Raw genomic sequence first — 288,358 nt, 5'->3', positions numbered from 1 at the left:
TAGCCATCTATCTCAGTTAAAGCGTCTCAGACAGGACCTTGTTCAGCGAGACCTGGCTATTTCAGAGGCTGTGTTTGCAATGCTGATGATAAATAGCCTAGATGAGTCTTATGATGGAGTAGCTGCCCAGATTTCCACAATGCCTTCTGACCGGCTAACAGAAGATTATGTGTCTAGCGTGCTCTTGAATGAGTGGGATCGCAGACAGGCTGTTAGAGAAAGCCGGGACTGTGCTCTTGAAAATGTGCCTAAGTCTCCAGCAGGGGAAAGTGAAAGTGAAACTGCTGCTGTTAAAGCACTAAAGTTGAGGCGGTGCTTTTCGTGTGGAGCACAAGGCCATTTGAGTTTTCAGTGCTGCAAGAAATCTTCAAAGAAGAAGGGAAACTTCAGAGGCAGAGGGGGAGGAGGAAGAAATCCCCAAGCACCTGCTACTTCAAAGGCTTTGATCTCTCGCTGTTCCAATCAACGTGGGCGGAGTTTCTTCGTGGGCGACTCTGGCTGTACCAATCACATGTCCAATGATAAGGATCTCTTTGTTCAGCTTGAGAAGCAAGAGAAAGCAATTAATCAAGCAGATGGGACTGTTCTCACGAGTTTGGCTCAGGGAACTGTGTTCTTAAAGAGCCTGAATGCAACTATTAAGAATGTCCTGTATGCACCTGATATTCAGGACAATTTGTTGAGTGTTTTCCAGCTTGATCGTCAAGGGTTTAAGGTGGTGTTCGCTAAATATCACTGTGAAATTATTAGAGATGGCAAGCTCATTCTGTATGCCAAATGTGTTAATGGTTTGTACCAATTGCCTTTTGTTTCAGGTACAGGTACTGCAGAAGCAACTGTGAAAGAGTGTTGCAATTTGTCTGTTGATAAGAATGAGAAGATGCATGACCGATGTATTCATTATTACCATCGTGTTTATGGTCATTTGAATTTCCAGGCTGTGGCAAAAATGCCTGATATGGTTCAGGGTATGAAGTTGAAAGAATGTCCCTACCACATGAAATGTGTTTCTTGTGCTGAGAGTAAGGCAAGGCAAGCTCCCAAAGGTAGAGTCTGGGAGAGAGGCCAAGAAACCATATGAAGTCATTCCGGCAGACTTAGTGGGGCTTCTAGCGCTCTCTAGAGGCAATTCAAGGTTTTTCATGGTTTTGATAGACTCCTATTTGAAGTATGTTTGGGTATATATGCTGCAGAAAAAGTCTGAAGCCTTTACTAAGTTTCGCCAGTTTTGTAAATGGCCCAGGAATGTACATAATGAGAATGTACGTTGTATTTTCACAGACAGGGGTGGAGAGTTTTGTTCAGAAGAGTTTGAGGCTTTTCTTTCTGAACAGGGCATTGAGCATAGGACGGCCATGCCCAGATCACCCTGGCAGAATGGTTTATGTGAGAGAATAAACCAGACCCTGCAGTAAGGAATCAGAACACTGTTACATGATTCGGCACTGCCCAATCCCTATTGGGCCGAAGCTCTTTCGTTTTTCTGTCACGTGTATAACAGAAGGTATCAGTCTAGTGTAAATTGCACCCCGTATGAGATGCTTCACGGAAGGAAGCCATGTGTAAAGCATTTTAAAAATTTTGGGTCGGAGGTTTGGGTGCACACCTCGTAGGGTGACAAACTGAGCAAGCGTGGAGAACATGGTGTTTTCCTAGGATATGAGAAAGGGTCTTATCGTGTCCTGATCACAGACACAAAAACCATAAGGCTGACCAGGAGTATTGATGACAATCCACAATGGGACAGAGTTGGCGTTTTTCAGTGCCATCCCATTTGTGATGATGGTGCAAATGGGGCAAAGACAGTTAAGAGGGAGGCAAGTTCTGATGTGATTGATAATTCTGATGCCAATGTAGTTCCAGATGATGGCACAGATTATCAGAGCCCAAAAGCCTCAGGTGAGTCTGACACTGATTCAGACTTAGCAGCTTCATATACTTTAGCTCCCCATTCTCCCAAAGAGGAGGAAGCACCAGAACAAGAGGATCAGAGAGTTCTGCGCAGGTCTGAGAGAACAACCAAGGGTGTACCACCGAAAAGGTTTTCTGAAGAAGAGTTTGCAAAGACTGCGGTCACGAGCAACTCTGGTGGGGTTTTTAAACCAGACATGAAGTGTGTTAAGAGTAATAGCACAAAACGCTGCATTTATTTCCTTACCTGATATTTGAAGGAAAGCGTGTATTTGAGTTCTGAAAATGGTTTGTTCAAATCTGCCTAATTAGAAATGTCAATTTGCATTTGAGAGGAAGAAATGTGTGTGAAGATTTTTCTAGAAGCTGCTTATTCATTTGTGTGTTCACAATGTGTATTTTGTGTAAACTGCAGATTGAGATTTATGTTTTAACTCTTTCCTAATAGACACAGAGTGGTTGCAGTGATTGTTTAATGGCATTGTTAAAGTGTCTTAGATAAGGGGGGAGAGAGATACCTGCAAATATGTTACCAAGGTTGTAAGCAGAGAACAACTTTGGGAGTGTATGTGCAAATTGCAGTTATGTTAAAGATTCTTGAATGGTCGGATGAAATGGGGGAGGATGAGGAGATTTCACCCCTCCCATACCCAAGAATCTCCTGATGATCTCCTGATGGTCTCTGCTGACTCTCCAGAGAGGAGGAGGCGTGTTCTGCTATCTACTTATTCTGCCCCAGCACCACATCAGTGTGTGTGAGAGAGTCAGTCAGTCAGTGTATCGGAGAGAGAGAGTGTGTCTAGAGATAAGGTTGCTGCTAAGAGCAGCTGCAGACTCTCAGTGTAGCATTGATTTATGCTTAGAATATTCAGCTCTGTATATAGTTTTGTATCATAGATGTAGTTACAGAATAAAAGGAAGATATTTTACAGAGCTGCTCTCCGAGTGGTTTATACTCTGCAAGACTCTGCAAAACTCTGCTGCGCAACGACTGTATTATTGAGACAGTGAATCCGGTGCTCTCAGCTCTAAGCTGTGAGTCCACAGCACTGTGACCTGTTCCTGTGAGAAAGGTGGTCTCTGGCAGTGCTACCCAGCTCGCCTAGCCCAGTCGGGGTTGAGGTGCATGAGTCCAGTTGGTGCACTGGCTCAAGGGCGATGCTGACAGGCCCACCTGGAGGGTATAGACGTACCGGGACCATAAGGTGTTGCAATTCCATTGGTGCGGGCCCATTCTGCGCTGCTTGGGACCCCAGGTAGCCAGGGCCATCAGCTACTGGGGTCGGCGGTTTCCCTGTGGCTGGCGTTTCTCAGGACAGGACTGGGCGTAGTGTCCGCTTCCGCCACAGTAGAGACATAGATTCCCCTCCCGACGCCGCGTCTTCTCTGCGGGGGAGAGGCGTGGCCGCACTGCCCCAAGCTGCATAGGCTCCTCCGATGACTCGGCTGTGGCCGTGGAGCTGCTGGTAGAAACTGGCGCCGAGAACTGGAAGTGCCGGCGGCCCCGGGCCTGACGACGGTCCTCCAGCCGATCGTCTATCTCTAGACTCCGTTGAATGAGGGTGTCTAGCGTGGTGGGGCGTTCCATTGTGGCCAGCTGGTCCAGTATCTCGTCTGAAAGCCCCTCGAGATACTGGTCCCGAAGAGCAGAGTCATTCCAGGTCAGTCCTGTGCCAGCAGCCGGAATTCCGTGGTGTATGCGGCCACAGTGGACTGCCCTGTTTCAACCGCCTGATTGCCCAGTTGGCTTGACTCCCCTTCTGGGGGTTGCCGAACGCGGCCTCCAAATGATTGCAAAACCCCATATAGTCTGTCAGCAAGGGGGAGTCTTGCCTGAGCAGCGGCAACGCCTGGTCCTTTAACAAACTGATCAAAAAGTGCACCTTGGTGCGGTTGTCAGGGAAGTTCCGGGCTCACCCCTGAATATACAACTTGGCCAGGGCAAGGAACATGGGAAAGCTGGCCGAGGCCCCATCAAATTTCTCTGGCAAAGCCACTGGGTACTTGCCAGGAGCCGGGGCGTCGGCCACAGGAGCCGGTAGGGCGTCCAACCGCTGCTGAAGTGCCATAACCGCATTGCTGAGCTGCTCCACGGTGTGAGTCAAGGCCTGGTTCTCCTGGGCCAATGCCACCAGCGCAGCTGCTTGGTCGGCCATGGCTTCTGGCTCTTCCCGAACGCACCCCAACGAAGGGGGAGTGCGGGTTTCGGGTGGGAGCAAACTGTGCTGGTCCTGGGGGGAAGGTTACCGTTGGCGTAGTCAAAGTCCGGTCCTGGGTCACTAGCCTGGAAACAGTTCACACGGAGTGGGGTGAGGTCTGAAGCAGGAAGCCAGGCGGGGGACAGGAGCACTGGAGGGTCGGGTCTGGGTCCGGGCAGGAGCAGGTACTCAGCGACGTTGCTCCCACAACCTGGGACCGGGCTGACTGGCCTTTATCTGCTCTGAGGCCAGGGGCGGTCCCGGCCCCCAGGAGACTCGCCTCTCTTGGCCTTAAAGCGAGCACTCCTCCTGGGAGAAACCAGTTCCCTCCGCCTCTCTGCCCTAAGCCTCTGCAGTTCAGGAGAGGCTGGGGAGTTACTGGACCCAGGGGAAGACTCTTCTTCCTCTGGCAGGGCCGGGAGAGGCACACCTGTAGGCACTGTGTACTTAATCACCTCTGGAGCTAGAGTGGAATCACCTGGTGCCTGCTCCTGAGGCTCCGGCACAGGTGCAGGCTCTTCAGATCCAAGGCCCTGCCCCAGTTCAGCCGGCCCTGGAGGCGGGGACTCCTGTGCAGGCTGGGATTCCTCCGGTTCAGCCTCTGAATCGGATTCCCAGGCCATCACAACTTCGCTCCGGAGCCCCCAAATGGGGTTCCCCACGAGTAGGGGAGGCACTCCTGGTGCCCTGCCAAACCCCACGTTCCCAGGCTTCCTCCACCTGGGATTTCTAGCGGGTCCCCACCTTCGCCGCGGCGGGAAGACCCAGTTTCCACGGAGCCCGTTCCTCCAGTCGGAGGAACTCCACCATTCGCCGATGGCGCTAACCCAGAAGTCTCGGTTATGAGAGGATTTTTGATACAACAGAATGCGATTCAAAAGAGAGTCCAAAATGAGAAAAAAGATAAGATTTTGGAGAAAATAAAGGAAGGAGAGAAGAAACTGAGAGTGAAACCAAAGTCGCAGGAGATTCTGAAAGAGATAAAGCTACAACAAGTACAATATATGAAAATGATGAACCAGGAAATAGAATGGAAAATTAAACAGATGAGACAAAAGACATTTGAATCGGCAAATAAATGTGGAAAACTACTGGCTTGGCAAATGAAAAAAAGACAGAAACTTAACACTATTACAAATTTGGAAGTAGAAGGAAAAAATATACAGAATCCAGTGGAGATTAGAAAGTGTTTTCAGAGGTATTTTAAACAACTATATACACAGGAACATTGATCGTTTCTTGAAAATAAATGGATTACAAAAAATCTCTCAAGAAAATAAGCTAATGTTGAATTACAAAATAACGGAGCAAGAGATAGAAGGGGCCATCCAGAATATGCAATTGGGTAAATCTCCAGGACTGGATGGTTTGACTTCAAGATACTATAGATCTCTGAAAGAATGGATAATACAGCCATTAAAGGAAGTTTGTAATGGAATATTGGAAGGGAAAAGGGCACCAGAGTCGTGGAAGGAAGCTTATATTACACTTATACCGAAATTAGAGTCTGAGAAGACACAGTTTAAGAATTACCGCCCCATATCTTTGCTTAATGTGGACTATAAAATTTTTGCAGACATTTTGGCTAAAAGATTAAAAAAGGGATTAGTAGAAGAAATTCATAAAGACCAAGCTGGTTTTCTCCTGGGCAGACACTTGTCTGACAACACGAGGAACATAATTAACATTCTAGAAAAGTTACAAGTAAATATTAATACCAAAGCAGTTCTGATATTTGTGGACGCGGAGAAAGCCTTTGACAATATTTCTTGGAGTTTTATGAAGAAAAAATTACAGGGGATGGGTTTGGTCAAGGTTTTGAAAATGGTATAGGTGCAATTTATTCAGAACAAAAGGCTAAATTAATTGTGAACAATGTAGTGACGGAAGAATTTAAGATAGAGAAAGGAACACGACAAGGTTGCCCAATCTCTCCATTGCTTTTTATATCGGTCCTGGAGGTTCTTTTAAACATGATTAGAAGGGACCAAACAGGTGAAGGTATACAAGTTGGAGCCAAACAGTACAAACTGAAAGCATTTGCCGATGATTTGGTATTGACATTACAGGAGCCAGAATCTAGTACTAAAAGAGTACTGGAACTGATTCAAGAATTTGGTCAGGTAGCGGGATTTAAGTTGAATAAGATGAAAACTAAGGTTTTAGAGAAAAATTTAACAGTGACGGAGAGAGAAAGGTTTCAGAAGGAGACAGGACTAACACTGGTTAAGAAAGTGAAATACCTAGAGGTTAACATGACTGCAAGAATGTGAATTTATTTAAGGATAATGTAATGGTTGTGAGGGGTTACTTGTTCGTAAATTGCCTTCAGTTTAGTTAGTTTGCTTGCGCAACCATGCTTAGGGTCAGAGCTCGCCCTCCGTGACCTGTTAGTCACTTGCAGAATCCGAGAGTGGGCGTCTCTTGAACCTCTTCCAGCATAAAAGCTGTTTGACCCCGAGTCTCCTCCTATGTTCTCTGCGCGGAACGCGTCTACGCAAGTAAGGGGAAGGCAGGGGCGTCCCAGCGCTCTCTCCACTAGTTTCGGGTGAAGGGTCTTGGAGCCCTGTCACCAATTCATCCATCTCCCTCACTTCTCTATGGGTGTTACGCTGAAATCCTTCCCCCCTGCTAGTCCCCTCTCCGGCATCGCTCGGGAGCCCTGCCTCCGTTTCTTGCTCTGATGGCAGTTCCCTGACATCCACCTCCTCCCCAGGACCCCCTCCACCCCCGGCCTGACCCTGTGACGGGACCTTGTCCCCTTCTTCAGCCGACGATGCCGGGAACCCCCGAAAGGAGCTGCTGTCGTCGTCCGTGGACTCAAACCCCGCTTCCCACCTGCTCCAATTTCTCACGGGCGGGGCTTCCCAATCTGATTCCTCCTCTCCTGACGATTCTCCTCCTTCCTCCTGGGAAGCCGGAAAACCCACGAAATCCTCCTCCTCATCATCGGTGGTGGCAAATTGCTCCTCCCAGAATCTCTCCAGGGGTTTGGCCTTCCTCGGATACCTGTTGTGGAACTCTTCCACCAGATATCCATCATCTATTTCCCCCGCAGGAACCCACGTGTTTTCTGACTCGGGTTCCCCCTCCCAAGCCACTAGGTACTCCACCTGCCGCCCTCGCCAGCGCGAATCCAGGATCTCCATTACCTCGTGGTGGCGTTCCCTCTCTTGCATTAGCGGGTGTGTGAGCCCTTCCCATCCTGCCTCCCGGACCCTCCGCTCCCCTCTGTACGGTGAGAGCAGCGACCTATGAAATACCGGGTGGATTTTCATGCTGTCTGGCAACTTGAGCCGGAACGCCACCGGGTTGACTTGGTGTGTCACCTCAAATGGTCCCAGCCGTTTTGACCTCAGTTTCTTACACCCGCCCTTGAAGGGTAAACCTTGTGTGGATAACCACACCCGGTCCCCCACCCTAATGGTCTCCCCTTCCCGGCGACGTTTGTCTGCTTGTCTCTTGTACACCTCCTTGGCCCTATCCAGGTTCATCTTAAGCTGCTGGTGCAGGGCTTCCATTTCTTCCACGAACTGCTCTGCGGCGGGCACGCTCCACCCTTCCTCCCCTCTCCCGGGAAAAGCCCTGGGGTGACACCCATAATTAGCCATGAACGGGCTCATCCCCGTGGACACATGCTCAGCGTTGTTATACGCAAACTCCGCTAGTGCTAGCTTCTCTACCCAATCGTTCTGTCTCTCGGTGACGTAGCAGCGCAGGTATTGCTGTAAAACGCTGTTCGCCCTCTCTGCTTGCCCGTTGGTCTCCGGGTGTCGCGCCGTCGAGAATCCCACTTCCACCTGCAATAAGTTCATGAGTCTCCTCCAGAACCTCGAGGTAAATTGTTTCCCTCGGTTGGGGATAACCCTCGAAGGAGCCCCATGCAACCTGAAGATGTGATCCACAAACAACCGGGCGGTTTCCTCAGCCGTTACTGCACGTGAACACGCTATAAAATGGCACATTTTAGTTAGCAGATCTACTACTACCATGACTGCTGTCTTCCCTCTGGATTTGGGTAAATCTGTCATGAAATCAATCGACACAACCTCCCATGGTCTCCCCGGTGTGGGTAAGGGTTCCAGTAACCCTGCCGGGGCCGCCCTCTCCCCCTTGGTCCATTGGCAGCGGTCACACCCCCTTACATACTCTCGTACATCTTCCCTCACCCTTGGCCACCAGAACTGCCTAGTAACCAGTAACATAGTTTTGTGTTGCCCAAAGTGCCCCGCAGTTGGGTTGTCGTGAAGCTGTTTGAGCACCCTTTCCCGCAGGGCTTCCCCGGGCACATACATTGCTCCCTTGTAATACAGCAGTCCTTCCCTTTCCTCAAAGCCTCCCTGGTCTCCCCCAGTTCCCCTGAGTTCCCTGATTCTGGTTTGGGCGAATTCGTCCTGGCGAATCAGCTCGGTTAGTTCTCGTTTCCCAACCAACGCTCCCCCACAAACCCATCGTTCCTCAGGGAACACGTGTCGAGCTTCCGGCGGTCCTTCTCCTTCCGTATACTCCGGCTTCTGGGAAAGCGTGTCTGCCCTCACGTTCTCTTCCCCCGGCACGTACTTGATCTCAAAGAAGAACTTGGAGAACTCCTGTGCCCATCGAATCTGTCTCTGGTTGAGGACTCGAGCTGTTCTCCAATATTCCAAGTTCTTGTGATCAGTGCAAACCTGAATCTTGTGCTGAGCCCCTTATAGGAGATGTCTCCCCTGCCGAAACGCTGCATGAATAGCTAACAGTTCGCGATAATACACCGTGTAGTTATGCTCCGATTTGTTCAGTTTCCGTGAGAAGAAGGCGCACGGCCTCCAGGTGTGTTGGCTCCGTCCCGGCTGTAGCAACACCGCTCCAATGGCTCTGTCTGATGCGTCGGTCTCCAGCCTCATCGGCTTCTGCAGATCCACGTGCAGGAGCTGTTCCTCCGAGGCGAACGCCTTCTTTAGTTTTTCGAAGGACCTTTGGGCACTTTCCGTCCAGACGAACTTCTTCTTGCTACTGAGACAATCCGTGATGGGTGCGGTCAAGTGGGCGAAGTTCTTGATGAACTTCCGGTAGAAGTTGCTGAACCCAAGGAACCTCTGCACATCCTTCCGGGTTTTGGGGGCCTTCCATTCCAGCACCGCCTGCACCTTGCCAGGGTCCATGGCTAGTCCTCTGTCCGACAACTTGTATCCCAGAAATTCCACTTCTCTGGCGTGAAATTGGCACTTTTCCAGCTTGACCCACAACTGGTGCTGCTGTAGCCTCTTCAGCACTTCCCTGACGTCCTGGACATGCTGCTTTTAATTTTCGATAGTCCACGATCAGCCTAAGCTGATCCGTGTTTTTCTTGTCTACAAAAAACACAGGGCTCCCCCCTACTGCCTTAGATTCCCTTATAACCCCCCTTTTTAGGTTTTTGTCAATAAAGTCCCGCAACTCCTGCATCTCTCGGTCCGACATGGCATACAGCTTACCCACCGGCAGCTGCGCCCCAGGGAGTAGGTTGATTTGGCAGTCAAAGGGCCTATGTGGCGGCAGCCTGTCCGCTTCCCTCTCGCTGAAGACTTCCTGTAAGTCCGCGTACTGTGGCGGCACCTCCGCTCTCTGCTTCAGTGTAGTTGCTGCCACTCTGGCCAACCTCACCCTGGGCTTCTCCCCCCCTAGGCAGTGTTCCAAACAGTGCGCTGACCCGAAGGTGACTGTCCGTTGATGCCAAGCCACCACTGGATCATGCAGCACTAGCCAGCTCATGCCCAGTATTATCGGGGGTCCCGCCAGTGTGGCCACGTGAAAGGCAATGGTTTCGGTGTGCCTGGACACACTCATTCTCATGGGTGGGGTTTGATGTGTTACCTCCCCTCCTAGCAGCTCCCTGCCATCTATCGTGGTCACTTGGAGTGGGAAATCAAGTGGCAGCAGGTGGAGTTGGTGCTCCAGTGCAAACTCCTTACTAAAAAAATTACAGGAGCTGCCTGAGTCCAGCATTGCCTTCACCTTGACTGGGTGTCCATTTGGGAGTTCTAGCACCACCTCTATCGCTATGGAAGCCTTGAGTGGGTCTGGTTGGGGCACTTCTGTTATCTGTTCGCTTGGCTGCTGCGCCCCCCTGTGGGCAGTCAAGCGCTGGCGTTTCCCTGCACCTTTTCCTCTGCCCCCTCCTCCTCGCTTCCAGCGGCTCCCACCATCCCTTGCCATGCCTTTCTTTGTGGACAGACGCTGGCAAAGTGTCCTGGCCGTTGGCAGAGGAAACAGTTCTTGGTGTTTCTCCCAGCCTTTCCCTCCCTTTTGACTCCTTGGTGGGCGCTCGGAGCCTCGCGGGCGTGCGCCCCATCAATTTCCATTGGCACCATGTCACCGGGAGACTGCTTTGGCATCTCAGGAATGCGGTAGTCAGGGCAACGCTCTCCTCTCCCTTCCCGCCTTTCCAAAGCGCGCGCTTCCTGGCGAGCGCCTATCACCAGCGCAGCTTTCGTCAGCTGATCCATAGTCTCCGGACGGGACGCGTGGGAGAGCTCATCTTTAACGGTTGGGGACAACCCCTCCTCAAACAGCATCCGTATGGGAGGGCTATCCAGATCCCACTCGAGCCGGTGTATTAGCATCGCAAAGCGGGACCAGTAGTCTCTAACGGAAAGGTCCCCCTGCTTGCATCTCATCAGCTCCCTTTGGTTCACACTCTCCCCCAATTGGCTAGAATACATAGCGTCCATTGCCTGAAAAAACTTCCGAACGTCCTTCATGGCGGGGTTCTGCGCGGCCATCAGGGGTCTAACCCATTCCCTCGTGTTGCCCTCAAGGTGCCCCACGATATACGCCACCTTCGCTGCCTCGTCAGCAAAGTCATCATGCTGCAGCTCCAAAGCGTACTCTATTTCCGTTCGGAATCCATTATATTCCTGGGGCTCCCCCCCCAAATTTGTGTACTAGTCCGGGCACCTTCTTTGCCACTGGGGTGGGTCTAACCTGCGCGTCCTGGGTGCGCCTCTCGTCCAGCCGCGCCATCAGCATTGCTACATGCCATTCCAGCTCCTGGTTCCTCTTCATTAGGTCCTGCGCCCCCGCAGCTGGCTCCGCTGCCCCGGCGCCTCCAGTCTGGCTCATGTTTCCACTGCTTGCGCACAAGTAACGTAAATGACTCTCAGATTGCTGTAATGGTTGTGAGGGGTTACTTGTGCGTAAATTGCCTTCAGTTTAGTTAGTTTGCTTGCCCAACCATGCTTAGGGTCAGAGCTCGCCCTCCGTGACCTGTTAGTCACTTGCAGAATCCGAGAGTGGGCGTCTCTTGAACCTCTTCCAGCATAAAAGCTGTTTGACCCCGAGTCTCCTCCTATGTTCCCTGTGCAGAACGCGTCTGCGCAAGTAAGGGGAAGGCAGGGGCGTCCCAGCGCTCTCTCCACTAGTTTCGGGTGAAGGGTCTTGGAGCCCTGTCACCAATTCCTCCATCTCCCTCTCTTCTCTATGGGTGTTACGCTGAAATCCTTCCCCCCTGCTAGTCCCCTCTCCGGCATCGCTCGGGAGCCCTGCCTCCGTTTCTTGTTCTGATGGCAGTTCCCTGACAATGGGGTTCGATTTGAGAAGCTGAATGTTTATAAAGGCACTTGGCCAATTTCTGCCACGGAAATTCTGAACAGAAACACTCTGTAGGTTCAGGCCCCAAAAGAAACTGCTCTATGGTCTCTGTGTTGGGAAATGGGAACAGATCTTGCTCATCACCAACCTTCCCTCTGCAAATCAGTATCACTATGAGGCTGAACTGAACAGCTTGCTCCAGAGTTTTAAGAGATACATTTCTGTGGTGGACTCTAATCTGGTGAGCCGGGTTCGCTTCCCCGCTCCTCCACATGCAGTCTGTTGGGTGACCTTGGGCCAGTCACACTTCTCTCTGAACTCTCTCAGCCCCACCTACCTCACAAGGTGTCTGTTGTGGGGGTGGAAGGGAAAGGAGATTTTTAGCCACTTTGAGACTCCTTAAAGTAGAGAAAAGCAGGATATAAAAACCAACTCCACGAATAAGAATTCTATGGAAAAGGACCATCCCTGTCATGATGATGAAAACTATGTGTTTGGATTTTGATGCATTATACCAACCTGTGGAATATGACAGTTCACAGTTTCAAAATCTATTTGGCCACAGTGGATTGACAATCTGGACACACGAAAACCTCTGGAAGATCTCTTGAATCAATGCCTATGTAAAAGCAGTGGTACCAGTCCTTGCTGTTTCCTTCACAGTAAACCATAGTTAGGTCACCACTGGGCCTCCTGCACTCTTCCTTCAAAAAACATAGTGACCAGCGGCCTTCAAACAAGGAAGGTAAAATATCTAAGCAATAGGTTAGTGTATCCTTCCATCCCTCTGGGCATGATCTAGACACAGTCATGTGACTCTCTTTCATAGCTGTCAACGTTTCCCTTTTTAAAAGGGAAATCCCCTTATTCCAAATAGGATTCCTCGCAAGAAAAGGGAAAAGTTGACAGCTATGTTCTCTTTCAAGATTTGCCTCTTCTTGGAACAGCATCAATTTCCAGTTGAAAATATTTGTCTTGTCCTTCAAGATAGGTTTCCCCAGTGAACTTTATTATTTCTTTTGCAATCCAGGCTCTAGTGGCAGCCATATCCTTTTGTGTGAACTGTAATTGGGCAGCAGAAGCAATCAGATGTGCAATGGTACATGTGAAAGGACTACAGTCACTGGAATTACCTTGCCTGGGTATATCAGTTGGTGCAAAAAATGACCAGTCCACAAAACTATAGGGATATTTTGAATCCATCTCATACAGACATGCTAAGAAGGATGTTATTGCATCAATCACAGGGTGGTTCAATCCATGTTTGGAATCTAGATAGAGCATGGTTTTCCTTTAAAGAATGATTACTAGCAGTATCCAGTGGACTTCTCTGTCATTTACTGGAACAAACATCAAAACATCTTTCTTTAGCGCTCCAAATCTCAAACAGTACTTCAGGGCTTGCACTGGCAATCTTTGACACATCTGCATGAAGTGGCAACTAAGTGGGGAAATTGTTCCATCGTGACCTAGCTCCTTGGCCATGATCACCCTGGAGGCAAGAAAGGCATCTATTATGCGGTCATTTATCCAGTTTGATCCTTTCAGTGTGTTTATGTCATAGTCATACACACAGATGTTGCCAACTGAACCCACAAGTCCCATGGTTTGTAGACTGAGTGTGGGGAAGGTACAGTTGTGCCATGAGGGAACTGATGTACAAATCAGTGATTTGCCCAAACACTTCTCACTTTGTGTTGAGAATATGGGGCTGCTATCAAAAGAATCTATATTGGTCACTGTCAAATCCTCTTTCCCACTTTTTGGAGTGGAGGTCCTCTGAGGTTGAGTGCTTTCCAGGTGTCTCATAGTCAGTTGGTGATCTTAAGGAGTCCAACCCCTCAGCAGCCTGCACTGAATCAGATGCTGGAGCTACTGTTATCTTTTCCTGCAGTCTGGGGAACTTTCTTCCCAATCTACTCTTCTGTCTTTTATTTCGCTTCAACTGTTTGAGCTGCAACCGGCGAGGCGTCCCTGGTTCTGGTGGCATGCCGATACATTTTGTGGCAGCTATAATATGGTAACAAGTCCTGGATGATGGGCTTGCACACAATGTCCTGTATGGACTGCGCATACATGGCAGACTGTACGAACGCCGTGCATGCGACAGTCTATATGGTCTCCACGAGAGCGGCTGCCCATATGGCCTGTATGGTCGCCGTGAGAGGGGCTGCCCGTACAGTCACCGCAAGAGAAGCTGCCTGTACAGATGCCGCGTGAGCTGAAGGTGAAGCCGGCAAGAAAATTGGGACCACATCTTACCTTCAGACACACTGTGAATAACTTTGTAGTTTTGGTGGCAGCTGCTTCCAAAGCAACATCTTAAAAAATCTGCACAGACAATCAGTGGCAGAGGAACCCTCTCCGGCACCTGGGGCGGGGCGCCGAGGAGCGGGGCAAACTGCCTGGCAGCACACACACAATGTCCCGTATGGACTGCGCACGCACGGCAGACCGTACGGACTGCAAATGTGCGACAGCCCATACAGTCGTTGCAAGAGTGGCTGCCCGTACAAACACCGTGCATGAGCGACATCCCCTATGGACTCCACACATGAGCGGCAGCCCATACGGATGCCGCTCAAGTGGCAGCCCGTACAGACTGCGCAAGCGTGGCAGCCACTATGGTTGCCGCTTGTGCATGGCATCCGTATAGGCAGCCGCTTGGACAGCGACCGTACTGATTGCACGTGCCCTCGGCCACTCCACAGCTGGAGGGAGGCAGTGGGCCATCTTGTCACACACACCCAGGATGGCACTCTGGGGCACCATCACCCCCGCTGCCCCTTCGTACGCCCCTGCAGCCAATCAAATGTACTATGAACAATCTGAAGTCATGCGGGCACAATTCACCACTGATCCTGTTCATTTTCTAAAAACATGTGGTGGACTCCAGGAAAGGTGTCAGCAGGCACCACGGTGCCCATGGACACCACATTGGAGACCCTTGATTTCAAAGTTTGCAGTGACAAAATCTGTTGGCAAGAAAACTTGCAGTTAAACCTCCATTTATAATTACCACCCCCCCAAAACAACCAACTTTTGTCCCAAAACCATTTGTAGCTGAATTGACGCAAGACACATGATTGCTTTTCATGGTTACTTTGGTGGTCTCCATCTAGCTGGTTTAATATTTTACATTCACAGGTAAGAGCATCACAATCTCTGCCTTGGATAGTCTTGAAGTCTGGCAGCGTCAAAAATTTCCAGGTGCGGTTCTTCACAGTGGAAGCTATGGATATGAATGTCATTTTAATACAATGTTCTTGCTAACGCAGAACCATTTCAGATAGAGTTTTTATTTCGGTCATTCCATGGACATTGGTGTGATCTTACAATGTAATTTGGTGGAGTCCATTTAACAATCATGATGATCCATGAGGATCTAAGTATTTAATATAGTGTTTGTTCCTTGGCTGTGCTCTGTGGTTATTGTGATTCATTCTGTGGTCATATACATCATGTGTGATTTGATAGTGATTTCAGGGTGACCAAGCATAAAAAACCTAATGTTCCATGGGGATCCGTGCTTTATTAGAATGTTTTTACAGCATGGTAGTGCCCCAAAGTAATCTGACCCAGAAAACTGTGACCCAGAAAACTGTGGAGCCGTATTTTTAAAATATATATATTAAGATGCCTGCTTCTTGGGAGGAAAGCAATGACAAACCTAGACAGCATCTTAAAAAGCAGAGACATCACCTTGCCAACAAAGGTCTGCATAGTTAAAGCTATGGTTTTCCCAGTAGTGATGTATGGAAGTGAGAGCTGGACCATAAAGAAGGCTGATCGCTGAAGAATTGATGCTTTTGAATTATGGTGCTGGAGGAGACTCTTGAGAGTCCCATGGACTGCAAGAAGATCAAGCCTATCCATTCTGAAAGAAATCAGCCCTGAGTGCTCACTGGAAGGACAGATCGTGAAGCTGAGGCTCCAATACTTTGGCCACCTCATGAGAAGAGAAGACTCCCTGGAAAAGACCCTGATGTTGGGAAAGATTGAGGGCACAAGGAGAAGGGGGTGACAGAGGACGAGATGGTTGGGCAGTGTTCTTGAAGCTAACAGCATGAGTTTGACCAAACTGCGGGAGGCAGTGGAAGACAGGAGTGCCTGGCGTGCTCTGGTCCATGGGGCCATGAAGAGTCGGACACGACTAAACAACTAAACAACAACAACAAGGATAGGGAAGTACAGAAAGGGAAAAGGGGGAGGGGACAGAGAGAGAGAGAGAGATTAGAAATTTAAAAGACCTATAAAGATTATCAAATCCTACCAAGTACTGATGATGATGGTGATGGTGATGATGATGATGATGATGATGATGATGATAATAATAATAATAATAATTTATTTGTTCCCCGCTCATCTGGCTGGGTTTCCCCAGCCACTCTGGACGGCTTCCAAAAAAATGAAATAAAAATACATTAAAAAGTTACACATTAAAAACTTCCCTAAACAGGGCTGCCTTCAGATGTCTTCTAAATGTCAGGTAGTTGTTTACCTGTTTGACATCTGATGGGAGGATGTTACACAGGGCGGGCGCCACTACCAAGAAGGCCCTCTGCCTGGTTCCCTGTAGCTTTGCTTCTTGCAGTGCGGGAACCACCAGAAGGCCCTTGGCGCTGGACCTCAGTGTCCGGGCAGAATGATGGGGGTGGAGACATTCCTTCAGGTATACTGGGTCGAGGCCGTTTAGGGCTTTAAAAGTCAGCATGAACACTTTGAATTGTGCTCTGAAATGTACTGTGAGCCAAAAGCCAATGTAAGTCTTTCAGGACCAGTGTTATATGGTCTCGGCGGCCACTCCCAGTCACCAGTCTAGCTGCTACATTCTGGATTAGTTGTAGTTTCCGGGTCACCTTCAAAGGTAGCCCCAAGTAGAGCACATTGCAGTAGTCCAAACGGGAGATAACTAGAACATGCACCACTCTAGCGAGACAGTCCGCGGGCAGGTAGGGTCTCAGCCTGCGTACCAGATGGAGCTTATAGACAGCAGCCCTGGATACAGAATTAACCTGCACCTCCATGGACAGCTGTGAGTCCAGCATGACTCCCAGGCTGCGCACCTGGTCCTTCAGGGGCACAGTTACCCCATTCAGGACCAGGGAGTCCTCCACACCAGCCCGCCTCCTGTCCCCCCCAAACAGTACTTCTGTCTTGTCAGGATTCAACCTCAATCTGTTAGCCACCATCCATCCTCCAAACGCCTCCAGGCACTCACAAAGGACCTTCACTGCCTTTGCTGGTTCTGATTTAAAAGAGAGTTAGAGCTGGGTATCATTCGCATCTTGATGGACACCCACATAAAACCCCCTGATGATCTCTCCCAGCAGCTTCATGTAGATGTTAAAAAGCATGGAGGAGAGGAGGGAACCCCGAGGCACCCCACAAGTAAGGGCCCAGGGGTCTGAACACTCATCCCCCACCACCACTTTCTGGACATGGCCCAGGAGGAAGGAGCGGAACCACTGTATAACAGTGCCCTCAGCTCCCAGCTCCTCTAGACGGTCCAGAAGGATGTTATGATCGATTGTATCAAAAGCCGCTGAGAGATCCAGCAGAACTAGGAAACAGCTCTCATCTTTGTCCCTAGCCTGCCAGAAATCATCAACCAGCGCGACCAAGGCAGTTTCAGTCCCATGATGAGGCCTGAATCCTGATTGGAAGGGATCCAAATGGTCCGCATCCTCCAGGCATGCTTGGAGTTGCTCAGCAACCACCCGCTCAATCACTGTGCCCAAGAATGGAAGATTTGAGACTGGCTGGGTCTAAAGATGTTTTTTAAGAAGCGGTTTAATGACAGCCTCTTTCAGCGGGTTCGGAAATGCTCCCTCACAGAGAGAAGCATTCACCACTCTGCAGAGCCTATCGCCCAGCCCTTCCCGGCTTGCTTTTATTAGCCAGGACGGGCAAGGATCAAGAAGACAGGTGGTTAGTTTACCGCATCCAAGCAGCCTGTCCACATCCTCGGAGGTAACAGATTGAAATTGATTCCATGCAACTTGACCAGACAGGGCTCTAACACTCTCCCGCCCCAGCCCTGCTCCCACGGTGGTGTCTACCTCCTTCCAAATCTAAGCGACTTTATCTGCAAAAAACTTTGCAAAATCGTTGCAGGAGATCTTGGGGTCTTTACAAGGCCCCAATGGTAAAGGTGGTTCCGTTAAACTGCGAATCCTTGTAAGGTTGTGTCAGCATGGAAGTTAAAATCCCCTAGGACAACCAAACTAGGTGTCTCCAGGAGCACATCCGCCACGACCTGAAGCAGCCCGGGCAGGGGATCCTTGGTGCAACGGGGAGGTTGGTACACCAGAAGGAATCCTGTACTGCCCCTATTGCCCAACTTCCAGAACATGCACTCAGAGAACTGGGTCTTCCCAGTAGGATGCCTGATGCAAGCTAGTGACTTCCTAAAAATCACTGCAACCCACCCTCCCCGCCAACATGACCTGGGTTGCTGTGCGTAAGAGAAACCTGGTGGACAAGCAGCAGCTAGGACAGGCCCATCTGCTTCATCCAACCAAGTCTCTGTTACACATGCCAGGTCAAGTCCTTCATCCACGATCAAGTCATGGATTGCAGTGGTCTTATGAATCAGTGACCTAGCATTGCACAGCAACACCTTCAGGTCATATGGGTTTCCCTTGTTGAGTTCAAATATAACATTGAATCACAATGGTACAAAATAACTCAGAAAGCTGACATTTATCAAGAGTTAAACAAAGGTTAAAAAGTTATAGGTGCTCCTGCCCATACAGGCCAGTCGTGTCCGACTCTAGGGTTGCGTGCTCATCTCGCTCTAGAGGCCGTGAGCCGGCGCCGTCCGAAGACACTTCCGGGTCACGTGGCCAGCGTGATGAAGCTGCAGCTGGCGAGCCGGCACCAGCGCAGCACACGGAAACGCCGTTTACCTTCCCGCTATAAAGCGGTACCTATTTATCTACTTGCACTTAAGAGTGCTTTCGAACGGCTAGGTGGGCAGGAGCTGGGACCGAACGATGGGAGCTCACCCCGCCGCGGGGATTCAAACCGCCGACCATACGATCGGCAAGTCCTAGGCACTGAGGTTTTACCCACAGCGCCACCCGCGTCCCTAAACAAAGGTTAGTGTACTAAATATTATTTCCAATTCTAGGTAGTTTGCTATTGGAGAAATACCATATATAATTATAAAAATCTAAAGCAAAATTATTAAGTAATATGATTTCATTTCTAGATCAGACAGACAAGATTTCTTCTATTATATATTTCTTTCTTTATCATATACCCACAACGCTTCTTTTTAAACAAGAAATATTTTTGTAACCTAAGATCTATTATACAAATCCATATAGATGTTCATTTTGTTACAGTTCTGTTAAGTTGTATACAAATTATAAAGATTCCAAGTTTTTTTATGTTCCTCCTGTTGGAATTCTGCCTGGGTCAGAGGAATGTGCCACAGCGTAGGCACCGGCAGATATTCCTTGTTGACCTCCCCGCTGCGCCACTCTGCTGATAAGCAGGCGAGGTCTCGGCGATTCTTCTCAGATGTGTGAGAGGAACACACCGTTCTTCCTCTCTCCCCTTTGGTGTCCCCCAGGGAGGGGAAAGATGCAGACAGAAATCTATTTACATCTTTTATTTCTGTCTCTTACATCAGTACAGAGAAAACATGTCTGCACTCAACAGCAGTAAGAATAAACTCCACCCATGTACTTCCAGTATGGGTCATATGACACACACACTGAGCTAACATCCGGTGCTCAGTACAGAATGGACTGCCCCTTTGTTCCCATGGCAACAGTCACAAACATCCTGTCTGGCTTTCCAGCCACAAGCAGCTGGCTTGGCTGCTAGAGCCTTTGCTTGCTGCAGCATTGCTGCTTTATGATAACATACTCCCCCTAAAGTATCAATGCGTGCTGCGAGCAAAGCGTCATCCAGAGAAGAAAACAAACAGTTGTTATAACACTCCCCTGTTGTTTCAGTTCCACCCTTGGAACTACCCGCCACTGGTTTTACCAATGTACCTCTCTGGTTGTGTGATTTCCAAGGAATGAGTGCTTCTGCATTACCTTGGTTAACAACTCTCTGTTGTGCCTTTGTCTCTGACTCAGACACAGCTTCAATTTGTCCTTGGTCATTTACAACAGCAACACATGCAATAGCTAGATTTGCAAACTCTTGTGCATACCTTTTGGGTGGTACACCCTTCGTTGCTCTCTCAGACCTACGTAAGAGGTGCTGCTCTTCTTTGCTTTCTGGTTCAGCCTCTGAACTCTCTGGAGGACCAGTACTAAGCTTAATCAGTGGTTCATCCTCCTCTTCTGAGGGTCTAGTCATTATGTGAGATTTCCTCTCAATGACTGTTACAACTGAGCTCCCTGAGCTATCGCTGTCATCATCAGTATTACTGAACTCAATAAGATCAAACTCATCATCATCTCCAGCGGGAAATGTTTGAACAATCACTCTCTCCTGTTCAGGAGCACTCTCTAGAAATTTTGTGAGAATCACCTGACCAGATTCAGACAAAATTACTCTGTAGAGACCCTTTTCATATCCCACAAAAATGCCTCTGGCATTCTTTACCCCACTTGGAGTTTCTGTTCTCACATGAGACCCAAAAACCTTGAAATGGGCAACTGAAGGTTTTCTATGGAACAGTTTCTCAAAAGGAGACCATCCCGACTCCTTTGAAACCTTTCTCAACCACGTATAAGTGAATGACATCAGCGACTCCGCCCAGTATTCATTTGGCAGATGCGAACTTAGCAATTGCGCATGCATTCCCTTTTGCAATTCTTTGTTCACTCTAACACAGACACATTTCTTCCAAGCTTCTTCGGAGCTCGCAATTTTGTGTCTTATCCCTTTCTTCTTCAGGAACCTCTGGAAATCCTGTGAAAGAAAAAGCGGCATCTCATCTGTACAAAGACAAGCAATATTAGCATCATGCATATTTTTAACCTTGTCACAAAACTCTTTAAACCTTTCTAAGGCTTCTTTTGGTTTCTCCAAAACATAAATCCAGACATAATTTGTGAAAGAATCCACACACACAAGGTAATATTTTGCATTGCCTCTAGATGGTGCTAGAGGACCAATCACATCAGCATACACCCGCTGAAATGCTCTGTCGACCCTCGAGGTCACCTTCTTGGTGTTCTTCTTGGTCAGACCTGCAAAAGAGATCACGTTAGAATCACAAGAATTACATTCCATGTAATCACTTTGTTTTTTTATATATATATAAATTTTTATTAAGGTTTTTTAATACAAATGCATATTTAATAAACAACATTGATTTTTTAACATCTTTTCATTGCTACTATGGACTCCCTCACGTCTCCCGCTTCCACTTGCATCATTATAAAATTATTTCCAAGCAAATTATCATTTTGTTTACAATCTTAAATCCATTCATTTAAATTAAACTCAAATCTAATTTGATGGTAGACAATTATTTCTACTCTGATATCCTTATTAACATTCAGCCAAATTACAATACTTTTGTAGATAAATCTTGAATTTCTTCCAGTCTTCTTCAACCCTCTCCTCTCCCAGGTCTCGGATTCTGCCGGTCATCTCAGCTAGTTGCATATAGTCCATCAGCTGCATCTGCCATTCTTCCAGTGTGGGTAGATCTTGAGTTTTCCAGTTCTTAGCGATGAGTATCCTTGCTGCCGTTGTTGCGTACATAAAAAATGTTCTGTCCTTCTTTAACACATTCTGGCCGACAATGCCCAGAAGGAAGGCCTCTGGTTTCTTGGTAAAGGTATACTTAAACACCTTTTTCAGCTCATTATATATCATTTCCCAGAAGACCTTCACTCTAGGGCAAGTCCACCAGAGGTGAAAGAATGTTCCTTCATTTTCCTTACATTTCCAACATTTATTATCAGACGAATGGTATATTTTGGCCAATTTAACTGGGGTCATGTACCATCTATATATCATTTTCATTACATTTTCCTTCAAAGCATTACATGCAGTGAAGTTCAGCCCAGTGGTCCACAACCTTTCCCAATCTTCAAACATGATATTATACCCAATATCCTGAGCCCACTTTATCATAGCCGATTAACCATTTCGTCTTGTGTGTTCCATTTCAGCAGCAAATTATACATTTTTGAAAGTACTTTGGTCTTAGGTTCTAACAATTCTGTTTCCAACTTCGATTTCTCCACCTGGAATCCTATCTTTTTGTCATTCTTAAACACTTCTTTAATCTGAGCATAGTGTAACCAGTCTCGCACTTTATCTTTCATTTTCTCTAAACTCTGCAATTTCCAATTGTCTCCGTCTCTTTCTAATATTTCCCAATACTTTGGCCAATTGGCCTCCATATTGGGTCTTTTTCGGGCCTTGGCCTCCAGGGGTGACAGCCACCTCGGAGTTTTATTTTCCAGTAAGTCTTTGTATTTTGTCCAGACATTAAATACTGCTTTCCTGACAATATGGTTCTTGAAGGCCTTGTTAATCTTAACCTTATCATACCATAGATATGCATGCCATCCAAATGCATTGTTAAAACCTTCCAAATCCAGTACGTCCGTGTCTTCTAGAAGTAGCCAGTCTTTTAGCCAGCAGAAAGCTGCGGCTTCATAATATAGCTAATAATATAGCTTTAAGTCTGGCAGGGCAAAGCCCCCTCTTTCTTTCGCATCCGTTAATATCTTAAACTTAATTCTGGGCTTTTTGCCCTGCCAGACAAATTTAGAAATGTCTTTCTGCCACTTCCGGAAGCACTCCGTTTTGTCTACAATTTGTAATGTTTGAAACAAAAACAACATTTTTGGCAATACATTCATCTTAATAGCAGCTATACGGCCTAGCAATGAAAGTTTTAACTTTGACCAAGTCTCTCTTAATTTCCGACCAACATTTTTCATAGTTATGCTTAAATAAACTCAGATTTTTTGCTGTTATGTTTACCCCTAGGTATTTCACTTTCTTAACCACAATTAATTCTGTCTCTCTCTGAAACCGTTCCGACTCTATGTCTGTCAAGTTTTTCCCCAACACCTTAGTTTTTTGTTTATTTAATTTAAATCCCGCCACCCGACCAAAATCTTGAATCAGTTGTAACACTTTTTTCGTACTAGATTCTGGCTCCTGCAATGTCAATACTAGGTCATCTGCGAAAGCTTTAAGTTTATATTGTTTCGCTCCGACCTGAATCCCTTCCACCAACCGATCTCCTCTAATCATATTCAGGAGCACCTCCAGGACCGAAATAAATAACAGCGGGGAAATCGGGCAACCTTGTCGTGTTCCTTTTTCAATTTTAAACTCTTCTGTAACCACATTGTTAACTATCAGTTTAGCCTTTTGTTCGGAATATATTACATCAATCCCATTCTCGAACCCCCGTCCCACTCCCATTTCTTTTAAATTTCCCTTCATAAATTTCCAAGATATATTGTCAAAGCCCTTCTCCGCATCTATGAAAATTAGAACTGCTTTTGTATTTATGTCTGTTTGCAAAAGTTCCAAAATGTCAATAATGTTCCTTGTATTCGCAGACATATGTCTACCTGGGAGAAAGCCTGCCTGGTCTTTATGAATTACTTCATTCAGGACCTTCTTAAATCTACTTGCCAGAACATCTGCAAATATTTTGTAATCCACATTTAGAAGGGAGATGGGACGGTAGTTCTTGAGTTGTGTCTTTTCGGTTTCCGATTTTGTATCAATGTGATAAAAGCTTCCTTCCACGATTCCGGCGCCCTCTTCCCCTCCATAATTTCATTGCTGACCTCCATCAACGGTTGTATCAAATAGTCTTTCAGTATCTTATAGTACTTGGAGGTCAGCCCATCTGGCCCTGGGGATTTGCCCAATTTCAAGTTCTGAATAGCCTGTTCAATCTCTTGTCGTGTTACTTTACTGTTCAGAATTGATCTATTTTCTTGTGACAGCTTTGCTAATCCATTTTTTCCCAAAAATTGCTTAATCTCAGTTTCATCTTGTGGCCCTTGAGTGTATAATTTTTTGAAATATCTCTGGAAGCACTTTCTGATTTCTCCGGGGTTCTGAATACTTCTTCCTTCAATCTCTAAACTTGTCACTGTATTTAATTTTTGTCTCCTCTTCAACTGCCAAGCTAGCAGTTTTCCACATTTATTAGCCGATTCAAAAGTTTTTTGTTTCATTAATTTAATCTTCCATTCTATTTCTTGGTTTATCAGTTTAGAATATTGTGCTTGTTGAAGTTTAATTTCTCTCAGAATCGGCTGGGACTTCGGATTAGATCTTAACTTCTTCTCTAACTCTTTAATTTTTTCCAGAATTTTATCCTTCCTTTCATTTTGTTTCCTTTTCTTTACGGTATTTTGTTGTATCAGGAACCCCCTCATCACGGCCTTGCTTGCGTCCCAGATAGTTCTTTTTTCCACCATGGTGTTCATGTTGATCTCAAAATAGTCCTTTAAAGCTTTTTGGGCCTTCTTGACAATCTCCTGATCTCTAAACAGGCCATCATTCATCTTCCATCTAAAGGAACCGGTTGGGATAAGTGTCATGTCCATTCTCAGTGCGTTATGGTCGGAGCATGTCTTTGGGCAGATTTCCACCTTTCTGATCTTGGGTGCCAGACCTCTAGTTATCCATATTTGGTCGATTCTTGTCCAAGTCAGTTGGGCTTCAGAGAAGAATGTTCCTTCCCTTCCTAGGGGGTTTCTCACTCTCCAAATATCAATCCAGTCCATATTGTCTGTCATTTCAAAAAAGGTCTTTGGTAGTCTTCCATCTTTAGTAACATTTTGATTTTGTGACTTATCCATGTTAGTTGATACGACCCCATTCATATCTCCCATCATAATGATGTTGTTGTAGTCCAGATAATCCAGCATTGTCTCATGCAGCTTCTTATAAAATTCCGATTTCCCTTCATTTGGAGCATAAATTCCTAATATCAAAAAAATTTTCTCCTTGGTGTTGTATTTCTATTGCCAAGATTCTTCCATGCTCATCTTTAAACAGAAATTTAGGTGAAAGGCTCTCTTTTGCGTACATCACCACGCCTCTCTTTTTTACTGTGTCCGAAGATATAAATTCCTGACCGAGTCTTTTGTTTATTAACACTTTTCTGTGGATCCTAATCACATGTGTTTCTTGTAAGCAGATAATGTCCAATTGTTCCTTTTTTAATATGTGAAAGATTTTTTTCCTTTTTTCTGGAATGTTACAGCCATTTATGTTCCAACTCAGAAGTTGCAGAGACATCCTGAATAAATCTGATTATTCTTGCTGGGGTGGTACCTTATTCTCCGGTTCTTGAGGATCCGGGGGTGCAGGCTCCCCTGGGGGTTCAGGCCCTGGGGGTAATCCAAGTCCTTTGTGAAGGTCCTCTCCGTGTGCGGCCAAAAACTTGTCTCTGTCCTCCGGCGTTCTAATTTTGATCTTCCTCCCTCTGAAGGTGAAAGATAATCCCTGGGGAAAATCCCACCTGAAGATGATTGAGTTGCTCCTCAACAAAATGTCCAGTGACTTTCCGTAGTGCAGGCCTAAAATCTTGTCCCTTTCCTCCTTTGATCTCAATATTATCAAGCAGTCTCTGGGCTTCTCTTTCCTTATAAGTCTTCCAAGCCTGAAAGCAGATACTATTTTAAAGTCTTTTTCCTCTAGGTTCCAGAACTTGGAAAATTCTTTAGTCAGAAACTCAGTTAAGTTGCCTTCTTCCACTTCTGGTATTGACCGTATCCTCAGATTGGCCTCCCTGTTCCGCAATTCTGTCATAGAGAGATAGATCTGATGTTCCCCTACTTGTTTACTGAGTGGTCTCACCTCTTTTTCAAGCTCTCCCAGTCTTTGGCTAGTATCCTCTGCCAATTTCCGATTTTCACCTGCAGCCTCCTTTAATTCTCCAATAGATTGAACATTCTGTGCAACTTGTCCAGTTAATCTGTTCAAACTTTCTGTGTTTTGATCAATTTTAGCTGTTTGCTGGTCAACCTTTCTGTCCAAAGCCTCCAATTTTTCAAAAATTTTCTCTAGAATAGAGCCACTTGCTCCTGAGGCCATATCTTCCAATTGTAATTCCTCAGTTTCTCCCTCCCCTGCCCTTGACAGGGAAGCTGCTTCTTCCTCAGGAGGTAAAGTGGAAGGCAAAGCAGGCACAGATGATCTACGCTGTGAGGCTGCAGATAAAGTTAAAGTTGTTTGTCTGGTTCTTCCCCTTTTTCTTGTGCCACTCATTCCAAAGTTATCTAAAGACCAAGGTCAAACTGAGTTGTTCCCATGAGAAAGCAACAGCCCAAATAATAACAGTCAAGCAGGAGGCCGGGAAAAAGAAAGTAAAGCAATGTCACTGCTGTAAGTCCAAAGTCCTCTAGGGGGAGCTTACAATGTCTTTCGGGAAGAAGTCAAATCCAATCAAATTAATAAATCTAAATCAATGTCCAGGGACCTCCACACAGATAGATTTTAGCAGAGTTGGTACTTGAAACAGAACAATGTTTCTAACAGTGCTTAGACAACAGATGTTTCAAAATAGCAAGTTCAGTCTCCCTCAGAATTGTTCAAAGTTTAGATTCAAAGTATCCAAATTTGCAGCTTGGCTGCTCAATTGCTCAGGCAGCTCCGGCACCTGGGTTTCCTGCTTAATTTATAATCCAATAGTTCAACAGAAGAAAGGTGTCCTTGTCCCAGTATAATTCCAAAAATCAGTCACTCAAAGTCCTTAATCCACCCAGGAAAAACAGTTTAAATAGGTGCCAGAACGGTTAGTTAAAACATTACTCTTAGTCTCCACTCCTCCAGCTCTTTACTTCTCAAGTTCAGTGTCAGCGGAAGACGGACTTCCTGTTTATCGTCACTCCGCTTTCAGCCAAATTCAGTCTTTTACGGTCTTAAAATTTGTAAGGTCCAAATTACTCACGGGTTGTTGCTTTCCGAATTCAAAAGTTTCAAGAAGAAAGGTCAGCGCTCACCGGCAACAGCAACGCGGCTTCGCTCCGTTGATTGTGAAACGACCCACAGCGCCGCTACCCCCTCCGCGATCCGGAGCCCCTTACGGGGTCCCTTCAACGTTTTGGGGGCTGCTCCTGGCGCCCGCCGGGTCTCAAGACCACAGGCTTCTGCCGCCTGTGGTTTTCCTGAGTGGGTCTCCGCTTCGCCGCAGCGGACGACCCGTTTTCAGCGGAGCTTCCCTCTCCCTGTTAGGAGCGGGCAGCCATTACCGTTCGCACCGCCTCCGGAAGTCTCCATGTAATCACTTTGATCAAAAGTCAACAAATACAGTCCATCTTTCTCTTTGGCAGAAAGATACAACTCTCCATCTTTGTAGATCTCGCAGTTCTCATCATCATAGAACAGTTTTAGTCCCTTCTTGGCAATCTGCGAAACACTGAGCAGATTGTACTTCAACTCTGGAACCAAATAAACATTGTTTATAGTCAAGTTCAGACTTTTAAGATACACAGTCCCAATTCCGGTGGCTTCCAGCTCTTGACCGTTGGCCTGTTGTACAGCGAAGCTTTGCTTCTTAAACGTAGAAAATAAATCCCTGCGTGCTGTCATGTGAACCGTCGCTCCAGTGTCTAGGACAAAGAAATTCCCCCCTTCTGGTGTGGCTTTTAGCGACATCAAAGCCTTTGCAGTCTTTGCCTTTGAGATGGTGTGACCTTTGCCTGATGCCTCAGACTTTGTGGAGCTCACCTTGGCTCCTCTGTTCTGACGTGGCTTCTTACAGTACCGCTGAAGATGCCCAGTCTGGCCACAATTGTAACATCGGACTACGTTTAACGCTACAGCATTTTCTCCAGTAGCAACAGCAGTGGGGGCGTTAGAACTCCGTTCTTGTCTCCCCCTGTCCTTGACCTCCAGGGCAGCAGGTCTGTCATGTTCATTCAGAACCACGGCAAAGACCCTCTCCGAAGTTAACTGAGCCGCCGGTAGCGAACCAAGCTGACTGGCAACGGATTTGTAAGTCCGATTCAGGCTGTTTATCACCATGAAGCAAAACACTTCCTCCTGCAGACGGAAATTGGATTGGATTGGATTGGATTGATCTTTATTACGGCCATTGGCCCATCACACGACAGTTTCCCATACCACCATAATGTACTTGAACCTCCAAATTTAAAACCGCCAAAACTTAGAAAGAAAGAAAAAAAAACAGACAAGAACCAAAGCAAAACAAAAACAAAAGACCAACATCATACATTACAATAAATTTGTAACATAAACATTGCCCTCTGCTCATAAATTAATAGAAGACATAAATGGTGATATCACCTAATTACATCCTAAAACATAGATCATGGTTTAAAGGGATTATCCGAGCCACACAAGAGTCCGTTTCTCTTCTTTAGGGATAGGACGCTGATCAAGAATCTGGCAACCATGAGTGATCTTAGGGGGTCATCATCATTTAATAGATATCTCAGTTTGGCTTCAGTCGTATCATCGGCAATTCCCTTAAGATATTGAGCAAGAAACTTGCTCCTGGCCGATAAGTGAAAAGCACAATCAAGAATTATGTGATGCAACGATTCCGGTGCCCCACAATTACAATCACATAAGAGCGATATCTGTCCATTGGAGAATCTATTTCTCAGCACGTTCGATGGGAAGGTGTTGAATCTTGCCTTTACAAAGGCATATCTATGAGCCGAAGAAGTTAAGGAATTCAAATAGTTTGGGAGCCTTAAGAGGGGTAATAAACCAAGGTTTAGAGGTGAGCAGGTACCATTGCCCAAGACCATTTTCTGCTGCAAGTCCATCTCCTCTAGTTTACAGGTTACTGTTCTTTTAGCTGGAACTATGTCCTGCTCTAGTAATTTGGATGGGGAGATTCCCATTGCCATAATTTTCAGCTGTAATTTTTTTACCCATGGGCTCTGGAAATCATCTCTCCACATACATTGTATCAAGTACAAGTTTGGGAGATTGTGCCATAGAGATAACCAGTGACAAAGTATGTGCTTCCACAGAGCGTTTTCCAGGGATACAGTGTTAAGTTCCATGCGTAACGCTGTATTACTTACACAGTTGGGCAGTTTCAATATCCCTCTTAAAAACTGATTTTGAATAACCTCTAGGTAAGATAGATTGACAAAAGTCCCCCAAATTGAGATGGCATAAGCAATTGTCGGAATCACCTTGGCCTTGAAGACTTTCAACGCCGATGGGATATGAAAGGCCCCATCGGTGAAGAAGAATCGCAAGATCGCCAAGGAGATAGCTTTGGCTCTATTTGTAACATAGGCTACATGGGCCTTCCATCTAAGGTTATGTTGTAACCAAACTCCCAAATATTGGAATTTATAGACTTGCTCGATGGCTCTCCCATCAATTTTCCAATTATGGAGTTTCCGGCTCTTTGAAAAAACTAGTATCTTAGATTTTCCATAATTAATTGTAAGGGAATTTGCGTTACAATATGATCCAAAAATTTTCAAGGCCCTCCTGAGACCTACTCTAGAAAAGGAAAGGATGACTGCGTCATCCGCATATAGTAACAAAGGGCAGCGATAAAGTGCTAGGCGGGGTGCATGAATCCTTTCTTGAGCCTCTATTAGGGGAGTCCTCATGTCGCTTATGAACAAATTGAACAGGAATGGAGCCAATATACAACCCTGTCGGACACCTCTGTTAATGGGAATTGAATTGGTGAGATCTCCCTCCGGGGTGAATCTCACTCTAGCCGCTGAGTTCTCATGGAGTTTGATTATTAGCCAGAGAAGCCTTCTATCGATGCCCCAGCGGGTGAGTTTTTCCCAGAGGATGTTCCTGGGGATACTGTCGAATGCTGCCCTTAGGTCAATGAATGCCACACAGAGTTGGCCACCCTTTGGGGTGGAATATTTCCAGGCAAGATGCTGTAAAATTAGAATATGATTAATTGTTGACTGTTTTGGGCGGAATCCAGCTTGTTCGGGCCCAATTAATTTTTTCTCTTCGGACCATTGGATAAGTCTGTTCAGCAGGAAGCGGGCATACAGTTTCCCCACTATTGAGAGCAGACTGATATTTCTGTAATTCCCCGGGTCATCTGGTGAGCCCTTTTTGTGGATTGGAACGATAACAGCGTCCTTCCATACTTCCGGGATCATTCCAGAGTTGTTAACGGCATCGAAGATGGTCGCCAGGACTTTGGCCCACCAGTCCGCGTGGTATTTTATAGCTTCTGCCGGGATCAGGTCTGGCCCAGGTGCTTTCCCTGTTTTGAGTTTAACGATGAAATCATGGATGTCTTCCGGATCGGTGGGGGGCCAGAGGGGAAGCTGATCTTGGAATTCATCTCTTGTGTTAGTAATACAGTCAGTTGTGGCAAAGTAATTTTTTAAGTAAGATTCCCAAACCGGGGCAGGAATAATAGTCAAAGGGTATCTTTTAGTTCTTTTATTTACCAGGAGCCAAAATTGTCTGGAGTTCCGTGATGATGAGGCTTCTATGATTGCCCGCCATTGATTCGCTTGCCATTCCTGTCTGGCTTCCTTTTGAATTTGCTTGTAGGCCATTTTTGCTTGGAAATATTCTTTTGGCAAGACCGTTGCCCCGGAGGCTTTATACTCTTTGTAGATGTTACCAAGAAGTTGTCTAGCCTGTTTACAAGCACTGTTAAACCACAATGCACCTATCTTCCTTTGTGTTCGGTTTATTTTATGCGTCAGGACAAAGAAAAAAGACGTTAGATCATCCGACAAATTCGAGAATAGTCTTAGAGTTTCATCATAATCATAATAATCCTCGATTAAGCCTGAATATGCTTGTTTTAGTCCTTGTTGGAAATATGCTGAGTATTTTTGGGCCTGTAGTTCGGACCATTTTACGCTTTTGATTTGCAATACTGAGTCCGTAATCAGATGTGTTGGGTGTCTGTCCCATCTGGGGTCCAGTCTATAGTCATTATGGCGACCAACGGTAGGTGGTCGCTCAATTGAATATTTTCAACTTTAAAATGGGAAAATTTGGGGAATATGTCATGAGATACTAACATATAATCCAGGACACTGTTTGCAGAGGAGCTTATGTGTGTAAACTCACCCGGTACGTCAGGCGGGCAGTTCCCGTTTAGAATCACTAGATTTAGACGTAGTACCAATTGGTAAAGAAGGGTTCCTGCTTCATTTACCCTTTTGTCTTTGGAAAGTCTTTGATTATGGAGGGCGAGGTCATTAATGAATTCTGGGCTTATCCACCATTTGGCTTTGATTAAAGACTCCCAGTTGGTTGCAATGTGAGCATTGAAATCCCCTGCTATAACATTGGGTATATTGGGGTATTTGGAGTGACAAAGAGTAAGATGTTCCTCCAAGATTCCCCATTTATTGTATAAGTCTGCAATGTTGCCTCCAGGAGGAAGATAAACATTTGTTATAACAAGTTCAAAGTTTTTCCCCGTAACCAGGGCTGTAATTGCAAAGGTGGAAGCATTTACAAGCGTGAGTTTTGCTTGTATTTTCAAGGAATTGCTATAACTAATCCTCCACTAGGCCGGCCTCCTTTAGTAGACGGGCATGCCGGTAATGATATAACATCAAAACCATTAATATCTACTCCCCCCTCTTCCCATGTTTCCTGCAAGAGAATTACTTGGCGTGAGTTTATTAGTTTTACAAAGTCCGGGTCAGATTTTTTCCCCTTCCAACCTGCTATGTTCCAGCTTAAAAGGGAGAACGGGGGAGGATTTGACTGAGGTTTGGGTAGTCACAATGAAGAAGGGGGGAACGCTGATCTTGGTGGGTTGTCAAATTTAAAGAAGTCAGTAATTTTCCTTTGACTAATGGTAGATGACTTCTCTCCTTTTGGCGCAGGTGTGCCTCTTGAGCTATTGTGAATAGAGATAATATTTGACGTTTTTAGCTGTCGGGCCCAACTAGGCCCTGAAGAGGGTCCTGCCAAGTCCGCTGGAGCCGTCCTCTTTGGGGATCTAACCGCTGGATCTGTCCTCTTTGGGGATCTAACCGATCCACTTGTGATCATTTGGTTTATATGTCCTGCTGGGTCTTCAGTCCACTCTGTGGTGACTCTCGGCACTGTGGTGTCTTCCTCACATGATTGTTGGATTTTTGGTGGAGAAGCCTTACTTGAGGTGGCCACTGCCGTCTCAGGACGTGGATGGTCTTCGATTTATGTTGATTCCAAGTCCGGCATGGAGGGATGAAGGGACAACGATTTATCCAGGGGGGTGTTATCCTGAGTTCCATTCTTGGATCGATTAATCACGGAGGGAACAGATAAGTCTATTAAAAGCAAGGATGAGTTACCAGCGTGAAGGGGAGGAGAAGAGTCTGCCTCCAGCAGTGGGACCTTCTCATCTACTGCAGAAGGCACCTTATATGCTGGGTATTGGGGAATTGTTGTTTCCACCTCCATGGGGCATGGCACCGCTAAATTAGAGTGGGTATCATTCGTAGGGACTCCATTGCAGGCGATCCTTAGGAGCTGAAGTTTAAGTAAATCCAGCCTATTTATAATTTCTTGTTGTTCCATCGCTGGTAACTCTCCAAAGGAGGCGATAAGCTCTCTTTCCTCCTGGGGTGTCAAAGAGTTACTGGCACACTCGTAGTGTTTAGTTGTAGGAGTGGGGGTACTATGAGACTGGCCCAGACATGGGGTGTACAGCTCAGCCCTCTTTTGTGGTTCAGGGCGGGAGGGTTGTACCGTCTCCTTGGTTAATCCCTCCAATAGGAGGGGTCTAATTTTGGAATCCATGAAAACTCTTGTTGGAAAAATACCAAGATTATTCAAAAAAACTTTTTGCTTAATAATAAGAGAGGGGATTTTTGCAGAGTGGAAAGCCAGCATCATTCTCTGATATCTGTTCTGGCGGACTAAGGGAAGCACAGCACAAAGATCTATTTGTGATGCCTCGAGTTTTAGAAGCCATCTGAGGTGCTCTTTAGTCCCATGTAGCGTTGTCCAACTTAGGTCCCTTTCCCGGAAGGTTAGGGAAATCTTCCTTGGATGTAGAATCAGGGATTGGTGATTCAGTGCGGGGTTGAGATTGTATTTGCAGTTCATACAATCAGTGTTTGGTGGAGCTTTCTGCCGGCGCAATGGAACATCTACTGCCCCATCTTGGGCTGTCTGTGCCGGCTGGTCATCCAGTTTTTGCTGAAGGCTATGCAGCTGAGAGGATGGGCCGTCGATTCTCTTAAATATACAGTTTAGAGTTCTAATTATTAGATGGAGTTGCTCGCACCCTGTGCAGTCCGATTCGGCTACCAACTCCTCCTTCGGATAGGGACCATCCCCATTTGTGTTACCATTAGCGTTTCCAATTTGTAACGTCTCAGGGGCCTCATCTTGTGATGTTGTTTCAAGGGCAGTTAGGGGATCGAAACGATTTTGAGTTGCTATTGAGTAGGTACATTCCTCGGGGCCTCTCCCTCCTTTAGGTGAACCCTTTCTTAATTGCTTAGGCCTCGGAGAGGATAATGCCTCGTCAGAGTCTCTTGGACGTTTTCCATGACCCATAAATCAATTTTGCAGGAGAACCGTCGTGGGCACTGTGCTGGGGAGCTCCTTAAATCCTTTAGTCTTCCTCACAAGAATACTACCACTTCCAGGGGGGTGGTGCCATAAAATTACTCACAGTAATGCAGTCAATTCAAGCCTCTTCCTTCCCCTCTTCCTTGTTCCTAGGATTTTCGAGACAGCTCGGTTCCAGCAGTCGGGCAAAATTCACTTCGTAGTATGCAATAAACTAAAAGCTGAAGGAAAGAGCTGGTCGACAGGGCAGAGGATTTATGCCCAGGAGAAACTTTCACTTATCTCTCCCAGTTAGGGAGGCGGCGGCAGCCGTGACGGCAAGTCCGGGCGTTAGAGCAACCCAGATAAAAAGAAAACAAAGATAACACAAGTAGCGGGATACTAAAAGATACTAAAAGACAGCCAGCACAGCCAGCAGATCATTAAAACTCACGGATAAAAACAAGGGAGGATAAAAACCGCTTAAAACCACTTAAAACTTTGATAAGGGTAAGCGAAATTACCCGGAAACTACCTTCGCCGCCATGTTGGATCCTCACAGACGGAAATTACGTTCCACCATCTGTTGACACAGATATTTCATTTCCGTCAGGTGCGCTTGAACATCTCCATCAGGCGCAAGCCTCAGGTTGGTCAGCTTTTCAAAATACAGCAACGCTGAAGAACCTGCATCTCTCTGATGTGTCCTTCTCAGCGTGTCCCAAACCTCTTTCGTGTGCTGTAAATCCTGAATATGCACAAGCTGCGAGTCTGACACACACAGAATTATAGCCGTTCTGGCCTTCACATTCTGTGACTCCCAAGCACGTGTTGGTGCTGCAGGGATGGGGTTCTCAATCACCTCAAACAGTCTCTGATTCTGCAGCAGGGCCTTCATCTTAATAGACCAAGATGCATAATTGTCATTGGTCAGGAGGGGTGGAGAAGGCAAGCCTCCGCCCTTCTTAGCATCCATTTTGAGTCCTTGCATTAACTCTCAAACACAAGCCTCTAAAATCCAAAAGCTTGTTTGTTTACACTCTTGTGCACCTGGCAGCTCTGACACTGGCTGCGTTGGAAAGTCCCTTTCCAACAGTTCATGAGATACTGTAGCCAAAACATTCCATTGTTTTTGCCTCTCTCATGCATAGCCTTACAGTCCACTTCACTGACGAGCATTGCTTAGCAACTGTGCATTCCTTTCCTTGTACAGGAAACCACAAGAATCTCTGGAATGCAAGCCTTCCACTCGGAGCTGTTTTTCCCAAACGCTGCTCCCCGTGAACCAGAGAATAACTCAATCTGCGTTCACTCTTTTAAGCCCGAAATTTCTCATACCTTGGGCTCCGTGGCTTTGGCTGTCTTTTCATCTGGTCAGCTTGTGGCTGCAGAGGATCAGCTTTCTCACTTCAGGCTTCCATGGAGCGATGAAAACAGCAGCTCTGCTACTCTTTGTTGTTGCAGACTCCCATGGATCGAAGAAACCAGCAGCCGTCCTCTGCTGCCACTGTTGGAATTCTGCCTGGGTCAGAGGAATGTGCCACAGCGTAGGCACCGGCAGATATTCCTTGTCGACCTCCCCGCTGCGCCACTCTGCTGATAAGCAGGCGAGGTCTCGGCGATTCTTCTCAGATGTGTGAGAGGAACACACCGTTCTTCCTCTCTCTCCCCTTTGGTGTGCCCCAGGGAGGGGAAAGATGCAGACAGAAATCTATTTACATCTTTTATTTCTGTCTCTTACATCAGTACAGAGAAAACATGTCTGCACTCCACAGCAGTAAGAATAAACTCCACCCATGTACTTCCAGTACGGGTCATATGACACACACACTGAGCTAACATCCGGTGCTCAGTACAGAATGGACTGCCCCTTTGTTCCCATGGCAACAGTCACAAACATCCTGTCTGGCTTTCCAGCCACAAGCAGCTGGCTTGGCTGCTAGAGCCTTTGCTTGCTGCAGCATTGCTGCTTTATGATAACACCTCCATGGGTCTATTATTTACTAAATTGGCAAGTTCTGCTATTACTGCATATTCTGATAGTTTCTCTTACCATTCATCTATTTCAGGACATATGTCAGATTTCCATATGTTATCCAACACCACTCTGACTGCTGTGGTCATATAACTAAATAGTTCCACTGATGATTTCACAATAGCTGAAGGAGCAATTCCCAACAGCAGAGTTTTGGGGTCCAATGCAAATTTAGGTTTTTTTTTACATTTTTTGCATTTCAAAATGAACTTTCCTCCAGAACTTTTTGGTCTTTTCACAGGTCCACCATAAATGGAAGAAGGTTCCTTGAGGTCTATGACATTTCTAGCAATGTCCATTCATTTCATTATTCATCTTCTGTATATCTTTGAAAGTTATATACCATCGAAAGAACATTTTTGTACAGTCATACCTCATGTTACAGCCGCTTCAGGTCACGTGTTTTCGGGTTGCAGACCACAGGAAACCCGGAAGTACTGGAATGGGTTACTTCCGGGTTTTGCCACATGTGCGGAAGCGCTAAATCACACTTCGCGCATTCGCAGAAGCGCAAAATCGTGCCAGCACCTGCACAGACATGGCGCTTCAGGATGCGAACGTTGCGGGTTGCAAACGTGCCTCTGTCACGGATTACATCCAAAACCCAAAGTTCCACTGTACTGATTTTTTTTTAGGGCTTAACTTACAGTGAATTTTATTCCTTTATTCATAATTGTTATCATTGTCCCACTGTAATCTGCTCTCAAAATGTTTACATATATTTTGTCATACAAGGTTTTGCTCATTCGGGCTCGGTGTCATATTTGAGTAATAGTTTATAAATTTTACCCAAAAGGTACCTCTGTCATGATGGATTCAAATTCTGTCTTTTAACTGATTTAACTGTTTGCCATACAGTCTTTCTTGAATCTGGATATTAGTTGACAGTATGTAAGCGGTTTCATATTTTTTTCTCCTCTTTAATACTTCAGCATGTATTTGATCAGTTCTTGAAGATGAACCATATCTTGAAACAATATATAGTCATGCATTCTCCTCTCGGCTCTAATAATAACGTTCCAGTGGTGACATTAACAGTGCTGGTGAGGGCATTTTTGTGATTTTTGTGGTGCAACTCATTATTTTTGTGGTTCAGGCTGTGCCCCTGGCTATGATGTGTGATTTGACGGTGAGTTAGGGTTTGCCCAATGCAAAAAGCGTGAGGATCCATGAGGATCCATGCTTCAAAACTACATTTTTGGGCCACGGTACACTCTACAGTGCTGCTGATACCCAAGATAGGCAATAGCCTGCCACTCACTAACCTAACTGCAGCCTTGCAGGAAAAGAATATAAGAGCAGCCAGATATTTTGTAGTCCAGCCTATTCACATAAGCAGACCAGTCCCCTGCAGCGCACACCCTCCTACTCAAAACCAAGTCAGCTCACCGCCATAAACTGGGGATCTTTCTCCTGCTTCACTTCTGAGATATTTCAGGGCAGGCTGGATTAAAGTCAGCTCACATTCCTGGGGAGGCTGTTTTCATCCATGGAAAAAAATTCCTTCCAGTAGCACCTTAAAGACCAACTAAGTCAGTTCTTGGTATGAGCTTTCGTGTGCATGCACACGAAAGCTCATACCAAGAACTGACTTAGTTGGTCTTTAAGGTGCTACTGGAAGGATTTTTTTTTGTTTTGACTATGGCAGACCAACACGGCTACCTATCTGTAACTTCATCCATGGAGTTTGTTCTATGAGACACATGGGCCAAATAGCCGAGGAGACAGTTTTTTAGCTGCCTGTCATTCATACACTTTATACTGAAAGGATTTCAGGGGCAGATGCTCTTTTTCTGCATGGAGGGTGGGGGTTTCCAAAGGAGCACTATTCAGACCTGCATTAATGGCCTATGAGAAATGGGCTCATAGCCGTGTGACAACTGCACATCATGCTGATGTGTTTAAGGGCTGATGTTGCACTTCCAGGTAGAAGAGCTTGTTGGCATTATTTTAGGCTCTGTGTCAATTGGCTTTGTGACATGATGGGGGGGGGGAGTTATTATTTTTAGAGTATTTACCTGCGACCTATTATGTGGGAATTTCAAGGTACTTTACAACTAGGTCAGAAAATAGGCAAACATTGAAATCCAGCAGAATAAACAGGCCTACGGTAAAAAAAAAAAAATCCTTCAAAGCCCATATTGGCTGGCAACATCATCCCCCCAAATTCATGATGGATAAACACTTTCCCCACATGGACCAGAATTGCACCCATGTTGGCAAAGGTCTGCTTACTAGAAGGGGGAGCAGAGGCTGCCCCCACCCACTGCTCTCTTCTCCCAGGCATCTGAAGAGACAAATGGCTCACCTTCTCTACCTGTGTGCCATAAGCCTGAATTGCAAGACATTTCCCACTTTGGTGCAACAGGGAACAACCATGCAGATGACGAGTTCTGAGGCTTCCCCAACAAAGCCATTTCCTTGGGCCCACATGCCAGCCTGCTGCTGGCTGCCCACCCACAGGAAAACGGCATGATTCTCCCCAACAACAGGACATAAAAATAAGATGGGGACTATAACATAGGACTTCCTAACTTGTGAGTTCTGATGAGCCACTGAAGAAGAGAAGAAGAGTTTGGATTTGATATCCCGTCTTTCACTCCCTTTAAGGAGTCTCAAAGCGGCTAACATTCTCCTTTCCCTTCCTCCCCCATAACAAACACTCTGTGAGGTGAGTGGGGCTGAGAGACTTCAAAGAAGTGTGACTAGCCCAAGGTCACCCAGCAGCTGCATGTGGAGGAGCGGAGACGCGAACCCGGTTCCCCAGATTACGAGTTTATCACTCTTAACCACTACACCACACTGGCTCTCCCCAGTTTAAAGGATGGCGGCTCAGGTGAGCCATTAAGCTAGAAGCTGCCTTTCGGAAATGTGGCATGCAGGAAGAAAAGGACCGACCCCGGGATGGGCTGTCTGCCTTCCTTTTGCCTTCCACCTCACAACATCCCCAGCCTGGTGCACTCCAGGTGTTCTGGGGCTCCATCTCTCACCAGGCCCAGGCGGTATGGCCAGGGGTCAGGGATGGGGGCAGTTGTCCAAACCAGCTGGAGAGACTCAAGGAGGGCATTACAGCCTCAAAGCCCTTTCCCTACCTCTCAATCTGGACTTACCTGGCCTTGCCCCTGGCCGCCTTTAGCCAGATCAGCTGTGTTCGGAGCTGGGACAGACTCCTCTGGAGACTTAGAGGTAGAGGAAACAGCCTGGGTCCCCTGGAGAGCACTCTCAAAGGAGATGCCCTCAAAGCTGATCACACTTTTCCTATTCCCAGACTGCAGGCTAGAGAACGTCGCTGCACGCTGGTGACCCGTTCCCTGGGTGGTGCACTGGGAAGAAGAAACCTCATGCAGAGATGGGAGGGAAGCACCTTGGCCAGTGCCATGGGGCCTTTCTTCGGAAAGCTGCTCGGGGACCTGCAATGGAGCACTGCCCAAGGAGGAGGAAATGTGGGAGCCCTGCTGGGACAGCTGCTGGGACCGGGCCCGACTCTTCCTGGCTAAGGGAAGCAGCTCTTCCAGTGGTATCTCTGGGAACAGAGGGCATCGAAGAGAACTGGAAGTGAGAAGGCTCAGCCAGGTGGGAGCCGGAGGTCTCTGTGGTCGCACCCAGGGATTTGTTGGGCAAACTTTTCTTCTCCATTCTGTGGACACGAAGGCAAGTCTTCTGACCACTGTACCAGCTGGTTTCAAAGGCTATTTTTTATGAAAGCTTGAAAAACAAAGAAAATACAATATACAGAAATCAGTGTCAGATATCAAGCATTTTGGAAACAAAAAAATGAAAAGAAACAGAAGACGAAAGGACTTCTGATTCTTCGTCTATCAGCTTTAAAAACCTATGTAAAACTCTTACTTCATATTAACGTCCAATTCTTCTACTTTCCATAAACCAACCTTCCCCCCCCACCCCAGTCTTTGAACCCAGATTATCACTAGTTCATGTTCCTTTTTGTGCAAAAAGGGGTTTCCCATCATTAATAAATGTCAACAGTGATTTTTCTGTAATTAAGCTGTCAACTTTGCTATCTCAGCCAAATCCATTGATTTCAATAACCATTCTTCCATTGCAGCTGATAAGAAATCCTTCCATCTTTGTGCATGCAACAATCTGGCCGCTGTGATCATATACTGCAGGTACCTTCTTTATTCTTTTTCTAGTTAGAATCATAGACTTGTAGAATTCGATGGGACCCTGAGGGTCATCAAGACCAACCCTCTGCAATGCAGGAATCCCAACACACGGTTCCCCATCCAATATGAAACCACACCAGACCCTGCTTAGCTTTGCAAGTGTGCTGACAGTTTTATTGCTGCACCACTTGGAGGGACTTACAGAACTTGGTCGAACTGTGTTTAGAGGGCGAGTTAGACCCAATGCGAGAAACAGCTCCAATTTTGTGGTGGGTGGCAGGAGAGAAGATTTCCCTAAGACCATTTGGAGCAAGTAATGAAGAACGTACTCAACCTTTCTTTTTTGGCAGGTGGCTTGCTAGTTCCAATAAGTCCTTCAAGTCTGACTACAGCTTTAGTATTTCTGTTACTAATTCAAGTCATCCTGCCCAGCCTGACACACAGCAATATTAAGGCATTAACAGCAGGAACCAAAAAGATTCTAAGAAACAGTTTAAAACATTTTGCCAGTGTCTTTCAGCCATCAATGTCCAGGCAAGGAGGATCCTTTTTAAATCTCTCCTGTGCATCCTTAATGGGGGAATGTCTCCGCTGCAAAAGCTTTTAAGTGTGGTCTTCAACATGTTTGAATTAAACTCCAATTCTCTTGTAAAAACAGATCATTAGGAAGAAAGGAAAGAAAGGAGGAGGAGGAGGAGGAGGAGGAGGGAGGAGATCAACACCAAAGCGGGATATTAGGCCAGGTGCATTTTGAGAGGCAAGGACATTGCTTAAAATAATGAAATGCTATCTATCTATTTGAACAACTCCTGTAAAACACTTTTTAAAGAACTGAAATCACCACAATATATACATATGATTAAACAATCTTAAAATCCACATAACAGAGCAACTTTATGTAAAAATAGCTCAACCAATATAAAACTTAAATCTATTATTCCAAAAGCCCACCAACCGCAACCGACAGCACAGTTTTATAAACTGACCATTCAGTCAACACTCCTGAGACATTGAAAAAAATCACCCCAAAGGCAGCTGAATTGTCAATACCGTCTTATTTATTCTCCCTGCCATCTATCTCATCCAAATTGCAATGGCAGAAACACACGCAGCCTCCTGGTGTTAAGTACCAACAATATGTATGGAACAGGAAAAAGCTTCCTTCTATGTTAGCTTTGTTCTTTGTTGCAAAGTAATTCCCAAGAATAAGCCCAGAGTCGGTAGGCCTTTTTACTCCTGGGGAAATCACCGACAATTTCATGCCAAATGCAGCAGAGGGGAGAGGCACAGGAGCTGCTATGAAACAGACAATCCTCAAATCACAGCTGTTTGATACAGGGATGGAATCAATCCTTTTGCTTCAGTAAAAACCTCAAGGGTCGTAGGTTGTGGTTAAATGAACTGGATGGTGTTACAAAGGATCTCAAAATGAAACACCGTTTTTTGATTTGAAAACTGTTGAATGATCTTTACCTATCCTGGGCAGTTCCACAGACCCTCCCCTCCTCTGCTCAAAATGCATACAGACCCATCTTTGCACGGGGAAGATCCAGACAAAAGGAGTCTGTTTTCACAGTACCCGCGGAGGGGTTTAGACGGCTCCATCCTCTTGCCTCCCCTGTCCCCCGATCACTGTTTCACTCCGGAAGGTGTCTCAGACCTGGGTGGAGCAGCCACAAATGACAGGCAAAGAGACAAGGTCCTGCCCAGATTCAGGCTTCCTCACGATCGTGTGGAATCTGTACACGTTTCTGTTGGCGCTTCCACTAGTGATTTATCTGTACAGGATCAGACTTCATTTCAGCCAACCACATCCTTCCTCTTCCCCCAACAGCATACTAGAGTTCATATGGATTTGAAAGCATGCTTTTAGAACTTGTATGCTTAGCTTTAAACTCCACAAAATTAGCCTATGGCTAGGATGCTATTTATCAAAGTCTTAACTTAGGGAAGTGCTGGGTGAGATCCCATGGACAGTAATACTAAAAGGAAAGGGAGTTCATGATGGCTGGGAGTTTGTTAAGAGGGAGATAGTAAAAGCACAACTTCAGGCAATACCAATGAGATGGAAACATGGAAGGTGCCTAAAGAAGCCAGGGTGGCTATCTAAAGAACTTTTAACTGAGTTAAGATTAAAAAAGGATGTGTACAAAAAATGGAAAAGGGGGGAAACCACCAAAGAGGAATTCAAACAAATAGCCAGCACGTGTAGACACAAAGTCAGAAAAGCTAAAGCACAGAATGAACTCAGGCTTGCTAGAGAGGTAAAAAGCAACAAAAAAGGCTTTTATGGGTATGTTCGTAGCAAAAGGAAGAACAAAGAAACAGTGGGGTCACTCAGAGGAGAAGATGGTGAAATGCAAACAGGGGACACAGAAAGGGCTGAACTCCTCAATGCCTTCTTTGCCTCAGTCTTCTCCGATAAAGAAAACAATGCCCGACCTGAAGAATTTGGAGCAAATGATTCAGCAGAGGAAACACAGCCCAGAATAACTAAGGAGATAGTACAAGAATACTTGGCTAGTTTAGATGTATTCAAGTCTGCAGGGCCAAATGAACTGCATCCAAGAGTATTAAAAGAACGGGCAGATGTGATCTCAGAACCACTGGCAGTCATCTTTGAGAATTCCTGGAGAACAGGCGAAGTCCCGGCAGACTGGAGGAGGGCAAATGTTGTCCCTATTTTCAAAAAGGGGAAAAGAGAGGACCCAAATAATTACCACCCAGTCAGTCTGACATCAATACCAGGGAAGATTCTGGAGCAGATCATTAAGCAAACAGTCTGTGAGCACCTAGAAGGGAATGCTGTGATCACCAATAGTCAGCATGGATTTCTAAAAAATAAGTCATGTCAGACTAACCTGATCTCGTTTTTTGACAGAATTACAAGCCTGGTAGATGAAGGGAACGCAGTGGATGTAGCCTACCTTGATTTCAGCAAGGCATTTAACAAGGTGCCCCATGATATTCTTGTAAAGAAGCTGGTAAAATGCGGTCTTGACTATGCTACCACTCAGTGGATTTGTAACTGGCTGACTGACCGAACCCAAAGGGTGCTCATCAATGGTTCCTCTTCATCCTGGAGAAGAGTGACTAGTGGGGTGCCACAGGGTTCTGTCTTGGGCCTGGTCTTATTCAACATCTTAATCAACGACTTGGATGATGGACTCAAGGGCATCCTGATCAAATTTGCAGATGACACCAAACTGGGAGGGGTGGCTAACACCCCAGAGGACAGGATCACACTTCAAAACGACCTTGACAGATTAGAGAACTGGGCCAAAACAAACAAGATGAATTTTAACAGGGAGAAATGTAAAGTATTGCACTTGGGCAAAAAAAAATGAGAGGCACAAATACAAGATGGGTGACACCTGGCTTGAGAGCAGTACATGTGAAAAGGATCTAGGAGTCTTGGTTGACCACAAACTTGACATGAGAAACAGTGTGACGCGGCAGCTCAAAAAGCCAATGCAATTCTGGGCTGCATCAATAGGAGTATAGCATCTAGATCAAGGGAAGTAATAGTGCCACTGTATTCTGCTCTGGTCAGACCTCACCTGGAGTACTGTGTCCAGTTCTGGGCACCACAGTTCAAGAAGGACACTGACAAACTGGAACGTGTCCAGAGGAGGGCAACCAAAATGGTCAAAGGCCTGGAAACGATGCCTTATGAGGAACGGCTAAGGGAGCTGGGCATGTTTAGCCAGGAGAAGAGGAGGTTAAGGGGTGATATGATAGTCATGTTCAAATATATAAAAGGATGTCACATAGAGGAGGGAGAAAAGTTGTTTTCTGCTGCTCCAGAGAAGCGGACACGGAGCAATGGATCCAAACTACAAGAAAGAAGATTCCACCTAAACATTAGGAAAAACTTCCTGACAGTAAGAGCTGTTCGACAGTGGAATTTGCTGCCAAGGAGTGTGGTGGAGTCTCCTTCTTTGGAGGTCTTTAAGCAGAGGCTTGACAACCATATGTCAGGAGTGCTCTGATGGTGTTTCCTGCTTGGCAGGGGGTTGGACTCGATGGCCCTTGTGGTCTCTTCCAACTCTATGATTCTATGATTCTATTCTATGAAAGTCTGTGTCCATTAAAATATGTTCAGATACAAGTATGCTTTCCCCCTTGTTATACAATTATTATTTTTAAAATTGCATTATCTATTTACTATTTAAACAGCTTATACACCACTTGATTATAATCATCTCTGAAGTGACACACGAGAAATACATTGCAGAAAAAGTTAACATGGATGACATCAGACTTCCGTTAAAAAGACCTGCTGGAATAAAAAAAGGATTCGGTAGGTGCTGGGTGCTCTGCCTGATGCTCTCAACTGACAAGATGTAGGTGTGGTTGAATCAAATGGGAACTGAAATATACTCAGAGTCGCAAAGTGATTTCATGCTCTTTATTCAGCTCATAGTGGTGAGGAGGAATGAATGAATGTCCCCTCAAAGTATCTGCTTTATATACATTATTTACACAATGGGCTGCACATGATTGGCTAATTCGGGAATTCTACTGTAAGCCAATCAGGTTGTGGATTCACTTCTATCTGGAGCACGATTGGGTGGTTCCTGCCAACCAATTATATTGCTGCATTGTTCTAGGACCAATCAGACTGCTGCATTCTGAATCCTATTGTTCTAGGACCAATCAGAATGCTGCCTTTTGGATCCTATTGTTCTAGGACCAATCAGACTGTTGCAGTTTGGATCCTATTCAATTCAGTACATAACACCCCTCCCCTCTAAGTTCCAGTCCTGCCCGGGAGGTTGCATTCATAGTCCTCAAGGTACGCCGGCGGCCTACGTGTGCGTTGCGGCCTGGGGTGTTCCCTGGTCCGGGGTTCAGGTTCTGGCTCGTGTTCCAAGGATGCTGGCTGTGATGGGGCTGTTTGGTCTGGTGCAACCTGCTCGCTCAGTCGTAGTTCTGGTTCTGGTGTCCTTTCGGCCTCACGGGTCCTCTCTGTATTTACTGATTCTGCCTCTCCTGCTTGCCCCTGCTGCTCTATGGGCCTCACTGCCCCACTGTTCCCTTGGGACTCCCTTGACCTGTCCTCCTCCTCCTGGTTTTCTCCCGGGAATCGCCGCCGTATCTGGTCGCAGTGGCGGCGCCAGCATTGCCCCCCATCTGTTAGCACCTCGTACGACACGGGGCCAGTGACCCTGGTGACTGTGGCGGGTACCCATGCAGGGCCTGCCCCAAAATTCTTTGCGTACACTGGGTCCTGGGCCTCGAAGGTCCGGGGGTTCCTGCCTTCCCCCATCCCTACCTCATCCTGAGCTCTATCGGGGTGAAGGCGGTCCAATCTGATTGCAAGGCTAATTGCCCATTGGTAGTTCAGCGGGGCTCCGGCCAGTCGTTGAGCTGGGGGTGCTGTGCTGTGCTAGAAGGAATGTGGCAAGGCGGTACTCCCAATCCCCTTGCGTCATGCGGCGAAGGGTGTCCTTGGTGGTCCGCACTATGCGTTCTACTTGGCCATTGGTGGCCGGGTGGAATGGCGCCGAACGGGTGTGGCGGATGGCGTTCTGCGCTGTGAAGGTTTGGAATTCTCCTGACGTAAATGCAGTCCCGTTGTCTGAGACGAGAGTGTCAGGGAGCCCATGGGTTGCAAACAGCCTGCATAGTACCCGGATGGCTGCGGACGTAGAAGTGGACGGTACCAGTGCGACTTCCAACCATTTGGTGTAGGAGTCCACCACTATGAAGAATGTTTTCCCCTGAAAGGGGCCAGCGAAGTCCACATGCAGGCGTGACCATGGTGCTCGGGCGGACTCCCAGGACTGGACTGGGGCCCTTGGGGGATCTGGGCGGGATTCTTGGCAGACCTGGCAGTGTTTGACCCAGGCCTCTATCTCTCCGTCGATCCCCGGCCACCACACATAACTCCTGGCAAGGGCTTTCATTCTCACGACCCCTGGGTGTGTCTCGTGTAGGGCTGTGAGGACCCTTTTGCAGAGGGGCTGGGGAACAACAACCCTGCTTCCCCATAATAGGCACCCCTTGTGGGCTGACAGTTCATGTTTGCGGGTCGTGTAGCCGGCGAATTCTCGCCCGGGGTTGCTGCTGGGCCATCCCCTCCACACCCAGTCCAGGACCCGGGAGATGACCCTATCTTTCTTGGAATGGTGTGCAACTTCTTGTGCCTGAATGGGGCGGTCGGGAAGCAGCTCCAGGCTCATAACCTCTTGTGCAGGTGCTGGGTCGGGGCCTGTTTCCGGTAGTGGTAGCCTGCTGAGGGCGGTGAATCAGTGCATACTGGTAGCTGGCAAGGAAAATTGACCACCTGAGGACGCGAGGAGACAGCACTTGGGGGGTCTGCTTTTCGGGGGCAAACAAGCCAAGCAACGGCTTGTGGTCAGTCACCACGGTGAAGGGCCGCCCGTACAAGAAATCATGGAATTTTTTTACTCCCTTCACGATTGCCAGACCCTCCTTGTCGATTTGCGAGTAGTTCCGCTCGGTTTCGTTGAGTGTCTGGGAAAAGTATGCCACCGGTACCTCTCTTCCATCCGGGAGTTGGTGTCCCAGGACAGCGCCAATGCCATAGGGTGAGGCGTTGCATGCTAGCACAACCGGCAGCCTCTCGTCGAAGTGTGCCAAGACCGAGTTTGAGACAAGCAAGTCCTTGACTGCCTGGAATGCGGCCTCCTGGCGCTGGCCCCACACCCAAGGGGCCCGCTTGTCCAGGAGTCTGTGTAGGGGCTCCGCTACCGCCGCCTTGTGGGGAAGGAAGGAATGGTAAAAGTTCAATAGTCCCAAGAAGGCCTGAGGTTCAGTCTTGTTCTTGGGCACTGGGGCATCACAAATGGCCCGTACCTTGTTCCCAGTTGGGTGGACCCCTTCTGCATCCACCATAAATCCCAGAAAGTCCACCTGAGGCACTCCTAGTAGACGGCAGTGTGGCAGAAGTGTATAAAATGATGGAAGGCACAGAGGAAAGAGAACGTTTTTCTCCCTCTCTCAAAACAAGAGAACTCCAATGAAGCTGGAGTTTGCTGGCACTGAAGGACAGCAGCACTCCAGAGCCTCAGGCAAAGCACATTCCAAGCACTGCATGGAGATGCCACTCACTGAACCTGGGATTGAACCTGGGACCTCCTGCAGGTGAAGCAGGTGCTCTCCTGCAAAACTACAGCATTTCCCTTAAAAACAACAGTGAGATTTCAGTCCTCAGGGTTCTGAAGAAAGGGCTGGTTTAAATAGGGATGGAGGAAGCTGCTTCACTCACCCACTTAGATCAGTACTGTCAATTTCAGATCTGAAATTGTATCACGATGCAGTTTGTCTCGCCTGGATTTGGGAATGGCTAACATTAAAAAACACCGACTTGCTGGATCTAGAAGGATTCAATAACAGATACGGCTGGCATGCCCATCTGGGATATGAGAAGGTCCACAAAGGGTTTTTGAACCACGTGATCAGGAAATTGCTTTACATGGTGCGGGCCAATTATAAGGACTTACTAGAACCAAAAACGCCATGGTGGCTGTCCCCGGCAGAAGCGTTCTCAGTTTAAAAAAACATCATGATAGAAGTAATTGGGCAACTTATAAAGACTTATTGGAAGAAAAATAAAATAAGCTAAAATTAAACAAATTTGAAGCATGGAGGACCTTAAGGTCCACAAATGACAACATTTTGGAGGTCCCAAGTCGCAAGGTGGTTAGATTGGTCTCAACTAGGGCCAGGGCCTTTTCAGTACTGGCCCTGACTTGGTGGAACACTCTGTCACAAGAAACTAGGGCCCTGCGGGACTTGACATCTTTCTGTAGGGTCTGCAAGACAGAGTTGTTTTGCCTGGCCTTTGGCTTGGTCTCAGTCTGACCCTTACGTTTCCCTCCCCTTACGGTTTTGATCTATGGGCTACTTTTAAAATGAGGCTGCATTTTAAATTGCATTTTAACTTGCATTTTAAATTGGTCAGTCCCCCCCATTATGTTTTTATTGTAATTTTACTGGTGTTAGCTGCCCTGAGTCCGGCTCTGGCCAGGGAGGGTGGGGTACAAATAATAATAATTATTATTATTACTGTTTAATAAACACATACAAACACTCTCTAACGTGTACATGTGCCTCCTTGACTGGGAGGTCAGGGAGGAAGAAGTAAAATCTGTCATGGTACAATGGGCCAGAGATTTTGGGCACAACATCCAGATGGAATCATGGGAGAGGTTGTGGAAGGAGGACCTAAAATTCACAGTGTGCTACGATTTGAAAGAGAATTTCATGAAGATGCTCTACAGATGGTACTTAACACCTGTAAAACTGGCCAAAATGTATAAATCTAGATCAAACATCTGTTGGAGATGCAAGGAGGCGGAAGGCACCATGATCCACGTGTGGTGGAACGGCAAAAAAAATCAGGGAATTTTGGGAAACAATCTACAACGAACTAAAAAAATTGTTTAAATGTTCCTTCCCAAAGAGGCCCGAAGCCTTCTTGCTAGACATAATGAGCAATGAAATCCCTAAACAGGTAAGGAAAATCTTTATGTATGCGGTAACAGCAGCTAGGATTCTAATTGCTAAAGTATGGAAAGGAGATTCTATTCCCTCAAAATTAGATTGGCAAAATAAAATGCTAGAATATGCAGAACTAGCAAGATTCTGAGACCATACAGATCAAGTATTTAATAAAGAGTGGAATATCTACAGAGAATATTTAAACAAACATTGTAATAAAGACTCTCCTCCCTACAAGAGAGGGGAGTGGTTGTGGGCGGGAGCCCGAGCACCGCCCCTAGCAGGGGGCATTAGCCCCCTGCCTCCACCTCACCTGGCTGGCGCCCACGCCCCTCGGCAGGCATCCAACCAGGTACCTGAGAGGGGGCATGTTCAGCAGCCTTTTGCTGCGGCGCCAGCCTCTCCCCGGCCTCATTCTTCGTCGTCTCGCCGCGAGTCAACAGGTCGTCTTCAGGAGCCAGGGAAGTATCTTGCGTGGCTGGTTTATGCCTGTATCGTGTTTCGCTGTAGCTTTCTGGTAGCTGCTTGTTCTCTTTTGAGCTATTGCATTGTTAGCGGTGTACTGGCTTGCATTACTTTGATTTGTTGTAGCCTTGAGTTGCCAGCCCTTCGTGTTATTTCCCTCAGATTACTACCCCCCCACCTTGTTCCGCCTAGTTTACCCCACTGTATGTGAGTGGTGTGTGTCTGTTCCTCCCTGCGTTCTACTACAGCAGCGCTAGCCGAGCGAGTGGAGTGTGTGTGGAACAGCCCGAGCTCAGGCACAGCTGTGCCAGTGAGCCCTTTCCTGCTTTCGGTGCGGTCCAATCGCAGAGCCATCATGCCGAGTGTGTGCTTGTTGTGCTCGTTATTTTGGGAAGTCACTGGGGGGTTTGCTGGTTTGTTTTTCCCTTGCTTTGTGTGCTCCCCCTGCCTTCATTGCCATTTTGCGTCTTCCCCGCTTGGCGAGGGCTCACAAGCTCCATTTCAGCCCGGTCGTATTAAAAGACCACTTGTAGACGGGGGGGGGGGGGGGGGAAGCTTGCACACCCTGTGGCAACTTATATTATAAATTCATAGGAGTGGGTTATTCAGTAAAGTACACGGCTACGGGCTTCCCTTGTTTCGATATTCTGAGTGCCATTCCCTTTAAGCTCACACCCCTCTGGGGTTTCCGGGCTTGGTAGCTGAGATCTTTTGCTGGGGGGATAATTTGGGGGGGCAGCTGCGTGTGATTTTGGGATCCTTTTAAGGATCGTACTACGAGGAATAGGTTCTCCCAAGCTCAGTTTGTGCCCATTAGCCCAGCTCCCCACGTGCTTCACTGCTCCCTTGGCTTGATTGTGCTCCCTCCCCCGCCGCTGGCCAGCTCCGTGTCCACGTGCTTGTCTGCTCCCTTTGTTGTTGAATTGACCTCCCTCCCCCGCCATTAGCCGACTCTGTGTCCTTCCTCCCCCTCTGCCGGCCGGCACCGTGCGTTAAACAAACAGCCTGGTTAAGTGTGTGTAGTGTCCGTAATCTGACCCCTTCGCTCGCTTGTCCCCCCCCCAAGCGCTGGCTGGCTTTGTGCCTCCATTAGCACCAGTCTCTCTCTTGCTGTTAAACTGTTTTTAGTTGTGGGGTTTTTGTGAATTCAGGTTGCTTCTGCCCCAGCAGGCTTACTTTGCTTGCAAAACCCCCAGCCCTCCACCTTCCTGGTTATTTCCTCCCCCTTCCTTGCTCATTTATTTCCTTGTTGAGTTGCATTGGGTCGCCATAGAAACATTGCCTGTTTCCAAGCAACTCACTCGGTTGCAGCTGCAGCCTAAGGGCAGGAAGACAGTAGTTAACGAGCGATAGTTAAGGCAGTTGTTCTTTAGCCTTCTCTTTTGTAAAAGGCAGCGTTTCCCCAGGCTGCTTCTCCAGAGTTAATCTTTGTCCTTTGTTCTTAGCAGATGAAGTGATTGCCAGGCTGATTTACATTGTTGCTTGGCAGCTGCTGCATTCATAGCCACCTGGTTTGTAGAACAACAGGGAGCTGTGTGGCTTGAAGCCACCATTTATTTTGTCCTGCTTTTGTGTGGTGAGCTCCAGGGGCAAGTTACCTTGCTGCTCATTTTACCTAGTGTCCTCCAGCGGGGGGAGTTTTGACAATTGATTTTGGGGAAAGGTGGCAGTGATATTGAAATATTATTATTTAATAACCACACAGTAATTGATTACCTTATGGTGACAGTATATTAAATAATTGCATAGTGACTTTAGATTAACAGTGATATCATTTCCAATGCAATTCAGATTTCTTTAATAGAATCACTGGCAACTAAATTTGCAATTGGTAACATTTGATAATTTGAATTGTTGGTGATACTTGAACATTATCAATTAAGAATTGCTCAGTTTTACATTATTTAACAGACGTTTTAGTTGATTGAGCTGTGCAGCGTCAATATAATTGATACAATTTGACAGTGCTAAAGAAGTTAATTGTTTTGATATCAGTTATATCAGTTCCTCACGAAATTTGATTTATAGCACCATTTATTATTAATCAGTAGGGATAAATATTTAACAGCAAGTAGGAATTGGTTCAGCAATAGTAGCAACCAGCTGTTAAAAATACCGAAGTTAGTTTGGAAAATTTAGCAATTTTATTAGGAACAATAGTGTCTAATCAATAATAGTAAGATTCAATTTATAGTCAATTAAATAATTAATTATTAAAATTAGTTTTAAAAATAAATAAATTATATATATAATATTAATTAAAATATTAAATTAAAAAATTATATATTTTTTAAATCAAGTAAAAAATAAAATTAATTAATTAATTAATAATAAGAAAACAAAAATAGAATAAACTCACATTATTTGATAACCCAAACCAACAAGCAGCAGTTTCGTTATTGTACAAAGCGCATTTCATGGCTCCTAAGAGGAAGCGCGTGTCTGAAGCAGCACGCAATGCGGCTGGAAAATCTTCCCGGGGGCAACATGGTATGAGTAACAATCAAAAGCCCATTTCTCATTTCCTCAACGCTTTTAGGTCGTTTATAGACGATTATGAGCAACGATTCCCCGACGAGAACCCCAGTCCTCCCTCTTCTCCCGATGTCATCCCGGATACTCAGGTGGTTCCAGAGAGTTCACGATCTTCCCAATGGGATGAACTACCTAGCACATCGGCCGCCCTCTTTAATGATTCCCAGTTGACAGGGGCGGCTGCGAATCTCAGCTCAGAACCGGTCCGGACCAGGTCCCAGTCACAGGCTTCGGCATCCACGTCCCGTGTTCGGGGGGGAAAGCGACAACTAAGTCTGCTCGCAATAACAAACTAGTTGCTTCTAGCTCTTCTAATCGCTCGCAGGACAAGCGGCCCAGGGTGCAGTTGCCTGATTCAGCCTCTTCATCGGCGGCAGAGGACGAGCAACAAGAATTGGAGGACGCCACCGCTGCAGCATCGGTGGAAAAGCCGTCGGGTAAGAGGCGCGAGAAGAAGCACACTTGTAGGAGAAGCAGGTCGAGAAAGAATGACACGGACGACGAGACAGGTACTTCTTCTTCCGAGTATGATAGCGATGCATCCCTGGGTTCCTACTGGGGAAAAGGAGAGGAAGTGTCTGGTCTTCCGGACTGGGCGCTCTCAAGGAGGGCCAATTGCCACCGGAAAAAGTTTGGGGGAACCCAGGAGTGGAAGGATGGGGCTCTGGTAAAGGACGCAACCACATCCACCTATTCTACTTCAGATGTTATCCCAGGTGACCATCTATCCCCTAAATTACGCGCGAAAATCTTAAATGGAGAGTTTGTAGATATGTTCAAGTTAGTTCCTCCTGCAGAGGAGTTAGGTAGGGGCGAAAAGAGACCTTCCCATGGGAAGAAAAAGAGGAAGTACCCATCCGTGCCTGGGACATTTGAAAACTGGCTCGATGGCTTCCAGGCCTTTATGGGAACGATTGTAGAGGCTTATCCCAAGCGAGCGGTTCACCTTGTTGCTTACCTTTCGCATATCCGTACAGCCTGCGCCCTCTCAGGGGAAGCCGCTGCCATAAGCTATGACAAAATGTTTCGAAGGAAGGCTTCTAGGATCCCATTAGCACGTTGGGATCAGATCGAAAACAGCATCTGGTCAGTAGCAGTTGGTCCATATGTAGAGAAGAAACCGGTTGACCCATATCGATCGGCTAGGATCGAGCAAAGAAGGGATTTCAAGCGCAGGGTATGCTGGGAGTACAATAAAGGGTTATGCCAAAGGCCATCTTGTAAATACCCGCATGAATGCGGCAGATGCGCCGGGGCTCACCTGGCAACATCTTGCTTTAAGGGGGGGAAGCAGCCCTTTCGTGGAGGCCGGGGGTTCCATCACTCCAGTTCCAGGGGAGCCCCCGCGGCAGGGAACAGAAGATGAGGTAGTTCTGGAGTTGGCGTTTTCCCCTATTAAGCTCGCCCCCCTTTGCGACCTTCTGTCCTTTTATCCAGATAAAAATGCAGCTTCCTACCTCCGGGAAGGATTTTCCAACGGGTTTAGAATCCCTATAGCAGGTTCTTTGATTGCAAAAGATTCCCCTAATCAGAAATCTGTTAGAGAGAGACCTTAAGTCGCCAAGAGAAAGATAGCCAAGGAAGTTAGCGCAGGCAGGGTAGCCGGCCCGTTTGACAGACCCCCCCCCCCATCACAAATTTACACGTATCACCATTAGGCATTGTTCCCAAGAAGACCCCTGGGGAATTTAGGCTCATTCACAATCTTTCTTATCCGAAAGGCGGCTCTGTTAATGACGCCATCCCACAAGAGTTATGCACGGTAAAATACGCCTCCTTTGATCAGGCAGTTAAACTAATTCGGAGTTTTGGTCGCGGGGCACTTTTGGCTAAGTGCGATATTGAATCGGCCTTCCGCCTTTTGCCAGTGCACCCCAGTGACTTCTGGTTGCTGGGCTTCAAATTTCAAGGAAAATACTACGTTGACAGGGCCATGCCAATGGGCTGCACAGTAGCCTGTCCGGCATTCAAAACTTTCAGCACATTCTTGGACTGGGCCTTGCGTTTTAGGACCAATTCCACTGGGGTCACGCAACAACCTGGATGATTTTCTTTTCATGGGAAAGTCCAACAGGGGAATGCGCCTCATTGCTTGGGGCCTTCTCAGCTCTAGCCCAGGACTTGGGTGATCCCCTCGCAGCCGAAAAAACCGAGGGACCGGCCACGTGCCTCACATACCTGGGCATCGAGTTGGATACAATGGCCCAGTCATCCCGCCTACCTGAGGAAAAGATTGACGCCCTTATAGAAATAATCCGAGACACCCTTACGCTAAGGAAGATCACCCTTAGACAAATTCAATCCCTATTAGGTCATTTTAACTTCGCTTGCAGGGTAGTTTCCCCCGGTCGCCCCTTCTGCGGTCGCCTAGCCAGGCTGTCAGTTGGTCTCAGACACCCACACCACAGGGTCCGTCTTCCCAAGTCGGTTAAGGCCGACCTGGAGGTGTGGATGACATTTTTGGAAAACTACAATGGGGTATCTCTATGGCAGGATGTTTTAAATTTGTCATCAGACTTCCAGGTCCAATCAGACGCGGCTGGGTCTCTAGGCTTTGGCTTGTACTTCAGGGGACGTTGGTGCGCGCAACGGTGGCCAACGGGATGGCAGGGTCAGGCTATCATGCACGATCTCACCTTTCTTGAGTTTTTCCCTGTAGTGGTGGCCGTTCACATCTGGACGGAGGAGTTTCGAAATCGCCGCGTATGCTTCAGGACCGACAACCTGGCAGTGGTCAACATACTAGCCAGGCAGTCATCTCGGTCTGCGAGGGTCTCCTCCCTCCGGTGCCTTGAGTACAACATAATATTTTCAGCCAAATTCATTCCTGGGACCAGTAATGATATAGCCGATGCCTTGTCTCGCTTTCAGATATCTCGCTTCCGGTCACTAGCACCTGGTGCACAACCGTTGCCCGAACCCTTTCCAGAGCGCCTGTGGAACGTTGGAGACGCAAAGTGATTCAGGGAGTATTAGCGTCTGTCACACCCTCCACTCTCAGGTCTTACAAGAAGGCCTGGTGCGATTTCCTGGGTTTCAGGTCTGGGTTATCTGGGCTGTCGCATAACGTGCCACCCACCACTGACGATGTTCTTCAGTACCTTTCCCATCTTGCCGATTTGGGACGTGCTCCCAAAACCTTAAAGATACACGTAGTGGCCATCTGCTTCTTTTCTAAAGCCACATTTTCCTACGACCCGTGCAGCGACTTTCTGATCCGCAGAGCTATTGAAGGTTGGGGCAGGTCACAACCCCCCAGGGCCGAGGGCCGTAAGCCAATTTCTTATGGGTTGCTATCTCAAATACGCACGAAGCTCAAGTCAATTTGCTGGAGCAAGTTTGAGGCCCGCCTCTTTTCTGCGGCGTACGCCATCGCCTTTTTTGGCGCTCTGAGAGTTGGCGAAGTTGTGGTGGAAGCTAGTGCAAGTGGTTCAACGCGCGGCCTCCTTATGGAGGACGTGCACTTGTCTGAATCGACTTTGACGGTCAGGATACGCCAGTCCAAAACTGATCAGGCTGGTAGGGGGGTTCTAGTTAAGCTCACAGCGTCGGCTCAGCAGGGCCCATGCCTGGTAAAGGACACTAGGCGGTACCTCTACGTTAGACCACCCGGCCCTGGTCCGCTCCTGGTTCACGAAGATGGGTCACCCTTGTTGAGACACCAATTCACCAGGGTACTCCGCAAAGCTATTGAGGCGTGTGGTTTATCTTCCCTTGTGTATGCCGCGCACTCATTCAGAATCGGTGCCGCAACAACAGCCGCCCACTTGGGTCTGCCTGCGGATAAGATCAAAGAAATGGGCCAGTGGAAATCCAACGCTTATAAAAGTTATATTCGCTAGATTGCGCCCTGATATATCACTCCTACTTACCGGTTCTTTTTCTCTGTCCTTTCATCCACAGCTGTGCTCAGGAGATGCGTGTGGATATGTGGCCACAGTATTGTCTATTGGGCCCGCGCTCGGGCGGTCAGCTGCGGCCTCGTGCCTAATTTTGGTTTACCACCTGGAGTTCGAGTTTCCTGGTTTTCGAGAAGAGGCATGCGCTGGGACGAGCTTATGCCATTGCTGGGGGAGAAAGTTGCAACGTTCGGCCCTCCCAATATCCTTGTCATTCAATTAGGGGAGAATGGCCTTGCCAACAGAAGGAGCGTGGACTTGTTGTCGAATATAAAAAGAGACTTGAATGCGTTTGCAGCCTTATGTCCCAGAACGACGGTGTTCTGGTCCTTTTTGTTGAAGAGAATTTTTTGGCGCGGTGCGCAGAGCTGTATGGCCATTGAAAAAACCAGGAAACTCGTAAATCGGGCAGTGGCCCGTTGGGTGCGCTTCTTGAATGGCCGAGTCATTTATCATGACCGTATCCGGATCAGCGACCAAGCCTTATACCGGAATGACGGGGTGCATTTATCAGACCTGGGGAACGACATTTGGTTAGATAGTGTCAGCAATAGCATCCGGGATTGGTTACAGCCGTGAGGGTATTGGCGGCGAGCCTTTTGGCTCGGGTGGCGGTTAGGCATTGGAATAATGTGTTGTGGTGTGTCGAAGAGCTAGGTGTGGCCATCGTCTATGCCTTCAATTTTTGGGTATTCCGTTAAAGGAATCTGGCGGTCGTGTATTCTGTCCGATGCCTGCTTGGTGGGAGGCCATGGGACAACCCTCGGTGACATCAGGGGAGAGCCTATAGTTGGATTAGCATCAACAGGCTCCACCTACTGGTGAATAAACCCACTTGTTTGAGAGATCCAATGCCTAAGCCAATACCTTTTCACTGCTGTAATCAATAAAGTTGTGGCCTTTCCTTGCCCATTAACCTTATATAACGTGTCCTTGCGTATTCTTTCCACATTGCGGGGGTCGGGTCCTCGAACCACAACATAAATTCTTTGGCAGGCCTGGATTGATTTCTGCATGAATTAAGAAATCATTACAGAATTAAAATAACAGAAGAACTTAGGAGAGAAAAAGTTAAGTGCGCAGCGTAATGAAATTTAGGAACCACAGTGGGGGGACCGGAAGTTACGTTAGAATTAGCGATGGATGAACTTAATCTTTTCTTTTTCAGTGTGTACGTATGGTGTAGGGAGTATTAATTACTGGATTGCCCTTTGTGGCTTGATGCATCTTGTTTTGTTTTGTATTTGTTTTGTAATGTTATGTTTTTAAAATTAATAAAGCATTGGGGGGGGATTCTTAAAAAAAGGATCAGTACTGTCTACATGTACTGGCAGCCATGGCTCTCCACGGCAGGAGATATTTAGCCCCCTCCCAGGCCTACCTACCTGGAAATGCTGCTGAGGATTGAACCCAGGACCTCCTGCACGCAAAGCGGAAGCTCTTCCACTGAGCTATTGCCCTCCCCCGGGAGCCTTTTTGCAAATCTGCTTTTCCTCGAGATCCCTTCCTAGAACCTTCTCTGGAGAAGTGGCTGTTAGAATTCCTGATCTATGATTTCAGTCATGGGATTGTTTATCACATGACGGTATATGTTTTGACTCCACAGAGTGGGAAATGACGGCGGCAGGATGTTTGTGTCACTGTGTTCCATGAAGTGGGACTATTGTCCTTTGTTCTTTTTCTCTTTGCTGTCTGATGTTGCAGTGCTCCATGTGTGTTTATACTGTATGTACTGTATGGAGGAGCTACAAGTACAACTCCATCTCCTCGGAAAAACAGCATCGGAATACAGTGGTACCTCGGGTTACATATGCTTCAGGTTGCATACTCTGCTAACCCAGAAATACAACCTCGGGTTAAGAACTTTGCTTCAGGATGAGAACAGAAATCGTGCTCTGGGAGCGCGGCGGCAGCAGGAGGCCCCATTAGCTAAAGTGGTGCTTCAGGTTAAGAACAGTTCCAGGTTAAGAACGGACCTCCAATACAAATTAAGTACCACTGTAGATTAGCCAAAATGCTGAGTAGCTGAGGTCTGTTACGCAATGCTGCGAAGACTCTGCGGATCCCTAAGTGTGCCGATGTCGGCTGGCATCGGTCGCTGTGATGTTTGGGCTGAAGAAAACTTATGAAGCTCCCGAACAAAAGACCAGGAGGGGGAGAACATGCCAGTCAGGCATGTGTCTCTGCCAGGGTCCTACTCGAGTGTAGGCTGAACTCCTGACAGTGGCAAGCTCTCATTTTGTAGACTCTCAAGGCATCCAGCAGCAATGTTGGAGATGGGGGCACCATGAGGGGCAGCCCTCCTTCAGGGCCCAGATTCGCTGTCAAAAGGCCCTCAAGTGTCCGCCAATGTCTCAAGAGACATCTCCTTCCCCCAGGGGTCTTGCAGACAACTGTGGACAGCCTGGCTTCAGTGGCACCTCACCCTAAGGCTTGCACACAGTTCCCAGGGGATACAACCGAGCCTAACCACCTGTAACTGAAAACAACAACAACATATTGCTTCCTGCGGGGAGGGCCACTGGTCCCATCCTGCCTCAGGGCTCTTTTGACATTCCCCTGACCTTGGCCTTGTGCTTAGCAGTTGAAGTGCTGACTGCCCCCTTTCATTTCTGAGTCACTGCTGGGATAATCAGTCACGCAATTATGGAATCTCTTCATCTGCATAACATTACAGTCATACCTGTTGTTACATTCGGTTCAGGTTACGTTCTTTCAGGATACGTACCGCGGCAACCAGGAAGTAACTGAATGGGTTACTTCCGCGTTTTGCCGTTCGCGCATGCGCAGGCACTCAAAATGGCGTCACGCACATACGCAGATGTGGAGACCTATGCACGCGCAGACACAGGTTGTATTCTGCTCAGGTTGTGAACAGGGCTCCGGAACGGATCCCATTTGCAACCAGAGGTAGCACTGTATTGTGATTTTCATTTTCAGGAGAAAGAGGGGGGGACACACAGTCCTCACACTCACACACCCTAGAAGTTACGCTGCTAAAGCCTTCTCTTCCCTACCATCCCCCCCACACACACACTTTGAGGTGGCACAAAAATAGAGGGTTCGTCTTGATCAACTCACCTGGTTTGGAGAAGAAACCCTATTCACGATTTAATTGAATATTTGAATAATCATTTCATTCCTGTAAGGCATAAAGAATGTTGTCCAAATAACATTGACGCACTCCACTGAGATAGAGCGGCTGCAAAGACTCCGTCCTGCAACAAAAGCCGCCTCACACACAGGCAGAGCTGCCGGGACCATTTCTATGCCCTTAAGAGTTCTTTGCATTCAGTGCCGCTTTTGTCTGCTGGAGGCGTCAGATAAATTGCAATCGCTTAAGGGAATGCAGGCGCACAAAAGCCGCTCTTGCTCCATGTTAAATAGTGGGGAAGATGGATGAAGGACACAGCTCTGTTAGATTCACAGCTCTTTATTACAGCAGTTAGAACTGCTCCTGGAGTCAGACTGACTGCAGCCTAGCTGGCTGCTTTATATAATACTAAGTAACTTGTAACAGTAACAGCTCCCAACTAGCTAACCAGTGATTTTGTGACATTGGGATCTAATTGGTTTACAGGTCGGATTTAGATTGTGGATTAAAGCCTGAATTATTAGCCTTACTAGACCTTGGATTAGGACACGGACTAAGTTATAGAATATCCTTTACACGTGATGGATTAAACCATCAAGTGGTGGAAGATTAAAGAAATTAAAAGAAATCGGAACTGAACATTAAGTAATTGTTTAATTATTTAATTTTAAAAAAGGAACTACTGCTCTTCCATCAGAATCTACGTGGACTTTAGAAAACCACCTCAACAGGAATAACTCATACATAAGTAATAATTATTTGAGTCTTGGAAAAATTTACCAAACTTTCAGAGGGTGTTAATGTTTTAAGGGACAGTTTGGGAAAACACAAACTATATTGTCATATATTATTAATAATACCGTAGAAGGGAGGAATCATTTGAAGAAAAACAAGAGCCTAGGGAAGGTACTAAGGTGTATAAACAAGACTTTAAGATTGCCAAGGTCGAGATATACTGGGATTATAAGTGAAGCTAATTTCTTTGATTTCTGGATATTTTATTATCCAACTGGATCTTTAACTGTATATTATAATAGTACATATTTTCTAGCAGACATTGGTGGTACTTGGAGACATTATGGTTGTACTTTAGGATACAGTTGAATTGACTTCAAAGGTAATACTCTATCTGAAAAAAGGAAATACAATAGAAAGTGATATAAAAGAAATTGTAAGAATATAAAATAAGAAAAACAAAATCGCACGGGTGTAATAAAGTAAGACATAGAAAAATAAGAATAAAAAAACAAAAAAAGAGATTGTGCGCCCCTCAGGGGAGAGACAGAAAATTAACACAGACTATTGTGTAAATAATCACAAAATGTCAGGGGAAAACGGAAAAAAGGTAGGAGGGACTCCTGGAGACAGAAAGGCCTCACAACAGGAGGAAATTAAAGACCTGGACATATTGTGGTTAAAGATCAAAGAGGAATTTAAACAGAGTGAATTGCATATGGAAAGTAAATTAAGAGAGGTGCAGGAACAGATAGATAAAAAAATTGAAGGAGCTGTGGGAGAACTCACTAATAAAATAGAAGACCTATCAGTTAGATCAAAAGTAATAGAAGAATCAAATAAGAAAATTTAAAAAGAAATGAAGGAACATAAAAGGGAGACAGAAAAAATGAAGAAGGAAATAAGAGATTTGAACAAATCACAAGAACAGATTGAGGATAGCTTAGCTATGACAGAAATGCGTCAGAAACAACTCAATTTAAAATTCAGAGGAGCAGAAGAAGAAATCAATGAGAATATAAAAGAAAAAATGATAAGAGAATTAGCAAAATGGTTGGAAATAAAAGAGGAAGAAGTAGCTTGTACTGTAGAAAGCGCATTTAGAATAAGGGTGAAATCCCAGCAGCTCAAACGAAAAAAATCTCCTGGTGATTGTTTGATGATTTTCAACTCAATTGAGATGAAAAATATGATATTAAGAACAAGTTACCGAAAAAAATTAATAAATGAAAACAGAACAATTATTATATACAAAGAAATACCAATTAGACTTTTGCGTAAAAGACAAGGATACCGACAAATAGTAAGTGTCTTACAGAGAAACAATATACAATATAGATGGGAGTTCCCCAAAGGAATTACCTTCTATTATAAAGATAAAAGATTCAGATTGACAGATACACAGGAAGCAGATTTTTTTTTGAGAAGATATGAGAAGGAGCTTGGAAAAGGGGAAGAAAGGTACGGAGGAGGAGGGAGATATACAGAAAGGAGGAAGGAAAAGAAGGCAAAAAACACCGAGAAGCAAAAGAGAGAGAGAGAAGAGGAAGAAGAGGTAGTGGAAGAGGAAGGAGCAGTAGGTGGAGAAGAAGAGGAGGAGGAAGAAGAAGAGTTAATGGAGAAGAGGTTGACTAGAATATAAATTAAAGTCAAACAATATAATATCGTTAAAGATTCTGTCCTGGAATGTTAATGGTTTGAACGAAAAATCTAAAAGGAATAAAATTCAAAAGGTGTTAAAGAATAAAAATTATGATGTGATCTGTTGTCAGGAAACACACATGGCAAAAAAACACAAACATATACTAGCAAATAAAAGGTTGGGGGTAGAGTTTGTTAATTCAGACACTAATAAAAAAAGAGGAGTTGTGATATACGTGAAGGAGAAATGGGACCCAATATTAATATGTAAGGACGATGAAGGAAGGATCTTAGGAGTACAAATCAACCATCAGAGAGAAAAGATTAACGTTATAAATGTCTATGCACCAAATATGAATAAAGCTGAATTCTTTAAAAATTGGAACAAATGCTAATAGAATTGGAGGATCATAAGATGATTTTACTTGGAGATTTGAATGCCATGCCAACACCTGAATTAGATAGAAGCGTGAAAAGAAGAAAACTTAAGCAGGAGAAATTACCAAGAACATTTAACAATCTGGTGGAAAATCTAGATCTGATAGACATCTGGAGACATAAAAATCCAACAACGAAACAATATACACACCTGTCAGAACCACACCAAAGTTGGGCCAGGTTGGATCAAATATGGGTCTCAAGAGAATTAACATTAAGAGCACTTAAATGTGAAATCCAACCCAGAACTCTTTCAGATCATAGCTCAGTAACATTGGAGATAAAAAGCAGATTACAAGGAATATACAGATGGAGAATGAATGATTATCTTTTTGAAAATGAGGAAATAATTGAGAAGGCCAAAAGAATGTTAAAATAATATTTTGAGATGAATTTAAATAAAGAGACTAATATAGAGATAGTTTGGGATGCCAGTAAGGCAGTGTTAAGAGGATTTTTAATTAATCAGAACAGCTATAGGAAAAAGTTAAGAGAGCAAAAAAGAAGAAGAAATACTCAATCAATTAAGAGATTGCGAAAGAAAACTAGCAATAAATCCAACTGAGGAGCAGGTTAAACACACTTATAGACTATTACAAACACAATACTCAAATTTAGTAGGCCAAGAAGTAGAATGGAGAATCAAGATATGGAAGCAAAAATTCTTTGAATCAGCAAATAAAACCGGAAAATTACTAGCGTGGCAATTACGAAAAAACAAAAAACAAAATATGATTAACAAATTAAGAATAGAAGAGCAAATTGTGGAAGAACCTAAGAAAATAAAGGAAAATGTCATCAAATTTTATGGTAAATTATACAAAAGAGAAAAAGAAGACAGCACAGAAATAAAGAAATATTTAGAAGAAAATAGACTAAAAGGATTAACAGAAGAAGAAATAACACAATTAAATAATCCTATAAAAATTGAAGAAATCCAGGATGCGATAAAAAAAATGGAATTAGGAAAGGCTCCAGGGCCTGACGGCCTTTCAGCTAAATACTACAAAGTTCTAGAGGAATATTTAGCCCCGGTGCTGTGCGAAGTAGCGAATAACATCTTAAGCGGCGGAAAGACACCAGACTCATGGAAGGAAGCCTATATTACATTAATATCTAAGCCAGACACAGATAAATTAGATATGAAAAACTACAGACCAATATCATTATTAAATAATGATTATAAATTACTTGTGGAAGTACTGGCCAACCGTCTTAAGAAATGTTTAAGAAACCTTATCCATACAGATCAAGTCGGATTCTTACCTAATAGACAATTAAAAGACAACATAAGACATATAATTAACATCATTGAATATCTAGAGGCCAAGAATGAAATACCTGCGGCACTAATTTTTATTGACGCCGAAAAGGCCTTTGATAATGTATCTTGGCAATTCCTTGTAAGATGTCTAGAAACAGTAGGGATAGCGGGCGCCTTCCTGGAAGGGATAAAAGCTATCTACTCAAGCCAGAAAGCAAAATTGATTATTAATAATGATTTAACTGATTATTTCGGAATTTCAAAGGGTACGAGACAGGGGTGCCCTCTATCACCACTTTTATTTATAATGATACTAGAAATTATAGCAAATAAGATAAGAACAACTCCAGAAATACATGGAATTAAAATTGGGGGGGGGGGGATACAAACTGAAAGCATACGCTGATGATCTGATGGTATCATTAGAAGATCTACAAAAAAGTGTCCATAAGGTAATAGAATTGTTAGAAGAATTTGAAAAGTTATCAGGTTTTAAGTTAAACAAATCAAAAACTAAAATGATGACGAAGAACATGGAAGAAGTTATGAAATAATAATAATAATAATAATAATAATAATAATAATAATAATTATTATTATTATTATTAATTTATTATTTATACCCCGCCCATCTGGCTGGGCCTCCCCAGCCACTCTGGGCGGCTTCCATAAAAGCCAAAAATACAGTAAAATATCACACGTTAAAAACTTCCCTGAACAGGGCTGCCTTAAGATGTCTTCTGAATGTCAGGTAGTTGTTTATCGCTTTGACATCTGCTGGAAGGGCATTCCACAGGGTGGGCGCCACTCCCGAGAAGGCCCTCTGCCTGGTTCCCTGTAGCTTTGCTTCTCGCAATGAGGGAACCGCCAGAAGGCCCTCGGCGCTGGACCTCAGCGTCCGGGCAGAATGATGGGGGTGGAGACGCTCCTTCAGGTATACTGGACCGAGGCCTTTTAGGGCTTTAAAGGTCAGCACCAACATTTTGAATTGTGCTCAGAAACATACTGGGAGCCAATGTAGGGCTTTCAAGACCGGTGTTATATGGTCTCGGCGGCCGCCCCCAGTCACCAGTCTAGCTGCCGCATTCTGGATTAGTTGTAGTTTCCGAGTCACCTTCAAAGGTAGCCCCACGTAGAGTGCATTGCAGTAGTCCAAGCGGGAGATAACCAGAGCATGCACCACTCTGGCGAGACAGTCCGCAGGCAGATAGGGTCTCAGCCTACGTACCAGATGGAGCTGGTAAACAGCTGCCCTGGACACAGATTTGACCTGTGCCTCCATGGACAGCTGTGAGTCCAAAATGACTCCCAGGCTGCGCACCTGGCCCTTCAGGGGCACAGTTACCCCATTCAGGACCACACCTGCCCGCCTCCTGTCCCCCAGAAACAGTACTTCTGTCTTGTCAGGATTCAACCTCAATCTGTTAGCCGCCATCCATCCTCCAACCGCCTCCAGACACTCACACAGGACCTTCACTGCCCTCACTGGTTCTGATTTAAAAGAGAAGTAGAGCTGGGTATCATCCGCATACTGATGAACACCCAGCCCAAACCTCCTGATGATCTCTCCCAGCGGCTGCATGTAAATGTTGAAAAGCATGGGGGAGAGGACAGAACCCTGAGGCACCCCCCAAGTGAGAGCCCAGGGGTCTGAACACTCATCCCCCACCACCACTTTCTGAACACGGCCCAGGAGGAAGGAGCGGAACCACTATAGGACAGTGCCCCCAGCTCCCAGCCCCTCAAGACGGTCCAGAAGGATGTTATGGTCGATGGTATCAAACGCCGCTGAGAGATCCAGCAGAACTAGGAAACAGCTCTCACCTTTGTCCCTAGCCCGCCGGAGATCATCAACCAGTGCGACCAAGGCAGTTTCAGTCCCATGATGAGGCCTGAATCCCGACTGGAAGGGATCCAAATGGTCCGCTTCTTCCAGGCATGCCTGGAGTTGTTCGGCAACCGCTCGCTCAATCACCTTGCCCAAGAATGGAAGATTTGAGACTGGGCGATAATTGGCCATTGTGGCCGCATCTAAAGATGGTTTTTTAAGAAGCGGTTTAATAACCGCCTCTTTCAGCGGGTCTGGGAAGGCTCCCTCACAGAGGGAAGCATTCACTACCCCACGAAGCCCATCGCCCAGTCCTTCCCGGCTAGCTTTTATAAGCCAGGATGGGCAAGGATCCAGGAGACAGGTGGTTGGTTTCACTCGTCCAAGCAGCCTGTCCACATCCTCGGAGGTAACAGATTGGAATTGATCCCACTCAACTTGACTAGACAGAACTCTAGCACTCTCCCGCCCCGGCCCTGCTCCCACGGTGGAGTCTACTTCTTTCCGAATCTGAGCGATTTTATCTGCAAAAAACTTTGCAAAATCATTGCAGGAGAACATGTGGCCCGTACTGGGCCCCGATGTTGCAGGTGGTTCCGCTAAATTGTGAACCACCTGAAAAAGTCTCCTGCTGCTGTTTTCTGCAGATGCAATAGAGGCGGTGAATAAATTTTTCTTCGCCGTCGCTATCGCCACTTGGTAGGCTCGACGTTGAGCTCTAACCTGTGTCCGGTCAGATTCGGAATGAGTTATCCGCCACGGGCGCTCTAGCCGTCTCAACGATTGTTTCATTGCCCTCAGATCCGTGGAAAACCACGGGGCTCTCCGGGCTCCATGCAATCGGAGAGGGCGCTTCGGAGCCAAACAGTCAATAGCCCTGGTTAACTCCACATTCCAGCGGGCCACCAGGGAATCGGCTGAAAGGCCATCAACATGGGATAAAGCATCCTCTACCACTCTCTGGAAACCATTTGGATCCATTAAGTGGCGGGGGCGGACCATCTGGAGGCTAAAATTGGAATTAAAGCGGTAAAAAAAGTAAAATACCTGGGAATTTGGCTAACTATGAAGAACATAAATCTAATGACGGACAATTATTGTCAGGGGTTCAGAAGGAGAGACACAGGAGGGGGAGCAAATGGAGAGTGAGGAGGAAGAGGACGAAGGGGGTGCAGGCAGTGACAGTTACCAGAGTCGTGACTCAAGCCTCTCTAGCGAATCGGAGGACTCACAGAAGGGAGCACCGATGGCCAGAGCGAGGGAGGTTCCAGGGGAGAAACCTCAGGAGGGAGGGGCCAGCGGGGAGTCTCTGAGCAGCAGCTGGAAATCGGGACCAGCTTCCCCACCTGAGCGCAGTGGGGAGGGGGAGTCCCAGGAGTCGGGACCAGTGTTCTTGCCACCGGCGGGAGGAGAGGAGGCAGGGTTGGCCACGCCCACATCCGGAAGCGGGGAAACGGTCAGAAGGAAGGTTACCGGCTGGGCGCGCGCGCCAAGTTCAAATGTACAGGCGAGCGGCACAGCAGGGAGTCCGGACAGGGAGCCAGGTCCTAAAGCCCGCCGGAAGGAAGGGTGGAGCTCAGGGGGGTCAGCGTCAGAGGAATCGAGGAAAGAGATAACCCCTGAGGGCAGAAGGACCCAGCGTAGGAAGGAGCAGCGTAGGAGGTGGAGCAAAGCGAGAATCTTAAAGTGGTGTGGCTTTAGCAGCGAGTCAGAGGGGACTTAGCCGATCTAGCGTCAAGACGTGGGGTCTGCGCGCCCAGAGCTTGGAAATGGAAACTAAACTTCAATAAAGACTTTTGTATATAAGATCCACTGGGCGTTGGTCCTCTGTGAGCTGGGACCTAGCGGCAGTCCCTGACAGTAAGTCCCCTCTCACCTTTTCCACCAATCTTGCAACCTCGTGGCGTGTGGGAAAGCAGCGGAGGGTGAAGATTGGTGCTTCGCTAGCTCACAAAAACCGGGAAAATGACTACCGAAGAGAAGATAGCGAGTTTGCAAAACGCAGTGACGCAACTGACTGCAGAAATTGCGGCATCCAGAAAGAGTGAACTGGAAGCAGCTGCTGCCTGCCAGGATCTGCGAACCAGGTTAGATGTGCTAACTGCACAGAGGCTACCGGTCACCAGACCAGAAGGGATTGGGCTGGGGAACAGAGGAGGGAGCCTGGTGTCTCACTTCAATGGGGACCTGCAGGAGTATCCTAACTTCAGAGCAGATTTAAAATATGCACTGCAGCTGCTTGACAAAGACTTTAAGAATGAGGAGGAAAGAGTGGCATTTATCATTTCGCATTTACGGGGGGAGGCGAAATCGTGGCTGCGCAATCTCTGGAGAGACAAGGATCCAGCCCTCCAAAACGCAGTTGCCTTCATTAAAGTGATGGATGCGTGTTTTTTGTCTGAGATTGATGTGGATATCGCTAGGAAACAGATTCACGGACTAAGACAAGGCAGAGCCACTGTGAGGCAATACCATTCGCGTTTCTTCGCTTTGGTGAATGCATTAGCGTGGGAGAAGGAATCGTCTCCTGTCAGAGATCTTTTCTGAGAGGGGCTGAGCGGACCTGTGAAAGATGAGATTGCCAGGGGTGAGAGACCCCAAACCACCAAGGACGTTGTGGAACGGGCGCTCACCATTGGGGTTCGCCTGGAAGGACGCCCTTGGAGCCAGGAGGAAGGGCATTTGGGACACACGCCGGCAAGAGCACCGCCTCCCTTCCCCAAGGAGGCGGCGCGTGCTCGATCCATGCCTCCACTGGGAGGGGGAGAGGAGCCGATGGAGCTTGGTGGTGCTAAGGCTCAGCATACAGCAGGAGCCCTAGCGCCGGGAGCAGCCAAGATGAAGCCTCCTAGAGGAACCAGGAAATGCTACATCTGCGACAGTGCTCAGCACATGGCGAAGAGTGTCCCCAGAGGTTTCACAAGCACAGTGCAGCCGCGGTGACAGTAACAAATGCAGTTCAGCGGAGTGAATCACAGCAGGGAAACTCCACTGTCTGGCTGGAAATGGGATCACTGGGGACCAGCCAGACAAGTCAGTGAAGCAATCCCCAGTACTCTTACAGCCCACCGACCCCCTCCCACCCAAACCAGTAGTGCAGCTCACCGCATCTATCCAACTCCCCAAGGGGCTCCCTGTGGAACTTCCCATTACCATTGACTCAGGGAGCAATGCAGATTTTATAGACATGCAGTTCCTCCAGCAACATGGCATAGCCCTTTTGCCAGCGACGGTACCTCTGAAAGTCGTCACGGTGGACGGCAGGGAGCTACTGGGAGGGCAAGTGCTGCAGCAGACGCCGCCAATGGTGATGCGCATTGGAAATCACCGCGAAGTCATCAGCTTCAACGTCACCCGCCTGTCAGACACGCCCATAGTGTTGGGAATGAGTTGGCTGGATAGGCACAGCCCAGCATTAGCTTGGTACCAGCGGCAACTGACCTTCGGCTCCTCTTACTGCGCAGAACACTGCATCCTGGCGGATTTGGAAGATGAGGGGCACGAGGATGGACCACATCTGAACTTGGGAGTGTTGCAAGCGGTGCCTAACAAGTACAAGGAGTTTTTGGAGGTCTTCTGCGAGAAGGAAGCAGACAAGCTGCCTCCCCACAGGCCCTACGACTGCAAGATCGACCTCCTGCCGGGGGCGACACTCCCGACGGGGAAACTGTATTCCATGTCTGAGGATGAATTGCAAGAGCTCAGGGAGTTCATAGATCACAACCTGAAGCGTGGATTCATCCGGGAGTCCAAAGCGGCCGGGGGCAGTCCTGTGTTCTTTGTAAAGAAGCGGGACACGCCCCAGAAGAGGCTGGTCGTGGACTTTCGCTTTTTGAACCAGAGGACCAAGCCTTCGGCCTTCCCTATGCCCAAGATCGATGACCTGCTGGCGACAGTGAGGAAGGGTCGCATCTTTACCAAGTTGGACCTGCGTGGAGCGTACAATCTCATTCGCGTGCGGGAAGGCGACGAATGGAAAACGACCATGTTTACGCCGCTGGGCACATATGAATATAGAGTTATGCCTTTTGGATTAAAAAATGGTTCCCACTGCTTTCAAGCCTTCATGCATCATGTCTTGGCGGGTCTTCTCTACAAGAAGTGCGTCTGCTTCCTGGACGACATCCTGATCTTCTCGGAATCGCCAGAGGCACATGAAAGAGATGTCAGGGAAGTTCTGCAGAGGCTGCGGGAGCACAGGCTGTACGCCAAGCTGGAGAAGTGCCAGTTCGACCAGACAGAGGTGGATTTCTTGGGCTACAAACTGTCCGACAAGGGACTGGCCATGGACAGTGCCAAGGTACGTGCAGTACTGGACTGGAAGAGCCCACGCAATAGGAAGGAAGTACAGAGGTTTGTCGGTTTTGCCAACTTTTATCGTAAGTTCATCAAGGGTTTCGCCATGCAGACAGCGGCCATCACCGACACCCTCAGTTCCAAAAAGAAGAGGTTCATCTGGACGGAGCAGGCGGAGCAGTCCTTTCAGAAGCTCAAGCAGCTCTTCGCTTCCGAGGAGAACCTACTACACGTAAATCCCAGCAGGCCCATGAGAGTGGAGACGGACGCCTCAGACAGGGCCGTGGGAGCCGTTCTGTTGCAGCAAGACCACCAGGGGGACTGGAGGCCGTGCGCTTTCTACTCAAGGAAACTTAGCAAAGCGGAGCAAAACTACACCATCTGGGACAGGGAGTTGTTGGCCATACATGCAGCCTTCAAGGCGTGGCGGCACTTCCTCGTCGGAGCCAAGCACACGGTGCAGGTCCGCACAGACCATAAGAACTTGGAGTACTGGCGCACGACGAGGTTCCTGAACCAGCGACACATCCGCTGGGCGGAGTTCTTTGCAGATTTCGACTTCAGAATTGAGTACATCCCAGGAAACAGCAACGTCTTGGCGGACGCGCTGTCCAGGAAACCGCAGTATCTGGAGGCAGAGGCACCGGCGGGGGCCAAGCACATTTTCACACCACAGGCGTGGGCTTGCGCGTCGGCCACGGTGGACCTGGACGTGGTGCGCCGCGCGCTACAGACAGACTCTTTCGCCCGAGCCAAGATGGAGGAGGTGTGCAGCGGCAAGGCGAAGGGCGACGAATTCCAAGTGCGAGACGGCCTGCTCCTACACAAGGGAGTCCTCTACGTACCAGGAGACAGCCTCCGCGCTAAGGTCCTGCAACAGCTGCACGACGCGCCCAGCGCGGGGCACTTTGGCAAGGAGAAGACGGTGGACTTAGTGGCCAGAGACTTTTGGTGGCCCAAGATGCGGGGAGATGTCGCGGATTACGTCAATAGGTGCGACACCTGCCAAAGGGCCAAGCCTGTGCACCAGCCGCCGGCGGGCCTGTTGGAACCACTGCAGACACCGTTCGAACCGTGGGAGAGGGTGGCTCTGGACTTTGTCACGGATCTGCCCAGTTCGAGGGGCAAGACGGCAGTGCTCGTGGTAGTAGACCTGTTCACCAAGATGGCCCACTTCATTCCTTGCGCGAAGGTGGCCACGGCCGAGCAGACCGCTAAACTGTTTATAGACCACGTGTTCAAGGTGCATGGCCTACCACGATCCATTTTGTCAGACAGGGGGCGCCAGTTCATCTCCAACTTCTGGCAGAAGCTGATGGGTTTCCTGAACGTCAAGGTCAGCCTGGCGTCGGCGAGACACCCGCAGACTAACGGGCAGGCGGAGAGGGTCAACGCCATCATGCAGCAGTACCTGAGATGCTACGCGAACCAGCAGCCCTCGACCTGGGTGGACTATCTACCGTTGGCCGAGTTTGCCTACAACAACACGAAGCACGGATCCACGGGGGTGACACCGTTTTTCGCCAACAACGGGCGGCATCCCAGAACCTTCCCGGGTTTGGACACAGTGAGGGAGGGGGAGCCGCAGGGAGCAGAGGCCGTGGCAGCAGAGTTGCAGGAGATCCACGAGCAGCTCAGGAGGCAGTTAGAGATGGCGAAACAGGCGTACAAAGTGCAGGCAGACCGACACAGGAGGGTTGGGGAAGACATCCAGGTGGGAGACTGGGTCTGGTTAGCAGCCCAGGCAGTTCCGGCCAGATCGTTGGCCAAGAAGAAGCTCGGGCACAAGCAGCTAGGGCCTTACCAAGTAGAGGCGCAGATCAACCCAGTGGCCTTCCGGTTGACGCTCCCGGAGGGGTCCAGAATGCACCCGGTCTTTCATAGATCAGTGCTCACACCCTACAGAGAGCCCCACAGGTTTCAGGCACCAGGGACGGCGCCAGACCCGTTCAGGGAAGCGCCCAAGAAAGGGGGGTCGCCGAGAGGGGAGCCGCTTAATGAAGCCACAGAGATTTTGGACTCAAGGTGGGGGGAGGACGGGATTGAATATCTTCTCGCCACAGAGGACACCCCGGCCAGCGCCAACAGGTGGGTGCCGGATTACGCAGTGCAGGAGCAGTTGCTCAAGGAAGAATTCCACACACTTTTCCCGCACAAGCCTATGCCGGCGGGCTTTTTCGAGGATTGTCTGTTCACACCCACACTCTCGGCCAGCACTTTCCGGGGTTTCTCGTCAGCTGAGGACTCGGCTCAGGGAGGCAGCTCCCCGGAGGGATCGCTCTCAGGTTTTGGCACGGGGGGATCTTATTGGTGGGAGGACCAGCCCGAAGTGGGTTGGCGCAGAGACGTGCCGAAGGGTCCCTGGGAAGTGGATCCTCTTCAGGCGACAGGGGGAGGGGGGCCCTTGGGTGATTTGGGGGCGGCATCAGATTTCGAGCACGCCGCGCAGGAGATGGAAGCGGAGGAGATCGCCGTCGACGAGCCCATGGGGGACTTCCCGGACTTATCCCGATGGTTGCATGCCTCAGGGGACGAGCTGTATCCCGGACTCACCCCCACAGAACGGGAGCACCCGGAACCCGCACCGGAAGAGGGGGAGGGGGGAAGGGGGGGCTTCGAGGGGGGGATGGATGTCAGGGGTTCAGAAGGAGAGACACAGGAGGGGGAGCAAATGGAGAGTGAGGAGGAAGAGGACGAAGGGGGTGCAGGCAGTGACAGTTACCAGAGTCGTGACTCAAGCCTCTCTAGCGAATCGGAGGACTCACAGAAGGGAGCACCGATGGCCAGAGCGAGGGAGGTTCCAGGGGAGAAACCTCAGGAGGGAGGGGCCAGCGGGGAGTCTCTGAGCAGCAGCTGGAAATCGGGACCAGCTTCCCCACCTGAGCGCAGTGGGGAGGGGGAGTCCCAGGAGTCGGGACCAGTGTTCTTGCCACCGGCGGGAGGAGAGGAGGCAGGGTTGCCCACGCCCACATCCGGAAGCGGGGAAACGGTCAGAAGGAAGGTTACCGGCTGGGCGCGCGCGCCAAGTTCAAATGTACAGGCGAGCGGCACAGCAGGGAGTCCGGACAGGGAGCCAGGTCCTAAAGCCCGCCGGAAGGAAGGGTGGAGCTCAGGGGGGTCAGCGTCAGAGGAATCGAGGAAAGAGATAACCCCTGAGGGCAGAAGGACCCAGCGTAGGAAGGAGCAGCGTAGGAGGTGGAGCAAAGCGAGAATCTTAAAGTGGTGTGGCTTTAGCAGCGAGTCAGAGGGGACTTAGCCGATCTAGCGTCAAGACGTGGGGTCTGCGCGCCCAGAGCTTGGAAATGGAAACTAAACTTCAATAAAGACTTTTGTATATAAGATCCACTGGGCGTTGGTCCTCTGTGAGCTGGGACCTAGCGGCAGTCCCTGACAATTATGAAACAACCTGGAAAGAAATTAAAAAAGATTTAGATATATGGAACAGAATAAAATTATCATGGTCAGGAAGAATGGCCGCAATTAAGATGAATATACTTCTAAAGTTGTTATTTCTATTTCAAAATATTCCGGTGATAAGAGGAAATAAAGTATTTAAAGATTGGCAGAAAATTTTATCTAAATTCATTTGGCAGGGAAAAAGGCCTAGAATTAAATTTAAATTGCTTACAGATAGAAGAGAAAGAGGAGGTTTTGCGGTGCCGAATTTGAAACTGTATTACGAGGCCTCATGCCTCTGTTGGATTAAAGAATGGATTGTAATAAAAAACACTGACCTACTAGATTTAGAAGGCTTTAACACCAGATTCGGTTGGCACGCATATTTGTGGCATAATAAAGCAAAAGTACATAAAGAATTCTCCAGTCACATCATTAGAGGTCCTCTGCTAGAGGTTTGGGAAAGAAATAAAAATCTTCTTGAAAGGAAAATTCCCTGGTGGTTGTCACCAATAGATATTTTAACAATTAAAAAAACAAACAGAGAAGGTAAGTGTCAGGGAACTGACATCAGAGCGAGAGGCGGAGGCAGGGCTCCAGAGCAATGCCAGAGAGGGGACCAGCAGGGGGGAAGGAATTCAGCGCAACACCAGAAAAGAAGGGAGGGAGATGGAGGAATTGGAGACTGGTCTCCAAGACCCTGCATCAGAGACTAGTGGAGAGCGCTGGCACACCCCTGCCTTCCCCTTACCTGCGCAGACGAGTTCCGCGCAGGGAAAGTAGGAGGAGACTTGGCGTCAAACAGCTCTTATGCTGGAAAAGGTTCAAGAAATGCCCACTGACAGATTCTGCAAGCGACTGACCGGCCATGGAGTGTGGGCTGTCAGCCAAGGCATGGTGAACCAGGCAATCGGACACAACTAGCAGGCAACTTACGCACAAGTAACCCCTTACAACCATTACAGCAATCTGTCAGTCTCTGAAGTTACTTGTGCACAGGCAGGGAATCATGAGCCAGACTGGAGGTGCCGGTGCAGCGGAGCAGGCTGCGAGTGTGCAGGACTTGGTGAAGAGGAACCAGGACCTGGAAAGGCATGTAGCTCTGCTGACGGTGCGGCTGGATGAACGGCGGACCCAGGATGTGCAGGTTAGACCCACCCCAGTGGCAGAGAAGGTGCCAGGGCTGGTACACAAGTTTGGGGGGAAGCCCCAGGACTATAATGGGTTCCGAACGGAAATAGAGTACGCTTTGGAGCTGCAGCACGATGACTTTGCTGACGATGCAGAGAGGGTGGCGTATATCGTGGGGCACCTTCAGGATGGCGCGCGGGAATGGATGAGGCCCCTAATGGCCACTCAGAATGCTGCCATGAGGGATGTCCGGAAGTTCTTCCAGGCAATGGACGCAATGTATTCAAGCCAAATTGGGCAGAGTGTAACCCAGCGGGAGCTGATGAGATGCAAGCAGGGGAATCTATCCGTTAGAGACTACTGGTCCCGCTTTGCGATGCTAATTCACCGGCTCGAATGGGATCTAGATGACCCGGCCATACGGATGCTGTTTGAGGAGGGGTTGTCCCCAACCATGAAGGACGAGCTCTCCCGCGCACCCCGCCCGCAATCTATGGATGAACTGACCAAAGCGGCACTTGCGATAGGAGCGCGGCAGGAAGCGCGCACTTTGGAAAGGCGGGAAGGGAGAGGAGAACGTTGCCCTGACTACCGCATTCTGGAGATGCCAAGGCAGCCTTCCGGGGACGTTGAGCCAATGGAAATTGATGGTGTGCGCGCGCGCGAGGCTTCGAGCGCCAACCAAGGATTCAAACGGGAGGGGAAGGCGACCAAAAGCACCAAGAAGTGTTTCCTCTGCCAACGGCCAGGACACTTTGCCAGGGTCTGTCCACAAAGAAAGGCTTGGCAAGGGATGGTGGGGGCCGCTGGCAGCGAAGAGGAGGCGGTGGAGGACAAGGTGCAGGGAAACGCCAGCGCTTGGCTGCCCACAGGGGGGCACAGCAGCCAGGCGAGCAACTAATGGAAGTGCCCCAACCAGACCCACCCAAGGCATCTATAGCGATAGAGGTGGTGCTAGAACTCCCAAACGGACACCCAGTCAAGGTTAAGGCAATGCTGGACTCAGGCAGCTCTCGCAATTTTTTCAGCAAGGAGTTCGCACTAGAGCACCAAATCCACCTGCTGCCACTTGATTTTCCCCTTCAGGTCACCACAATAGATGGCAGGGAGCTGCTGGGAGGGGAGGTGACACATCAAACACCACCAATGAGTATGAAGGTTTCCAGACACACCGAAACCATTGCCTTTCATGTGGCCACACTGGCGGGACCCCCGATAATACTGGGCATGAGCTGGCTAGTGCTACATGATCCAGTGGTGGCTTGGCATCAACGGACAGTCACCTTCGGGTCAGCGCACTGTTTGGAACACTGTCTAGGGGGGGAAAGGCCAAGGGGGAGGTTGGCCAGCATGGCAGCAACTACACTGAAGCCGAGAGCAGAGGTGCCGCCCCAGTACGTGGACTTACAGGAGGTCTTCAGCGAGAGGGAGGCGGACAGACTGCCACCACATAGGCCCTTTGACTCTCAAATCAACCTACTCCCTGGGGCGCAACTGCCAGTGGGTAAGCTGTACGCCATGTCGGACCGGAAGATGCAGGAGTTACGGAACTTTATTGACAAGAACCTAAAAAGGGGGTTCATAAGGGAATCTAAGGCAGTGGGGGGCAGCCCTGTGTTCTTCGTGGACAAAAAAAACAAAACAAAACATGGATCAGCCTAGGCTGGTCGTGGACTATAGAAAATTGAACCTCGTATCGGAACCCTTGACCTTCCCAATGCCCAGAATTGATGATATTCTAACTCGGGTAAGGAAGGGGAAGATCTTTACCAAGCTAGACCTCAGGGGAGCATAAAATTTGATTAGAATGAGGGAGGGGGACGAATGGAAAACCACCATGTTTACCCCCCCTAGGGGCCTTTGAGTACCTAGTCATGCCATTTGGATTACAGTCGGGCTCAGCCTGTTTTCAAAGCTTCATGCACCATGTGCTGGGACCCCTGCTGTACAAAAACTGCATAGCATTTCTGGACGACGTCCTGAACTATTCGGACAATGAAAAGCAGCATGTCCAGGACGTCAGGGAAGTGCTGAAGCGGCTGCAGAGGCATGAGTTGTGGGTCAAGCTGGAGAAGTGCCAGTTTCACGCCAGAGAAGTGGAATTTCTCGGATACAAGTTATCAGACAAGGGCCTAGCCATGGACCCCAGCAAGGTGCAGGCAGTGCTAGAATGGAAGACCCCCAAAACCTGGAAGGATGTGCAGAGGTTCCTCGGGTTCGGCAACTTCTACCGGAAGTTCATCAAGAACTTCGCTCACTTGACCGCACCTATCACGGATTGTCTCAGTAGCAAGAAGAAGTTCGTCTGGACTGAAAGTGCCCAACGATCCTTCGAAAGGCTAAAGAAGGCGTTCTCCTTGGACGAACAGCTCCTGCACGTGGATCTGCAGAAGCCAATGAGGCTGGAAACAGACGCATCAGACCGGGCGGTGGGAGCGGTGTTGCTGCAGCCAGGAGGGAGCCAACACACCTGGAGACCGTGCGCCTTCTACTCGCGGAAACTGAGCAAATCGGAACAAACCTACACGGTGTATGATCGCGAACTGCTAGCAATTTACATAGCCTTTCGGCAGTGAAGACACCTACTAATAGGGGCTCAGCACAAGATTCAGGTGTGCACGGATCACAAGAACTTGGAATATTGGAGAACGGCTTGAGTGCTCAACCAGAGACAGATTCGATGGGCACAGGAGTTCTCCAAGTTCTTCTTTGAGATCAAGTACGTGCCGGGAGAAGAGAACGTGAGGGCAGACGCACTGTCCCGGAAGCCGGAGTACATGGAAGGAGAAGGACCGCCGGAAGTAAGACACGAGTTCCCAGAGGAACGATGGGTGTGTGGGGGAGCGTTGGTTGGGAAACGAGAACTGACCGAGCTGTTGCGCCAGGACGAATTTGCCCAGAGGAACGATGGGTTTGTGGGGGGGCGTTGGTTGGGAAACGAGAACTAACCGAGCTGATTCGCCCGGACGAATTCGCCCAAACCCGAATCAAACAGCTTCACGACAACCCAACAGCGGGGCACTTTGGGCAACACAAAATTATGTTACTGGTTATTAGGCAGTTCTGGTGGCCAAGGGTGAGGGAAGATGTACGAGAGTATGTACGTGGTTGTGACCACTGCCAACGGGCCAAGGGGGAGAGGGCGGCCCTGGCAGGGCTACTGGAACCCTTACCCACACCGGGAAGACCATGGGAGGTGGTGTCTATCGATTTCATGACAGATTTACCCAAATCCAGAGGGAAGACAGCAGTCATGGTAGTAGTAGATCTGCTAACCAAAATGTGCCATTTTATAGCGTGTTCACATGCAGTAACGGCCAAGGAAACCACCCGGTTGTTTGTGGATCACATCTTCAGGTTGCATGGGGCCCCTTCGAGGGTTTTCTCAGACCGAGGGAAACAATTTACCTCGAGGTACTGGAGGTAAATCATGAACTTATTGCAGGTGGAGGTGGGATTCTCGACGGCGAGACACCCGGAGACCAACGGGCAAGCAGAAAGAGCGAACAGTATACTCCAGCAATACCTACGCTGCTACGTCAACGAGAGACAGAACGATTGGGTAGAGAAGCTAGCACTAGCGGAGTTTGCGTATAACAATGCTGAGCATGTGTCCACGGGGATGAGCCCGTTCATGGCTAACTATGGGTGCCATCCCAGGGCCTTTCCCGGGAGGGGGGAGGAAGGATGGAGCGTACCCGCTGCAGAGCAGTTCGTGGAAGAAATGGAAGCCCTGCACCAGCAGCTTAAGATGAACCTGAAAAGGGCCAAGGAAGTGTCCAAGACGCAAGCAGACACACGTCACCGGGAAGGGGAGACTATAAGGGTGGGGGACCGGGTGTGGTTATCCACCCAAGGCCTACCCTTCAAGGGAGGATGTAAGAAACTACTGCCAAAGCGGCTGGGGCCCTTCAAGGTGACACACCAAGTGAACCCGGTGGCATTCCGGCTCAAGTTGCCAGACAGCATGAAAATCCACCCGGTGTTCCATAGGTCACTGCTCTCACCGTACAGGGGGGAGCGGAGGGTCCGGGGAGAAGTAGGGGAAGGGCTCACACACCCACAAGTGGAGGAAAGGGAACACCACCACCAGGTGACGGAGATCCTGGATTCGCAATGGCGGGGGCGGCAGGTGGAGTACCTGGTAGCGTGGGAGGGAGAACCTGAGTCTGAAAACACGTGGGTTCCCGCGGGGGAGATAGATGATGAGTATCTGGTGGAAGAGTTCCACAACAGGTATCCAAGGAAGCCCAAACCCCTGGAGAGATTCTGAGAGGAGCAATGTGCCACCACCGATGAGGAGGAGGAGGATTTTGCGGGTTTTCCAGCTTCCGAAGAGGAAGGAGGGGAAGCGTCAGGAGAGGAGGAATCAGACTGGGAAGCCCGTCCTGCACGAAGAAATCGGAGCGGGTGGGAAGCGGGGTTTGAGTCCTCGGACAACGACGGCAGCTCCTTTCGGGGGTTCCCTGCATCGTTGGCTGAAAAGGGGGACAAGGTTACGTCACCGGGTCGGGCCGGGGGTGGAGGGGGTCCTGGGGGGGAGGTGGATGTCAGGGAACTGACATCAGAGCGAGAGGCGGAGGCAGGGCTCCAGAGCGATGCCGGAGAGGGGACCAGCAGGGGGGAAGGAATTCAGCGCAACACCAGTAGAGAAGGGAGGGAGATGGAGGAATTGGAGACTGGTCTCCAAGACCCTGCATCAGAGACTAGTGAAGATTTATTGGTGAGAACAGAAAAAGGTTGGCAGATCAAAACGTATGAAGAACTAGGAGATAAATTAATGTGTTGGTTACAATTCCATCAAATTAATGCACTGTGGACAGAAGATAAAAAGATCGGGATAAACAAAAAAAATATCAAGATTCCAGATAGAAATACTGGAAGGAAATTCAAAACTCTTATAAAAAATGTATAATCAACTGTTAGAATGGGATACTAAGGACGAGGAAATAAAAGAAGTTATGGTGAAATGGGCGATAGATCTAGGATATAATCTGGAATACGATAGTTGGATTAAGCTCTGGAATAAAGATATGAAGTTCACTGCTTGTGTTGCCTTAAGAGAAAACATGGAAAAAAATGATGTACATCACCCCTGTAAAATTAGGAAAAATCTATAAGAATGGAGATAAAATGTGCTGGAGGTATAAAAACAAGGAAGGTAGTTTTTACCATATGTGGTGGACTTGTGAAAAAATCAAGAATTTCTGGGAGCTCATTTATAATGAACTAAAAAAAATGTTTAAATATACTTTTGTTTAAAAACCTGAAAATTTTCTTCTGGGAATGATTGGCAATGAAATTAAGAAAGAGGACCAGACCTTATTCTAGTACGCAACAACAGCTGCTAGAATTTTAATCCCCCCAAATTGGAAATCAATCAATATCCCAACAGTAAGAGATTGGCATGGTAAATTATTTGAATATTCAGAATTGGCAAAATTAACACAAAAAATCAGAGACCAGAAAGAAACAAAGTTTATTAAAGAATGGAATAAATTCATAACCTATATTGAAGTAGATTTAAAAAATCCAAAGATCACAGTAGGCTTAATATAACCCTTCGACATACAAAAGTTTTAAAGATAAACTGCGGGAATAAATGTACTACATAACCCAAAACTGAGGTGGAAGGAAGTCAATAACTTTTTGTTTTGTTATTTTGTTTTCTTATAATTAAGTTATGTTGTTCTTATTATTTTCTTTTCATGAAGAATTTATTTTCTGTACATATGTGTGTATATGTGTGTATGAAAATTAATAAAGAAAAAAAAGCCTCTTTTACCTGCTCATGAAAAAAATCAATTTAGACTCAAATGGTGCCCTTTCCTCCCCCTCTCGCACGCCTGTGTTTGTGTGTGTGTGTGTGTGTGTGTGTGTGCGCGCGTACACACACACACACACACACAGATGCCAAGTGCAGCTTGTGAGCTGGAGGGAGAAAGAGAGAGAGAGAAGACATTCTTTTCTTCAGGGCAAATACAGCCGGCATATATAAGCGAGGAGGTGGCAGCTCCCGTACAGCCGAGCCTGCAGAGGGCACATGGCTTACAGCATAATTGGCACCACGCTCAGAGAGGGAAGTTGGGCATGGGGCATGGGCAGAGGGCAACCTTTTGTTCCTGATTTTCTTCGGTGAAGGAGAAAAGCTTCCACACCGGCAGGTGGAAGTTTTAACGCAATGCGCAAAAAGGGAAGGGAAGGCATCATGGAGGCGGGGGGGGGGGGGGGTCCTTTGCCGCAAAGCCAAAGAGAAACACCAGTTGCTGAAAACCCACAGGAGAAGAGAGTGCACTGGCACTGCCTATGGGCTGCCCATTTGGGCATCTTTGAGACCAGGGTTCTGGACTCGATGGGCCCCCTTTGGCCTGACCCAAGTGCAGAGCTTGTCTTATATGCTCTGAAGAAGATCATTTGACCCAGAATTCTTCCAGCAGGAGGAAAGGAAGCCCTTCTTCCCACAGTGCATGATTAAACTATGGAACACTCTCCCCTAGGTGGCAGTGATGGCCACCAACTTAGATGGCTTTAGAAGAGGATTTGACAGATTTGTGGAGGAGGAGGAGTTGAGGACTATCAAAGGCTAGTACAAAAGCTACTACAAAGGTTATCTCCCGCTTGGACTACTGCAATGCGCTCTATGTGGGGCTACCTTTGAAAGTGACCCAGAAACTACAACTAATCCAGAATGCAGAAGCCAGACTGGAGACTGGGAGCGGCCGCCGAGACCACATAACACCAGTCCTGAAAGACCTAGATTGGCTCCCAGTACGTTTCCAAGCACAATTGAAAGTGTTGGTGCTGACCTTGAAAGCCCTAAACGGCCTCGGTTCAGGATATCTGAAGGAGCGTCTCCACCCCCATCGTTCTGCCCAAACACTGAGGTCCAGCGCCGAGGGCCTTCTGGCGGTTTCCTCACTGTGAGAAGCCAAGTTACAGGGAACCAGGCAGAGGGCCTTCTCGGTAGTGGCACCCACCCTGTGGGACGCCCTCCCACCAGGTGTCAAAGAGAACAACAACTACCAGACTTTTAGAAGACATCTGAAGGCAGCCCTGTTTAGGGAAGCTTTTAATGTTTGATGCATTACTGTATTTTAATATTTTGTTGGAAGCCGCCCAGAGTGGCTGGGGAAGCCCAGCCAGATGGGCGGGGTATAAATAATAAATGATGATGATTAGTCACAATGGTTATGCTCTGCATCCACTGTCAGAAGCAGAGGTGCCTCTGCACTCCGGTTGTATGGAGAGAACCCTGTTTGCTCCCTTTACTCAGTTCCCGAGCTTGAAACCTTGCTCTCTTTGGGAATGGGGACGGCTGCAGTTCCTGTTGCTTTGCACCATGTGGCTAAGGGACAAGGCAGGGAATTGGTGGTATTTAGAATCTTTTGAGTGTGTTAAATCTGAAGCAGCCAAACCTGCAACGTTCTTTTGTCTGTTTATGGAGCTCATGCTTTGAGTTCAAGATCAAGGAGCTAGAAGAGCTGTGTGTGTCTATACCAGTTCTTCATTTCCATTATTGCTCAAGTTGCAACCTTTAGCTAGCGGTTCTGACTTCCATACCCTAGTCTCTTGACCACTACAGGAAGCGTCCCTAGAGGGATGCCGTACAGAATGTACCATGAAACCGTTTCACAGCTGTGCCACTCTGCAGCTGGGTCATAACTGGCTGATGGGAGGCAGGTCCATAGCTAGGGAGTAGTGAGGTGGCCCCCCGCCAGGGGTGCAGGTGATGGGAGGGGCCTCAAAATTGACTAAAAATATGTCCATAAATATAAATATTGATTATTGCCTCATAAGAATAGAGAGTGAATTGAATTGGGGGGGGGGGGAGAGGTGGAAAGAAGAGCTAATTTGTCCATGGCTAGGGGGCGCAAGATCACCTAGCTATAGCTCTGGCAGGAGGGAAGAGTGTTCATGTGCTCAAGCCCTGCTTGTGGGTTTTCCACAGGGGCACCTGGCTGGCCAATGTGGGAACAGGAGGCTGGCCTAGTTGGGCCACTGGCCTCATCCAGCCTCACGGCTCGATTTATGCAAAATAAAGAGGCTTGATTTGCATTCAGGTTGCACAATTCAGGTAATAATAATAATAATAATAATAAATTTTATTTATATCCCGCCCTCCCCAGCCGGAGCTGGGCTCAGGGCGGCTAACAATCAAATAATCCGACATTCTAAAAACATTCATTATAAAAATTAAGTAAATCAAATTAAAATCAAATTAATGGCAACCATCAAGCAAATTCTGTGTAGATTGCCGATTGCCAGAGGAGGGGGGTCAGGCTGCGCCCTGACCGAAGGCCTGGTGGAACAGCTCTGTCTTGCAGGCCCTGCGGAAAGATGTCAGGTCCCGCAGGGCCCTAGTCTCTTGTGACAGAGCGTTCCACCAGATTGGAGCCGCGGCCGAGAAGGCCCTGGCTCTGGTTGAGGCCAGCCTAACCTCTCTGTGGCCTGGGATCTTTAGGATGTTTTTATTTGCAGACCGTAAATTTCTCTGTGGGACATACCAGGAGAGGCGGTCTCGTAGGTACGAGGGTCCTAGGCCGTATAGGGCTTTAAAGGTGAGAACCAGCACCTTAAACCTGATCCTGTACTCCACCGGGAGCCAGTGCAGCTGGTATAATACCGGATGGATATGATCTCGCAGCGAAGACCCCGTAAGGAGTCTCGCCGCGGCATTCTGCACCCGCTGGAGTTTCTGGGTCAGTCTCAAGGGCAGCCCCACGTAGAGCGAGTTACAATAATCCAGTCTGGAGGTGACCGTCGCGTGGATCACAGTGGCTAGGTCAGGGCGAGAGAGATAAGGAGCCAACTGCTTAGCTTGGCGGAGATGGAAAAATGCCGCCTTTGTTATAGCTGTAATCTGCGCCTCCATAGAGAGGGAGTTATCGAAGATTACACCCAAACTCTTAACGGACGATGTTGGCACTAATTGCACCCCCGCAAGAGATGGGAGTTGCCCCCTCAGTCCCATATCGCTCCGTCCCAGCCAGAGGACCTCTGTCTTAGAAGGATTTAACTTCAACCGGCTCCCACGTAACCATCCAGCCACAGCCTCCAGACATCTGGTCAGTGTATCTGGGGCCGAGTCAGGATGGCCGTCCATCAACAGATAGAGTTGGGTGTCATCCAAAATCCTGGGCAGGTTTTAGGCATGAAGTGGGCAAACACAGCATTTGCCAAAAGGAGGAAACATTTCTGAACCTTTTTTCTCAAAGGAGCCTGGACAACAGTTTTGGCAAACGTCAGGAAGGATACTGCTGTTGGTGTCATTTTCCTCAGAGAACTGCAGCGCTGAGCACTTCCACAGAACAGGCAGAAGCTCTGCATTTCAGTTGCTGGGTTCAGTTGCCAAATGGCATTCTATGGGTAGAGGCTGGGATAAAACCACAAGCCTGAGATCCCAAAGAGCAGCAGCTGCTGCCAGTCAGTGTAGGCAACGCTGGGCCGGACAGACCAAGAGCCTGAGACTTCAGCACTAACAAAGCAGCTTCCCAGTGCAGAAAAGGTCACTGCTTGACCCCTGCCGCCCCAGGGCTGGTGTGCAACCTTGCAGGCCTAGCAGATGCAGCCAATACCACCCTCAACCACTGCTGGTGCAACTATTTGTAGGAGAGGTTGTGGGGGGCGAGGTGTCGCTCATACCCACACAGACGGCCCTGCTCCACTGCCATGCGCAGGAGGGGAGGAGGCAAGGCTGCCTGAACTGGTGCAAATCAACTTCTGAGCAGAAAGAAGGGGTCTTTGGGGGCGGGGATCAGAAGCAGGTACCAGACAAGCCAAACCTGGCTCCTCTGCAGACTGCACTCCCACATTTCCCTGCATATATTGTGTCAAGGTCAGATGTTGTGCACAGTTCCTCTGGGCAATAGGCAGGGCTGGAATCTCCTGCAATCTCCAGTGTGGCTGACCACATCCGAGGCTGTCCTTGAATTCCTCTGGACACAAAAACAGATGAACTGGAACTGCCCCTCACCCCCTCAGCTCTCAACAACATGCTCAAGGAGACCACCAACATCCATGTTTTGGAAAGGCCTGTCCAGCAATGTTCCAGATTACCAGCTGCTGTTGTAGCCATTCAGACCTTTCCCATTGGTTGGGTGTGTGTTGCCCCCAGGAGGGAGGAAGGAGTCAATAGACACTGAGGGTTGGTTCAGAGAAAGAGTTTATTTCTGCTTTCCGGATAGCAGAAAGGCACTGCGTGATCAGTCACAGCAAGCACACTTAAAGAGCAGTTACATACAGCTTATATACCCTTCAGGTCCCCTTTCCCCCTCCCCAGGAGTCCACCCTCATGAGTTTGTACACGTAAGTTTACATCCTTGAGCATGAACAGATATTCCTGTTCCTGTACTCTTATCTTGGGGTAAGAAGGTCACCCAACTATAGGAGTACTCCTGGAGCCATCCCCTTGCAAGGTCTGTGCGTCAGCGCGGTCAGGATATAAGATAAGTCCCAGAGCCATCGCGTCTCCACTGACAAGGCCATCCATTAAGCCTTCATGGACTGATAAAGGAGAAGGCTTTGTTTACACAGCTGGGTTTGTGTTATACAGCTCAAGCTAATAGGTTATACAGCTCAAGCTAATGGATTTTAGCTAATGGATCCTTGAAGAAGGAATTGGGGAATTTTGGGGCCCGGTTCGGGTGGCTGCACAGTCAGGTTTGGGTAACTTGTTCCTTCATTCCCTCCTCTTCTGTTGGACAGCCTTCCTGCTCGTCCCAAGGTACTGGCCGGTATTTTCGTGTCAGTGCTATAATCTGGGGCCAAATCATTCGTGACACCATTTTATGCATCATATTTTGCAAGCATTGCAATAAGCAGGGTATACAGGAGCAGAGAAGCAAGATTATCAAGGGGCCCATTAACATCATTATAAGTCCTCTAAACCACCCTAGGTTCGGAAACCAATCAGTCCACCAGGACATGTCCCATCCGTTCCACGTTGGGACAGGAACATGGGCCACTTTCTCTATTTCTGCTGCCAAATATCAAATAGCTTCACCATGGTCAGAGATGTTAAAGCAACAGGCTCCTCCCGTTAAATTTAACACAGCACAAAATCCTCACTGTTTTGCCAGGAGAAAGTCCATCCCTAGCCGGAGTTGGAGGACTGCTGTGCGTGTCTCATCTAATTGGGTGGCGATTAACCGGAGGGCTGTGGCTGTGGCATTGGCGACAATCTCTATTACCGTTTGGAGTCTAATAATGCGGTTCAAATTATAAATTGGTTCCCTCGCCCCTGTTATTATTTCTCCCTGATTCCAAGAAGCCGGATCATAATGGGCCACTATCCTTTCTGGAGGCCACTGGTCCTTTCCCCAATTTTGGGAGCTGCCACCTGCAATTGCTGCTATGTCAGCCGAGCGTGTTTTCCGACGGGGTGCAGTGGCGAACGGTTCATAAATCCACATGGGAGGACCTGATGACCCTGAGGTTCCCTTCCAACTCTGAAGTCCTTTGATTCTATGAACTGCCCTTCCAAACCGAATTGTGTTTCCTTTGCATTGAAATGGATGTTGTGGAATAATGGAGTAGCATTCCAATCCCCTTAAAATTTATGCTTAAAATTCTACAAGGAAGGCTCAAGCGGTATGTGGACAAAGAACTCCCAGAAGTGCAAGCTGGATTTCGAAGGAGCAGAGGAACCAGAGACCAAATTGCAAACATGCGCTGGATTATGGAGAAAGCTAGAGACTTCCAGAAAGACATTTACTTCTGCTTCATTGACTATGCAAAAGCCTTTGACTGTGTCAACCACAGCAAACTATGGCAAGTTCTTAAATAAATGGGAGTGCCTGATCACCTTATCTGTCTCCTGAGAAATCTCTATGTGGGACAAGAAGCTACAGTTAGAACTGGATATGGAACAACTGATTGGTTCAAAATTGGGAAAGGAGTACGACAAGGCTGTATATTGTCTCCCTGGTTATTTAACTTATATGCAGAATTCATCATGCGAAAGGCTGGACTGGATGAATCCCAAGCCGGAATTAAGATTGCCGGAAGAAATATCAACAACCTCAGATATGCAGATGACACAACCTTGATGGCAGAAAGTGAGGAGGAATTAAAGAACCTTTTAATGAGGGTGAAAGAGGAGAGCGCAAAATATGGTCTGAAGCTCAACATCAAAAAAACAAAGATCATGGCCACTGGGCCCATCACCTCCTGGCAAGTAGAAGGGGAAGAAATGGAGGCAGTGAGAGATTTTACTTTTTTGGGCTCCATGATCACTGCAGATGGTAACAGCAGTCACAAAGTTAAAAGACGCCTGCTCCTTGGGAGAAAGGTGATGGCAAACCTAGACAGCATCTTAAAAAGCAGAGACATCACCTTGCCAACAAAGGTCCATATAGTTAAAGCCATGGTTTTCCCAGTAGTGATGTATGGAAGTGAGAGCCGGACCATCAAGAAGGCTGATCGCCGAAGAATTGATGATTTTGAATTATGGTGCTGGAGGAGACTCTTGAGAGTACCATGGACTGCAAGAAGATCAAACGTATCCATTCTTAAGGAAATCAGCCCTGAGTGCTCACTGGAAGGACAGATTGTGAAGTTGAGGCTCCAATACTTTGGCCACCTCATGAGAAGAGAAGACTTCCTGGAAAAGACCCTGATGTTGGGAAAGATGGAGGGCACTAGGAGAAGGGGACAACAGAGGACAAGATGGTTGGACAGTGTTCTCGAAGCTACAAACATGAGCCTGACCAAACTGTGGGAGGCGGTGGAAGACAGGAGTGCCTGGCGTGCTCTGGTCCATGGGGTCACGAAGAGTCGGACATGACTAAACAACTAAAACAACAACAATTCCAATCCCCTATAATGAGAAGAACATGTTGGACATCTGGCTGGGTCCTGTACGTTTCCACTGCTCCAGAATTCCCAGTCAGCAGTAAAGTGGCAGTGCGTGCTTGATATGTGAGTGAAGAGAGAGTCCATACGCTGTTTCTTTCTAAACTAAACAGCTTTATTTACACAGACAGATAAAATAACAAACACCGTCCGAGACAGCAGACATCGTGTGTGTCTCTCTTTCTTCTCCGTTGAGAAGTGAAAGTAACTCACAGACAAAGAACTCAGCTCCCGGATGTAGGAAGCTCCTCCCCAGATGCAGGACACATAGAGGTTAACCCCATAAATACGAAACCTCTCACCCCCTCTTGTACTGTATCTGTAAGTATAACCACTTACCCCAAACACAGACCTTCACAGAACTCCCCATGACGCTGGAAGATTAGCGGATTCATGAAACCATTCTGAGGTTCTTAGCACTGGGACAGTGTTTCAGTTGTACTAATCCCGACCGAACACTCTGGCACACATTCTGAAACCGGATGTCTAGGTGTTTGGCTCTGGCCTTAAACTGCCCAGACTCTGCCAACTTCAGACAGGGTTGATTGTCCTCCCAAACCGTGACAGGCAAACAACACTCTCCGCAGATCTCTTGAACCATGCACACATAGAACTCCAATTCCCTGCAAATCTCAGACAGCACACTAAACTCAGCCTCAGTAGAGGAGAGCACTGTGAGGCTTTGCTTCCAGGACTTCCACCCAACCAAAGAGTCCCCGAACTTCACCACCATACCAGACACGGACTTCCTGTCTGCCAGATTCGCCCAATCGCTGTCTGCCCAATTGTCACCTTGACATTGCCCTTGGCTGACAACTTGAGGCAAAAGTCTTTGGTATCTTGCAGGTAACGCAGCACCCGCTTGACACCATTCCAGGCTTGTACGCTTGGGCTTGTAGCTCCCTGGCTGAGCAGATTGGTAGCAAACATTATGTCAGGTCTACTCCACTGGGACAGATACAACAGACTACCTAGAACTGACTGAAAGAGCTCAGCATTTTCGAACACAGCACGTTTTACTTGCTGACAGTCTTTCACGTAGCTGGTCTCCATGCGTGTCCTGACCCCTGCACATTCAGACATCCAGAACTTCTCAAGCAACTGCTTAATCTTGCCTTTCTGACTAAGCAAGAAACTTCCATCTTCAGCTCTAAAAATCTCCACGCCTAGGTAGATCCTTATGGCACCCAGGTTCTTGAGCTTGAACCGTTTACCAAGCTCTTTGGCAAACGTCTCCACCTGTGTACGTGTCTTTGAGACATGGACTATATCACCCAACAAAGATCAAAATCAACTCCTGTGACTCACCTGACCCTTTAATGTACAGACAGTTATCAGCAAGACTTCTCTCGAAACCTAGCTTCTCTAGGGCTTCATTCAGACACAAATTCCAATTTCTGGCCAATTGCCTCAACCCATAGATCGATTTGTGCAATCGCCAAACAATGCCTTGCCCCTTGACCTCAAACCCTGGAGGAGGAAGCATGTACAACTCCTCCTGGAGGTCTGAGTTCAAGTAGGCTACATCCACATCAAAGTGATGCACCTTCCAACCTCTTTGTGCAGCTATGGCTAAGAGCATGCGCAGAATTTCACTTCTGGAAGTAGGAGCATACACCTCAGTGTAATGCAGCCCCTTCTGCTGCGTGAACCCTCTGGCTACTAACCTAGCCTTGTACTGCGGTTCTGTGGGTTTAAGGTGATAAACCTACCTGCTGCTTACAGCCTGTTTGCCAGCCGGCAATGTTGTGAGGGAAAACACACCTAGAGATTCCATTGAGCTCATCTCCTTCTGCATCGCCTCTTGCCATTTACTGGTTTCTTCTTGAGGCAATTTCTGAATATCCTCAAAACTTTCAGGTTCACACTGAGCCACCCCAACCCACACACTTGTGGCCTCAAACCTGTCAGGCGGTTTACCCTTCGTGGTCCTGGTTGATCTCCTCAGCGTGAGCTCTGGTACCCCCTCTGACCCACTAGGGCCAGCTAGACCATCCCCAGCATCAGAGAGCTCCCCCTCTGACCTGCTGCATCTTTTGAACCTTACAGCTGGACCTGTGAGCGAGGATGGTTCACTCTTTGGCTCTGTCTTGGCAGCCTTTGGAGAGGTTCTAGGCTGCTCCTGCTCTGGACTCTGTTCCTCAGCAGCAGGATCAGGTTCCACCTCCTCCTCATCATGTGAGTCAAGAAAACTCTCTGAAAGAACATCTGGGTTACCATGTATGCGTGTCCACCCACTTTGCTCACAGACCTCAGCACTGTTGCTTACTAGCATTCTGGACTGATTGCCTTCTGGATAGGCAAATCTCCACCCCTTGGTACCTGGTTCATACCCAATGAAGATCATCTTCCTGGACCTTGGTCCACCCTTTCTGCGTTTGGCCTTTGGTATAAGAACCCAAGCCTCACAGCCAAAAACACGGAAGAAATGCACCTTGGGCTTCTTGCCGTGCAATAGAAAATAGGGCATGTCCCCTACAACAGAACAAAATGAGCGATTCTGAGAAAACGACGTGCAGCGCCAGGCTTCGGCCCAAAAGCCCTGTGGGAGCCCAGAATCAAACAGCATAGCAGCCACGGCTTCTTGCAGTATTCTGTTCTTGCGTTCAGCAACACCATTCTGTTGAGGACTGTAATTCTGCAGTGCAGACCCAGTAAACTCCGCCCCTCTATCACTCTGAAAGTTGCAGAACTTTGCAATTCTACAGCAGAGATCCAGTCTTTCACCAATGCAGCAGCTTCCCCTTTGTGTTTAATCGAGAAGACCCAAGAGTTCATTGAAAAATCATCCAAAAGAAGCAAAATAAATTTTGCCGCACCCAGACTGACTACTGGCATAGGGCCACACAAGTCTGCATGCACCAGCTCAAAAGGCTTGGTTGTTTCCTGCTAGACTTGGGATACGAGCACGTTTTTACCTTGGACTGCTTACAAGCTCTGCAATCTAAAAACTTATCACATGCCTTCATTTGACACCCCTCTGTACACCCCGGGGCTCTCTTGACATAATTCTAATTCACATGTGCCATCCTGCAATGCCATAAGTGGGAACAGCCATCATGTGTTGGGACATTTGCACACTGCACCTGTGCTACCTCAGTGGGACTGTTATTTGCAATAGGCATCTCCACCACAAACAGCCTGTTGTTGCATTCAACACTGAACAGTTGTCTCCCACCCCTGGAAAAAGAACACGTTATTCTCAAAACAAACGCTGAAGCCGTCAGCGGCTAATGCAGAGACAGACAAAAGACAACTGGACATTTCTGGAACCATATAGGCTTGAATCTCATGCTCCAAGAACGGACAGTAAAGATTCCCAGACATAGTCAGAGAGCGACGACTCCCATCTGCCAGCGTGACAGTACGTCCATTCTTAACAGCCTTGCAATCCCGAAGAAGCCCAGCAGATGGAACCAAAGAATGCGTTGCTCCAGAGTCAATGACGAAGGTCAACCCAGCTTCCTGTTTACAGCCTTTAACCATTGCCATGGAAGCTGCAAGATGATACTGGCTCGGCTTTGCTTTCGGCTCGGCTGGAACTTTTGAACATTTTCCCACACCTCGCTGCCGTGGAAGAGCCCCTTATCTGTATCTGTTGCTTGACCTTGCATTCCTGAGCCTCTGTCGGACAGTCTCTCACGAGATGGGAGGGGGGCCTGCATCTGTAGCAGCGTCTCGAAGCAAAGGCTTTTACAGACTCCTCATTGCTTCTTGCTGCACCCCCACTCCTCCTTGGGACACATCCTGCCTCTGCTCACCCAGTTCTCAGTCTCTTCTCCTGTTCATCAACTAATCTCCCAGTAATATACTCCAGAGAAAGCTGGTCCGAAGGCATAGTCTCCATCGTCAGAACCAGGTTCTCATAACTCCTGTCCAAAGAGCTCAGCAGGGTGTATGCCTTCAGCTCACCAGGGAAAGATACATTCAGCTGACGCAGCTTAGTGAAAATGGACAGCATCTGTGTGATGTGATCACGTACCGATTCCCCTGGAGACAGCCTCTTCTCAAAAAGAGAGTGTATCACATGGATCTTGGCACCAGCTGTGGTTCTTTGATGCACTCTGACCAAAGCTGTCCAAATCCCAGTGCTAGGCAATAACCCATCAATGTGAAGCAATTGAGATGCCTCAAGGGCCATTACAATATGGGACATAGCTTTCTCGTCCTTCTTAACTGCGGCGTTAACTTTCTCAATCTCAGCAGCATTCGCCCCAGCAGCTGCAACTGGTGGCCCATTTTGGGTACACTCCCAGAGTTGCTTGGCCAACAGCCAATATTTGATCCACCACGACCAGTGCTCCCAAGTGCAGCCATCCAATTGCTCAAAAGGAACATTAAAAGTCTCATGTGATTGAGATAGATTGAGATAGCATCCTCCCGGGGCTATAAGCTTACTCACGCTTCCTGCCGGCTGGTTGCTTCAAATATGCTTCCTGCAGCAAGCTCCGCTTTCACCAGCAAGATCGCAACTGCCTCTGCCCCTTTCCCAGCAGCAGGCAGGATCTCAGAGCTGGACTCCGCTTTGTCTCTTCCTCACACTCCGCACAAACGTGGCCTGGGACCTTCCATAACCTGTTGGACATCTGGCTGGGCCTGGTACGTTTCCACTGCTCCAGAATTCCCAGTCAGCAGTAGAGTGGCAGTGCGTGCTTGATGTGTGAGTGAAGAGAGAGTCCATACGCTGTTTCTTTCTAAACTAAACAGCTTTATTTACACAGACAGATAAAATAACAAACACCATCCGAGACAGCAGACATTGTGTGTGTCTCTCTTTCTTCTCCGTTGAGAAGTGAAAGTAACTCACAGACAAAGAACTCAGCTCCCGGATGTAGGAAGCTCCTCCCCAGATGCAGGACACATAGAGGTTAACCCCATAAATACGAAACCTCTCACCCCCTCTTGTACTGTATCTGTAAGTATAACCACTTACCCCAAACACAGACCTTCACAGAACTCCCCATGACGCTGGAAGATTAGCCGGTTGCTTCAAAGATGCTTCCTGCAGCAAGCTCCGCTTTCACCAGCAAGATCACAACTGCCTCTGCCCCTTTCCCAGCAGCAGGCAGGATCTCAGAGCTGGACTCCGCTTTGTCTCTTCCTCACACTCCGCACAAACGTGGCCTGGGACCTTCCATAACCTGTTGGACATCTGGCTGGGTCCGGTACATTTCCATTGCTCCAGAATTCCCAGTCAGCAGTAGAGTGGCAGTGCGTGCTTGATGTATGAGTGAAGAGAGAGTTTAAAGATAACCTGTTTAAAGATTTATATATATGATCTATCACCCCGAATGAGCAAGTGAACGCAAGGATTGGAATCATTTATTATATTTATTTGATCTGATGAATTTGTGATATTGCTGTATTGATGATAAGCTGTAACTAATTAGATAATGGTTCATAATCAATTTTAAATATATTTAGTGAAACTGGTGAATATAAAGAATTAGTGAATACATAGGCCGGAGATTATTATCAGATTGGTAAAATTGTCGTGATTGTATTAAGAAAGATTGAATTTAATTGACATCAATTAATTATCAGATTGGAAATATTGTTGTGATTGTATTAAGAAAGATTGAATTTAATTGATATCCAGTCTGTAAGATAGAAAGAAAAAGAACAAATTACCTTGTGAACTAATTGAATTTCATAGTGATGTCTGGTAAAAAAACAACTGTGTCAGGTTCTGCGGCAGTTTCAGCCTCACAAATCAGGAGAACTTCTGTTATTGACATGGATCAACTGCTAGATATGAGAGAATTAATTTTAAGTTTGAAGAAAGATATCCAAGATTTAAAAAATAATGTAAATGAAAAGGCAAAAGCAACAGAAGAAAAACTTATTTCAATGGGAGTTAAAATAGATGAAAATGTGAAAATGTGAACCCGAGCCCCCAACAACTCCCCCCCCCCCAAACCTGGACATTTCCTTTAAAATGTCAAAAATCACCCAGATAGGCATGTTGGTCCCCAAAAAGAGGACATGTCTGGGTTTCCCCAGACATATGGCAACCGTAAATTGTGGTGGAAGAGGACCCTGAAAATACTGGCAAAGCCTTGTATGGTACGGCATGGAAAGGGGAACTAGAATAAAGGACTGAAGGACTTCCGGGTTGGCGCCATAGCCGAATGGCGGATTCCCTCCGAGCTCCGGAGGGAATCTGCTCGACAGGGGTCGGGTCCTGCCACGCCGGCGACGCGGGGACCCTCAAAAACCACGGGCGCAGAAGCCCGTGGACCTGGTGACTCGGCGGGCACCGTTTGCGCCCCCCGACTCGCCAAGGAGCCTTTTTAAAGGCTGCGGAGCGGGGGACGGGGAGCGGCGCAGTGCTGTGAGTCTTCTGCTTCCCCTGCCAAGCGAAGCCGCATGCCATTCGACAGAGAGCGCTGACTTCTTCTTCTGAAAATTTGGATTAAAATCTAAAAACAACAACCCGTGAGTAATTTGGAAATTGGACTAAAAATTTTCTTGGATTCGGTACGAGCGGGGGAGGTGCAAAAAGGAAGTCCGTCTCCCCCCCATTGTATACAATTTAAAGCAAGGATTTGACAACTAAGGTCGAGAGAGGAGCCTTTTCTTTATTGGATAAAAGTTATTAATTGCACGGATTGATAACATAAGTAATTGTGCTGGAGGATAAGAGCTAACTTTGTGAGCTAAAGGACCCCCCCCCCCCGGGACCTGGGAGTGATCCGCGAGAGGAGCCTGCTGAGGAGATATAGAAGATTTTGACAGCTGTCAAATTAGCTGTCAAAGTCGAAAAAAATAGAGAACTTTGTTTCTGATGTTTCTGCTGGTTACATTAGATACAATATAGTTACAAATCGCTGAAAATAAAGAAGAACTGAAACAAATTAACTTGACTTTTGGGTTGGAAGTGAAAGGAATACTGAATAACCAGAATCCCTCTAGTGGGGGTTCAGGGACATTACAAAAATGGAAATAGGTCGAAAAATACTAGCTGACCTGGATGAGATTATTTTTCTCGTGAGAAAGTTGCGTAAGTTGCAAGAGCAAGGTCATGTTTTGTCTACAAGTGCCATAACTTTGAAGCCAACAGTAAAGGAATCTACTGAGTTGGAAAAGGACTCGATGTACAAAACCCAGGCAGCTGCACAAGAAAAGAAACTTGAGAAAATTGAGGAAGTGGAGAAAGAGATATATGTTGAACAGGAGGAGCAGGAAGGAGGGGCTGCAATGCTGCAGAAGGTAAAGGAGAGCCGGAGGCCTGTCAAGATGGACATAAAAGAAAATAAGGACTGGATGATAAAAACTGGGTTTGAATTGGAAAATGAAGAATGGAAAGATCTCCCTTTGTGGAGATCAGAAGATCTATGGACTATAAATCTGATCAAGGTGGAAGTTGGAGCCTTTGGACTATTTGGACGTAAAAGGATTGAGAAACAAGACTTGAGCTCCACCTTTAAATATGGAGGTCTGGCTGGAAGGAACATGGACATTATAGGGAGAGTGCCCCTCCGAGACTTGGTGTTTAATATAAAGGACTTTCAAAGAAACCGGCAGAGAGGGACTGAGAGAGATTTAAGGGCCTCAGACGTGAGGTTGCCAGGCTGATAATAGATGGACTAATGGACAATGGTTTGGGGATCAAAACCGGGGAAGGGAGGGTGGGGTTTGGAAATCCAAAGGATGTAGAATGGTATTTTGATTTCTTCTATCTTTTTTCTTTTTGTGTTGTTACTAGTATTAAAATGGGGAATCCGTGGAAGGGAAACTGGGTCGATCTTAGAAAAAGTCTTTAAGTATAATGATTGATGTATATAAGGTAAAAGTTGATATATAAATTGAATTAAAGATAACAACAAATTAAGGTTAAAAATTTAGGGATAAGAACTTGTTGAACAAACTTTTGGACATGGAATACAAGAAGGGGAGGCGAGGGGAAGTTGTGGAAAAAAGGTATTGAAAATGTGGATTGCAAATGTTGAATTTTTCTTTTTTTTCTTTTTTTCTTGTTTTTCTTTTTTGTTTTTATGTACTATTTGAAATTCTAATAAATATCATTAAAAAAAAATAGAATAAAGGACTGAAGGGGCTGCATTAGTGAGGTTGTTAGAGCAAGTTTCCTTGGAATGAGGCTCAGCGGAGACTGTAGTGTCTTTGTGATATATGGTTTATTCACACACATATACAACCTGAGCCGAAGATGGAGAGGCTCACAGCATTAATGCCCCAGAAGGTCTTGCTTCTTCCAGTTACAGCCTTCAAATCAAGAAGAAATCAGGCATGGCTCTCTCTCTCTGTGACTTCTGCCAACTTCCAGCCCAGCTCTCTCACACACCTCTGACCTTTTCCTTTCTCATTCCTAGCTAGGTGAGTGAGGAGGCCCACCCTCATTTGCCCTCTGGCACAGAGCAACCACAAGGTACATAGGTGGCAACTATGACCCTTGCTTGGTTAATTCAACAATGGAATCCTCCATTAGATTTTCACCCTTGCAGACTAACTCCCAAACTCACAAGGCTGAGGGACTTGGCAAGACCAAGGCTGTTTCAAAACCAGTTTTTAGGTGCATTTAGCTTTGTGTTCTATAGCTTTTAGCCCAATATTGATTGATGGGGAATGGAGGCTTATTTTGGGATGGTTTGTGGTGCACAGCCCTGTCTTGTCTTGTCCTCTTGTATGCGTGTGTATTTTTCAAGGGCTTTTTGCTTGTTCACCAGGATCCTTCAGAAGGAAGAGACAAAAGAGTAGTGGCATTTTAGGAAAACATAACAAAAACTTATGCAGGCATAGCCTTTTTTATCAGAAGCATAAAGGAGATAGTTTGAGGTATTGGCTGAGGCCAAGGCACCTGAAAAATCATATCACCCCTTATATACCCAATTGATGGCTCTGCTCTGCAGATGACGGCTTCCTACAGGTACCATCTTATCGGGGGTCCCTTCTCTGCTATCTTTTCAATGCCTACTTCCTCTTCCTCTTCCTCTTTCAAGAAGCCTTCTAAGTAGAGATAACTGAAGGTTTTGTGGAGGCGCCATAGCTTCAGTGTGTCAGCACCTGCATTGCATGCAGAAGGTCCCAGGTGCAGTCCCTAGCACCTGCAGTTAGAAGCTCAATGTAGGTAGCAGCCTTTCTCTGCCCAAGGCCTTGGAGAGCTTCTGCCACTCAGGGTGGAAGTGGGCAATACTGGGCTAAATGGATCAATAAGGTTTAGGATCAGGGACTTCCTTCTCTTAAATGAGCTACTTTCCCAGGTGGATGAGCCCCACTGCTCTTCACTTCCCTCGACAGCACGGGCAGAAGCCACCTTCTTGACTGTCAGGGCTGATTCAGCAGCAGTTCAGCATCAAAACTCAGAGATGAGCAGTAAGGTGGACTCTTTATTCAGAGAGACAAAACCCGACATAGAAACTCCACAGGCAGGACTAGCCCCAGTTGCCAGAATGGAGGATCTTAGCCTCCTCCTAAGGTAGGGCTATCATACATCAACAGCTTCTGGGTCTTCCTTTAAGAAGCTCAATAATTTCGGGGTCTTCCTAAAAATAGCTCCACAGCTTTCAGGGTGTCTTGGTTTCTACTTTTAGAAACATGGCATCCCTATCCTAAGGCTCCTCCTCAGTCGGCTGACTGCCCAACAGTCGTGGAGGGGCTCTCTGTGCCTTTTGTTCTGCTCCATGTAATGCCTCCCTTGTTCCTGGGGACAGAGGAGGAGGGGAGAAGGGAACAGTGGACATGGCAGGTGCCTGGGGATCTGTTGCAGCCTCAGCCTCCACCTCCTCAGCTGCCTCAGTCTCACTTAAACCTGTTGCTTCTTTAGCCTCCAACCCATCTCCTCCATCTCCTCCATCTCCTCCATCTCCTCCATCTCCTCCATCTCCTCCATCTCCTCCATCTCCTCCATCTCCTCCTCCTCCTCCTCCTCCTCCTCCTCCTCCTCCTCCGTGAGTGTCTGGAGGCAGTTGGAGGATGGATGGCGGCTAACAGATTGAGATTGAATCCTGACAAGACAGAAGTACTGGGGCGGGCGGGTGTGGAAGACTCCCTGGTCCTGTCTCGCCAGAGTGCCCGCCCTGTGGAATGCCCTCCCACAAGATGTCAAAGTGAAAAATAACTACCAAACTTTTAGAAGACATCTATAGGCAGCCCTGTTTAGGGAAGCTTTTAATGTTTAATAGGTTATTATATTTTAGTGTTTTGTTGGAAGCCGCTCAGAGTGGCTATTATTATTATTATTATTATTATTATTATTATTATTATTATTATAAAAACCTCCTTCAAAGACTCCTTGATGATTTATTCTTAAGCAAACTACTTGCTATGTAGCCATATATCAGACATGACAATCAATTAGCCTTTGGAATCCACCAAGTCCTTCCTCCGGGCCCCGGAGGGGGGCTGTCAGACATCCATTTAGCATTTTCTCTCGCTCATGATGGAATTTTTTTTTTTGCAAACAGTTGCATATTTAATATTTTCTCCAATCTTTATAACCAACCATCGGTTCGCTCCTGTTTCTCTTAATCAGGGAGGTATTTCAGATATTCCATAAGTGCGTAGTGGGTAGGCGCCATTTTGTTCTTTGTTTTCGTCTTTAACGGGCATTTCAAATCTTAAAAGAAAAGCGGCTGCGAATAAGTCCCAAATATATATAAAAGTCCATCTGTACTCACTTTTTGAAGAGCAATTTAGGTTCTTAATGAGGCTTGGCATGCAATGTGAATTGTTAATGTTAGAAGAAGAAGAAAAAACATACCAAGCCCCTCCAGATTCCAAACATCATGATGAGGATCTCTTTGAAGTTCAATCTTTTACACCAGAGACTGTACATTCTGCAGGTTTTTTTCCAGCTTCGTCGGTTCAGAGCATGTCTGTTTGTTTTTCAAATCTTTATATTTTCCCAAACAGATACGTCCAGCTATGGGGTGGCATCGCAGGAGTGTCAGCCCGTCCCTTGCTCCGTGACCCAGTGCTCCTGTCATCTGGACAAATACTTAGTTCCTGAGCCAGGTCACAGGCTCACCCTATTCATACACAGACATACCCTTAAGACAGGATTTGTGAACGAAAAGAAAATGGGGAGGCTTTTCCCTTTTCCTTCGACCTTGCAGAGAAATATTTGGGGTCAATGTGGGAGGGACAAAATGGTTTCAGGACTTTTCTGTGGGGTTTCAGACATGTGGTTTATATATGCAGTTATGACCATTTATCACACACACACACTCACACGTGTGTGTGTATGTGTATATATATATGACCTTAATTTTTTTTATTTCAATATGTTTACTCAGAAGGAACGCTCTGTGGAACTAGGCGGGGGCCTTATTGACACATGGGATTCTTCTTCTGGATTTTAGAATGGTGCAAACTGCTTGATTTATTTGTGAAATAACGACAGGAAAAAATGACAGTGAATACTGTACAATGACAGAAAAAAACAAGGTTTCCTTCCGCCTGACGGAGAGACTGTAAAATGAGCCCCTCCCCCTCTGACCCACTAACAGCCAATGGTGAAACCAAAAGCCCACTCTTCCTCCCCGCCCTTCCCTTTCATTTGTGAGCATGCGCGGCTCTTCAGTTCCGTTCCGTTCCCCGCTTACACTTCGGGTGAGAACATCCCCCCTCCCTCTACGTTTTGCATCTGAAAGGAGGGGGGCTCGAGCAGTTCACGCATGCTCATCCCGAGACCAGCACCGCTCCTGCCAACGGTGGGAAGTGACACAGCCAAAGGGGAACCCAAGCCTTTTCTCTTCTCCCGAGCGCAGCCCCTTCCTTCCTTCCTTCCTTCCTTCCTTCCTTCCTTCCTTCCTTCCTTCCTTCCTTCCTTCTTCCAATGGCCCCGCCCCCACCCCACCCCAATCACGATTTGCTCCTGCGCAGGGAAATATTTTTTGAACTGAACAGCAGCTACTGAGGAGGGAGTTTTTTGGCGGCGCTGGTTTTGACGGTATGAGTGGGGAAGGAGCAAGAGGTAGGTTGGCCTTGAATGGCTGGGGAATGGCGCGAGAGGAGAGCGGAGTGCTGGTGGGAAGGTAGGAAGGAATGGTTCAAATATTTTTTCAAGGGCTGTTTGAGGTGAAGAGAGGTAGGCTGTGGAGCAGAGGTAGGCTGTGGAGCATGCCATACTTGAACACCATAAGCTAACTATTCACTTGAAACTTGGGAGCCAAGCTTTCAAACCCCTCCCCCTCCCCTCCTACATCTCTTGGCCTATGGCAAGAAGGGAGCTGTTTATGGTTTTCTGTTGTTGATGGGCTCCATGTCTGTCTCGTCTGATTCCACATTGAACAACAACAAAAAAAGCAAAAGCAAAACCAAACCGAAATATCTGTATAATATTTTATGAACTCTTCCAAAGAAGACTTTTCGGGGGGGGGGGGCATCACTGAGACACTGGTTCCGTCGTACTGCTATTGCCCTGTTATTATTGTGTTCATTGATGTGCCGAAGGCACCTTTTGTGCTGGCCCCGGGGGGAAGGTTACCGTTGGCGTAGTCAAAGTCCGGTCCTGGGTCACTAGCCTGGAAACAGTTCACAAGGAGCGGGGCGAGGTCCGAAGCAGGAAGCCGGGCGGGGACAGGAACACTGGAGGGTCAGGTCTGGGTCCGGACAGGAACAGGTACTCAACAACGATGTTGCTCCCGCAACCTGGGACCGGGCTGACTGGCCTTTATCTTCTCTGAGGCCAGGGGTGGTCCCGGCCCCCAGGAGACCCGCCTCTCCTGGCCTTAAGGCGAGCACTCCTCCTGGGAGAAACCAGTTCCCGTTGCCTCTCTGCCCTGAGCCTCTGCAGTTCAGGAGAGGCCGAAGGGTTACTGGGCCCAGGGGGAGACTCACCTGTAGGCACTGAGTCCTCAACCACCTCTGGAGCCAGAGTGGGCTCACCTGGTGCCTGCTCCTGAGGATCCGGCACAGGTGCACGCACTTCAGAATCAAGGCCCTGCCCCAGTTCAGCCGGCCCTGGAGGCGGGGACTCCTGTGCAGGCTGGGATTCCTCCGGTTCAGCCCCTGAATCAGATTCCCAGGCCATCACACCTTTGTTTCTTTTCAAAGGTAGCTCTCCATTCTTAAAGAAATGGGAGTGCCTGATCACCTCATCTGTTTCCTGAGAAATCTGTATGTGGGAGAAAAAGCTACAGTTAGAATGGGATATGGAACAACTGACTGGTTCAAAATTTCCATTCCACCTTAAGGAAGAGGGATGTGGAATTGTTGTGTGTCACATGTCTGTTTACATTCCAGCACAGTATGCTGGGAACTTCCGTTTGTGCATAGCTTTTGCTTTTGCTGTTCTCTCCAAGACGACATGAGAGAGAGACAACATGTTTCTTTGTCCTGATTTATGTTTAATAACTCTGTAGCTGTAGAATGACTTCACAAGCCTCACGCCTACTTCTGTGTGTGCAGTACACTCTGCTAATAGCATGCCCTGGCTTTTGAAGTCCAGGTCGCTGATTTACGTCAGAGCACGGGCCGATGGAAGGAGACGTCAGAAGGGGATTCAGCATGACCTTGCAAGTCCAAGATCTTCATGGAAGAATGGACTTTGCGAAAGGAAAAACCAGACTTTGCTGCAAGGACTGAAGACCTTGTTGCATGATGCCAATCTTCCTGAGGAATACTGGGCGGAGTCGCTGAATTGTTTGGTTTATTGTTTTAACAGACGATTTTCTGCACCCATAGGTTGTACTCCCTATGAAAAGATGTTTGGTAAGAAACCGTACGTCAGGCACATGAGAAACATTGGATGCCTGCTTCTTGGGAGAAAAGCAATGACAAACCTAGACAGCATCTTAAAAAGCAGATACATCACCTTGCCGACAAAGGTCCGTTTAGTTCAAGCTATGGTTTTCCCAGTAGTGATGTATGGAAGTGAGAGCTGGACCATAAAGAAGGCTGATTGCCGAAGAATGGATGCTTTTGAATTCTGGTGCTGGAGGAGACTCTTGAGAGTCCCATGGACGGCAAGAAGATCAAACCTCTCCATTCTGAAGGAAATCAGCCCTGAGTGCTCACTGGAAGGACAGATCGTGAAGCTGAGGCTCCAATACTTTGGCCACCTCATGAAAAGAGAAGATTCCCTGGAAAAGACCCTGATGCTGGGAAAAATGAAGAGACACAAGAATTCTAAGGTACCAGAACAAGCTTTGCTGGCTACTGGTAGTAAACAAACCAGAAGAGACAGAAGATGACCGACTTTCCATTGAAGAAGCCTTGAACCGTTTGAGGCGGTGGTGCGTCCGCTCTTAAAGAAAACATCATTAGATCCCTTAGATCTATCCAATTACCGCCCGGTCAATCAATCAATCAATCAAGACTTTATTAGCAAAGCCAACAGGCCACAGCTATACAAAAATTAAAAATAAAATAAGAATAAAAGGAAGATAAGAACAAGCAGAAGGAGGTCCGTCAGATGAACAAGTCTGTCACTCAGATGGTGGCCCTCAATTTCACAGCTCTCTCGATGTACCTCGCGACCTTCTCTGTTATCTGACTATCCGTGTCAGATAAGAGAAAAAACAGTGTAATGTCTTGTGAACGGCCGGGGTTGGAGAGAATGAGTGGAGTAATAATCTCATTCCTTAGGTCTTTGTAAAGGGGGCAGGATAGAAGGACGTGGGACACTGTTTCCGTGTTACCATCTCCACATGGGCAGAGTCGTTTTTCAAATGGAGTCTTTTGGTAACGACCTTCGAGTACGGCAGAAGGAAGAACATCCCATCTAGCCAATGTAAAGGCACGTCTGTATTTTGGGATGGTTAATTTAAACAAATATGAAGCTGGAAAGTCAAAATGGGAAGGGGGAAAGTAGGTATACCATGGGCACAGTTTCTTTAAGATAGTCAGGTTGTTTTGCCGTTCAATGTCTTTCAGGCGCTGGCCTATTAGACTCTTTGCTTTAATGAGGCCCATTGATAGTAGGGACTGCGAATGCAGACCGCATGTATGGAGTTTTTGATGCACAGTTTTGAACCACTTGCTTTTGTGAGGGTCTTGCATTACTAGAGGCAGTAGACCGGGTGGATTTAGATTAAGACGAAGCCAATAGTTGAGTGTTCTTTGCCAGGTCTGAGTTTCTACAGATGGAAGGCAGGCCTCGAGTCGTAATGCTGCGTTTGGAACACAGGAGGGGACGCCGAATATCTGCCTTAGGAATTTAGACTGAACAGTTTCAAGACTGGAGCAGTGGTTCCCCGTCCAGATTTGTGCCCCATACAGTAACTGCGCCAGAGGTTTTGCTTGAAAAACTTCAAAGGCTGCTGGGATGTATCTGCCCCCCTTCGTGTAAAAGAAGCGGGACAGCATCTTTGAGCTGCTTTTTCTTTGGCATATTTTTGATGGACATCCCAGGACCCGGTCGACTGGAAAACGATACCCAGATATTTGAAGGCTTTGACCTGTTCAATTGTCTGGTTATCCATCCTCCAGCTGTACTGTCTGCATTTCCTTGCAAAAACCATGATTTTGGTTTTCTGATAGATTATTGCCAGTTGCTCTCTCCTACAGTATGCTGAAAATTCACCTATGAGCCTATTTAAGCCTATTCTTGTTCGAGATAGGAGTATCGCATCATCAGCATACAAAAGCACTGATATTGATTTGTCAGCCAGTTTGGGGGCATGGAAGTCCGGAGATGACAAACAGTTAACCATATCATTGATGTAAAAGTTGAATAGAACTGGGGCCAGGATGCAACCTTGCTTGACCCCCTTGCTGACAGGAACTGGTCCTATAAGATGGCCATTTAACGAAGTTCTTACATACAGCACCGTGTCTTTATATAAACAGCTGATCAGAAATAATAGTCTTTTGTCTATACTTGATGTGCTCAATTTATCCCAGAGTCTTGCACGTGGAATTGAATCGAAAGCAGCCTTTAGATCGATAAAGGCTGCGTATAGCACCCCACGGGATTTTTTGGCATATTTGTCAATTAAATAGGCTAGGGTGAAGCAATGGTCTATGGTGGATCTGCCTTGCCTGAAACCCGCTTGCTCTTCCGCTAGAATAGCTTCAGTTTCCAGCCAGCTAGTTAGCTTAATATAAAGATGTTTGGCATATAGTTTGCTGGGTATAGGCAGAAGGCTGATTGGTCTATAACTCGCCGGGTCTGGCATAGGTCCTTTTTTATAGATTGGAATAACTATTGCCTCTGTCCAACCATCTGGGAGTAAACCCGTTGAGTCAATCCAAGAAAATAGAGACGCCAGCAGGGGGGCCCACCAGCCAATGTTGGACTTCAGAAGTTCGGCAGGGATGTAATCATTCCCTGGGGCCTTATTGTTCTTTAATTGTGCGATTAAGTTCTCAACTTCCTTTACAGTTACTGGTGGCCAATGAGGTAGGTCCTCCAATTGGATGCATAGTTTGTAATGTTGGGCTTCCTGGTCATAGAACAAAGATTGAAAATGGCGCAACCACTCCATTGATTCCACTGTACAGATGGAATTAGTGCGCTCCTGGTCCAGTAGACCAGATATGGCTCGCCAAAGCAAGTAGTATCTTTCTCGTGCGATGCCTTAACCAAACTTTGCCATGCGGCTCGTTCAGCTTCCAATTTCTTTCTCCTTAATAATTGTTTGTAAGACCGTCTCAGATAAATATAAGCATTAAGTAGGATGGCAGTCCCTGATTTCCTATATCTCTGGTAGGCTCTTCTCGTTTGTCTCCTTGTTTGCCTGCACTCCAGGTCAAACCAGCTAGCTCCGTCCTTTGCCCTCTTTGTAGCGGAGCTATGTATCACTGTTGTTAAATGGGATTTCAATCTTTCCAAAAATAATTTAAAGCGTTCCATAATCGCATCTACTGAATTGCCTGTCACAATAGCGGAGCGAATAAGCTTTAACTCCGCTGACTGAAGGAGGAGGGTTAGATTTTCATTCAATATTGGGGACCATTTGAGTCTTTTGGGAGCAAGTATACCCAAATTTACAGAAGGTATATATTGTGGCTCGGCAATAGAATAGTCAAAAGGCCGACCTGCAAGCTCTAAAATTAGAGGTAGGTGGTCACTCAGAGTATTGTGGCCCACTTGGAACTTCCTTACAAAGCTGTGGGCAAATCTTGAGATTAGAATATAATCTATAACGCTTCCCCCTGCCTTGGAAAAATGGGTATATTCCCCGGGGCGATCCCCCTCTATGTTGCCGTTTAATATCAGCAGTTCCCTCCGTCTGGCAGCCTGCACTAAGCAGAGACCTGAAGAATTACTTCTGCTATCTTTGGACAGTCGTGTCACACCAATATCCGTCTGTTCTTCAGGGTCCATAAATAGGTTGAAGTGAGTGTATAGACTGTTGTCATCTGTTCCTATACGAGCGTTAAAGTCTCCACACACAATAGTCAGGGCAGACGGGTAAGTAGATTCAAGAGGTTCTAAAAACGCCTCTAGTTCAGCCCATGTAGCCTTGACAACGGGGTTTTTTTGGCCTGGGGGAATATAGACATTGACCAGCAAAAGAGTAGTTCTCTTGAAGCTAAGTAGAGCAGCTGTTGCTAAAGAATTGCAGCTGGGTAGGGCTGTTAGAGAATGCGCCAGCTCCGTGGAAATGAAGCAAGCTAGGCCGCCACTAGATCTGCCGCCCTTTAGAGATGGAGAGGCAGGCAGGTAGTGGCAGTTATACCCATTGAGAAATATAGGGTCATTCTGCCATGTCTCCTGAAAGAAGATGATGTCAAATTGCTTAAGGTAGCACAAAAATTGTTGGTTATTTTTCTTAGTGTGCCAACCCGCGATATTCCAAGACAGCACTTTTAGGCCCCGGGCCCTTCGGGGAGCTGGATCTATGTCACCACCACGTCCAGCAATTCTTTGGTGTCTAAAAAAACACACCCATTGGCTCTTTTCGAGGATGACTGCTTGGAGAGAGTGTAGTGATCCTCTCTTCTTGGTGATTTGGGGCTAGATTTTGGAGTTGGGGGGGAAGCTAATTCATTCGGAGACAGTTTAAGATAGCTGTGCCAAGAGCTTTGAGATTTCACACATTGATTTGGTTTTACTTTATTGTACATCACAGGGGGCTCAGATTGTAATTCCACGTCTACACATTTAAAGGTGCCTCCCACTGTCTTCTTATCCACTAGACATTTGGGAGATATGGGCTGCACATAAGGGTCCTTCATTGTCTCACCTTGGTCATCCTTTTTTACTAGTCTGCTTCGAAGTAAATCAAGTCTTTTCAGGATCTCAGTTTGAGCTGGAGAATGCAGTGACCAGAAACGCTTTATCAGCGAGAGTTCTTCCTCCCAAACGGAGTCCTCACTATCACACGTGAGAGGCCAGACGCCAGTTGGATGTGGAGCTTCCTTTTTTTCATTTGGTACTGTTTGATGGAGATGATCCTGCTGGAACTTATGCTTTCTATTTTGATGGTTTTGGTGGTTGGTTTTTTCCCTTTTGTGAACTTCCATTCCTATGCCCTTGGGCCCCATCAGAGAGGTTAAGGGTGCTCTATTTTCAAATGTTCTTAATAGGACTATTCTTTCTTTTTTGAATAGGTTTTTAGCTCTAAACATAAAACTGGCCAGATTATGATCTAAAAAAGTAATCAATGCTCGTACCGAGCAATCATCTTGATGTAGATACTCTATAGCGGCTATGTCAGTTGCTTTTACTACCCCCGGTAAAATGCCACTTATAATGGACAAAAAATGGTCTGTACGGTCCGACCCTGCATAAAATCTAGGCGGTTTAGGGTAATTAGCAAAGACAAGCTTTTGTGGGATTAGGACTAAACTCCATTCTCTTTTGGGACACAACATCTGTCGAGCTTGAGAGGAGTGGTTCCCCTCAATAGTTTGGGTCGCCAGCTCACCTCTGTCTACAGATTCTGTGCTGGCCATAAGAGGACTCTGAGGCGGTATAGCTGTAGATGGCTTAGTTCCTTTGTCCCAGCTCGGTGTTGATTCTTCAAAACTTGGTTTAGATTCTTTTATGGGTGTATCTACTTTACGTGTCTCTTTGATGGCACTCGAGTTAGATTTGTTTGTTCCACTTGTAGAAAGGGATGGAAGAAGGTTAAAGAGCTTCTGCCAATATTTTTTACAGGTACGGTGAGTTGTCTTAAGCCGCCTTAGGTTTTTCATATTTTTGCTTTTCTTCGTCTTAGGCTCAGCTTTTTTCCTCCGGGGTTTGGTGGGGAATGGTGGATCCGGGCTGGCTAGGGGATTTGTAATCTGGTCTGAAGCGCTCACATGTTGTTTGAAATTATCCACTAGGGTCAGGAGAAGCCCGTTTGTTATCGCTAAAAAATTTTTGACGTTAAGGAGATCCGTAGAAATCTGGTATATCTGCTCCCGAAGATAATCACCCCGCGTTTCTGTTCCGTTGTCATTGGCTTTCAACCAATAGGTTGAAAGGTTACTTCCAAGTTCCAGCGATGACAAATGAGGATTAGCATCAGGTGTGTTGGCTGTATTAGCCTTTGTAGCATTCTCTGCTATGGCAAGTTCTTGGGCCAGATTTGTTGGATGGTTTGTCCTCTTGTTGTTTGTTTGCAAGTCCTTTAGCTGTGTTGACCACTCCAGCACTGTGGGTGGCAAAGGCATAGCTACATCTAGAATACTCTCCTTCTGAGTTCTCTTACTCGAGTCTTTTTGAGGAAAGTAGCTGGTAATTTTACTTTGTCTCCTTCGGCGCTCCATCGGGCTCTGTGGTGAATTAGGCAAGATTCCTTGGTCCTTGTATTTTTTCCTGGTGAGGACCATAGTGGGTATATGGGTATATATGGATGTATGGTAGAGGGTGCTTACTTGACGGCGACTTATCTTTTGTTCTAAGCTGGAGTAAGCAATAGCAGAGATGCCGATTTGTGGAAGTTGCCTCCTAAACCTCTCCAACCTCACCAACTTGTTAATTTCTCCAGCAATTTACATCGGGGCTTGTGAGGTGTCAGTCATTTAAAATGTTAGAAAATATTACTGGTCCTAGGCTTTCATACTATAACTTGTTTCTTTCTCCTTCATTCAGCAGCCTCACGTCGTAACCAGTAAAGTAGCTAGGCAGTATAACAAAAAAAAAAAACAACAGTCCCCTTAGAATGATTATCGAGTTAAACTTGCCTTGTGTTTCTTGGGGTTGTAGCTGCTTCAGTTCCTTCCTTTTTTTTTTTTTTTTAATAGATAAAAAGCTCGGCGTCCTTCCAAAGAAGTAGCTGGCCTCCCCGTCTGTTAATTACCAGCTTCGTGAAGATAGGGCGGCTTGCCGGACCTCTTTTAGATAAAAATAGGCCTTTGGCAGTTAATAAAAAAAATATATATAATTTAAAACTACTAAGCTCAGTAAAAAAGAAAAAAGAAAAAAAGCCTTAGAAGTGCTAAAAAACACTGATAAATCTATATTATCAACGCGGAGCACAAAATAGCACTACCACTAACGACGCCATCTTCGATTTTCCCGTCATATGCTTAATTTTCCTATCTTCCTCATTTTCCAAGAAATGGAACACACATGACTTCACAAGCCTCACGCCTACTTCTGTGTGTGCAGTACACTCTGCTAATAGCATGCCCTGGCTTTTGAAGTCCAGGTCGCTGATTTACGTCAGAGCACGGGCCGATGGAAGGAGACGTCAGAAGGGGATTCAGCATGACTTTGCAAGTCCAAGATCTTCATGGAAGAATGGACTTTGCGAAAGGAAAAACCAGACTTTGCTGCAAGGACTGAAGACCTTGTTGCATGATGCCAATCTTCCTGAGGAATACTGGGCGGAGTCGCTGAATTGTTTGGTTTATTGTTTTAACAGACGATTTTCTGCACCCATAGGTTGTACTCCCTATGAAAAGATGTTTGGTAAGAAACCGTACGTCAGGCACATGAGAAACATTGGATGCCTGCTTCTTGGGAGAAAAGCAATGACAAACCTAGACAGCATCTTAAAAAGCAGATACATCACCTTGCCGACAAAGGTCCGTTTAGTTCAAGCTATGGTTTTCCCAGTAGTGATGTATGGAAGTGAGAGCTGGACCATAAAGAAGGCTGATTGCCGAAGAATGGATGCTTTTGAATTCTGGTGCTGGAGGAGACTCTTGAGAGTCCCATGGACGGCAAGAAGATCAAACCTCTCCATTCTGAAGGAAATCAGCCCTGAGTGCTCACTGGAAGGACAGATCGTGAAGCTGAGGCTCCAATACTTTGGCCACCTCATGAAAAGAGAAGATTCCCTGGAAAAGACCCTGATGCTGGGAAAAATGAAGAGACACAAGAATTCTAAGGTACCAGAACAAGCTTTGCTGGCTACTGGTAGTAAACAAACCAGAAGAGACAGAAGATGACCGACTTTCCATTGAAGAAGCCTTGAACCGTTTGAGGCGGTGGTGCGTCCGCTCTTAAAGAAAACATCATTAGATCCCTTAGATCTATCCAATTACCGCCCGGTCTCGAATCTTCCATTCCTGGGTAAGGTGATTGAGAGAGCGGTTGCTGAACAGCTTGGTAGGTTTCTGGATGAAACATCTGCTCTGGATCCATTCCAGTCCGGCTTCCGCGCTGGTCATGGGACCGAGACGGCTCTGGTCACCCTAACAGATGATCTCCGCAGGCAGCTGGATCGAGGCGGGTCGGGGCTGCTGATTCTTCTAGATCTGTCAGCAGCCTTTGGCATGGTCGATCACGAACTCCTGGACCACCGCCTTGCCGATGTGGGGATCCAGGGCACAGTCCTTCAATGGCTGTGCTCGTTTCTCTCTGGTCGGGGACAGAGGGTGGCGCTTGGGGGGGAATTGTCATCGCGCCACTCCTTGGTGTGTGGAGTGCCTCAGGGTGCGATTCTCTCCCCGATGCTTTTTAACATCTTTATGCGCCCCCTCACCCAGCTTGTCCAGAGTTTTGGGCTGGGTTGCCATCAGTAGGCTGATGACACCCAACTCTATCTGTTGATGGACAGCCATCCTGACTCGGCCCCAGACACACTGACCAGATGTCTGGAAGCTGTGGCTGGATGGTTACGTGGGAGCCGGTTGAAGTTAAATCCTTCGAAGACAGAGGTCCTCTGGCTGGGGTGGGACGATATGGGATTGAGGGGGCAACTCCCATCTCTTGCAGGGGTGCAATTAGTGCCAGCACCATCCGTTAAGAGTTTGGGTGTAATCTTCGATACCTCCCTCTCTATGGAGGCGCAGATTACAGCTATAACAAAGGCGGCATTTTTTCATCTCCACCAAGCTAAGCAGTTGGCCCCTTATTTCTCTCGCCCTGACCTAGCCACTGTGATCCATGTGACGGTCACCTCCAGACTGGATTATTGTAACTCGCTCTACGTGGGGCTGCCCTTGAGACTGACCCAGAAACTCCAGCGGGTGCAGAATGCCGCGGCGAGACTCCTTATGGGGTCTTCGCTGCGAGATAACATTCATCCGGTACTATACCAGCTGCACTGGCTCCCGGTGGAGTACAGGATCAGGTTTAAGGTGCTGGTTTTAACCTTTAAAGCCCTATACGGCCTAGGACCCTCGTACTTACGGGACCTCCTCTCCTGGTATGCCCCACAGAGAAACCTACGGTCTGCAAATAATAACATCCTCAAGGTCCCAGGCCTCAGAGAGGTTAGGCTGGCCTCAACTAGAGCCAGGGCCTTCTCGGCTGCGGCTCCAATCTGGTGGAATGCTCTGTCACAAGAGACTAGGGCCCTGCGGGACCTGACATCTTTCCGCAGGGCCTGCAAGACAGAGTTGTTCCACCAGGCCTTTGGTCAGGGCGCAGCCTGACTCCCTCCTCTGGCAACCTGCACAGAATTTTGCTTAATCGGTTGCCATCAATTTGATTTTAATTAATTTTTATAATGAAATATTTTTAGAATGTGTGATTATTTGACTGTTTGATTATTTGATTGTTGTTAGCCGCCCTGAGCCCGGCTTCGGCTGGGGAGGCCGGGATATAAATAAAATATTATTATTATTATTATTATTATTATTATTATTATTATTATTATTATTATATAAAGGTAAGAACAAAGATACGGCTCAGTGTTTATGCCCCAATCCAGCAAAGAAGAAAAATACATGTAAATCAGCTCTTGTATGTTTGTCTCTTGCTGGATCACAAACTGGGAATAAAGCTGGTGCATATCTGAGAGTTAGTACTGAACTGCATTGTTTCCAATATGATGTGCCTTTGAATGTGTACTCCTAGTCATCTTTTAGCTCATCAAGCCATGCTTTAAAATGGTGTTTACATGTGACTAGGGTTGGGTAAGGTCCTTACCGTAAGGATGTTAATACTTGGATGCTCAGTTGAAGTTTATCCTATTCTCTTCAGCTGTTTAAGGACTGCCCCTCTTTCTGATTTACTGCCGCTGAATTTTGTGCCATCTGCAGATTTCAACATGCTTCTACTTAACCAGACCAAAACCATTGGTGCCTTTCATTGAGTTCTGTGGACATAGTAAAAAAAAGCTGCCATCTGGTTTTTCTCTGGATGTTAGGATTGTTGAAAACAATTTTGAAAACAGATTTGCTCTCCACCGTAACAATGTCTTTCAGCATACCACTTTATTTCCCCCCAGATAGGTGGCTACTATTCACTTGTAGGAAGATGTGCTTATTTAGATTACAACATTGCAGTGGGAGCAAAACCCACCATTCTTTTCTCAAGACTGTCTCGCCAGAGTGGTGCATGCTCTCGCCAGAGTGGTGCATGCTCTGGTTATCTCTCGCTTGGACTACTGCAATGCACTCTACGTGGGGCTACCTTTGAAGGTGACTCGGAAACTACAACTAATCCAGAATGTGGCAGCTAGACTGGTGACTGGGAGCGGCCGCCAAGACCATATAACACCGGTCTTGAAAGATCTACATTGGCTCCCAGTATGTTTCCGAGCACAATTCAAAGTGTTGGTGCTGACCTTTAAAGCCCTAAACGGCCTCGGTCCAGTATACCTGAAGGAGCGTCTCCACCCCCATCATTCTGCCCGGACGCTGAGGTCCAGCGCCAAGGGCCTTCTGGCGGTTCCCTCATTGCGAGAAGCAAAGCTACAGGGAACCAGGCAGAGGGCCTTCTCGGTAGTGGCGCCCGCCCTGTGGAACGCCCTTCCAGCAGATATCAAAGCGATAAACAACTACCTGACATTCAGAAGACATCTTAAGGCAGCCCTGTTCAGGGAAGTTTTTAACGTGTGATATTTTACTGTATTTTTGGTTTTTATGGAAGCCGCCCAGAGTGGCTGGGGAGGCCCAGCCAGATGGGTGGGGTATAAATAATAAATTATTATTATTATTATTATTATTATTATTATTATTATTATTATTATTATTATCAAGAGGGTTAGTCTAGTTTCTGTTGTTATGGAAAAATCCAGGAGGGAGGCTGCTCAGAGCCCGTGGGTCCCTGCGGAACAAAGAAGGAGACCAGCCACCAACTAGCAAATAGCATAGACCAAAGTTTATTGCACAACAGGTTCAAAGAGGAATTGAACCCCGAGAACGGGGTGACAAGGACTTTTAAAAGTTCCTATCTTATCCCAGCAGATAGTTCGCTAAGCATCACCACTCCATCAGAAAAGGGGAGGGTTATACATGATTAACATAGGAGGAATGTGTTGGGGTAACATGCAAATACAGGATATGTCTTGGGAAGTACATTCTAAGCACCTACTGCAAGAGGAGAATAGAACTTTGGTTTGCATAGTCTGCCGCCTGGGTAAGTCCGGAGGAGAGCTTGTGCCCAGCGATTGTCAACTACGAGTAAAGTACCTTCCTGTGAGTACGTGACCTCCTGCTTGGGGAATTCTGGTGGGGACCGAGGGGTTCCCAGGTCCTTGGCCAACGAAGCAGACTGGTGGTGGAATGAAGAGAACCGGTGAAACCAGTGATTTGCTATGAATTTCCAAGTGTTTTTAGGTGTTTTTAATACAGACGGTTCTTTTCGGAAATGGCCTGGCCTGACACTGCTACATTTTTGCCAATAATCCTGCTGTCCAGTCAGCGCTCCCCTGCGTAGCTCTGCTGGGGCTGACCTGGGCAGGAAAACAGTCTGTGTGAGATAGAGGGATAAATCAGTCCAGAGACAGTTCGTTGCTATCTCTAAAAACGTTTTATTTACAAGCCATAAATCAGTCTCATTCCATCGGAGCTTTCCGGCATCTTTCCTGTGCTAAAGCACACACAGTCTCTCTGCTGCGTCTTTCAGTCTAAAGTGAAACCAACTCACACAGACACAGACGGACAAAGCGTCTGACGTATGGCCCTGCGTCAGGCCCCTCCCCAGATACAGGACACCAAGGAGTTTTAACCCTGTAAACTCCAAACTCCACATACATTGTATCTAGTTTTCGTTGGATTAACAGGGTAACGAGGTTTCGATTGACTCAGTCCATTGTTCTCGCAGCGGGAGCTGTCATCACCTGGTCAGCGCTCAGTGGAGCGTGCAAAACAGCTCGAGCTGAGCTGCCTCTGCAGAGCCATGGCATTGCTGCGATTGGCTGAAGGGCTACATTCAACACAATCAGATTGGCTAGGGCGCATCCTCATGCAAATACATTGTTCATTCATAAAATACATTGATTGTGTAAAGCATCAGGATACGGGGTCAGAAATGGCGCTTTATTCTTGGGGTTTTGGAGAGATCTATGAGCGATCTTCGAAATATGTGGTTTCCAAATCCTTTATGGACTTTTTTCTTATCATACCATAGATATGTGTCAGGGAACTGCCATCGGAGAGTCAGGTGGTGGAAGGGCTCCAGGAGGCTAGGAGACCTTCGGATGCAGAGGAAGGAACCAGTAGGGGGAGAGGGAGAGTTCCTGCAGAAACTCAATCAGAGGAATGGCTCCAAGATGTTTCCAGTGAGAACAGCGGGGAGGGCTCAGGACCTCCGCTGGGGACGCCCACTCCGCGCAGGAAACTGTCACGCAGAGAATCCAGAAGGAGAGTTTCCGTCAAGGAACTCTTATGTTGGCGTAAATTCCGGAAGCGCCCACTGACGGATTCTGCCAGCGATTGAGGTAGCCATGCACCCATGGCTCCGCGGACTGGGAGAGTTTAGGAACTGATGGCAAAGCTTGGAGGGCTTAAACGCTTACGCACGAGCAGCCCCCTTTTCCCATCACAGCAATCCGTCAGTCTTTGACGCTGCTTGTGCGAAGGAGAGGCATCATGAGCAACCCAACCGGAGCCGGAGGAGCAGGAGGAGCTGGAGGGGGACCAACTCTGGAGGAGAGAAACAGAGCTTTGGAGCACCAGCTGGCACTGCTAACGGCGCGGCTCGAGGAAAGGAGGGCGCAGGATGCACAGGGGAAACCCGCCCCCATCGGAAGGTGGGTTGGTACAGAAATTTGGGGGTGATCCAAGGAACTACCAAGCCTTTAAGACAGAGATGCAGTATGCACTGAACCTGCAACACGATGACTTTGCCGATGAGGAATCGAGAGTGGCTTTTGTGATTGGGCACCTCGAGGGAGGGGCTAGAGATTGGGTGAGGCCCCTGATGGCAAATAATAATAACGCCTTAAAGGACTTGAGGAAATTCTTTGGTGCGATGGACTTGATGTTTTCCAGCCAGATTGAACAGGGCGTGGTACGCAGACAATTAATGGCGTGCAAACAGGGAAAGCAATCAGTCAGAGAGTATTGGACACAGTTTACCATGCTTATACATAAATTGGGGTGGGATCTGTCTTCGGACCCGATACAAATGTTGTTTGAAGAAGGCCTAGCCCCAGCGGTGAAAGATGAACTTTCCCGCGCGCCCCGTCCGGAGTCCATGGATCAGCTGACCAAGGCAGCGCTTGCGATTGGAGCGCGCCAGGAGGCGAGAGCTCTGGAGAAGCGGGAAGGGAAAGGAGAGCGTTGGAATGATTTCCGCATTCCTGAGATACCGGCGCAACCTTCCCCGCCAATGGAACCGATGGAGATTGGAGGGGCGAGTGCGCGCGGAACTTCAAATGTTAACGAAGGGCGGAAAAAGGAGGGGAAGAGTGCCAAGAAATGTTTCCTTTGTCAACAGCCAGGACATTTTGCCAGGGTCTGCCCGCAAAGAAAGGGATGGCAAGGAATGGTGGGGGCTGTTGGGAGTGAGGAGGAGGGGTTTAAGGAGCAAGTAAAAGCCAACGCCTGGCTGCCAGCGACAGGGCACAGCAGTCAGGCCAAGGATCAGTGAACGTGCCCAAGCCTGAACCCCCAAGAGCTGCTCTTGTCGTAGAGGTGCTACTAGAGCTACCCAACGGACATCCACTCACGATAAAAGCCCTCTTAGATTCAGGCAGCTCCTGCAATTTCATGAGTAAGGAGTTTGCATCAGAGCACCAGATACAGACGCTGCCCTTAAGTCCTTCCTTGCAATTGACAACGATTGACGGGAGGGAACTGCTGGGAGGGGAAGTAAACCAACAGACGGTCCCCATGACAATGAGGGTGGCAAGGCACACGGAAGTCATTGCATTTCATGTAGCCACACTAGCGGGACCTCCCATCATCTTGGGAATGAGCTGGCTGGCGCTACATGACCCGCTAGTGGGATGGCACCAGCGGACAGTCTCTTTTGGGTCAGCTCATTGCCTAGAGCACTGCAAGGGAAGAGAAATGCAGGGGCTGGCTAGGGCCAGTCTGGCTGGGATGGCGGTGGGGGAAAAGGGAGAAATACCCCGACAATACGCCGACCTGAGTGACGTCTTCAGTGAGAAGGAAGCAGATAGACTGCCCCCGCATAGACCCTTTGACTGTCAAATTAACCTCCTCCCGGGAGCCCAAATACCAGTGGGCAAGCTGTACACCATGTCAGACAGGGAGATGCAGGAGTTAAGGGAGTTCATAGACAAGAACCTGAAACGAGGTTTCATCAGGGAGTCAAGAGCGGTGGGGGGCAGCCCGGTGTTTTTTGTGGACAAAAAAGACACTAATAAACCCAGGCTGGTCGTGGACTTCCGGGCCGTCAACGCGGTGTCAGAACCTGTGGCCTTTCCCATGCCCAGGATTGACGACATTTTGACCAGGGTGAGGAAGGGAAAGATTTTTACCAAGCTGGACCTGAGGGGGGCGTATAACCTGATACGGATGAGGAAGGGGGATGAATGGAAAACTACCATGTTCACCCCCTTGGGGGCCTTTGAGTATCTCGTTATGCCCTTCGGATTACAGGGGGGCTCAGCCTGCTTTCAGTCCTTCATGAATCACGTGCTGGGACCTTTGCTCTATAAGAACTGTGTGGCCTTCTTAGACGATGTGTTAGTCTACTCAGAGGACGAAGAGCAGCATGTCCGAGATGTCCAAGAGGTCCTAAGCCGGCTGCAAGCAAACCAGCTGTGGGTCAAACTGGAGAAGTGCCAGTTCCATATCAGAGAGGTGGAATTCCTGGGGTACCGTTTGTCAGACAAGGGACTGGCCATGGATCCTAGCAAGGTCCAGGCAGTACTGGAATGGAAGACACTCAGAACCAGGAAGGACGTGCAGAGATTCCTGGGGTTTGGAAACTTCTATCGGAAGTTCATCAAAAACTTTGCCCACTTAACGGCTCCCATCACCGATTGTCTCAGTAGTAAGAAATTTGCATGGACGGAAGAGGCGCAGCGAGCATTTGAAAGGCTAAAGAAAGCGTTCGCTTCGGAAGAACAGCTCTTGCACGTGGATTTACAGAAACCGATGAGGGTGGAAACAGATGCATCAGATCGAGCGGTAGGGGCGGTTCTGCTCCAACCGGGGAAGGATGCGTCGGACTGGAGACCGTGTGCCTTCTTCTCGCGGAAGTTGAATAAATCCGAAAGGAACTAAACAGTGTACGACAGGGAACTGCTCGCCATTTATGAAGCGTTCCGACGGTGGCGGCACCTGCTAATAGGAGCGCAGCACAAGGTCCAGGTGTGCACGGACCACAAGAACCTGGAATATTGGCGAACGGCCCGAGTACTGAACCAGAGACAAGTGCGATGGGCACAGGAATTTTCCAAGTTCCATTTTGAGATTCGCTACGTAGCGGGACCAGAGAACGTAAGGGCGGATGCTCTCTCTCGAAAACCAGAGTATATGGAGGGGGAGGGAGCGCCTGAAGAGAGACATGTCATCCCCGAGGACCACTGGGTGTGTGGGGCAGCATTGGTGGGGCAACGAGAACTGGTAGAAGGGACAGAGAACGATGAATACGCCCAAGATAAGCTCAGAGGGCTCAGGAGAGCCGGGGAGATCACCGGGGGTTTTGAAGAAAGGAACGGGGCGTTGTACTACAAGGGGGCTTTGTACATACCAGAAGGGGAATTGAGGGGTAGGGTACTCAAACAAATGCACGACAGCCCCACCGCGGGGCACTTTGGGCAACACAAAACAATGTGGTTAGTTACCAGGCAATTCTGGTGGCCCAAGGTGAGGGAAGATGTACGAGAGTATGTAAGGGGGTGCGACCGCTGCCAGCGAGCGAAGGGGGAGAGGGCGGCGCAGGCGGGGTTGCTGGAACCATTACCCACACCCGAACGGCCATGGGAGGCAGTTTCCATAGATTTCATGACGGATTTACCAAGATCCAAGGGGAAAACTGCGGTAATAGTAGTGGTAGACCTGTTAACCAAGATGTGCCACTTTATAGCTTGCTCACATGCGGTAACGGCGGAAGAAACCGCCAAGTTGTTTGTAAAACATGTTTTTAGGTTGCATGGCGCCCCCTTGAGGGTGGTCTCAGATCGAGGGAAACAATTTACGTCCAGATTCTGGAGGAAGCTCATGAGCTTACTGCACATGGAGGTCAATTTCTCAACCGCCAGACACCCAGAAACTAATGGGCAGGCGGAAAGGGCAAACAATATTCTGCAACAATGAGGTGTTATGTAAATGACAGAGAGAATGATTGGGTAGAGAAATTAGCCCTAGCCGAATTCGCATACAATAATGCGGAAAATGTTTCCACGGGCATGAGTCCATTTATGGCTAACTATGGGTGTCACCCCAGGGCATTTCCAGGGGAAGGAGGGGAAAGATGGAGCGTGCCGGCAGCGGAACATTTTGTGGAAGAAATGGAAGCAATACATCAACAGCTCAAAATGAATTTGGATAGGGCCAAGGCAGAATACAAGAAGCAGGCAGATAGGAGCAGAAGGGAAGGAGAGACCATAAGGGTGGGGGACCGGGTGTGGTTGTCAACACAAGGGTTACCGTTCAAGGGGGGTTGCAAAAAATTGCGGCCAAAACGACTGGGACCCTTCGAGGTTATACAGCAGGTCAATACGGTGGCCTTTAAACTCAGGCTGCCAGACAACATGAAACTGCATCCAGTATTCCATAGGTCATTACTATCACCATACCGGGAGGGGCGGGAATTTTGGGGACGTGAAGGTGAGGTTCCCGCGGCACCGCAAGTAGAAGAGAGGGATCGAAGCAGTCATGTAGCAGAAATACTCAACTCTCGGTGGAAGGGGAAACAGGTGGAGTACTTAGTGGCATGGGAAGGGGAACCGGAGTCCGAAAATACCTGGTTACCGGCAGAAACAGTCAAGGATGAGGTCTTAGTAGGAACGTTTCATCGCCGGTTCCCAAGGAAGCCCCAGCCCTTGGCTAGGTTCTGGGAGGAACACTTCGGCACCACTGATGAGGAAGAGGAGTTCGAGGGGTTCCCAGAATCAGGACAGGAAGAGGAAGAAGAATCAGATGGGGAAGAGTATGGGGAAAGAAGGGACAGTAGTAGGTGGAGAGTGGTTTTCGAGTTATCCGAAGATGAGGAGGATTCTTTCAGGGGGTTCCCAGCCTCGCCACCCAGAGAAGAGGGGGAAATGGGGGGTGAGGGGAGTCCTGGAGGGGAGGTGGATGTCAGGGAACTGCCATCGGAGAGTCAGGTGGTGGAAGGGCTCCAGGAGGCTAGGAGACCTTCGGATGCGGAGGAAGGAACCAGTAGGGGGAGAGGGAGAGTTCCTGCAGAAACTCAATCGGAGGAATGGCTCCAAGATGTTTCCAGTGAGAACAGCGGGGAGGGCTCAGGACCTCCGCTGGGGACGCCCACTCCGCGCAGGAAACTGTCACACAGAGAATCCAGAAGGAGAGTTTCCGTCAAGGAACTCTTATGTTGGCGTAAATTCCGGAAGCGCCCACTGACGGATTCTGCCAGCGATTGAGGTAGCCATGCACCCATGGCTCCACGGACTGGGAGAGTTTAGGAACTGATGGCAAAGCTTGGAGGGCTTAAATGCTTACTCACGAGCAGCCCCCTTTTCCCATCACAATATGCATGCCAACCAAATCTATTATCATAACCTTCCAAATCTAACAATTCTGTATTTTCTATTTTCATCCATTCCTTCAACCAACAGAGGCACGATGCTTCATAATACAATTTCAAGTCCGGCAGGGCGAAGCCTCCTCTTTCTTTAGCATCTGTTAACAACTTAAATTGTATTCTTGGCTTCTTACCCTGCCAGATATACCTTGAAATTATCTTTTGCCATTCTTTAAATATTGCTGCCCCTTTGATTATTGGAATTATCTGAAACAAAATTAACATCTTTGGTAGCACATTCATCTTTATCGTTGAAATCCTTCCCCAAAATGATAACTTCAACCTTCCCCATACCTCTAGATCTCTTTTGATACTATTTCACATTTGTGTATAATTGTTTTGAAATAAATCAATATTTTTGGGAGTTAACCAAATTCCTAAATATTTAACTTTCTTAACCACTTCTATACCTGTTTGTTACTGCAATGTTTCAACCAATTCCTGTTCCATATTTTTGGCAGTTATCTTAGTTTTCTTTTTATTCAGTTAAAACCTGCCACTTGACTGAACTGTTCTATTTCCTCTAATACTTCTTTAATACTTAATGATGGTTCTTCAATTGTTAATACCAAGTCATCAGCAAAGGCTTTTACCTTATATTCATTTCAACTGACTGTCACACCCTTTATTAACTCATTTCTTCTTATTGATCTTAAAAAAACTTCCAGTACTGATATGAATAATAATGGTGAAAGGGGACACCCTTGTCTTGTGCCTTTAGTAATTACAATATTCTCTCTTTTTAAAAAAATATAATTTTTATTAACAGGCCAATCAAATCACATTAATTCCAAATCACATTAAATCCAAATTATACAGCCGGATTTTTTAATTTTTTGTTGGGGGTACCCATACTTCAAGTTCCGAAAGGGGTCAAAACATCACTCTTGCTGCTGCCTTGATCAAACAGTTCTATCCAGTTCTGTCCAGATAGTCTTTTTGTTATTTTCTTCATCTTCTTGTTGTTATCATATATTCCTTTCTTTGTGATCTCTGATAATCTTCACAAGCGGGTGAAAGACAAACATCTCCTGTGTGGGTTTTACACTCTCCAAAAATCATATCACATAAAGGACAGGCGCCATTTCCACACCTCCGTTGAAAAGATTCCCACAGTCTGTCCGTTGATTCACAGGCTTGCGAATCTATATCTCAGAGGGCCCTGCCAGGTCAAGATTACGTTCCGATAACCATACATTCACATTCCAATGACCCTGGTCCTCCTCCCTCTCGTCCTCCTTAGTCAAGCCTGCTTCACGAAACTCCATTTTTAACTGCGTCATAAAACTTTCCTTTCATTCCCCGGTATTTCCACCAGTCCTCTCCTCAATCAATAATTCATTCCCACACAGTTCTTAGTCTCCTGCTTGTGATTAATAATAGCAACGATTCTTCTCTCTATCTGTCTGGAGGGGAGGGTTATTGGTACTCACATAAGGCAAAAAAAGAAAAGTTTTTTCCTCCCCTCCCTTTCCGTTTCACTCCAACATACCAATCTCTTGATGTTGATTCTTCATTTGATTTATTTTCACGCCTGTCGCTCCGCTCACAGAGATCCCATTAATCAGCAGTCTTTACTCCTGATCTTCACTTGGTGTATGTGCATTAGCTTCTCCAATTATGTATTTCCAATTAAATATTTCGAGCTAATGCGAACCAGTGCGCTAATTGGAGACAGCGTCAGGAAGAGCCGACTGCATACTTCCCATAGCAGCCTCTTAATGACCTCGTGTGGGTCGGAGAGATGTTATTGTCGGCCATCTTCCAATGCGCCCCCTGGTGGCCCCCCGTAATTACAATATTCTCTGTTGTTATATTATTTACAATTAATCTTGCTCTTTGCTCTGTATATATAGCTTTTAGTCCATTTAGGAAGAATTGACCCATACCCATAAATTCCAAATTTTTTAACATAAATTCCCAAGATATATTTGTTAGGATATTTCCGTTCCACCTTAAAAGGGAGCAGGCTGTGTGAGTCACAGAGTCTGCGTATTTCCTGTTTCTCAGGATGTTTATGTTTGCTATTGCTTTCGTTTTCTCTCTCTCTGCGCCAGAACACGCTAGCAGTCGGTCATGTTTTTCTTTGTTCTGACCAACGCTGAATAAACATTCTAAATGATACTCTCCTGAGTGCAACTTTTGCTGTGTGAATTCTGCTGACAGAGTGTGCACCAACCCAGGAATGTGGCAATCTATTTCAGAGGCTTGGTGCCGCTAATTGCTGATACTGCGTGACTACAGTGATCGATGGATCGTCCGGAGACGACGTGGAGGCAGTGATGGCCTTTGTCTCCCTGGCATTATCCCAACAACAGGTTTCAGGCCCAGATTCACGGCATTTACAGGAGGGTAAAACTGCAACCCAAGACTGCGACAGACTGCTGAGGTATGTGGAAAAGCGAAAGAGGAGGCTTTTCTGTTGGGCCGTGGGAAAAAAAAGCCTTTGATGTCCAGCAGCCTACGTGGGTCTGGGAGCTGAACCAAGAAGGCTTCGTGATTAATGAGCTGCCAAGATAAGGACTCTTTGAGATAAAGAGAGAGACTCGGGCTCAAGGAAAACCTGAAATGGAATTTTTCCAAGCTGCTGAATGCCCTAAGTTAAATGGGAATAATTATCAGACCTGGGCAAAATGGTGTGAGAGTTTGCTGCGTCAGTACGGAGTATGGCAAACCGTGTCTCAAGCCCCTCCAGTTCCTCTGACAGAGAAATGGGAGGCCCAGAATTCGAAGGCCATTGACATAATCGTCTTGTCCGGCTCTCTGGAGGAAATAAAAACGCTTGCTGGCAACGTGACGGCACGTAAGATGTGGAATGCTTTGAAGAGAGCGCATCTGCCGGTCATCCCAGCTCAGAGTCTGGAGGCCCAGGGTGTGAATGCATCGGAGGTCCTGGCTGTTTCCCAGAATGCGACTGAATGCAGGGATGCTGAGGGCACCGGTTGCAAGCTGCAGAGGGAGCAGACTGTGATGTCAGCCCAGGCAGCATTCCAGCCTCCAGGGGCAGCCAAGGAGTCGGCAGCTGAGAGCTCTGTTTCTCGTGGGAGCCAAGGTCATTGTCTTTGCAGAGGCCGGAAGGCCAGAGGTAAACCGAGCAAGATGCCTGCATATGGCCAGGAGCGGGGGGGGGGGGCAAGCAGCAAAAGCCCATGCCAGTGGAAAACAAGGCTTTGCTAGCTGGCACAGCTTCACCAAAGGCTAAAGGCAAGTCTGATGGCCAGGAGCAGGGGGGCAAGCTGCAAAAGCCCACGCCGGTGGAAAACAAGGTTTTGCTTGCCAGAAAAACTGCTCCAAAGGCTAAAGCCAGGTTTATTGTGGACTCAGGCGCGAGCCGCCATTTATCGAAGGATAAGCACCTGTTTATCTCCTTCACACCTCAAGAAGGAGAGATCCACCTGGCTGATGGAAGGACGTTGCAAGTTGCAGGAGAAGGGACTGTTAAACTTGCAAGTTTGCATACAACCATCAGTAATGTACTTTATGTTCCAGGAGCTGCAGACAATTTGCTGAATGTCCCACAGCTGATTCTGCGTGGTTTTGCGGTTTCCTTCAAGAGGAATGTCTGTGTCATCAGGAAAGGCAAAGAGGACATTTTGCATGCAAAGTTTATAGATGGTTTATTCTGTATAACTTATGATGACAATGCTGTTGTGTCTAATGCTGATTCTTGTTGTGTGGCACAAACTAACAAAGTTCTTCATGCAGGATGTATTCATGAAGCACATCGAAAATTTTGTCACATGTCTTGGCAGGCGCTAGCCAAGATGCCAGAGTTGGTTGAAGGTTTGAACATCAAACCTTGTAAGTATCACATGAAATGTGTATCTTGTGCAGAGAACAAGGTGAAGGTTGCTCCAAAAGGCAAGGAGTCTAGCAGGCAGGCTTCCAAACCCTACCAGCTTGTGCACGCAGACCTGGTTGGTCCACTTGCGCCCTCTTTGGGTGGAGCAAGGTACTTCATGGTTCTAATTGATTCTTTTTCTAGGTACATTCATGTATGCTGATACTGTATCTATGGGAGGTCAATGGATCGTCCGGCAGCCGGCTTGGGGGCTCAGACAGACTTTATCTCCCTGGCAGTATCCCAACAGTTTCTAGGTGAAAGGTCGGTTCTGGACTTGCGGTTCCAAGCAGTTTGCAGTTAGCTTAGGCAAAAGCTTTCTTGATTCAAAATGGATTATAAAAATCACTGTAAGCCCTGTTATGTGTGAGCATGTGTGAATATATTGATTACTGATAACTGATTATATGAATAGCATAAGGGTAACCTAAGGGTGGCCCCCCTTTTCTTGCTTTACCGTGACCAGAACCCACAGGCTCCCGGAAAAGTATAACCACAGCAACCTATTTTTCTCAAAAAAAATTCTTACTTCTTTCCTTGCCTTGAAGCCCTGAAACTGCCTCCTTTCATTATCTGTCTCCTCAATCTCAACACCAACCCTAGTCCATCGGAGTTTGTCCAGACAAGGGTTGTGTGTGGTTTTTCTTTCTCTTTAATTCTATATGCCGACCTACCCCTTCGGAGGTTGCTCTGAAAAGGTCGTGCACTTCTTTCTGCACTGAAAACTATAATTCCCTTGTTATTTCTCCCCTTCCCATTTCTTTTTTTCTTCTTCTTATTATTATTCATGTTATATATTCTTCTCATCTCCTTTTTAATTTTTCTGGAACCTATGTGGTATACATTTTTTTACTTTTTCCCTTCAACCGTGCTTTTAGGTGGCTTTCCCCCCCCCCTCTTTGCTTTTATCCCCCCTCTTTGTCTTCTGAGTTGATTTTATAACTTACCTTCTTTTTTGTCTGTGTCAGCTTTTCCAGCTGCTTTGTGTTGCTGTGCTCAGCAGAGAAAGCATTCCAGGCAACCGGCCATAAATTACACTCTTTATTGCCTCTCGACTCAGTTACAGGCAGAATAAACAAAGTGATCTGAGCGTCATGACGCGTTGTTCCGACTGGCGTTTTCTCCCTCGCTATCCCCAGCACAATCATTTGCCCCACCCCTTCCTTCTTTCCCTGTGACGAGGAGCACTCTCTCTCAGAAGTAGCCCCTCCCGCTCAGACTCACTCCCCTCTTCTCTATCCTCTGAGGATGAAAAACTGCTAATCAGAGGGGATCTTTCTCTATATCCTCCCTTTCTTTCCTCCCTCGCTGCCTGCAGTTCCCTGACATCCACCCCCTCCTCAAAGGACCCCCTCTCCTCCTCTTCCTGAGAGGCTGCCTCACCCGCTGCATCCTCCTCATGCCTCTCGGGGGTAAATCCCAGGAAAATCTCCTCCTCCTCTTCGGTATCATCAAAAACGTTACCCCAACCCCCAACACCTGACGGACCCGGACGAACTTCGCACACTCCTTCCCTCCACTGTGTTACCCCTTGGTTCGAGGCTGGGAATCCTTCGAAATCCTCATCATCGTCCGTCGGCCCAAACACCTACTCAGGAAACCTCCCCGAGGGTTGGGGCTTGTGGGGAAATAGCTCGTGCAAGTCTTCCACTAAACCTTCCTCAGTGACCCAACCTGACGGCACCCACGTGTTGTCAGAACTGGGAGCCCCCTCCCAAGCCACAAGATACTCCAGCTGATTCCCATTCCAACGCAAATCCAGCATTTCCTCTATCTGGTGTCCCCGTTCCCTTTCCTCGACTTCGGGCGGTGGCACCTCCCCTTTCCGTCTGCCCTGCCAGGAGGCCGACAATAGAGACTGGTGAAAAACGGGATAAATTTTCATGCTCTCTGGCAACCTCAATCTGAAGGCCACCGGGTTGACTTGCTGTATGATCTCAAAGGGACCCACCCTCCTGGGTTTGAGCTTCTTACACCCCCCTTTCCAAGGCAAACCTTGCGTCGATAACCACACCTTATCTCCAACCAGAATGGTTTCCCCTGCCCTCCGGTGCTTGTCCTTGGCCCTTTCCAAGTTCAACCACAGTTGCTGTTGAATCACCTCCATTTCCTCCGCAAACTGTTCAGCGGCTGGCACACTCCACGACTCCTCCCCCCTCCCAGGGAAAGCCCTAGGATGACATCCGTGATTAGCAAAAAACGGAGTCATCCCTGTGGACACGTTCTCAGCGTTGTTGTATGCAAACTCCACCAGCACTAATTTGTCCACCCAATCGTTCTGCCTCTGCCCAACATAACAGCGCAAGTACTGCTGTAACACTGCATTGGCCCTTTCTGCCTGCCCATTGCTTTCGGGATGTCTGGCGGTGGTGAAACTCACCTCGACTTGCAGCAAACTCATGAGTTTGCGCCAGAACCTTGAGGTAAATTGTGTCCCCCTGTCCGAAATGACCCTCGAAGGGACCCCATGCAACTTAAACATGTGCTCCACAAACAATTTGGCGGTCTCCTCCGCAGTTACTGCATGAGAACACGCCACAAAATGGCACATTTTGGTGAGTAGATCCACCAGCACCGCCGTTTTCCCCCTGGACCGGGGCAGGTCAGTGATGAAGTCTACTGATACCACCTCCCATGGCCTCCCCGGTGTTGGTAGAGGCTCCAATAACCCTGCCGGAGCTGCCCTCTCCCCTTTGGCTCTCTGACAGGTCTCACACCCTCGCACATATTCCCTCACATCTTCCCGCACCTTGGGCCACCAAAATTCCCTAGTGACCAACAACATGGTTTTATGTTGCCCAAAATGTCCTGCCGTCGAGCTGTCGTGAAGTTGTCGGAGGATTCACGCCCGGAGAGGTTCCCCTGGTACATACAAAGCCCCCCGATAAAACAGAAGCCCCCTCTCTCGTCGAAACCTCCCTCAGCCCCTCTCCCTTGCCCAAGTTCATCCAACTTCCCTCTGGCGAAAGCATCGTCCCGCATCAATCGTCTCAGTTCGTCATCCTTCACCAAGGTCGCCCCGCAAGTCCACCTCTGCTCGGGGAACATGAACCTGGCTACCGGAGGTCCTTCCTCCGCCATATACTCTGGTTTACGGGATAAAGCGTCCGCCGTCACCTTCTGCTCCCTCGGTACGTACCGAATCCTGAAGTTGAAGTTGGCAAAGAACTGTGCCCAGCATATTTGCCTCTGGCACATCACTCTCGCTGTCTGCCAGTACTCCAAATTCTTGTGATCCCTACACACCTGTATCTGATGCTTCGCACCAATTAAAAAATGGCGCCATTGTTTGAACGCAGCCACAATGGCAAGCAATTCCTTATCATAGATACTGTAGTTTACTTCCGATTTATTGAGCTTCCGAGAGAAAAAGGCACACGGTCGCCACTCCCCCTCCCCATCCTGCTGCATCCAATCGCTTGATCCGACGCATCTGTCTCCACCCGCAGTGGTAGTTCGGGGTTGACATGCAGCAGTTGTTCCTCGGATGCGAAGACCCTTTTTAGACTCTCAAAAGCCCTCTGCGCTGCCTCCGTCCACTCAATTTCTTCTTCCCACTGAGGCAATCCGTTATGGGGGTCGTTCTTGATGAACTTCCGGTAGAAGTTACTGAAGCCCGGGAACCGCTGAACATCCTTCCTTGTTTTCGGACTTTTCCACTCCACCACCGCCTCGACCTTCTCCGGGTCCATTGCCAGACCATTGTCCGACAGCCTGTAGCCCAGGAACTCGACTTCTCTCGCGTGAAACTGACACTTCTCCAGTTTCACCCACAGGCGATGTTCCTTGAGCCTAGTTAGAACTTCCCACAAGTCCTTCACGTGCTGTTTTTCGTCTGGAAAGTAGATAAGGATATCATCCAAGAACGCAGCGCAGTTCCTATAGAGCAAAGGTCCCAATACGTGGTGCATGAAGGCTTGAAAGCACGGGCTACCACACTGCAAACCGAAGGGCATCACAAGATATTCGAACGCTCCTAACGGTGTGAACATTGTGGTCTTCCACTCGTCACCCTCTCGCACCCTGATGAGATTGTACGCTCCTCTCAGATCCAGCTTCGTAAAAACCTTCCCCTTTCTCGCCCGCGCCAATACGTCATCGATTCTTGGCATGGGGAACGCCATGGGGACCGTCTGAGCGTTTATTCGCCTGAAATCCACTACTAGCCCCCTCTCCCGCGTGGCCTTCTTGTCCACAAAGACCACGGGGCTTCCGCCCACTGCCCTGGACTCCCTGATGAAACCTCTCCTTAAGTTCCTATCGATAAAGGCTCTCAAGTCCTCCATCTTCTGATCTGACATAGAGTATAGTTTTCCTGCCGGTAACTTGGCCCCCGGGACCAAGTTAATCTGACAATCATAAGACCTCTACGGCGGCAGCGTGTCTGCCTCTCTTTCACTGAAAACTTCCTCAAAGTCCATATATTCTGGAGGGATGCAGCCTTTCTCTCCCGCGCGTGTAGCTGCCACTCTGGCACTCCCAACTCACTGCTCCTTTACTCCCAAACAGTTCTCCAAGCAATGCGCCAATTCAAACGTCAGGTTACGCTGATGCCAGGAGACCACCAGTTCGTGCAAGGCCAACCAGCTCATGGCCAGAATGATGGGCGGACCCGCCAGCGTGGCCACATGGAAGGCAATAGTCTCAGAATGTTTCAAAATCCTCATTCTCATGGGGGGGTCTGATGGGTCACTTCCCCTCCCAGGAGATCCCACCCATCAATGGTGGTCACTTGTAGCGGAAAGTCCAAAGGTCGTAAATGCAATTGGTGGTGTGCAGCGAAGTCTCTGCTGAAGAAATTTGCACTCGCAGCTGAGTCCAGCAGGGCATAGACCTCCACAGCATGGCCATTGGGGAGATCCAGCAACACCCTCACGATTATGCCTGGTTGGTGGTGTCCTGGTCGGGGCTGTGGCTCAGTCCCATTGCTGCCTGGCTGCTGACCCGTTCCATTCCCAGCCAGGCCCTGGCGTTTCCCTGCATCTGGACTCCCCCCTCTTCTCCCTGGGAGGAAGCCCCCACCATTCCCTGCCAGTTGTGACGTTCCGGACACACTCTGGCAAAGTGCCCTGGTTTCTGGCAGATAAAACATTTCTTGGCAGCCTGCCAGTCTTTTGCCGCCTTGTGACCTGGCCGTTGGGCCTTTGAATCTTCCCGCGCGTGGGGAGAGTCAATTTCCATCAGCTCCGAGCGAGAGTGACCTTGTTCTCCCTCTCTTGGCATTTCAGGAATGCGATCACCATGGAAATGCCGGTCTTTGTTCTCAGCCTTCTCGAACTGCCTCAGCTCTTGCCTGCTGCCCACCGCCAGAGCAGCCTTAATGAGGGAATCCAAGTCCTTGTGACGGGGGCCCCTGGCAAGCTCATCCTTCACATCAGAATTAAGTCCAGCCTTAAATAAGGCTTGCACAGGCTTTGAGGTTAAGCTCCAATCAAGCTTGTGAAGTAGCATCGCAAATTGGGACCAGTACACCCTCACAGTTAAGTTTCCCTGCCGGAGATCCAACAACTGCTGCTGGGTAACATCCTCCTCCGATTCAAACGAAAACATAACGTCCATAGCCTGCCAGAATTGTTTTAGGTCCCTCAGCGCATCATTATTGGCAGCAATCAGTGGGCGGACCAATCTCGCGCTGCTCTTTTTTTTATTCTTTTCTCTTTTTTCCCCTTTTTATTACTAGTATATTATTAGTAAATTTTTCTTTCCCTATTTTTATTTTTTTGGATTTTGCAACCCTTTTTGGGTTTTGTAGCCTTTATTTTAAATTGTGGCTTTAAATTTGGATTATAAATTTTATTTACAATTTTTATTTATAAAATTTTTATTTATAAAAATAAGGATTACAATTGGATCAAAAGTGGATTAGCCTGTTAAGAGGCAGAAATTTTTTGTTGAATTCTCTTTTTTCTTTATATTCCTCTCTTTGGACTTTTCCCCTTTTGCTTGATGGATTACAATTATATTGGTTGGATTAGCCAAACAAGTGGCAAGAAACCTTTTGTTTCATGGATTACAATTACATTGGTTGGATTAGCCAAACAAGTGGCAAGAAGTTTTAATTTTTTTAAAATTTATGAATGTTATAAATTTGGTTTGGGATTTATTAGGTTAAGAAAATGTCTCACACACAGAAAAAAGTGGGTGAAGAAGCGACACATAGGGAAAGAAGAGGATCTAAGCAGGAAATGGAGTTTAAAGGAGACGTATTAAAGATGTTTGCAGAAATAAAGACATTAAACAAAGTGAGAAAAACTTAGAGACAAGGTTGGAGCAGATGGACAAAACAATTGATGTGACAGTTAATAAACTGAAGGGACAAATGAAGGATATGACAAAAATAACACAAAGCTTAGAGGAAGGAATGAAAAGAACAAAATTGGAGATGAGGGAGGTAAAGAAGGAGGAGGAGAGAATCAAAGTGGAGGTTTCGGAAATCAATAAAACGCAAGAAGGAATATGGGATGCGATTGCTATGAATGTTTTGAGACAAAGAGAGATGAATTTGAGACTGAGATCGGTGCCTGAGTTACAAGGAGAGAAGATAAGAGAGAAACTGACATCATAAATCGCTCAATGGTTAGGTATGGAAGTGGATGAAGTTGCTAAAACAATTCAAAATGCATTTCTAATTAAAATGAGATCTAGTGAAGCAAAGAAATTCCCAGGTGATTGTTTAATTATTTTTAAAGCTAGAGAAATGAGGAATTTGATATTACAGAAGAATAGAGAAAAAAGGCTGAGCATTGATGGAAACTTCATAATTATTTTTAAGGACATTCCACTTCATTTATTGAAAAAACGGGACCCTTACAAACCATTGACACAGACTTTGAGGAAAAATCAAATTGAATTCAAATGGGAATTCCCAGACAGGGTCTCCTTTTTTTTTTACAAAGGGAAGAAGTTTAAATTTACAAATCCAGACGAAACACAGAAGTTTTTGAATAGATATAAGGAACTGGGAAGGGGAGAAGAAGAGGTAGCTGGAGCTGGAGCGGGAGCGGGAGCAGGGGCTGGAGGTCCGGCGGGATCGGGAGAAGGGGAGAAGAATCATAAAAAGGATCAAGGAGAAGGGGACAAAGAAGAAGAGGAAGAGTAAGAAGAAGAGGAGGAGGAAAAGGAAGAAGAAGAACAGATTTAAGACTTTATTTTATTTTTATTATAAAAAGAGTACAATATGGCGCTGAAATTATGGACCTGGAATATTAATGGGATGAACGATAAGAAAAAACGCAATAAAATTGAACATTTCTTGAAGAGGAAGAATTTGGACATTATTTGCTTGCAAGAGACTCATGGAGCAAGGAGACTCAGAAAAGTATTAATTAATAAAAAAATAGGAAACAAATTTATTTCATCAGACAGAAGCAAGAAGGGTTTTTTTGTATATAAAATTTGTATATAAAAAACAAGCTGGAAGCTCAGCAGATTGTTAAAGATGAGGAAGGTAGGATTATTGCAGTTCAAGTCAAATGGCAAGGCGAAAAATTGATAATGGGGTATATGCACCAAATGGAAACAAAACTGACTTCTATAAAGACTTGGAGGAAAAGTTATTTGATTTTATGGATCAGAAGATTATAATAATGGGTGATATGAATGGAGTGGTGTCAATGGAAATGGATAGACTAAGAACAAGTGGGAAGGTTAAGGAAGGGAAATTGCCTAAGACTTTTTTCTCTATGATTGAGAATTGTAATTTGATAGATATCTGGAGATTAAGACACCCATTAGAAAAACAATTTACTTTTCATTCAGAAGCAAATGAGTCAAGAATCGATCAGGTATGGATTTCTAGTGAATTAACATCAAGAGCTTTAAAAATGGAGATACAACCAATGGTACTTTCGGATCATAATGCGATAAAGTGTGTAATAAAAGGAATTGAAGAAAAATCCTTTCGATGGAGAATAAATGAGAATCTTTTTGACGATCAGAAAATAATAGAAAAAGCACAAAAGAACTTGACAGACTATTTTGTGAACAATTGTAACAAGGGTACGAAAATGAGTACAGTATGGGATGCCAGCAAAGCTGTGATGCGAGGTTTCTTTATTCAGCAGAATACGATTAAAAATAAATTTAGGGGGAAAGGGAGAAAAGAAATCTTAAAACAAATAATGGAAAATGAGAAGAATTTGATTAAAAAACCAAACAATTTGAAAATAAAGCAAAATATTAAAATATTACAAACCCAATTTACAATGATAATAAATAAAGAAGTAGAATGGAATATCAAAAGAATGAAACAGAAAAATTTTGAATTCGCAAATAAATCTGGAAAATGGCTGCCATGGCAAATTAGGAAAAGAAAGGAACAGAATACAATTAATAAAATCATTGTAGAAGGTAATGAAATAGATAATCCGAAAGGAATAAGAAAAGGGTTTGTGGATTTTTATAGACATTTATATAAAAGAACTGTAGAGTTTGGTGATTATAGGGTTAACTTATAGAGTTTGGTGCTTCGTGTCTGAGGGAGGGTTTTTTCTATAAAGAGTCAGTCAGGATGTCACGTCCCTGTTTCTTTGATCTGTGATTCTAGTTTTGTTTTCAGTCAGAGTCGAGTCAAAGTGTGTTTGAGCTTTGAGAAAAGATGTGTGCAAGCTCTGACGGTATAATTTACAGCTTGTAGATAATAAAGCCTCTAGATAAGAAGAATCTGTCTCTGGACTGTTTCACTCTCTATTCTCCTGCGACAGCAACACCGCTGCATTTCTGCTACTACTTCTGCCTCAGCTGAAGTTTTACCCAGAAGATTGCACTGAGAGAAAGCAGTGTTTTTGGCGCAGGGAAGTGCACTGGACAGGCAGAAGTCCAATAAGAACTGAGAAGAGTAATGTTTAAAAAATAGAGGAATTTTTGAGGGAAAAGGCAGTGCAGAAAATCCCGACTGATAAAAAATACAGACTGAATGACCCAATTGAGGTAGAGGAAATTGAAGATGTTATAAAGGAATTGAAAAGTGGGAAGACACCGGGACCGGATGGATTCACTGCAAGATATTACAAAGAAATGAAACACATCCTACTCGTACCATTGAAAGAAGTTATGAATAATATTTTAAAGAAGGGAGAATTACCAGAAACATGGAAAGAAGCATATATTACATTTATTCTGAAGCAGGACTCAGATTTAACGCAAATAAAAATTATAGGCCGATTTCGCTGTTAAATAATGATTATAAACTATTTGCAAGCATATTAGCGAGCAGGATGAAAAAAATATTGAAAGAAATTATACACAAAGACCAAGCAGGTTTTCTACCTGGCAGACAGATGAAAGATAATATTAGAAATATAGTTAATATAATTGAATATCTGACAGCCAGGAATGATAAACAAGCAATGTTAATTTTTGTGGATGTGGAAAAGGCCTTTGATAATATTGTTGGGATACTGCCAGGGAGACAAAGGCCATCACTGCCTCCACGTCGTCTCCGGACGATCCATCGATCACTGTAGTCACGCAGTATCAGCAATTAGCGGCACCAAGCCTCTGAAATAGATTGCCACATTCCTGGGCTGGTGCACACTCTGTCAGCAGAATTCACACAGCAAAAGTTGCACTCAGGAGAGTATCATTTAGAATGTTTATTCAGCGTTGGTCAGAACAAAGAAAAACATGACCGACTGCTAGCGTGTTCTGGCGCAGAGAGAGAGAAAACGAAAGCAATAGCAAACATAAACATCCTGAGAAACAGGAAATACGCAGACTCTGTGACTCACACAGCCTGCTCCCTTTTAAGGTGGAAAGGAAATATCCTAACATCCTCCCCCTTTCCGTGTAACCTGTAGTACCTGTGGTTCACCCAATTGCAACTTCTGTATGTAAACCTTAAGTTGTTCACTGTTAACAACCTTAGACAACAGATCAGCAGGAATTTCATTTCCTGCCATGTAGGACACCTGAATCAGTCCTTTTTGAATACACTCTCTTGCACGATGTAGCTTAATCTGCAAGTACTTGGTTCTTTGCTTGCAACTCTCTGAGTTCAGCAAAGCCAAACAGGATCTATTGTCTTGATACACTTGTATAGGACATTTCACAGAACAGTTGCATCAACCATTCACAATCCATGAGTGAAAATGACAGAGCATTGAGTTCTGCTTCACAGGAACTTAGGCTCACTGTTGTCTGCTTTTTGCACAACCAGTCAAACAGACAGTGGTTGTACATGTAGCACACTCCAGAAGTGCTTGTACCATCCGTGGTGTCACTTCCAAAACTTGCATCTGCAAAGATTTCAAGACCTCCAGTCTTCTGACTGGTGAACCTCAGCCTGTAGTGCATAGTCCCTTTCAAATAGCGGGCTATGCGCTTCAGAGCTTTCCAATCCTGAACAGTAGGATTGTTAGCATGTCTGCTAAGCAGGTTAGTGCTTACAGCAATGTCAGGTCTTGAACATCTAGCAATGAAATTCAGCTTGCCTAGAATGCATCTGTACAGCGTAGTGTCAGAAAACGCTTCAGCAGTACTATCTACCTGGTAACCTGTCACCATCGGTGTGTCTGCTGGGTTTGCATCAACCAAATTCAACCTGGTTAATACATCAGCAATTTTCTGTGTTTGGTGTACCAGAAAATTACCTGCTTGGTCCCTCTCCACCTGCAGAGAAAGATAGTTGGATACCTCACCAAGATCCTTCATGTCAAAGTGCTCCTTCAGTTGAGCTAGGGTGCTTTGGTAAAAAGCCAGATTCTTCCAAAACATCAGAAGATCATCAACAAAACATAAACAATACAGTTTGTTTTGCCCCCCCTCCTTGACAAACACACATGGATCAGCTTTGCCCTGGTGAAAACCTAGAGAAAGCAATGTCTCAGTGAGTTTTGTGTTCCAACACCTGGCACTCTGCTTGAGACCATATAAGGATTTCCGCAGTTTACAGACCAATCCCTTCTGTATCTGCATTCCATCAGGTGGAAGCATGTACAGCTGCTCCTCCAAAATCCCGTACAAAAAAGCTGTATTAATGTCATGATGGGAAACATGCAGTTTCTCCTCTGCAGCTATCTTGAGCATCAGCCGAATGCTCTCATATTTGACAGTGGGCGAGTAGGTCTCGTGGTAATCCTGTCCTTGTACCTGTGAAAAACCTCTGGCAACCAATCTGGCTTTGTGTCTGACAACCTTGCCATTCTGGTCTGTCTTGGCCTTGAAGACCCATTTGCTGCCAACCAGTCTCATTCCTGGGACTACCGGTACCAATTCCCAAGTTTGGTTCCTGTTCAAGAAATCAACTTCTGCCTTCATGGCATTAAGCCAAGGCTCAGCATCTTTAGAGGTTAACTCCTGAACCTCTTTGAAGCTTGAAGGTTCCCACACCTTCTCTGAGCTACTAAGAACAGCAGTTGCTGTCTTAGCAAACTCATCAGCAAATCTCTTTGGAGGTCTACCTTTGGTTGCCCTTTCAGACCTGCGAACCAGACGCAAGTCTTCTGGACTCATCTCCTCCTTCTTAGGAGAAAAGTGACCAATGGTGAACAGTGGTTCTTCCAGTTCATTGTCAGACGCATCAGATGGTCTGACTGAGGCCTTTGCGCTCTTGTAGTCTGCTGTGTCATCACTGTCACTGACACCAGCAGCAGCGCCGCCAACTGAACTGGAATCCAAACTCTGATCATGATCATCATCAACATCATCATCCTCATCCTCAGCTTCCTCAACATCATCGGCCTTTTTCACATCACCTTCATCCTCCTCTGGGTAACTCTGGAAAATTCCCACATTTTCCCCCCACTTAGGATTGTACTCAACACTCTTGGTGAACTTAATGGACTTAGAGTTAGTCATCCATACCCTGTATGCACCTTTTTCGTACCCCATGAACAAACCATGTGCCCCACGCTTCCCAAGCTTGTTGCTTTGTGGGGTGTGTACCCACATGTCAGAACCAAAGATTTTCATGTGCTTGACGTTCGGTTTTTTTCCAAACATCTTCTCGTAGGGAGTGCAACCTATGGGTGATGACAGTCTCCGATTAACGGTATAAACAACCGTTGACAGAGCTTCCCCCCAAAACTTCTCAGGGAGGTTGGCATCATGCAACAAGGTTTTTAGGCCTTGAAGCAAAGTTTGATTTGCTCGCTCCGCAAGTCCATTCATCCATGGCGATCTAGGCGTTGACAAGTCATGCTGGATTCCCTTCTCAGTCAGGAAAACTTCAAACTGCTGAGAAGTGAACTCCCCGCCCCGATCGGTAAAAAGACAGCCGATACGTTTACCACGAACATTCTCCAACCAAGCACAGAATGCCTTGAACTTAGGAAATGCTTGTGATTTCTGCTCAAGCATAAACACATGAATGTACCTAGAAAAAGAATCAATTAGAACCATGAAGTACCTTGCTCCTCCCAAAGAGGGCGCAAGTGGACCAACCAGGTCTGCATGCACTAGCTGGTAGGGTTTGGAAGCCTGCCTGCTAGACTCCTTGCCTCTTGGAGCAACCTTCACCTTGTTCTCTGCACAAGATACACATTTCATGTGATATTTACAAGGTTTGATGTTCAAACCTTCAACCAACCCTGGCATCTTGGCTAGCGCTTGCCAAGACATGTGACAAAATTTTCGATGTGCTTCATGAATACATCCTGCATGAAGAACCTTGTTAGTTTGTGCCACACAACAAGAATCAACATTAGACACAACAGCATTGTCATCATAAGTTATACAGAATAAACCATCTATAAACTTTGCATGCAAAATGTCCTCTTCTCCTGCAATTTGCAACGTCCTTCCATCAGCCAGGTGGATCTCTCCGTCTTGAGGTGAAGGAGATAAACAGGTGCTTATCCTTCGATAAATGGTGGGTACACCCCGAATCCACAACAAACCTGGCCTTTGGAGCAGCTTTTCTGGCAAGCAAAACCTTGTTTTCCACCGGCGTGGGCTTTTGCAGCTTGCCCCCCTGCTCCTGGCCATCAGACTTGCCTTTAGCCTTTGGTGAAGCTGTGCCAGCTAACAAAGCCTTGTTTTCCACTGGCATGGGCTTTTGCTGCTTGCCCCCCCCCCCCCCCCGCTCCTGGCCATCTGCAGGCATCTTGTTCTGTTTACCTCTGGCCTTCCGGCCTTTGCAAAGGTGATGACCTTGGTTCCCACGAGAAACAGAGCTCTCAGCTGCCGACTCCTTGGCTCCCCCTGGAGGCTGGAATGCTGCCTGGGCTGACATCACAGTCTGCTCCCTCTGCAGCTTGCAACCAGTGCCCTCAGCATCCCTGCATTCAGCCGCATTCTGGGAAACAGCCAGGACCTCCGATGCATTCACACCCTGGGCATTCAGACTCTGAGCTGGGATGGGTGGCAGATGGGTAGCTTTCAAAGCATTCCACATCTTACGTGCCATCACATTGCCAGCAAGCGTTTTTACTTCCTCCAGAGAGACGGACAAGACGATTATGTCAATGGCCTTCGAATTCTGGGCCTCCCATTTCTCTGTCAAAGGAACTGGAGGGGCTTGAGACACAGTATGCCATACTCCATACTGACGCAGCAAACTCTCACACCATTTTGCCCAGGTCTGATAATTTTTCCCATTTAACTTAGGGCATTCAGCAGCTTGGAAAAATTCCATTTCAGGTTTTCCTTGAGCCCGAGCCTCTCTCTTTACCTCAAAGAGTCCTTATCTTGGCAGCTCATTAATCACGAAGCCTTCTGGCTCGGCTCCCAGGCCAATTAAGCCTGCCGGACATCAGAGACTCTTCCGCGGCTCAGAGAAAAGCCTCCTCTTTCGCTTTTCCACATACCTCAGCAGTCTGTGTCGCAGTCTTACCCTCCTGTAAATGCCGTGAATCTGGGCCCATAACCTGTTGTTGGGATACTGCCAGGGAGATAAAGTCCATCTGAGCCCCCAAGCCGGCTGCTGGACGATCCATCGACCTCCTGTAGTTACAGTATCAGCAATTAGCGACACAAAGCCTAAGAAATAGCTTGCCACATTCTTGGGCTGGTGCACACTCTGTCAGCAGAATTCACACAGCGAAAGTTGCACTCAGGAGGGTATCATTTAGAATGTTTATTCAGCGTTGGTCAGAACAAAGAACAAACATGACCGCCTGCTAGCGTGTTCTGGCGCAGAGAGAGAAAACGAAAGCAATAGCAAACATAAACATCCTGAGAACAGGAAATACGCAGACTCTGACTCACACAGCCTGCTCCCTTTTAAGGTGGAACGGAAATATCCTAACAGAAACATCCTTGTACCCTAAAGGAAAAGGGAAGCCATGAATCAGAAGACACTGGTTCAAACTCCCCCTCAAATCCAGGCTAAAATGGTCTACAAAACAGGAAGGGCCAAACCACATGAAGCAGAATGCATAGGGAGAGGTAGGCCAGGAGATTCCCTCCCTGAGTCTCATTTCCCTGTTCTGTCAGAACTAGGAAAAAGGTCAGACTGTGCATCATTGTGCAGACAATGGAAAGCAGAAGTTAGGGAGTGAACTCTGCGCACGTCCAGGAGCCGGGAGCATGGCAAGAAGCGCACTAATTGGTTATTTTTCACTGGCGTTCGTGACTGTCTTATGATTGTCTCATGATCTGTGATTTGCTCAGGTATAAAATCTCAGGACTTGTATGCATTGGGGTCCCAGTCTTTTGGAAAAGATTCCAAAAAAAGATTCCAACTGGGTACATTATTGCTCAGCAATAAAACCTCACCTTCTTTTCTCCAAAAGCTGTGTCTGTCTGGTCCTTATTCCACCCTAAGTGGATACCACTATATTTTCACGTGCTTCGTTGGCAAGCCTGAGGAGAGACAAGAAAAAAAGAAGAAAATGGAAAACACACACACACACAAACACAAACACACACGCACACACAGCCGGCTGGATCACCATTGCTTTTCCTGGTTGGTCCCGCCGAGAATTCCAGTTATAGCCAGGACTCAGGGTCCGCCGGGGAAGGATGAGAGGCCGGGTGCGCTTGAGCTCTCTGTCCTCGACAACCCAAAAATCCCAGTAAAACTGGAAAAATTCTCCTGGCTGGTTCGCCAAAAATGAAATAGGAAAATTAATTCCCTATAAAGGGGTTGCATCCTCGTAGGGAGGACCGAAACCCTCGGAAGAGCACTGTTGGTTAGGCTCCGCTCCGGTCGGGAAATGATAGAGACCAACACCAGGATTCAGGAAAGCAAAGTCTGATCTTTATTGAAAGAACAGGAAAAAACTGTTGCAACAGGGTCCCCCCCTCACGTAACAAAGGCGGAGTGAGAACCTCTAACAAAAGAGCTGCCTAGACTTTTATACCTTTTGGTTTCCATACAGATCAATGACACAGAAGAACAGCAAGGGTGGTGGGAAGCAACATGAATGGCGTGAAGAGAGGATTAACATAAGCTAAGTAGGATGTTGTGAGACCTTGGTTGGTGTTAATGGAGGTGTCATTTTTGCTGGAGGGCTGAAATAATATGTGTTGAGCTTCTTCTCATTTATCTTGAATCCAGTTAATAGCTTTTTCCTTTATCTACAGGAAAAAACTCCAGAGCTGTTGATAATCAATATGCAAATGGTGAGGCTGGATATTCGGGAAATGGCTTCAGTGTTGGTGTGAAATCCTGTTCTGCATAGCTATCAATTTGGGTGTGATAGTCTTATGTTTGCATACTTATTGGAAAATAAAACTAATTTATTTTAGAGCTTGTATTTGTGTGTATTCATGGTATTATTTGTAGACCCAGTAGATGGCAGTGTGGTGTGGAGAGTGTTTTTGGCAGCTCGTGAAAGGATAGAGGGTGGAACGTTTACCGTTCAAAGGCACTATAAGCAATATATATATATACACATTTTCCTAGCTACGTTTTCACATAAAAGTATGCACTCGAATACATTTGAATCAAATACATTTGGAACAAGTGGTTGTTACATTTAAGGAACATTCTCCAGGTAATGAGATTGGGGGGAAATACAAAAACACATTCGGATACATTTGGATACATTTAGAAAAGTACAGCATTTTGAGGAAAAATACATTTGAGTAGAAAAATACATTCAGATACATTCTGAAAGTCAATGAGAAAGAGACTTCTGGTCGGTCGTGAAGCTGAGCGCAAGCGGGATTCAGCACCTAGGAGAGAATGCGGCTTTTTTTGGGGGGGAGGCGGGTATTGCAAGGGTGCCGCAACCCCCAAAAAACCTCAGGAGGAAGATTCTGGGGGCAGGTTCCCAGCAAAGCCGAGAAGCGGTTTCTCCGCCCTCAGGAAAGCTCCTTTTAGGAGTGAGAAGAATGGCGAAATCGAGATGCCAGCACGGGACACCATTTTCTACCCCCGAAAAGTGCAGCCTCAAGCTTACCTGGCACAGCGATTGATTCTAAAACAGTTAAAAATCTGGATCTAATTGGTGGAAAAGAAATTCTAATTTAAAGAAATAACAATTCGGAAGCAGCGGGGTGGTAAAAAGGAGGTCAGCCCCGACTGGGATCTATTTTATATGCAAGAAGTACCTACAGAACAACAAAACAGTGAGTTGTCCTACAGTGGGATTTATATTTTATTTTAATGTAAGTACATTACTTAATTTAAGACTGTATATAAAATAAAGAAGGGGGTTTAAACCCCTATTAGAGGGTGATTTTGCCTCCTTTTTTTGAGAATCTCTAGGACTGCAGGAAGAGAAACTTCCGGGAAACTTTTACTTTCACTTTAGAAGAACTGTGTAGTCATTTTAAGAAGCCTCGTGGTGGATATATATATATATATATATATATATATATATATATATATATATATATATATATATATATATATATATATATAAATGCCACAAAGCAGCGTGACGGGGAGCTGCTAAGCCTAGACTGGATGAGATATATTTTTTATGTATTTTAGTACTTACTTTTATTTTTTCATTTTTTCTTTATTTCCTGAAGAAGAGCCAAGCAGAGAGCAGATATTGTTTGTCCACCCCCCCCCTCCTGTTTCTGGCATAGTTGAAGAATGGACTGTGGGACTAGAAGGATGTTAAATCGTCATGCTACCTTATTTTAGTGCCAGACTGTGTTCTTTGTGATTAAAAAGTACTGGACTTAGATTGGTTTTGTTGTTGTTTTTTTGTAACCTGCTGGCTCTGCTGGTCTTGTGAAGTGGATTAAGTGGTTTAATTTTTCTTTTAGCTTTTTTTCTGACTATTTTTATTTTTTGAATTTTTGAATTTCCCCCCCTTTATTTTTATTTTTTCCCACTTTCCTCTCTCTTTCCTTGGAGCAGTGGATATTGTAAGGGTTCCAAGGGGTTGCTCGAGAGCAAGCAGGCAAATACCTCCCTGCTCGGCTGTGAAGCCTTGCTTTTCATGCAAAATAAACTTTATCTGTCCAGAGCGCCACTCTCCCATGGCTGGCTCATTCACTGGCAGAATCTGTGAGTGGGCGGGGCTTAAACTTTCCCCAGCAAAGTAATTTCTTGACACCCAGTCTGCGCCTCCCCTCTCGGCACGAAACCTTACTGCGCAAGGAGGGCGTGGGTAACAGAGGACCTCTCCCCTCCCTGCTTTGCTCAGGCAAGGTGTCCTGGCACCGCCTCGCCTCCTCCGAGCCCTGCAGCTCCTCTCCACTGGAGGCGTGGTTACTCTTCCCCGCTGAGGAGGAGCTGCTTCCCACAATCTTTGGGGGCTCTCTGTAATCCATCCGGCTTTTCCTCTCTCCCTCCTGAACCGATGGCAGTTCCCTGACAGATATATATTATTTTTGATTCGTTGGAGCTTTGATTTTGGTCGAACGGCAAGTGGCAGAAGAAAGATTTTTAAATTTTGGATTTTCCTTTGGTCTCGCTCACCTATTTCTTTTTTCCTGTTTTTTGGATTTCCTTTTTAGCTATTCCACTCTGGTTCTGTATTGGATTGGCCAAACAAGTGGCAGAAATCGGGACTGGAAATTTTTAGTTTAAAGGAATTGGGTGTTTTATAAGTCTGTCATATAATTATTATATTAGATTGGCCAACCAAGAGGCAGAAGGTTTATCAATTGAAAATTTAAGGGTCATATCTAGTGGTGAGACAAGGAATAGCAAAAGGACAGAGTGAAAACAATGAAGAAAACACAGGAAAAAGTAGGGGAAGGCGGGACATCAGTGGAAAGAAGAGGATCAAAGCAGAGCAGGAAACTGATATTAAACAAAGTGAAAAGAATTTGGAGACAAGATTAGATTTGATGGATAAAAAAATATGATATGACAGTTAGTGAACTGAAGGGACAGATGAAGGAAATAACAAAAAGAACACAAAACCTGGAAGAAGGAACGAAATGAACAAAACAAGAAGTGAGAGATATGAAGAAAGAGTAAGAAAGAGTTAAGGGAGAAGTCTCAGAAATTAATAAAACACAGGAAGAACTGTGGGATGCGATTGCTATGAATGAACTGAGGAAAAGAGAACTTAATTTGAGGTTTAGATCTGTGCCTGAGGTACAAGGAGAGAACATCTTGGAGAAATTAATGGCAGAATGGCTTAGCATGGAAGTGGAAGATGTTGGAAAGACAATACAGAATGCTTTTAGAATTAAAACAAGGACTTTCAAAGCAAAGAAATTTCCAGGTGATTGTTTGATCATATTTAAAGATAGGGAGATGAGAAACCTGATTTTGCAGAAAAACAGAGAAAAAAGGCTTTGCATTGATGGTTCGTTTACAATCATCTTTAAGGACGTCCCACTTCGGCTGTTGAAAAAACGTGACCAATACAAATTTCTGACACAGATACTAAGGAAAAAATGGAATTGAATTTAAGTGGGAATTTCCAGAAGGGATCTCCTTTTAGTATACGGAGAAAAAGTTTAAATTTACAAATGTTAATGAAACGCATAAATTTTTGAGAAGATACAAAGAGTTGGGAAAAGTAGATGAAGTAGCAGAAGCAGGAGCAGCAGGACTGGCAGGTCTGGGAGAAGAAGGCAAAGATAGTATTGAAGGAGAAGAAGGAGAAGGAGGAGGAGGAGGTCAGGTTTAAGACTTTTACTCTTTTATTTTTAAAGAGAACGCAAAATGGCACTGAAAATATGGACATGGAATGTTAATGGCATTAAGGACAAAAAGAAAAGAAATAAAATTGGACATCTTAAAAAAAAGAATTTGAACATTATTTGTTTATAAGAAACTCATGTGGCTAGGAAACATAGAAGAGTATTGATTAATAAAAAATTGGGAAATGAATTTATTTCATCAGACAGAAGCAAGAAAAGAGGAGTGCTTTTGTATATAAAAAATAAAATTGAAGCTCGGCAAATCTTCAAGGATGAAGAAGGTAGAGTAATAGCGGTACAAGTCACATGGCAGGGCGAAAAACTGATAATTGTCAGAGTGTATGCACCAAATGGAAGTAAGACTGAATTTTACAAGGATTTAGAAGAAAAACTATTTTAATTTGTGGATCAGAAAATTATAATAATGGGAGACATGAACGGAGTGGTATCAATGGAAATGGATAGGCTGAGGACAAGAGGAAAATCGAAAGAAAGGAAATTACCTAAGACATTTTTTCCATGATTGAGAACTGTAATTTAGTGGATGTTTGGAGACTAAGACACCCATTAGAAAAACAATTTACTTATTTCTCAGAACCAAATCAATCAATGTCAAGAATAGACTATGTTTGGATAACCAGAGAATTAACACCAAGAGTGACAAAAATCGAAATACAACCAAAAATACTTTCAGATCACAATGCAATAAAATGTGAGATAAAAGAAATAGAGGAAAAAACCTTTCGATGGAGGTTAAATGAAAACTTACTGGAGGACCAAAAAATAAAGGACAAAGCGCAGAAGATGCTGACGGAATACTTTGTGAATAACAGTAATAAAGGAACAAAAATGAGTGTGGTTTGGGATGCTAGCAAATCAGTTATGTGAGGCTTCTTCATTTCAATTTCAAGAAAAAGGAAAGAAATATTAAAACAAATAATGGAAAATGAGAAGAAGCTAGTTAAAAATCCAAACAATGTGAAAATAAATCAGAATATTAAAATATTACAAAGCCAATTTGCAGTGATAATAAATCAAGAAGTTGAGTGGAATATTAAAAGACTGAGACAGAAAAACTTTGAATATGCTAATAAATCTGGAAAATGGTTGGCATGGCAAATTAAAAAAAGGAAGGAACAGAGTATAATTAATAAGATCACAGTGGAAGGAAAAGAAATTGATAATCCGAAAGAAATTAGGAAATAATTTGTGAAATTTTATAGACAATTATATAAAACAGCTGGGGAAAATGATGGAAAGAAGATAGAGGATTTCTTGAGACAGAAAGGGGTGCAACAAATTCTGACAGAAAAGAAAGACCGACTGAATGACCTAATTGAAATAGAGGAAATTAAGGCTGCTATAAAAGAATTGAAAAGTGGAAAGACAGCGGGACTGGATGGATTTACAGCAAAATATTACAAAGAAATGATACACACCCTACTTGTACCATTGAAAGAAGTGGTGAATAATATATTAAGAAAAGGAGAATTACCAGAAACATGGAAAGATGCATATATTACATTAATACCAAAACAAGATTCGGATTTAATGCAAGTAAAGAATTACAGACCGATTTTGCTGTTAAATGATTATAAGTTATTTGCAAGTATATTGGCAAATAGATTGAAAAAGATATTGAATGAGATAATTCATAAAGACCAAGCAGGTTTTTTACCTGGCAGACAGATTGTCAGCTTTGTTCTGGAGCTGACAGAGGCTGGGAATCTAAGCAAGCCGAGGGAGATAAGGACACTGGAATGAGGACTGGAATGTGAGAGGGAGGAGGGGCAGCCAAGTGGCAGAGCTTCAGAGAGCAGAGAGCAAGCAGAAGATAAAAAAGCTCTAAACACCAATCTTAGCTCAGAGACAGAAGGGGAGAGACCGGGAATAGCTAGCCCAAAGACTCGAAGGCGGGAAAAGGTCAGTGAGAGGAGGGAAAAAGAACGGAAGCGGAAGGGTTTTTTCCACTGTTGGAAGAATAGGAAGGGGCGGAGTTTAGACTTGGAACTGCGAACTTGGAGTCAGACACGGAGTGAAGGAGCTCCAGAGTGATTTATGTGTTTGAGCAATAAACCTGAGATAATTACTGCCGGTGTCTCACTTCTGTGGGAGAGCCAAGCCATTACACAGATGAAAGACAACATAAGAAATATAGTTAATATAATTGAATATCTGACTGCCAGAAATGAAAAGCAAGCGAAGTTAATAAGAAGGCCTTTGATAATCTATCTTGGGAATTTATTTTAAAGAATTTGGAATTAACGGATACTGGACAATTCTTCTTAAAAGGAATAAAAGCTACATATTCAGAACAAAGAGCAAAATTGATTGTGAATAATATAGTAACAGAAAGTATTGAAATTACTAAAGGTACAAGACAACGGTGTCCATTATCACCACTATTATTCATAGCGGTACTGGAAGTCTTTCTAAGGACAATAAGAAGAAATGAAATAATAAAGGGAATTTCAGTCAGTCGGAATGAGTATAAAGTGAAGGCCTTTGCCGATGAATTGGTACTAACAATAGAAAATCCAGTTACAAGTTCTAAAGAAGTATTAGAGGAGATAGAACAGTGGCAGATTTTAAACTGAACAAAAAGAAAACTAAAATGATAGTTAAAAATATGAAACAGGACCTGGTGGAAGTGTTGCAGCAACAAATTAGTATAGAAGCAGTAAAAAAAGTTAAATATTTAGGAATTTGGTTAACTTCCAAAAATATTGATCTATTTCAAAATAATTATACACCGGTGTGGAATGGAATTAAAAAAGACTTGGAAATATGGGGAAGGATGAAATTGTCGTTTTGGGGAAGGATTTCTGCTATTAAAATGAATGTGATACCAAAGATGTTATTTTTATTTCAGTCAATTCCAATAATCAAGGGGGCAACAATTTTCAAAGAATGGCAAAAAACAATTTCAAGATATATCTGGCAGGGAAAGAAGCCGAGAATACAGTATAAGTTGTTAACAGAAGTTAAAGAAAGAGGAGGCTTCGCCCTGCCAGATTTGAAATTGTATTATGAAGCATCTTGTCTCTGTTGCTTAAAGGAATGGATGGTATTAGAAAATTTATGGTATAATAAAGCAAAAGTCCTTAAAGGATATGGAAACTGTTGGGTGTAGTGAAGGGTTAACCTTCTGTGCCTCAAGCCTGAGAGGAGGCACTTGCAAGGGAAGTAAGCCAGGACGTGACGAAAGCAGCTTGCAATTCTGTGAACTGAGTGGAAAGTGAAAGCAGATTTGTTGCGCAGCTGCAAACAGAGGGAGAAGATGCAGCTTAAATCAGATGGAAGTTCTTGTTTGTAAATATGCTACTTTTGAGCAAATAAAGTGATATTAGGACAGAAGAAACGTGTGGGACTTTTTCACTGCCCTTTCACACACAGGCGCTGTGTAATTCTGCTAATTGCTTTACGACCGCTCCAAAGCCACACTGCGTAAACAGAAGCTGCAGAGACTCGCAGGGGAGCGTGGCTGGGCGCCATACAATAAAGCAATAAATCTACACCGAAGAGGTTATGGGTCAACACGAAGCGTGTGAGAAAGGGCTTTGGAAGACTTCAAAAGACTGAACGTCAGCTTGAGCGGCTGCCAAGGCTTCAAAGAGAGCAGAGGGCAGACAAGACTGAAAGCCCAGAATTAAGTTTAAGATATTAACTGATGCGAAAGAAAGAGGGGGCTTTGCCCTGCCAGACTTAAGGCTGTACTACGAAGCAGCAGCTTTCTGCTGGCTAAAAGACTGGCTGCTTCTCGAAGACACTGATGTACTAGATTTGGAAGGTTTTAACAATGCTTTTGGTTGGCATGCATATTTATGGTATGAGAAGGTCAAGATTAATAAGACTTTTAAGAACCATATTGTCAGAAAAGCAGTGTTTAATGTCTGGACAAAATACAAAGAATTATTGGAAAATAAAACTCCAAGGTGGCTTTCACCATTGGAAGCTAAGGCCCAGAAAAGACTCAATATGGAGGCCAAATGGCCGAAGTATTGGGAAATATTAGAAAAAGATGGAGATAATTGGAAATTGCAGAGTCAGGAGAAAATGAAAGACAAAGTGCGAGATTGGTTACATTATGCTCAGATTAGAGAAGTTTTTAAACATGACAAAAAGTTAGGATTCCAGGTGGAAAAATCGAAACTAGAAACGGAATTATTAGAACCTAAGACTAAGGTGCTTTCAAAAATGTATAACTTGCTGTTAAAATGGAATACACAAGATGAAACGGTTAAATCGGCTATGGTAAAGTGGGCACAGGATATTGGATATAACATCATGTTTGAGGACTGGGAGAGGTTGTGGACTACTGGGCTGAATTTTACTGCATGTAATGCCTTGAAAGAAAATGTTATGAAAATGATATATAGATGGTATATGACCCCAGTCAAACTTGCAAAAATGTACCACTTGTCTGATAACAAATGTTGGAAATGTAAAGAAAGTGAAGGAACATTCTTTCACCTCTGGTGGACCTGCCCTAGAGTGAAGGCTTTCTGGGAAATGATATATAATGAGCTGAAAAAGGTATTTAAGTATACCTTCCCTAAGAAACCAGAGGCCTTCCTGCTGGGCATTGTCGACCAGAAGGTGTTAAAGAAGGATCGAACATTTTTTATGTATGCAACAACAGCAGCAAGGATACTTGTAGCTAAGCATCGGAAAACCCAAGAACTACCCACATTGGAAGAATGGCAGATGCAATTGATAGACTATATGGAACTGGCTGAGATGACTGGCAGAATCTGAGACCTGGGAGAAGAGACGGTAGAAGAAGATTGGAAGAAATTTAAGATTTATCTACAAAAATATTGTAAACTGTATGAATGTTAAGAAGGATGCTAGAGTATAAACAACTTGGCACCATTAAGCTAGAGGAAGTGAATTTTGAAGATAAGCTAAATTTTAAGAAAAGATAAATATTTGGAAGTTTCAGGTTATATTCAATGTTTTAAGATCTGAATAAAAGACATTTAAAATTAGAGATATAACATTGGAAAATTAGATAATAAGAATAGAAACAAGGGGATAAATTTGCTGGACAAAACTTTATAGACAGGAACGCAGGAGCGGGAGATGTGAGGGATTCCAAAGAAGTTAAGAAAATTAAGTCAAGAGATGTGTTATATTGTATTGTTTATTGGTATTGTAATCAAAATAAAACTGTTAATAAATATTTTTTTAAAAAAAAACAACAAAGAGAGCAGAGGGCAGATCGGAGGAGGCTGACGGAGAGGGAGCTGAGAGCCACGTCGTCCGGAGTGCCCGGTTTGGCTGCTGAGTGAGTACTTTTGCAGAGGCCAACAGAAGGGAGGCAATGGCTCAGCCCTGAGAACATGGCTTTGAGCTTAAGCTGCCATGTCAGAAACTGGGCAGCCAAAATTGGCTGCAGTGGAGCTTTCAAGCAGAGCTTTTCCTAGTGGGGAAGCAGCTGTGGGACGTAGTTCACCCCCCACACAAGGCAACTGGGAAAGCAGAGGCTGAAAGGGCTGCAGAGCAAAGTGAAGTTGAGAAGCGTGTGCTTGCTTTTTTGGCAGAAAATGTGGATGCTCATCTAGTGCCAGTTGTTCTGGATGCTAAAAGGCCAGAGGCTGCTTGGCTAGCACTCCGTGAAGCTTGTGGAGCTGGGGTGGGAAGCAAAGGCCAAGATGGGGCTGCATCTGAAGGGGAGAGGCAAGATGGCGCTGGCCACATTCTTGAGAGTGAACACACAGCTGGGAGGAGCTGGGAGCCCCCACGGGGGGGGGGGGCGAAGGGACTGTTGCTGTTGCTGGCAATGCTGCTGGTGCTTTTGCTGAGCCTGGGAGCTGTATGGATGCTGCAACGTGTCTGTGTGAGGAGCCAGGAGAGAGGCCAAGAGTTGGGAGCCCTTTACCCACCAGAGGGGGTGCAGGAAAACTTCCTGGGAGCCCCGTGAGAAGTGGGGGGGGGCAGTGAGCAGTGAAAGCTCAGAGACGCCTCTTTCTCCAAAAGCTCCCAAGAGTTGTTTACGTTGTGAGCCTGGGAAGCTGAAAAGAGCTAAAGGCTTCAAGGCCGGCCACCTGCAGCAAGTAGAGATAAGAGCTGTGGAGTTGTGTGGGAACGCCGAGACAAGTCCGGTCTCCAAGGCAACTGAGAGAGTTGCATCTACGGAAGCTGTGAAGGTCGTGGGCAAGTCTTCCTGCCGGGGGAGTCTGTTGCCATGACAACCAGAGAGGACATCTGCAGAAGCCCCAAGGAGGGGGGCAGCGAGAAGATTGTTGCCATGGCGACCCAGGAATGTCAACAACAAGACTTTCTTACTGTAATAATCGACTCAGGAGCGACAAATACGCTGGTGCCATCTCCTGGTCTTTTGAGAAATTGCAGGACAGTAAAAACTGAGAAATATGTGACGATTGCAGATGGAAGCAGAAAAATACTGACAGAGACAGGCTTCTTTTTCTGTCCCTTTCTTAAGCATGAAGTCAAAGCTTATGCAGTGCCCGGTTTAACTAACTGTTTGTTAAGTGTGCATGATTTACTTATCGATGGTTTTCATGTTTCTTTTGCAGGTGACAAGTGTGAGTTTTCCAAGGATGGGAAACACGTGTACACAGTGCAGTCTAAAGATAATTTGTTTGCTGTAAATGTGCCTTTTTCCACAGGAGAAGATGACACCGAAGATGCGAAGGGCCAATGTGTGAATGTAGCGCCTCACCATGGTTGTTCACATATTTGGCACCGACGCTTCGCCCATTTGAATTGGAGATATCTCCAGAAAGCACCAGAGCTGACACAAGGGTGCAAATTTAATGTTTGTGACAAATTTTTAGATTGCAATGGACGTAAACAGGCAAAAGTTGTGACATGCTCATATCCAAAGTCAGAGAGGCAGACCACACAACCCTTTGAATTAATTCATGCAGATTTGTGTGGACCCATGTCTGTTGAGTCACTGGGAGGTTCGAAGTATTCTCTGCTTTTGATTGATGATTTTTCGAGGTCTGCTTGGACCTTCTCTCTGAAAACGAAAGGGGAGGCGGCTAAAATGATCAGGGATTGGATCACCGCAGTTGAGGTAACCTTTTCCACCAAAGTTCATGGTTTTCAAAGTGACAGAGGTTCTGAATTCACTGGTTCTACTTTGCAGGATTTCTTTAGGGAGAAGGGGATTAGCCACAGACTGACCGCTCCTTACTCTCCGCAACAGAATGGGGTCGCAGAGAGACGGAACAGGACGGTACAGGAAGCTGTGTCTGCGATCCTGTGGGACGCAGGACTACCCCAGAAATATTGGTCTGAGGCCTGGCGCTATGTGGTCCATACCCAGAATAGAGTGTACAACTCTAGTGTAGGAAATACCCAGTATTTCTTACTGCATGGAAAGAAGCCTAAGGTACACTACCTTTGTGTGTTTGGTTGTGAGGCTTGGGTGCTTATTCCAAAGGCTCTACGCAAGAAAGATGAGCCAAGATCTAAAAGAATGATCTTTGTAGGGTATGAGCCTGGCTCAAAGGCCTGGCGGTTTGCGTACCCAAGTGGAGACCAGTCAAGGTTGGTTATTAGCAATAGCGCTGAGTTCTGTGAGCAAGCTGGTTGGAAGCATCTGCACGCTAATCCAGACGTGATTCCACAGTCGTTCTATGACTCAGACGTTGAGGAGGAAGAGGAACTAGTTGCTGGAGACCATGGTCCAGAGCAACAGAGTCCAAGGCAGGGACAGCTCAGGATCCCTCAGAGGGGGGAACCTAGAACACCTCCTCAGGCAAGTGTCAAGTTTGAGCCAAAGAGTGAGCCTTCTTCACCTGCTGGACCAGCTGTAAGGCCCAAGAGGCGCAGCAGGTCAGAGGGGGAAGACACTGAAGTTGAGGATGATTTAGCTGGACCCAGTGAAGCAGCAGGGTCACCAAGATTCACACTGAGGAGATCAGCGAGGACAAGGAGGCCTCCTGATCGGTACGATGCTTCAAGTGTCTGGGTAGGTTCAGCCAGATGTGAACCTGAATCCTTCAAGGAAAGGTTTACCTTGAAGGAAGAAGCAGATAAGTGGCACAGGGCAATGGACAAAGAGATGAAGTCCATGGAAGACCTAGGTGTGTTCTCACTCACAGAGTTGCCACCAGGAAAGCAAGCTGTTACTTGCAGGTGGGTTTACCGCTTGAAACCCACTGACACTGGAGAGCCACAGTATAAAGCCAGGTTAGTTGCTCGAGGATTCACTCATAGGAAGGGAATACACTTCACGGAGGTCTATTCGCCAACGTCACGAGCGGAGACTCTGAGAACTCTTTTAGCTTGTGCAGCACAGAGAGGCTGGAAGGTAAACCACTTTGATGTGGATGTTGCCTACCTTAACTCAGATCACCAGGAGGAGCTATACATTATTCTTCCTCCGGGGTTTGAGAACTTGAGGCAGGATGTTGTGCGGAGATTGCAGAAATCCATCTATGGATTACGTCAATCTGCCAGAAACTGGAACATGTGCCTAAATGAAGCCTTAGAAGAGCTAGGTTTCAGGAGAAGTGTTGCGGATAGTTGCTTTTATTTGAGAGGTTCAGGGGCAACACAAGAGTTTTTGCTGATTTGGGTTGATGACGTGCTGTTCTTTTCAGAGACGGATGAACAGGCAGAGAAGTTTGCCAAAGAGCTAAGTAAACGGTTCAAGCTCAAACAGCTTGGTGCTGTCAAAACCTATCTAGGTGTCAGTGTTGAGCGTGCACAGGATGGAAGTTTCTTGCTCAGCCAGAGAGGTAAAATTGAGCAATTGCTTCAGAAAATGAGGATGAGTGATTGTGCAGGAGTGAGAAGTCCTATGGAGATTAGTTTTGTGAAGGACAGCCAGCAAGTAGAAAGCACTGCGTTCGAAAATACTGAAGTGTTTCAGTCAGCCCTAGGGAGTTTGTTGTACTTGTCGCAGTGGAGCAGACCTGATATAGCTTTTGCTGTCAATCTGCTCAGCAGGGAAGCTTCAAACCCTAGTGTGCAAGCCTGGAATGGCATCAAGAGAGTTCTGAGGTATTTGCAGGAAACCAAAGACTTTTGTCTTAGGTTGCCAGCACAAGGAGAAGTCAAACTGACTTGCTTTGTGGACTCAGATTGGGCTAATCTTGAGGATCACAAATCAGTGTCTGGCCTAGTGGTGAAGTTTGGGAACTCAGTAGTTGGATGGAGGTCCAAGAAGCAAAGTCTTATAGCGCTTTCATCCACTGAAGCTGAGTTTAGTGCTCTTTCAGAGGTGTGCAGAGAAGTAGAGTTCTATGCTTGCTTGGTGCAGGAACTCTGCGAAGTGGATTGTCTGCCGATACGTGTTTTCGAGGACAATCAACCATGCCTGCGTTTGGCAGAGTCAGGTCAGTTCAAGGCGAGAACTAAACACTTAGACATTCGCTTTCGGAATGTGTGCCAGAGTGTTCAAGAGGGATTAGTTGCGCTGAAGTATTGTCCCTCTGCCAAGAACCTAGCTGATGGGTTCACGAAGCCACTCACCTTCCAAAGACATGGGGAGTTTTGTGAAGGTCTGGGTTTGGGACGACCAAGGGTCGATTCTCCCTTCAGGTGCGAGACAAGAGGGGGTGTTGGGTGTAGTGAAGGGTTAACCTTCTGTGCCTCAAGCCTGAGAGGAGGCGCTTGCAAGGGAAGTAAGCCAGGACGTGACGAAAGCAGCTTGGAATTCTGTGAACTGAGTGGAAAGTGAAAGCAGCTTTGTTGCGCAGCTGCAAACAGAGGGAGAAGATGCAGCTTAAATCAGATGGAAGTTCTTGTTTGTAAATATGCTACTTTTGAGCAAATAAAGTGATATTAGGACAGAAGAAACGTGTGTTACCATAAAGCACCAAAGCTGCAGCAAGCAAAGGCTCTAGCAGCTCAGTCAGCTGCTTGTAGCTGGAAAGCCAGACAGGATGTTTGTGACTGTTGCCATGGGAACAAAGGGGCAGTCCATTCTGTACTGAGCACCGGATGTTAGCTCAGTGTGTGTGTCATATGACCCGTACTGGAAGTACATGGGTGGAGTTTATTCTTACTGCCGTGGAGTGCAGACATGTTTCTCTGTACTGATGTAAGAGACAGAAATAAAAGATGTAAATAGATTTCTGTCTGCATCTTTCCCCTCCCTGGGGGACACCAAAGGGGAGAGAGGAAGAACGGTGTGTTCCTCTCACACATCTGAGAAGAATCGCCGAGACCTCGCCTGCTTATCAGCAGAGTGGCGCAGCGGGGAGGTCGACAAGGAATATCTGCCGGTGCCTACGTTGTGGCACATTCCTCTGACCCAGGCAGAATTCCAACAACGTGTGGGACTTTTTCACTGCCCTTTCACACACAGGCGTTGTGTAATTCTGCTAATTGCTTTACGACCGCTCCAAAGCCACACTGCGTAAACAGAAGCTGGAGAGACTCGCAGGGGAGCGTGGCTGGGCGCCATACAATAAAGCAATAAATCTACACCGAAGAGAAACCACATATTTCAAAGATCTCTAATAGAAATATGGGATAGATATAAAAATCAATTAGAACAAAAAGTACCTCATTGGTTATCCCCATTAGAAGTAATGAGTGTGAAAAAGATCAATATGCGTGGAAATTGGATAACTTATGGGAGATTAATACAAAAAGAAGGAAGTAAATGGAAGATGAAACCATATGAGGAAGTTAAAGAATATGTAAATGATTGGCTACACTATCATCAGGTTAATGAAATGTTTAAACAGGACTTTAAAGAAAAAAGATTTGATGAAAATTAATCAAAGTTTTAAGTTGAGATATTAAGTAATAAATATAAAATTTTGTCTAAAATGTACAAATTGCTGCTTGAATGGCATTTGAAGGATGAGGAGGTAAACTCGGTTATGATTCATTGGGCTAAAGTTATTGGGTATAATATGCAGCTGAACGATTGGGGAAAATTATGGAAGGAAGGTTTAAAATTTACTGCATGCAATGCTTTAAAACAAAATGTGATGAAAATTATGTATAGATGGTATATTACACCCGTTAAATTGGCTAAAATGTATAAGGTAAGAAATAAATGTTGGAAATGTAAAGAAAAAGAAGGAACATTTTATCATATGTGGTGGTGTGTGGGATGTGTTTGCTGCCAAGCTAGTTAGGAGATAACATTCCAGGCATCGAGCCACTTCTGTCCGGTAGATTTATTACTGCAAAATCCAAGCCCACGCCGGAGCTCCAAACAACACGTCCGTGTTGCTCAGTCAGTTGCCACTTCTGAATTTTTGTGACATTGCTTTCTAGACCAGCATGCCCAGTGAGACAGGGAATGCCTCTTACTTCCTCTCTTCTGAAAATAGCTAGTTCCTGGAACAGACTGTACAATCCCTATTTCAGTCTCCGATTCAGAGGACTGGCTGAAAAAAGGGCTGCTTGGGCTCTCGGTAAGTGTTCCCATGCCTCCCCTTCTCTGTCTGCCTCCCTTTCCCTGACATCCACCCCCTCCTCAAAGGCCCCCTCCCCTCTGGGAGCCTCGACTGTCTCCATTTCTTCTCCATCCGGGGTGGCAGATGGAAAACCTGTAAAACTACCCTCCTCCTCATCTGTTACTTCAAAAACCTCCCTCAAGTCCCCCATTCCTCATGTTCCCCAATATACCTCTTCTTCTTCTTCTTCTTCTTCTTCTTCTTCTTCTTCTTCTTCTTCTTCTTCTTCTTCTTCTTCTTCTTCTTCTTCTTCGTCGTCTTCGTCGTCTTCGTCTTCTTCCTCCTCTTCCTCTTCCTCTTCCTCCTCCTCTTCCTCCTCCTCCTCCGATGGTGGGAACCCCTCAAACTCCTCTTCATCGTCTGTTGTCTCGAACACCTGTTGCAAAGACCTACCCCGGGGCTTGGGCTTGTCAGGAAAAAAATTGTGAAACTCCTCCACTAGGTCCCCTTTTGTGATGCAGCTTTCCGGAACCCAGGTGTTCTCTGAGCTTGGGGCCCCTTCCCACGCCACCAGGTACTGTAACTGCCCCCATGCCAGCGAGAATCTAGTATTTCCGTCACCTCGTTGCACTGCTCCCGTTCCTCCATTTCAAGTGGTGGGGGTTCCCCACCCCCACCATCCTGCCTCCTCACCCCCCTGTAGGCGGAGAGCAGTGACCGGTGAAACACTGTATGGATTCTCATGCTCTCTGGCAACTGCAGCTTAAAGGCCACCGGGTTGATTTGTTGGATTACCTCAAATGGCCCCACCCTCCTGGGCTTGAACTTCTTGCAACCTCCTTTCCAGGGCAAGCCTTGCGTGGACAACCACACCTTATCCCCAACCCGGACCACTTCCCCCAGCCGCCGATGCTTGTCAGCCTGCCTCTTGTAAACCTCCTTGGCCCTTTCCAAGTTCAACTGCAGCTGCAGGTGGATCGCCTCCATTTCCTCCGCAAAGCGTTCCGCTGCGGGCACACTCCATGACTCCTCCCCCCTCCCCGGGAATGCCCTTGGGTGACAACTGTGGTTAGCAAAAAACGGAGTCATTCCCGTGGAAACATTCTCCGCGTTGTTGTAGGCAAACTCAGCCAGAGCAAGTTTGTCCACCCACTCGCTGGGTTTCTGACTAACATAACACCGCAAATACTGTTGCAAAACAGCATTTGCTCTCTCCGCCTGCCCATTGGTCTCCGGGTGCCTGGCTGTGGTAAAACTCACCTCCACCTGCAACAGACTCATGAGTCTGTGCCAAAAACGCGAGGTGAACTGAGTCCCCCTATCTGAGACCACCCGCGTGGGTACCCCGTGTAACCTAAACACGTGCTCAATGAACAGCTAGGCTGTTTCTTCTGCCGTCATGGCATGCGAGCAGGCCACAAAATGGCACATTTTTGTTAGAAGATCCACCACCACCATGATCGCTGTTTTTCCCCTGGACCTGGGCAGATCAGTGATGAAGTCCACCGCCACCACCTCCCATGGCCTACCCGGTGTGGGCAAAGGTTCTAGCAAACCAGCGGGTGCCGCCCTTTCCCCTTTGGCCCTCTGGCAGGTGTCACATCCTCTCACGTACTCCTTAACATCTTCCCTCACCTTGGGCCACCAAAATTCCCTGGTGACCAGCAACATGGTTTTGTGCTGCCCAAAGTGCCCCACCGTGCAGCTATCGTGGAGCTGTTTGAGCACTCTGTTCCTAAGGTTTTCCCCCGGGACATACAAAGCTCCCCTATAGTACAGGAGCCCCCCCTTTACTTCGAAACCTCTCTCAGAACCTCCACTTTGCCTTAACTCCCCCATCTTTTGCCTGGCAAAGTCATCCTCTCTGAGCAGCCCCATCAGTTCATCGTCCTTGACCAACGCCCCCCCCCATCCACTTGCTCTCGGGGAACATCAGTCTTGCCACCAGAGCCCCTTCTTCCACCATATACTCTGGTTTCCGTGACAGTGCATCGGCCCTCGCGTTCTGTTCTCCCGGCACATACTGGATCTGAAAGTTAAAGTTGGCGAAGAACTCAGCCCACCTTATCTGTCTCTGGCACAACACCCTTGCCGTTCACCAGTACTCCAAATTCTTGTGGTCGGTGCACACCAAGATTTAGTGCCTCGCTCCAATCAGAAAATGGTGCCATTGTTTGAATGCAGCGACGATCGCAAGCAATTCCTTATCGTAGATAGTATAGTTCTGCTCTGATTTACTCAGTTTCCGTGAAAAGAAGGCACACGGACGCCACTCCCCTTTTTGATCTGGCTGCAGCAAAACCGCCCCAATCGCCCGATCAGAGGCGTCCGTCTCAACCCGTAGTGGTTGATCGGGGTTGACGTGGAGCAGTTGCTCCTCTGATGCAAAGACCCTCTTTAGCTGCTCGAAACCTTCTTGTGCTGCCTCCGTCCAGCGAAACTTCTTCTTGGCACTAAGACAGTCCATTATGGGCGCCGTCAGTTTCGCGAAACCTTTGATGAATTTCCTATAGAAATTGCTGAAACCCAGGAAACGCTGAACATCCTTCCTGGTCTTAGGGCTCTCCCATTCCACCACCGCCTTCACCTTCTCCGGATCCATGGCCAGACCCTTGTCTGACAGCCGGTAACCCAGGAACTCGACCTCTTTCGCGTGGAACTGACACTTCTCCAGCTTCACCCACAATCGATGCTCCTTAAGTTTGCTCAGGACCTCCCGTACGTCCTTGACGTGCTGTTTCTCGTTGTTCAAGTACACCAGTACATCGTCCAGGAAACAAACGCAGTTCTGGTACAGCAAAGGCCCTAGCATGTGGTGCATGAAGGCTTGGAGATAGGGACTGCCGCACTGTAATCCGAAAGGCATAACAAGATACTCAAATGCCCCCAGCAGGGTGAACATGGTGGTTTTCCACTCATCACCCTCTCACACTCTGATGAGATTGTACGCCCCCCGGAGGTCCAACTTGGTGAAAATCTTCCCCTTTCGCACCCTGGCTAGAACATCGTCAATCCTGGGCATTGGGAAGGCCATCGGTTCCATCAGGCTGTTCAGGATTCTGAAATCCAGGACCAAGCGGCGTTCATTAGTCGATTTCTTGTCCACGAAGAACACAGGGCTCCCACCAGCCGCCTTGGATTCTCTGATGAATCCCCTCCTCAGATTTTTCTCAATAAAGTCCTTTAGGTTCTCAATTTCCCCTTCCGACATGGCGTAGGTCCGTCCCACAGGCAGCGTGGCCCCAGGCTTCAGGTTGATCTGACAGTCATATGGCCGATGAGGTGGCAACACGTCAGCCTCCTTTTCACTGAACACCTTTTGCAGGTCCTTGTAGCACGAAGGTATCTTGGTAGCTCCTGCTCCGCATGCTGCTGCCATCCTGGCCTCCGTCAGCCGGTGTTGCTCTAGGCCCAGGCAGTTCTCCATGCAGTGCGTCGAACCAAAAGTGAGGGACCGTTGGTGCCATGAAACCACCGGGTCGTGCAGAGCCAACCAACTCATGCCCAATATGATCGGCGGACCCGCCAAGGTGGCCACGTGGAAGGCGATGACCTCGGAGTGGGTGGACACCCGCATCCTCATGGGAGGCGTTCGATGTGTGACTTCACCCCCCCAACAGTTCTCTCCCATCAATGGTAGTAACTGTTACCAAAAAGGAGCAATGCAGCAGCGAGCAGAAGCTTCTGCAGGTGGCTGGAAAGCCAAACAGGATGTTGATGTTTGTGACTGTTACCGTGGGAAGAAAGGGGCAGTCCATTCACTGTACTGAGCACCGGATGTTAGCTCAGTGTGTCATCTGACCTGTACTGGAAGTACATGGGTGGAGTCTTTCTCTCTCTGCTGTTGATGTAAAGAGAGTGCAGACATGTTTCTCTGTACTGCTGCAAAAGACAGAAATAAAGGCATGTAAATATATTTCTGTCTGTCTCTTTCCCCTCCCTGGGGATAGCAGGGAGGAGAGGGAAGGAGTGGTGTGTTCTTCTCACGTTTGAGAAGGATCGCCGATTAGAGACCTCGCCTGTTTCCTGCCGGGTGTCGCAGACGGGGAGGTCAACAAGGAAATCAGCCGGGTGCCTGAAGAGTGGCACATTCCTCTAACGAAGCCTGATTCCAACAGTAACTTGCAATGGAAAATCCAAAGGCCTCAGGTTCAGTTGGTGCTGGGCCGCAAACTCCTTGCTAAAAAAGGAGGCAGAAGCACCTGAGTGCACTAAAGCGAATTCCTCCACTGTCTGGCCATTGGGAAGCTCTAGAATCACTTTCAACATTATGCTTGCTTTGGGGTGTCCAAGCCGGGGACTTTCGCTGTCGCTTGTGCCTGGCTGTCGCCCCGGTTCATCACCAGCCAGGCCTCCTTGTTTCCCGACATCTTAGGAGCCTCTGCCTCAGTCTGTTGAGCAGCCCCAACCATTCCCTGCCAGTTACGACGCTCAGGACACACTCTGGCAAAGTGCCCTGCTTTCTGACAGACAAAACATTTCTTGGCCGCTTGCCAGTCTTTTTTCTCCTTCCCGCCCGGCCGTTGCGTTTTCAAACTTTCCCGCGCGTGGGCAGCATCTATCTCCATCGGCTCTGGCATTTGCTAACCTTCTGAGGCAGCTGCCGGCATTTCAGGAATGCGGTTACCATGGTAACTCCTTTCCTTCCCTTGTCTCCTGTCCCACTGTCTGGCTTCTTGTCTCAACCCCACCGCAAGCGCAGCCTTCGTTAACCCATCCATCTCCTTAGGGCATGGACCCCTGGCCAGTTCGTCTTTAATTTCCGAGTTCAAGCCCCCCTTAAATAGAGCTTGTACTGGCTGTGACTCCAATTCCCAGCCCAGCTTGTGTATAAGCATGGCGAACTCGGACCAATAATCACGCACCATGGATTTCCCCTGCTTCAAAGCTAACAACTCCTCCTGTGTTTTGTCAATTAAACTTTCATCTGAGTAGACAAAGTCCATAGCCTGCCAGAATTTGGGCAGATTCTTGAGCGCTTCATTCCCCGATGCAATTAATGGCCTCACCCAGCTCTTGGCAGAGCCCAATAGGTGACTAATTACGTGGGAAACTTTCTGCGCGTCATCCTCAAACTGAGCGCTGTGCAGTTCCAAAAAATAACCCATTTCAGTTTTAAAATCCAGATAAGTCCCAGGGTCTCCACAGAATTTTTCAACCCACACAGACCTGCCCCTGGCCCACCTGCGGTCTTTTGCTGTGCTGCTCTGGATTCCATAAGCCGAGCCTGCAAGTCCGAAGCACGAGCATTTTGCTTTCTCAAGTCTGCCAATTCCTTTTCCATAGTGGGGCCGTCTGCTTTCTGTCACTAGCTTCCCGCAGCAGTAAGTTGAGAAGCGGCAAGCTGTGAGGGATGTGTTTGCTGCCAAGCTAGTTAGGAGATAACATTCCAGGCATCGAGCCACTTCTGTCAGGTAGATTTATTACTGCAAAATCCAAGCCCATGCCAGAGCTCCAAAACAACACGTCCATGTTGCTCAGTCAGTTGCCGCTTCTGAATTTTTGTGATGTTGCTTTCTAGACCAGTATGCCCAGCGAGACAGGGAACGTCTCTTACTTCCTCTCTTCTGAAAATAGCTAGTTCCTGGAACAGACTGGCCACTCCCTATTTCAGTCTCTGATTCAGAGGACTGGCTGAAAAAGGGCTGCTTGGGCTCTCGGTAAGTGTTCCTTCTCTGTCTGCCTCCCTTTCCCTGACAGGTGGGAATGTAAAAAGGTGAAAAACTTCTGGGAAATGATATATAATGAGATGAAAAAAATGTTGAAATATACATTTATTAAGAAACCATAAGCATTTTTACTGGGCATTGTAAGAGATGATATAAACAGAAAGGACTGTAAGCTGTTTTTATATGCAATGACAGCAGCAAGAATATTATTGGCACAAAAATGGAAGGAAGAAGAATTACCGATGAAAGAAGATTGGAGGATGAAATTGATGGACTTTGCAGAACTAGACAAACTAACAGGAAGAATTCGAAACCGGCGGGACAGGAGATTCACAGAAGATTGGTGTAAATTTACGGACTATTTGAAAAGTAATTGTGATGACCAAATTACATTTGTAGGTTTGCAAGAAGTTTTGTGAGGTGAATAATTTAAATTATTGCATAATTGGATAAAAAGGAAGATGTTAGTTAAGATAAGGCAATATGAATTTAAGAAATGCAGAAGAAAGGGTAAAAATGGGGGATCATCAGAGGGGCTGATGGAAGTCCAAAAAGATTGTATAAGATGTGAAATTTTGTGGAATGTATAACAATTAATATGTTCAAAAATTAATAAAAAATATTATAAAAAAAAGAAAGACAATGAGAAAGATACAGCAAAAAGGATACAATTCGATACAGCGAAAAACGATCCATTCCCCAAGGCACAGTTGACCTTCTTGTAGGGTGTTAAGGCAGAATACGATATATTTGATATTGGTAGGGTCCTTCTCCTTCATTCCCCTCTCTGACCCTGACTCTCTTATGACACAGTGACCATCCCAGAGTGTGGGCACAACTTCTGCCGGTCCGGCCTGATCCAGTGCAGCGGGGCAAAAAGGAGGCTGGCTTCCTGTCCTCAAGGCCGAGTTGGAGTCCAGAGAAGGAGCCTCGTCCGCAATCGGCAATTGGCTACCTTTGTCGAAGTAGCCAAGACTCTCAGTCTTCAAGAGGGAAAAGGAGGAGTCTGTGAGAAGCACCAGGAGCCCCTGAAACTCTTTTGCAAGGAGGATGAAGCCCCCATCTGTGTGGTTTGTGACAGATCCAAGAAGCACAAACACCACGAGGGGGAGAAATAGCTGTGTATTCTTCTTGGGAGGTTATCTTTTTAATTCTCAGATCCAAAGTAGGCATGGCACTACAAATGTAAATTGCACATACACAACTAAGGACATGTCTCCTTTGGCTAGCAGGATGCCTCCTCAATACCCTGCAAAGCAGATAGCAGCAAGGGATCAGCAGCAAGGGGGTGGGGACTGGTGGCCAGTGTTATAAGGGAAAAACTGCTCCTTTTCCCTTATGGGGTACCTCAGAGCCCATATAGAGTCCTTTTGTAGCTTCTCTATCAGTAGGAGAAAAGAACAGAGGCCAACCAGAGAATATTGAGAAGCAAAGCAGCTAGTAAGCCAGATCTTTATTAACTGTTGCAATAGGGTGCACCCCCCCCCACGCAGGAGGGAGGAGGAGACCCCAAACCATGCGTGCAAGTCCTTATATAGACATTTGAAATTGCCCACCCTGGAACCCAAGACCACCCCTCCATACACCATACATACATCAGAGAAGGGGCGGTCTACAACAGAATCCTGTCTGGCAGGAAACCTGTTGATGGGTTTACCTGGCTGTTCATGGGTTTACCTGGATATTCTTTTGTGATGATAACTACTTACGGTATTTATGTATGTGTTTATATCGTAGACCTTCTAATTCTCCTAACAGGAATTGACCAGATGGTGCAGGATGCCCCCCCCCCAAGTATCTGTTGGAAGCAGATTTAGGAGTGGGGGGGGTGGAAGCACCTACTGGTGGGGAGCACACTTCTTCTGGGGATGCTTCCTCCTCCTCCTCTTCCCACTTCTCCCTGGGGCCTCAAGATGAGAAATCAGGGTGGAAGTCTCTTTGGAGAAGACAAAGGAGCAAGCATGGCTGCCTTTACTCTTCTCCAGACCAGTTAGTTGGACTAGAAACCTTTCCCATCCCAGTTCTGCAGTGGTTTTCAAGCAGTGTGCTGTGGCAGCTGGGGTGCCTTGAATGATGGTCAGGGGTGCCACGGGAGACACTGGCCTCTGTCCCTCTTTCCTTCCCTCCCTCCTCGGATGCCATCTCTGCCTCCCCAAGGCTTGCTCAGCTGTTCTCCAACAGAGAATGGTGCCTCTGGGGCTGGCCAGGGAGTGTGGGCTGCCAGGAGCTGAGGCGGCCTCAGAGTAAGCAAGCAAACTGGTGAGGGGCCCTTGCTGTTGGGAATGTATCCTTTACCTCCAGAAGCGTACCCCACAAGGATACCTGCTTGTGCCTTGGAGTCAAGCTTGTGCCTGTGTTCTTTGGGGACGTGGTAGTAACACAGACTCCCAAACACACGTATGTGCTACAAATTGGGAACTTTCCCATGCCAAAGTTCAAATGGTGTGTGCTCTGCTCCTTTGGTTGGCAATCTGTTCTGCAAATAAATTGCTGTGTTTGCTGCATCTGCCCACAGCTTTTGTGGCAAGGATGCATCTCTTAGCATGCATCTTGTCATATCCAAAATGGATTTAAACTTTCTCTCTGCTATGGTGTTCTGCTGTGGTGTGTTGGGAATTGTGGTTAGGTGTGCAATTCCTTCCTTGGCCAGGAGAGCCTGCATTTCACTTGAGCAGTACTCACCTCCATTGTCGCTCATTAACACAGCTGGAGCTCTTTGGAACTTGTTCTTGACCATGGCAATGTAGTCCTGGAACATGTCCACTGTCTCACTCTTTTCTTTGATGAAATATGCAACACAGTACTTTGAAAAATCATCAACAAATATTAGTATGTATGTATTATTTCCCAGTGATGGAGCATTCATCGGTCCACATAAGTCAGTGTGTACAATGTCAAGCACTTTGGTGCTTCTGTGTTCTGTACAACGTGGAAATGATGGTTTTACAGCCTTTTCAGTAATACAGCTTATACGCTTTACTGGAGCTCTGTTGCTCTCTGTTACCTGCAAACCTCTTACAAGATCTCTTCTCTGTAGATCCAGAATAACGCTGGTGTCTCTGAGTCCAAGCCTTCTGTGCCATAGGTCCAGGTCTGCCTCATCCTTCTGGCTGGAATGTGCTACTTTTGCAGACTGGTTCTCTGGAAGATCAATCTCTCTTTTTTAAAAAAATAATTTTTATTCATTTTTGAACATCAATTTATACAACATTAAACATCCAATCTACATAATCCCTTTTTTCCAGAACTTCCCTCAGCTTGTCTGTAAATTTTCCGTATTTATATCTTCATCACACATTTCTCATTATTGTATTGCTTTCAAACACCCTTAATTATATCTTATTTTTAAACAATATTTCTAACATTAATTTCACAGAGCTTCTTGAAAACCAACAAATGTTAATTGTTCATCACAAACATCTTTGATATACTCTGTAAATTTCTTCCAGTCCTCGGACAATCTCTGGTACGTTGGTTCCTAATTCTCCTGTAAATTTCTTCCAGTCCTCGGACAATCTCTGGTACGTTGGTTCCTAATTCTCCCCATCAGTTTATCCATTTCTGCGTATTCCATATTTTCATCCTCCATTCTTCTTTCGTGGGCATTTCTTCCTGTTTCCATTTCTGTGCCATCAAGATTCTGGCTGCTGTTACTGCATACAAAACTAATTTCATATCTTTCTTACTAATTTCATCTCCCAGTATTCCCAGTGAAAACGCTTCTGGTTTTTTAACAAAAGTATATTTCAACATTTTCTTTAACTCATTATAAATCATCTCCCAGAAGCCTTTTACCTTCTTACATTCCCACCACATATGGTAAAATGTTCCTTCTGTCTCCTGACACTTCCAACATTTATTGCAAACTTTATACATTTTACCCAATTTTACTGGTGTTATACACCATCTATATAACATTTTCATAACATTTTCTTTAATCGTAGTACATGCTGTAAATTTTAACCCATCCTTCCATAATTTAGTCCACTTCTCAAATTCAATATTATATCCGAAATCTTTGGCCCAACTAATCATAACCGATTTAACCTCTTCATCTATTGTATTCCATTCCAACAATATTTTATACATTTTAGATAAAATTTTCACTTCACTATTCAAAATTTCTTTTTGAAATCTAGATTCTTCTTCAAAGTAACCCCTCTCTGAAAACTCTTTTTTAAACATTTCATTTACTTGAAAATAATGCAGCCAATCATTCACATATTCCTTTACTTCTTCATATGGTTTCAATTTCCACTTGTTTCCGTCTTTTTTTAATAATTTCTCATATGTTATCCATCTTCCAGTCATATTAATCTTTTTAACACTCATAACCTCTAATGGTGATAGCCAGTGTGGAGTCTTTGGCTCCAATAAATTTTTATACCTGCTCCAAACTCCAATCAAAGATCCTCTGAAGATGTGGTCTTCAAACCCTTTATGTATTCTTTTTTATCATACCATAACCTATTATCATAACCTTCCAAGTCTAACAATTCATTATTTTCTAACTTCATCCATTCTTTTAACCAGCAAAGACAAGACGCTTCATAATATAATCTCAGGTCTGGCAGGGCGAAACCTCCTCTTTCTCTTGCATCAGTTAATAACTTAAATTTAATTCTCGGTTTCTTATAGATCATTATTCCTTATAGATCTTAAGAAGACCTCCAGTACCGAAATGAATAACAGCAGCGACAGTGGACACCCCTGCCTTGTACCTTTAGTTATAGTAATTTTCTCTGTTAAAACATTATTAACAATTAATCTTGCTCTTTGTTCTGAGTAGATTGATTTTATACCATTTAGGAAAGATTGGCCCATTTCCATTAGTTCTAAATTCTTTAACATAAATTCCCAAGAAACATTGTCAAAGGCCTTTTCAGCATCCACAAATATCAACATCGCTTGTTTATCCTTCCTGTTATTCAGATACTCCATTATATTAATTATATTTCTTATATTATCTTTCATCCGTCTACCAGGAAGGAAACCTGCCTGATCTTTATGTATCATCTTATTCAAAATTCTTTTCAGTCTATTTGCTAAGATATTTGCAAATATCTTATAGTTGTTATTCAAGAATGAAATCGGCCTATAGTTCTCAACTTGTGTCAAATCCGCATCCTGTTTTGGGATAAAAGTTATATAGGCCTCTTTCCATGTTTCCGGAATTTCAGCCCTTCTCAGTATATTATTCATCACTTATTTTATTGGTACAAGCAGTATATGTTTCATCTCTTTATAATATCTTGCGCTGAACCCATCTGGGTCTGGTGTCTTCCAACTTTTCAATTCTTTTATAGCCATATAGATTTCCTCTGTTTCAATCAGTTCATTCAATTTGTGTCTGTTACTTTTGGTTATTTTCTGCACCTCCTTCTTCTTTAAATACTCTTAAATTTTCTTTTTATTACATCTCTCCTTTTTCTTATATAAGTCCCTGTAGAAATCCACAAATCTTTCTTTTGGATTAACAATCTCCTGGTCTTCTATTTTGATCTTATTTATCATGCTTTGTTCCTTCCTTTTCTTAATTTGCCATGCTAAACATTTTCCTGATTTATTTGCCCATTCAAAATTCTTTTGTTTCATTCTTTTTATATTCCATTCCACTTCTTTATTAATTATCATTGTGAATTGTGTTTAAAGCAGTTTTATACTCTGTTTCACCCTTACATCCCCGCTTCTAGTAATCAATTTTCGTTCATTTTCCATAATTTGTTTCAGGACTTCTTTTTTTCCTTTTTCTCTCATTTTTAATAGCATTTTGTTGTATAAAGAAGCCTCTCATTACTGCTTTCCTAGCATCCCAGACTGTACTCATCTTAGTTCCTTTATTTACATTATTTACAAAATAGTCGGTTAGACATTTATGAGCTTTTCCCACTATCTTCTGATCATTAAAAAGATTCTCATTTATTCTCCACTGGAAGGATTTCTCCTCATAACCCTTTAATATACCTTTAATCGGATTGTGGTCTGATAAAACTCTTGGTTGGATCTCTACTTTTGTGAACCTCAGAGATAATTCATTAGATATCCACATCTGATCTGTTCGCGACAATTATTGGTTTGCTTCCGAATGATAAGTAAATTGTTTTTCTAATGGGTGTTTCAACCTCCAAATGTCAATCAAATTACAGTTTTCTACCATATCAAAAAAAGTCTTTGGTAATTTCCCCTCTTTTGTTCTGCTTTTCGCCCGCAGTCTATCCATTTCCATTGAAACCACCCCATTCATATCCCCCATTATTATTATTTTTTGATCCATGTATTCAAACAGTTTTTCTTCCAAACCTTTAAAGAATTCTGTTTTATTTCCATTCGGTGCATATACTCCAATAATTATCAGTTTTTCTCCTTGCCAATTAATTTGTACAGCAATTAATCTTCCTTCCTCATCTTTAAATAATTGTTCTGCTTCAATTTTATTCTTAATATACAATACCACTCCCCTCTTTTTACTTTTATCTGATGAGATGAATTCATTTCCCAATTTCTTGTTAATTAAAATTTTCCTGTGAGTTTTTTCACATGAGTTTCTTGTAAACAAATAATATCCAAATTCTTTTGTTTTAGATATTGTCCAATTTTATTTCGTTTTTTTATCATTCATTCCATTCACATTCCAAGTCCATAACTTCATCGCCATAGTGTCTGCCAATTAAATATTTTATATTACTTTACTTTTCCTCCTCTTCTTCATCTTCTGTCTCTTCCTTTTCTTCTCGTTCCTCTCCTTTTTTCCCTTTCCTTCCCTTCTTCCTTCTACCGCTTCCTTCTTCCTCCTCCAACTCCAATGAATCTTCTTCCTCTCCTCCTGCTCCTGCCCCTGCCACTTCCTCTTCCAATCCTTCTCTGGCGAGCTCTTTATATCTTCTAAAAAATTTATCCACTTCATCTGGTTTCGTCATTCTGTGCCTCTTTTCTTTGTACGTAAATGCTAGACCTTCTGGGAATTCCCACTTGAACTCTATTCGGTTTTTCTTCAAAACTTGCACCAACTGTTTATAGTAATCTCTTTTTTTCAAAAGCCTCAACGGTACATCTTTAAAAATAATTATATAATTCCCATCAATTTCCAAACGTTTTTCTCTGGTTTTTTTGCAGAATTAAGTTTCTCATTTCTCTATCTTTAAAGACGATCAGGCAATCCCCTGGAAATTTCTTTGCTCTGGTAGTCTTTATTTTAATTCAAAATCCATTTTGAATTGTCTTATCCACCTCTTCTATTTGCATGTCCATCCATTGAGCTATTTCTGCTGTCAATTTCTCTCTGATCTTTTCACCTTGCACCTTTGGCACAGACCTAAATCTCAGATTCGTCTCCCTTTGCCGAAGTTTGTTCATCGCGACCGCATCCCAAAGCTCATCCTGTGTCTTATTAACCTCTGATACTTCCGCTCTTATTCTTTCTTCATCTTTTCTAAATTCTTTCATTTCTAATTTTGTTCTTTTCACCCCCTCCTCCAGATTCTGTGTTCTCTTAAAAATTTCTTTCATTTGTCCTTTTAACTCATTTACTGTTGTGTCCATTTTTTTATCCACTTGCTCCAATTTGGTTTCTACCTGATTCCATTTAGTCTCAATGTTTGACTCAATATTTTTAATATCAGTTTTTAACTCTGCAAACATTCTTAATATTTCCGCTTTCCACTCAGGTTCTTGTTTGGAACTCTTCCTATCTCCCGGTGTTGCACCTTCTCCCTTCTTCTGTGTGTAAGACATTCTTTAAACTCTTAATACCTTTGTATAATTTAAACCCTCTTATCCAATGTACAGTAAACAATAAACAGTAAAATTAGAAAATCAATCTCATATACACCATTTACTAGCTTGGCTTGAACAAACACTTTACCATTTTTAGTCACATTACATTCTCCATTTCCAAACGTAATCTGGAAACCTTTTCTGTCCAAAGCGAATATGCTGAGTAAATTGCAGCTCAGTTGTGATACATACAAAACTCTAGAAAATGTGGATTCAATAGATTCATTGTTTATATTGAATTTCAGGTTCATGGAACCTGCACCTTTTGCTTTAACAATGTTGCCATCTGCAATCTCAATTTCAGATCCTTCTTCATCATTTATCTTATTAAAATAGTCCTTTTCAAATGAAAAATGTGAACTCGCCCCAGAATCAATAATCCACTTATTACGTTTATTTTCACAATTCTGGACAGCTAAATTCCTTTCTTGCAGTAGCAAAGTGCATTCAGATTTTTCCTTCTTTTCCCCTTTTGGCTGAAAGGGGTGGGGTTTCCTTGTTCTAGGAGCTTTGCAGTTCTTTGCAATGTGCCGTTCCTTGTTGCAATTGGAGCAAACCACTTTCTTGGGCATTTCTCTGGGCTTTGTAAATTGCCTAGATGCATAATTACTGTACTTGCTTCTAACATTTCTTACTGGAGACTCAGCTCTCCCTCTGCAATCTCCCTTAAATGACTGGTCAGGTCTTTAAAAGTTAGACCTTCTCTGTGGTCCATTATGCTAACAAATGAATTGAACTTTGGTCCTAGAGATGATAGCAAAAATGATGTCTTTGTATCTTCGTCAAAAGGCTTAGGAGTAAGATCAATCCTTTGAATAATCTCAGTAAACTTGTTGATGTGCTCTGTGAATTCTTCTTTTGAATTCATCCTCAGTCTGGTTAATTTGCACATCAAGGTTCTGCGGGAGTTCTTGGTAGATTCTCCATACATGTGCTCAATTTCACTTAAAATTTGAGATGCATCATCTTTAATATTTATTAATGATAGATGCTCATCATGAAGTCCACTCAAAATTATATGCCTGGCTTCGTCGTTGTTCTTGTCTTTCCAAGCTCTTATCTTGGCTAAATCTTCCTCAGTTGCTCCTGTAGGCTGAGGGTTCTCTACAGCATCCAAAACGTGTTTTGAATCTAGAAATGCTATTAAGCACTGCTTCCAGTGCACAAAATTGTATTCATTTAGCACAGGCATTCCTAGTTTTGCATTGTAGCCTTTTTAGACTTTACCGATTGGTGGGCTCTGTGTTGCTCCCGGATGGGAGGAAGGAAGTCAAATGACACCAAGGGTTGGTTCAGAGAAAGAGTTCTTTATTTCTGCTCTCCGGAGCAGCAGAAAGGCACTTGCATGGTCAGTCCACAGCAAGTCCAAAGAAATGAGAAATTTCATGTAGTATATATATCTTCCTGGAACCCTCTCCCCCCTTCCCCAGGAATCCAGCCACGTCAGCTTGTACACACAGGTTGACATCACAGATGTTCCTGCTCCAGTACTCTTAAGCATAAAAGGGTTTTCCTTCCTGTACTTCTGACCATAAAAGGGTATTCCTGTTCCTATACTCTTATCTTGGAGCAAAAGGTCACCAACTCCAAGAACATACTCTGGCGCTTTTCCTGGACTAGGTCTGTGTGTCAGAGTGTGGTAAGATAAGACCCAGACATGTCATCCCTACTCCACTGGAACAGCCAAGGTCGTCCATTGCCGTGACTGATAAAGGAGAGAGCTTTGTTTATACAGCTGTGTTCTTGTTATGCATTTGCTCAACAGCTCAAGTTAATGCATTTTAGAAATGCTCTCTTGGAGAAAGAAGAAAAGGGGGGTTTTGGGTCCCGTTTCAAACTGACTGCACAGAAACCCATTCCTTCATTCCCTCCTCTTCTTTTGGACAGCCTTACAGCTCATCCCAAGGCACTGGCCAGTATTCACGTGTCAGTGCTATAATCTGGGGCCGAATTATTCATGACATCATTTTATGCATCATATTTTGCAGGCATTGCATTAAGCAGGGTATACAGGAGCAGAAAAGAAACAAGATTAGCAAGGGGCATATAAACATCATTAAAAGTCCTCTAAGCCACCCAAGGTTAGGAAGCCACTCAGTCAACCAAGACATGTCCCATCCGTTCCAGGTTGGGACAGGAACATGGGCTACTTTTTCTATTTCTGCTGCCAGGTGTTGAATAGCTTCACCATGGTCAGAGATGTTAAAGCAACAGGCTCCTTCTGTCAAATTTAACACGGCAAAAAATCCGGCGGCATCCAAAATCGGGGCCGTAACTGAGGACTCATTCCAAGGCACAGGGAGGAGGGGTATTCCTCCCAAAGTATCTGTAGGTCCCAGAGTGCAGACCGTGTAATTGATTCGGTTTGCAGAATAGGCTACCATTTCTGCCATTTGCAGCCATTTATTGTACATGTTGTGGGCACCCCATTCTCTCATTAACCGCTGGGTTACCTTAAGTGGTGTGGGCGTGGCGATGGCCAGAAATAAGAAGACTACCATTCCGGCCAAAACCATGTCCCCCACAGCCCTACCTGCATCATTTGGGCACAGGGATATATCTATTTCCTAATACCTCCTTCTTCTAATACCTGGGGTACCTCCCACAAAGCTATATATTCAAAGGGAAAGAAAAGAAAAGGATAGAAAACGTCCTCTTCTAGTTCACGCTGGATTCTTCTGCCGTGCGTAGAGATGCCAGCTTCCAGGGGTGGCACCAGCAGGGCGGTCGTCTGGTGGGTGCCGAGCCGATGCGGTGAGGAGAAGCGTGAGGCGGCGTCTGTAGGGCACCGAGAAATGGTGAGTCAAAGGGGTTGGTGTAGATCAGTTGCAGCAGTCCAATCTGATACTGCCTGGGGTTTGCTTCATCCTTCAAATCAGGCCTGCTGGAATATATTTCATCCATTACTTTTATGCAGTCAGGTGTTGGAGGCCCATCTTCTCCCATAGGTGGTAGCGTAACCGGGTTAAGAGTCTCAGTAAATCGAAGCTGCAACTGCGGGTGCATGAGCAGTGCTTGGCACTTCATCATCTTTGCTTGGGATAGAAAAATAAGTTCCTTTCATGTCCAACAATGCTGGCACAGCATGAGGAGTGACACACGTGGTTTCCAGTCCAAAGGTGAACTTGTCAGCTTTTGTAATCAGAGTGGCAGCAGCCACTACTGTTCGCATGCAGGGAGGCAAACCATAAGTTGGCTTACATCATCATAAGTAGGCATATGAGTTTTAAAACACACCTTCAAATAGTCTAATTATTTTAGAGGGATCCTCTTCAGGGAGGAGGATCCCAATTGCAAACATCCGTGCTTGTAAATGGCACATATCGCATAGTAAAGGTGCGTGGAGGCCAGTTGCCTTTGGCATTGAGCGGCTCCAAGGGGGTCATACACCCGGCGGAGCGAGGCCCCCCAAAAATGGGGTTAGACAATGCAGGGTATAATCCCACAGGAATGGGGTTTTTCTGCACCTCCCTAGTTTTTGTGTGTGTGTTTTTGTGACACTGACACAAAGGTGAAGTACATTAACAAGGTAACACAGGTGATAATCTAGCATCTGAAATCATTTCACAAACAGAAAGCTTAAAACCACATAAGTATTCGTTTGAGCTATTGTTGTCATCACAGATGGGGGGGGGGGGGTTGAGAGAGCAGGTACCAAGACACCATTTAGGGGAAAGGTTCCTGCTTGTTCCTTTTCATAATGTGAAACTAAATATCTGACCTAGAACAGGGCAACTAGGAACAGGGCAGAACATTTATTATTATTATTTTAAGAGCACAGATTTCAACTCTGAAATCGGTCAGAGCCGGATTTCAACTTCTCTAACACAACTGTTAAAGTAACAACGGGGAGTTTGGCTGCATCCAAAGCAGCAGTAGCCTGGTGTCCACCTGCACATGTCTCCAATCTTTCATACAATATGCACTGGGAGCAAGGAACTGCACAGCAAAATGATGCCAGCACATACAATAATAAGTTGCACCTGGTACCACAACTGGGTGCAGGTGGACGTCAACTCAGGCCCAATACTTCGTGGCAGCCCCAAGTCCTGTATCATGTTTCTCTCTGCCCTAAGGGTAGATTGTCTTTGCATGTATATTTTAAAGCTTTGCTTTTGAATCTGTAGACATTGTAAACACACAAATATTGGGTAAGATCTACCTACTAGATCTCTTATTTTAAATTTTTTTAATTATTTTTTTGCCGCAGACTACTCCTGAACCATTAGGGCCCAAGCGACTGCTTTGGTAAAGGTGTGGCAGAAGGTTCTTTGCCCTCTGTCAGCGCGCTTGGCTGATGACCAAACACCCCCTGGTGTGGTGCAGTTGGTACGTGGAGGGGGCCAACTTACTCCTCCCTCCGCTTCTTTTGAGGCTGGCAGGCTTACTGCTCCAATAACAACCAGAGAAGGAAAAAACAATAAAGGCACCCTTTTCCAAGAGAACATATGTCTTGGAGTTGCATATAATCCCCACCAGGTGTCAGCAACTGGCAGATATTACTCAGGATTTTCAAAATTAATGCCCAGATAATTCAAAGGAATGGGGTGGGGGGTGGCCGCAAATATAAACTTGAAAGTCATTTGATACATTCATATAAAGGTTCATTTACACCTTACATACTTCAGATAGAAATAGTTCTTCCTCTTCCAATTCACCATGGTTCAGTAGCATACCAGTGATGAGTTCATCGTACAAACTTTCTCCGTTTACCTTAATACATAAATTTGCATGCAAACATTAAAAATCACTTTTCCTTCAAAGGAACCATGCTCTTAGCTTTGAACAAAAAAGATTCCCTTCCCTACTACTACTTTTCTAGAAATCTTGGCCATTCTATTCCATGTAATATTAAAAGCTACAGGCCTGCCCATACATTCTTGCATGTGAGAGAAGGGGCTGCCTTACATTCTTGCATACCTACTTACTCAAGACCACAGTGCTAGTTCATTTCTACACCCATTTTCCACCTTGATTCATGAATACAGTGCTCAAGTAATTTGAAGAAAATTATTTTGCAGAAGCATTTTGACAGTAACATTGAACTTTGTTTGATATTGCCTTTCACCCAAGAGAAACCCAGAGGAATCACCTACTGGGTAACTGCATCAATAAGCATTGAGGTATTTGTCTATCAACATCTTGATTCTGCTGTCACACTAATGCATTTGACAACCTTGGAGGTTAAATCAACCCAAAGATCTTCAATATCTCCCTTGCTCATATAAGATGTCTGTGTTGGAAGTAGGCTCGTCTACCCTGAGTATATGTGTGTCTCAGAACAGGAAAATTTCAAAGCATTGAATACTTTCCACAGCCTAATGTGAACAGGGAAATAAAAGTTATTTTGCCTAAGACCTCTCCTGGCATGTACACTCAGAAACCAAAAGAGCCATCTCAATTTTCAATTAATAGATGTCCAAGGAGTATCTTTCATGGGAGGGACATACTAAAAAGCACAAACAACCTTCCAGGTCCCTACTCTTGCCATTAATTTATGGGTGGTTAGCTGTCCAGCCAGCCAAAAAGAGGGCTGCTCTATAATATATTATATTCTTAATTCAGAAGGACTTTCTTTCTTCCTGGAGTTTTTTTTTTAAATAAAACCAGGAGAATGGCACTATTTTGCCTCTTTCCACGCAAAGGTACAAAGTTTCGTGGTGAGAGATCAAGGCAACTGCACCTTTCAGCATTGCAACAGCTGTGGATTAATTCTTTAAAAGCTGTTTTAGTAAATGCAATTCAGCTTTTACTATATTTAGTAAATTCTCTCTCAATAGAGAATTTCTCTCTCAATAATAGCATCTGAATATATTAATTTCATTAATACTGATCAGCATAAACACTCAACCATCTTTACAACCCACTACCCAACTTTTCTTTTGTTCCTACATTCCTACTTCTCTCCTTTCTCTACCTCCCACCTTCTTTTCTACTTCCCTCTGTTGGGATTTCAGCCCCCACCAGTTGCCACGCTGGCAGGAAACAGCAGGAGCTGTTTACGTCAGGTGCCTCACAGTGTGGGAAAGGAAGTCAGCCTCTATTCTCAGGCTGTTCTCAGTGTGTGTTGGGAAGAGTTTCTCCTCTCTCTTCCGCTCTCGGGATGGAGCAGGATTGAGTCATAAAACCCAGAGCTTGACTGCTCAGACATGCAGTCATTTGTGTTATTGTTATTATGCAGTGAATAAAGTAGTTATGGAACTACAAAACTGCCTTTTCCCTTCTGATGGTTTTGTAAGGGAAACTGGTATGCTTCCCTCATGAGAGAGAAGCTGCCTATTTTATCGGTCGCCCTGGACTGGAGGAAGATTCCTGAACGGCAGCCAGGGGTTTGACCACCGGACTTCACCTTTGGAATGTTTCGGGAGGCTGGCACTGCCCCCGGGCAGGCGATGTTCCAACAATTGGTAGCAGAGGATGGTTAACGATCCATGCTCTCTGAAGTTTTTGCCAAGTTTGCAGATAGAAGCTGACGCGGTCGTAAGTCAAGAGGTTGACTGTGAGAAGCCGATTGGATTTCTGGAACTCTGCAAAGCTGCTGTTTGTTTTTGGATTAAAACACAGCCAAGTTCCTTTGTTCTGGGGGAGCGGAGAAAGCAAAAGCAGTCTGCAGCTGTTTTTGTTTTTCCACTACCAGAGAAGCTGAAGAGCCAGGGAGAGCTCGACGCTGAAAAGGGAACTGTGAGTAAATCATTGTGCTAATGATTTATGAGGCAAAGCCATTTCCGCCTTGGAGGAGATGGGGTTGCGGGCCGACTCCTCCCACATACGCGCGGGGGCTGGCTTTCGCCCCCGCGCGAAAGCAGGGAATCCCTGGGCGTGTCACTGAGACGGCCAGCCAATCAGCTGGTCGGGGAGGTGGGGCCTGGCCTATTTAAGGCCAGGCACGCCCGGGGACCGCCCTCTTTCCACCTGGGCAGCAGAGAAGTTTGGAGAAGTTTTTTTTTCGTTCATCCGCCCAGCCTCTGCGCTCAGCACAGCAAGCCTTCCTCGCCTTGTACGCGCGCACCCGCCGGAGCTGAAATCACTTGGGAGAACGGAGCTGAAATCACTTAGCATTGCCGGGTAGCGCCGTAAACAGGAGGCTGAGGGAGTGCAAGGCTGTGCTGCTCTACGTTACTCGCTTCGCGTGCCGGGAGCTGTACCGCAAAGGGACCACGGGCCGCGCTGGGCGCATCACCGCTCGCTTCGCGTGCTGGGAGTTCTACCTCAACGGGACCACGGGCCGCGCTGGTAGCATCGCCCCTTCATCGACATAGGAAGAGTGGTAAAGTACCGTTGCGGCTAACGTTCCCGGCTCCCCATTACCCGCTTGGGAGGTCGCCTTCCATTTACCCCCGTAACGCGATCGTCCTTCCCCCGCTCTTCTTCAGCTGTGCTCCTAAGGGGTCCCCAGATTGTTCTTGGTTGCCGCCGCTCCCCTTCCTCCCCATTTTGGCATAATTAGGATCATTTGCTTACCGTACCCTCCCTTTGTTCTTGTTGCTAGTTTCTGCGGCAGCCGCCAGCCGGCGCGTGCGCGCGGAGCCCGGGGCTCACGGTCCAGCGCGGGTGGGAGCGAGGGCAGAGGGAGGCTCACGGCGTCGAGAGCGGACATTCTCACATAGACAGGGAAAAAGGGGGGCGTAAAACAGCCTCCATATTTGGCAAGACCCACGTGATCAAACCCGGTGGCCATTTTGAGTGTGTCCTGGTTCCGGGACCTTGTATTACAGCGGCCGCCATCTTGGTAGGGACAGCGGCCGCCATCTTGGTAGGGGCCACGTGTCAAGCTCTGGCGGCCATTTTGGGTGCCTCTTCCTTTAACATTTAATAGATCGGCTTCTGAACAAACTCAAGGAATAAAGGAGTAATAGTTTTCCACAGAGCAGTTTTAAGACCCATTAGGTTGCAACAATAGTAATAGCTTTAGACTAAAATAAATAAATAGATAGATAGGTTGGGAAATAAATAAATATATAATTTAAAATAAATAAATAAATAAATTTAAAAAGAATAAAATCTTATATATATATATATATATATATATATATATATATATATATATATATATATATATAATTTAAAAAATTATAATATAAATAAAAAATAAGAATTAAAATAAGAATTATTTTTATAAATAAATAAATAACTAAGATAAAATAGAGTAGACGGGGGGGTTAGGCCCTCGCATTCTGCAAAAGTCTCTGGGCAGCGGCCCTAATACTGAATACCCAATTGGGTAACAGCCTGTCTTGCTGATATTAGTTGGATCAAACACTACGTGGCTGGCTCAGCGTGGACCTTACTGAACTACTTAATCAAAAACGAAAGGCCAGGGTTGAGAATACTGAACTATAGTAAGCTGCAAGCTAATACAGCATTGTCAGTATTTTGTGCAGAGCCGCAAGTTACACCACTATATTTAGCGGCTAGCAGGGCCGCAAGTTACACCACTTTATTTAGTGGTCAGCGACCCCTCCATTCGAAATGGCTTCCGGTGGAGACCAGCAGGCATCTACTTCCTACAATCCGGCAGCACCTGCTGCAGGCAATGCGGGCACCCAGCGGCCTTCCCTGCCATGTGACCCTCAAGATTTCGCTCAATTTTTCATGGCATTTGAAACATTTTACAAGCGGTGTAAGTCTAAAGGGGGTTCGGTGCCGTCAGCGCCGGAACCATCACAGGATGTTATACCCGACACGCCTCCCAGCCAGGTCCAGCAGGACATCCCCGCTATCGCAGGATGCAGTAGGCAGGCGGGAACAGTCAATGGGGGTCGCCCTAATACCCGTTCCCGGGCAGCCACCACTAAGAAAACAAACCAAAGCATGGACAAAGGAAAAGCACCAGCTAAGGGTACCAGTAAGGGGAGGGCCTCGGCCAAGGGCACCAGTGCTAACCATGGCTCACAAATTCCAGACATTCCTAGTGTGTTCCAGGAACAGCAGGCCCACTTCAGCTCCTCTGAGGATAGCGCGGGTTCCGCACTGGAGGACGAGCAGGTGGAACCAAGTACCCCACAGCCAACGGTAACCGCGAGCGCAGCTAATGTCGAGGTGTAAGGTGGGAAGAGGAAGTCCAAGAAGAAGCATACGTCCTCTAAGAAGGAGAGAAGCAGACAATCAGAGACCGAGGAGGACTCAGGTACGTCTTCATCCGATTCAGATAGTGAGGGCCCCATGGATGGCTACTGGGGTTTGGGGGAGGAGAATCACGGGACCCCTCTTTGGGCACACGAAAGGAGGGCCAATTCACATCGTAAGTCGTTCAATGGTGTTTTGGCCTGGAGAAATGGGGCTTTGGTGGAGGGTGTTAAAGTGGCCACTCATCAATCCACCGATTTCATCTTGGGGTTCCACTTGTCCCAGAAGAAGAGGAATAAGATCCTCAATGGGGACTACGTGGACATGTTCACCCTCCTCCCCCCGACTAAGCTAACGGGAAAAGGGGAAAAGAAGCGCTCTTATGGTAAGCGGAGGTACAGGACGCCTAGGGCGGAGTGCACCTTCGAGAACTGGCTAGATGGGTACCAGGTATTTATGGGAGTTGTGTGCGCCGCTTATCCTTTGCGCTCTATGGATTTGGTTGCCTATTTGGCCCACGTCAGGAGGGCTCACGCCCTCGCGGGAGAAAACGCTGCTTTAACGTACGATGAGAATTTCCGTAGAAACGCGTCTCTCCTGCCGTCCACCCGCTGGGATCTAACAGATCCTAATTTCTGGGGCGAAGACGTCAACCCCTACATCGAGAAGAGAAACCTGGAGGCCTCCAAGGCGGGTAAGATTGAGCCAAAGCGTCGCCGGCAATGTTGGGAGTACAACAGGGGCGTATGCTCACGAACCTCCTGTAAGTATTTGCACGAATGTGAGCGGTGCTGGGGTAGCTATCCCGTCTCGGCCTGCTTCAAAAACAAACAGCAGCCCTTTCGGGGGGCCGGGGGTTCGTCCACAATAATAACAGGGCGCCCCCGGATCCACCCACCAGGGGCCCCCTAACCGTCAGTAACCGTTTCCTTGGTTTAGCCTCCTCTCCCATCAAACTTCAGCCCCTTAAGACCTTGCTCGACCAGTATCCTGATCAAAAAGCGGCACAGTATCTTTGGGAGGGTTTCTCCATGGGGTTCCGAATTCCAGTGTCCTCCCCCCCGAACACGGGGGATCCACAAAACCAAATCCGTGAGGGAGAGGCCGGAGATAGTAAAAAAAAAGATTGAGAAGGAAATTAGCTCTGGTAGGGTGGCAGGTCCTTTCACAGAGCCCCCAGTAGAGGGTCTTCACTTATCCCCGTTGGGTATCGTGCCAAAAAAGTCCCCAGGGGAGTTCCGCATGATCCACAATCTCTCCTACCCAAGGGGAGGCTCAGTCAATGATTCCATCCCTCAAGAGCTTTGCACGGTGAAATATGCCTCTTTTGATCAGGCCGTAAAAATGATCCGCAGATTTGGCCCTGGGGCGCTCCTGGCCAAATGCGACATTGAGGCTGTGTTCCGCCTGCTCCCAGTTCATCCAGCGGATTTCCGTTGGCTGGGCTTCCGATTCGAAGGGGCGTATTTCATCGACAAAGCTATGCCCATGGACTGCTCCATGGCTTGCTCTGCCTTTGAAACCTTCAGTACATTTCTGGATTGGGCACTTCGCGCCAGGACTGGGTCGTCGGGTGTATCTCATTACCTCGATGATTTTATCTTGGTGGCAGAGGACAGACGGCAATGCACAGCGCTCTTGGACGCCTTCACGACATTGGCAGACGAGTTGGGGGTACCCCTGGCCGCCGAGAAAACGGAGGGTCCCGCTACCGCTCTTGTCTATTTAGGCATTGAATTGGATACTGTGGCCCAAACCTCCAAGTTACCTAAAGAAAAGTTGTTAGCCCTCAGGGAGGTGATTCAGCAGCTTCTGCCCCTAAAGAAGGTTACACTAAGGCAGATCCAATCCTTATTGGGCCACCTGAATTTCGCTTGCAGGGTGGTGGCACCGGGTAGGCCGTTTTGCGGCCGGCTGGCCAGGTTGTCTGCAGGCTTAAGGGCACCCCAGCATAGGGTCCGCCTTTCCAAAGACGTCAAGGCTGATCTGGAAGTCTGGCTACAATTCCTCGAGAACTACAACGGTGTATCCTTATGGCAGGACTCGATGGCTCTCAACGCTGAATTCCAAGTTCAGTCTGATGCGGCTGGGTCCCTGGGTTTCGGAGTATATTTCAGGGGGCAGTGGTGTGCAAGGAGGTGGCCTGATGAGTGGCAGGGCCAACCCATTTCTCGGGACATGACGTTCTTAGAATTCTTCCCTATCCTGGTGGCAGTTCATCTTTGGGCAGAGCAGTTCCGCAACCATAGGGTTTGTTTCAACACAGATAACCAGGCAGTGGTAGCAGTTCTCTCCAGACAGTCCGCGCGCTCCCCTAGGGCCGGTAACCTATTATGGTCCTTCGTTCTACTATGTCTCAAGCACAATATATATTTCTCAGCCAAATTTGTACCCGGCATTAATAATGATATTGCGGGTGCCCTATCTCGCTTTCAGATGGAGCGCTTCCACTCGTTAGCGCCGGAGGCGGAGCAGTCATCGATGCCTTTCCCGGAACATCTGTGGAGTCTTGGGAGCAGGAAGTGTTTAAGGGAGTATTCGGTGCAGTCGCCCCCTCCACAATGAGATCCTATAGGAAAGCGTGGGCCGACTTTTTGAAGTTCCGCTGTAGATTACCCAAAGCCATACCAAATGCTGTCCCCTCCACGAGGGAAGTCCTACTTTATTTGGCATACCTGAAGGAATTGGGACGGGCACCTAAGACCATCAATATTCAGTCCGCCGGGATCTCATATTTCTGTAAAACCTTTTTCGCCACTGACCCTTGCGCCAAGTTTATAGTTCGCAAGACCTTAGAAGGCTGGCGCCGGCTTCATCCCCCAAGCTCCGACAAGAGGAGGCCCATAACTTATGATGTTTTATCCCTGATACACGTTAAATTACGGAAAATTTGCTGGTCCAAATATGAAGCGCGCCTATTTTCAGCAGCTTATTCCATTGCCTTTTTTGGGGCCCTCCGCATAGGGGAGGTGGTCTGCGAAGGAGGGTCCGCCCACGGCCAGAGGGGCATCCTCTTAAGTGATATAACCCTGTCGACAAGCGAGCTGTTGGTTCAAGTGCGCAGCTCCAAGACGGATCAATTGGGCAGGGGAGCCCTCTTACGTTTACCAGCCGCCGATGGTAGTGGCCCTTGCCCGGTGAGGGATGCAAGCCGTTTCCTCTACTTAAGACCCAGTAGCCCGGGCCCCTTCCTTATCCATGCTGATGGCTCCCCTTTGGCTCAACACCAGTTTACTCGGGTAATGCGCAAAGCCTTGGCTGCCTGCGGCCTGCCCGCGGATGAATTTGCCGCTCACTCCTTCAGGATCGGTGCCGCAACCACGGCTGTGCACCTCGGTCTCTCCTTGGATAGGATAAAAGAGATGGGTCGGTGGAAGTCGAATGCATACAGGACTTACTTAAGAAAGTAGTTGTGAATTTTTTGCAAAAAAAGAAGAAGAAAGAAACTGACCCCGATCTTTCTATTTGTTCCCTTTCAGAATCTCAAAAAGTACACATTTGGTTGGTGGGCCACAGCATTGTGCATTGGGCCAAGGCTCGAGCCATGACTACCGGGCTGGGGCCTAACTTAAACTTACCTGCGAATGTCAAGCTGACGTGGTTGGCGAAAAGAGGGATGCGCTGGAGTGAATTCATGCCAGCGGTGATGTCGAGAGCTGCTGTTAAGGGCCCCCCGGATGCCTTGATTATTCAGTTGGGGGAAAACGACTTGGCGTATCGCAAAGCTATTGACTTGAGATGGAATATATTTGATGATCTGGCTGAATTGATGGCGGCTTACCCGAGCATTACGATTGTGTGGTCCTCGCTGCTTGAAAGGAGGACATGGAGGGATTGTGCGAGCCCGGTTAGCGTGAATAAGGCACGAAAGGTTCTGGAGCGGGCTGTGCAGCGTAGAGTGGCGGCTCTGGGCGGGTGCGTCATTTGCCACCCAAGCATCCAGTACAGCAACGAGGCCCTCTACAGAAGGGATGGCGTGCATCTTTCAAACGCGGGAAACGACATTTGGTTGGGTGACATCACGGCAGGGATTAGGGATTGGATGCAGGTTTAAAGGTATTGGCGGCGAGCTTTGCTCGAGTGGCGGTTAGGCATTGGCAGGGGGAATTGTTATGCAAATGAGAGGGGGGAAGGAAGCGCCATCACCTTCCCCCAAATAAAGGGGTAGTCCGGTAGAGGACTCCGGGGGGCGTTGCCTTGTCCGAAACCTAGGGAGGTAAGGGCCTCCGGCACGCCCCCGAGCGGTGACACCCGTGGGATCCTAGTTGGCGTACTTCAACAGGACCCCCCACGGGTGGACAACCCTCCCGGTCACCATGCCGGGTAGACGGTAGGAGCCAATGCCTAAAGCCAATACCTTTCAATCCTGTAATCAATAAAGTTGTGGCCTTTTATGCCCATTAACCCAAAATATTGTGTCCAGTCTCTTCATTTCACAATGGGGGGGGGGGAGAATTGCCACGCAATTAACCTCAGAGAAGCAAGTTGCACTTGAGCTGTGATACACGTTCAAAGACTGCCGGAGGTTATTACAGCTCACTGAAGAAGCTGTTTACGTGTTGCCAAGATGGACGCTTGGCAAGGGGATGGGAAGATGATGTGCCCGCTCCTGACTGATGATAATTATCAAAGTTGGGTCATTAAGATGCAAGCTGTTTTGCAGCGACAGCTTTGCTGGGATGTGGTGGACAATCCGATTCCCTTGGCCCCAGGCAGACTTTGGAGAGACAGGGACACACAGGCCAAGTCTGCAATAATTCTCTGCTTATCTGATTCACAGTTAATCCATATTCAGGCTTGTCCGCATGCTAGGCAAATGTGGGAATCTCTGCGCAGAGTCCATTTGAGAGTAGCTGCCGGGACTGCGCTTTTACACTTTCAGCAGTTTACAAATATGCGACTGAAAGAGGGTGATAATCTGAGAGAGCATTTGACGACAATGCTGCAATTGCACCACCAACTGGCGGAAAGAAATTTTCCTCTGAATGAAGCTGTTTTTTGTTTTATGATTATCAACAGTCTAGACAGGGTTGAGTCGTAAAACCCAGAGCGGAAGAGAGAGGAGAAACTCCTCCCAACACACACTGAGAACAGCCTGAGAATAGCGGCTGACTTCCTTTCCCACGCTGTGAGGCACCTGACGTAAACAGCTGCTGCTGTTTCCTGCCAGCGTGGCAACTGGTGGGGGCTGAAATCCCAACACCCTCTACCTTCTCCAGCCCAGACTACTTCAACACCTTCTGCATAACATTTGGGACACAATTGTTCCAGCCTTCTACAAATAAAATTATACACATTTCAAAAATATATCAGAAGAAAGGTAGTGCAAAAATCAATTTTGGTATCAAATAGTGTGCTAATCCTTATTCTAAACTGAGCTGAGATTTATAATAAATCTAACTTGCACACCCCTTTAAGTTTTAAAAGGTACAAATTATAATTAAAGCACATAATGTCCCGTGTTTCACGGGGGTCTTTGGAAACAGATTCATCATACAATCACAGTTAGTGAGATGCAATCTTGAAAAGACTCGTGAGGTATGCACACAACATAGGTCTGCAAATATTGCAAACTCCCTTTGCTGCTACCTGTAAAAGTATGTCAAATTTACAGAACCACCTCTATGATAACAAAAAGAGGTCATATGTTTAAATGACCCAGGTACTCTTGCTCTTGCTCTGAGGGTTGGCATGCTATGTAATATTTGGTAATTTGTAATTTTCCTGAGTATTCTTTGGCCCCATTTTCTGTGTTTAACATACACACACTGCAAGGGGGACGATTTACTGCCTTGTCCCTCATAACCCGGGACACTCCGAATACCTAGTATTATTTTTCACTCAGTCACCTTTCTCCGCGTCCTGTTAGTGTTGGGATACTGCCAGGGAGACAAAGGCCATCGTGCCTCCACGTCGTCTCCTGGTCTTCCGTGGAACAGTATCAGTCAATTAGTGACACGAGCCTCAGAAATAGCTGTCCACATTCCAAGACTCGTGCACGTCCTTTTCGCAGAGTTTCCACAACGAAAGGTGCACCCAGGAGAGCATATTATACAGATTTATTCAGCGTAGGTCAGAACAAAGGAAAAACATGACTGCCTGCCTGCGTGTCGAGGCAACAGAGAGAAACAAAAGCTATATACTAAACAGAAACTTCCTGTGAGCTGGAAGTATGCATGCCTGTGACACACAACAGCCTGCTCCCTGTTTAAGGTGGAACGGAAATATCCTAACATCTAGTGGTCTAGACCGACTCGCGTCTAGAAACCGCACTTCAAGGACCACACCTTGCTTCGTCAGTGGCTCTGAGCCCCTAACATCTCATCCACTCAAAACATTCACTGGAGTGTCCCCATACGCACACAAATACACATACATACAAAACCCATGCACCTCCCCCATCTCCAAAATTCCCTTTTACCAAAACCCTTTTACCAAACCGACGGCACTCTACTGTGTGGAGTTTGGAACTGACAGGGTTAAAACTCCGTGGTGTCCTGTATCTGGGAGGAGCTTGGCGCAGAGAAGTGTGTCACAGTGTGTGTCAGTGTTCAGACTTGCTTTTGCTTCTGGCTGACACAAAGCACAGCACGGAGGCTGTGCGAGTGTGCTTTTGGAAGGACAGAGAAATATCCGAAGTTTCCGATGGATTTACTGCTTTGTAAATAAATGCTACTAGAGATAAGAACGAACTGTCTCTGGACTTGATTTATTCCTATTCTCACATGGACGCAGGACCGCTGCTACTCTGCTCTCCTGCCAGGTCAGCTCCTGTAATGGTTGTGAGGGGTTACTTGTGCGTAACCTTACTTCAGTTCAGTTAGTTTGCTTGCCCCAACCATGCTTAGGGTCGGAGCTAGCCCTCCGTGACCTGTTAGTCACTTGCAGAATCCGAGAGTGGGTGTCTCTTGAACCTCTTCCAGCATAAAAGCTGTTTGACCCCGAGTCTCCTCCTATGTTCTCTGCGCGGAACGTGTCTGCGCAAGTAAGGGGAAGGCAGGGGCGTCCCAGCGCTCTCTCCACTAGTTTCGGGGGAAGGGTCTCAGAGCCCTGTCACCAATTCCTCCATCTCCCTCTCTTCTCTATGGGTGTTACGCTGAAATCCTTCCCCCCTGCTCGTCCCCTCTCCGGCATCGCTGGGTAGCCCTGCCTCCGTTTCTTGCTCTGATGGCACTTCCCTGACATCCACCTCCTCCCCAGGACCCCCTTCACCCCCGGCCTGACCCTGTGACGGGACCTTGTCCCCTTCTTCAGCCGACGATGCCGGGAACCCCCGAAAGGAGCTGCTGTCGTCGTCCGTGGACTCAAACCCCGCTTCCCACCTGCTCCAATTTCTCATGGGCGGGACTTCCCAATCTGACTCCTCCTCTCCTGACGATTCTCCTCCTTCCTCCTGAGAAGCCGGAAAACCCACGAAATCCTCCTCCTCTTCATCGGTGGTGGCAAATTGCTCCTCCCAGAATCTCTCGAGGGGTTTGGGCTTCCTCGGATACCTGTTGTGGAACTCTTCCACCAGATATTCATCATCTATTTCCCCTGCAGGCACCCACGTGTTTTCTGACTCGGGTTCCCCCTCCCAAGCCACTAGGTACTCCACCTGCCACCCTCGCCAGCGCGAATCCAGGATCTCCATTACCTCGTGGTGGCGTTCCCTCTCTTCCATTAGCGGGTGGGTGAGCCCTTCCCCTCCTGCCTCCCGGACCCTCCGCTCCCCTCTGTACGGTGAGAGTAGCGACCTATGAAATACCGGGTGGATCTTCATGCTGTCTGGCAACTTGAGCCGGAACGCCACCGGGTTCACTTGGTGGGTCACCTCAAATGGTCCCAGCCGTTTTGGCCTCAGTTTCTTACACCCGCCCTTGAAGGGTAAGCCTTGTGTGGATAACCACACCCGGTCCCCCACCCTAATGGTCTCCCCTTCCCGGTGACGTTTGTCTGCTTGTCTCTTGTACACTTCCTTGGCCCTATCCAGGTTCATCTTAAGCTGCTGGTGCAGAGCTTCCATTTCTTCCACAAACTGCTCTGCGGCGGGCAAGCTCCACCCTTCCTCCCCTCTCCCAGGAAAGGCCCTGGGGTGCAACCCATAATTAGCCATGAACGGGCTCATCCCCGTGGACACATGCTCAGCGTTGTTATACGCAAACTCCGCTAGTGCTAGCTTCTCTACCCAATCGTTCTGTCTCTCGTTGACGTAGCAGCGTAGATATTGCTGTAAAATGCTGTTCGCCCTCTCTGCTTGCCCGTTGGTCTCCGGGTGTCTCGCCGTCGAGAATCCCACTTCCACCTGCAATAAGCTCATGAGTTTCCTCCAGAACCTCGAGGTAAATTGTTTACCCCGGTCGGAGATAACCCTCGAAGGAGCCCCATGCAACCTGTAGATGTGATTCACAAACAACCGGGTGGTTTCCTCGGCCGTTACTGCATGTGAGCACGCTATAAAATGGCACATTTTGGTTAGCAGATCTACTACTACCATGACTGCTGTCTTCCCTCTAGATTTGGGTAAATCGGTCATGAAATCGATCGACACCTCCCCCCATGGTCTTCCCGGTGTGGGTAAGGGCTCCAGTAACCCCGCCGGGGCCGCCCTCTCTCCCTTGGCCCATTGGCAGCGGTCACACCCCCGTACATACTCTCGTACATCTTCCCTCACCCTTGGCGACCAGAATTGCCTCGTCACCAGTAACATGGTTTTGTGTTGCCCAAAGTGCCCCGCTGTTGGGTTGTCATGAAGCTGTCTGAGAACCCTTTCTCGCAGGGCTTCCCCGGGCACATACATTGCTCCCCTGTAATACAGCAGTCCTTCCCTCTCCTCAAAGCCTCCCTGATCTCCCCCAGTTCCCCTGAGTTCCCTGATTCTGGTTTGGGCGAATTCGTCCTGGCGAATCAGCTCGGTTAGTTCTCGTTTCCCAACCAACGCTCCCCCGCAAACCCATCGTTCCTCAGGGAACACGTGTCGAGCTTCCGGCGGTCCTTCTCCTTCCGTATACTCAGGCTTCCGTGAAAGCGCGTATGCCCTCACGTTCTCTTCCCCCGGCACGTACTTGATCTCAAAGTTGAACTTGGAGAACTCCTGTGCCCATCGAATCTGTCTCTGGTTGAGCACTCGAGCTGTTCTCCAATATTCCAGGTTCTTATGATCCGTGCAAACCTGAAACTTGTGCTGAGCCCCTATTAGGAGATGTCTCCACTGTCGAAACGCTGCATAAATAGCTAACAGTTCGCGATCATACACCATGTAGTTATGCTCCGATTTGTTCAGTTTCCGTGAGAAGAAGGCGCATGGCCTCTAGGTGTGTTGGCTCCGTCCCGGCTGTAGCAACACTGCTCCAATAGCTCTGTCTGATGCGTCGGTCTCCAGCCTCATCGGCTTCTGCAGATCCACGTGCAGGAGCTGTTCCTCCGAGGCGAACGCCTTCTTTAGTTTTTCGAAGGACCTTTGGGCACTTTCCGTCCAGACGAACTTCTTCTTGCTACTGAGACAATCCGTGATGGGTGCGGTCAAGTGGGCGAAGTTCTTGATGAACTTCTGGTAGAAGTTGCTGAACCCGAGGAACCTCTGCACATCCTTCCGGGTCTTAGGGGCCTTCCATTCCAGCACTGCCTGCACCTTGCCAGGGTCCATGGCAAGTCCTTTGTCCAACAACTTGTACCCCAGGAATTCCACCTCACTGGCGTGAAATTGGCACTTTTCCAGCTTGACCCACAATTGGTGCTCTAGTAGCCTCTTCAGCACTTCCCTGATGTCCCGGACATGCTGCTTTTCATTGTCCGAATAGATCAGTACGTCGTCCAGAAATGCTACACAGTTTTTGTACAGCAGGGGTCCCAGCACATGGTGCATGAAGCTTTGAAAACAGGCTGAGCCCGATTGTAATCCAAATGGCATGACTAGGTACTCAAAGGCCCCTAGGGGGGTGAACATGGTGGTTTTCCATTCGTCCCCCTTCCTTATTCTAATCAGATTGTATGCTCCCCGGAGGTCTAGCTTGGTGAAGATCTTGCCCTTCCTCACCCTAGTCAGAATATCATCAATTCGGGGCATTGGGAAGGTCACGGGTTCCGATACCAGGTTTAATTTTCGAAAGTCCACTACCAGCCTCGGCTGATCCGTGTTTTTCTTGTCCACAAAAAACACAGGGCTGCCCCCCACTGCCTTAGATTCCCTTATGAACCCCATCTTAAGGTTTTTGTCAATAAAGTCTCGCAACTCCTGCATCTCTCTGTCCGACATGGCATACAGCTTACCCACCGGTAGCTGCGCCCCAGGGAGCAGGTTGATTTGGCAGTCGAAGGGCCTATGTAGCGGCAGCTTGTCCGCTTCCCTCTCGCTGAAGACTTCCTGTAAATCCGCGTACTGTGGTGGCACGTCCGCTCTCTGCTTCAGTGTAGTTGCTGCCACTCTGGCCAATCTCACCCTGGGTTTCACCCCCCCCTAGACAGTGTTCCAAACAGTGTGCTGACCCGAAGGTGACTGTCCGTTGGTGCCAGGCCACCACTGGATCATGTAGCACTAGCCAGCTCATGCCCAGTATTATCGGGGGTCCCACCAGTGTGGCCACGTGAAAGGCAATGGTCTCTGTGTGCCTGGATGCACTCATTCTCATAGGTGGGGTTTGATGTGTCACTTCCCCTCCCAGCAGTTCCCTGCCATCTATCGTGGTCACTTGGAGCGGGAAATCAAGTGGCAGCAGGTGGATCTGGTGCTCCAGTGCAAACTCCTTACTAAAAAAATTACAGGAGCTGCCTGAGTCCAGCATTGCTTTCACCTTGACTGGGTGTCCATTTGGGAGTTCTAGCACCACCTCTATCGCTATAGAAACCTTGGGTGGGTCCAGTTGGGGCACTTCTGTTATCTGTTCGCTTGGCTGCTGCGCCCCCCTGTGGGCAGTCAAGCGCTGGCGTTTCCCTGCACCTTTTCCTCTGCCCCCTCCTCGCTTCCAGCGGCTCCCACCATCCCTTGCCAAGCCTTTCTTTGAGGACAGACCCTGGCAAAGTGTCCTGGCAGTTGGCAGAGGAAACACTTCTTGATGCTTTTCCCAGCCTTTCCCTCCCTTTTGCCTCCTTGGTTGGCGCCAGAAACCTCACGCGCCCGCGCTCCATCGATTTCCATTGGCACTACGTCATCGGCAGGCAGCTTAGGCATCTCTGGAATGCAGTAGTCAGAGTGGCGCTCTCCCCTCCCTTCCCGCCTTTCCAAAGCACGCGCTTCTTGGCGAGCGCCTATCGCCAGCGCTGCTTTTGTCAGCTGATCCATAGTATTAGCATCGCAAAGCGGGACCAGTAGTCTCTCACGGAAAGTTCCCCCTGCTTGCATCTCAGCAGCTCCCTTTGGTTCACGCTCTCCCCCAATTGGCTAGAATACATTGCGTTCATTGCCTGAAGAAACTTCCGAACGTCCTTCATGGCTGGGTTCTGCAAGGCCATTAGGGGTCTAACCCATTCCCTCGCGCTGCCCTCAAGGTGCCCCATCATATATGCCACCTGCGCTGCCTCGTCAGCAAAGTCATCATGCTGCAGCTGCAAGGCGTACTCTATTTCTGTTCGGAATCCATTATATTTCTGGGGCTCCCCCCCAAATTTGTGTACTAGTCCTGGCACCTTCTTTGCCACTGGGGTGGGTCTAACCTGCGCGTCCTGGGTGCGCCTCTCGTCCAGCCGCGCCATCAGCAGTGCTACATGCCGTTCCAGCTCCTGGTTCCTCTTTAGTAGGTCCTCCGCCCCCGCAGCTGGCTCCGCTGCCCCGGCGCCTCCAGTCTGGCTCATGTTTCCACTGCTTGCGCACAAGTAACAGCAGGGACTCTCGGATTGCTGTAATGGTTGTGAGGGGTTACTTGTGCGTAACCTTACTTCAGTTCAGTTAGTTTGCTTGCCCCAACCATGCTTAGGGTCGGAGCTCGCCCTCCGTGACCTGTTAGTCACTTGCAGAATCCGAGAGTGGGCGTCTCTTGAACCTCTTCCAGCATAAAAGCTGTTTGACCCCGAGTCTCCTCCTATGTTCTCTGCGCGGAACGCATCTGCACAAGTAAGGGGAAGGCAGGGGCGTCCCAGCGCTCTCTCCACTAGTTTCGGGGGAAGGGTCTCGGAGCCCTGTCACCAATTCCTCCATCTCCCTCTCTTCTCTATGGGTGTTACGCTGAAATCCTTCCCCCCTGCTCGTCCCCTCTCCGGCATCGCTGGGTAGCCCTGCCTCCATTTCTTGCTCTGATGGCATTTCCCTGACAGCTCCCCAGCAGAGCCCACGCAGGGAAGCCTGACTGGACGTAGGATTTATTTACCGGAATAGGTTATGGAAGTTCCACGTTTCCTGACAAGTGTGAGAAGGGAGGAAGGCTGCCAGCGTTGAGTTGCTGTGATCTCCTGTCAGGAAGGGCAGTGGGAGATGCTGGTGATAGGAGCCAAGAGCCAAGAGAGACGGCTGCTTCGGAGAGGACCAGTTGCTGGCAGCGTGAGTACACTTGAAGCCCCAGTGGGAGGAGAGTGGCTGCTGCACAGGCACAGCAGGGCCAAGATAGCTACCCCGGTGAGAGACTGAATGGGGCCAACTGGGAGGCCTGGTCAAGAAGAGCAAGGGGGAGATTTCACCCCTCCCATACCCAAGAATCTCCTGATGATCTCCTGATGGTCTCTGCTGACTCTCCAGAGAGGAGGAGGCGTGTTCTGCTATCTACTTATTCTGCCCAGCACCACATCTGTGTGTGAGTTAGAGAGTCAGTCAGTCAGTGTATCGGAGAGAGAGAGAGTGTTAGAGATCGTGTCTAGAGATAAGGTTGCTGCTAAGAGCAGCTGCAGACTCTCAGTGTAGCATTGATTTATGCTTAGAATATTCAGCTCTGTATATAGTTTTGTATCATAGTGGTAGTTACAGAATAAAAGGAAGATATTCTACAGAGCTGCTCTCCGAGTCGTTTATACTCTGCAAGACTCTGCAAAACTCTGCTGCGCAACGACTGTATTATTGAGACAGTGAATCCGGTGCTCTCAGCTCTAAGCTGTGAGTCCACAGCACTGTGACCTGTTCCTGTGAGAAAGGAGGTCTCTGGCAGTGCTACCCAGCTCGCCTAGCCCAGTCGGGGTTGAGGTGCATGAGTCCAGTTGGTGCACTGGCTCGTGGGCGATGCTGACAGGTTTGTGGCCACAGGGCTCTGGAGTCCAGTCCAGAAGGAGCTGGCCCCACCCACGCAAGCTACTGCTCTGCTGAGTGAGAGAGAGAGCAGAGAGCTCTGCATGTTGCAAGAAAGTGTGGACGCTTTGCTGTTGCCCCATCTGGAGGGCGTGAAATTGGCTCAGGCCACCTGGCAGGTGCTGAGGAGTCTGTGCGAAAGCTCAGCAGGAGCCAAGGGCTGGGAGGAAGCCAAAGGCCAAGGGAGCAAGCCTTGGGCCGAAGTGGGAGCCAGACCAGAGGGGGCTGGAAGCCCAGGAGCGGCTGAGGGACGCCCAGAAAGCCCAGTGGGGGCTGGGACTGTGTTGGGAAGCTGTTGCAATGCTTCAACACGTCTGTGTGATGGACTGTGTGCTGGAGAGCGGCTGAGAGCTGAGAAGAGGAAAGCAGTGGCAAGCTGTTCCTCTGGAAGCTGTGCACCCGGGAGTGGGGGTGCAGGCCAGGCAGGCCATTCAAAGAGCTCTGAGAAAGCCAAAGGCTCCGAAAGTTGTTTGTGTTTTGAGGCGTCGTCCAACAGCGCTGGGAAACATCCGCTAGAGGCCCAGGCTGCCAAGGACACCGGCCGGCGTGGAATGTCAACAAAGCAGGTTCCCAGGGCCGGTTCCCAGCAAAGACGTGGGAAAGCAGCAGGCCAGGAGAAAAACAAAGACAAGGTGTCTTATCACCTCACAGCTGCGATGGTGTCTCTGAGAAAAGGCAAAAGCCTTAGTCGGGGGGAGGCTGTGGCCATGGCAACCGGTGGGGGTGCGAGCAACGCCATGGCAACTTTGGAAAACAGCCAGAGAGACACTTTATCTCTCGTAATTGACTCAGGCGCTTCTCATTGTCTCGTGAAATCACGGGAGCTCCTGAGGAACTGCAAGACAGTTAAAACTGGACTTTATGTTACGTTAGCGGATGGGTCTCAGAGACCATTGACTGAATCTGGGTCTTTCTTTTGTTCTTTTATAGATCATTGGGTGCAAGCTTATGTGGATCCAGAGCTTGCCCACTCTCTTTTAAGTGTGTCATCGCTCACTGCTGATGGGTTTGAAATTCGGTTCTCTAACAATTTGTGTTCCTTCTACAGGGATGGGAAGAAGATCTACAGTGTTGAGAGAAAAGACAGGCTCTTTCTGGTGGAGATGCCCATTGAAAATGTGCCTGGTGGGAAAATGGGACTGGTGGAAAATGGGGCTAGTGGAGAGTCCATTGAAGACGCCCAAGTGCAGTGTGCAAATGTCCCACCACACCATGATTGTATACACTTATGGCACAGGAAATTTGGGCACGTTGGGTGGTCACTTGTGAGAAAAGCCGCAGAGAACACCATTGGGTGTAGGTTCAAGGCATGTGACAGATACCTAGATTGTCAAGCCTGTAAGCAGGTCACAACATGCACGAAGGTCACAACATGCACCTACCCCAGGTCAGAGAGGAGAACCAGCAAACCCTTTGAACTTGTGCATGCAGATTTATCAGGGCCCATGCCAACACGTTCTTTAGCTGGGTCTAAATGGGTTCTGGTTCTGATTGACGATTTTTCTAAGCATTCTTTGGTTTTCACGCTTAAACAGAAGTCAGAAGCGGCTGCACTGATCAGGGATTGGATCACAGCGGTAGAGCTACGGTTCTCTACCAGGGTGATTTCCTTTCAATCTGATCGCGGGGGGGGGGGGGAGTTCACAGGTTCTGCACTGCAATCGTTTTTCAGGCAGAAGGGTATCAGTCATCGACTGACGGCCCCCTACTCTCCGCAACAGAATGGGGTTGCAGAGAGAAAATTTCGCACACTGCAGGAATCAGCGAACGCTATTGTGATGGCCTGGGATTCCGAGTCTGAGAGCGATCCGGAGGAACCCCAGCCGGCACAGGAGTCCCCGCCTCCAGGGCCGGCTGAACTGGGGCAAGGCCTAGTTGCTGAGGAAACTCAAGAGCAGGCACCAGGTGAAATCATTCAGGCCCCAGAGGTGCTGGAAGACTCAGTGGCTACAGGTGAGCCTCCTCCAGGACCCAGTAACCCTTCGGCCTCTCCTGATCTGCAGAGGCTTAGGGCAGAGAGGCGAAGGGAACTGGTGTCTCCCAGGAGGAGTGCTCGCCTTAAGGCCAAGAGAGGCGGGGCTTCTGGGGGCCGGGACCGCCCCCGGCCTTAGAAGAAGATAAAGGTCAGGCAGCCCGGTCTCAGGTTGCGGGAGCAACGTCGTTGTGAAGTATCTGCTTTACCCAGTCCTTGTTTGGCACTCCCAGTGTGCCTATTCCTCGCCTGGATTCCTGCTTCTGCCTTACCAGTGTTCCTGCTTCCCCGCCTGGATTCCTGCTTCTGCCTTACCAGTGTTCCTGCTTCCCCGCCTGGATTCCTGCTTCTGCCTTACCAGTGTTCCTGCTTCCCCGCCTGGATTCCTGCTTCTGCCTTACCAGTGTTCCTGCTTCCCCACCTGGACTCCTGCTTCTGCCCTACCTCCGTTCCTGCTGACCTGCCCGGCTCCCTGTTGATCTTGGCCTACGGTAATAATACCTCATCCCCCCTGGGACCAGCACAGTTTGCTCCCGCCACACCCGCACTCCCTCTTTGTTGGGGTGCGTTCGGGAAGATTCAGAGGCCATGGCTGACCAAGCGGCTACATTGTTGGCAATAGCCCAGGAGAACCAGGCCTTGACGCACACCGTGCAGCAGCTCAGTAACGTGGTTGCGGCACTACAGCAGCGTTTGGACGCCCTACCGGCTCCTGGGGCCGACGCCCCGGCTTCTGGCAAGTACCCAGTGGCCTTGCCTGAGAAGTTTGATGGGGCTCCGGCCAGCTTTCCCATGTTCCTTGCCCAGGCCAAGCTGTATATTCAGGGGCGCGCCCGGAACTTCCCCGACGACCGCACCAAGGTGCATTTTTTGATTAGTTTGTTAAAGGACCAGGCGGCCAAGTGGGCGTTGCCGCTGCTCAGGCAAGACTCCCCCTTGCTGGCAGACTACGGGGGGTTTTGCAATCTGTTGGAGGCCGCGTTCGGCAACCCTTTGAAGGGGAGTCAAGCCAACCGGGCGATTCGGCGGTTGAGACAGGGCAAGTCCAAGGTGGCCGCATACACCACAGAATTCCGGCTGCTGGCACAGGACTTGACCTGGAACGACTCTGCTCTTCGGGACCAGTATCTCGAGGGGCTTTCAGATGAGATACTGGACCAGCTGGCCACAATGGAACGCCCCACCACGCTAGACGCTCTTATTCAGCGGAGTCTACAGATAGACGATTGGCTAGAGGACCGGCGTCAGGCTCGGGGCCGCCGGCACCTCCAGTTCTCGGCCCCGGGGTCCACCAGCAGCCCCACAGGCCCAGCTGAGTCATTGGAGGAACCCATGCAGCTTGGGGCAGTGCGGCCACGCCTCTCCCCCGCAGAGAAGTCGCGGCGTCGGGAGGGGAATCTATGTCTCTATTGTGGCGGAAGCGGACACTATGCACGATCCTGTCCTGAGAAACCGCCAACCCCAGTAGCTGATGGCCCTGGCTCCCTGGGGTCCCAAACAGCACAGAATGGGACCGCACCAATCGAATTACAACACCTTATGGTTCCGGTACATCTATACCCTCCAGGAGGGCCATGGATTCTTACCCATGCCCTGGTGGATTCAGGGGCAACCCGCTCTTATATGGACGCTGCTTTTGCTGCCCAGCATCGGGTGCCACTTCGGAACAAGCCAGAACCGGTACAGGTGGAGGCAATCGACGGACGGCCACTGCGTTCGGGCGCCGTCACTCGAGAGACCCAGCCCCTGGTCCTGTGCCTCCAGCAGCACCGTGAGATGCGAACTCTGGATATTGCCTCCATGCCCCGGTTCCCCCTGGTGCTTGGGATGGACTGGCTAGAGGATCACAATGTGCAGATTGATTGGGTCAAACGGACTGTACACTTCCCAGACCCCAGTTCGTCTGCTGAGACTGAGATGCTAGCAGCTGCGCCCACTGAGGAGGCTGCTGCAACGCTCCCCGCGGAGTACCGGGACTATCACGACGTGTTCGAGGAACGGGGGGGGCAGACCAGCTGCCGCCGCATCGGTCCTTTGACTGCGGCATAGACCTCCAGCCCGGAGCGCCTCTACCGGTGAGTCGCTTATACTCGTTAACAGAGCCAGAGCGCGAGGCTTTGCAGGACTTCTTGCGCAACAACCTGGAGCGAGGGTTCATTAGACCTTCTACCTCGCCCACTGCTGCGCCAGTGCTCTTTGTTAAAAAGAAATGTGGGGAGCTCCGCCTTTGCCATGATTACCGGGCCCTGAACAAGATTACCATCCCGGACCGGTACCCCTTGCCCCTTATTTCGGAGTTACTGGAGCGGGTGCAAGGGGCGCAGGTGTTCACCAAGCTAGACCTCCGGGGAGCCTACAATTTGATTCGGATCCGCGCCGGGGATGAGTGGAAGACAGCATTCGGGACCCGGTACGGACAGTTTGAATACCTGGTTATGCCCTTTGGTTTGTGCAACGCGCCTGCTGTGTTTCAACGGTACATCAACCACGTATTTCAGGACTTGCTAGACAAGTACGTGGTGGTGTACTTGGATGACATTCTGGTTTACTCTCGTGACCCGGCGTGCCACGAGGGCCATGTCCGGACCGTGCTGCAGCGCTTGCACGAGCATCGTCTGTATGCAAAGCTCAGCAAGTGCGAGTTCCATCAGCAGTCAGTGGACTTCCTGGGTCATCGACTCTCACCAGGTGGGGTGCAGATGGATCCTGGGAAGGTGGCAGCGGTTCGAGAATGGGCGGCACCTCGGAACCGCAAGGACTTACAGCGTTTCCTGGGGTTCGCCAACTATTACCGGACCTTCATTGCGGATTATGCTCACCGCACCACCCCGTTGACCCGGCTTCTGCGCCCCAAGACGCCGTTTTCCTGGGACAAGGAGGCGGAGGAGGCATTTCAAGGGTTGAAGGCCTGTTTCCAGAGAGCGCCAATCTTGCAGCATCCGGATCCTTCTCGACCCTTTGTGGTAGAGACTGACGCCTCGAGTACGGCTCTCGGTGCCGTCTTGTCTCAGCAGCACGAACCGGAAGCGCCACTCTTACCCTGCGCCTTCTATTCCCGCCAGCTCCTTCCAGCGGAGCGTAACTATACCGTGTGGGAGCGGGAACTGCTGGCCATCAAGGTGGCCTTTGAGGTTTGGCGCCACCATCTTGAAGGAGCAAGACACCCGGTGGAGGTGAGAACCGACCACCGGAACCTGGAATACCTCCAGACCACCCGCAAGCTGAACCAAAGGCAGATCCGGTGGGCGTTGTTCTTTTCCCGGTTCCAGTTCCGGATCCGCTACATCCCTAGCTCCCAAAACCAGAAGGCGGATGCCCTGTCCCGGAAACCTGAAGACAACGCAGACACGGTTCAGCAAGCAGCACCCACCACGATCCTACCACCAGCTGCATTCCTGGCCACCCAGGAGGTTGAGCCACTGCAGGCTCGGGTGCGGGAACAGCAACGGGTCGACGCTTGGGCCCAGGAACGACTCCGGGAACTGGCCGAAGGATCATGCCCTCAGTATCCAGGGCTGGTTTCGCATCAGGGTCTTCTGCTGCACCACGGGCGCCTGTACATCCCACCAGGGCCGCTGCGGGCTGAGGTTCTCCGGATGACCCATGACGCTCCAGCGGCGGGGCACTTTGGGCGGTATCGGACCACCCATCTGGTAAGCCGTGAGTTTTGGTGGCCCCGCTTGAAGGCTGACGTGGCTCGCTACGTCGCTGGTTGTGACGTCTGCAGGCGGGCCAAGGGGCCTACCGGGCGACCCCCCGGCCTTCTTCAGCCGTTGCCGGTTCCACCACGTCCTTGGCACACAGTTTCTCTAGACTTTGTAGTGGAGTTACCCCCGTCTCATGGCTGCACCTGCCTTCTAGTTTTCTCCGACCACTTCACGAAGATGGTGCACTGTGCCCCCTGCCCATCCATACCCTCAGCTAAGGAAACCGCGCAGCTGTACCTTCAGCATGTCTTCCGCCTGCATGGCCTACCTGAGCGTGTAGTATCCGACCGCGGCGTTCAGTTCACGTCCCGGTTTTGGCGTGCTTTGCACCAGGCCCTCGGAACAGAGGTCTGTCTCTCATCTGCTTACCACCCACAGACTGATGGCCAGACAGAACGGGCGAACGCGGTACTGGAACAGTACCTCCGGTGTTACTGCAGCTACCAGCAGGACGACTGGGTCGACCACCTAGCATTGGCGGAGTTCGCTTATAACAACGCGGTGAATGCGTCCACCCAGCAGACCCCGTTCCAAGCCAGTTATGGCCTTCACCCACGGTTGTTTCCAGATGTGCTGCCGGCATCTGCGGTCCCTGCGGTGACAGAGTGGCTTCAGGAGCTCCAGTCCCAGCAACAGCTGTTGATGGAGCAGCTGCGCCAGGCCAAGGAGGCGTACAAGGTCCAGGCCGACCGCCACCGCCAGGTGGGGCCGGAACTTCACGTCGGTGACTTGGTATGGCTTTCCACTCGCCACCTCCACCCTTCTCGACTTTCGCGGAAGCTGGACGCCCGGTTCACCGGCCCGTTCCCTATTGTGGACCAGGTCTCGCCTGTGGCATTCCGTCTCCAGTTGCCAGCAAACCTGAAGGTTCACCCGGTATTCCACAGGTCCCTTCTGAGTCCGGTGGCCCCACCCGACGAGTTCCACCCAGACCGTCCCCGACCGCAGCCAGTTTTGGTGCAGGGAGAGCCAGAGTACGAGGTGGAACGCATTCTGGACTCCCGATACCGCAGGGGAAGGCTGCAGTATCTCATTGACTGGAAGGGGTATGGGCCAGAGGACCGCTCCTGGGAACCAGCGGTCAACGTCCACGCACCTGCCTGCATCCGGGAGTTTCATGCAGCGTACCCCAGCAAGCCGGGTCCGGGCCCTCAAGTGAGGGGGGGGCCTGGGAGGGGGGATGGTGTGATGGCCTGGGATTCCGAGTCTGAGAGCGATCCGGAGGAACCCCAGCCGGCACAGGAGTCCCCGCCTCCAGGGCCGGCTGAACTGGGGCAAGGCCTAGTTGCTGAGGAAACTCAAGAGCAGGCACCAGGTGAAATCATTCAGGCCCCAGAGGTGCTGGAAGACTCAGTGGCTACAGGTGAGCCTCCTCCAGGACCCAGTAACCCTTCGGCCTCTCCTGATCTGCAGAGGCTTAGGGCAGAGAGGCGAAGGGAACTGGTGTCTCCCAGGAGGAGTGCTCGCCTTAAGGCCAAGAGAGGCGGGGCTTCTGGGGGCCGGGACCGCCCCCGGCCTTAGAAGAAGATAAAGGTCAGGCAGCCCGGTCTCAGGTTGCGGGAGCAACGTCGTTGTGAAGTATCTGCTTTACCCAGTCCTTGTTTGGCACTCCCAGTGTGCCTATTCCTCGCCTGGATTCCTGCTTCTGCCTTACCAGTGTTCCTGCTTCCCCGCCTGGATTCCTGCTTCTGCCTTACCAGTGTTCCTGCTTCCCCGCCTGGATTCCTGCTTCTGCCTTACCAGTGTTCCTGCTTCCCCGCCTGGATTCCTGCTTCTGCCTTACCAGTGTTCCTGCTTCCCCACCTGGACTCCTGCTTCTGCCCTACCTCCGTTCCTGCTGACCTGCCCGGCTCCCTGTTGATCTTGGCCTACGGTAATAATACCTCATCCCCCCTGGGACCAGCACAGCTATGTTGGCAGACTCGGGTTTGCCACAGCGCTTTTGGGCTGAGAGTTATAAGACAGCATGTTTTCTGCAGAATCGGGTGTACAATTCCAGTGTAGGCAACACACCATTTTTCTTGTTGCATCAGAAGAAGCCGAAAGTGCACTACTTCCGCGTTTTTGGCTGCCAGGCTTGGGTTCTCATTCCAAAGGCCATGCGCAAAAAGGGTGAGCCAAGGTCTAGGAAGATGATCTTTGTAGGCTATGAGCCGGGTTCAAAGGCGTGGCGGTTGCACAAATCCATCTATGGATTACGCCAATCTGCCAGGAATTGGAATATGTGCCTACATGAAACCTTAGAAGAGCTAAGTTTTAAGAGATCTCTTGCAGACAGTTGTCTTTACATTAGAGATTCAGGCTTAAAACAGCAAGTGGTTCAGGTGTTTGTTGCTGATATTTTGATCATGGCACAGACAGGTGAACAAGTGGAAAAGTTTGCTAGGGAGCTTGGAAAGCGGTTCAAGCTAAAGCAGCTTGGAGATGTCAAGTCCTATCTAGGCGTAGAGATCACAAGAGCAAGTGATGGAAGCTTTTTGCTTCGCCAGAAAGGTAAGATTGAACAGTTGCTTGAGAAGTTCAGGATGTCTGATTGTGCAGGTGCCAGATCACCCATGGAGGCTGGATACGTGAAGGAGTGTCAACAAGTAGAACGCGTGGTGTTCGAAAATACTGAACTCTTTCAGTCAGCTCTGGGTAGACTGTTGTATCTGTCACAGTGGAGCAGACCAGACATAGCGTTTGCTGTCAATCTGCTCAGTAGAGAGGCTTCAAGTCCTAGTGTGCAGGCCTGGAATGGTATAAAGCGGGTGCTACGTTACCTGCAAGATACCAAAGACTTTTGCCTCAAGATGTCAGCTGAGGGTGGTGTCAAGCTGACTGCTTGGGTGGATTCGGACTGGGCTAACCTTGAGGACTGCAAATCAGTGTCAGGCCTAGTGGTGAAGTTTGGGGACTCAGTAGTTGGGTGGAGGTCCCGGAAGCAAAGTCTCATAGCGCTTTCATCTACTGAAGCTGAGTTCAGTGCGCTATCAGAGGTTTGCAGAGAGCTGGAGTTCTATATGTGTTTGGTCGAGGAAATCTGTGGAGAGAATTGTCTGCCCGTTGTGGTGCATGAAGACAATCAACCGTACCTTAAATTGGCTGAGACGGGGCAATTCAAGGCGAGGACCAAACATTTGGACATACGTTTCCGGAATGTATGTCAGAGCGTTCATGAGGGGCTAGTTGCTCTGAAATACTGTCCCTCAACCATTAATCTTCCAGAAGCACGAGGAGTTCTGTGAGGGTCTGTGTATGGGGAAAGCATTGTTGGCTGTTGTCCCCAGATGCAGGACAAGAGGGGGTGTGGAGTTTGGAACTGACAGGGTTAAAACTCCGTGGTGTCCTGTATCTGGGAGGAGCTTGACGCAGAGAAGTGTGTCACAGTGTGTGTCAGTGTTCAGACTTGCTTTCGCTTCTGGCTGACACACAGCACAGCACGGAGGCTGTGCGAGTGTGCTTTTGGAAGCACAGAGAAATGTCCGAAGTTTCCGATGGATTTACTGCTTTGTAAATAAACGCTACTAGAGATAAGAACGAACTGTCTCTGGACTTGATTTATCCCTATTCTCACACGGACGCAGGACCGCTGCTACTATGCTCTCCTGCCAGGTCAGCTCCCCAGCAGAGCCCACGAAGGGAAGCCTGACTGGACGTAGGATTTATTTACTGGCCAATAGGCAAGCTGTTAGCTGCAAAGTGACATCTACATGAAAATGGTTCACCTTCCAACCTCTCTGTGCTGCTATTGCCAAAAGCGTTCTCAAAGTCTCCGCTCTCGAGGTCGGCGAATATACCTCTGTGAAGTGGACACCCTTTTTCTGTGTGAATCCTCGGGCCACTAACCTCGCTTTATACTGTGGTTCTCCCACTTCTGTGGGTTTCAGTCGGTAAACCCATTTGCAGCTAACAGCTTGTTTGTTCTCCGGCAGCTGTGTGAGTGAGAACACACCAAGAGACTCCATTGAGTTCATCTCCCTTTGCATCGCCTCACGCCATTTGCTGGCTTCTTCCTGAGGCAACGAAATTATGGAGGGGAAGAGGGCGCCGGAGTCGTGGAAGGAAGCTTTTATCACATTGATACCAAAATCGGAAGCTGAAAAGACACAACTTAAGAACTATCGTCCCATCTCTCTTTTAAATGTGGATTACAAAATATTTGCAGACATTTTGGCAAGTAGATTTAAAAAAGTTTTAAATGAAGTAATCCACAAGGACCAGGCAGGCTTTCTCCCAGGTAGACATTTGTTTGCTAATACAAGGAACATTATTGACATTTTGGAACTTTTGCAAACAGATATAAACACAAAAGCAGTCTTAATTTTCATAGACGTGGAGAAGGCCTTTGACAACATTTCCTGGAAATTTATGAAGGGAAATTTAAAAGAAATGGGAGTGGGACGGGGTTTTGAGAATGGGATTGAGGCGATATATTCAGAGCAAAAAGCTAAATTGATAGTTAACAATGTGGTTACAGAAGAGTTTAAAATTGAAAAAGGAACACGACAAGGCTGCCCCATTTCCCCTTTGCTATTCATTTCGGTTCTGGAAGTGCTCTTGAATATGATTAGAGGGGACCGGTTGGTGGAAGGAATCCAGGTCGGAGAGAAACAATACAAACTTAAAGCTTTTGCAGATGACCTAGTTTTGACCCTGCAGGAGCCAGAATCTAGTACGAAAAGAGTATTACAACTGATTCAAGATTTTGGTCGGGTGGCGGGATTTAAATTAAACAAACAGAAAACTAAGGTATTGGAAAAAAACTTGACAGATACAGAGTCAGAACGGTTTCAGAGAAAGACAGAACTAAATGTGGTTAAAAAAGTAAAGTACCTAGGGGTAAACATAACAGCAAAAAATCTGAGTCTATTTAAGGATAACTATGAAAAATGTTGGTCAGAAATTAAGAGAGATTTAGACAGCTGGACAAAATTGAAACTTTCTTTGTTAGGCCGAATTGCTGCTATCAAGATGAATGTATTGCCAAAAATGTTGTTTTTGTTTCAAACACTTCAGATTGTGGACAAGACGGAGTGCTTCCGGAAGTGGCAGAGAGACATCTCTAAGTTTGTCTGGCAGGGCAAAAAGCATCACTATCGGAACACCTGAATGAGTTCTTTCTGAATACACTCTCTTGCACGATGTAACTTAATCCGCAAGTATTTGGTTCTTTGCTTCCAACTCTCTGAGTTCAGCAAAGCCAGACAGGATCTATTATCTTGATACACCTGTATAGGACATTTCACAGAAACTCTGATGTCCTTAAACAGTTGCATCAGCCATTCACAATCCATGAGCGAAAATGCCAGGGCATTGAGTTCTGCTTCACAGGAACTTAGGCTCACTGTTGTCTGCTTTTTGCACAACCAGTCAAACAGACAGTGGTTGTACATGTAGCATACTCCAGAAGTGCTTGTGCCATCTTTGGTGTCACTGCCAAAACTCGCATCTGCAAAGATTTCAAGACCTCCAGACTTCTGACCAGTGAATCTGAGTCTGTAGTGCATAGTACCTTTGAGATAACATGCTATGCACTTGAGAGCTTTCCAATTCTGAACAGCAGGATTGTTAGCATGTCTGCTAAGCAGATTAGTCCTTACAGCTGTATCAGGTCTTGAACATCTGACAATGAATTTCAACTTGCCTAGAATGCAACTGTACAGTGTAGTGTCAGAAAATGCTTCAGCAGTGATTGAAAAACCACGAAAGGACCCTACAGAGGTGGGGTCATACAGACCAATTCGCCTATTAAATCAAGACTATAAGATATTTAAAAGGTGCTGTAATGGTTCTAGGGGTTGCTCGTGCGTAAGTTGCCGCCACTCCTGGCTAGATCATCTGGTTGAACCCTTTCTGTCTGGACAGCCTTTCACTTCGTGGCTGTCTCAGTCGCTGGCAGAATCCGTCAGTGGGCGTTTCTTGAACTTCTTCCAGCAAAGAAGTTCTTTGACGCCAAGTCTCCTCCTACTCTCCCTGCGCGTAGGTCTTCTGTGCAGGGAGGGTGTGGGCAGCGGAGTACCCGTGCTCTCCCCGCTGGTCTCCGGTGAAGAGTCCTGGAGCCTCCTCTCCGATTCCCCCATCTGCCCCCCTTCTCCACTGGTGTTACGCTGATTTCCTTCCCCAGCAGATGGGCTGCCTCTCTCCCTACTGGGACCCTCTCCGGCATCCCTCTGGAGCCTTCCCTCCGCCTCTAGCTCCGATGGCAGTTCCCTGACATCCACCTCCCCCCCAGGACCCCCTCCAACCCCGGCCCGACCTTCTGATCCAACCTCGTCCCTTTCCTCGGCCGACGATGCGGGGAATCCCCTGAAGGAGCTGTCGCCCTCCTCTGAGGATTCAAAACCCGCTTCCCACCCGTTCCGATCTCTTCCAGCGGGGTGGGCCTCCCAGTCTGATTCTTCTCCCTCTGACACCTCCCCTCCCTCCTCTTCGGAGGCAGGAAAACCCACAAAGTCCTCTTCGTCGTCTGTGGTTCCAAATTCTTCCTCCCTGAATCTCACTAGTGGTTTTGGCTGTGGAACTCTTCCACCAGATACCCGTCATTGATCGCCTCAGCGGAGACCCACGTGTTTTCTGACCTGGGTTCTTCCTCCCAAGCTACCAAGTACTCCACCTGGTGACCTCGCCACCTTGAATTGAGTATTTCTGTGGCTTGGTTGTGGTGTTCCCTCTCCTCTACCCGCAGGTGGGTGGTGACTCCTCCCTCCCGCCCCGGAAATTCCCGCCCCTCCCTGTACGGTGAGAGTAGGGACCTATGGAACACCGGATGTATCTTCATGCTGTCAGGCAACTTGAGCTTGAATGCCACAGGGTTCACCTGCTGTGTTATCTCAAAAGGTCCCAGCTGCCTTGGCTGCAACTTCTTGCACCCTCCCTTAAAGGGTAACCCTTGGGTTGACAACCACACTCGGTCTCCCACCCGTATGGCCTCCCCCTCCCGACGGTGCTTGTCTGCCTGCCTCTTGTAAACTTCCTTGGCCCGCTCCAAGTTCATCTTGAGTTGCTGGTGCAAGGCCTCCATTTCTTCCACAAACTGCTCTGCCGCAGGTACACTCCATCCTTCCTCCCCCCCTCCCCGGGAAGGCCCTGGGGTGACACCCATAATTGGCCATGAATGGGTTCATTCCCGTGGACACATGTTCAGCGTTATTGTATGCCAATTCAGCCAGCGCTAGTTTCTCTACCGAATTGTTCTGTCTCTCACTGACGTAGCAGCGTAGGTATTGCTGTTCACTCTTTCTGCTTGCCTGTTGGTTTCCGGGTGTCTCGCCGTCGAGAAGCCCACCTCGACCTGCAGCAAGCTCATGAGCTTCCTCCAGAACCGGGAAGTAAATTGTTTCCCGCGATCTGAGATGACCCTTGAGGGAGCCCCATGCAGCCTGAAGATGTGATCCACAAACAACCTGGCTGTCTCCTCTGCCGTCACTGAATGTGAGCAAGCTATGAAATGGCACATCTTCATCAGTAGATTGACTACTACCATGACTGCTGTCTTCCCCCTTGACTTGGGCAAATCTGTCATAAAATCGATGGACACCACCTCCCAGGGTCTTCCCGGCGTGGGTAAGGGTTCCAGTAACCCTGCGGGGGCAGCCCTCTCCCCCTTTGCCCTCTGGCAGCGGTCACACCCCCGTACATATTCCCGTACATCTTCCCTCACCCTTGGCCACCAGAACTGCCTGGTGACAAGCAGCATGGTTTTGTGCTGTCCAAAGTGCCCAGCTGTTGGGTTGTCGTGGAGTTGCTTGAGTACCTTCCCCCTCAAGGTCTCCCCCGGTACATACAGCGCCCCCTTATAGTACAGTAGCCCTTCCTTTTCCTCAAACCCTCCATGGTTTTCCCTTCCGTCCCGGAGTTCCCTGATTTTAGTTTGAGCGAACACGTCGTTTCTAGTAAGCCCGGCCAGTTCTCGTTTCCCAACCAACGCTCCCCCCCACACCCATCGGTTCTCGGGGAACACGTGTCGGATCTCCGGCGGTCCCTCTCCTTCCATGTACTCCGGCTTCCGGGAGAGAGCATCTGCTCTTACGTTTTCCTCTCCCGGCACGTATCGGATCTCGAAGGAAAAGTTGGAGAACTCCTGTGCCCATCGAATCTGTCTCTGGTTGAGTACACGCGCAGTCCTCCAGTATTCCAAGTTCTTGTGATCCGTACAAACCTGGATTTTGTGCTGCGCCCCTATTAACAGATGTCTCCATCGGCGAAACGCCACATAGATCGCAAGCAGTTCGCAGTCATACACCATATAGTTTTGCTCCGACTTGTTCAGCTTCCTCGAGAAAAAGGCACATGGCCTCCAGCCCTGCTTGGCCCCTGGCTGCAAAAGTACCACTCCAATGGCTTTGTCTGACGCGTCGGTCTCCAGCCTCATGGGCTTCTCCAGATCAAAGTGCAGGAGCTGCTCTTCCGAAGCGAATGCCTTCTTCAGTCTTTCAAAGGATTGCTGGGCACTTTCTGTCCAGATGAACTTCTTTTTGCTACTGAGACAATCTGTGATGGGCGCTGTCAAGTGGGCGAAGTTCTTGATGAACTTCCTTAGAAGTTGCTGAACCCTAGGAACCTCTGCACGTCCTTCCGGGTTTTGGGGGCCTTCCATTCCAGCACTGCCTGCACCTTGCTTGGGTCCATAGCTAGGCCCTTGTCTGACAACTTGTACCCCAGAAACCCGACCTCTCAAGCGTTAAATTGGCATTTTTCCAGCTTGACCCACAACTGGTGCTTCTGCAGTCTCTTTAGCACTTCCCTGACGTCTCTGACATGTTGCTTCTCATTGTCCGAATAGATTAAGACATCGTCCAAAAAGGCTATGCAGTTCTTGTATAGCAGGGACCCCAACACGTGGTGCATGAATGCTTGAAAGCAGGCGGAGCCCGATTGTAATCCAAATGGCATAACTAAGTACTCAAAGACCCCCAGGGGGGTGAACATGGTGGTTTTCCATTCGTCCCCCTCCCTTACCCTAATCAAATTGTACGCTCCCCTGAGTTCCAGCTTGGTAAAAAAATTCCCCTGCCTCACCCGTGTTAAAATGTCATCAATCCTGGGCATTGGGAAGGTCGCGGGTTCTGACACCAGGTTGACGGCCCAGTAATCCACGACTAGCCTGGGCTGATTAGTCTCTTTTTTGTCCACAAAGAACACCGGACTGCCCCCCACCGCCTTTGATTCTCTTATGAACCCCCTCTTCAGGTTCTTGTCAATAAATTGCCGCAACTCCTGCATCTCCCGGTCAGACATGGTATACAGCTTACCCACCGGCAGCTGAGCCCCTGGGAGTAAGTTGATTTGGCAGTCAAAGGGCCTATGGGGGGGTAGTCTATCCACCTCCTTCTCGCTGAAGACTTCCTTCAGGTCAGCATATTGTGGTGGCACCTCCCCTTTTGGTTCCACAGCCAGCCCAGCCACCCTGGCCACTGTCATCCTTGGGTTCTCCCCCCCAGACAGTGTTCCAAGCAGTAAGCTGACCCAAAGGTGACTGACCGCTGATGCCATGACACTACTGGATCGTGCAGTGCCAGCCAGCTCATCCCCAGTATTATTGGGGGTCCTGCCACTGTGGCCACGTGAAAGGCAATGGTCTCCGTGTGTCTGGTGTGAAAGGCAATGGTCTCCGTGTGTCTGGTGTGTCACTCCCCCCCCCCCCCGAGAAGTTCCCTGCCATCGATGGTGGTCACTTGCAAGGGAAAATCCAGGGGCAGCAGGTGGAGTTGGTGCTCTAGAGCGAAGTCCCTGCTGAAGAAATTGCAGAAGCTGCCTGAATCCAGCAGCCCCTCCACCTTGACTGGATGCCCATTCGGGAGTTCTAGCACCACTTCTATGGCTATAGCTACCCTGGGAGGGTCAGGCTGAGGCACTTCTATTGGTTGCTGGCCTGGCTGCTGCCCCCGCTGATTGGCAGCCAGGCGTTGTCGTTTCCCTGCTCCTGCCCTTCCTCCCCCTTCTCCTCACAGCCAGCAGCCCCCACCATCCCTTGCCAGGCCTTTCTTTGAGGGCAGACCCTGGAATAATGTCCTGGCCGTTGGCAGAGGAAACACTTCTTGGTGGTTTTCCAATCCTTCCCCTCCTTCTTGCGACCTTCACTGGAGTTTTAAACCTCGTGCGTGCGCGCCATCTATTTCCATTAGCTCAGCCGCCTGGGAAAGCTGTCTTGGTATTTTAGGAATGCGGTAGTCATGGCAACGTTCCCCTCTCACTTCGCGTTTCTCCTGAGCCCGCGCTTCCTGCCGCACTCCAATCGCAAGCACAGCCTTGGTCAGCTGATCCATCGACTGTGGGCGGGGCGCGCGGGACACCTCATCCTTCACAGTTGGGGACAACCCCTCCTCAAACAACATTTGAATAGGTTCAGAGTCCAGATCCCACCCGAGCCGGTGGATCAACATCGCAAAACGCGACCAGTAGTCTCTGACGGACTGGTTCCCCTGCTTGCACCCCATCAGTTCCCACCGAGTCACACTTTGCTCCACTTCACTGGAATACATCGCGTTCATTACCTGGAAAAATTTCTTAAGGTCCTTCAAGGCAGCATTTTGCGTTGCCATTTGGGGCCTGATCCATTCGCGTGCCCCATCCTCCAGATGCCCCACAATGTAGGCTACCCTCTCCCCGTCATCAGCAAAGTCATTATGCTGCAGTTCCAAAACGTACTCTATTTCCGTTCGGAACGCATTGTAGTCCTGGGGTTTCCCCCCAAACTTGTGTACCAGCCCCGGTACCTTCCTTGCGATGGGGGTGGGTCTGACCTGTGCATCCTGAGTCCGTCTTTCGTCCAGCCGTGCCGTCAGGAGAGCCACATGCTGTTCCAAATCTCGGTTCCTCTCTACCAGACTTTGCACTCCAGCTGCTTGCTCCTTCTCTCCGGCTCCCCTGGTTTGGCTCATCGTGCTGCCTCTCTGGAGCTGCGCACAAGCAACATCGGTGACTGACGGATTGCTGTAATGGTTCTAGGGGTTGCTCGTTCGTAAGTTACCGCCACTCCTGGCTAGGTTACCTGGTTGAACCCTTTCTGTCTGGACAGCCTTTCACTTCGTGGCTGTCTCAGACGCTGGCAGAATCCGTCAGTGGGCGTTTCTTGAACTTCTTCCAGCAAAGAAGTTCTTTGACGCCAAATCTCCTCCTACTCTCCCTGCACGGAAGTCTTCTGCGCAGGGAGGGTGTGGGCAGCGGAGTACCCGTGCTCTCCCCGCTGGTCTCCGGTGAAGAGTCCTGGAGCCTCCTCTCCGATTCCCCCATCTGCCCCCCTTCTCCACTGGTGTTACGCTGATTTCCTTCCCCAGCAGATGGGCTGCCTCTCTCCCTACTGGGACCCTCTCTGGCATCCCTCTGGAGCCTTCCCTCCGCCTCTAGCTCCGATGGCAGTTCCCTGACAGGTACTACCTAAAACAATTAAGGAAGATCAATATGGATTTGTTAAGGGAAGATACATAGGCCATCCTATAAGAAATGTGTTAAACGTATTAACAAGCAGGGTAAAAGGAAAATTGGTGGTCTTAAAATTGGATGTGTATAAGGCCTTCGACACAATTAGACATAAGTTCTTATGGAATATTATGCGGGACGTAGGATTAGGAGAGAACTTTGTGGAAGCAATCCAGGAATTGTATAGAGAAGGGAAGGCTGTGGTCAGAGTGAATGAGGGGGGTTCAGATCAATTCAATATACAAAGAGGAGTTAAACAAGGATGTTCACTCTCACCGCTACTATTTGTATTGGGTATGGAGTACTTGGCAGACAGAATACGAAACTCAGTAAGGATAAAAGGATATAAGAAAGGAAAGAAAGAAATCAAGTTAAACATGTATGCAGATGATATCCTATTATTATTTACAAACCCCTTAGAGGGTGTAAGAGAACTTATGATAATCCTGAAGGACTTTAAAGAGGCGTCAGGATTGGGAGTAAATTTGGAGAAGTCTGAAATTTTATTTTGCGTTGTAAATAAAGAGGAGAAGAAGGAAATTGCAAAAATGACAAAGATGGATATCAATAGGAAAAAAGTTAAATACTTGGGGGTAAATATTATTAAAAATATTACTAGGATTCCAGATGTAAATTACAAAGAAGCATGGAGGAAGATCAAGAAGGACATAAAATCATGGAAAAATAAGAATTTATCTATTCTAGGTAGGATTAGAGCACTTAAAATGTTTCTGGTACCAAAATTATTATATTTCAAGTAATTACACTACCCATTAGGAAAATATGGTTCAAAACATGGAATAAGGTATTTAAAAATTGGATTTTTGGAAGTAAAAGAGTTAGAACCCCAGACATAGTAAATTATTCATCTCAAGAAGAGATGGGATGGGAAATACCGAACTTAGAATTTTACTATGAAACATTCCAATTGAAAAATCTAATAGATATTGGATATAAGGATGGGATTAAATGGATAAGGCTGGAGAATGAAATAAATGAAGGAATAGGAAGAGAAGGGATATTTAATAGAGATATTAATACGGCTTTTAAGAAGACAATAGGACCAAGGAAAACTGTGTTAGGAATCTGGAAGAATTGGAATACGAAATGGATGCCAACATACTCAAGGTGGACGCCATTAAAATATATGCAGGAGGGTCAAAGGGAACCGGGTTGGTGGAAGAAATTAGAAGATCAGGGATTTTATAAATTAAAAGATATGTTCAATGAAGAAGGGAATTTAATTACAAAAAAGTTTTTTTTAGAAAAAATAGGAAAACAATATTGGCTGAAAGTGCAAGGACTTTATGATTTAATAAAAACGGAAAGAGCAGAGGAAACGATGAGGACAGAAATGAAAATAGATATGGTGCTGAACAAAAGACAAATAACGGAGAAAGGGATAGCAGGGATGTTATATAAACTGATGATAAGCGACAAAGAAAGAATGATAAGGATAATCCAGATTAAATGGGAGCAGGAAGGTATGATCCATCCAAACACGGCTCAAGAACTGATGAAGACTATAAACAATATTAAAATAGAAAAGTATAAAGAATTAAGTAGAATTTTTTTATAGTGAAAAGGTTTAGTCCCAAATGCTGGCATTGTGGTCAGGAAAAAGGACTATATTCACACATGTGGTGGGAATGTAATCTGGTTAAGGAATATTGGCAAAAGATTATAAAGGTAATTTCTGGATTATTTCAAATAAACATAGAAGTTAATAGGGATTTGTTATTTTCGGGAATACTGGGAAATAACCAAGTAAAAAGTAATAAGTAAGAGTTGTACAAGATTATGATTTTAGCTGGAATGGCAGTTATTGCTTAGGGATGGAAAGAAAAGGTCAAATGGAATATGGAAAAATGGAATGATGATGTTTTTGAATATGTACAATCAGAAATAAATGCACAGATAGTGGCAGAGGATAGATGGGAAAATAAATGCCAAAGAATTACAAATAAATGGGCATTTTACAGGAACTGGATAGAAAGAGGGGAAGCCAACCCTAACATACAAGCTCGAATGAACAGACTGTGTACATGGATAAAGATATGAAGAAGGAAGGCCTGACCGGAGGGGGGGGGGCTGGAGTGGGGAGGGGGGGAAGTAAACCGGATGGTATTTTGAATTGATTTTGTTATGTAAGCCCTTTTTTAGAAACCATATATATTAACGTTATGCATTGTAGTATGAATGAATTTTGTTTTGTATTCTTTGTTTTATAGAATACATATAATAATGTTATGTTACTAAGCAAATTTAATAAAACAGTAAAAGGGGGGGAAAAGAAAAGAAAATGCTTCAGCATTTGTGTCTGCTGGGTTTTCATCAACCAAATTCAACCTGGTTAATACAGCAGCAATTTTCTGTGTTTGGTGTACCAGAAAATCACCTGCTTGGTCCTTCTGCACCTGCAGAGAAAGATAGTTGGATACCTCACCAAGATCCTTCATGTCAAAGTGCTCCTTCAGCTGAGCTAGGGTGCTTTGGTACAAAGCCTGATTCTTCCAAAACAAAAGAAGATTATCAACAAAACATAAACAATACAGTTTGTTTTGCCCCTCCTCCTTGCCAAACACACATGGATCAGCTTTGCCTTGGTGAAAACCTAGAGAAAGCAATGTCTGGGTTAGCGGAGTCTATAACCTGAAGCGCATGCAACCCGAGGTACCACTGTATTGAAATTCCTCAGCCCAAGCCAGCATTGCCAATGGGTAGGATGATGAGAATTGTAGTTAAGCAATGTATGGAGGGCCAGAGGTTACCCTCACCTGTTTTATCGGTTAGTGTGCTAAGATCTGGGCGCAAGCCCAATTCAGCTGACGGTACTTAACAAGAGCTTGCTTTACACAAAACATGAGAGCTAATACACTATTCTGCTCCAATATACAAAACAGCCCCTTCTCTAGAGAAAGCTCAAGAAAATACAAACTTTAGGGTTTGTAGATGGTTGTAAAGGTTGCTGAAAGGTTTCTATTTCACTAGTTGGAAACAGCTTCCAGGCTAGGCAGGACCAAGGTTGATTTGTAACTGTTACTGTCTGCCTGCTTGCCATCATGCATATTTGTAAACCATTTCTGCCAAAATATATACATCTGCAATAGTTTCTGGAAGCAGACCCTGCAAGAGCGCACACTCCATGAAGTCCATATGGATAGTGTTACGAAATGGAGGGGGGCATATGAACGAAGTCTTAAGACGTCTCTAAGAGACGTAGAGCCCGAGGCGATGACCTCAAGGGAACCCTGCCACACTAGGACTCCCCTCGAGCTATCACAACGTTGCACCAAGCACCACTCGAAACTTCAAAACCCCAAGAATAAAGCGCCATTTCTGACCCCGTATCCCGATGCTTTACACAATCGATGTATTTTATGAATGAACAATGTATTTGCATGAGGATGCGCTCTAGCCAATCCGATTGTGTTGAATGTAGCCCTTCAGCCAATCGCAGCAATGCCATGGCTCTGCAGAGGCAGCTCAGCTCGAGCTGTTTTACACGCTCCACTGAGCGCTGACAAGGTGATGACAGCTCCCGCTGCGAGAACAATGGACTGAGTCAATCGAAACCTCATTACCCTGTTAATCCAATGAAAACTAGATACAATGTAGCAATGTCAGGCCAGGCCACTTCCGAAAAGAACCATCTGTATTAAAAACGCCTAAAAACACTTGGAAATTCATAGCAAATCACTGGTTTCACCGGTTCTCTTCATTCCACCACCAGTCTGCTTCGTTGGCCAAGGACTTAGGAACCCCTCAGTCCCCACCAGAATTCCCCAAGCGGGAGGTCACGTACTCACAGGAAGGTACTTTACTCGTAGGTGACAATCGCTGGGCACAAGCTCTCCTCCGGACTTACCCAGGCGGCAGACTATGCAAACCAAAGTTCTATTCTCCTCTTGCAGTAGGTGCTTAGAATGTACTTCCCAAGACATATCCTGTATTTGCATCTTACCCCAACACATTCCTCCTATGTTAATCATGTATAACCCTCCCCTTTTCTGATGGAGTGGTGATGCTTAGCGAACTGTCTGCTGGGATAAGATAGGAACTTTTAAAAGTCCCTGTCACCCCGTTCTCGGGGTTCAATTCCTCTTTGAACCTGTGGTGCAATAAACTTTGGTCGATGCTATTTGCTCCAGTTGGTGGCTGGTCTCCTTCTTTGTTCCGCAGGGACCCACGGGCTCTGAGCAGCCTCCCACCTGGATTTTTCCGTAACAACAGAAACTAGACTAAGCCTCTTGAGAGAAGAAAGGTGGGTTTTGCTCCCACTGCAATGTTGTAATCTAAATAAGCACATCTTCCTACAAGTGAATAGTAGCCACCTATCTGGGGGGGAAATAAAGTGGTATGCTGAAAGACATTGTTACGGTGGAGAGCAAATCTGTTTTCAACAATCCTAACATCCAGAGAAAAACCAGATGGCAGCTTTTTTTTACTATGTCCACAGAACTCAATGAAAAGCACCAATGGTTTTGGTCTGGTTAAGTAGAAGCATGTTGAAATCTGCAGATGGCACAAAATTCAGCGGCAGTAAATCAGAAAGAGGGGCAGTCCTTAAACAGCTGAAGAGAATGGGATAAACTTCAACTGAGCATCCAAGTATTAACATCCTTACGGTAAGGACCTTACCCAACCCTAGTCACATGTAAACACCATTTTAAAGCATGGCTTGATGAGCTAAAAGATGACTAGGAGTACACATTCAAAAGCACATCATATTGGAAACAATGCAGTTCAGTACTAACCCTCAGATATGCACCAGCTTTATTCCCAGTTCATGATCCAGCAAGAGACAAACATACAAGAGCTGATTTACATGTATTTTTCTTCTTTGCTGGATTGGGGCATAAGCACTGAGCCCTATCTTTGTTCTTACCTTTATTCAAACGGTTCAAGGCTTCTTCAATGGAAAGTCGGTCATCTTCTGTCTCTTCTGGTTTGTTTACTACCAGTAGCCAGCAAAGCTTGTTCTGGTACCTTAGAATTCTTGTGTCTCTTCATTTTTCCCAGCATCAGGGTCTTTTCCAGGGAATCTTCTCTTTTCATGAGGTGGCCAAAGTATTGGAGCCTCAGCTTCATGATCTGTCATTCCAGTGAGCACTCAGGGCTGATATCCTTCAGAATGGAGAGGTTTGATCTTCTTGCAGTCCATGGGACTCTCAAGAGTCTCCTCCAGCACCAGAGTTCAAAAGCATCTTCTTTATGGTCCAGCTCTCACTTCCATACATCACTACTGGGAAAACCATAGCTTGAAGTAAACGGACCTTTGTCGGCAAGGTGATGTCTCTGTTCAGTTTCTGTTAATTGATTCTCATGAAAACTTACAGATTCTGGCTTCACACAATTAACTCAAGGCAGTGTCAATTTCTCTTGGCAGAAAGCCAAGGTCTGCTTGACCTAGAAACTACTTACTCTGATTGGTTAACGACCAGCACTCAACTCTGTTATCTAGGAATGCTAGCACAGTTTGTGTGGGGTGTGTTAAGAGTAGGAGTTCTGTGTATGGTTGAGAGAGAGAGAGAGAGAGAGAGAGAGAGAGAGAGAGAGAGAGAGAGAGAGAGAGAGAGAGAGAGAGAGAGAGAGAGAGAGAGAGAGAGAGAGAGAAAGAAAGGATTCATTTTGCTTTGTTTTGTATGCAGAAACTCTGCTGGTTTCTTTTTCCTTTTAATAAATCCTGTAAATAGTTATTCTGAGTCTAGCTGACTAGTCATTTCCACCTCAACTAGCTTCTTCGCTGTGCAGGAAAACTCTGCTACGTTTGGGCTAAAGCCATTAGAGCTATGCCTGACACTTCAAAGTTCCAAGAGGTTATGGGTATTGTGCTGCCAGCCTGAGTTGTGGTGGTGTCAGCATCAACGGTGTTGGTTCCAGTAGTTCCAGAAGTTGTTGTTCCTGTTGGTGCAGCAGATGGACACTGGCTGGTTCCTGACTGTTGTGAGCTGGTGACGCAGTGGACACAAGGACAACAGCTGCAGCGTGTGATTGCTGGGTGCTGTGGTTCCTGTTTTCTCTCTCGGTGGTCGTGAGTAGCTGGTTCCGGGCTCCAGGGACATCGCTCTCAAGATGGCCTCACAACCAGTTCAGATGGCTTTTGAGCGTCTGAATGACTCCAATTACTTGCTGTGGTTGGAACGCATGCAGGCAGTGCTGCAGAGGGATCGTCTCTGGCAAGTGGTGAGTAAGTTTCCTGCGAAGCCTGATGATGAAGACCTCGATAAAGACCAAAGAGCAAGGGCCACAATTGTCTTGGGGCTGGAAGATTCCCAGTTGCCGTATGTGAGGGGAGTCAAGACAGCTAGAGGTGTGTGGCAAGCACTTAAAGAACTCCATGTGCGTGAGACAGCGGTTTCCAAGCTGTTCATTCGCAAGGCATTGTACAAGGCATCCTGTGATGTTGGGGAGATGGCCAGGTGGGTGGGTCCAAATGAGGATGTCTCACAAAGCCTAATTAGGCCCACAGGTAGAGGTTCCATAACAGGAGTATACAGCCATTGTGGTTGGTAGCCGTGGGCAGCCTTATCTTCCTCTGTGAATTTGTCTAATTCATTTTTAAAGCTCTCCATGTTGGTGGTCATCCCAAGGTGGTGGTGAGCCCTTTTATTATTTATTTATTGCATTTATTGCATTTATGTCCCCACCTTTTCCTCCATGGCACTCTAACCACTACACGCCCCGGCTCCCCTTCCTCAAAGTGGCCCATGTAGCTGCAGGGTGGCTGCCTTTGTGTAACAGGCCATGTCCCAGCTGGTGCTGATCGTGGTGTTGTGTTTGAATTGGCAGTGATCGAGAGGGTGGAGTTACCCCTGTTGTTTTGAGTGGATCCCCTTTGGGGCTTGATCCAGAGCTGCTTCTCTGTAGGGCTCAAGGCTTCCACTGTTTCCATCCCACTGCAGGCTCTGCCAGACCAGTTTGTGGAGCCAGTGTGCGCCTTCTAGAACTTCAGCAGAAGGTAGGTAGCTCAGGAAAGGAAACCTCTGTCTTGGCTGCATTACGAAGGGAGCGATGGAGAGTGGAAGATCTTAGTGGGCATGGAAGCTCAGATTGTGGGTGGAAGGGCAGCAGTCTGTAGGGTGGAGGGCCATAGAAGCATAGAGCTGTAGAATTGAAAGGGACCCCATGGGTCATTAGTCCAGCCCCCTGAAATCCAGGACTCACAAGTAAGGGATCCCTGACAGATGACCATCCAACCTCTGCTTTAAAATCTCCAGTGAAGTAGAATGAATGAACGAATCTTTATTTGTGTCAGCCATTGGCCATAGCAATAATACAACAATAGGATATACAAAAAATAAAAATAAGAAGTCAACTATATAAAATACATCTTCGAAATCCACACCTTTCAGAATTTTTTGCAAAGCAGTTCCCCAGACAAGTAATTAAATAAATACATATACTTGGGTTAAAAGTGTGAATAAAAATGCACATATTAGTGGAAATAATATACAAACATGCGCTGTACTAGAGAAAATAGTTTTGCAAAAATGGATTTGTCAGCCAGAATTGCATACACAAATGTGTATGTCAAGAGAAATTTGCACTAAAATGGCTGATAATTTCTCATGAGGACTTTTTCTAAATAAAACGAAATTGCAAAGTCATGTGGAAGTGTGGAGAAAGGAACTCACTGATGGAAAAATGCAAAACTGACATTGAACGGTTCACTCATCCCTGCCTTGGTGCCCGCCAACACCCCCTGTCCCTCTGAGGTTTTTTTTCTCCCCTTTAAATTGGGTTTTTATTGACTTATTTATTTGAATTTGTGTTGATGGGAAGATGTTGCCATGCTTTGCCTGCTGCTTCGGGGGTGTTCTGCACAATGTCAGTCGTCCCCCCCCCCCCGGTGAAATGGGTATTTAGTTGTTCCCATGGCAGTTGCTTATATTTCCAAGTGTGCCTGAAAAATGGGAGACCCTTATGCCTCCTGTGTTCAGTCAGTCAACCAATCCACTCCCTTGCCTGAGATTGATAAGACTGTTATGTGTTTATTCTTAACACCCCAACCTGCTACGGGGAGCCTTTTGTTGCTGAGGGAGGTTTCCTTCTGCAAAGTTATTTGCAAATGAGTGACCTTTCCCTGGAGGCCCCACTGAATTATGCCTCCAGCCTGTGACAGAGTAGGGTCGCTTGGAGAATTATGGCCCATGAGGAATGCAGGATGCTCAGTGCACCATAAATATGGTCTGACGTGGGATGTTGTTTCCTTGTCTGGGTCATCAAGGAGCATATGGTGGGGCTTTGCCGAAAATTCCAGGGGGAGGGGGGTTGGCCTTCACCAACCAGGATCCTTCTCAGGTCTAGAACCTTTGTGCTAATTTGGAACCCTATGCGGAAAGGTGGCAGCACTTGGGACTCAACTCAAGGTGAGTAGGGGGTGACATGATAGACACCTGCCTGAAATGCAAGGAAGCTCCCTATGTTCCTGTCTAATTCAACTCAAGCACAGCTGTGAGGACTAGAACCTTACTTTGTTTTTAAGGGAGGCACCATGGCTCCCCCAAAAAGCAACTGCTCTGCATTTAGAAGGTCCCTGGTCTAATCCCTGGCATTTCCAGGTCGGGATGGGTGAGCCCCCCCCCCCCGTGCCTGAAATCCTGGAGAGTTGCTGCCTGCCAGAGTTGACAGTGCAGAGCTGGGTGGACCAATAGACTGACTCAGCATAAGGCAGCTTCTTCTCATGTTCCTTGTGTTGAGGGGGCTGCTGAGTGCTTGTCAGTGCCTTGTTCCTTCTTCTGGTCATGGTGGCTGGGACTGGGCTTACTGGAAACCCAGCTCTGCAGTTCATCGGTCCAGTTGTTCCCATACCTTTCCAGGGTTCCACAAACTGATCCCTAGTGCCGGCTTCCCTATCAAAACCATTATTTAGAATAGCAGTTTGCTCCACCCACTAAGAAGGACAACACCACAATAAAATTCAAAACAGCAGCAAATAATTGCACGTTTATTCAAAATCCAATCCAAACTATTTACTTTCATTCCTGTGTTGGAGGGGGTTGGGCTAGATGACCCTCAGGATCCCTTCCAATACTACAATTCTAATTCAACAAAATTGATGAGCTAGATCCAGTGATGGTGATGTCTGATGAGCCCTTCACACCTCCAGTGCCCACCTCTGCTGCCCCCTTGCCTCTTAATACCCCTCTAAGTAATCTCACTGCTTAAACCCTTGGGGGTGGTTGGTGGGGGTGGGAGGAGCACTCTGGTTTGGCTAAGAGGCCTCCAGTTAGCCGCAAGCCTTTCTGGGGCAACTGAAGCTCTGTGCTTCTCTCTGGTTTCAACGGCTGTTTGCTGCTGACTCCCCTCATTGGGCACTGCTGGACTTAGAGATTTGTCCTTCAGTCCCTGTTGGGCTTCTCCCTCCCCCCCTCTCCTTTCATGCCATGCTAGCCCCAAAGGAGGAAGAGGAGGAGGCTGGTCCACTGCAGGCTGCTCTGTTATCACATCCCACCTGGAATTTACCACCTGCTCTTGCAACCACACCACCAACTTTGCAGTGCTGCTGCAGGCCTATGAGGTGCAGATGAGAGAGACTGAACCCTTTGCTTAAGGGAACCAGGGGACGGTCAGGTTGGGGGGCAGGGGAACAGGCCTTAGTGCCATCCCAAAATGTTTTTTCTGCCTGCAATGAATGGCAATATGGTGCCTCTTCCTCCCCCCCACATACAAAAGCCACAGGTTTGCACTAGCAGCTGGATAACTCTTTCGCCACAGAGGTGTGTCTGGCATCTTCATTATACAGATACAGCTTTACTCAAATACTGAAGACACACCTCTTTACCTTGGCTTTTGACACTTGAGGTGTATGTTTTTGGACCCATCTAATTTCTGTAATTTTTGTTAGGAGAGCTTGCAGCCCGGGTAAATTAGACTGAAATAATCACTTACTGTTTCTGGAGTTCAAAGGCTTTATTCATGCAGGAGCTATTAACAGGATGAGTAGGGATAAAAGAGAGAAGTACCAGACATCTTGTCTCAACATGTTGGAAGGGAGAGCACAAAATGGTTCAGCTTTTAGTGGTGCAGTTAACTTATAGAGGCCACAAGCAAGTGTTGGATAGATTGCTAGGCAAACAGCGTCCTCATGTGGTTTGAAGCAACACATGCATGAAATAGAAGCTCAAGAGAAGGAAATGTATTTGCTTTTTTCCAACAATTTTAAGTTGTTTTAAATTGATTTTAATGTTGTGCTTTAGTTGTTGTAACCTGCCCTGGGACTTTGGGGTGATGAATGGGTAATAAATGGTAGTAGTAGTAGTAGTAGTAGCAATGATAATAATAATAATAATAATAATAATAATAATAATAATAATAATAATAATAATAATGGGACAGTCAACCACACCTCAGTCAAGTGGGCTTTTTGAGGATGGGTGGCGGTGGTTTGCAGGACATCCTGTGTGGCCTACCCAACTCTATCCACCAATAAAAGGGAACGGCTGGGGAGGGGCTTGGGTGGAATAGCCAGGGGTTGCCCCTACCCCAACACCCGCCAACTGAGGCAGTTGCCCCACTTTGCCTAACAGTAAGCTGACTCTGCTTAGCAAGTTGTTCCTGTGTGTTTGAGCAGAGGAGTGCAGAGGAGGAGTCAACCCTGAAGACCTTGACCTTTGTTGGCTGTGGTGTCTCGTTCTGTGCCCTGATTGTCACCTTCGTCCTCTTCCTGGCAGTTGGGTAAGGCTTGAGCAGGGCCACGTCTCCAGAAGCAACACAGGTGTAGAATGGGGATGATTTCCTTACAGAAGAACATCATGACACTCTGTTGGATCAGGTCAATGGGGGCCCATCTAGTCCAGTATCCTGTTCTCACAGTGTCCCCCCCCCCAGATGCCAGAGGGAGACCCCACAAGCAAAATCCCCTCTTGTGCTATCTTGGATAGCCACACACACCAATCTAAGAACTAAGCAGCTGCCCCAGGTCTGTGCTCTAGGAAGCACTTGCAGCAACCAGGAACCACTCCCCCTCCCCCATATGCACCTTTCCCCAGTGGGCTGTGTGCATGTAGCCAGAGGCTACACCTGCATGGAAGATGCCTCTGCTCTTCCCTCTTCAGTCCCTTCCTGGTTTGGGAGACATAGTGCAGGGGAGGCGCCTGGCGGTTCACTTGCCCAGCCTGCCTCTTCCTCCAGCTTGGAAGCTGCCTCTGCCTCTGATTCCTGGCTGCCACAGGCCTTCACAACCCACTGCCCCCCACTCCTGAGTCCGACTCCATGCCTCCTTCCCCCAGTGCACACTCGACAGTGCCCTGCCAGTCCCTGCCAGATTCCTGCCTCCAACTGTGGAGACAGAGCAGAGCCATCCTGGCTAGGAGCCATCCCTAGTCCGCCCCCTCCGCCTCCGTGGATTTGTCTCATCCTCTTTCAAAGCCATCCCAGTTGGAGGCCACCCCTGCCTCCTGTGGAAGTGAGTTCCAAAGGACTGGACAAATTTATGGAGATGGAGGAGGGGGAGGGGGAGGGGGAGGAGGAGGAGGGCTATTGATGGCTCCTAGCCAGGACGGCTCTGCTGCAGCTCCACAGTTGGAGACAACGATGCTTCTGAATGCCAGTTGCTGGAAACACCAGGAGGGGAGAGGACTGTTTGGCCACTGTGAGAACAGGAATCAGGGCTAGGTGGACCATCATGGACCTGATCCAGTAGGCATGCTATGTTCCTTATGAAGGTGTGCAAAGCGCTCCCTGTTCTTGCTTGAGTACTTTGTATGAGTTGTTCCTGACTGTGGCTCCACCGTAGGGATCAGGCATTGCAGAGACTCCAACTCTCATCAGCCCCAGCCAGCAGAGTGCATGGTCATTGGGGGGGGGGGGGGGCGGCTGCAGGTTCTGCATCCCATCTCCTAAGCATGTGATAGGACTTGACCAGCACAGGGGCTGGGTATCAGGAATGGCACTCCCAGAAGTGTTGGTTCTCTTTTTTAATAATAATAATATTTATTAAAATTTCAAAAACTTACAAACATAAAAAGTAATAAAACAAAAAATTACAAAAAAACTGAAAAATAAAAAAATAAAAACAAATCAATTTTTCCAAAGCTTATCTTTCATTTACTTGTTTCCTTGACTTCCTCACACCTCCCTTTTTTTCTAGTTCAATTAGTTAATTCAGCAAATCCTTTCCATCTTTGTTTTTATCTTAATCATTTATCTTAATATGTTGTGACTTTGCATTCTCACCTGTTGACAACCCATTTTTACATACTCCTTTATAACATTACTGCTAAAACCACATAACTTCATTCCAGCATCCTTCTAACATTCCTTAATTTTGCAATGTTTCTGTAGATAGTCTTTAAACTTCTTCCAACCTTCTTCTACTGATTCTTCTCCCTGGTCTCGGATCTGCCAGTCATATCCGCCAATTCCATGTAATCCATCACCTTCATCTGCCATTCTTCCTTGGTGGGTAAATCTTGTGTCTTCCAATACTTTGCGATGAGTATTCTTGCTGCTGCTGTAGCATACATAAAGAAAGTTCTGTCCTTCTTTAACACCATTTGGCCGACCATGCCCAGGAGAAAGGCCTCTGGTTTCTTCAAAAAGGTATATTTAAATACCTTCTTCATTTCATTATAGATCATCTCCCAGAAAGCCTTAATCCTTGGGCATGTCCACCAAAGGTGAAATAATGCACCATCGATCTCTTTACATTTCCAACATTTATTATCAGGCAAATGATATATTTTTGCAAGCTTGAATGGTGTCATGTACCACCTGTATATCATTTTCATAATATTCTCTCTTGTTGTGTCCAACATCTTGTGCCCATTTAATCATAGCAGATTTCACCGTTTCATCCTGAGTGTTCCATTTCAACAGCAAGTTATACATTCTTGATAAAATCTTAGTTTTGGGATCTAACAGTTCTGTTTCCAATTTTGATTTTTCCACCTGGAAGCCAATTTTCTTGTCCAAATTATAAGCCTCCATTATTTGATAATAATGAAGCCACTTTGTCTTTTAGTTTCTCAAAGCTCTGCAATTTGTCAATTTGTCTCCCTCTTGTTCCAAAATCTCCCAATATTTTGGCCATTTGGCCTCCATATTGAGCTTTTTCTGAGCCTTCGCTTCCATCGGTGACAACCACCTTGGGGTTTTATTTTCAAGTAGGTCTTTATATCTTGTCCAGACATTAAACAATGCTTTCCTGACAATATGGTTTTTAAATGCTTTATGTGCTTTGACCTTATCATACCACAAACATGCATGCCACCCAAATACATTGTTGAAACCTTCTAAATCCAAAATGTCTGTGTTTTCAAGAAGCAGCCATTCTCTCAGCCAGCAAAATGCGGCTGATTCATAGTAAAGTTTAAGGTCTGGCAGGGCAAATCCATCTCTTTCTTTTGCATCAGTTAGCATTTTAAATTTTATTCTGGGCTTCTTGCCCTGCCAGACGAATCTAGAAATATCTCTCTGCCACTTCTTGAAGCAGTCCATTTTATCCAAAATTTGCAGTGTTTGAAACAAAAACAACATTCTTGGCAATACATTCATTTTTATCACAGCAATACGGCCTAGCAATGAAAGCTTCAGATTTGACCATATTTCTAGGTCCTTTTTCACTTCCATCCAACATTTTTCATAGTTATCTTTAAATAAATTCACATTCTTAGCAGTCATATTAACCCCCAGGTATTTCACTTTTTTAACCAATGTTAATCCTGTCTCCTTCTGAAACCTCTCTCTTTCAATCTCTGTTAGATTTTTCTCTAAAACCTTAGTTTTTATCTTGTTCAACTTAAAACCCGCAACCTGACCAAATTCTTGGATCAGTTCCAATACTCTTTTAGTACTAGATTCAGGCTCCTGTAATGTCAATACTAGGTCATCAGCAAATGCTTTCAATTTGTACTGTTTAGCTCCGACTTGTATTCTGTCAGGGAACTGACATCGGAGCCAGAAGTGGAGACAGGGCTCCCAAGCGATGCCGGAGAAGGGCCAAGCAGGGAGAGAGGGAACTCATCGGCTGGGGAAGGAAATCAGCGTAACACCAGGGATAAAGGGGGGCAGATGGGGGAATCAGAGAGGGGGCTCCAGGACTCTTCGCCAGAGACCAGCGGGGAGAGCACAGGTCCTCCGCTACCCACACCCACCCTGCGCAGAAGAGTTCCGTGCAGGGAAAGTAGGCGTAGACTTGGCGTCAAAGAACTTCTTTGCTGGAAGAAGTTCAAGAAACGCCCACTGACAGATTCTGCTAGCGACTGAACAGCCACGAAGTGAAGGGCTGTCCAGCCAGGAAAGGTTTAACCAGGCTACCTAGCCAGGAGTGGCAGCAACTTACGCACGAGCAACCCCATATAACCATTACATATTCCTTTAACCAATTGATCCCTTCTAATCATATTTAAAAGAACCTCCAGGACTGATATAAAAAGCAATGGGGAAACTGGGCAACCTTGTCGTGTTCCTTTCTCTATCTTAAATTCCTCCGTCACTACATTATTGACAATTAATTTAGCCTTTTGTTCTAAATATATTGCACCTATACCATTTCCAAAACCTTGACCAACCCACAGCCCCTGTAGGTTCTTCTTCATGAAACTCCAGGAAATATTGTCAAAAGCTTTCTCCACATCCACAAAAATCAAAACTGCTTTGGTATTAACATTCACTTGTAGTTTTTCTAAAATATTAATTATATTTCTCGTATTATCAGACAAGTGTCTGCCCAGGAGAAAGCCTGCTTGATCTTTATGTATCTCTTCTGCTAGTACTTTTTTAAATCTTTTAGCTAAAATATCTGCAAAAATTTTGTAATCCACATTGAGCAGAGATATGGGGTGGTAATTCTTAAGCTGTGTCTTCTCAGACTCTGTTTTCGGTATAAGTGTAATGTAGGCTTCCTTCCACGACTCTGGTGCTTTTTTCCCTTCCAAAATTTCATTACAAACTTCCTTTAATGGTTGTATTATCCATTCTTTCAGGGATCTATAATATCTTGAAGTTAAACCATCCGGCCCTGGAGATTTGCCCAATTGCATGTTCTGAATGGCACCGTCTACCTCCTGCTCCGTTATTTTATAATTCAGCATTAGCTTGTTTTCTTGAGAGATTTTTTGCAATCCATTTGTTTCCAAAAATCGATCAATGTCAATTTCTTTCTGTGTCCCTTGTGTATATAGTTGTTTAAAGTACCTCTGGAAGCACTTCCTAATCTCCACTGGATTCTGTATGTTCTTTCCTTCCACTTCCAAATTTGTAATAGTATTGAGTTTTTGTCTTTTTTTCATTTGCCACGCCAGCAATTTCCCACATTTGTTTGCCGACTCAAATGTTTTTTGTCTCATCTGTTTAATTTTCCATTCTATTTCCTGGTTCATCATTTTCATATACTGTACTTGATGTAGCTTTATTTCTCTCAAAATCTCCTGCGACTTTGGTTTTGCTCTCAGTTTCTTCTCAACTTCCTTTATTTTCTCCAAAATTTTGTCTTTTTTCTCATTTTGAGCTCTCTTCTTTATTGCATTCTGTTGCATCAGAAACCCTCTCATAACTGCTTTGCTTGCGTCCCAGATTACTCTTTTTTCAACAGTAGTATTCATATTTATCTCAAAATAATCTCTCAAGGTTTTTTGGGCCTTCTTGGTCACTTCTTTGTTTCTAAACAAGGTGTCATTCATCCTCCATCTAAAGGAACCAATTGGTGTTAGTTTCTATTGATTTTGCAGTGTCCTTTACACAGCAGAAGAATGAGCAGTACATGCCACATGCTTAATTTCAGTTTATTTACACTTCAATGCTGAGAGTTTACAAGCAGGCATCTTGCCTCTGCTAGAGCAGAGAGACAACTCCTCTCTCCTCGGAAACACCGAGAGAACTGTGAAAAACAGGAAACCAGTGTACGTCACATCCAGTCTCCTCTTCCCGTGGGAAACCAACAATGCATTGACTGTGGAATGTAAACAACCTGTCTCGTGACAAGCACTTCGCTGCACAGTGAAGGAGAGCAGAAACCAACATCCTCCCCTTTTCTGTGAACATCACTGGGCAGCATGTTCGTACAATATCAGTACAAACCCAACTTCTGCACATAGGTACAGTGTTGATCCCTTGATACAACCTTGGACAATACATCAGCAGGAATTTCATTACCTGGCATATAGGACACCGTTATGAGTCCCTTCTGAATACATTCCCTAGCATGTTGCAACTTCAATTGCAAGTGCTTCGTGCTTTGCTTACAACCTTCAGAATTCAGCAAAGCCAAACATGCTTTGTTGTCCTGGTAAACCTGGATTGGACATTTGACAGGAATTTTCATGTCTTTGCACAATTGTAACAACCATTCACAATCCTTAAGTGAATAAGACAGTGCATTCAGTTCAGCTTCACAAGTACTTAAGCTAACTGTTGTTTGCTTCTTGCATGACCAATCAAATAGACCCTGATTGTACATGTAGCAAACTCCAGAGGTACTTTTCCTGTCTGTGGTGTCACTTCCAAAACTTGCATCTGCAAATATCTCAAGACTACCAGACTTCTGATTGTTAAATCTCAGTCTGTAATGCATAGTGCCTTTCAAATAGCGCGCTATGCGTTTCAGAGCTTTCCAATCCTTAACACTAGGATTGTTGACTTGTCTGCTTAGCAAATTACAGCTAACAGCAATGTCAGGTCTTGAACATCTGGCAATGAAGTTTAACTTGCCTAGCACACTTCTGTACAGTGTAGTGTCAGAAAATGCTTCTTCAGTGTCTTCTACCTGATAACCTGTTGTCATCGGTGTGTCTACAGGGTTAGCATCCATCAGGTTTAGTTTGCTTAACACATCAGCAATTTTCCGTGACTGGTGTACTAGAATGTTACCATCTTGATCTCTCTCTATTTCCAGAGATAGGTAGTTGTTTACCTCACCAAGATCTTTCATGTCAAAGTGCTCTTTCAGTTGAGCTAGGGCGTTATTGTACATTGTGACATCATCCCAAAAGAATAATAAATCATCAACATAAAACAAACAATACAGTTTATTTTGCCCCTCCTCTTTGACAAATACACATGGATCAGCTTTCCTTTGCTGAAAACCTAGAGAAAACAATACTTCAGTGAGTTTTGTGTGCCAACACCGTGCACTTTGTTTGAGACCATAAAGGGACTTCTTCAGAGCACAAACAAATTCACATCGTGGTGACTAACGTGTAGATTTTCCTCTGCAGCTAACTTGAGCATAAGCCTAATGCTCTCATACCTCACTGTGGGTGAGTAGGTCTCGTGATAGTCTTCACCTGGTACCTGTGCAAAACCTCTGGCTACCAATCTGGCTTTGTGTCTGACTACCTTGCCATTTTGATCAGTCTTCGCTTTGAAGACCCATTTGCTTCCAAGCAGTTTCATTCCTGGAACTACTGGAACTAGCTCCCAAGTTTTGTTCCTTTCTAAGGAATCAAGCTCAGCCTTCATGGCATTTAACCATGGCTCAGCTTCCTTTGAATCCAAATCCTGGATTTCTTGGAAACTTGAAGGTTCAAATACCTTCTTGGAGCTTTTAACAGCTGCTACTGCTGTCTTAGCAAATTCATCAGCAAATCTCTTCGGAGGTCTGCCTTTTGTGGCTCTTTGTGACCTGTGAATTAGCCTTAAGTCCTCAACACTTTCCTCTTCCTTCTTAGGAGAAAAGTGACCTATTGTGACCAATGGTTCTTCCAATTCTTGATCAGAGCTTTCAGAGGGTCGCATAGAGGCTTTCGCACTATTGAAATCCTCTGAATCATCCGATTCAGTTTCAGACTCAGAATCAGAACCTTCATCAGTGGGTGAGGGTTGTTGCGGCTGCTTTTGCTGTTGACTATCCTCAGTCTCATCACTGTCATCAGGATAACATTGGAAAATTCCCACATTCTCCCCCCACTTGGCATTGTACTCAACACTTCTTGTGAGCTTAATTGTCTTAGAGTCAGTCATCATTATTCTGTAAGACCCTTTCTGATAACCTAGAAAGATACCATGCAATCCACGCTTGTCTAACTTGGAGTTTTGTGGTGAGTGAACCCACATGTCAGAACCAAAAATTTTCATGTGTTTGATGTATGGCTTCTTGCCAAACATCTTCTCATAGGGGGTACAACCAATCGCTGAAGATAACCTGTGATTGTAACTGTAAACAAAACACGAGAGAGATTCGGCCCAATAACTCTCTGGAAGATTTGCATCATGCAGCAAGGTTTTCAACCCTTGAAGCAATGTCTGAGTTGCCCTCTCGCAAAGTCCATTCTGCCATGGCGAGCGAGGACTAGACAAATCGTGTTGAATTCCTTTCTCAGTCAGAAAAGCTTCAAACTGCTGAGAAGTGAATTCCCCCCCGCGATCAGTGAAAATAATCTTTATCTTCTTACCATGCACATTTTCCAACCAAGCACAGAATTCCTTGAACCTTGGAAAAGCCTCTGATTTCTGCTTGAGATTGTACACATAAATATACCTGAAAAATGCATCAATGAGAACCATGAAGTACCTGTTTCCACCCAAAGAGGGCGCTAGTGGTCCAACCAAATCAGCATGAACAACCTGGTATGGTTCTGTAGCTTGCCTACTAGACACCTTACCTTTCGCAGCCATTTTCACCTTGTTTGCTGCGCATGCTTTGCACTTCATGTGGTACCTGCAGGGTTTAATAGTCATACCTTCAACTAAGGCAGGCATTTTAGATACTGCCTCAAAATGCAAATGACCAAATTTCCGGTGAAAATCGTGAATACATCCTGCATGCAAACTTTTGTTAGAACCTGCAATGCAACAAGTTTCATCCTGCACAACATCATCATAATACAAAACAAACAAACGATCAACATATTCAGCATGCAATACATAATCATTTTTCTTTGTGATGGTGCACTTCTTGTTCTTGAAGGAAACGTCAATGTTCCGTTCATTCAGCTGCGCAACGCTGAGTAGATTATGCTTGGCATCTGGTACAAAAAGCACATCCTGTATCGATAAATCCAAACTGTGAAGAACAACATTTCCGTAGCCTTGACTGGGGATCGTGTGGCCATCCGCCTGGTGAATCGCACCTTCCTGCGGTGTAAAAGACACGAACAGTCGCTTATCGTTGCACATGTGATGCGTTGCAGCTGAATCCACCACGAAGAAAGATCTAGACGTCTTCTGGACCTTTGCAACCTTTGGAGTGAAGCGTGAGACCATTGCCTTGTGCTGCGTTGTCCTGGACACCGGACCTTTGCCTTTGCTTTGGCCTTTTCCACGCGATGAGCTTTCACTGCGGTGCTCTGTCTTGGCCCTGGGATATCTGCATTCCCTCTTCAGATGGCCTAGACGTCCACATGAGTAGCATTTCACTGCCTTCAAAGCTTTGGCGCCATCTGGTGGTTCCACTGCACTCTGGGATGATGTCTGTGAAGACTCCCCCTTACCCATGCAGCTAGCACCCTGGCGGTCTGCTTCATTCTTAATCACGGCAGTATCACAGGCTACTCTGACCTGAGCATGTGGCTGATTGGGATCAGATTCCCCACTTGCATCAGCCAACCTTCTGCAGCTAGCCTTCATGACCCTGGCATTAGCCTTCTGCATCATCTCTGCTGCTTTAAATCAAGCTGCTTTATACAAGCTGCATCTCTGCTGCTTCAAACCTCATTCCAAAGGCACTTTTAAAAGTTACTTTCGGTTTCCCAGCCATTGCCTGTTGCCGTGGCAAAACGGCCTTAAAAGTTCAAAGTCCAGCCTTAAAGCCATTAATTAGGAGCTGGCAGGCTGCCCGGAGCATGAGCACATACCTCTCAATCAATCAACTTGACGCAGAGAAGATAAGACCGGTCCGTTTCTCTGTTCCTTTGCCGGAACTCCGACTCGACCTCCGGAGCCCATCCGTCAGATTGATTGCGTTTTTCTGGGCCCAGGACCAAAAATGTTGATTTTGCAGAGTCCTTTACACAGCAGAAGAATGAGCAGTACATGCCACATGCTTAATTTCAGTTTATTTACACTTCAATGCTGAGAGTTTACAAGCAGGCATCTTGCCTCTGCTAGAGCAGAGAGACAACTCCTCTCTCCTCGGAAACACCGAGAGAACTGTGAAAAACAGGAAACCAGTGTACGTCACATCCAGTCTCCTCTTCCCGTGGGAAACCAACAGTGCATTGACTGTGGAATGTAAACAACCTGTCTCGTGACAAGCACTTCGCTGCACAGTGAAGGAAAGCAGAAACCAACAGTTTCATCTCCATCTTCACAGCATTATGGTTGGAGCAAGTTTTAGGGCAAATTTCCACTTTTCTTGTCTTCGGAGCCAGTCCTCTGGTTACCCAAATTTGGTCAATTCTTGTCCATGTCATTTTGGCTTCAGAGAAGAAGGTTCCTTCTCTGCCCAAGGGGTTCTTTACTCTCCAAATGTCAACTAAGTCCATATTGTCAGTCATATCAAAAAAGGTTTTTGGTAGTCTGCCATCCTTGGTAACTACCTGTCTCTGTGCCTTGTCCATATTTGTACACCTTACCTTTCTCAGCCATTTTCACCTTGTTTGCTGCGCATGCTTTGCACTTCATGTGGTACCTGCAGGGTTTAATAGTCATACCCTCAACCAAGGCAGGCATTTTAGATACTGCCTCAAAATGCAAATGACCAAATTTCCGGTGAAAATCGTGAATACATCCTGCATGCAAACTTTTGTTAGAACCTGCAATGCAACAAGTTTCATCCTGCACAACATCATCATAATACAAAACAAACAAACGATCAACATATTCAGCATGCAATACATAATCGTTTTTCTTTGTGATGGTGCATTTCTTGTTCTTGAAGGAAACGTCAATGTTCCGTTCATTCAGCTGCGCAACGCTGCGTTGTCTTGGACACCGGACCTCTGCCTTTTCTCTGGCCTTTTCCACGCAATGAGCTTTCGCTGCGCTGCTCTGTCTTGGCCCTGGGATATCTGTATTCCCTCTTCATATGGCCTAGACGTCCACACGAGTAGCATTTCACTGCCTTCAAAGCTTTGGCGCCATCTGGTGGTTCCACTGCACTCTGGGATGACGTCTGTGAAGACTCCCCCTTACCCATGCAGCTAGCACCCCGGCGGTCTGCTTCATTCAGAATCACGGCAGTAACATAGGCTACTGTGAGCTGAGCAATTGGCTGTACAGCAATCTGAGTGGCAACAGACTCCCAACTTGGACCCAAAGAATGTAGTATCATGAAGGAATACACAGCCTCTGGAAAGGTGAGTCCTCTCTGTTGCAGCTCATGTCTAAGATTCTGCATCTCCATCAGATGTGTACGCACATCCCCACCTTCAGCAAGAGCCATACCATGCAGCTTGGCATAGTTTTCCTTATTGAGCTTATGAATCCCAAAAACATCAGCCAGGCTTCTGCAGCTAGCCATCTCTGCTGCTTTAAATCAAGCTGCGTCACTGCTGCTTTATTCCAAAAGCATTTTTAAAAGGTACTTTCGGTTTTCCCCAAGCCTCTACGCTTGTGCCGTGGCAAACGGCTTTAAAAGTTCAAAGTCCAGCCTTAAAGCCATTAATTAGGAGCTGGCAGGCTGCCCGGAGCATGAGCACATACCTCTCATCAATCATCTTGACGCAGAGAAGATAAGACCGGTCCGTTTCTCTGTTCCTTTGCCGGAACTCCGACCCAACTTCTGGAGTCCATCCTTCAGTTTGATCGCGTTTTTCTGGGCCCAGGACCAAAAATGTTGTTTTTGCAGAGTCCCGTATACAGCAGAAGGATGAGCAGTACATGCCACATGCTTTACTTTACTTTATTTACACTTCAATGCTGAGAGAATACAAACAGGCATCTTGCCTCTGCGAGAGCAGAGAAGCAACTCCTCTCTCCTCGGAAACAAAGAACTCCGAGAGAACAGTGAAAAACAGGAAACCAGTGTACGTCACATCCAGTCTCCTCTTCCCGTGGGAAACCCAACAGCACATTGACTGTGGAATGCAAAACATTGTCCCGTGACAAGCACTTCGCTGCACAGTGAAGGAAGCAGAAACCAACACTCCTTTGCATACATTACCACTCCTCTTTTTTTAACTTTGTCTGATGAAATAAATTCTTGACCCAATCTTTTATTACTCAATACTTTCCTATGGAGCCTTATCACATGTGTTTCCTGTAGGCAGATCAAGTCCAATTGTTCCTTTTTTAATAAATGAAAGACTCTTCTCCTTTTTTGAGGGGAGTTGAGTCCATTAACATTCCAGCTTAGTAGTTGCAGTGCCATGATGTAATTACTCTGATTTTCCTCCAACCGCGCCAAGTGCTTGCTCTTGTTCTGTCGGTGGTATTAATGTTACTTTCTCTGGACAGTCCAATCCAAAGGGTAATCTTGCTATGTCTAGTATTCCTCTTTTTGGTGATCCTCTGTCCTGTGCTTTTTGTTCTAGTCCTCTGTCTGGTGATTTTCTGTCCAATGCTTTTGGCTCTTCTCCCAATCCTTTCTGCAGGTTTTCTCCGTAGTCTTTCAGAAATTTTTCTTTAACCTCTACTGATCTTATTTTTATCTTTCTTCCTTTAAAGCTAAAGGATAGGCCTTGGGGAAATTCCCATCTAAAGATGATTCTATTCCTTCTCAGCGGGTCAACCAAATCTCCATAGTTGGACCTAAGGTCTAAAAGATGTTTCGGAATATCTTTGAATATTTCCACTCTTGACTGGTGTATTTCCAAGGTCTTCTGAAAGTGCAAACCCAAAATTTTGTCTCTCTCCTCTTTAGTTTGGAGGGTAATCAAACAGTCTCTCACCCTGTTCTTCTTCCCCCCTCTTCCAAGTCTAAAAGCACACACAATCTTAAATTCTTCTTGCTCCAAGTCCAAATCCCAGAAATCTGCAAATTCCTGCGTGAGAAAGTCTATCAGGCTGTCCTTCTCTAATTCAGGCACGGCTCTGATCCTCAAGTTCGTTTGTTTCTCCTTAAGTTCAATCATAGAAAGCGTTGATCTATCGTCCTCAAGTTGCCTCTGTAGGTCTGGAACACTCTTTGTTTCCAATTGTGTTATCTTCTCCTCCACGGCAGCAGCTTTTTCCTTAGCTTCCTCTGCGGTCTGTCGAATCAAAGTAGATTCCTGTAACAATTTCTCAATAGTTTCTGTATTAGTATTCACCTTTTGTCCCAAATTATTAATGCTTATTGTATTTTGGTCAATTTTAGTTGAAGCAGCGTCCACTTTTTTACTTAGCTTTTCCAATGATTCATTTATCTTACCTAATGCAAGTGCTAAAGCTTCTTCTGATGACATGCCTTTTGACTTAGATTGTGTAGGTACAGCCACAGATGAGGCAGGAGTGCCAGATGCTGATGCTCTTCGCTGCCAAGATTTCCCAGACCTCGTTGTTTTGTCTTGGAGCGACAAATCTACTTTTTCTTTCCCATCTGCCATAACACTTCAACAGAAAGTCCAAGGTCAATCCCACGGCCACACAGTTTATTTTGAAGTGGAAAATTTCCCTGGCCCAATTGTTGTAACAATTTCAGAAACTTCCTCTAGGGGGACACAATTGCAGTCTGCACTTATTGTATTACAAAGTAACACCTTTTAAACCCCCAACTCAAGCAGAAAACAAAGAAAACAAAGAAGAAAGTCAGTTTCAATTTTCAGTTACTTTCCCTTCTTTCTAAAATCAGGAGAGGACAGCCGAAAACAATGTATCTCTCTTGCAGAGGTAGCTGTCAAAAAGTGCTCTATTCACAAGCAGTGCGCATTTCACAGTACGGCAGTCTTATTGTTCATTGGCAGCCCGTTCCCAGGGTTTGAACGGTAGATTTTAAATTCCTTCCCTCTATCTTGCAGGTACCTATAGTCCAAACCTCTCCCCCCTCATCTCCTGCAACCAAGGGGGGTTTCACTTATTTTGGATGTTAGGATTTTAGTCTTTTTCAATCAGCTTTCCAAGGCTTTAGCTTGCAGCCTCTTTGCTTTAGTCTATTTACAAAAGCGGAAGGCGGACTTCCTGTTTATGCCTCCCCGCTTCGGTGCCAAATTGAATCTTTTTTCTTCCCTTTTTCCAATTATCCTACTCACAGGTAGTTGCTTTTAAAGTCGAATTGTCCCAGGAAAAAGTCAGCGCTCTCCGGTAACAGCTGTGCGGCTTCGCTCCGTGGAAGTAGCAGTTGACTCACAGCACCGCGCCACTCACCCCGTTTCGCTCCAGAGCCCGTAGTCGGGTCTCCCCACGAATTGGGGGGGCGCAAAAGGTGCCCGCCGAGTCCCACACTCACAGGCTTTACCCGCCTGTGATTCTTGAAGGGTCTCCGCCTTCGCCGTGGCGGTTCAGACCCGATTTCCACTGAGCGCATCCCTCCGAGTCAGAGGGATTCCGCCATTACTGCTGGCGCTAACCCGGAAGTCTCCAGAAGTGTTGGTTCTCCAGGGTGAGAGGCAGGGAGGAAAAAGGAGAGATCATGGGTGGGAGCTGGGAGGGGGCTGCTACCCTCTGTAGGTGGTGGGGGTTGAGAACTGCCTCTAGGAGAAGTCTCCATATTATACGTATTCTGTTTGTAGCTTTCGTAGCTGTTCTTGTAGTGATAATTTTTTTAAAAAAATTGAACAGTAAAAAAGGGGGGTGCACTCCCAGCTTTGTTTCTTGACTCCTATCACCCCATCACCCCTCCCTCCCTGCTGTGTCCCCAAGAGCAAGAGGACCACAGTGCACAAGAACCTGATATTTGCACTGGTAGCTGCGGAGGCCTTGCTCATGTTCAGTGAATTGGCCAAAACCAACCAGGTAGGAAGGGCAGGCAGCTGGGAGAGACCTCATGGGGGACCTACCCACCTTTGCCAGCCGGACAGAGACCTGTTCTGGTCCTGCTTCCTGCCAATGGATCCCTAGCCCCTCGCCCTCACCTCCCACAGCCTCCTGCCCTTCCTTCCATTCCTCTCCCCAGAGAGTGTGCTTTGCCGTCACGGCCTTCCTGCACCTCTTCTTCATGGCTGCCTTTGCCTGGATGCTGGTGGAAGGTCTTCTCCTGTGGAGCAAAGTGGTGGCTGTGAACATGAGCGATGACCAGCGGATGCAGTTTTACTATGTGACTAGATGGGGTCTGTGTCCCAGTGGTGATGAAGCAGGGAGGGAAAGATAGGGCAGGCAGCCAAGCTGACTTCTGATTCTCCTTCTCCTCCGTCTTTTTAAAGTCCGTACTCATACAGATGGCTCGATCCAGTTTAGACAAACCCTGTTCCCATCTTAACCACTGTATGGTGAAGTGGATCTGTGACCGTGGCCACTGGGTTATTAGTTGCCAGGGGCTACCCAAATGGCTCAGGTGACTGCCTCAGGCAGCAGGGGCAATTCCTCAGGCATTCGCCTGGAGCTCCTCAGGTGTCCCCTCTGCCTCTCCTGCTCCGCCTAAGCCAGTCTGCTTCTCTTTTCTCATAGAATCTTAGTTGGAAGGGACCCCTGCAATGCAGGAATCTTAGCTCAAGCATCCCTGACAGGTGGCCACCCAACCTCTGCTTAAAAACCCCCAAGGAGGGAGAGTCCACCATTTTCCAAGGCAGTCCATTCCACTGCCTAACAGCTCTTACTGCCAGAAGGCTCTTCCTTTGAACATAAGGAATCTTCTTTCCTGCCATTTGAATCTATTGTTTCAGGTCCAATCCTCCAAAGCAGAGAAAAACAAGTTCCCTGCATCTTCCTTGTGACAGCCCTTCAGATATTTGAAGATGACTTTCACATAATTTCCATAGGTGAAATAAGATCCAACTGCTTCTTTATTTGGATCAGGTGATGGGGTGATGGGGGGGGGGCAACTTGTCCTTTTTTGCCCCAGGCAACTATGTGTTTTGGGCCAGCCCTAGGTGACTGTTCATAGCTCAAAGAGGAAAGGACAAAGGTGGAACACAAAAGGCATTTAAGCTGTGGCTGTCCATTGGGTGCTCAGGTTGACCTGAAAGAAGTTTTTTTTTAACCAAAAGCAGTTGAGAAGGCCCTCCAGACTTTGGGGGTTTTGTGGGGGTATTCTGAAACATGCTGTTGATGCCATAACAGTGCATTAGCAATTGTTTGACACACATTGCCCCACTTTATTAGTAGTTTTGCAATGCTTCCCAGTGTGACCACATTACAGTGGTACCTTGGTTTAAGAATAGTCCGGCTTAAGAATGATTCGGTTTACAAACTTCGCAAAACCGAAAATAGTGTCCCGGTTTGAGAACTTTTCCTCAGTCTAAGAACGGAATCAGAACGGTGGAAGGGCACCAGCAGCGGGAGGGCTCATTAGGAAAAGCACCAGGGCCGTCTTACCCATAGGCAATAGGGGTGCAGGGCACCTGGGTGCCGGGCTCTCAGGGGCACCAGGCCAAGAGTCCAGGGCCCAAGAGTTGAGTCCGGGGAAGAGCCTGCCCGTCGGTCAGAGTGCCGCGGTGGGCTCTTCTGCGCTGCGAGTTTGGGAGCAACCAAGCCAGTGAGACACTGAGGCAGCCAGCCGGCTCCGCCCTCCTGGCTACCTGGGACTGGGTAACCGGGGGGGGGGGGCACCGGGCAGATCTTTGCACCCTGGTGCCGCATATGCTTAAGACAGCCCTGGAAAGCACACCTCAGTTTAAGAACGGACTTCCAGAATGGATTAAGTTCGTAAACTGAGGTACCACTGTATGGCCATCCTGAGGGGCATTCTTGCCCTATCGCATTGCAAAAGTGGACTCAACCAGTTGCCCTCCAACTCTAATCATAGTATGAACAGTTGCAGGATTTCAGCAGGGGGATAATGTGTTGGGATGCGTCCGGAGAGACAGGGGCAATTGGCAGGCCCCCAGCTGGCTCCAGCCACCAGCCGACAGCCGGGCGAACTCCGGTTCTTGGAACAGCATTGTTACGGTAAAATCTGGGTGCGAGGCTGCTCTGCCACCCAGCTCGTCAAACTAAGTCCGTGGGTCCCTACGGAGGAAAATGAGCTCAGCCGGAGACAGGAGCAAGCTGCAGAAGATCCAAGTTTATTGCGCAACAGGTTCAAGGTGAGATTGAACAGCGAGAAAGGGGTGACATGAACTTTTGAAACTTCCCTCCATGTCCCAGAATACAGTGCAAAATACATCCCAGTTACAGTTACAGATAAGTAGCCGTGTTGGTCTGCCATAGTCAAAACAAAAAAAATTTCCTTCCAGTAGCACCTTAAAGACCAACTAAGTTAGTTCTTGGTATGAGCTTTCGTGTGCATGCACACTTCTTCAGATACACATCCCAGTTACATCATGAATACATTAAGAAGAGGTTGGGTTACACAGGATAAACATACGGAGGAGGGAGGGGGAATATTTAGAGCTGGAGATATGCGCAGATAAGCACATCCTGAGTACCGGTGATGAGAAGACAATGGTCCATGTATGCATAGTCTTCCACCTGGCATTGCCCGGAGGAAAGGCTTGGCAGAGTGATTTGACAGGATTAGGGTCTAGACACCTTACTTGAGAGATTATGGAGGACAGGGGAGATGTCATGGAGTCCTAGAGAAATTGAGCAAATTGGCACGTTGATTTTCTATGAATTTTATAGATTTTAGTCCCTTTTGACATTGACAATTGGACTCAGAAATAAATGGATATATTGTAGCGAAGAAGGAGGTGAAGAAGACATGCCCCCCCCCTTCCGTATCAGCATCAATCAGTGACACAAGCCTCAGAGACCTTTAGAGACTTGGCACTCTTTAATCAGCAGAGTGAATAACTTCTCACAACGGAAGTGGAGGACAGAGACATATGTAAGCATATTTACAGGCGTTTATTCAGCATAGTTCAGGAACAAAGGAAAAAACATGTCTGCTTCCCTTCGTGTCCAAGCAAAACAGCAGTACAACATTTTACATTTGGATTAAAAATTTGAAACAATCTGGATAAGGGAAAGGGAATTTAAAAAACAGAAGCCAGTCCCTACCTGCTGATAGAATAGGAAAACAGAGACGTTTTCCGATGCAAGAGAAAAGATTTAGAGATTTGTAAACTTCCAAAGACTGAATCTATTATCCCCCCAAAAGCAGGTGAAGGGGGGGGGGGAGAGAATTTAACATTACTGAAATACCTGCAAATGCTTTCAAAAAGGACTTTTAAAAGCCACTTGACTTTCTGGAAGGGTGACTCAGTCAGAGCAGAGAGCAGCCATTGTGATGCAACAATGAAGGAATGTCAATTACTTTCGTTTCCTACTGGGATACTTTGAAGTGCTGCAGCAGGCTGAACTGAATTTTAACCCTTAAATTGAAAACTGGCAACATATTTGAATTGCTTGAGGAGTGAAAAAGGAAAATAAATAAGAAAGGCAGGTTGGAAAAAATTGGGACTGTATTTTAACTGTCTTGTTCCGCAAACTGGAGCTGTTGCATGACTACTAGCTCATTACTCCTGATTCTGTGGAAATAAAAGCATCTTTGACCTTGGAAATCTGAGTCACCAACGGTGTTATGGTGGGAGAGCAGGGGGAAAAACCACACACTAGAAGAGAATCTAAAGACCAGGCTTTCCAAGAGCAAATATTGGAGTTTATGAGAGACAATAAGCAGGGTTTGCAGAGTCTTGCAACAGAGGTCAGAGCTAATACGCTCTGTCTCCAGGAATTTAAAAAAGACTTTGGAATTCTGCACAAAGATCTCCAAGAGGTCAAAACAGAAGTTGCAGGTTTGCAGAAAAGAGTATCAGAGATTGAAACTGTTAAACTTTCAGAGATTTCAAAGATTACAGGAAGAATCGCAAACAGCAATAGCTTTTATACAACTTAAGGAAAGAGAGACATATCTTCATCTGAGAGGTCTACCAGAGATTGAACAAGGAAATTTGAAAGCGTCCAGGAATTTGTGTCCTTTTGTGACCTAACAAAGGGAGAGGTGGAATCTACAATTGTAAAGGCCTACAGATTTGGACCTAGAGGTAAAAAGGTAAGGTAAGGTAAAGGTAAAGGTACCCCTGCCCTACGGGCCAGTCATGTCCGACTCTAGGGTTGTGCGCCCATCTCACTTAAGAGGCCAGGGGCCAGCAATGTCTGGAAACACTTCCGGGTCACGTGGCCAGCAAAGTTCTTAACCCGAGGTACTATTTCTGGGTTAGCGGAGTATGCAACCTGAAGCGTATGTAACCCAAGGTACCACTGTACTTTATTTACATACAGTATAAACACACACGGAGCACTGCAACATGGCTCCCTCCCTCTCTAGCATCAGACAGCAAAGAGAAAAAGAACAAAGGACAATAGTCCCACTTCATGGAACACAGTGACACAAACATACTGCCGCCGTCACTTCCCACTCTGTGGAGTCAAAACTTCTGCCACGCTGCCTCTTACTCACCTTTTCTCCAAATCAAAAAGTCCCCAGTGCTGCAGCCTCCATCCGTTGCTCCATTCTCCCCTTTGTCATTCTGACGGCCCTTTTCTGAACCTTTTCTAATGTGTGGGAATGTTCAGGGATGCAGGAGAGGATATATTGTCTGATAATAGCCTTTCCAACATGTGTTAACAAGTTCACAATTTAGCAGAGTAACATTCTCCCTTTTAAACTTGCAGCGGATGCATTTGCTCAGGCTCGCTAAAACTTCTATAATAACTGTTCTGGTATTTTCCCCTTATTCCCTCATAAAAGATAAGACACGACACAGTCTTCTATAAAAGTATAAAGAGAGTTTACTCACATATCATTCTGTTCACAATAGGATTCCAGAAGGCAGACTTAGCTTAGAAAAGTAATATATACCTGGAAACTATCTCATAAGAAGACAGTCCCTTTGTCATCTCTTGGCTGGAAGCCAAGAGGGCATCTTTGGCTAAAGCAAATGTTGCTTCTTCGATGCATGTAGTCAAAAGGAGAGAGATGGCTGCCCTGCCCTGTGCTTTTGTCATTACCTGCTCAGGTGAGGCCACACCCACCTCTAGTCACATGCAAAGGAAGTCTGTCCCAGTAAGTACTTAACCCGAGGTACCACTGTATTCATTTTGGTAGATTTATAAATCTCTTCATAGGTTTCTTCATCCATTTCTATTGTTGTCACAGTCTCCTCAACATCACCCAAAATCTTATTTAAGTGCTGGTAACAAGCAAATAATCTGCCTCGAAGTTTTCGGTCATTTCTCATTTTTTCATCAATTCGTTCATCAAGACTAAGCTTGATGAGATCCAAGGGCTCTTCTACAGTATTTGTGATTTGTTGCTGCTCCACCTTGTCCACCATTTTTTCAAAGCCCCTCCAATGCTCTTTTGGAGGTGAGGCCAGAATTCTGTGGTTCTAGGCTGAGTGTTGGAAGTGAGAGGGAGGGAGAAGAGATTTTGGCGACACCCCCAGAGGGCCCGCTGTGTCTTCCCAGTTAGCCTTGAAAAGGCCCTCTTTTGAAAAAGACGTTCCTCTAATAAGACTTATAAGAGCAATTACAGGGATTTTTGCAAGATCTGCAACTAGTGAAGATTCCAAAGCGCTGCATCATAATCTGCTGAAAGAGACAAGGTTTCATAAATTGTTATAGACCCTATACCCCATTACTAGAATAGCATTCCTGTTGCCTCTGGAAGAGTAACATCAAGAGAGAATTTAATAGCACATAATATTATGGCATTGTACATTATTAATTGAAAATACTCCCCAGCTCTTTTCTTATTATTTATATATACTTTTCGTATTTTCTTCCCCATCTTTATTTCTTTACAAATTATAAATTGCATTATTATTATTACTTTCTCTTGCTTTATTTTTCTCTTACCCTCCCATCTTTTCTTTGTTTCTTTCTTTTGTAATTTTCTTTTTGGGTATTTTGTTTTGTTTTGTTTTGTTTGTTTTGTTTCTCTGTTTGTTTCATTTTTGTTGTTTTTCTGGTTGTGTTTTTGTGTGGTTTTTGACTTGTGTGGTTCTGCCTTGTGTTTTTGTTTTTTTGTTTTTGTTTTTGTTTTTTGTTTTTGTTTGCTTTGCCTTTCGCTATCTATTGGTAGCTAAGACAGCTGATAGTGGTATCAGATGTCATTAGTTTTGTTGTAAGGTGCTGAATAACTGAACCGCTAACCTGTTTAAAGATTTATATATATGATCTATCACCCTGAATGAGTAAGTGAACGCAAGGATTGCAATCATTTATTATATTTATTTATTTGATCTGATGAATTTGTGATATTGCTGTATTGATGATTGGCTGTAACTAATTAGATAATTGTTCATAATCAATTTTAAATATATCTAGTGAAACTGGTGAATATAAAGAATTAGTGGATACATAGGCCGGAGATTATTATCAGACTGGTAAAATTGTCGTGATTGTATTAAGAAAGATTGAATTTAATTGACATTTATTAATTATCACATTGGAAATATTGTCACGATTGTATTAAGAAAGATTGAATTTAATTGATATCCAGTCTGTAAGACAGAAAGAAAGAGAACAAATTACCTTGTGAGTTAATTGAATTTCTTAGTGATGTCTGGTAAAAAAAGCAACTGTGTCAGGTTCTGTGGCAGTTTCTGCCTCACAAATCAGGAGAACTTCTGTAACTGACATGGATCAACCACTAGATATGAGAGAATTAATTTTAAGTTTGAAGAAAGATATCCAAGATTTTAAAAATAATGTAAATGAAAAGGCAAAATCAACGGAAGAAAAACTTATTTCAATGGGAGTTAAAATAGATGAAAATGTGAAAATAACAGCTGAGTTATCAACTCAGGTCAACAATTTAGTGCAGAAAAATTCAGAACTGACGAAAATAGTGCTAGACCTTAAAGGTAAAACACAGAACCTAGAGGAAGCTCAGAAAAAAATACAAAATGAAAATAGAGAGTTGAAAAGGGAATGCGATAAGATAAGGAAAGAAACAGCAGATCTGAAAGCGCAGCAGGATTCAACTTTGGACTCTATTGCGATGTTGCAAATGCAGAGAAGGGAGAATACCCTAAGATTCAGAGGAATAACAGAGGACGCAGAGGAAATAATTGAGAAAAAAATCTCAAAAGAGCTAGCAGCTTGGTTAGACCTAGAAGAAGCAGAAGTAACACAAAAAATAGAAAAAGCATTTAGAGTCAAATCTAATGCAGCAAAAGCAAATAACTGGCCGGCTGACTGTTTGGTCTCTTTTAACTCCATGGATTTCAGAAATAGAATTTTACAAGCTAGCAACCAGAAGAAATTCAAGTCGGAAAGAAATGATATTATCGTCCACAAGATTATCTCAAATCGATGGATAAAAAAGAGAGAAGCTTACAAACCTCTAGCCGAGGCACTAAAGGCAAAGGCAGTGGACTATAGGTGGGAGTGTTGATTTTGCAGAGTCCTTTACACAGCGGAAGAATGAGTAGTACATGCCACATGCTTAATTTCAGTTTATTTACACTTCAATGCTGAGAGTTTACAAGCAGGCATCTTGCCTCTGCTAGAGCAGAGAAGCAACTCCTCTCTCCTTGGAAACACCGAGAGAACAGTGAAAAACAGGAAACCAGTGTACATCACATCCAGTCTCCCATTCCCGTGGGAAACCAACAGTGCATTGACTGTGGAATGTAAACATTGTCCCGTGACAAGCACTTCGCTGCACAGTGAAGACAGAGCAGAAACCAACATCCTCCCCCTTTCTGTGAACATCACTGGGCAGCGTGTTCGTACAATATCAGTACAAACCCAACTTCTGCACATAGGTACAGTGTTGATCCCTTGATACAATCTTGGACAATACATCAGCAGGAATTTCATTACCTGGCATATAGGACACCGTTACGAGTCCCTTCTGAATACATTCCCTAGCATGCTGCAACTTCAATTGCAAGTGCTTCGTGCTTTGCTTACAACCTTCAGAATTCAGCAAAGCCAAACATGCTTTGTTGTCCTGGTAAACCTGGATTGGACATTTGACAGGAATTTCCATGTCTTTGCACAATTGTAACAACCATTCACAATCCTTAAGTGAATAAGACAGTGCATTCAGTTCAGCTTCACAAGTACTTAAGCTAACTGTTGTTTGCTTCTTGCATGACCAATCAAATAGACCCTGATTGTACATGTAGCAAACTCCAGACGTACTTTTCCTGTCTGTGGTGTCACTTCCAAAACTTGCATCTGCAAATATCTCAAGACCACCAGACTTCTGATTGTTAAATCTCAGTCTGTAATGCATAGTGCCTTTCAAATAGCGCGCTATGCGTTTCAGAGCTTTCCAATCCTTAACAGTAGGATTGTTGACTTGTCTGCTTAGCAAATTACAGCTAACAGCAATGTCAGGTCTTGAACATCTGGCAATGAAGTTTAGCTTGCCTAGCACACTTCTGTACAGTGTAGTGTCAGAAAATGCTTCTTCAGTGTCTTCTACCTGATAACCTGTTGTCATCGGTGTGTCTACAGGGTTAGCATCCATCAGGTTTAGTTTGCTTAACACATCAGTAATTTTCCGTGACTGGTGTACTAGAATGTTACCATCTTGATCTCTCTCTATTTCCAGAGATAGGTAGTTGTTTACCTCACCAAGATCTTTCATGTCAAAGTGCTCTTTCAGTTGAGCTAGGGCGTTATTGTACATTGTGACATCTTTCCAAAAGAATAATAAATCATCAACATAAAACAAACAATACAGTTTCTTTTGCCCCTCCTCTTTGACAAATACACATGGATCAGCTTTCCCTTGCTGAAAACCTAGAGAAAACAATACTTCAGTGAGTTTTGTGTGCCAACACCGTGCACTTTGTTTGAGACCATAAAGGGACTTCTTCAGAGCACAAACAAATCCCTGTTTTACCTGTACGCCATCAGGTGGAAGCATATAAAGTGATTCACCTAGAGATCCGTACAGAAAAGCTGTATTCACATCGTGGTGACTAACGTGTAGATTTTCCTCTGCAGCTAGCTTGAGCATAAGCCTAATGCTCTCATACCTCACTGTGGGTGAGTAAGTCTCGTGATAGTCTTCACCTGGTACCTGTGCAAAACCTCTGGCTACCAATCTGGCTTTGTGTCTGACTATCTTGCCATTTTGATCTGTCTTCGCTTTGAAGACCCATTTGCTTCCAAGCAGTTTCATTCCTGGAACTACTGGAACAAGCTCCCATGTTTTGTTCCTTTCTAAGGAATCAAGCTCAGCCTTCATGGCATTTAACCATGGCTCAGCATCCTTTGAATCCAAATCCTGGATTTCTTGGAAACTTGAAGGTTCAAATACCTTCTTGGAGCTTTTAACAGCTGCTACTGCTGTCTTAGCAAATTCATCAGCAAATCTCTTCGGAGGTCTGCCTTTTGTGGCTCTTTGTGACCTACGAATTAGCCTTAAGTCCTCAACACTTTCCTCTTCCTTCTTAGGAGAAAAGTGACCTATTGTGAACAATGGTTCTTCCATTTCTTGATCAGAGTTTTCAGAGGGTCGCATAGAGGCTTTCGCACTCTTGAAATCCTCTGAATCATCCGATTCAGTTTCAGACTCAGAATCAGAACCTTCATCAGTGGGTGTGGGTTGTTGTGGCTGCTTTTGCTTATCTCCAGCCTCATCACTGTCATCAGGATAACATTGGAAAATTCCCACATTCTCCCCCCACTTTGCATTGTACTCAACACTTCTTGTGAGCTTAATTGTCTTAGAGTCAGTCATCATTATTCTGTAAGACCCTTTCTGATAACCTAGAAAGATACCATGCAATCCACGCTTGTCTAACTTGGAGCTTTGTGGTGAGTGAACCCACATGTCAGAACCATAAATTTTCATGTGTTTGATATATGGTTTCTTGCCAAACATCTTCTCATAGGGGGTACAACCAATCGCTGAAGATAACCTGCGATTATAGCTGTAAACAAAACACGAGAGAGATTCGGCTCAATAACTCTCTGGAAGATTTGCATCATGCAGCAAGGTTTTTATCCCTTGAAGCAATGTTTGATTTGCCCTCTCACAAAGTCCATTCTGCCATGGCGAGCGAGGACTAGACAAATCGTGTTGAATTCCTTTCTCAGTCAGAAAAGCTTCAAACTGCTGAGAAGTGAATTCCCCCCCGCAATCAGTGAAAAGAGTCTTTATCTTCTTACCATGCACATTTTCCAACCAAGCACAGAATTCCTTGAACCTAGGAAAAGCCTCTGATTTCTGCTTGAGATTGTACACATAAATATACCTGGAAAATGCATCAATGAGAACCATGAAGTACCTATTTCCACCCAAAGAGGGCGCTAGTGGTCCAACCAAATCAGCATGAACAACCTGGTATGGTTCTGTAGCTTGCCTACTAGACACCTTACCTTTCGCAGCCATTTTCACCTTGTTTGCTGCGCATGCTTTGCACTTCATGTGGTACCTGCAGGGTTTAATAGTCTTCCTTCAACCAAGGCAGGCATTTTAGATACTGCCTCAAAATGCAAATGACCAAATTTCCGGTGAAAATCGTGAATACATCCTGCATGCAAACTTTTGTTAGAACCTGCAATGCAACAAGTTTCATCCTGCACAACATCATCATAATACAAAACAAACAAACGATCAACATATTCAGCATGCAATACATAATCGTTTTTCTTTGTGATGGTGCATTTTTTTTCTTGAAGGAAACGTCAATGTTCCGTTCATTCAGCTGCGCAACGCTGAGTAGATTATGCTTGGCATCTGGTACAAAAAGCACATCCTGTATCGATAAGTCCAAACTGTAAAGAAGAACAGTTCTGTAGCCTTGACTGGGGATCGTGTGGCCATCCGCCTGGTGAATCGCACCTTCCTGCGGTGTAAACGACACGAACAGTCGCTTATCGTTGCACATGTGGTGCGTTGCAGCCGAATCCACCACGAAGAAAGATCTAGACGTCTTCTGGACCTTTGCAACCTTTGGAGTGAAGCGTGAGACCATTGCCTTGTGCTGCGTTGTCCTGGACACCGCACCTTTGCCTTTGCTTTGGCCTTTTCCACACGATGAGCTTTCGCTGCGCTGCTCTGTCTTGGCCCTGGGATATCTGCATTCCCTCTTCATATGGCCTAGACGTCCACACGAGTAGCATTTCACTGCCTTCAAAGCTTTGGCGCCATCTGGTGGTTCCACTGCACTCTGGGATGACGTCTGTGAAGACTCCCCCTTACCCATGCAGCTAGCACCCTGGCGGTCTGCTTCATTCTGAATCACGGCAGTATCACAGGCTACTCTGAGCTGAGCATATGGCTGATTGGCATCAGATTCCCCACTTGCATCAGCCAGCCTTCTGCAGCTAGCCATCATGACTCTGGCATTAGCCTTCTGCATCATCTCTGCTGCTTTAAATCAAGCTGCTTTATACAAGCTGCATCTCTGCTGTTTCAAGCCTCATTCCAAAGGCAAATTCAAAAACACTTTCGGTTTCCCCCATCCAAGCCTTTGCCTGTGCCGTGGAAAACGGCTTTAAAAGTTCAAAGTCCAGCCTTAAAGCCATTAATTAGGAGCTGGCAGGCTGCCCGAAGCATGAGCACATACCTCTCAATCAATCAACTTGACGCAGAGAAGATAACATCCGATCCGTTTCTCTGTTCCTCCGCATTCCGACTCGACCTTCTAGAGTCCATCCTTCAGCTTGATTGCGTTTTTCTGGGCCCAGGACCAAAAATGTTGATTTTGCAGAGTCCTTTAGACAGCGGAAGAATGAGTAGTACATGCCACATGCTTAGTTTCAGTTTATTTACACTTCAATGCTGAGAGTTTACAAGCAGGCATCTTGCCTCTGCTGGAGCAGAGAAGCAACTCCTCTCTCCTCGTGCTCGCTTCGGCAGCACATATACTAAAATTGGAACGATACAGAGAAGATTAGCATGGCCCCTGTGCAAGGACGTCACATCCAGTCTCCCATTCCCGTGGGAAACCAACAGTGCATTGACTGTGGAATGTAAACATTGTCCCGTGACAAGCACTTCGCTGCACAGTGAAGACAGAGCAGAAACCAACAGGGAGTACCCTGAAGGCATCTCCTTTTTCTTTAAAGGGAAACGTAGAAAGTGCTTGTCGGCATTAGATGCGGACAAGTTCTGGAGAAAGAACCGGAAAGAGCTCGGAGGGAAAAGGCAGTTGTTGGGAGAATCAGAGGAAATTGAACAAACAGTTGAGAGTTAGGAGACAGATCTAAGAAGGGAATTTATTAAATGTATACTGAGACCTTGAATGTGTAATTTTTTTATTTATTATTTTTTATTAATCCGTTCACGTATCATAAGAAATAAAGTATGGATTATAAATTTATTACTTGGAACGTAAATGGTTAAATGAAAAATCAAAAAGGAACAAGGTGGAACATATTCTGGTTAAGCAAAAATATGATCTAATCTGTCTGCAAGAAACCCATGTAGCGGAAAAACATAAAAGAGTATTAATAAATAAAAGATTGGGGCTTGAGTTTATTGCATCAAGTAAAGAAAAAAAGAGAGGGGTGGTAATCTATGTAAAACCTCATCTGGAGCCAAAACTGCTTTACAATGATGAAAAAGGTCGGACAGTGATTATAGAAGTTAAGATCAATAATGAAAAAGTGATAGTTATTGGAATTTATGCACCAAATGAAAGAAAATCCGAATTCTATCAATTCTTGGAAGAAAAAGTCATTGAATATCTAGGGGGGGGATTATATTATTAGGAGATTTTAATGGAGTAGTCAATCCAAACATGGACAGAACAATAAAGAAGAAAGAAAAGAGGCAGAACAAACTCCCAACTACATTTTTCCAATTAATAGAACTCCTGAATTTGTTTTACGCTTGGAGGTTTAAGAATCCAACAGAGAAAGAATTTACACACTATTCAGAGCCACATAAATCGGCGGGACGAATCAACGCAATCTGGACAACAAAGGATTTATTAAATAATATTACAAAAGCAGAAATCCATCCAAGGACAATTTTAGATCATAGCACAGTCTGGGTTAACTTTAAAGGAAAAGAAGAAAAGATTAAAAGGTGGTAACTTAATGAGAGCATGTTAAACGATGAAAAAACTGTACAGAAGGCCAAGCAAATCTTAGAAGAATATTTTAAGTTTAATTTAAATCAAGGAGTAGATCTAGAGACGGTTTGGGACGCGGGTAAAGCCGTCATAAGAGGCTTCTTTATCCAACAAAACACATTCCGAAGGAAAATAAAGGAGAAGAAGAAAATGGAGATTTGGGAGGAAATTAGAAAAAAAGAAAGGATCCTTTTCCAAAAACCAGATGATGAACTAATTAAGCAAAATATAAAAATTTTACAGACGCAATTCTCCATGATAATAAACGAAGAGATAGAATGGAAGATAAAATGGTTGCGACATAGAAATTTTGAGTTTGCAAATAAACCTGGCAAACTTCTGGCCTGGCAATTAAAGAAGAAAAAGGAAGATAGAATTATCAATAAAATTAAAATTGAAGACAAATGGATTCAAGAACCGAAGGAAATTAGTAAAAATTTTGCTAGTTTTTTTCGGAAAACTATATAAAGAAGGTCCAGAGACTCTAGAAAAAATAATTGATTATTTGGGCAAAAATAAACTACCAATAATACCTAAGGAAAAAACTGAAATCTTGAACTCACCAATAACAGCTATGGAGGTGCAACAAGCTATACAGAGATCAAAATTAGGAAAGACACCGGGCTCAGATGGTCTCCCAGCTAATTACTATAAAAAGTTAGAACAAGCATTATTTCTTCCCATGAAAGACCTAATGAATAATATTCTGGCAACTGGAAAGCTACCGAAAACCTGGAAGGACAGCTTTATTACTCTTATCCACAAACAGGGAACAGATGCCTCAAACATGGCCAATTACAGACCCATTGCACTGCTAAATAACGATTACAAGATATTCGCAGACATTCTTGCAAATAGATTAAAAATGGTGCTGAAAGAGATAATTCATAAAGATCAAACCGGATTTCTTCCCAGACGATTTATGCAATCCAACATGAGATGTGTGATTAATGTATTAGAATATTTGGACATTAAAATTGATAAACCAGCAGCTATTATGTTGGTGGACGCTGAAAAAGCTTTTGACAACGTGTCCTGGAAATTTATGAAACAATTAATGGAAGAAATTGGACTGGGACTTGGGACTTCCGGTGGCATGCGATCTTGCCGCAAGCGAGGGATTTCTCGGAGCGAGGAATCCCAGCTATTTCGGGTGGAAAAGGGGAGCTACAGGGTGCAGTAGCCTCCCATTAAGCCTCTGGAGGGTGTCCAGGGCATCAGGTTCTCGGCAGTGCCCTAAAACTGCCCGTCCGGCCGTCAGGTAACCCCCAAAAGGGTGAAGAGTACGGCGGAACGGGTCAGCGGGCTATCGGGAAGCCATTGCTGCATCTGAATAGCGAAGCCCCGAGCTTGCGAAGAACAGCGCTCCGCTCTCAAAACTAAGAAATTTGGACCCAATTTAAAGCGTACACTCTAAGATGTGGAACTAAGGAAGGCTCTGGATTAATAAGGGTTTTTTCCCGCGTTCAGCTGTCATCTGGAATCAGCTTTGACGCAGCAACTTATGCAGAGCTGGAAAACGAAAGTAAGTTGCCACTAGTGGCTATTGTTTCCGTTTCCCCGTAACTTTTAGAAACAAAATAAAGAAGTTAAAAGTAACTTTGTAGGACTTTGAAGAAGGGAAAGAAGTAATCGGATTAAAAGGGGAACTATGGTGGCGAATAGAGATCTTTGATGGAACGGAGGACATTTAAAGAGTGAAGTTCTTTGTTGTTCCACCTTCACTTTTAAAGACAAAAGATAGAGTACCAAGCGGTTTCTGACTCCATTGTCTGTAATAGAGAAGTGCAACCTGAAAAGGCTACAGTTGCAACGATTTAGCATATCCCCTTTGTTTCTTCTCTTTTTTATTTTTTATTTTTTTTATCAACTGGACATAAAATTCGGACATCAAAGTAGCAGACGGAATTTTGTTATTGGGATTTATTAAATTATACTTTTTTCCCCCTTTTCTAAAGTGACCTTGGCTCCTCTCCTGTTCTATATTACTTTTTTGTGGATTTTCCTTTTTTGGATATTTTTGGATACCAACGGCAGACATTTATTATCATTATGTTATCATCCCTGGGGTGTTCAAAGGAAACATAATTTGAATTTGGAATCAAGTCCCTCATTTATTTTTTTCTTTTTGGACTTGTAATTTTATTTGGACCCAATTTTTGTTTGGATGTCAACTTTATTCCTTTGGATCAAAATTTTATTTGGATTTTATTGGATTTAAATTTTATTTTGGATTAATTATACTAACACATTTGGATTACAAGTATAAAGGCAGAAGGAAGAACCCAATTAAGGATTAGCCCAATTGGGGGCAAGAAGATTGTTTTCATTTGTGTTCGTGGTGGTAGCGTGTCCTCTATTTTCCCCCAAATCATTGAGGGATCAAGTATTTTTGTTTAATTTCTATTCTTTTTTCATTGGATTTATAAGATACTTCCATGTGCAAAAAGATCTTGATTATATATTTTTGTTCTTTCTCTGAATTTAAATCTGTAAATTAGGTATATTTGTGATTTGATCAGGTGGGGAAGTATTAAAGGATAATTTTGGGAAATGGCACATCAACAAAAGAAAGGGGCGGAAGGGGGGACACCAACAGATAGGAGAGCATCCAAGCAAGAATCGGATTTTAGAGCAGGAATAGTGAAAATGTTTGCAGAAATTAAACAAAGTCAAAAGAATTTGGAAACCACATTAGAACAAGTGGATAATAAAATGGAACAAGTAGACAATAAAGTTGGGAAAATGGACAAAAAAATTGATGAGACAGTTAATGAATTGAAAGGGCAAATAAGAGAGGTTTCTAAAAGAACACAGTAGAAGAGGGGTTGAAAAAGACAAAATCGGAGATGAGGGAAGTGAAGCGAGAGGAAGAAAAGCTGAGGGTGGAGATGATTGAAATAAATAAATCCCAGGAGGAAATTAAAGTTGCAATTGCTATGAATGAATTGAGACAGAGGGAAGTTAACCTGAGGCTGAAATCAGTACCGGAAATACAGAATAAAAACATTAAAGAGAGATTGATAGCAGAAATTGCACAGTGGCTGGAGTTATCAGTAGAGGAAGTTGGAAAAACAGTACAAAATGCATTCAGGATGGCGACTTCCGGGTTGGCGCTTCTGGCAATGGCGGAGCTCCTCCGATCGGGGGGAACTTGCTCCGTGGAAAGCAGGGTCTGACCGCCACAGCGAAGGCGGAGACCTACTGAAATCACAGGCGGGAGAAGCTTGTGAACCTGGGATTTGGCTGGCACCTTTTGCGCCTCCCCTACTCGCGGGGAAACCCTGTTTTGGGGATCCGGAGCGACGTGGGGTGAGTGGCACGGTGCTTCAAATCGACTGCTTCTTTTACGGAGTGAAGCCGCATTGCTGTTGCCGGAGAGCGCTGACTTTTTCCTGTGGACAATTGGACTTTAAACAACTACCCGTGAGTAGAACGGAAAATTGGATCTTTAAATACCTTAATTTGGCACCGAAACAGGAACGTTTTAAACAGGAAGTCCGCCTTCCTCTTTTGTAAATAGATTGAAGCAAAGACGTTACAAGCTAAAGTCTCGGAAAGCCTTTGGCAAAGGATTAAATTTCCATCGGTTAAAATTATCAAACCCCCCTTGGAAGTAGGAGAAGAGGAGGGAAATTTTGGACCTAGCGAGCCTGCAGGAGAGAGTGAAAAATCAAATTACCATTGCTCTGAACCTGGAAACGGGCTGCCAGAAAGAGTGACGTTTTGGGAGAGTTCATTGAATGTGAACAGAACGTATTTGACAGCTAGCTAAATAAGAGAAATATACTGTCTGCATTGTCCTCTTCTGCATTTAAAAAGGAGGAAAAGTAACTGAAAATTGAAACTATCTTTATTGCTTGAGTTGTGCTTGAAAGGATTGATACAAGTGGAGACTGTTTCCCTCTAGAGGGAGCTTTTGAAACTGTTACAGGAGTGGAACTGGGGAATCTCCAGCTGCAAGATAAGAAATTGTGAGAACCAGGGACTGACCTTGGACCATTTAAAAATGTTGACAGGAGAAGCCATAGTGACTGTATTATGTAAGATAAGCTATTCGCTGGAACAGCTTCACAAGAAGACGGACAATATGACTACTAAAATTGACAACTTGGGACAAAAAGCGATTAATTTGAGACAAAAAGTGAGCACCAACACAGAAATTATTCAGGACTTGGTACAGGAATCTACTTTGGCAGGACAAATTGTGGAGGAGAAGGAGAAAGCTGTTGTTGTCGAACCTAAAGTAATACAAGCGGGATCCTCAGCCTTACAGAAGCAAATTGAGGACTATAAGTTGAGGCCTTTTATGATTGAATCTAGAAAAAGTCAGATTTTGAGGATCGGAGCCCGGCTTGGACTGGAGAAGGAAAGTTGGAAAGTTCCTTCTATGCAGGGATTAACGGACCTTTGGGACATGGACTTGGGTCAGGAGGAGATTGAAGTTCTGGGGGCCTTTGGATTTGGAGGAATCTTGAAACATGTCCTGAAATACTTTATGGATCTTAACTTTAATTATGGAAATTTGGCTGACCTGTCGAGAAGGAATAAAAGCATTGTTAGGTTGGAGTCTCCCCGAGATCTGCTCTTTAGCATTAAAGAATATGAAGAAGACCTGCAGAAGGGACTTGGAAAAGAGTTAAGAGCCTCGGACATAAGATCTCCAGGTTGATGGACTATATGGAATTGACGGAAAGGACTGGCAGAATCCGAGACTAGGGAGAAGAGATGGTGGAAGAAGATTGGAAAATTTAAAGTTTATTTATAGAAATACTGTAAAATTAATGAGTGATAGAAAAATGTTGGAATGAAATTTTATGGCCTTAGTAGAAATGTTATAAGGAGTTAAGCATATACAAGTATTTTAGTTTTAATGGAAAATAAGGTTAAAAATATGTTAAGATATTTATAATATGACAGAAAATAGAGAAAGATGGAAAGGATTTGCTGAAACAATTAATAGAAGTGGAATACAAAAAGGGAGGTGAGAGGAGGTCGATGAAACAAGGGAATGAAAGATAGAGTATGGAAAAGGTGTGATGTATGTTTTTAAATTGTTTTTGTTTTGTTTTGTTTAGGGATAGGGATAGGGATAGGGATAGGGTTTTGTTTAGTTTAATGTGTTTAGTTTAATGTGTTAAGGTTGTGTTTTGTATTGTTTATATATTGTATTGTATTGTTTTTTTTCTTTTGTTTTTCTCTTTTGTCTTTTCTTTCTTCTTTTCCTTTTTTGTAAGCTTTAAAAGTAATAAATATTATTTTTTTAAAAAACAAAACAAAACAAAATGCATTCAGGATGAGAGTAAGAACAACAAAGGCAAGGAAATTCCCAGGTGATTGTTTAATCATGTTTAAAGATCGAGAGATGAGAAATTTGATATTACAAAAGAATAGAGAGAAAAGATTATACATAGACGGAAATTACATAATCATCTTTAAAGATATACCGATAAGGCTGTTGAAACGAAGAGACCCCTACAAGCCACTGGTACAGATTCTGAAGAAAAACAAGATTGACTTTAGATGGGAATATCCAGAAGGAATCTCCTTTTTTTTTATAAAACTAAGAAACGCAGGTTGACAAGCCCAGAAGAAGTAGGGAAATTTACGAGAAGATACAAGGAACTGCAAGCGGAAGAAGAAGAAGTAAAAGGCGCAGGAGGGGGAACAGGATCCAAGGACGAGTCAGAATCGGCAGAAGAAGAAGAAGAAGAAGAAGAAGAAGAAGAAGAAGACAGGTTATAATTAAATTAAATTAAATTAAATTAAATTGATTTTAACATGGCTCTAAAATTATGGAATTGGAATATAAATGGGATGAACGATAAAAGAAAACGAAACAAAATTGAACAATTTTTAAGAAAGAAAAACTTGGACATCATTTGTTTACAAGAAACACACGTGGCAAGGAGGCACAGAAAAAAATTTGATTAATAAAAGACTAGGGAACGAATTTATATCCTCGGACAAAGAAACAAAAAAGGGGGGTTGTGTTATATATCAAAAACAAAATTGAATCCCAACAAATTTTGAAAGATGAAGAAGGAAGAATTATAGCAGTTCAGATCAAATGGCAAGGCGAAAATCTAATAATTGTCGGGATCTATGCACCTAATCCCCTTCATGGATCGCTGCCTTGCCGTGGCGAAGGGGCTTGAAGAACTCAGAGAAGCTATGAACTATGCCGAGCAGGGCACCCAAGATGAACAGGTCATAGTGGAGAGTTTTGACCAAATGTGATCCACCTGGAGGAGGAACCGGCAAGCCACTCCAGTATCCCTGCCAAGAAAACTCCATGGACAAAGACAACAGGCATATAAAAGTTATGACGCTGGAAGATGAGCCCCTCAGGTCGAAAGGCGTCCAACATGCTACTGAGGAAGAGCAGAGGACAAGTACAAGTAGATTCAGAGCTGATGAAGCGGCTGGGCCAAAGCCGAAAGGTCGCTCAGTTGCGGATATGCCTGGAAGCGAAAGGAAAGTCCAATGCTGTAAAGAAAAATATTGCATAGGAACCTGGAATGTAAGAACCATGAACCTGGGTAAGTTGGAGGTGGTCAAAAATGAGATGGCAAGAATAAATATTGACATCCTGGGCATCAGTGAACTAAAATGGACGGGAATGGGTGAATTCAGTTCGGATGACCATCATATCTACTACTGTGGGCAAGAAACCCGTAAAAGAAATGGAGTGGCCCTCATAGTCAACAAAAGAGTGGCGAAAGCTGTACTGGGATGCAATCTCAAAAATGATAGAATGATCTCGATACGAATCCAAAGCAGACCTTTTAACATCACAGTAATCCAAGTTTATGCACCAACTACTGGTGCTGAAGAAACTGAAATTGACCAATTCTATGAAGACTTACAACACCTTATAGAAGTGACACCAAAGAAGGATGTTCTTCTCATTATAGGGGATTGGAATGCTAAAGTAGGGAGTCAAAAGATAAAAGGAACAACTGGCAAGTTTGGCCTTGGAGATCAAAACGAAGCAGGGCAAAGGCTAATAGAGTTCTGTCAAGAGAACAAGCTGGTCATCACAAACACGCTTTTCCAACAACACAAGAGACGACTCTACACATGGACATCACCAGATGGGCAGCATCGAAATCAGATTGATTATATTCTCTGCAGCCAAAGATGGAGAAGCTCTATACAGTCAGCAAAAACAAGACCTGGAGCTGACTGTGGCTCAGATCATCAGCTTCTTATAGCAAAATTCAAGCTTAAACTGAAGAAAGTAGGAAAAACCACTGGGCCGGTAAGATACAATCTAAGTCAAATCCCTTATGAATACACAGTGGAAGTGAGGAACAGGTTTAAGGATTTAGATTTGGTGGACAGAGTGCCTGAAGAACTATGGATGGAGGCTCGTAACATTATACAGGAGGCAGCAACGAAAACCATCCCAATGAAAAGGAAATGCAAGAAAGCAAAGTGGCTGTCCAATGAGGCCTTACAAATAGCGGGGGAGAGAAGGCAAGCAAAATGTGAGGGAGATAGTGAAAGATACAGGAAATTGAATGCAGATTTCCAAAGAATAGCAAGGAGAGACAAGAAGACCTTCTTAAACGAGCAATGCAAAGAAATAGAGGAAAGCAATAGAATGGGAAGAACCAGAGATCTGTTCAAGAAAATTGGAAATATGAAAGGAACATTTCGTACAAAGATTTCCATAATAAAGGACAAAAGTGGTAAGGACCTAACAGAAGCAGAAGACATCAAGAAGAGGTGGCAAGAATACACAGAGGAATTATACCAGAAAGAAATGGATGTCTCGTATACCCCAGGTAGTGTGGTTGCTGACCTTGAGCCAGACATCCTGGAGAGTGAAGTCAAATGGGCCTTAGAAAGCACTGCAAATAACAAGGCCAGTGGAAGTGATGGTATTCCAGCTGAACTATTTAAAATTTTAAAAGATGATGCTGTTAAGGTGCTACACTCAATATGCCAGCAAGTTTGGAAAACTCAGCAGTGGCCAGAAGATTGGAGAAGATCAGTCTACATCCCAATCCCAAAGAAGGGCAGTGCCAAAGAATGCTCCAACTACCGCACAATTGCACTCATTTCACACGCTAGCAAGGTTATGCTTAAAATTCTACAAGGAAGGCTCAAGCAGTATGTGGACCGAGAACTCCCAGAAGTGCAAGCTGGAATTAGAAGAGGCAGAGGAACCAGAGACCAAATTGCAAACATGCGCTGGATTATGGAGAAAGCTAGAGAGTTCCAGAAAGACATCTACTTCTGCTTCATTGACTATGCAAAAGCCTTTGACTGTGTCGACCACGGCAAACTATGGCAAGTTCTTAAAGAAATGGGAGTGCCTGATCACCTCATCTGTCTCCTGAGAAATCTCTATGTGGGACAAGAAGCTACAGTTAGAACTGGATATGGAACAACTGATTGGTTCAAAATTGGGAAAGGAGTACGACAAGGCTGTATTTTGTCTCCCTGCTTATTTAACTTATATGCAGAATTCATCATGCGAAAGGCTGGGCTGGATGAATCCCTAGCCGGAATTAAGATTGCCGGAAGAAATATCAACAACCTCAGATATGCAGATGACACAACCTTGATGGCAGAAAGTGAGGAGGAATTAAAGAACCTTTTAATGAGGGTGAAAGAGGAGAGCACAAAATATGGTCTGAAGCTCAACATAAAAAAAACGAAGATCATGGCCACTGGTCCCATCACCTCCTGGCAAATAAAAGGGGAAGAAATGGAGGCAGTGAGAGATTTTACTTTCTTGGGCTCCATGATCACTGCAGATGGTGACAGCAGCCACGAAATTAAAAGACGTCTGCTTCTTGGGAGAAGGGCAATGACAGGCCTAGACAGCATCTTGAGAAGTAGAGACATCACCTTGCCAACAAAGGTTCGTATAGTTAAAGCTATGGTTTTCCCAGTAGTGATGTATGGAAGTGAGAGCTGGACCATAAAGAAGGCTGATCGCCGAAGAATTGATGCTTTTGAATTCTGGTGCTGGAGGAGACTCTTGAGAGTCCCATGGACTGCAAGAAGATCAAACCTCTCCATTCTGAAGGAAATCAGCCCTGAGTGCTCACCGGAAGGACAGATCGTGAAGCTGAGGCTCCAGTACTTTGGCCACATCATGAGAAGAGAAGACTCCCTGGAAAAGACCCTGATGTTGGGAAAGATGGAGGGCACAAGGAGAAGGGGGTGACAGAGGACGAGATGGTTGGATAGTGTTTTCGAGGTTACCAGCATGAGTTTGACCAAACTGCGGGAGGCAGTTGAGGACAGAGGTGCCTGGCGTTCTCTGGTCCATGGGGTCACAAAGAGTCGGACACGACTAAACGACTAAACAACAACAATGCACCTAATGGAAATAAGGCTGATTTTTATAAAGCTTTGGAAGAAAAACTATTTGAACATATGGATCAGAAAATCATAATAATTGGAGATATGAATGGAGTGGTGCCATTGGAAATGGACAGACTAAGAGAAGGATCAAATAAAGAAGGGAAACTACCAAGGACCTTTTTTCAATGACCAAGAACTGTAATTTGGTTGATATCTGGAGACTCAGACACCCATTAGAGAAGCAATTTACTTATCACTCAGATCCGAATCAGTCAGTGTCAAGAATTGATCAAATATGGGTCTCGAATGAACTGACTCCAAGAATCCAGCAAGTAGAAATACAGCCTAAAGTAATTTCAGATCACAACCCAATAAAACTAGAACTAAAAGGTTTTGAAGAAAGAACTTTTAGATGGAGAATTAATGACTATCTGTTGGATGATCAGAATATCATAGATAAAGCACAAAAGAAATTATCGGAATACTTTATGGATAACACCAACAAAGGTACAAAGATGAACATCGTTTGGGACGCAAGCAAAGCAGTTATGAGAGGATTCTTTATACAACAGAACTCATTGAAGAATAAACACAGAGAAAAAGGGAAAAAGGAAATCTTAAAGCAGTTTATGGACAATGAGCAGAAATTAATAAAAAAACCAAATAATGTAAAAATCAAACAAGAAATCAAGACTCTACAAACCCAATTTGCAATGATAATAAATCAAGAAGTAGAATGGAACATAAAGAAGCTACGACAGAAAAACTTTGAGTTCGCTAACAAAGGTTTATAAAAATATCTAAAGGAACAAGGCAGGGTCGTCCGCTCTCGCCATTGTTATTTATAATGGTCCTGGAGGTCTTGTTAAATACGATTAGACAAAATAAATTAATTAAAGGGGTGACAGTAGGTCTGAATGAATATAAAGTAAAAGCCTTTGCCGATGATCTGGTTATAACGATGGAAGTGTTACCAAAAAGGACCAATGCGGCAGCAAGCAAAAGCTTTAGCAGCTTCATCAGCTGCTGGTGGCTGGAAAGCCAGACAGAATGTTTGTGACTGTTGCCATGGGAAGAAAGGGGCAGTCCATTCTGTACTGAGCACCGGATGTTAGCTCAGTGTGTGTCATGTGACCCGTACTGGAAGTACATGGGTGGAGTTTATTCTCTCTGCTGTTGAGTGCAGACATGTTTCTCTGTACTGCTGTAAGAGACAGAAATAAAAGCATGTAGATACATTTCTGTCTGTTTCTTTCCCCTCCCTGGGGATACCAAAGGGGAGAGAGAAGGAATGGTGTGTTCTTCTCACATCTGGGAAGGATCGCCGATTCCAGACCTCGCCTGTTTTCTGCCGGGAGTCACAGCGGGGAGGTCAACAAGGAATTCAGCCGGTGCCTGCAGCGATGGCACATTCCTCTGACCGAGGCAGAATTCCAACAATGGTAGCAGAGGATGGTTTTCGTCCCTCCATCGAATTCTGCAATGAGAGGTTGATCCTCTGGACTACGGAAAGAAGATAAAGTCTGCCTACAGCCAGGAGCTGAACAGACGAAAAGACAGCCAAGCCACGGAGCCCCAAGGTATGAGAATTTCGGGCTAAAAGTGTGAACGCAGATTGATTTATTCTCTGGTTCACGGGAGCAGCGTTTGGGAAAAACAGCTCCGAGAGAGAAGGCTTGCATTCCTGAGATTCTTGTGGTTTCCTGTACAAGAAAGGAATGCACAGTTGCTAAGCAACGCCCGTCAGAGTAGTGGAAAGCTACCAGAAGTGGGCTGGGCTGTAAGGCTGTGCCTGAGAGAGGCGAAAACAACGTTTTGTTTTGGCTAGAGTATCTCACGAACTCTTGGAAGGGGACTTTCCAGAGCAGCTAGCGTTAGAGCTGCCAGGTGCCAAGAGCGTAAACAACCAGCTATTGGATTTTAGCAGGTTTGAGAGTGAGAGCAAAGGCAAGGACTCAAAATGGATGCCAAGAAGGGGGAGCCCTGCCTTGTCCACCCCCCCTAACAAATGACAATTATTCATCTTGGTCTATTAAGATGAAAGCCCTGTTGCAGAGTCAGAGACTGTTTGGGGTGATTGAGAACCCCATCCCTGCAGCACCAATGCGTGCTTGGGAGTCACAGAATGTGAGGGCCAGGACGGCTATAATTCTGTGTGTTTCAGATTCCCAGCTTGTGCATATTCAGGATTTACAATACGCGCAAGAGGTTTGGGACACACTGCGAAGGACACATCAGAGAGATGCAGGTTCTTCAGCGTTGCTGTATTTTGAGAAGCTGACCAATCTGAGGCTTGCGCCTGATGGAGATGTTCAAGCGCACCTGACGGAAATGAAATATCTGCACCAACAGATGGTGGAACGCAATTTTCGTCTGCAGGAGGAAGTGTTTTGCTTCATGGTGATAAACAGCCTGAATCAGACTTACAAAACGGTTGCCAGTCAGCTTGGGTCCCTACCGGCGGCCCAGTTAACCGCGGAGAGGGTGTATGCAGTTGTGCTTAATGAACATGACAGACTTGCAGCACTGGAGGTAAAAGACAGGGGGAGGGAAGAACGGAGTTCTAACGCCCCCACTGCTGTAGCTACTGGAGAGAATGCTGTAGCTTTGAGCGTTGTCCGATGTTACAATTGTGGACAGACTGGGCATCTTCAGCGGAGCTGTAAGAAGCCGCGTCAGCACAAAAGAGCCAAAGGGAGCTCTACGAAGTCTGAGGCGTCAGGCAAAAGTCATACCACGTCACAGGCGAAGCCTGCAAAGGTTATGATGTTGCTAAAAGCCACACCAGAGGTGGGGAACTTCTTCGTTCTGGACACGGGTTGCACCGTTCATATGTGTCCACACAGAGATCTGTTTTCGACGTTTAAGAAGCAAAGCTTCGCTGTGCAACAAGCCAACGGTCAGGAGCTGTTAGCGACCGGGATTGGAACTGTGTATCTTGAGAGTCTGAACTTGACTATAAACAATGTTTACTTGGTTCCAGAGTTGAAGTTCAATCTGCTGAGCGTTTCGCAGATTGCTAAGAAAGGACTAAAACTGTCCTATGATGCTGAGAGCTGCAAGATCTACAAAGATGGAGAGTTGTATCTTTCTGCCACAGAGAAAGATGGACTGTATTTGTTGACTTTTGATCAATGTGATTACATGGAATGTGATTCTAACTTGATCTCTTTTGCAGGTGTAACCAAGAAGAACGCCAAGCAGGTGACCTCAAGGGTCGATAGGGCATTTCAGCGGGTGTATGCTGATGTGATTGGTCCTCTAGCACCTTCTAGAGGCAATGCAAAATATTACCTTGTGTGTGTGGATTCTTTCACAAATTTTGTCTGGATTTATGTTTTGGAGAAACCAAAAGAAGCCTTAGAAAGGTTTAAAGAGTTTTGTGACAAGGTTAAAAATATGCATGATGCTAACATTGCTTGTCTTTTCACAGATGAGAAGCCAATATTTCTTTTACAGGATTTCCAGAGGTTCCTGCAGAAGAAAGGGATAAGACACAAGATTGCTGCTTCCGAAGAAGCGTGGAACAGGGGTGTCTGTGTTAGGGTGAACAAAGAATTGCAAAAGGGAATGCATGCGCAATTGCTTAGTTCACATCTGCCACATGAGTACTGGGCGGAGTCGCTATTGTCGTATACTTATATGTGGTTGAGAAAGTTTTCAAAAGAGTTGGGAAGTTCTCCTTTTGAGAAACTGTTCCAGAGAAAACCTTCAGTTGCCCATTTCAAGGTTTTTGGGTCTCATGTGAGAACAGAAGCTCCAGGTGGAGTAAAGAATGCCAGAGGCATTTTTGTGGGTTATGAAAAGGGTCTCTACAGAGTAATTTTGTCTGAATCTGGTCAGGTGATTCTCACAAAATTTCTAGAGAGTGCTCCTGAACAGGAGAGAGTGATTGTTCACACATTTCCCACAGGAGATGATGATTCAGATGATGATGATGATTTTATTGATTACAGTGGTACTGATGATTACAGTGGTACTGATGATGACAGTAGTAGCTCAAAGAGCTCAGTTGAAACAGTAATTGAGAGGAAATCTCACATGATGGCTAGACCCTCAGAGGAGGAGGACGAACCACTCATTACCCTTAGTACTGGTTCTCCAGAGAGTTCAGAGGATGAACCAGAAAGCAGAGAAGATCAGCACCTCTTACGTAGGTCTGAGAGAGCAACGAAGGGTGTACCACCAAAGAGGTATTCAAAAGAGTTTGCCAACTTAGCTGTTGCATATGTTGCTGTTGTAAACAACCGAGGACAGATTGAAGCTGTGTCTAAGTCAGAGACAAAGACACAACAGAGAGTTGCTAGCCAAGGTAATGCAGAAGCACTCATTCCTTGGAAGTCACACAACCAGAGAGGTACATTGGTGAAACCAGTGGCGGGTAGTTCCAAGGGTGGAACTGAAACAACAGGGGAATGTTATATGTATAACAACTGTTTGTTTTCTTCTCTGGATGACGCTTTGCTCGCAGCACGCATTGATACTTTTGGGGGAGGATGTTACCAAAAAGGACCAATGCGGCAGCAAGCAAAAGCTTTAGCAGCTTCGTCAGCTGCTGGTGGCTGGAAAGCCAGACAGAATGTTTGTGACTGTTGCCATGGGAAGAAAGGGGCAGTCCATTCTGTACTGAGCACCGGATGTTAGCTCAGTGTGTGTCATGTGACCCGTACTGGAAGTACATGGGTGGAGTTTATTCTCTCTGCTGTTGAGTGCAGACATGTTTCTCTGTACTGCTGTAAGAGACAGAAATAAAAGCATGTAGATACATTTCTGTCTGTTTCTTTCCCCTCCCCGGGGAAACCAAAGGGGAGAGAGAAGGAATGGTGTGTTCTTCTCACATCTGGGAAGGATCGCCGATTCCAGGCCTCGTCTGTTTTCTGCCGGGAGTCGCAGCGGGGAGGTCAACAAGGAATTCAGCCGGTGCCTGCAGCGATGGCACATTCCTCTGACCGAGGCAGAATTCCAACAGGAAGAACCAAGGGAGAGTGTCAAAAAAGTATTGGAGGAGATTGAACAATTTGGAAAAGTGGCCGGTTTTAGGTTGAATAAGAAAAAAACTAAAATAATTGTGAAAAATATGGAGTATAATAAGATAGAAATAATGCAACAACAGACAGAGATAGAGGTGGTGAAGAAAGTAAAATACTTAGGAATTTGGTTAACTCCTAAAAATATTGACCTGTTCCAGAATAATTATGTACAGGTGTGGAAAGGAATAAGGAATGACCTGGAGGTGTGGGGTAGAATGAAACTGTCCTTTTGGGGCAGAATTTCTACGATAAAGATGAATGTGCTTCCAAAGATGTTATTTTTATTTCAGACTATCCCCATTATTAAGGGGGTAGGGATTTTTAAAGATTGGCAAAGAGTGATTTCAAGGTATATTTGGCAGGGCAAGAAGCCAAGAATAAAATATAAATTATTAACAGATGTGAAGGAAAGGGAAGGCTTCGCCCTGCCAGATATGAAATTATATTATGAAGCAGCTTGTCTTTGCTGGTTAAAGGAATGGATTAAATTAGAAAATACGGAATTATTGGACTTAGAAGTTTTCGATAATGCCCCTTCCGATTATCAGGAGGAGGGGGGTTGCGGGCTCCCGACCCCGCCTACACTCCCGCGGGGCTGGCTCCAGCCTCGCGGGACGCGGGGATTCCCTTGATTAGCATACCCCGCAGCGCCAGCCAATCGGCTGGCGACGGGGGCGGGCCTTCAAGAGGCCACTTAAGGTCGGGGCAGCCCTTGGCTCGCCCCTTTTCTCCTTCGCACCCAGCCTTTAAAGAAGGTCACCCTAAGGCAGATTCAATCCCTCTTGGGCCACCTTAACTTCGCCTGCCGTGTAGTTTCCCCCGGCCGCCCCTTTTGCGGCCGTCTCGCTAGATTGTCTGCAGGTTTACGCTCTCCTCATCATAGGGTACGCCTTTCTAAGGCAGTGAAGGCAGACCTTCAGGTCTGGTTACAATTCCTAGGTGATTTCAACGGCATATCATTGTGGCAGGATTGCCTGGCCCTGCAGTCTGATTTCCAGGTACATTCGGACGCAGCTGGGTCTTTAGGTTTCGGCGTTTTCTTCAGGGGTCAGTGGTGTGCCCAGCGCTGGCCTCCCGCTTGGCAAGGTAAACCAATCCTGCGTGATTTGACATTTCTGGAGTTCTTCCCCATTGTAGTCGCTATTCACATTTGGGAGGCCCAGTTCAGAAACCGCAGGGTTTGTTTCTGGACAGATAACTTAGCAGTGGTTTCAGTATTGAGTAAGCAGTCGGCTCACTCTCCTAGAGTGGCGTCCCTTTTGCGTTATTTCGTCCTTTCTTGCCTGCGTTTGAACCTCCACGCTTCAGCTAAGTTTGTCCCGGGTATTGATAATAACATCGCGGATGCTTTATCTCGTTTCCAGATGGAACGCTTTCGCTTATTAGCGCCGGATGCGCAGCTGCAGCCGCAACCGTTTCCGGAGCACCTCTGGAGTATTGGCAACGAGAAGCAATAAAGGGAGTATTATCCGCGCTGGCACCTTCTACCCTAAGGTCTTATAATAAAGCCTGGCTAGATTTTACATCTTTCCGCAGGAAAAAGGAGCGCTTTAAGCCAGGCAGGCCGCCATCCAAGTCGGAGGTCATAGAATATATGGTTCATCTACGCGATTTAGGCCGGGCCCCAAAAACCCTCAATATCCATTCGGCAGCAATATCTTTCTTTTCAAAAGCCTTGTTTTCTGTCGACCCCTGTTCTCACTTCGTTGTACGTAAAATGCTGGAAGGTTGGCGGAGGTCCAGGCCTCACGGCCAAGACATCCGAAGGCCCATTACACTCGACATACTCACCCGTATCCGCGTTAAGCTGAGGGCCCTTTGTTGGTCTAGATATGAAGCCAGATTATTCTCCGCAGCATTTTCCTTCGCATTCTTCGGTGCCTTGCGCATAGGCGAAGTGGTATGCGTGGGCCGCACAGCCAATAGGGGTTTGCTGTTGGAAGATGTAACGGTAGCAAGCTCGCATGTCATATTAAGGATCCGTAGTTCCAAGACTGATCAGCTCGGCAAGGGAGCCCTGGTTCGCCTCCAGGCAACTCAGAAGGCTGGCCCTTGCCCGGTAAAGGATGCCAGGAAATATCTGTGTGTAAGACCGAAGTCGAGCGGCCCCTTTTTCTTACATTCCGACGGTTCCCCTTTGTCAAAACATCAGTTCACGAGGGTTATGCGCAAAGCGATCGCAGCCATTGGTCTCCCACAGGAGGAGTATGCCGCCCACTCCTTTCGCATCGGGGCAGCTACCACCGCCGCCCATATGGGCCTACCAGCGGAGAGGATTATGGACTTGGGTCGGTGGAAATCCAACGCCTATAAGGGTTACATCCGGAAGCCCTTGTAATATCCCCTTCGTTTTCTCTCCTACCTAGCCTCCCCTCCCCGCCTTCCTCCTGACCTTCTATTTCTCTTATTCTTTCATTTTAGGAACAAATGTGGTGCGTCTGTGGATTATCGGCCACAGCATCGTGCATTGGGCAAAGCGGCGCGCGGACCGTAGGCGTTGGGATGCTGACCTCCAACTGCCTAGCAAGGTCAAAATGTCATGGATCTCTAGGCGTGGCATGCTTTGGGAGGAATTTTTCCCAACCATATCCAGAAGAATTGCAGCTGAAGGGTCGCCCGACGCCTTGGTCATTCAACTGGGCGAGAACGACCTTGCTTATAGGAAAGGGGTTGATTTAATGTGGAACATTATCAATGACTTGGAGTCATTGAGGGCAACCCACGGGGGCATTACAATATTTTGGTCATCATTGCTGGAAAGGCGGGTTTGGCGGGATGCGGAGAAACCCGCGGCCGTTGACAAGGCCAGGAGGATCGTGGAACGCACGGTCGCGCGCAGAGTAGCCGCTTGGGGCGGACGGGTCATCAGGCACCCCAAAATTCAACATAACAGGGATTCGCTTTACCGTTGGGATGGCGTGCATCTATCCGATGCTGGCAATGACATTTGGTTGGAGGATATTTTTCAGGGACTTAGGGATTGGTTACAGGTCTGAGGGTATTGGCGGTGAGCCGGATTTTCCGGCTCTTGTGGCGGTAGGCATTGGCCGGGGTATTGTTATGCAAATGAGGTTGGGGGGGAGGAACGCCATCACCTCCCCCAATGCTTGAAGGGTAGTTCGTTAAAGGACTCCGAGGGGCGACGCCTCGTCCGAAACCTACGGAGGCTAGGGCCTAAAGCGCGCCCCCGAGCGGTAACCCCTCGGGGAGCGCCTAGGGATATGCATCTCGGGTTAGCTCCCCCTGTCGGTGTTTAACCCTTCCCGGTTAGACCGGATAGTCGGTTAGGGGCCAATGCCTAAAGCCAATACCTCTCTTACCTGTAATCAATAAAGTTGTGGCCATTTTCGCCCATTAACCCAAATACTTGTGTCCAGTGTCTTTATTTGCCTCTCTAGTGGGGGGGAGGGTATAGCCGCGCAATGCCCCTTCCGATTATCAGGAGGAGGGGGGGTTGCGGGCTCCCGACCCCGCCTACACTCCCGCGGGGCTGGCTCCAGCCTCGCGGGACGCGGGGATTCCCTTGATTAGCATACCCCGCAGCGCCAGCCAATCGGCTGGCGACGGGGGCGGGCCTTCAAGAGGCCACTTAAGGTCGGGGCAGCCCTTGGCTCGCCCCTTTTCTCCTTCGCACCCAGCGAGGTTTCCCACCCACCCACCCCTTTAGGTTTCACCATCGACTTTGCTATGGGCTTCGGCTGGTCGCCGCAAGGGGCCTGGTAGGAGTTTTTCCATTTGGCTAATTGGCTGGTTTGGAAGCCACTTGGTTTTTTCGCCTACCTCGTAGCAAATCGTCACAACTCCCTCGGTTTGGCGGTAGGCATTGGCCGGGGTATTGTTATGCAAATGAGGTTGGGGGGGAGGAACGCCATCACCTCCCCCAATGCTTGAAGGGTAGTTCGTTAAAGGACTCCGAGGGGCGACGCCTCGTCCGAAACCTACGGAGGCTAGGGCCTAAAGCGCGCCCCCGAGCGGTAACCCCTCGGGGAGCGCCTAGGGATATGCATCTCGGGTTAGCTCCCCCTGTCGGTGTTTAACCCTTCCCGGTTAGACCGGATAGTCGGTTAGGGGCCAATGCCTAAAGCCAATACCTCTCTTACCTGTAATCAATAAAGTTGTGGCCATTTTCGCCCATTAACCCAAATACTTGTGTCCAGTGTCTTTATTTGCCTCTCTAGTGGGGGGGAGGGTATAGCCGCGCAATCAATTATGTATTTTCATCTTATCCTTATCTATCTTCATTAAAATATTTGTTAAAAGACTTCCACCGTTTGCTTCACGCGTTTTTAGTAGTCCATTCGTCAAATCCTCTGTTCTTCATATTTTCCCTTTGGATTTCCTTAATGTCTCACTTTGTATTTTTTATATTACGCACAAGATTATTCTAAACACAACCAGATTTTAGTAGCCGAGCCCTGGTTTTGTAAGTAACCATTTAAGCACTCCCAGTGTGGTGTAGTGGTTAAGAGCAGTAGTCTAGTAATCTGGGGAACCAGGTTCGCGTCTCCGCTCCTCCACATGCAGCTGCTGGGTGACCTTGGGCCAGTCACACTTCTTTGAAGTCTCTCAGCCTCACTCACCTCACAGAGTGTTTGTTGTGGGGGAGAAAGGGAAAGGAGAATGTTAGCCGCTTTGAGACTCCTTGAAGGGAGTGAAAGGCGGGATATCAAATCCAAACTCCTCCTCCTCCTCCTCCTCCTCCTCCTCCTCCTCCTCCTCCTCCTCCTCCTCCTCCTCTTCTTCTTCTTCTTCTTCTTCTTCTTCTTCATTGCTTCATGACCATAATTTTGGGTTTTCTCCTTATTAAATCTGTCAATTTTGCTAGCTCCAGGTACTCGCAAAGTTTCCCCAACCATTCTCTTTTTGTTGGAATGCTATTCTCTTTCCAATAGCTAGCAATCAAAATTCTTGCCGCTGTTGTCGTGTATAAGAATATGTTACCGTATTTTTCGCCCTGTAGGATGCACTTTTTCCCCTCCAAAAATGAAGGGGAAATCTGGGTGCGTCCTATGGGGCGAATGCAGGCTTTCGCTGAAGCTTGGAGAGCGAGAGGGGTCAGTGCGCACCGACCCCTCTCGCTCTCCAGGCTTCAGGAAGACACCCGCAGCCTAGGCAGCCCTGCAGGAGTTCCCCGCAGGGCTCCCCATGCTGCAGATGGCAGCCTGCCGCCCGGCGCACAGGGCACCCTGAAGCAGAGCGCCCCGCACGCCGGACAGACATCCACAGCGTGGAGAGCCCTGCAGGAGTTCCCCGCAGGGCTCCCCACGCTGCAGATAGCAGCCTGCCGCCCGGCGGGCAGGGCGCCCTGAAGCAGAGCGCCCCTCATGCCGGGCAGACATCGGTCAGCCCCACAAGCTCGGGGGACAGCAGGGAGGCGCAGCGCCGCCATCCCGCTGTTCCTCAACCTGGTTCGGTTTCCCTGACCTGCTTTTGGGGGGGGGGGGAAATAAAGGAAAACATTTTTTCCCTTTATTTCCCCCCAAAAAACTAGGTGCGTCCTATGGGACGAAAAATACGGTAATTTTATCCTTTGGGATATCTTTATCTAGAATTCCTAATAGATATGCCTCTGCCTTTTTATTATGTGATGTGCTTATCATTTTTTTATCTCGTCGTGGATCATGTCCCCAAAGCTTTTAATCTTTGGGCAAATCCACCACATGTGGTATAACGTGCCTTTTGTCCTGTTACATTTCCAGCATTTATTGTTGTTCATTTTATTCATTTTTGACAATCTGTCAGGAGACAGATACCATCTATGATGAATTTTCCTGTAATTCTCCCTTAATAGATCACACTCTGTAAAATTTATGTTTTTCTCCCAAAAGGTTTTCCAACTTTCCAGATCTATCTCATGGCCCAAATCGTGTTCCCATTTTAACATATTTTCCCCTTTCATCTCTTGTTCTAAGGAAGTTTTCCCTACACTGTTCAACAACAAATTTGTTGTCTGCATTTTTTCAGATGATTTAGGACTAATCTGACGCGCTGAATCCAAAAATCACATTGGTTTTGTTCAATCAGGTCAAGTTTTTGAGCTATGGCCACATGTCATTTTTTTACGTTTTTGTTCACATGTATGCTTGTGTGGAGCATTTTAGAAGACGTTGGTGACGGTAAAATGCCATGTTAAATAATTGTTTTGATTGGAAATGATTATTTTAATGACAAGAAGTATTCAGGTCCGATAGTTCTGGGTGATTATGTCGAAAAGGGATCAGTTTGAAGTCATAAAACCTCAAAATCGTCCATAAATTGGTGCGGCAAAGCATAAAGTTATTTTGGTATTAAACTTGGTGTTGGTTTCTGCTTTCTTCTCTGTGCAGCGAAGTGCTTGTCACGAGACAGGTTGTTTACATTCCACAGAGTCTGTACTGTTGGGTTCCCACGGGAACGGGAGACTGGATATGACGTACACTGGTTTCCTGTTTTTCACTGTTCTTTGCAGTTTCAGTTCGTGATTCTCTCCGTGCCTTAGAGGAGAGATGACGCTTTCTCTGCTCTGGCAGAGGGAAGATGTTTTTCTGTAACTTACCAGCTTTGAACTGTAAATAAAGTAGTATAGAGCATGTTGGCTCATACTTCTCATCATTCCGCTGTGCACTGGACACTGCTTATCAACAACATTTGGTTTCGGGCCCAGAAAAATGCAGTGTTTTGAGATTGGTCTTCAGAAGTCGGGCTCCTGGCAAAGGAATAAAGGAGCAAGAGACAAAGTGCCGGCAAAGGATCGGAACAGCGGCAGAGGCACGGATCGCAAGGTATCTGCTCTGCGCGTCAAAATGATTGATGAAGGTATGTGCTACTGCTCCGGGCAGCCTGCCAGCTTCTAATTAATGGCTTTATGGCTGGACTTTGAACTTTTAAAGCCGTTTTCCACGGCACAAGCGTAGTGGCTTGGATGGCTGGGAAAGTGAAAGTGACTTTTGGAAGTGCTGTTGTTTCACAGCAGCAGCAGACATGACGCAGCAAAAATTAAAGGGCAACATTGAGAAAGCACTTGGGGACTTTCGCTTTTGAACTTGCTTTTGGAATGCAGTTTGAAACAGCTGCAGATAAGCAACGTAGCATACAGAAAGCGGCACAGGCTCACATGCAGAGGCTGTTTTGATTTTGCCTTTGGATTGAAGCAGCTGTACACAAAAGCAGCATAGATGACGCAAGAGGCAAATGCCAAAGCAGTCATGATGGCTAGCTGCAGAAGGCTGGATGAGGCAAGTGGGGAATTTGATACCACTGATCAGCCATATGCTCAACTCACAGTAGCTTGTGATACTGCCATGATTCAGAATGAAGCAAATCGGCGGGGTGCTGGCTGCATGGGAAATGGGGAGGCTTCACAGATGTCATCCCATAGTGCAGTGGAACCACCAGATGGCGCCAAAGCTTTGAAGGCAGTGAAATGCTACTCATGTGGACGTCTAGGCCATATGAAGAGGGAATGCAAATATCCCAGGGTCAAGACAGAGCAGCGCAGCGAAAGCTCATCGCGTGGAAAAGGCCGAAGCAGAGGCAAAGGTCCGGTGTCCAGGACAACGCAGCACAAGGCAATGGTCTCACGCTACGCTCCAAAGGTTGCAGAAGTTGCAGAGGTTGCAGAGGTCCAGAAGACGTCTAGATCTTTCTTCGTTGTTGATTCAGCGGCAACGCATCACATGTGCAACGATAAGCGACTGTTCGTGTCTTTTACACCGCAGGAAGGTGCGATTCACCAGGCGGATGGCCACACGATCCCCAGTAAAGGCTACGGAACTGTTGTTCTTCACAGTTTGGACTTATCGATACAGGACGTGCTTTATGTGCCGGACGCGAAACATAATCTGCTTAGCGTTGGACAGCTGATGGAGCGGAAAATAGACGTTTCCTTTAAGAACAATAAGTGCATCATCACAAAGAAAAATGATTATCAATTGTATGCTGAATTTGTTGATCGTTTGTTTCTTTTGTATTATGATGATGTTGTGCAGGATGACACTTGTTGCATTGCAGGTTCTAACAAAAGTTTGCATGCAGAATGTATTCACGATTTTCACAGGAGATATGGTCATTTGCATTTTGAGGCAGTATCTAAAATGCCTGCCTTGGTTGAAGGTATGACTATTAAACCCTGCAGGTACCACATGAAGTGCAAGGCATGCGCAGCAAACAAGGTGAAAATGGCTGCGAAAGGTAAGGTGTCTAGTAGGCAAGCTACAGAACCATACCAAATTATTCATGCTGATTTGGTTGGACCACTAGCGCCCTCTTTGGGTGGAAATAGGTACTTCATGGTTCTTGTTGATGCATTTTCCAGGTATATTTTTGTGTATAATCTCAAGCAGAAATCAGAGGCTTTTCCTAGGTTCAAGGAATTCTGTGCTTGGTTGGGAAATGTGCATGGTAAGAAGATACAGATTCTTTTCACCGACCGGGGGGGAGAGTTCACTTCTCAGCAGTTTGAAGCTTTTCTGGCTGAGAAAGGAATTCAACATGATTTGTCTAGTCCTCGCTCGCCATGGCAGAATGGACTTGCGGAACGAGCAAATCAGACATTGCTTCAAGGGTTAAAAACCTTGCTGCATGATGCAAATCTTCCAGAGAGTTATTGGGCCGAAGCTCTCTCATGTTTCACTTACAGTTATAATCGCAGGTTATCTTCAGCGATTGGTTGTACCCCCTATGAGAAGATGTTTGGCAAGAAGCCATACATCAAACACATGAAAATTTTTGGTTCGGACATGTGGGTTCACTCACCACAAAACTCCAAGTTAGACAAGCGTGGATTGCATGGTATCTTTCTAGGTTATCAGAAAGGGTCTTACAGAATAATGATGACTGACTCTAAGGAAATTAAGCTCACAAGAAGTGTTGAGTACAATGCCAAGTGGGGGGAGAATGTGGGAATTTTCCAATGTTATCCTGATGACAGTGATGAGACTGAGGATAGTCAAAAGCAACCGCAACAACCCACACCCACTGATGAAGGTTCTGATTCTGAGTCTGAAACTGAATCGAGTGATTCAGAGGATTTCAAGAGTGCGAAAGCCTCTATGCGACCCTCTGAAAGCTCTGATCAGGAATTGGAGGAACCATTGTTCACAATAGGTCACTTTTCTCCTAAGAAGGAAGAGGAGAGTGTTGAAGACTTAAGGCTAATTCGCAGGTCACAGAGAGCCACAAAAGGCAGACCTCCAAAGAGATTTGCTGATGAATTTGCTAAGATAGCAGTGACAGCTGTTAAAAGCTCCAAGAAGGTTTTTGAACCTTCAAGTTTCCAAGAAATCCAGGATTTGGATTCAAAGGAAGCTGAGCCATGGTTAAATGCCATGAAGGCTGAGCTTGATTCCTTGGAAAGGAACAAAACATGGGAACTTGTTCCAGTGGTTCCAGGAATGAAACTGCTTGGAAGCAAATGGGTCTTCAAAGCGAAGACTGATCAAAATGGCAAGATAGTCAGACACAAAGCCAGGTTGGTAGCCAGAGGTTTTGCTCAGGTACCAGGTGAAGACTATCACGAGACCTACTCACCCACAGTGAGGTATGAGAGCATTAGGCTTATGCTCAAGCTAGCTGCAGAGGAGAATCTACACATTAGTCACCATGATGTCAATACAGCTTTTCTCTACGGATCTCTAAATGAATCACTTTATATGCTTCCACCTGATGGCGTACAGGTAAAACAGGGATTTGTTTGTGCTCTGAAAAAATCCCTTTATGGTCTCAAACAAAGTGCACGGTGTTGGCACACAAAACTCACTGAAGTATTGTTTTCTCTAGGTTTTAAGCAAGGGAAATCTGATCCATGTGTATTTGTCAAAGAGGAGGGGCAAAAGAAACTGTATTGTTTGTTTTATGTTGATGATCTTTTATTCTTATGGAAAGATGTCACAATGTACAATAACGCCCTAGCTCAACTGAAGGAGCACTTTGACATGAAAGATCTTGGTGAGGTAAACAACTACCTATCTCTGGAAATAGAGAGAGATCAAGATGGTAACATTCTAGTACACCAGTCACGGAAAATTGCTGATGTGTTAAGCAAGCTAAACCTGATGGATGCTAACCCTGTAGACACACCGATGACAACAGGTTATCAGGTAGATGACACTGAAGAAGCATTTTCTGACACTACACTGTACAGAAGTGTACTAGGCAAACTAAACTTTATTGCCAGATGTTCAAGACCAGACATTGCTGTAAGCTGTAATTTGCTAAGCAGACAAGTCAACAATCCTACTGTTAAGGATTGGAAAGCTCTGAAACGCATAGCGCGGTATTTGAAAGGCACTATGCATTACAGACTGAGATTTAACAATCAGAAGTCTGGTGGTCTTGAGATATTTGCAGATGCAAGTTTTGGAAGTGACACTACAGACAGGAAAAGTACGTCTGGAGTTTGCTATAAGTACAATCAGGGTCTATTTGATTGGTCATGCAAGAAGCAAACAACAGTTAGCTTAAGTACTTGTGAAGCTGAACTGAATGCACTGTCTTATTCACTTAAAGATTGTGAATGGTTGTTACAATTGTGCAAAGACATGAAAATTCCTGTCAAATGTCCAATCCAGGTTTACCAGGACAACAAAGCATGTTTGGCTTTGCTGAATTCTGAAGGTTGTAAGCAAAGCACGAAGCACTTGCAATTGAAGGTGCAACATGCTAGGGAACGTATTCAGAAGGGACTCGTAACGGTGTCCTATATGCCAGGTAATGAAATTCCTGCTGATTTATTGTCCAAGATTGTATCAAGGGATCAACACTGTACCTATGTGCAGAAGTTGGGTTTGTACTGATATTGTACGAACACGCTGCCCAGAGATGTTCACAGAAAGGGGGAGGATGTTGGTTTCTGCTTTCTTCTCTGTGCAGCGAAGTGCTTGTCACGAGACAGGTTGTTTACATTCCACTGAGTCTGTACTGTTGGGTTCCCACGGGAACGGGAGACTGGATATGACGTACACTGGTTTCCTGTTTTTCACTGTTCTTTGCAGTTTCAGTTCGTGATTCTCTCCGTGCCTTAGAGGAGAGATGACGCTTTCTCTGCTCTGGCAGAGGGAAGATGTTTTTCTGTAACTTACCAGCTTTGAACTGTAAATAAAGTAGTATAGAGCATGTTGGCTCATACTTCTCATCATTCCGCTGTGCACTGGACACTGCTTATCAACAACAATTTTGGTATTAAACTTGGTGACCAGGATAAAGCTTGGGCGCCACACATGGTGTGCAAAGCATGCACCGAGACTCTACGTGGGTGGACCAATGGCAAGAGGAGTCTGAACTTTGGAATTCCCATGGTTTGGAGGGAGCCGACAAACCATGTCACTGACTGCTACTTCTGCGCTGTTGATGTGACTGGGATCAACAGAAAGAACCGGAGCAGCCTCAAGTATCCTGTTCTTTAATCAGCACGTCGTCCTGTAGCTCATTGTGATGAAATTCCAGTGCCTATCTTCGGAGAACTTCCTGACATTAGTGACAAAGATGCCTCCAGTGTTGAAGGACATGAAGAAGAAGAAGTGGTTCTTGAAGATGATGCTCCACATCCATTTTCCCAAAAGGAGTTGAATGATCTAGTTCGCGACCTCAGCTTGTCAAAGGATTCTGCTGAACTGTTGGCATCCAGATTGAAGGAAAAAACCTCCTCTCTGACAGTGCTTGCATCAGCTTCTTCCACAACAGGCATCAAGAGTACCTCCGTTTTTTCTCGGAAGAGAAGGACTTGGTGTACTGTGCAGATATTGCGCAGCTTCTGCTCAAGCTTGGAGTGCCACAGTATGAACCCAAAGATTGGAGACTGTTCATTGACAGCAGCAAGCGATCACTGAAATGTGTTCTGCTACACAACGGCAACCAGTTTGCCTCTATACCCCTGGCTCACTCGAGTACACTGAAGGAGAACTATGAAGCGAAGTACTGTATGTGCTGGAGAAAATTGGTTATGATCAGCATAAGTGGTTTATTTGTGTTGACTTGAAGATGGTGAACTTTTTGTTGGGACAACAGTCTGGCTTCACCAAGTACCCTTGTTTTCTGTGCATGTGGGATAGTAGGGACCGTGCTCAGCATTACACGAAGGACTGGCCTGTGCGGGAGGAATTGGTGCCTTGCAAAGAAAGGAATGTCATCAATGACCCTCTGGTAGACAGAGACAGAATACTCTTCCCACCGCTGCACATCAAGCTCGGCTTAATCAAGCAGTTCACCAAGGCTCTGGACAAGGATGGTGACTGCTTCACTTAATTGTGCCAGGCTTTTCCAGGATTGACCATGGAGAAGTTGAAAGCTGGCATCTTTGACGGTCCTCAGATCCGTCAGCTCATCAGAGATCTAGAGTTCGGAAACTCAATGAATGAAGTGGAATTGGAAGTGTGGAAGGCATTTGTTCTGGTAGTGAAGAACTTTCTTGGCAACAATAAGGCCAGAAACTACGCAGAACATGTCAACAACATGCTGACTGCTTTCAGAAACCTGGGCTGCAACATGAGCGTCAAGATGCACTACCTATTTTCACATATGGACCAGTTTCCTGAGAACCTGGGTTCAATGAGTGACGAGCAAGGGGAGAGATTCCATCAGGACATGAAAAAGATGGAGACCAGGTATCAGGGTCGCTGGGACGCAGTCATGATGGCTGACTACTGTTGGACTCTGAAGAGAGACCTCCCTGCCGCTGAGCATTCCAGGAGTTCCAAGAAACGGAAGTTCAAGCCCTGACGTTTGAAAAATGGTGAAGCAACATGCAATTTACGTGTACTTACCTTTATCAATGCCCACCATTCAGTTTACATTAATCGATGTTTCTATCAGGTAATCAATATATGTTGTTGGGAAAACATTTTTTTCTCTTAAAAACATATTTAGGATGATATGTGTTGACAAAAATCAGCTGATAATGCCACAAAAATGTAATTGATTTTGTCACAAGATTGATTTTTTTCAAATCAACATAGCACAAAAGCCTGACCTGATGGAGAGAAACGGATGCCATTTCCTGATTCAGCAGTGCAAAAATACCCTAACTCAATTGTAGAAATCTAGACAACATTCAAAAAGTAAAAAATTGTTGCCCAGTGACATTTTTGCAAGTATTTTTTGATCACTTTGCAATACTTCCTTTTCTAGTTTTGAGGTTTTATTTTCAAATCCCCTCATTTATATATATTTTTCGTATGTTGCTTTCAATTGATAATATTGTAGTCAATTTATTCCAAATGTTTGTAATTCTTCGTAAGTTTTAAATTTGATATTTCCGTCTATATCTTCTAATTGTTCCCTATATGTTGGCCAAATCTCTTTTACATTACTCTTTAATGTTGTGGTTGCCTCCACAGGGGAAACCCACTGTGGAGTTTTCTCGATAATTTTTTTCTTTTGTTCTTTCCTGTAATGGTTATAGGGGTTGCTCGTGCGTAAGTTGCTGCCACTCTTGGCTAGGTTACCTGGTTGAACCCTTTCTGTCTGGACAGCCCTTCACTTCGTGGCTGTTTCAGTCGCTGGCAGAATCCGTCAGTGGGCGTTTCCTGAACTTCTTCCAGCAAAGAAGTTCTTTGACGCCAAGTCTCCTCCTACTCTCCCTGCGCGGAAGTCTTCTGTGCAGGGAGGGTGTGGGCAGCGGAGGACCCGTGCTCTCCCCGCTGGTCTCCGGGGAAGAGTCCTGGAGCCTCCTCTCCGATTCCCCCATCTGCCCCCCTTCTCCACTGGTGTTACACTGATTTCCTTCCCCAGCAGATGGGCTGCCTCTCTGCCTGCTGGGACCCTCTCCGGCATCCCTCTGGAGCCTTCCCTCTGCCTCTGGCTCCGATGGCAGTTCCCTGACATTTCCCAAACATCAAAAAGGGCCTTTCTTACTATGTGATTTTTAAATCTTTTGTGTTGTTCTTTTTTGCCGTAAAATAAGTAACCATGCCAGCCGTATATTTTATCCCAACACTCTAATGTCAGGACTTCATTATCTTTTAATAATATCCATTTTTTTATTCAACACCAGCATTCTGCTTCAAAGTACTTTCTTAAATCTGGCACTGCGAATCCCTCCGCTTTCCTTTGGGCCTGTCATTACTTCTGATTTTATTTTTGCCTTTTCCCCCTGCCATGTAAAATTTTCAAGATCTCTTTGCCAGCTTATAAAATATTTGGTTCTTATTACAATTGGGATCATTTGGAATCAAAATAAATTTTTTGGAAGTATCATCATTTTAATCATAGATATTCTTCCTCCTAATGATAATTTTAGTTTTTTCCATTTATCCATACTTCCTTTAATTTCTTTCCATTTTTAATGTAATTATCCTCGAATAAATTTGTATTTTTATTTGTAATCCATATCCCTAGATAGTTCATTTTATTTTCTATTTTTAATCCTGTTGTTTCCTCTAATTCCTTTTTTCTCTTTCTCACCTATATTTTTTGTTATTAATTTCAATTTGTCTTTGTTCAGTTTGAATCCTGCTACTTCGCCAAATTCTTTCATTCTTTCTAATGCTTTTTTAATACTTTCTTTTGGTGTTTCCGTTGTAATAATCACATCGTCTGCAAACGCTCATACTTTATAACACTGTGTGCCAAGATATATGCCTTTTATTTCTTCATCCTTTCTCAGAGCTATTAGTAGAGTTTCTAATACTGTTAATAAATAGGAGTGGAGATAAAGGGCATCCCTGTCATGTCCCTCTCTCGATGTCAAATTCTTCTGTGATTTCGTTGTTTAGGATTAATTTAGCTCTTTGTTTTTTATAAATTGCTTGAATTCCATTCATAATTCTTTTACCTAATTTTAAACTTTCACAGGTTTTAATCATAAATTTCCAAGAGACACTATCAAATGCCTTTTCAGCATCTATCAATAGCATTGAGAATTTTTTACTTGGATTCATGTCGGCATATTCTAATAAATCTATAATTATTCTAGTATTGTCCTTTATTTGTCTGGCTGGCAAAAATCCTGCCTGGTCTTTTTTAATTATCCTTTTTAGCAGAGTTTTCATTCTATTTGCAAGAGCTCCTGTAAATATTTTATAGTCTATATTTAATAAAGATAGTGGCCTGTAGTTTTTTATAAGTCTCAGATCTGTACCTTGCTTTGGGATAAGAGTTATTAATGCCTCTTGCCACAAGTTGGGTATTTCTCCTTTATCTAGAATTTAATTCATGATTGATTGTAATTTGGGTGTTATTATTTCCTCTAGTTTTTTATAATATGTTACTGAGATTCCGTCTGGTCCCGGCGATTTCCCATCCTTCATATATTTAATCACTTTTTCAATCTCTTCAAGTTCAATATTTGAATTTAAAATTGCATATTCTTCTTCTTCTATGTCTGGTAATCTATTTTCAAATAGGTATTTTTGGATTTTCTTCTTTCAATTCTACTTTATATAATTTTTTGCAATATTTTATAAATCGTTCTTTAATTTGTTTTGGGTCTATAATTTCTTTTTCTTCGTCTATAATTCTATTTATTTGTCTTTCCTTAGTAAACCATGCCAGCATCCTACCCGGTTTGTTTGCCTGTTCAAAATATCTTTGCTTTGTCCATATAATTTTTTTCTCAACTTCTCTGTTTATTAAATTCGATAGGTGGGCTTGTAAGTTCTTTATTTGTTGGAGGATATCTTCGGTTTTTTTGGTTTCCACTAATTCTTTTTCTTCTCTCTTATTTGTTTGTTTATTTCCATAATATTATTTTCTTTATTTCTCCTTATCCTGAAGGAGAGGCGCTGCGCAGAGAGAGAGAGAAGGCGCAGCGCCCCTTGAGCAACGCGCCTATCAAGCGAAGCCAGAGGAGGAACAGAAGGGTCTCCTGTTCCTCCTCCCGCTTCGCAGTGACGCGCCTGTCCAGCGAAGCCCGAGGAGGAACAGAAGGGTCTTCTTCTGTTCCTTCACCAGCTTCACTGAAGGGCGCTGCACCTTCTCCCTCTCTGTGCAGCACCTCTCCTGTGAAGAGAGAGAGAAGGCGTAGCGCCCCTTGAGCGACGCGCCTGTCATGCGAAGCCGGAGGAGGAACAGAAGGGTCTTCTTCTGTTCCTTCTCCAGCTTCGCTGAAGGGCGCTGCGCCTTCTCCCTCTCTGCGCAGCACCTTTCCTGTGAAGGAGGGGCGCTGCTCAGAGAGAGAGAAGTCGCAGTGCCCCTTCAGCGACGCGTCTGTCCTGGCTTCTGCTTTAGCGCTGCGCAGCCTCTTTGGGCAGGGGGAGCCTTCATCCCGCTGCCCTGAAAAGGCTTGGCGCGGTTATCCCAGAAGCCAGAACAGCCACACGGTATCCCAGAAGCCAGATCCCTCTTGCTGTTCTGGCTTCTGGGGTTCAGAATATTTTTTTCTTGTTTTCCGCCTCCCAAAACTAAGTGCGCCTGTCAGGGAACTGCCATCAGAGCAAGAAATGGAGGCAGGGCTCCCGAGCGATGCCAGAGAGGGGACTAGCAGGGGGGAAGGATTTCAGCGTAACACCCATAGAGAAGAGAGGGAGATGGAGGAATTGGTGACAGGGCTCCAAGACCCTTCACCCGAAACTAGTGGAGAGAGCGCTGGGACGCCCCTGCCTTCCCCTTACTTGTGCAGACGTGTTCCGTGCAGAGAACATAGGAGGAGACTCGGGGTCAAACAGCTTTTATGCTGGAAGAGGTTCAAGAGACGCCCACTCTCGGATTCTGCAAGTGACTAACAGGTCACGGAGGGCGAGCACTGACCCTAAGCATGGTTGGGCAAGCAAACTAACTAAACTGAAGGCAATTTACGCACAAGTAACCCCTCACAACCATTACAGCAATCCGAGAGTCATTTACGTTACTTGTGCGCAAGCAGTGGAAACATGAGCCAGACTGGAGGCGCCGGGGCAGCGGAGCCAGCTGCGGGGGCGCAGGACCTAATGAAGAGGAACCAGGAGCTGGAATGGCATGTAGCACTGCTGATGGCGCGGCTGGACGAGAGGCGCACCCAGGACGCGCAGGTTAGACCCACCCCAGTGGCAAAGAAGGTGCCCGGACTAGTACACAAATTTGGGGGGGAGCCCCAGGAATATTATGGATTCCGAAGGGAAATAGAGTACGCCTTGCAGCTGGAGCATGATGACTTTGCTGACGAGGCAGCACAGGTGGCGTATATCGTGGGGCACCTTGAGGGCAACGCGAGGGAATGGGTTAGACCCCTGGTGGCCGCGCAGAACCCCGCCATGAAGGACGTTCGGAAGTTTTTTCAGTCAATGGACGCTATGTATTCTAGCCAATTGGGGAAGAGTGTGAACCAAAGGGAGCTGATGAGATGCAAGCAGGGGGACCTTTCCGTTAGAGACTACTGGTCCCACTTTGCGATGCTAATACACCGGCTCGAATGGGATCTGGATAGCCCTCCCATACGGATGCTGTTTGAGGAGGGGTTGTCCCCAACCGTTAAAGATGAGCTCTCCCGCGCGCCCCGCCCGGAGACTATGGATCAGCTGACGAAAGCTGCGCTGGCGATAGGCGCTCGCCAGGAAGCGCGCGCTTTGGAAAGGCGGGAAGGGAGAGGAGAGCGTTGCCCTGACTACCGCATTCCTGAGATGCCAAAGCACTCTCCCGGTGACATGGTGCCAATGGAAATTGATGGGGCGCGCGCCCGCGAGGCTCCGAGCGCCCACCAAGGAGTCAAAAGGGAGGGAAAGGCTGGGAGAAACACCAAGAACTGTTTCCTCTGCCAACGGCCAGGACACTTTGCCAGGGTCTGTCCACAAAGAAAGGCTTGGCAAGGGATGGTGGGAGTCGCTGGAAGCGAGGAGGAGGGGGCAGAGGAAAAGGTGCAGGGAAACGCCAGCGCTTGACTGCCCACAGGGGGGCGCAGCAGCCAAGCGAACAGATAACAGAAGTGCCCCAACCAGACCCACCCAAGGCTTCCATAGCGATAGAGGTGGTGCTAGAACTCCCAAATGGACACCCACTCAAGGTGAAGGCAATGCTGGACTCAGGCAGCTCCTGTAATTTTTTTAGTAAGGAGTTTGCACTGGAGCACCAACTCCACCTGCTGCCACTTGATTTCCCACTCCAAGTGACCACGATAGATGGCAGGGAGCTGCTAGGAGGGGAGGTAACACATCAAACCCCACCCATGAGAGTGAGTGTGTCCAGGCACACCGAAACCATTGCCTTTCATGTGGCCACACTGGCGGGACCTCTGATAATACTGGGCATGAGCTGGCTGGTGCTACATGATCCAGTGGTGGCTTGGCATCAACGGACAGTCACCTTCGGGTCAGCGCACTGTTTGGAACACTGTCTAGGGGGGGGGGGAGAAGCCCAGGGTGAGGTTGGCCAGAGTGGCAGCAACTACACTGAAGCAGAGAGCAGAGGTGCCGCCACAGTACGCAGACTTACAGGAAGTCTTCAGCGAGAGGGAAGCAGACAGGCTGCCGCCACATAGGCCCTTCGACTGCCAAATCAACCTACTCCCTGGGGCGCAGCTGCCGGTGGGTAAGCTGTATGCCATGTCGGACCAAGAGATGCAGGAGTTGCGGGACTTTATTGACAAAAACCTAAAAAGGGGGTTTATAAGGGAATCTAAGGCAGTAGGGGGGAGCCCTGTGTTTTTTGTAGACAAGAAAAACACGGATCAGCTTAGGCTGGTTGTGGACTATCGAAAATTAAACCTCGTATCGGAACCCGTGACCTTCCCAATGCCCAGAATTGATGATATTCTGACTAGGGTGAGGAAGGGTAAGATCTTCACCAAGCTGTACCTCCGGGGAGCATACAATCTGATTAGAATGAGGAAGGGGGACGAATGGAAAACCACCATGTTCACCCCCCTAGGGGCCTTTGAGTACCTAGTCATGCCATTTGGATTACAATCGGGCTCAGCCTGTTTTCAAAGCTTCATGCACCATGTGCTGGGCCCCCTGCTGTACAAAAACTGCGTAGCATTTCTGGACGACGTCCTGATCTATTCGGAAAATGAAAAGCAGCATGTCCAGGACGTCAGGGAAGTGCTGAAGAGGCTACAGCAGCACCAGTTGTGGGTCAAGCTGGAAAAGTGCCAATTTCACGCCAGAGAAGTGGAATTTCTGGGATACAAGTTGTCGGACAGAGGACTAGCCATGGACCCCGGCAAGGTGCAGGCGGTGCTGGAATGGAAGGCCCCCAAAACCCGGAAGGATGTGCAGAGGTTCCTTGGGTTCAGCAACTTCTACCGGAAGTTCATCAAGAACTTCGCCCACTTGACCGCACCCATCACGGATTGTCTCAGTAGCAAGAAGAAGTTCATCTGGACGGAAAGTGCCCAACGATCCTTTGAAAGGCTAAAGAAGGCGTTCGCCTCAGAGGAACAGCTCCTGCACGTGGATCTGCAGAAGCCGATGAGGCTGGAGACCGACGCATCAGACAGAGCCATTGGAGCGGTGTTGCTGCAGCCGGGACGGAGCCAACACACCTGGAGGCCGTGCGCCTTCTTCTCACGGAAACTGAACAAATCGGAACAGAACTACACGGTGTATGATCGCGAACTGTTAGCTATTTATGCAGCGTTTCGGCAGTGGAGACATCTCCTAATAGGGGCTCAGCACAAGATTCAGGTTTGCACTGATCACAAGAACTTGGAATATTGGAGAACAGCTCGAGTCCTCAACCAGAGACAGATTCGATGGGCACAGGAGTTCTCCAAGTTCTTCTTTGAGATCAAGTACGTGCCGGGGGAAGAGAACGTGAGGGCAGACGCGCTTTCCCAGAAGCCGGAGTATACGGAAGGAGAAGGACCGCCGGAAGCTCGACACGTGTTCCCTGAGGAACGATGGGTTTGTGGGGGAGCGTTGGTTGGGAAACGAGAACTAACCGAGCTGATTCGCCAGGACGAATTCGCCCAAACCAGAATCAGGGAACTCAGGGGAACTGGGGGAGACCAGGGAGGCTTTGAGGAAAGGGAAGGACTGCTGTATTACAAGGGAGCAATGTATGTGCCCGGGGAAGCCCTGCGGGAAAGGGTGCTCAAACAGCTTCACGACAACCCAACTGCGGGGCACTTTGGGCAACACAAAACTATGTTACTGGTTACTAGGCAGCTCTGGTGGCCAAGGGTGAGGGAAGATTTACGAGCGTATGTAAGGGGGTGTGACCGCTGCCAACGGGCCAAGGGGGAGAGGGCGGCCCCGGCAGGGTTACTGGAACCCTTACCCACACCGGGGAGACCATGGGAGGTTGTGTCGATTGATTTCATGACAGATTTACCCAAATCCAGAGGGAAGACAGCAGTCATGGTAGTAGTAGATCTACTAACCAAAATGTGCCATTTTATAGCGTGTTCACATGCAGTAACGGCCGAGGAAACCGCCCGGTTGTTTGTGGATCACATCTTCAGGTTGCATGGGGCTCCTTCGAGGGTTATCTCCAACCGAGGGAAACAATTTACCTCGAGGTTCTGGAGGAGACTCATGAACTTATTGCAGGTGGAAGTGGGATTCTCGACGGCGCGACACCCGGAGACCAACGGGCAAGCAGAGAGGGCGAACAGCATTTTACAGCAATACCTGCGCTGCTACGTCAACGAGAGACAGAACGATTGGGTAGAGAAGCTAGCACTAGCAGAGTTTGCGTATAACAACGCTGAGCATGTGTCCACGGGGATGAGCCCGTTCATGGCTAATTATGGGTGTCACCCCAGGGCTTTTCCCGGGAGAGGGGAGGAAGGGTGGAGCGTGCCCGCCGCAGAGCAGTTCGTGGAAGAAATGGAAGCCCTGCACCAGCAGCTTAAGATGAACCTGGATAGGGCCAAGGAGGTGTACAAGAGACAAGCAGACAAACATCGCCGGGAAGGGGAGACCATTAGGGTGGGGGACCGGGTGTGGTTATCCACACAAGGCTTACCCTTCTTTTTTTAAAAAAAAATGATATTTATTGAAGTTTCCATTAACAACATATAAAAACAAACAACAATAAAAACAAACATAAACAAAAACAACAAGTATAGTTTCAGACCTTATTTTCTCAGCCTACTTTCCCCGACTCCCTCATACCTCCCCGTTCTGTATTCTAATTTCATTATCCAGTCAGTAAATCCATTCCCTTATTTCCCAAAGTTTTTTGACAATTCCATTCCTTTTCTTAATTAACATCTCTGAACACCGTATTATTTTCCAACCCATGTCTTTCTAGCCTTCATTAATTTTATAATACTTGTCAAGATAATCTTTAAATTTCTTCCAATCTTCTTCCACTGTCTCTTTCTCCTGGTCTCGGATTCTTCCCCCTCATCTCTGCCAGTCCCATGTAGTCTGTCATTTTCATCTGCCATTCTTTCAAGGTGGGTAGCTCTGGTGTCTTCCAATACTTTGCAATAAGAATCCTTGCTGCTGTTGTGGCATACATAAACAAAGTTCTATCCTTCTTTAACACCACATGGCTAACCATGCCCAGGAGAAAGGCCTCTGGTTTCTTCAAGAAGGTATATTTAAATACCTTTTTCATTTCATTATATATCATTTCCCAGAAAGCCTTAATCCTTGGGCACGTCCACCAAAGGTGAAAGAATGTTCCTTCAGTTTCTTTGCATTTCCAACATTTATTATCGGGCAAATGGTAGATTTTTGCCAGTTTGGCTGGGGTCATGTACCACCTGTAAATCATTTTCATAATATTTTCTCTTAAGGCATTACATGCCGTAAATTTCATCCCGGTGGTCCATAACTTTTCCCAGTCAACAAACAAAATGTTGTGACCAATATCCTGTGCCCACTTAATCATTGCAGATTTAACAGTTTCATCTTGTGTATTCCATTTCAACAGCAAATTATACATTCTTGACAAGTTCTTAGTATTGGGTTCTAACAGTTCAGTCTCTAACTTTGATTTTTCCACCTGGAAGCCAATTTTCCTATCCATCTTATAGACTTCCAGCATTTGATAATAGTGAAGCCAATCTCGGACCTTACCTTTTAATTTCTCAAAACTCTGCAATTTCAGTTTATCACCCTCCTGTTCCAAAATTTCCCAATATTTCAGCCATGTACATTCCATATTAAGCTTTTTTACTGCTTTAGCCTCCATAGGCGAAAGCCACCTTGGGGTTTTATTTTCCAGCAGATCTTTATATCTAATCCAAACATTGTACAGTGCTTTTCTGACAATATGATTTTTAAAACCTTTATGAGCCTTAACCTTGTCATACCATAGATATGCATGCCGCCCAAAAACATTATTAAAACCTTCCAAATCCAAAATATCTGTGTTCTCAAGACGCAGCCATTCCTTCAACCAGCAGAAAGCTGCTGATTCATAATGAAGTTTCAAGTCTGGCAGGGCAAATCCCCCTCTTTCCTTTGCATCAGTTAAAATCTTAAATTTTATTCTGGGTTTTTTGCCCTGCCAAATAAATTTAGAAATATCACGCTGCCATCCCTTGAAACACTCCATCTTATCAATAATTTGCAGTGTTTGGAATAAGAATAACATTCTAGGCAATACATTCATCTTAATAGCTGCAATTCGACCTGACAAGGAAAGCTTCAAGTTTGACCAAATTTCCAAATCTTTTTTTCCTTGGTTCCAACATTTCTCATAGTTATCTTTAAATAAATTCATGTTTTTAGCTGTCATATTGATCCCCAAATATTTTACACTCTTAACCACAGTTAAACCAGTTTCATTCTGGAACTTCTCCTTCTCCATTACTGTTAGATTTTTCTCTAATACCTTAGTCTTTAATTTATTTAATTTAAATCCTGCCACTTGACCAAACTCTTGAATTAGTTCCAAGATCCTTCTAGTACTAGCTCCTGGCTCTTGTAATGTGAGTACCACATCATCTGCAAATGCTCTCAACTTATATTGTTTCGCTCCGACCTGAACCCCTTTGACCAGCTGGTCTTTCCTTATCATATTCAGCAAAACCTCCAGGACCGAAATAAATAGTAATGGGGAAATTGGGCACCCCTGACGTGTCCCTTTTTCTATCTTAAGTTCTTCTGTAACCACGTTATTTACAATTAACTTCGCTTTTTGTTCAGAGTATATTGCGCCTATACCGTTTTCAAACCCTTGGCCTACCCCCATCCCATGGAGATTCTTCTTCATAAAGGTCCAGGATATATTGTCAAAGGCTTTCTCCGCATCCACAAAAATCAAAACAGCTTTTGTGTTTAAATTCACTCCTAGCATTTCCAAAATGTCTATTATGTTCCTTACGTTGTCTGACAAATGTCTTCTCGGGAGAAAGCCCGCTTGATCCCTATGAATCTCCTCCATCAAAACATTTTTCAGTCTCTTAGCCAAAATGTCAGCAAAAATTTTGTAATCCACATTTAGTAACGAAATTGGGCGGTAGTTCTTAAATTGAGTCTTTTCAGTCTCTGTCTTCGGTATAAGCGTGATATAAGCCTCTTTCCACGTTTCAGGTGCTTCTTTCCCCTCAAGAATTTCATTACAGACTTCTTTCAAATGTTGTATTAACCATTCTTTTAAAATTTTATAGTATTTGGAAGTCAGTCCATCAGGCCCCGGAGATTTGCCCAGTTGCATATTTTGAATGGCACCTTCTATTTCTTGTTCAGTTATTTTCTGATTCAAAAGTGCTTTCCCTTCTCTCGAAATTTCCTTCATCCCATTTTTCTCCAAGAATTGTTCTATGTCCATATCTTTTTGTGGCCCTTGTGCATATAATTGTTTAAAATATCTCTGGAAGCAACTTCTAATCTCAGTTGGATTTATAATGTTCTTTCCATCCACTTCTAAACTTGTCACTGTATTTAATTTTTGTCTTTTCTTCAGTTGCCAAGCCAAAAATTTACCACATTTGTCTGCAGATTCAAAAGTTTTCTGTCTCATTTGTTTAATTTTCCATTCTATTTCTTGATTCATCAGTTCCATGTATTGAGTTTGATATAGTTTAATTTCTCTCAAGATCTCCTGAGATTTTGGTTTGGATCTTAATTTCTTTTCTCCTTCCTTTATTTTTTCCAAAATCTTATCTTTTTTCGCATTTTGGCTTCTCTTTTTTATTGCATTTTGTTGTATCAAGAAACCTCTCATGACCGCTTTGCTTGCGTCCCAGATTACTCTTTTTTCCACATTTGTCCTCATATTAATCTCGAAAGAGTCTCTTAATGTTTTTTGGGCCTTTTTGCAGAATTCTTTATCTCTGAATAAGGTGTCATTCATCCTCCATCTAAAGGTGCCAGCTGTTGTTTGATTCATCTCCATCTTCACGGCGTTATGGTCGGAGCAAGTTTTTGGGCAAATTTCCACTTTCTTTATCTTTGGTGCCAGTCCTCTAGTAACCCATATTTGGTCAATTCTAGTCCAGGTCATTTTAGCTTCAGAAAAGAAGGTTCCCTCTCTTTCAAGAGGATTTTTTGTTCTCCAAATGTCAACCAAGTCCATATTATCTGTCATTTCAAAGAAGGTTTTTGGTAATGTTCCATCTTTGGAAATCACTTGTCTCTGTGCTTTATCCATGTTTGTGGAGACTACTCCATTCATATCTCCCATCATGATTACGTTAAATTCCAGATAGTCCAGCAATATCTCATGCAGCTTCTTAAAGAATTCAGATTTACCTTCATTTGGTGCATAGATTCCTACGATCAAAAATTTCTGCCCTTGAACTTGTATTTCTATTGCCAAATATCTTCCTTGTTCATCTTTAAAAATCAATTTCGGCATCAAACTTTCCTTTGCATATATAACCACGCCTCTTTTCTTGACTTTATCCGATGAAATGAATTCTTGTCCTAATTTTTTATTGGTAAGTAATTTTCTATGTGATCTCATCACATGTGTCTCTTGTAAACAAATCAGGTCCAATTGTTGTTTCTTTAATATATAGAAGACGTTCTTCCTCTTTCGAGGCATGTTCAAGCCATTGCAGTTCCACCTTAATAGTCGTAAAGCCATGATGGGGTTATTTACTTACTCATCCTACTGCTCCCAGTTGTTGCTCTTCGTCCGTTGGTGGCAGTAATCCAAATGACAGATTTGCTATGTCCAGTATTCCTTTTCCCAATGGTGGTGGTTCCTCACCGGTTTCCGCTTCCTTCACCAAGTCTTCTTCGTGTACTCTCAAAAAGTTGTCTTTATCACTCACTGTCTTTATTCTAATTATTTTCCCTCTGTATTTAAAAGATAGGCCTTGGGGGAATTCCCACCTGAAGAAGATTCTACTTTTTTTCAATAATAAGACCAGGTCTTTATAGTCCCCTCTCGCATCTAGAATGGGCTTAGGTATATCTTTGAAGATCTCGACGAAAGAATCTCCAATTTGCAGTGTATTTTGGTAGTGCAAGTTTAAGATCTTGTCTCTTTCTTCCTTTGAACCCAATGTAATCAAACAGTCTCTTACCTTGTTCTTTTTTTGTCTTATTCCAAGTCTGAATGCACTCACAATCTTGATCTCCCCCCCCCCCCTCAAGGCCCTCTTGCCAAAATTCAGTAAACTCTTTTATGAGAAAGTCCACCAAGTTATCCTGTTCACTTTCTGGTACGAATCTCTGTCTTAGGTTGCGTTCCCTCCTTTGTAGATCTATCATAGCAAAGGACAAATCAAAGTCCGCCAATTTCTTTTCAACCGGTGGTATTTTTTCCTGGGTTTCAATTGCAATCTCCTTTGCCTCCTCTGCAATCTTTCGAGTAGTAGCTGATTCTTCTAAAAGTTTCCCAATGTTCTGAGCATTAACATTCACTTGTGTTCCCAATTCTTTTAAAGTTGAGGTATTCAAGTCAAGTTTTTTTGAGATCTCAGCTACTTGTTTGCTTGTATCATTTCCTTGTCTCGTTAGAAGCTCCAAAGATTCATTTATTTTTCCAAGGGCTTTAGACAAAGCATCCTCTGAGGTCATTGTTTTAGATTTTATTTGCGAGGCCGCAGCTGCCCCTGTCAATGAGGCCCTTCTTTGTTGTATAGTATCAACCTTGTACGTTTTGCCGGATCTGAGGTTTCTCTCCTGAGCCGACTCTATCTTTTTTTTGCCATCTGCCATGCCACTATCATGCCAAGCCAAGGTCAGTCTCACACTTGACAGCTTGTTTTTACTAGTAAAATTCCACTGGCTCAGCTCTAGTAGCCTAGCTGTTTCCAACAAAGTAACAAAGTCTCCTCTAGAGGGGGGAATTCCCAACTTAGTTTTAGATCAGTTATATTGTTTCAAGATCCCCCCCCCCTCCTGCTTTTCAAAAGGAGGAAACCCCAGTACCGGCTCTTTTTCTGAGATAGTTGCAAATATGTAACAGTCTGGAAAATAATCCTTAAATTGAGTTCACAAAGTTACTTTCAGGCTCACGCTATTTAGTACTTCACAAATTTCTTTCTTTCCCTTGCATGGCAGTCCGACCCCAGGACATAAAAGACAGTGGATAGAATTTCCTCCTCTCCTTTCATGCAGGCTGCATAGTTCAGTGACAGTTCTCCCTCCACCGCTCCTGCCCGCTAAGTGGGGGGATTAAATCTTTCTTTTGAACAATGGATTTACTCTTATTCAGGTACTATCTTCAAAGGTTTCAGTTTAGCAGTCTCTTTACTTTGTTCTATTTACAAACACGGGAAGGCAGACGTCCTTTTTTTACCTTTCCCGTGGCGGTGAATCTTTAAAATTTGTAATCCAATTTAAGCTTTTATTCCTACTCACGAGTAGTTGCTTTCCGTTCCAATTTGCCGGAAGAAATCAGTGCTCTCCGATAATGGCGATGCGGCTTCACTCCACAGGCTGGGTTGCAGCTCTCAGTGTCGCGCTCCCCCCGACACCGTTCCGGAGCCTTTAAAAAGGCTCTTTAGCAATTCGGGGAGACCGCACTGGCACCCGCCGAGCCTCCTTGTTTACAGGCTTCACCTCCTGTAATTTTTGAGGGTCCCCGCTTCGCCGTAGAGGCAGGACCCGAACCCGTGGAGCAGACTTCTCTCGGAGCTCCGGGAGAAGTCAGCCATTAATCGCTGGCGCCGACTGGAAGCCCCCACACAAGGCTTACCCTTCAAGGGCGGGTGTAAGAAACTGAGGCCAAGACGGCTGGGACCATTTGAGGTGACACACCAAGTGAACCCGGTGGCGTTCCGGCTCAAGTTGCCAGACAGCATGAAAATCCACCCGGTATTTCATAGGTCGCTGCTCTCACTGTACAGAGGGGAGCGGAGGGTCCGGGAGGCAGGAGGGGAAGGGCTCACACACCCGCTAATGGAAGAGAGGGAACGCCACCACGAGGTAATGGAGATCCTGGATTCGCGCTGGCGAGGGCGGCAGGTGGAGTACCTAGTGGCTTGGGAGGGGGAACCTGAGTCAGAAAACACGTGGGTTCCTGCGGGGGAAATAGATGATGGATATCTGGTGGAAGAGTTCCACAACAGGTATCCGAGGAAGCCCAAACCCCTTGAGAGATTCTGGGAGGAGCAATTTGCCACCACCGATGATGAGGAGGAGGATTTTGTGGGTTTTCCGGCTTCCCAGGAGGAAGGAGGAGAATCGTCAGGAGAGGAGGAATCAGATTGGGAAGCCCCGCCCGTGAGAAATTGGAGCAGGTGGGAAGTGGGGTTTGAGTCCACGGACGACGACAGCAGCTCCTTTCGGGGGTTCCCGGCATCGTCGGCTGAAGAAGGGGACAAGGTCCCGTCACAGGGTCAGGCCAGGGGTGGAGGGGGTCCTGGGGAGGAGGTGGATGTCAGGGAAGTGCCATCAGAGCAAGAAACGGAGGCAGGGCTCCCGAGCGATGCCGGAGAGGGGACTAGCAGGGGGGAAGGATTTCAGCGTAACACCCATAGAGAAGAGAGGGAGATGGAGGAATTGGTGACAGGGCTCCAAGACCCTTCACCCGAAACTAGTGGAGAGAGCGCTGGGACGCCCCTGCCTTCTCCTTACTTGCGCAGACATGTTCCGCGCAGAGAACATAGGAGGAGACTTGGGGTCAAACAGCTTTTATGCTGGAAGAGGTTCAAGAGACTCCCACTCTCGGATTCTGCAAGTGACTAACAGGTCACGGAGGGCGAGCTCTGACCCTAAGCATGGTTGGGCAAGCAAACTAACTAAACTGAAGGCAATTTACGCACAAGTAACCCCTCACAAACATTACAGCGCCCTATGGTCCGGTGCGTCCTATGGTGCGAAAAATACGGTACATTTCAACCTCATATTCCTTTATTTACTTAAAATACTCATACTAATATTGTACGATTAAATTCAAAAGTAAACCAGTGTCCGTAAGTCGCGTTGAAAAGAGAATAAAAGTTTCAGTCTTGCCCTTCTTACTTCACTCTTACCAGTTTTTCTCCTCCCAATTTTTCCCAGTACTTCCTCCAGAAGATTTTTGTATCTTCCACTGATCTGAAGGATCTCCTCCTGTCTTTATATGTAAATGACAGTCCCTCTGGGAATTCCCATTTAAACCTAATTTTATTTTTCTTTAACGCTGATGTCATGAATGTATAATTGTCCCTCTTCCTGAACAGGCGTGTTGGGATCTCTCTCATAAATTCTACATAATTCCCTTCTATACAGAGTGGGTCCGTCCTGCCTTTCAGTAGTAGTTTGTCTCTAAGCAGTCTCAAATTTAAAAACACCAAGTAGTCTCCAGGTCTTTTCCTTATTTTAGTTTTGTTCATTTTTATTCTAAATATTTTTTCAGTATCCAGTAATAATAATAATAATATTTTTTTATTTATACCCCGACCATCTGGCTGGGCCTCCCCAGCCACTCTGGGCGGCTTCCATAAAAACCAAAAATACAGTAAAATCACACGTTAAAAACTTCCCTGAACAGGGCTGCCTTAAGATGTCTTCTGAATGTCAGGTAGTTGTTTATTGCTTTGACATCTGCTGGAAGGGTGTTCCACAGGGTGGGCGCCACTACCGAGAAGGCCCTCTGCCTGGTTCCCTGTAGCTTTGCTTCTCGCAATGAGGGAACCGCCAGAAGGCCCTCGGCGCTGGACCTCAGCGTCCGGGCAAAATGATGGGGGTGGAGACGCTCCTTCAGGTATACTGGACCGAGGCCGTTTAGGGCTTTAAAGGTCAGCACCAACACTTTGAATTGTGCTCGGAAACATACTGGGAGCCAATGTAGGTCTTTCAAGACCGGTGTTATATGGTCTCGGCGGCCGCTCCCATTCACCAGTCTAGCTGCCGCATTCTGGATTAGTTGTAGTTTCCGGGTCACCTTCAAAGGTAGCCCCACGTAGAGTGCATTGCAGTAGTCCAAGCGGGAGATAACCAGAGCATGCACCACTCTGGCGAGACAGTCCGCAGGCAGATAGGGTCTCAGCCTACGTACCAGATGGAGCTGGTAAACAGCTGCCCTGGACACAGATTTGACCTGTGCCTCCATGGACAGCTGTGAGTCCAAAATGACTCCCAGGCTGCGCACCTGGTCCTCCAGGGGCACAGTTACCCCATTCAGGACCAGGGAATCCTCCACACCTGCCCGCCTCCTGTCCCCCAGAAACAGTACTTCTGTCTTGTCAGGATTCAACCTCAATCTGTTAGCCGCCATCCATCCTCCAACCGCCTCCAGACACTCACACAGGACCTTCACTGCCCTCACTGGTTCTGATTTAAAAGAGAGGTAGAGCTGGGTATCATCTGCATACTGATGAACACCCAGCCCAAACCTCCTGATGATCTCTCCCAGCGGCTGCATGTAGATGTTGAAAAGCATGGGGGAGAGGACAGAACCCTGAGGCACCCCACAAGTGAGAGCCCAGGGGTCTGAACACTCATCCCCCACCACCACTTTCTGAACACGGCCCAGGAGGAAGGAGCGGAACCACTGTAGGACAGTGCCCCCAGCTCCCAGCCCCTCAAGACGGTCCAGAAGGATGTTATGGTCGATGGTATCAAACGCCGCTGAGAGATCCAGCAGAACTAGGAAACAGCTCTCACCTTTGTCCCAAGCCTGCCGGAGATCATCAACCAGTGCGACCAAGGCAGTTTCAGTCCCATGATGAGGCCTGAATCCCGACTGGAAGGGATCCAAATGGTCCGCTTCTTCCAGGCGTGCCTGGAGTTGTTCGGCAACCGCTCGCTCTATCACCTTGCCCAAGAATGGAAGATTTGAGACTGGGCGATAGTTGGCCATTGTGGCCGCATCTAAAGATGGTTTTTTAAGAAGCGGTTTAATAACCGCCTCTTTCAGTGGGTCTGGGAAGGCTCCCTCACGGAGGGAAGCATTCACCACACCACGAAGCCCATCGCCCAGTCCTTCCCGGCTAGCTTTTATAAGCCAGGATGGGCACGGATCCAGGAGACAGGTGGTTGGTTTCACTCGTCCAAGCAGCCTGTCCACATCCTCGGAGGTAACAGATTGGAATTGATCCCACTCAACTTGACTAGACAGAACTCTAGCACTCTCCCGCCCTGGCCCTGCTCCCACGGTGGAGTCTACTTCTTCCCGAATCTGAGCGATTTTATCTGCAAAAAACTTTGCAAAATCATTGCAGGAGAATATGTGGCCCGTACTGGGCCCCGATGTTACAGGTGGTTCCGCTAAATTGTGAACCACCTGAAAAAGTCTCCTGCTGCTGTTTTCTGCAGATGCAATAGAGGCGGTGAAGAAATTCTTCTTCGCCGTCGCTATCGCCACTTGGTAGGCTCGACGTTGAGCTCTAACCTGTGTCCGGTCAGATTCGGAATGAGTTATCCGCCACCGGCGCTCTAGCCGTCTCAACGATTGTTTCATTGCCCTCAGATCCGTGGAAAACCACGGGGCTCTCCGGGCTCCATGCAATCAGAGAGGGCGCTTCAGAGCCAAACAGTCAATAGCCCTGGTTAACTCCGCATTCCAGTGGGCCACCAGGGAATCAGCTGAAAGGCCATCAACATGGGATAAAGCATCCCCTACCACTCTCTGGAAACCATTTGGATCCATTAAGTGGCGGGGGCGGACCATCCGAATTGGTCCCACCTCCCTGCAGAGGGGATGGGTCGCAGAGAAGTCCAGTTGCACCAGGAAGTGATCTGACCATGGCACTTCTTTTGTTTCACTTTTACTTAGTGTCAGATCACCAACATCCATAGAGGTAAACACCAGGTCCAAGGCATGTCCGCGGCTATAGGTTGGGCCAGACTTATTCAGGGACAGCCCCATGGAGGCCATGCTTTCCACGAAGTCCCGAGCTGCCGCTTGTAAGGTCGTGTCGGCATGGATGTTAAAATCCCCTAGGACGACCAAGCTAGGTGTCTCCAGGAGAACATCCGCCACGACCTGAAGCAGCTCGGGCAGGGAATCCTTGGTGCAGCGGGGAGGTCGGTACACCAAAAGGAATCCTGTACTGCCCCTATTGCCCAACTTCCAGAACATGCACTCAGAAAACTGGGTCTTCCCAATATGACGCCTGGTGCAAACTAATGACTTTCTAAAAATCACTGCAACCCCCCCTCCCCACCCACATGACCTGGGTTGCTGTGCGTAAGAGAAACCTGGTGGACAAGCAGCGGCAAGGTCAGGCCCATCTGCTTCATCCAACCAAGTCTCTGTTACACATGCCAGGTCGAGTCCTCCATCCATGATCAAGTCATGGATGGCAGTGGTCTTATGAATCATTGACCTGGCATTGCACAGCAGCACCTTCAGGTCATGTGGGTATCCCTTGCTGATTCTAGTATCCATCCGGTCAGGACCAGACCCGGAGGCAGGAATAGTCCTCAGACAACGACTAAACCTGCCTCCTCTGTAATGACATGGTCTGGTCTTAGCGTAACTCCTCCTCCTACCCGTGATCACTGAGATCGGTTGTCCCAGTGCATTCCCCCCTGTGGAACATGCCCCAGCCATTTTGTGGGCTGGGGACCACTCCCCGGCAGCCCTGACCCCTCCCCCTAAGAACAAAATAACAACTTATACAAACAAACAAAACCAATAAAACAATACAAACAAAAAAATGTAAAAATTACAAAAACATCAAAATAAAAAAAAAATAACCCAAACCCAACCAAACATCCATCCCACCCCCACCCCCCACATACAAAAAATTCAAAAGAATTTTTTAAAAAACATTTTAAAAACACTCTGTGCCCCTCCTGCAGTAACACTGTCCTAGTGAGGCCTGTCAGGCCCCGCCCTGGGCCAGGTGGTAAGTGGCAAGAGCAGGGCCCTCAGGCACTCACTCAGGGGAGTCCTCCTGGGCAGCAGGCAGCAAGCAGCATGCAGTCCTTATGAGGCTTCAGGCCCCGCCCCAGGCCAGATGGTAAGTGGCAGGAAGGAGCAGGGCCCTCAAGCACTCACTCAGGGGAGTCCTCCTGGGCAGCAGGCAGCAAGCACCAAGCAGTCCTTGTGAGGCTTCAGGCCCCGCCCCAGGCCAGATGGTAAGTGGCAAGAGCAGGGCCCTCAAGCACTCACTCAGGGGAGTCCTCCTGGGCAGCAGGCAGCAGGCAGCAAGCAGCACACAGTCCTTATGAGGCTTCAGGCCCCGCCCCAGGCCAGATGGTAAGTGGCAAGAGCAGGGCCCTCAGGCACTCACTCAGGGGAGTCCTCCTGGGCAGCAGGCAGCAAGCAGCACGCAGTCCTTATGAGGCTTCAGGCCCCGCCCCAGGCCAGATGGTAAGTGGCAAGAGCAGGGCCCTCAGGCACTCACTCAGGGGAGTCCTCCTGGGCAGCAGGCAGCAAGCAGCAGGCAGTCCTTATGAGGCTTCAGGCCCCGCCCCAGGCCAGATGGTAAGTGGCAGGAAGGAGCAGGGCCCTCAAGCACTCACTCAGGGGAGTCCTCCTGGGCAGCAGGCAGCAAGCACCAAGCAGTCCTTGTGAGGCTTCAGGCCCCGCCCCAGGCCAGATGGTAAGTGGCAAGAGCAGGGCCCTCAAGCACTCACTCAGGGGAGTCCTCCTGGGCAGCAGGCAGCAAGCACCAAGCAGTCCTTGTGAGGCTTCAGGCCCCACCCCAGGCCAGATGGTAAGTGGCAAGAGCAGGGCCCTCAAGCACTCACTCAGGGGAGTCCTCCTGGGCAGCAGGCAGCAGGCAGCAAGC

General features: G+C 46.6%; 1 protein-coding gene, 1 long non-coding RNA gene and 1 pseudogene across 3 annotated transcripts in view; 2 read left to right on the top strand and 1 right to left on the bottom strand.

Moving 5' to 3' along the window:
- Nucleotides 1-54,330: 54,330 nt before the first annotated feature.
- On the bottom strand, nt 54,331-233,431 carry LOC309361267 (U6 snRNA-associated Sm-like protein LSm3 pseudogene; annotated as a pseudogene). The gene is made up of 3 exons: nt 233,186-233,431; nt 56,332-56,383; nt 54,331-54,476 (listed from the first exon to the last, which is right to left on the bottom strand). The product of its transcript is annotated as a U6 snRNA-associated Sm-like protein LSm3 pseudogene (transcript).
- A 38,857-nt stretch (nt 233,432-272,288) lies between these two features.
- On the top strand, nt 272,289-281,135 carry LOC309361266 (protein LDOC1-like; the record flags this gene model as incomplete). The annotated part of the gene is made up of 2 exons (XM_081896173.1): nt 272,289-272,689; nt 281,132-281,135. 2 exons carry the CDS (start codon nt 272,289-272,291, stop codon nt 281,133-281,135), a joined length of 405 nt encoding a protein of 134 aa, XP_081752299.1.
- A 6,348-nt stretch (nt 281,136-287,483) lies between these two features.
- Nucleotides 287,484-288,358, top strand: part of LOC309361191 — a 1,246-nt gene continuing 371 nt past the window's right edge. The window contains exons 1-2 of the long non-coding RNA XR_014164382.1: nt 287,484-287,630; nt 287,867-288,097. This is a non-coding gene — a long non-coding RNA (uncharacterized lncRNA). The remainder of the gene's footprint in view (nt 287,631-287,866; nt 288,098-288,358) is intronic.

The sequence above is a fragment of the Podarcis melisellensis genome, assembly GCF_964234715.1.
Source record: "Podarcis melisellensis genome assembly, chromosome: W".
Lineage (NCBI taxonomy): Eukaryota > Metazoa > Chordata > Lepidosauria > Squamata > Lacertidae > Podarcis > Podarcis melisellensis.
The sequence above is the reverse complement of the archived record's forward strand: the minus strand, read 5'-3'. Positions and strand labels throughout refer to the sequence as shown.